The sequence below is a fragment of the Heptranchias perlo genome, chromosome X (assembly GCF_035084215.1).
Source record: "Heptranchias perlo isolate sHepPer1 chromosome X, sHepPer1.hap1, whole genome shotgun sequence".
NCBI lineage: Eukaryota > Metazoa > Chordata > Chondrichthyes > Hexanchiformes > Hexanchidae > Heptranchias > Heptranchias perlo.
This window is the reverse complement of record NC_090370.1, coordinates 9,384,833-9,661,668: the sequence shown is the minus strand read 5'-3', so window position 1 is coordinate 9,661,668 and position 276,836 is coordinate 9,384,833. Positions and strand designations below refer to the sequence as shown.

At 45.0% G+C, this 276,836-nt stretch overlaps 1 protein-coding gene across 1 annotated transcript; it reads left to right on the top strand.

The window, feature by feature from the left end:
• Positions 1-33,975: 33,975 nt before the first annotated feature.
• LOC137307256 (sodium channel protein type 8 subunit alpha-like) lies at positions 33,976-275,363 on the top strand. The gene is made up of 26 exons (XM_067976688.1): positions 33,976-34,251; positions 111,013-111,131; positions 124,174-124,263; positions 127,796-127,924; positions 133,946-134,037; positions 144,533-144,760; positions 153,651-153,714; positions 170,668-170,809; positions 177,818-178,024; positions 188,034-188,333; positions 201,828-202,211; positions 218,129-218,261; positions 224,912-225,150; positions 233,195-233,368; positions 236,105-236,461; positions 237,683-238,153; positions 242,712-242,832; positions 243,838-243,992; positions 245,268-245,441; positions 251,703-251,825; positions 259,518-259,802; positions 260,784-260,837; positions 269,082-269,219; positions 270,520-270,624; positions 271,549-271,819; positions 274,204-275,363. The coding sequence occupies exons 1-26, from the start codon at positions 33,976-33,978 to the stop codon at positions 275,361-275,363; spliced, it is 5,991 nt and encodes a 1,996-aa protein (XP_067832789.1).
• The last annotated feature ends 1,473 nt before the right edge of the window (positions 275,364-276,836 follow it).

The following is a 276,836-nucleotide window of genomic DNA, read 5'->3' as shown; positions in this document are numbered from 1 at the left end:
ACAGTCCTTTTAGATTGGATTGAGGATCGCTCTGCAAAATGGACTATACCTGCAGTACCATTTTTGAAGAGAAAATGTCGATAGATTCTTTACATATCTTCATATTCTGACACAGTTCAGACATGATTCCATCTCCTATTCATCTTTATTACCTTTTCACCTGGATAATGCCACAACTGGAGTACAGTACTGCATAATTCCAAAAAGTTACAATAACTATAAAACTACAAAATGTGAAGAGTAACAAATGTCTAAAAGTGAAGCTGATAAAGGCTTCTGAGCCACTCAATTAAATTACTGTCTTCGAAATCCCTGTTCAGCTCTCCACCATCCCATGTTTAGGGCAAGTGATTTGGTTCAACGCAACATCGTGGAAAAATTGGATGAATTTCACTTAACGCGTGAAGTGCGATTTGTTGCCCGAGTACCACAACTGTGCATAAAAAGCCCTGGAGGCTGTGAAAATGCCAGTTACCCAACAGTAACAAATCACATGGTGCAACTATGTAGCTATCCACTTGTATTTCGAAATAACTGGTAGGTAGATTTAAGATGTAAAAATATGCAGGGGTGATTGTGGGGTGTTACAGTTGACCTCTGTATCCCAAGTCGAGGGAGGGGAATAAAAGCCAGCCAGCGTTTGCCATGCCTGATTCCCATTCAATTATCCATGCTGAATATTATGCATGTGGATGTTTTGTGAGGACAGTATCAGGCTCATCTGTGATATCCCCCCCAACCACTCACACATGGAGAATAAACACTGTGGCAAGGGACAGGTGGACTGTTAGTGCTGTGGAACTGATTCTTGAGATTATGTCCTCATTAATGGGTTGTTAATTACAGAGGCATCCTATTTTTCATTCGGAATTTCACTTTTAGAGGGTTAATTATGGCCATTGCGGCTTTCCTGCCAGGTGAAGACAACAGATCCGAGACCAGAAGAGGCTATTTCAGATAAGTTTTTTTTCTCCCTTTCCTTGTGGTGTCAGGAGGAGCGAGAGTGCTCCTCCGGGCCCCAAGAGGAAAGTTGAGGTCTCTCTGGTAGTGCAGTAGTAAACATTTTAGTGCAAAAATCCCTTTGCACGCTGTTTTAATGCAGTCATTAACCCTTTTGAAATAAAATAAATTTTATGTGAAGAGGTTAACCATTGTGCAACTGAAGGAAATTAATTCCTGGATGTAAGCTGCAGGTTATAGTTGCCTCCCAGGATGGTTTAAGAGATAAGACTAGAGTAAGCTATCTCATTCCTATACTAAATAGGAGAGATATGTAGGTCATGTACACATGCAGTTGGGAGACTATTAATACGTAATATTTTCTATCAATATTTATGACCCTCTCAATAGTGGTATTAGTGCACTTGTTTTTTATTAAAAAATTCTATTTTCAGATTTCAGGAATCTAAATACATCAGTGTTTCCACGCAGGACAAATCGAAACTTCAGAGGCAATTCCAGCCCTACCCGCCTGGTTTCCTCTGTCCGATTTTAACTGCCCACCTGCCTGGTTTCCAGGCAGGTGGGCAGTTAAAATCGGACAGAGGCCCTACCCGCTGCTGTCTCGCCTGGCTCCTGCTGCCTTTAATTTCAACCTGCTCTCTGGGCAGATGGCAAAGGCACCCCCTTGAAGCTGGCGGGATCTTTCTTTAAATATGTCATCGGGCCCTGACTGCAGTTTTAACTATGGCCTGAGCGGAGAAGCCACTGAGGCTTTTCTGCCAGTTGAAGACACCAGAAGAGGCCGTTTAAGATAAGTTTTTCTTTTCCCCTTTTCCTTGTGGTGTCAGGAGGAGCAAGAGCGCTCCTCCGGGCCCCAAGAGGAAAGTTGAGGTCTCCCGTGCCCCGGGCTCTCCACGTTCCCTCTCTCTCTCTCTCGAGACCTTCCCAAAACCCCGCTCCCCGCGACTTACCTTCTTGCTGGCGAGCCTCCCTTTGGTGCTGGTTGGCGGCCTCCTGCTGCCCGAACTTCCACACCCGCCCGCTGGCCAGCTGCCACTTTCTGTTCATTTCAGGCAGGCAGTTGACCGGCAGCATGAAGATTAGGCTGGGAGTTAAAATTGCCCAGGCCTCATGCTGCAATGGTCAGGGAGGTTTGGCACTTGCCCCACATAACCCCCCACCCTGGCCTATTCAAATCCTGCTCCAAGTTAAAATCGGGGCTCCCATGTCTGATTATATTCAACAGTGTATAGTGATAACAGGATTTTTTATAAAGTATGTGTGATATGATAATTGCAGAATTATAGTTTTAATTTTTATAAATAGAGAACACTGCATAGAAAGTTTTTGAAGAGCTCCTTTGATGGTGAATGTACTGTGCAGTGTGAGACTGAGCCATGCACATTGGGAAAGTCCCAGGTTTGAGCTGATTGATATCAGAATTAGTTGCAGGTGAGTTTGACTTTGTGTATGATGGGAACATGACAAATGGTCCCTCTACCTCGGATCAGAAAAATCAGCCTTAGTTCCTTCTCCTGATCACTATCCAGTGACACACGCTCTAATGGGCACAGTGTGCAGGCATTGGATGAGGCTATGATGGCCCTTTGGTTGAACAGGTTGAATAGCCTGTTGGTGCTCACTGTCGAAATCCACACATAAAGAATGACCACGTGGGCAAGCTAACAGCAGGAAGCCAGTGCCCGTGGCACATTACCTCAGTATGAGTGCCTTCAGGAGAGGAATGCAGGATGTGAAGTTTTTCCTGAGTGAACTATGCAGCATCCTTCAGGAGTGAATAAGTTCCATTCAGAAACCATCTTTGCATTGTCCTATTTCTGTGGAGTGGTGCCCCAGAATGCTGACGGGTAGTTATAACTATTGTGCATGGTGTTGCCAATTGGCATTTGGTTATTGAAGGGGGTGTAGTGAATGTATGTTCTGGTGGTTATTAGGATATGGATTTGGTGGGCAGGAGTTTTATTGATGTGGTCAATTGTATAATTTTCATTTAGGAGATGGTTTGCGAGCATGTTTTTTTTTCATTTTTGGCTTAACTGTACCACAAGCTAGATTTGTTTCGACTACCCCAGAATCCTTAGTGGCACTTATTGGGATGGGGTTGCTATGGTTATAGCTAACGTTCACTGCTGGTGAGAGTGTAGCTTTTTTTCCTTTATTGTCGCTGGTTCATATAAATTAGTTGGAGTTGAGTCTTATTTTGTGTGTGTAGAATAACTTCCACATATACATACCAATTATCAGATTGCTAAAGGCCACATATATTGTGTAAAAAGATGTTCTCATATGTGAGAAATATCAGTGCTGGGGGATGGAATGTTTTCCCACTTCAGGCATCAAGTGTCAGCATCAAGTACTCCCAGATCAGGTACAGCAGAGCCAAATGCAGAGTAAATCTTCCTCTACACTACTCTAACAATGTATTTTTAACTCCAAACTCAGAGGTCCACCTCCCCATTGCAACAATGTGCCATTTCCTATTTCCCACACCAGGCATTTTTGAGACTTTTCTGAACAAGATTAACAGTTATTGCGAAATTGAGGGTAGTTTTGTACTTTGGGCCTACAGGTCTGAGACAGCTCAGATGCATTTCACAGAGGACTCTTCCAGTCACCAGGTAGACAAAGTTATCATCCTGTTAGCCTGGGCTGGATTTAAACTGAGGCAGCAATGGTAATCTGGCAGTGTGCTAACCCAGTCCCTACAATAGAAAATAGGAGGGGGATTTTCGTGTCCCTACCACCCGGTTTGCGCTTAAAAATGGGATAGTAGCAGGACCAAAATAGTGTGCAACAGTAGCGCTGTGTCCTTGCCTGCTCTGATGGTGTCAATGCCCGTAGAGTGACAGGACCTCCTGTTCCAATTGTCTCTCTCTTGAATGCCAGCTTCTTTTGCAAGAAGAGTGGATAGGACAATCCCATCCTAACCAGATAGCAAATTGCATTGTCTCTTATTTAAATTGAGTACTATTCATTTCAATTTTGAAATGAAGTGCTCGCAAGTATATAGATAGGTTTTCATACTGTCCTGACACACTGCTTGGGCTTCCAAAGGATACAGCTCTTCCATCTTTAGGACCATACAATGATCCACCTCTGTTTAAATTACCAGTATCTCATTAAGAATTATTTAATTTGGTTTAGTGCTTGGCTTCAAAACCATCCTTGGATGAGATGAAAGATATTCTCTTTTCAGAATCTCTTCCAATTTTCTGGGTTAAAATAATCTTAGCCACATATCCACAGGTGCTCCATTTGCAATGCTTTGTCTGTTCCTTTAATCTCTTTGACATTGTACAAGCTTTCCCAGCCATGTAGAAAAATGAGAGGGAATTATCCATTTCTGTGTGCTACTTACACATGACCACATGACCAGGGTGGGGGCGGCGGTGGTCATCGTGGCCTTGAAGGCATACCAGAAGCATGCTGCCTGGTATTTTCCGGCTGGGCTGCACTGATGGCGCATGTTACTGGTGTGCATAGGCCTCATTGCGCAGACCCATAGTTACCCAAGTATGTAAGTTCACGGATCCCTCCGAGCTACTTGGGCATGCCACAGGTGATGTGCATTCACCACCTACGCTTGACCATTGAGGCCTTTCTGCAGGTTGAGATTGTGCCCACAACGTGCCACTTTGCTGTACAAGCGGAAAAGTAGCCTTGAGTTGATGGAAGTTGAAGGAGCAGCTGCACAGTGACAGATGTGCACAATTTGCACACCAACCTGGCTGCCAGGGAGCGGTGATACATCAGGCAGCTAGATTGTTTCTCCTCTCCTGAAGGTGTTCAGTCATGTTGGGTTACAATGCCATGGGCCTTGCTGCCCTTCTGTTCCTCATCCAAGGCCATTCTTGATATGTGAGCCTGGACAGTGAGTGTCAGCAGGCTTGATATGTAGACATGTGCACACTTTCCAACAGGAGTTACTGGATCGTGATCAATTGCAGATTATATAGGGTAAATTAGGTTTCTGTCATCAGTACTCTGTAGAGTTTCTTCCAGAACGCTTGGACTCACTGCCTTGAGTCTTGATTTTCGGTGATATTTTTTGGTCCTGGTGCTGAACCAGTGGGCCCAGAGTGTGGCAAGAAATCACGCATGGTTGACCTTTCCATTTCTCAAGGTCAATCTGATTGCAGATTCATAGGGAGCTCCCAACCTGGCATGGGCCTGCCAGAGAGAGCTCGCTGCCAGCATGGGTCAGGAAATTGTATGCAGCTGCAGCTCTTAAAAGATGGTGGCTGCTATTTATAGAGATGTGTGTATTTATGTACTCTAGCAAGAAGTTTTGCTGCAGAGAAGAACACAGATGGCTGGAGAATATTGCAGAGCACCTTCTTTTACAGATGCTGCATTGGGGGTGTTTCTGCAGGAAGTCCTGCCTGGGTCTCCAGGGTACCCTCCCCACAGAAGTATGCACTCTGCTTGGGAAGAGATGGCCCATAAGTTAACGCAGTGTCCAACACGCAGGACAAGAGAGACGATGAGGAAAATGTTTAATAGCCTCAGGAAGTCTGCAAGATAAGGCTTGCAAGACCTTCCCTATGCCAAGTAGATGGGCAAGGTATTCATGTCACAGAGTTTACACTCCATCTGTTACACCATGACTGAGGCTGCATGCTAATCGCACAGAAAAAAAATACTGTTTTTTCAAAGCTTCACAAAGCTTCAGAGCTGCTCAAAAACTGTTTCAGGCCAACTTATATACTGTGATGCAAGGAGTTACCTTCACTGGGCAATTGGTAGAAGCTGCTTTGCACCTTTTTGGTGCTCTGAACTCTTATCTGATGTTGTCTCAAGGCGTTAGGTGGTAGGTTGAGAGGACAACTAATGATACCTTGGCTGATATATTCCGTTTATGATTTCCAGGTACAAGGATGGGATCTGTCTTTCGTACTATGGAGTATCCTGCAATGAAGCCTTCATCATCCTCAGGCTTTCTGTTGATGTCCATCTTCATCCTCCTCATCTTCATCTTCTTCAGACAGATAATGGCATCATCTCTTGAGAATCAATCGTAGCCTAGAATGTTTAGGAATTATCCCCATAGACAATAAGTATGATTTGTGACTATATGACTTTGGACTAAGTCGATAGCTCTTTGAGAGAGCTGGCAAATGTGTGACGAGCTGAATGGTGTCCTATGCTGCAAAATTCTTTGATTCTATGACTCTGCATTAGCTGAGGAGTTTTTTTTTGAAGATAATGAACTGTGTTTCACTTGCAAAAATTTATATAATTAAGATGAAAGTAGGCAATGAACACAAAGGCCCTGAATTTCTTCAGATCCTGACCCACTGTTGTAACTATGGCGAGACGCACCTTCCGTCCACTGCCATGTTACATCACTGACCCTGTCCGAACTCTTGGGGCCAGGGACATTTTGGGGTCAGGGACATCAGTATAATGCGGACAGACATCCATGCCATTTTCATCGCAACAGGGGTGCCCACCTCAGCGGGCGGGGTGGGGGTGGGGCACATAGGGGAAGGGATTTTGCTGTGTTGCTATATTGCAGCATAAGAGGTGCTGGTTGTGCTGGCCTAAGATATGTAGAAATATTTCAATTGGCCTGTTTTTGAATGTGCAGCAAGGAATCTGGCCTTCTAGTGGGGGCAACGTGAAATTCAACCAGCAGGAATTTTGATGGATGGTGTCATCTCACCAATCCTGCCTCTTTGTGCTGTCCGCATGGACGTGGGTGCATCCAAGAAGCGCCCACTCCCATTACTAGTGGAAATTCAGAAGGCCACGAAACAGGCCACACCAAGATCCACTCCTGCCTGCCCTAAGTATGCCATTTTTTTACATTGGGAAAGACTGGAAAATTCAGGGCCTGTATATTTTATTATGTGCTTAATACAAGTACATGCAACAACAACAACTTGCATTTATGTACATTTAAAGTGAAGTCCTAAGGTATGGAGATAAATAGAGGAATAGACACTGAGCCAGCGAGGGAGAGATTTGGAAGGATGACCGAAAGCTTGGTCAAAAAGATGGATCTTGAGTAGGTTTTTAAAGGTGGAGAGAGAAGAGGTGGTATGGAGGGGTTTAGGGAGGGAGTTCCAGGTAGTAGGGCTAAGGCAGCTGAAAGCTCTGCCACCAATGGTGGGGCTAAGGGAGGGCGATTGCACAAAAGACCAGAGTTAGAGGCGCTACAGATAGAGGAGGCAATTTGAAGCTGGAGGAGGTTGCAGAGATAGGGTGGGATGAGGCCATGGAGGGATTGGAAGGTGAGGATGAGGGTTTTAAATTTAATTAATTGGGGGACAGGGATGGAGGTAATTGACAATCAGGACTTACTGCGGGATAGGATACAAGCTGTTATATTTTGCATAAGTTTGAGTTGTTTGAGGGTAGAGAAGAGAGGCCCGGCGAGTCGACAAAAGCGTGGCTAAGGGTTTCGGTGGCAGAGGGCTGAAGTCGTGGAGCAGACAGGTGATGTTGTGAAAGTAAGCGGTCATGGTAATGGATAGGGTGTGGGATTTGAAGCTCAGGTCTGGCTTGAACGGGATGCTGAGTTTTTACACAAGCCTGGTGAGTGGGATGGAGTCAGTGACAGGGGAATGACTTTTATGGCAGAGGTCAACAGCGATGGCTTTGGTTTTCCCAATGTTCAATTGGGGACTGACTCATCTATGGCCTGATGTCAGTCTGATAGAATGGAAGTGGACACGGGGTCGAGAGAAATTAATTTGGATGTTGTCAGCATACAATTGAATGCTGACCCTATGCCTGCAGATGATGTCACCAAGGAGCAGCATGTGGTTGAGGAAGAGGACAGGGTCAAGGTTAGATCCTTGAAGTTTTTCAAAGGCATGAAGAGATGCCACTTGGGAGAGGCAGTGGCTATGCTTGAACAGGGAAGAGTGAAACCACACAAGGATAGTTCCAAGGAGATGGATGACATAGGAGAGGCGATAGAACCGTAGAAGTTTCCAGTACAAAAGGAAGTTATTTAGCCCATCGTGTCTGTGCCAGCACTTTGATAGAGCAATCCAAAGCTAATTCCACTGTCCTACTCTCTCCCCGTAGCCCTGTATCCTCCTCTGCTTCTATTATTTATCTACTTTTCTCTTAAAAGATACATTTATTTCTGCCTCAACTACTCCCTGTGGCAAAGCATTCCATGCTCCAACAAGCCTCTGTTTAAAGATATTTGTTTTAACCTCTCAGCTCACTCTGCGTGACAATTTTAAATTGACTCCTCATCACTGACTCCCAATCAGAGGAAATACTCTTACCCTATTGACCCAATCAAAACCCTTCATAATTTTAAAAACCTTAATTAAATCTCCTGTGCTCCAGTGAAAATAGGCCCAGATCTCAAGTTTTTCTCTCATAATTATACTTCCTCATCCCTGGTATCATACTGAAGGACAAGAAGAGATATACATCACAGCCATCGTCACAGCAAATGTCATTCATGACTTTGGCCTGGACCGTCTCGGTGCTGTGAGAAGCATGGAGCCAAATAGAAGTGGTTAAAACAGAGAATTTTCAGAGAGATGAGAATGGAGCTGGGAGGTGATGATATATTCAAGACAGGAAAGGCAGCTAAGAGAGGGAATGGTAGTTGGAGAGCATGGGGGCGGGGGCGGGTCCAAAGGTTTTTTTGAGGAAAGGGGTGATAATGGCTGTTCTTAAAGGGACAGGAAAGGGAGCCATTAATATCATCAGCTAGGATGGGGGCCAGGAGGAGAAGTTGAGTATTCAAGAGTTGGGTGGGGAGGAGATTAACGGAGCAGCAAGTGGGTCTCATTGAAGAGATCAACATTGCGGGGGGCGGGGGGGGGGGGGGTTGATGGGGAGCAACTACAGAGTGTTGGGGGATTGGGGCTAGAATGGATGGGAGAAAGAGCAGAAGAGGAGGAAGCAGCTGCATAAACGGTTTCGATCTTATAGGTGAAGAGATCCATGAGCTCCTCACATTTGGTGGAAGGGGCAGAGGAAAAGGGTTTGATAAGGCAGTTCGTCATGGAGAAGATTTGCCATGGGATGTTCATATCCTCCAGGTTGATGCTGAAGTAATCATTTGTGCTCGAATTTGCAACCATTGGTCCGAGGACACGTAGATGGGAACTGTAGCAGGAACAGCAGGTGTGGGAGAAGGTGAATGATTTGGTGTGGATAAGGATGTCAAAGGTGGAGGTGAGAGTGTGTTTAAGCGAGTCAATGGTGGCCAAGGTGTTGTGGTGGATTGACAGCCAGAAGAGAGGGAATTGGGAGTTTGTTAGTGAGGGAGCTGAGGGAGAGTTTGTTCCACAGGTGGATGAGGAAGGTTGTGGGAGGGCAGGGGCATATGGATGGAGAGGGTGATAAGAAAGTGTTTGGAAATAGCCTCGTTGGTTATTGAGACCTTAGGAGTAGAGAGACCACAAGGGATGACGAGACCTAAAGGAGTAAGCATTGATGGGGGAGTTTATATGGAGTGTGAGATTGAATGAGGCTAAGGGAGGCAGGAAGTCAGAGGACAGGTGGCAAGGGAAGTTTAGGTGCAGGTTGAAGTCATCGAGGATGAAGAGTCATTCAATGCAGAGACTAAGGGAGGACAGGGAAGATGAGAGCCTAGTGGTTATGGTACTGGACTAGCAGCACAGAGGTCATGAGTTCCAATCCCACCGGGGCAAGTTGTAAAATTGGGATGGCACCAGAAAAAACACTAGGAGAAAGCCACCACCATCTTCGGGCAACTAGGGCAATAAATGCAGCCTTGCCAGCATCATCCACATCCCAATTTGAAAGGTGTACCACTGCTGTGGGGGTTTGGGTGTAGGAGGTGATGGAATGTGTAGCCAGTGAGGAAGAAGGAATTGCTGTGCATGAGTCAGGTTTCTGTCAGCACCAGGATAAGAACATAAGAAATAGGAGTAGGAGTCGGCCATTCGGTCCCTCAAGCCTGCTCCGCCATTCAATAAGATCATGGCTGATCTTCAACCTCAACTTCACTTTCCCGCCCGATCCCCATATCCCTTGATTCCCTTAAAGTCAAAAAATCCAAAGATTCACAACCCTCTGAGTGAAGAAATTTCTCCTCATCTCGGTCCTAAATGTCTGACCCGTTATCCTGAGACTATGACCTCTTGTTCTAGACTCTCCAGCAAGGGGAAACAGTCTCTCAGCATCTACCCTGTCAATGATAATAATAGATTCATTCACAATGTGATTGTGGATGGCAAGGTCCTTGTTTGTGAGGGAGCAAATGTTCTAGAGTACGATGGGGAAGGTGATTGAAGACCTGCTGGCAGGTCCAGGATGTCAGTGGAGGACATGTGTAGGATGGGGATGAGGTTAGAGAACGTAACCTCTGAAGAGCAGATTAGGTAGAAAATTGCTTGAAGTGGAGAGTGCGACAGTAGGGTTGCAGCTCTAGGACAGCCATTGACAAGTGCCACAGTGGCACAGCTGAGGATACCAACTAAGGTATGGAGGGAACCTCCTAGACTCATTCAAGAGAGATGAGCCTAGGATGGTGGCAGGAGAGAAATAAGCTGAGGAATAGGAGCAAGGACCATGGTGCTGAAGAAGGGGGAGGCCCGATTGAGATCCACACTACACAGTGCATTTACCAACGCAGCTATCATGGAAGAACTATTGGCAGGAATTTTTTCCAGTGTTCTCCCTATCGGCCGCTGTAACTTCAGTGAAAGATCTGCGGACACCTTGTTTACGTGTCTATCCCATATTTCTGCCAATCTTCTGCCCAAGTTAAAGCGGCTGACCGGGAGAACTCGCAAGAAAATTCTCGGTGTATGATTTTTGCACAATGCTTTGTGTGTACTACAAAGATTCTTATTCCCTCTAGAGTTCTTTTGGTCGTGGTCTGGTTATTGTCCATTCAAACTGACTGCCCCAGTAGCTGGTTCAAAGTCACTAGATATGCAATATTGATGTGACAAGCTGCTTCAATAAGGCTTATATTTCAATTTGATCAACTAACTTGTACATTGTTCCCCTGTTATGCTGCCACTTTCGTGCTGCTACAAACAAGTTTTGGGCGTGCATCAATGCCAAAATGGCAGTATCACTTCTGACGTTAGGTCCCAATCTGACTCCAGAAGTCACTGAAGCCATGGAATGTGAAACCCTCTCCAGGAAGCAGTCTTGCACCATTTTGACCTGGCATTGGCTGGAGTATAATTCCAGTTTGGTGTGAAGCAGGGTTCATAAAGTGCTCTTGTGATCTCTTGGAAACCTGGACACTTTATAACGTTACAGCAGAATCTTTAATGCAATGAGAGAGCAGAAACTCCCCCCTGTACTCTTTGAGCATTAATAAATAGTCATCAGGGATCATAAAATTCTCTCCTGGCCGGCAAATTGCGGTTCACAGCTTACAGTAATAACCCCAGTCTTCCCAGCTGCACTTTGCACTCCACAGTTACTGACTTCAGATCAATAGTGCAGTATAACTGCAGCCTTTAGTGAAATAAAACTTATGTTTCAATTTCAGTGCCACTATCGTACATTTGTTCAAATTACACAATTCAAGCAGAGCACAGACATTGAGAACTGTATACTGGCAGAAACAAATCCATCACAAAATTGTTCTTTTTGATCTCTACCTGTATGTGTTACACAGAATAGCAAAACTTGGGGTGTGGTTGAAGGAAATACAACATCATAGGATTGAGATGACACTGATAAACTATTTGAGCTTCACATTCATCGTTTAAGATGCCATCTGCCTTGTAATCCTACATAGTATCTCACATGCATCACACTTAGAACCACTCGATGAAGGGAGGGTTATGTGAGCTAGGCATGGGAGCACTTGTAGGCCAAAGGACTGGGTTGTAGGAGCACAGAGTGGGCACTGCCAAGAGGAAAGAATGTAGCTGCTGGGAGTAGAAAGCTCAGAGTCGTAAACTAAGCCGAGGCGGGTGGTCACCAAGATGTAGAGAATGATAGTACTTACAGGGAGGTACGACACATTGTGCATATCTGGAGGACAACAGAAAACTGAAGGGCACTGAGACAGCAGAGACAGAGATCAGAAAATTATTTGGACCCAAGGTTCAGCTGAACGATCTAATCTCTAGAAATGGAGCAAAAACGTTAGCCAAAATTCTTGAGAAAGAGAGGAGGCTTGTGTGGGTGAATTATTTGAGGTATTGGAATATGGGCCATTTTTTTGTGGTTTTCTTTTCCCCCACAATTATTGATTTTTTTATGTGCTTATTCTCATAATTTTTTTTATACAGTGTTTTTTTTAAAATTTCCTGTTAGGGTGTGGGCAAAGCTGCATTTATTGCTCATCACTGGATGCCCTGAAAAGCTGATGGTGAGCCTTCTCCCTAAACCATTGCATTTATTGTAGTGATAGTGCTAAGTTGGGAATTCTAGGATATTGACCCAGTGATGATGAAGGAACAGCGATATATGTCCAAGTCAGGAATGGTATGTGACTTGGAGGTGCTTCTGTTACCATTAAATTACAGCTCTTGTCCTTCTTAGTGGAGAACATGGGCCAGGGAGATGCTGTTGAAATAACTTTGGTGTTGTAGTGCATCCTGTAGTTGGTATATACTGCAGCATTGCTGGAGAAGTTGGAGATTGAGTTCAGTGGCAGGGGCACAAATCTAGTGGACTGCATTCATCTTGATACTATCAAACTTCTCGAATATTTTTGCAGTTGTGCCCATCCACACAAGTGGTGAATATTCCATCACACTCCTGACGTGAGACTTGTAGAAAGTGGAGAGGCTTTGAGGGTCAGGAGGCAGAGGCACTTGTCACAGCCTCTCACCTGCTCTTATAGACCAAGTGTTGATATGGCTGGCCCAGTTAAGATTCTGATCATTGTTGACGCCCAGGAAGTTGATGGTGGGGGACTCGGTGATGGCGGTGTCGTTGAGGGTCAAGGGGAGATGCTTGGGCCTTTTCTTGTTGGAGATGGTCACTACCTGGCACTTATGTCGCACAAATGTTACCTGCTGCTTGTCAACCCAAGTTTGGATGCTGGCACGGGCTTCTTCATTGTCAGAGAAGTTGTGAATGGAGTTGAATAATGGAATCATCAGCGAACAACTTCACTCCTGATCTTATGACAGAGGGAAGATCATTGATGAAGCAGCTGAAGATGGTTGTGAAACTCTGGCAGTGATGTCCTGTAGCTGCAATGATTGTTTGGCCTCTGATGACCATGACTCTCTATCTGTGTTAGGTATGACTCCAGGCACTGGAGGGTTTTCCAAGCGACCCCCATTGACCTCAGTTTTGCTCAGGCTCCTTGGTGCCATACTTTGTCGACTGCTGCTTTGATGTCGAGGCCAGCTGCTGTCACCTCTCCTCTGGCATTCAGCTCTTGTATCCATATCTGGATTAAAGCTGTGACGAGGTTTGGAGCTGAATGGATAGGACATACATGGGAAGTTTAATACATTGCAAGTTAAATGCCAATGTCATGGCTGTACTGGAATAACTTGTCTAGGGAGTTGTCCAACATTACAGCTGGGATGTTATCAGGGCCCAGTGCCTTCACTCTGTTCAGCACACTCAGCCACTTCTTTATCTCACGTACAGCAAACTGAATTGGCTGGACATTGACCTTTGTGATGGTAGGGAACTTTGGAGGAGGCCGAGTGGGATCGTCCACTTGCACGTTTGGCTGAAGTGGCTTGCAAATAATTCAACCTGATTACTTGCACTCACATGCTGGGTCCTGCTATAGTTAAAGATGGGGATGTTCATGGGACCTCATCCTCCTGTTAGTTGTCCACCACCATTCTCCACTGGATGAGGTAGAGCTACAGAGCTTTGCTCTGTTCCATTGATTGTGGGATTTGCTTAGCTTTGTCTATAGCCTACTGCTTTTGGTGTTTAGTGTGCAGGTAGTATTGTGTTGTAGCTTCACTAAGATATATAGTGTGATTGGTGAAGAAACCAACATGGCTGCTACGGCTTTGATATGTTTTTTCAAGGATGTTCCTTTTTTGGTGCCTGAACCTGGGAATTTTTTTGAGTGATGGTGACATAAGTTAGTGTTCTTTGGTTGCTTTTTAGTGAATGTGAAACTTGAACCGAATTAGCATATATCATCATACAGACACATCAAACAATTGTTAGCACATAATGGACACGCTCTAGATGCAAAATGTAATTATTGCACTCCCCCAGTAGTTAAGTTTCCCATTTGTTATTGGAACTTGTAGCACCCATTACTACCATTGATTGGTGACATCATGTCTGCCAAGCTTTGAATACTTCATATATTTTGCTACTGGTAATGTTCATGTAATCATGTAAGCTTTACATTCCATTATAATTGAAGTGCAGGTGTAAAAGACTCCATGGGACCGATTTTGCTCTTCTGTGTGAAACTGGCAGGAAGTGGGCAGGACAAAAGGAACAGCTGGTGGGGGACCTGTCCCATTTCCCAGGTCACTCTTCATCTACATGAGTTAGGTGAGCTGCCAGCATGAAACATGTTTTCCATAGGTAGTTTGCTGACTAGGGGGCAGGAAATTAGGTACTGCTGCAGGTTCCAAAGGGCCTGCGGCAGCTTAAAGGGAAGCAGTTTTCTTGTGGCCAACGCAGGGAAGGAACACTGCAGCTGCAGGAAGATGTTTAGGTACAAGAAGAGTTCCAGCAGGGCCCCATAGTTTTTGGAGTCAGCCATGGACATGCTGGTGGAGGAAGTTCGTGAGAGGAGGGAGGTCCTCTTCTACTTGAATGGTCGGCATGTTCCAAGGCGAGTTGGTGAATGGACAAGAGCTGACACATCATGTGAAAGCAGACAATATTTACACTAGAATCTGGTTGCAGTGCAGAAATAAATTTAATGACCTAACCAGGAGTGCCAAGGTCAGACTCCCCATCACATATCTCGTTCTTTCTGCTGAATCCTGCATGACCCAACCTTTAATTCTGTACAATCGATCATTTCCATCTCTGCTTCTGACAATTGTCCATAAGTTAGCAGGGAAGACGTCACTGCATTTCCTTCCTGCTGTTGATGTCACCCTCAAAAGCTGCTAATCATCTCACACCCATTTTTCCCTTTTGGTGCTTCTTCCTGTCATCATGCACGCTATGGTAAGTTGGCTCATACATGGTGAGAGTTGAAAGCCCTTGCCCATAGTTACTCACTTCCACTCTTCTTGCAGAAGCTCTCCCACCACAGCAGGGAGACAACCAGCTCAGGGATAGTTCCTGCCACTCGACAGATATTGACCCCTATGAAAGAGGCAGCCATTGACATTTTGGGATGAAACACGTCAGTCAGCATCAGAGAGAGCATCTTCCCTATCTCTTTTCCTGCTTAACCCTTTCAATCATACCCTCACTTACCTCCTGAATGTGACAACCTGCTGTCGCCTAGAGCTGACAGTGACCTGACATATGCTTGCCATGAATAATACATCCTAACCCTTGCCCCTTCTCTTTCACTCGGTCTGACAGATGACTCGGACACTAGTGCCAGGCAGAGTGAAGCTGAAAGTCCTGATAATGATTCACCATCACTCACTCTTACCATACCAAACATCAGTTCTGAAATTGGCATCCTACATGACTTAGATAGTGACATTGTGGGCACTGAGTGATTCACCAAGCACAGGTGAGCAGCAGCAAGTGAAGGTGGCAAGGAAGGCCAAGGGATGAGCTACCCGAGGGCCAGCTTACGTCCTAGCTCTGCTGAAGAGGACATCGATGCAGACTTCAGGGGCCCAGTATTAAAAAGCAATGACTTCTATGCACCAACAATTACTGTGGGCATTGGACTGACTGTCAGGGAGCTTCAAATACACGTAAGTTAATATGGTGGAGTTCAATATCCGCTTGTGTGGTGTTTACACACATGGCATTGAAACTCTGCAAAAAAACCATGGAGTGTTTAGTCACTTCAGGGCCCTTTGCTGTATTCCCTACCAGAGTCTGTGACACCAGTAATAGCATCTCTCAGAAATGCTCATACTAGAACCATGTAGGTCCTGTGGCCAGGTTGGGAGATCAAATGGATAAGGGCTTCAATTGGAGTGCTGAGCTTCAGCTCAGTAGCAGGAACAGGTGTACAATGGTAATGGAGGATAGTGTTATTTCCCACAATAACAACATCTTTGTAGCTTTATGACCCCCTCAACCAATGCCTGACCACCACAGCGGATGCTGTGTCATTACAGCCTGTTACTGGGCCTTCTCAGGCTCAAACCCCCAGACGTTGCCAACCACAAGCATCTCATGAACACTTGAAAGAGCTTCGGGAGCCTACCTCCTCCCATGCTGCAGCCATTGGGGGGGATCACTTTGTAGAAGCCCTAGAATAGGTAAAAGAGCACTTCAGTCAGGTACTACCTGGGGTGACAAAAAGTAGGTAGATTTTTCTGTATGCCAGTAAACCTATAATGCTATTTGCGGGCTGGGTGTGCAGAGAGTGTTCTTGTACCGGCTTGTGATTTTGGAATGTGATGTAGCAGCTTTGGTAGTTGGGTAGATGGCGTTGCTTGTAGTGTAGAAGGACTGGGACAGATGTTTGTAGTTAAAGCCCTCCAGTAGTAGCTCCATATGCAGTTCTTGTTGCACAGAAAAGTTATGCAGCATGCAGCACACCACGATGATACGGGGCACTCTTTGTGGGCTCACTTGGAGGAAGCCATGTCCAGACATCTGAATCATTGCTTCAGAACTCCAGTGGTCTGCTCGATGAGGGCTCTAGTTGAGATATGGATCTGATTGTATTGGAGTTCTGAGTGTGGATTTAAGAGGTTTCATAGGCTAGATATGCAGGGAATAGTCCTTATCTCCAGGGAGCAAGCTTTGAATGTGCCATGTAGAGTCAGACAGTGGGGGAATAGTCATGCAATTCTGATTTGCACACATTAATGAGGCTCCTGTCTGTTTCAGATGGGAGCTTTGCATGATATAACCACCCCCTCGGAAAGTTCAACAGACCTAAAAACTAGTGCAATGCCAGGGGAGACCAAATCCCACTTGATTTCCTGACTTCTGCTCAAAATGGGTGATAAAGAAAGAAATAAAGAAAGAACTTGCATTTCTATAGCAACTTTCACAACCTCAGGACATCCCAAAGCGCTTTACAGCCAATGAAGTAATTTTTGAAGTGTAGTCACTGTTGTAATGCAGGAAACGTGACAGCCAATTTGCACACAGCAAGATCCCACAAACAGCAGTGAGATAAATGGCCAGATAATCTGTTCTTTTTAACAGACCAAAATCAGTGTTGGAAACTGTTGTATAATGTATGCAGTTTGTGTTTATGTACTCGTTGGAATCAGGCAGTTGATGATGTATTGTCAATATTTCAATCCCTTTTGTACAGGAAATGCCTGCTAGTGTAATCAGAAGGTACAGAGCTGAGAAACTGCTTTCATTTTCAATCCCGATTAGTGCACACTGCGCCTTGTAATCTAATGTACTAGAAATGTAACAATTAGATTAAAGGTCTGCTGACAAATGGTGAACTTATTCCTGTAACCTTGACTGCTGTTATAAAAATACCAAGAGGTTGAAATGCTGAGATATTAGTACTGAACGCATTCACGCGTTTGTATAAAATTCCTTTGTCCACTATTTTAATAAAGGCATTAGCCTGTCTTCATTAAAATAATGTACAGAGGAATTTCACATAAATGCACTAATGTATTTATTACTGCTGTCTCACTGCACAATTTCAAACTCTTTCCCCCCCCCCCCACCCCGCAACCCTCCCCCCTCCCCCAAAGAGATTTTACAAGGAACATCCTAAGGTTTCAAATTATGCCATGAACTGGAGAACCCTGACATTGGACTAATGTTTGCGATTCACAGGCAGCCATCAGTTATTACTTATTGACCTGTTCTGTGACTTTTTTCATCAACATGAAGCAGTTTTGAATGTACATCAATGCCAAACCAATGGTATAAATTGGGAGTCAGGTTGACAATCTGATTGTGGACCACACTAAAGACAAGAGATGTGAAAACGTAACAAGAAAAATAGATCAAGAGATAGACTCAAATGAAGAAGGCCCTTTAGCCCATTTGATCTCATCCTTCCAGAATACTATCCCTACCATCTCTAACTGTTTTCTAAATGAGTTCAGTGCCCTGGCCTCAACTACTCTTTTTGGCAACTTCCACCTGTTAATGACCCTCCATGTAAAGAAATATTTCCCTGGTGTCTGTTCTAAATTTACCATTCACAAACTTGAATCTGTGCCCTAGTGTTCTGCTGCTCTGGTCTATCTGAAAGTATTGTTCTGGGTTTATTTTTTCTCACTTGTTCAGTATCATATAAACCTCTATAAGGTTTCTTCTGAGTCATCTCTTTTCTGAGCTAAAGAGCACTAACTTCCTCATAGCTCATCCCTCTGGCACTAGGGATCAGCCTTATTGCTCTCCTCTGCACTGACTTCAGAACCTGGATAGTTTCTTTACGTCTTGCTAACCAGAACTGCATGTAGTCTACTAGCAGTTTTAAAACAAAATTTAAAATATTAGCAAAGAGCTAATGTCCATTCACTCCAAACATTAACATTTAACTGGAATTTGGAAGCTTGTATGCAGAACTCTGTATATGGACGATTTCGACACTTGTTCCTATCCAGTTCCAAAGTTCTCTGAAATGGATTCTCACTCCCTGTAATTTCCTGAAGCAAAACTGAGGGGGAAAAAAACCAAATGGAAGGATCCAAGAACAAACATTCTGACACTAAGAAGGTTTGACAGCATATAATAAGTTTGTGTAATTCACCCATCGAGGATATTGCCTAAAAATTACCCGTGATGATATTAGTCGATTAACGCTTAATGCTTTTGTTTGTATGACACTCTTCTGTCCACTATATTTCCACTTTCACTTGAACGATGTGGAGATATTCAAACCGAAATCGGAAGAAATTCCGTCACAAAACAGGGTCAGAGAAAAAGAAACATGGGAAGGATTGTTCTCATACCTGGAACCAAGAAGAAATTTGAAAAGAAAATAATTCACACTTATATGGAGTTTTTCATACAGTAAAATGTCCCAAGGTGCTTTACAGGGGGAGGGGTAGATACTGAGCAGAAAGTGAGGGAGAAGTTAGTGATGGTAAGCAAAGATGTAGGCTTTGAAGAGGCTTTTAAAGATGGACAGGGAGGTAGGAAGGCAAAGAGGTTTGGGAAGAAAATGTGATGATAGAGTGCGAGAGTGTGCTAGTTGAAGGCTCTGCCACCAATGGTGGAGCAGAGTCAGAAGAGCAGAGGTGAATGTTAAAAGCATTTAACAGTTGAAAATAGAAGGAAAGAGAAAAAGTCAATGGGCACTTTTACTTTAACAATATTCTTGAATGGAGTGGGGCACCCTGAACTGAATATATTCCTCTCCAGAAAGACTGAAATAAAAGTTTGAATGCTCTTTAAAATGAGAAATGCCAAACTTATGTAGTATAAAGGCAGTCTCATAGATACCCACTATGTCAGATCTCTCTCGGCGAGAAGAGGCCCACTTGAGTGATGTATGCAGCATATCTGTCATCAGAAAGCTCTCATTATGTTGAAATCAGATTGTTCCCGTTCCCAGATTTGGATGGTAATCTTGGCTTTCTAACTCAATTAAAAATGTCAGTACCAGACAAGTGCTTGCGATCTGGCTGCCACTAAATACCTTTATTTGTACTGGAGCACAGGAACATAAGGATGATGATGCTGTTGAACACAGTGAAAACTTTCCATGAAGGATCGGCCATGTACGTCGTCTTTTGTGGCTGGGAGAAATTCAACTCAGAACTATCTCTTTTGCACCTGAAAAACAAATGGCCAGGAGTTGAAAATTGCAGGGTACTCCTTGGCCCTCATAATGACGCTCAAGGCCCACCTGATATTCAGGTGGACGCTGAAACAAAATTCAGGTGCAAATGGGTGGAGTGCGCCATGCAAGCTCTGCATAGTTGTACCAGGTCTTGAACTGCCTAACCGGCGGTCCTTAAAGGGACCTCAAAAATGGACACAAATCTTTTTTAAAGTTGTATTGTTGTGGAGCCTGAAGAAGCAGAATTGCTCCTCCTGGCTCCACAAAAATACTGCGGGCCGCTACCGACCTGGGCCTCCCCTCTAGCCTTCGCTTCCATCCCCTGTCCCCCCCGTTCCCCCCCCGCCCCAGGACCTAACTGTGGGCCAATTTGCTGTTGGAGCTGGCCGTAATTCACCAGGCCCCGACCAGCGGGCTGCATCAGGACGCCCGTTTGGTGTCTGCAGCTCGCTGCCTCCATTTAACTGAGGCCCGACACTGAATTTTGCTGGGGCTGACACGGAACGGCGTGGACAGCAATCGTTCCGTCGACTTGGGCACAAGTCCAATTTCTCCCCCAATAAGTCCCCAGCAAATTAATGTCTCATGGTAAAGGATGAAGTTCTTCCATCAACTGCTGCTTGGTGCCCATTTTCCCTTCCTCCTCCCTCTTCCTCTCCCTCTCCGTCCCCCGTGATGCAGACATTAAAAGTGCTATAGTTGTTGGTGCTGTTGTATTTCTTATCTCAGGTCGGGGAAATTCTAAGCTTTGTTTGACTGTGGTTGGTTAAGGGGAAAGTGTTCAGTTTGAAAATTCTTTCCTCCTTCCCCTCCCCGAGTTTTATTTTTGAAATGACTGCCGTTCTGGGAAAGAGCAGAATATGCCACTGCATACGTAGTTACATAGTTTGACACTGGATAGCAATCGGCATCAGGAACATTGGCAGATCCCACCCACCCCCCACTTCCTAACCCAGAATACTAAGGCCAATTATAGCATTTGTGCAACTGCCTCAATAGAGATTAGATCAACTAACTGAGCATAGACTCGGGATTGAATCCGGGACTTTCTTGGTGTGTATGACTCAGTTACTTAAAAGAAGAAACAAGTCACATTTATATCGTACTTTTCACATCCTCAGAACACCCCAAGCTGCTTCACAGCCAATGAATTACTTTGAAATGAAGTCACTATGTTTTAGGCAAACACAGCCATCAATTTGGTCACAGCAAGGTGTCACAAACAGTAATTAGTTCATCTGCTTTGGTGGTGTTGGTTGAGGAATAAGTATTGTCCAGGAAACCAGGAGAACTCCTTCGCTCTTTGTCAGAGAGTGTGTTGGAAGTTTTTACATTCACCTGAGAGGGTAAATAGGGCCTCGGTTTAACATCTCATTCAAAAGACAGCACCTCTGACAGTGCAGCACTCCCTCAGTACTGGCAATGAAGTGTCTATCTATGTTTTGTGTTCCAAGTCTCTGGAGTGGGTCTATGAACTCATAATCTTCTGATTCAGAGGTAAGAGTGCTACCAACTGAGCCACGGCTGACACACAGATAAATTCGATGAGCCGCAAGAGGATCAAAGAGTTCTGGAGGGAGGGGTTCAGACAGCTGACACTGATGTATGAATATCAAAATGAAAGTAAGCTATCAGTTAGGCGATACCTTTTGTATGTATGCAGATTTGCTTAAAAATTGGAAGGCCTTCAGTGGTCTTTAACTGGCAGTAATTATATGTCATGTCTTGATGCTTGGCTCAGTTGGTAGTGCTCCTGACTTTGAGGTCTAGGAGGTAGTGGGTTCAAGTCCCACTTCTGGATGTGAGTGTATAATCATGCCTAAGCTATGGTCTGCCATGTTAGAGTCCCATGGCACTATTTGAACATTCATCTCATTTGCTTTTTGTGAAATAGCTGCTTCATTGGCCAACTTAACAACCTGCACCTCAAACTCATTGCATGTAATGTGCTGAGGTGCTACATAAATGCAATTCTGTCTTTCTAAACATTAAACCTCACTCTTAGCTGGTAAGAAAGTAAAACACCAACGTAATAAGATGAAAAAAAATTGGGAGTAGAGGCCTGAATCATATTGAAGTTTATTCATTTTTGTTATTATTACAACTTATGAACTGTTTTTCTAGTTTATTTTTAAATGACCATTCCTTGACTGGGGTTTTGTTGAGTAGGCGACCTGCTCCCAGATTTCAAGGATATGCTTTATCTGTACTGGTTGCTACGAGTGATGGACAACAATCAAGATTTTGCCAGATTAATGATACAACATTATGGGTGAGCTCCTTCTATCATTACCATTGAAAAGTTTGGATTGTGTAGCTGTCTGTGTTTTGTTTCCAGAGGGGGGTGGGAAGGGTTGATGAACCATTAGTTTATCATCCGCCCAAATATTTCATCTCCTGTGTAAAATATGATGAAATGAAGAGAAAAAAAAGGAAAATTCTAGATTACCTGACAAACAAAACCAAGAAGGAGATTTTCCCTTTTCTTAACTCATTGCATAAAGACATCATGCTCTAAGACTGGATATATATGTGATTTAATTTTCTCTGCACGCTATACTAGTGCACTGGTTAACCACCGACCCATAGAAATTTCAGCTCAGAAGGAGACAGTCAGCCCATCATGTCTGTGCTAGCTCCATATTGGAACTATCTCCTTTAACTTTCCCCTTTCCCTTTAATACAATTATTCTTCAAGTGTTTATCTAATTCCCTCTTCAATGTTGTGATTGACTCCGTTTCATTAGCCACTTACAGTAATGCATTCTACATCCTTAATAACCTTTTGAATGAAAACATTTCTTCTAATCTCCGCCTTTATGCTTCTAATACTAATCCCACGTTTATGCCCCCTCCCATTATTAATTCACCAACCAGTGGCAATAGTCATTCACCCTCGTGAACCCCTTCATAATTTCTATTAGATCCTGCCTTTATCATCTCTGCTCCAGTGAATACAGCTTTAGTTTTTTTAACTTCCATCATGACTATATCCGTTACATATTCGCACTAGATATACATATATTGCCTTTATATAACTCCTTGGGATGTTTTGCTATGTTCAAGGCACTATATAATTGCAAGTTGTTGTTGTTGATGCCTGCCTATGCTATTTTAAAACAGTTGTCAAACCATTTAAAATAAATCGGTTAACTTGTGTGTTAAAGTAGGAATTTAACACGTGTGCGCTATCCAGTGTGCTAAAAATAGCACAGAGGGAATTAAACTCCTCAAATTGCCTGCGTTTAAAAACAAATGGTCTTAATGTTGTGCTAGTGTTAATGCCACTTAAAACAAATTTACTGGAAGAACAAAATAATTCTGTTGCAGAAATCAGACAGTATGTTTACATCAGGGACTGTGAAATGAGTTTATGTACAGAGTAGAATATGAAGACCTGTGGAGTATGATTTATATTCAATGTGTGGGCTGGGCTGATCACTCACAAGCAACAAAGTTCAAAGTGAGTTATAGTCAATGCCACAAGTGAGATATAAATCGCATACAGTGAGCCTTCATAATGTATTCTGTTTACACAACCTGTTTATACTTTACAAGTCACCCAACCTACCCAGGAGGATGCCGGATTAGTTGTGTTGGACCCCAACTCCCAAAGTTCAAGATAAACCTCCTGCATGCACTGCTCCATTACCCTATCGGGAGGTTTGCCTACAACATCAGAAGTTGGGATCTGGTATAGGTGAACTGGGATTCCCAGATGATTCATAAAGTATGTATTTTAAACAGTAATGTGGTAAATTAATTAGTCAGGGTAATTCGGCAAAGAGAAAGACTTGCATTTATATAGCACCTCATCACATTGCTAACGTCTTAAAGAATTTCATACACAACAAATTACTTTGAAATCCAGTGACTGTTATGTAGGCAAATGTGGCAGCCATTTTGCACACAGCAAATCTTACAAACAGCACAAGTGGTATTGTGTGATCCTGATTTACAGTGTTTATACTTTGAATATTCAATTTTCAAGGTGAAATGGTTTTAATTATCAAAATGTGATGTAATCTCGATAGAAAATAAAATGTTTCATGGAAAACCATCATATATGGTATAAATAAAGTATTAAAATATTTGATAAATCATGGAACTGGTATGAAAAGCTTTATTTACATTGAAGCTAGACTTCTTAGCCATTTTTTCTAATAGCGTACTGATAGATCTTGTACGGCTTTGCTCATGGGTAGGCCAGGACCCGAAATATGGTTCCCGATATTTACTGAGGTCTCAGATGGGAACATGCCCCCAACTACTTTCACTCACTGACTTCTTGTTGCTCATGCTCCAGTTGGGTGGCCAATATGCACCTGCTTCTGATACCACTCAAGTTGGGAGCCCGACACTCTCTCTTTGCTGCTATCAATCACACTCGCCCTGTGACACTGCCCCTCAAGTCTCCCCACAAGTTGTGTTGCTGGTTCCCACATCTACAAGTGCTGGGTGTTTTTTCCCTTCTGGTTCTGAAATCTGATTGCTCTAGCAACCAATCATGAAGCAAAGAAGGACCCTACAGTCATGCAGAAATGAAACTTTTAATGGTAAGAGATGAAAGGTGTTGATAGCAATGTTAAACATGATTTTTCTCCCTAATTAACCTGTTGATGAAGATAATCCAGCAATACTTCAAGTCCCATCACAGGATCCAATGCACTTTAACATCCTACCTCATAACATTCTATGATCGTGGCCCAGTGATGGTTACTTATAGCCTGGCTTTCATTTATAAATGGCATCGGAGAATGGCGGACAGGTCCCATGGCAATGATAAGGAAAGCAATTTGAAAAGAAATTCACTGCCTTACATTTTTTAAAAAATTATTTATTTGAAAACCTAGGTGACAGGCTATGGTATCTCGTGCAGGACATCACCAAGATTGAAAAGAGATGAGATAAATCAACAAGCAGCGAGTAGGTGACGCCAAGCTTGTTTTTTAAAAGCCTGTGGATTGTAAGAGGAAGTAAAGACTGAAGGAGGCAAGGAGTTCCACAGTTTTGAGGTTGTGGGAATGAACAGGAGAGTTTGAGTAGCAGAGTGTAATGAGTCTTGATATGCTGACTATTATTTGCCTGTTAATAATCACTCTAATTATCAGCAATTGCTTCACAATTGTCAATCCTTCTGGCGTCACACATTTACACACAGTGCACTAGCCATTAACATTTGCTGTTTTAGTCACTGTTGGCAATAATGGATCCAAACTTGAATAAAAGAGCCTAATTGACATATGTGTTATAAACATAATCTACGCTGTATTCGCAGCTCAGGGTTTGTGTGGTTTATGAAGTCATTTTTACCCCAGAGTAGATTACTACTTTGTAATCATCAAGATCTCCATTAGTTTCTACAAAAAACAATAACATTTCACTCAAAGGCAATACAAAGCCTTAATCTTGGGTTGCAGATGTTTGTTAACCACAAGCTTACCTTTCAAACTTCATGACATTATCTGAACTCCCTTCAATTAGATTACTGCTTTATTTATTAAGTATTCTTGTTCACATATATAACAAATTATTAAGTCACTGTGAATCGTTCTCAGTTGGGGCCACTGTTGTTTGACCTCAGGATAAACGCTCAAGAAGTGGGGAGATGCCTGGAATGTACAATTCCTGTGGTAATCCTGCAATTCTAATGATCAAAAAACCCTTTAATTTCTGCTGTAAATGTTCAGACTTTCTTGGATAGCCAGTTATCTGTTTTGAAACTTGCTTTTGCCATATAGATCAGGAATGTTACAGGTTTGATCCCTGGTCTGTGCTGAATTAATTGATCTCAATCAGGGCAATGGTAAGGATGCTACAAGTGGCCTCAGTGCCCTTGGTATTGGGAAGAGAAAATCAGCCAGGGTTTCCACTCCTCATCACTATCAAGTGATCCCTGCTGGAAAGTGCTTATGTGGATGTAGGGTGGGGAAAGGATCAGGCTTGGTAATGGTGCTTTCCAATGGTTGAATATCTGCCAATAGTCACTTTCCATGAAGATGGCCACCTGGACAAAATAGCAGAGGAACCATATGCGAGCAAAAACCTTCAGGAAAGAAGGGAAGATATTTGGGGAGGGGTGTAGGGAATTCCTTATTTTGTGTGATTCTTGGATACTGGACAAATAGTCAAGCAAAGAAAGTCACTCTCTCTCACGGTAGTTTCGTTAATCAAAAGTAATTATTTAATGATGTCATTCATATGAGCACTCATGAAGCAAAATCAAACCATACAAATGACTTTCCTTTATAAAATCCCATTATACACTTAATAATTCACAACATTAATATGTAATGACTTAACAATTCAGACACACATCAGGCAAATCATTAATACATATCTAACCTTTAAACCAAGGCTTTTGCTCATCGGGCCTGAAGGGTGATCAGCTCTTCAGAACTTGAGGTCCACCTCTTCTTGCGTGATGTTTGACTGCAGTGTGCGGTCCTTGTGACTGCCGGGTGGTGAAGAGGCTGTTCTTCTCTCAAAGTCCTCTTTTTATATTGTTTTTTTACCAATAGGGCGTAGGATTGGGGAGGGTCATTCTTTTTATCCAATCGTTCTCTGTTGCTATGCCTCAATCATTAATATACCCCAATGATTGACAGTTTAGGCTTTGATCATGTGACCGGAGACCCTTTGATGTAGAAAAGACCATGTGCTCGAAACATGGTTTGTAAAAGGCCCCTTTACTGTCTTTGTTTAAGGCCTTTCATGTAGAGGTAGCCCCTTACATTTCTACACCCAGACATTCTTAATGGTCCTTACGTCTCCAATTTTGATTGCTTCAAATCCATTCCGTATACCATTTGACCATATGCCGGGTGCAACACTATTTGATGTTTTACAAATCCCGGTTCTTTTGAACAGATTATCAGGTAGAAATGAGAGGCCCATGCTTTTTTCACACCTATAATTGCTTTCCCGATCCGAAGCCTTTGATGTATGTCTTTGTCGCCTTTTCTTACATTACCCCCCTGCTGTGTTGAAAAGTTTGTGTTTCCAAAAGCCCATGTGTTTTGAAAGCCTGACAAAGCTTTAAGCTCAATATTATCCATCCAGCTTATTTATTTAATAATCTAGATATCTATCCGCAGTACAATGTCTTCGATCCCGAAATTCAGACTTCTCCAATGACTTCAGTGTCATTGGGGGAAAAACAGGATCTGTGAGATCACAATTACTACTTTACTGTGTTTGCAGGTTTTCAAATGTCTTTGTTTAAAAGAGGTACAGTTAACCCTTTCCTTCAAATGTCTTTTATTAAAGGGGTTTTGAATCCCACAGGGGGAACTTCAATTGTTTTCAAAAACACCAGAAAGCTGCATATAAACAATGTATTAAAATCTTAACTGTAAGTTACTTATCGTTGCCTTGAGAATGCCTTCTTGACACTTTGTCTCGTACTCTAAATCAGCGAGACATAAAAAAGAGATACCACCTCTTATTTTCCTCATGTAAAATATTTGTTCTGCTGTGTAAGCTGATTTAACTACAAAATAAATAGTTACATTTTTACAGATGTTTTTCGTTCAAAAAATGCTGACCTGCTAACCTAAACTCCTTAGTCTACTCTATAAGCATTAGGCTACGTGTGAAGCCTGAATGAATTAACTACTCAGCTGGTCAGGTGTCTCTTGTAATTGAAACCATTTCAGATAACTTGTGTATTAAGTCAAAAATTGGTCTGTAAATATATCTCGGCACTGTTAATTTACATTTGCACTTTGGTCTTAATTTTGGTGCTTCAGTTTTCTCTGACTTGATCAAAATCATGGAATCATAGAAAGTAATGGCACAGAAGGAGGCCATTCGGCCCATCGTGTCCGTGCCAAAATAAAGAATAAAGTTTAAAATCTCTACTAAGTGGCATTACAACGGTGGTAGCTTTTCTAATTTCACAGTAATAACAGCAACAAGCATGCATCCATCTGAATAGTGAACAGACTAGACTGCTTGAGAGACTTGTCAGCATTGCCTGTAGGCCCAATTGAAGCCTCAGCCTTTCCTGCTTCAAGCCCTGTAGCTTTACTCTTTCCTGCATGTCTTCCCACTGACTCTGCTCCTCGGTCCTGACATATCTGCACACTCATTAAGCAACAGGACTCCAGCATCTCAACCTGCACATATTCTCCCTCTCTCTCTCTCATGATGTGCCAGTATTATTTCCCATTCTGACTGCTACAGATTTTTGTCAACTCTCTGTTCAGCGCCAGCCTCTTTTCCAACTCCCATCCATTTCGGTGAGTTAAATGCATATAAAATTAATGCCAGTTTCCATGACTCCAATCCTCCCAACTACATTTCACTGGTTCCTGACCACTGTACACATCTTAGAGTGTTAAAAATAAAGTTTAATAAAAATGGAAACTTAGAGATAGAATGAGACAGTAAAACAAAAAGAAGAGAAATAAAGAGAAGGAAGGATTTGAAGGAGATATAAGGAGAAAATGTGTCAGAATAAAAAAAAGGGAGTTTACAATGAAGGAATAAATAGAGAAACACAGCAAGGGATGAAAGGAAAAACTATTAAATACTGAAAATCTGCAATAAAAGCAAAATACTGGAAATACACAACAGGTCAGTCAGCATCTGAAAAGAGAAGTTTCACACTTAAAATGTTAATAAATATGTCTAAGTTTTCAGCCTTTTATACTCCAAATTATAAGAAGAACAAGCAACAGTCATTTCACACTGATTTCTCTTGAGTTGGAGCTTGGAATTTACAAGCATCTGCTGATCGGAAAACTTCCCTCACCAACAGCAATTAACCTCAGGATGTTGCTATTTACAGTAATTCGACTTTGCCGTCTTAAAGGGACAGGCCAGTTTAACAGAGCTCCACCTTAGCAGCAGAATAATATTGTGTATTACATGGTATAATGTTCCAGTCATTGCAAAATAACCTGCTAGCTGACTTACTGTGAGCAATGCCACAGGAAACCCATTAGTCCTTTTTTGTTTCCAGATTTGCTGTGCATTTCCAGCATTTACTAGTGAAACAGCTAAAGAAAAAGCAAATATGAAGAGAGATAAAATCAAGTACCTTTATTGAAAAATAATTTCATAGTTCATTAAGGCTCATACATAATGAAACCAAACATATAGGGCAAGGTTCCGTGGGTAAATGGTATTGAAAGGGCCACGTCTCAGTAAGAACTAACAAAACGCTGTCATTTTTCTTTCCTATAACTCTTTATAGGCTGGACTTATACATTATCTGATTAAATGCATGCTACATCCCCAATGTGATTTTGTGCATTTCACATATGCTGTACCAATTCTAGAAAAGTTTGGTTTTCATGGTCCTCAATGGTGACTATTCCAAATCAAAGCAAATTCTTTATATTTTGAGAGGAGGGACCTTGTATTTGCTACCAAGTAAGCATGGAAATGAAGACTAGGTGGGCAAATAAGTCACAGTGTCTCTGTAAACTCCAGTGTTAGACCTGAATTCTAACCCAGGCGCTTCAGGAAAAAAAAAACGACTGTTTGGACATGATCCCTAACATTCTGCTGAGAGTCATCAATTATGCAAGGTAACGGCACGCACTGGTAAAGGGAAGGAAGCGCTCCAATATGGCGACAACCGCAGTTTCTCCTGCATCCTTTCAACATCTGCAGTACAGCAACGCCTTTCGGGATTTGTGTTAATGCACAAAATGTAAGTGAATCCCTTCTTTTCCTACAGCGGCAGCGCATTTTTCTGAAATAAGTGGCATTTTCACCTGCTAGAGCCCAAGCAAGCCGTTGCCGCAGAGCAATTTTCCAGCTGTGAACATCGTCTGCATTTCTGAGTGAGGTGTCTGCCGGGGCTTCCCAAAACTGCAGATCAGCTATTAAATAGCAGCCCCCTCCCCTCCTCCTGCTTTACCGTGTATTTCGTCTTGAATATAGTAATTGCATCGATGTTATTATATATTTAAATGTCAAGTGAGTTCCCCTCCATGATATTAGCCCAAAATAACGCAGGCAGATCTCGATAATCCAGGTTTGAACTAACAGCACCTTGACTTGCTTCTGTCACATTAAAATCTGAATTTGAAATGCATCAGATTGCACCATTTTATTGAGACCCGGAACACTTTCCACAGTATGAAGGGGGGTGGGGGGATATTTGGTTCGTTTTAAGTTCTTAAAAGGCATTTGAAATGGTGTGATCTGCGGTTAGAGGCGATCACTAAGTGTTATCGCAGTTAGAAAGTCAAATTAAATACAGTGCAAGGGGGCAGTGTGAAGATATCCTGATTGTATTTTGCTTGAAAGCCTGGTTTGTGGTGTGAGGCGAGTGTTTTTCCCCCCCTCCCCCCCAAACCGAACTGAGCTGGGCTCGCTCCCTGCCTGGGTGATGGTGATGTTTAAATGGGATTTGTTATTGCGGGTGTGGTGCTGTGGATTAAACCGGCGGATCTAATATTGTCTGTACCGTCTGGAAGAGTTTTACAAAAAAAATTATATAGCACGCGTTATTCTCTGATTTGACAGAGGTGAGTCTGGCTGGGATTTCTTTAAGGAATAGCGTGAAAGGTACCGGATGTCTGAGTACTGCAGTGTTTTTTTTTCCCCTTCCTTGGAATCCAGTGAACCTAACCCTATATATTTTAATATTAATTATTTACACATATTGCACTCCCCGTATACACTGGCGATTACTGTATGAGGGAAGGTTGCTGTTAATCTGCAAAAGGTTGCGAACAAAACAGAGCTACAAGATATGTGCGATTTTCAAAAATGTGATTTGATATGGTTTGGACGTAATGAGAGAACCAGTTGCAGGGATTAAATGGTCATATTGTTAGGTAGGTGTGTTGCAGAGACCTGAGAATGTGGCTTTGAATACAGGCGGTGTGATGTGATGATGGGATTCCTAATTTGGAGGATTTATTTTTAAATGAATGTATTGCTAACTCAAAGTGTTATTTTCGAATTGAATCTGTTTTTAAAAAAAAGGCCTAAGATATAATCATCTTGGGTCCACGCTGCTGGCTGCAGCTAATCGGTAAAACGTCACACAGAAGGTGTTTTGTCGGACTACCTATAATCTATAATAACAATATAATGCACCCAGGATGTTACCGGGAGTTATTTTTTAACATAGTGTTAAAGCTATCACAGCAGCTGATAGTCCTGGTCTCTTTTTTTAAAAATATATTTCTTGGCTCAATCTGAAAAGTCTTGCATTCTTGTCTAATAGTTTTAGAAATGGGGCTTGGAAAGACCCATGAGCTATTTTTTCCCCGAGAGCTGCGTTTTAAATCCATTGCGTTTGCCTAGGCGCCGAGTTAAAGTGTTGATAGGTGAACCGTGACAAGGTGATGCTGTTGTAGACGGTTATTGGTTCATTGTGTGACTTTTCCGCTGAAATTGTTAATTTATTTTTAAATGTAATATATAAAGCGACTTTTTATGGTATTTCCTAATCTGTTACACCCTTTGGCCCCTGAAATCCCCCTTGGGTATATGGACCTACTTGCAGTGCTGAAAGAACAGCGCCAGGTGCTGAGTTTCGGCCTAATCTCATCTCAGCCTCATTCCTCCTGCCCCTACAATATTCAGCATGTAACGTTAGAATATTTAGTAATGTTCCAAGACGTATATTCCCCTTTCCATATTTTGTGCCTATCCCCATTAAACAATCTAGAATCACCAGGCACTTATTACTGGTGCCAAATTCACGTGGGCTGAATGTCAGTGCCACAGACGCCCTCCCTTTATAATATAGTCACCAAATGTTTTACAGCATAACTATATTCATATTTTAACCATACCATATATTCATATTTTAAAACCGACTGAATTTAAAAACTAATCGCTTAAAGGGGACCCTACACTCTGTGTTGTGGGGAATGTTTGGGCATCATTGACTCCTAAAATGTGGACTGTTTGCTAAGTTTTGTGATTCTACTCCAACCGACCCTCTCAATAACATGACATCCGCCCTAATCGAGTCCACCTCTATAAATGGTTTGCTTGCAGGATTCTGTTTTGGGTGTGGTTTTGCAATACATTAATATAGTGCATCTTTTTTTTATATTGATAAATGTATCTAATTGTATAAATAGCTCCACTGCAAGGCGGTAACCACATTTTGCTATTTAAATAACAATTGTGACCTGCACAGCTAAATAAACGATCAGATATGACATAAGGAACGGTGTCGCTAAATACAGCTCAGAGCCACAACGCAAATAGGATCTTTCTGTTAAGTACGTGTACTGTACCAGGCATTCTGTATGGTTATTTTGATTGAGAACGAATGAGGTATCTTCCATCTTTTCGGCATGTAGCGCGCTATCCTATTACCCTTGTAACTTTACTTAACAGTAAATTAGCACTGTTATATTTATAATAGCTGACATTGGTTTACTAGGTTTTTCCCGCTGCGTTTTTAACGTTAATATTTTATCATTTGAGCGATTAAAAACTGCATTTTAAATTTCAGCTTGCAGCTTCTATTCTGGACACGTGATTCCCATTCATTATTGATTGTCTCCCTGCTGATGTGGCTGAAATAGTCATTGGAATAAAGAAATAACCCGGAATCGATGCTTTATTGATCTGAAAAGGATTTGCAAAGACATGTCCAGTGTTTTAACATGAAATAAGACAAAAATCAGAAGGTAGGTTCATTGTTAACAATCAAAAATCTTGCGAGACTGTATTCTGACTGATTTATAGGCTAAATTTCTCCAATTATTGAGATGAAAAAGCTGATTGAAAGCAGACAGACAGGATTAAATCCTAAAGAGCAGAGAGATCGGATATCGCTGGGAGGCTAGGGCGTTTGTTGTGGACATGTGTTGTAATAATGACAAATCGGGCGTTTGTTTGTACAGTGTGTGAGATTTTTAATTTATTGGCGTCACACAGTAAGGCGTAAGTAAAGGTGCCGTTCACTAGCAGAGTCTGTCAACTTTGTTCTAATACCTGAATTGACATAGGCGAAAATGTAGTAGCCCCAAGTGCTTATTCCCTTTTAAATGAGTGTTAGTTACCTTTGGTCTGAGAAAGAATATGGATTTTACAAATAGAGTATCAATTTTTTATTTCAATTTCACCTTTAGACGGGGTACTGTTTAATGATCTGTTTTTAAAATCGCAAGTAGTCAAATGTACAAATATACTAAGACGTTTTAGATCAATAATTGAGTTTTTAATCACAAATGTACAATAATAGTTTGCTGGATTGAAACTGACAATCCAGATCTAAATTGGGTTTTGCTCTTAAATGTGTTGTGGAGTGATTGAAACTGCAACAAAAATAATATATTTACAAAAGAAAATTAAATATGGAAGAAGTCTGGACTGTTTCAACATAACTGCCTCTAGTGAGAAATTTAAACTGATGATAAGCACATATCCCAGTATGAGCTGTCATAATGTAGTATAGGGAAAGGCAGAATTACCTTTGCACTGCAGGAGTTGGAGAGTGTACACACTGTCTAAATAGGATCTTGAGTTTGAACACTTAAGTTTTACAATAATTTGCTTTTCTTAAAATAAAACTACAGCTATTCCAGCAACGTTATGTCTCCTGTGCATATTTTCAGTTTATTGGGCCCAGCCTGAGACACAAAAAAAACAATACTCTGAGATTATGTAACCCCCTCAAGGGATTATTTGCTCTTTTTTTGAAGTGGGACTCTGGAATGTAAGTTATGGTTGTGTTTTATTTCAAAACTAACTGCGCTCAAATATTTACACTGTCAAAGAACCTGAATATTTAAGAATAAGTTTGGAGAGACAACTAAATTTTAGTCTGCAGATTTTTCGATGTCAAATGAACACACTTATTACAGAGACCTTTAAGGCTAACAACAATTTGATCAGGAAATAAAGAATAAAAAGTGCAGTGTTTTTAATGCATTCAAATGGTAACTCTATGAATTTAGTAACTTATGGAAACAAGTATGATTAGAACATTATTGGACTCCCACCCACTCTATCTTGCTGTATGTTGGAACATTTACTGTGCAAGTTTGAGTGTTATGCTATTATATTTGTACTATATAGAAGAACAATTGGTCAAATTTCAAAAATATTATTTTCTTAGGAAAGACCTAATAAGGTGTGAAAAAAAGAAAATCTGTTTCTCCTCATTGTGAGATGAAGGAAGTATTTAATGGCGAGCCTCGGTGCCAAATGTTGCTTTTCATTAGTTTACTATTTGTACTTTTGTTTTTACAATTTATTTTTAAAGTTTATTTGTTGAATTTTTATTTAGACAGAACTGTCCCATCCTGGAGGCTACATAATTGAAGACATTGTTGCAGGATGAAAAGATGGCAGCGCACATGCTTGCACCGCCAGGCCCTGACAGTTTCCGCCTTTTCACCCGCGAGTCTTTGGCTGTCATTGAGCAGCGGATTGCTGAGGAGAAGAACAAAAAACCCCCCAAGCAAGACAGCAGCCACCGAGATGATGATGATCAAAATAAGCCGAAACCAAACAGCGACCTTGAAGCGGGCAGAAGTTTGCCATTTATTTATGGCGACCCCCCTTCTCAATGCATTGCTGAACCATTGGAGGACTTGGACCCTTTTTATATGAATCAGAAAGTGAGTGCCTTGGACAACAGTTACTAGCTCTTTTTACAGGGGGAAAGCTGTAAGATCAGGTTGAAGTAGCAGAAGTGCCGTTGTAAGAATAGTTTGGCGTTTTCCACTTGCAAAAGCTAACAGTCACAGAATAATAATTGTCTGAGGGGAAATGGGCCTCAGTTTTTAAGTATAAATCTAAATTTTAGTCTTATGATTCTGAATCCTTAGAAAATTGGAGCATATTTCCCTTGTGTGGTAATTTTGCGGTCTCGGCCTTGACCCATAACCAACTTCCACTCGAAAGAGCTTCGTACAGTGCCTCCAGTGCCATTGTAGCTGGCTTGCAATGGCCACATACTTGTTTTGTTTTAAGTTACCAGTTAGGTAATAGTTACAAATTCATATAATTTCAAAGCATACGCTTTTTCTGGTTTTTAAAATGTTTTTATCTGATTTATATTGGCAGTCATGTCATTTTCCCAATATGGCTTCCACATATTAGGAAAGGGTTAAGATGGATGGTCATTGTAAAGAGTTTAGTGATTGCAATATGGATGAGCCTTCAACACATGAACCCACCACTACACCAACACATGAATATTCTGGCAAATCCATATACCAAGACATAGATGCACCAACCAAAACAGAGGGTACTTTCTTGCTAAGTAGGGTGCAAGGTTTTACCACATCTGGTTCTCTTAAGCAATTTTCCACTGGGTGATATGGCCCATGTTCTTACATTTACTGGTGGTAGGAATAAAATATTTTGGCCCTGAAATCATAGTTTACCCCAGCAGTGATGATGGGCACTAACGTGCAGTGCAGGATGGAAATGAAGGACTGGGTGTGTTTTTAAAAAATAAATATTGTTCCTAAACTAATATTTGGAGCTCTGAGGGACAAGACTCCAGTTTTTTTTATTCTGTCCTTAAAAATATTTTTAAACACTTAAAAAAAAGTTAAAACCCACTTTGTGACATAATGTGGGAAATCAAAAATGGGCAACAATTATTGGTGTTTTCCCCCTACACCCCAACTCTTCCCTCCCAGCTGATCTACATGAAATAGCCACAGCAAGCAGTGGCTTGGTGCCAATAGAATGGTAAATTCTCTGCTACCTTGAAAAAAGCCCCCATAATTTTTTCATTAAAAGACAACTGCAGCATTTGTCCTATTGAATTTATAGGATTTGAAAAAACTTAAGTTCACAGATTGACAGCTCCTTTCTAAAAGGTTTCCTCTTCACATAATGTCAAATTAATGAGACCTCTGTGAGCTGGTAACTTTGTTTTCTTGTAATGTTTACCTCCATGAAGTATTATTAAGTTGACTTCGATAAAAACATTTATTTTAGGAGATGGCTAGATTTTACAATTAAGAGAGCATCAACTGAACACATTTGCTTTTCCATATGAACCTTTTCCTATTCGGATGTTCATATGTTATGTCTGTGGCTAGGACTAGAGTGGAAATCAGGTGTGGGAGTGGGATTGTGAGGATCTGAGAGATTTATTCTGTATAAACTAGGAGTTATGCTTTTGTGAAGTTGTCTGTTCGCTTTGTTTTCCAACAAAGTGGAATTTTTTAAGAACATTGTGGCGCTGCAAGTGCAAGTAGAAAACTAAGATGGAAGAAGTAAAATTAATACTTGGTAAGTGAAGTTTTAAATCCTATTTCTAGCGGATTGGATGGAGCAGAAGTCACTAATAGCTTGTACCAAGACTCAATTCGGCAAAGTTTATTTTACACAAAGCATTCTCTGTAGCAACAAGAGATTTTACAGTAATTTTACCCTTGAACCTGGGTTCAAATCTAGTCCAGACTGATGGGATGAAAGTCTCTGCTGGCTGTAAGGGTACAGACTGAAATTAATTTGGGCAGTCTCAACCCAGTGAGCATGGGCCTGCAACACAAAACGGGCCTCAATTTGGCAATTCTTCAGCTTGGTTCCCAGTGACCACAGGTTCAGTATACAAGGCCAAGCTAATAAATTAACCTTAGTTGAGAGATGCCCAAGATGGAAGTTGTGGAGAATGAACATTTTGTTTGCTGAGGTGAGGAGGCAGGAAAGATGCCCCTGTTTGGAGTTGTCATGTCTTGTTTTTATAGTATGTTGGACATTCATATTTGCCCAATAACAGGTGTGTTTGTGACTTTTTATTGGGGGAGGGTGTGTGGAATCATGATGTGGCAAGTCAGTGCTCCCGTGTTACTTGAGTCATAAATCAGACACTAATCAAAAATCCACTCATTAAGAAACGGACAATCTGTTTTTTCTTCCATGCAGTTTAATGAACCACATTCATCTGAAGTGACAGATCATCGTAAATATCATAAAGAGAGATATCTGTACACTCACTAGTGTCACACAGCCCTTCCTTGTTCTCGTTTATCTTAAATCTACTGGTCTGATATTTTGTGTAGAATTCCTCCTGCAGTGACATCGTGAAGTTTCACTCTAGTGACACAAATGTGGTGTACCACCTGTCCTTGGTAAATTCTGCTCACCGTTGGTGACTGTCTAAGGCCCGTGGTGCAGGGCACCGCCAAGGCTGAAAAGAAGATGGAGTAAATCAGAAAGTGGTGCTTGGGTGGTGCTGAAGTTGGATTTAGAAAGTTTGTAGATTGTAGAAGGAGAGGAAAACCGCGGGAGATAAGTATTTGCACAGATCCTCGGATCCAGATCTAGAGATCCTGGGAATGAATGACTGACTACAGCCAGCAATAATATAACTTTCCACTTGGTATTTCTGTTTACCCTTGATACAAAACATTAAATGTAGCAAGCTACTGTCAGGGCCCAGGAGACTTGCTTAGTGAGTAGTATTCTCTTTTTCTGAGTACTACTCTGATAGAGATGAGACATAGAAACCTTTATCTTCACCACTACCAAGAAAAGCTCTGTCCCCTGGTTTCCCCCAGAACTTCCTACACTCTAGAGTGCTGTCTCCAATAGGGTGAGACTCTAGCTGTGTGTGACATCCATCGTGCGAGTATCCAATATTTTCAAGTAAACTTGTGGTTTGAGTAGAATTACACTTGAAATGAATGTGGACAGTCTCAATGTAGTTTTTAATGATTATGAGCTCACAGCACAAGACTGCCTTTCATTTGGCATTAAGCAACAATCTCACTCAGAGGCCACAGTTAGCTGCTGTAGAAATTGGAAAATGTCACATTGGTGCAGTAGGAGGTGCTCTTCTGTGTTTGGGGCCGAGATGCAGTGTCGCAACAGAGTAGAGGGAGCTTTTACTCCACATCTTATGATGAAATACCTGACCTGGGACTGCTTGATACTGACGCTGAGTACCTGAAATGGGAAAGTCTTCCATTCTCTAGCAAGGACATCCCTCACCTGGATGAGCACAGAATCCGAACTTTTCCCAGGCTGCCTTCAATCGGAAGTTTTAGACCTTAAAAGTTGGTGCATAGAGAGGTGACGTGAAAGACCCAGTTGGCTTACAGATGTCTCCTAGAGGTCAGCAGGAGGCCTTAATAAATGTACTTAATTTTCTGACTACAAGCTGGTGGTGGGGAACCTTGCCGGCTGGCAGTGCATATCAGAAAATTGTAGGCAGGGTGTCCACACTTTTCCAATTATATACCGCCAGCGGGCGAGGCTCAGAAAATGACCCCATAATCTCCGGCAGGAATACTTCCAGTGAATTTGATGAATAGACTTGTTCAATGAGTTAAATATAAATCTCTATACAATGGAGGGTTAAACATTTCCCTTATTGGGTGACCATATCCATGAACTTGTTTGCGCCAAAGAAGAAAGGTAGTCCATATTCAAAGGATATATTTTCATATAGCTGCCAGGTAAGTTTTATATTTGTTGGACAGGCTCTGTAGGTTACCCTTTGCTTTTTCTGGGCTTCTTATTTGGCTTAGATTGCATGTATAATGTGGATACTACTGTCACAAAATTACAATTGTAGCAGTAAATAAATTGCAGGGGCTTGATACTTTAGATAGCACACACATAGAGTAAAGATAATTTTTACTCTTATAATGGCTACATTCCGGCTAGGACTAAAATCTGTTAGTCCATTGCTGATAGTTATGTGCCCTGAGCTCCTTTTCCACTTCTTGAGACTTCTGTTCCACTTCTGTTTTCCTCTCTCCTTCTACCCTAACCACAATTTTCCTCTCTGGGTTGTTTTCTTGCTTAAGTTATCCTGACTGTTGCATCTACCCTCAAGGCAACCTGTTTTTTGTTCCGAAGCTGCTGCATCCCTTTCTGAAATTGCCATCACTTTTTTTTGCCTCCTTGAAGCTATTCATTTCCCTTTCTGAGACTGCTTGGTTACTGTTTCTCTTTCTGCGGCTAGCCATTTCTCTCCAAGGCTGTTGCTTTCTTTCTTGATACTACCCTCATGCTGCTTCTCTTTCTGAAGCAATCCATTTCCTTCTCTGAACCTGCCCTAACGACAGCATCCCCCCAAGGTTGTCCAGTTCCTTCCTCCAAATCCACCCGTACTTCCTGTCCCCTCCCCGAGGCCACCAACAAAAGTCACATTAAATCTGACTTTCTTTTAACAAAAATAATCGTTCTGCTACTTCTTGATAAAATTCCTACCCTTAAATAAGATCCTTGTAGATCCAGTGCAGCGATTGCTTCCATCTAAGTCCATGACTTCTGCAGGCAGTAGCATGTCTCCTGTGACGCTGACTCCACAAAACTACCTACACAATTGAGGAAACTACTGGGATGGGCCTAGCTCTGATTGCGTGATGGTGGTCTGCCAGAGCTCTAGGGAAAAGAACCTATGAGAAAAATATTAAAATGTTGATTATATATGTGTATATTTTTGTAAGAGTATCCATTCACATGATAAACCTGGTCTCCCGATGGCATTATTTCTAGATGTGAGTCTGATTGTGACTCGTTCCTCCTGAGCTGTGAGTGTTGGCAGGCTATTTGACGGTTTGGGCCATCACAGCATTCCAGCAGAGTTGTTGGGGAGGGACTTTTTCCTTCCCCAACCCAGAGACACTGAGGTCAGTTGTAGCAGCCCGAATGCTACCTGGTTCAGATCAGCTAACTCAGCACGTACCAGGGATTGAATATGGGACCTTCCTGGTCTGTATGGCTTAGCTATTTGCCGCATGAGCTCATTGTGCCAGTGGGAGAGATTTAAAGGAAGTGCCATTTGCCTTTTTGTTGTGGCTTGCAGGACGTATTGAGAGTATGCTGAGTGGTTGTCATTGTAGCGTGGGGGAACGGGTGCTCTGTGGTACTCTGAGCTGGTGGAAACTCAGTGCATCTGTTTCAAATTTGTCTTGCTTTCACATGTCCAAGTGCCAACAAAGATTGTATCCATCAGGTCTAGAAACTTGAACTGTGGTATAGATAAGCTTGATCACCTTCAGTGTGGTTGAATTTTTTACCTCGGCTACAGACAGAATACACGGTGGAAAACAGTTGGATCGTGAGATTATACAACTGAAGGGCAAGGCATGCCTAACCCATATGTGATAATGTCACTCATGGTTTATGAGGTCTTTCATATTCTGCTGTTTCCTGTGATGTTATTTACACTGCACACAATGGATTTCTGATGGCCAGCTTTACATAGTATTATTAAAGGTGATCTACAATGAAAGCAGGCAGCCACAGGCTAACTGACTTCTTGTCTCATCCTCTGGATGACACACTATACTAAGGTGCAGCCTGGCTGTCCAAGTGGATGTTCACTCAATATTTTGGCCAACATTCCTCCCTCAGCCAACACCACCAAAAACAGATCAACTGCTCATTCCATTGCTGTTAGTGAGATCTTACTATGCGTAGAATGGCTGGCACGTGAGCCTTCAAAAACAAGAGCCACTGCACTTCAGAGTAACTCATTGTATGTGAAGCACTTCAGAACATCACTGGGATGTGATCTGGCGCTATATAAATCCAAGTCTGTCCTGAATAGTCAGTGCTAAAACACGACCACTGGACCCTGTACTCTTCCCTGGTAGACTTTGCTGATCCTGTGCTCAGTACAGTTGGGCTGGAAATGCATTTTAACAATGAGCTCCCAGGTGATGTTAGCTCCGCCTGGTTAAGGTCACCAGTTCTGGATTGTGCGCTTTGTGATGGTCTGTAAGAATTCCTTTACCAGTAGACTCCTGATCAGCCTTTGCATTGACACAAGGGAGATGCAGAAAAAATGACTGGCAAGTTTGCTGGCATAACAGCATGTGCCACTTAGCCCTGTTAGTTTACAGTAATCTTCCGTAGCAATTTTTGATGGGCAGGAAGTGTTCAGCTTCCATTCTTGCAATGGGATGGCCATTTAATTTTGTCCCCTGACAATATAACTTGTTTATTTAATACAACATCACGTGTGAAATGTAGAATTGCTGAATCAAAGTATCATTTCAATTTTCATACATTTTGAGAGCAACAAAGCTGAAAAAGGTCAGCTTTTTATTGATGCAATAATTTAAATGCATAGACATGCATCCATCAGTGAAGTAATCCTGTTTGTTCCCAGCAATATTTTATTGCATTTGTGACTAAATGTATTTAATGAGGTATTCTAGCAAAGTACAAAAGTAAGACGTATTCACTTCTTTGCTCAATATTTTTGGAAACCTTTTTGGTGTGAGTTAGACCAAATCTGGCAAGTGGATTCTTACAGAAAATAAGTTCAAAATCCTGAAACGTTCAGGAGATTGAAGCCCCAAATATTTAAAAAAGTACCACATTGTTAACAACAAAATTGCACTCAAAATGGTTTTCATTTTTTTTCTCTCTGCGTGCGCCTGAAACAGGAATAATCTTCTTTCTGAACAATTGTTTTACGATGCCAGCGCGAAATGGGAAAAAATACCAAGCCATCTGTGCACAAGGTGGTCACTCACAAAGCAGGTCACCAGTCAGGCAGCTGAATTTGCACTCTGTCTTTCTGCCTGTTACTGCTGAAGCCCTGCTCGATTTCTCTGCCCTCCTCAGCGCCTCTCCTCACTCCTGCTGATCGCTTTCTCTCCTCCCATTCTGTTCTTTCCCCCCTCTCTCCCCTCCTTGATCTTCTTCCTCTCTCTCTTCCACACTGCCTTCCTTCTTCGCTCTCCCCTTCCTTCCTTCCTCGCTCTCCCCTTCCTTCCTTCCTCGCTCTCCCCTTCCTTCCTTCCTCGCTCTCCCCTTCCTTCCTCACTCTCCCCTTCCTTCCTCACTCTCCTCTTCATTCCTTCCTCGCTCTCCCCTTCCTTCCTCACTCTCCCCTTCCTTCCTCACTCTCCTCTTCATTCCTTTCTCGCTCTCCCCTTCCTTCCATCCTCCCTCTCCCCGTTCTTCCTACTTCACTCTCCCCTTCCTTCCATCCTCGCTCTCCCCTTCCTTTGTTCCTCGCTCTCCCCTTCCTTCCTTCCTCGCTCTCCCCTTCCTTCCTCGCTCTCCACTTCCTTCCTTCCTCGCTCTCCCCTTCCTTCTTCACTCTCCCCTTCCTTCCTCACTCTCCCCACCCTTCCTTGCTCTCCCCTTCCTTCCTTCCTCACTCTCCCCACCCTTCCTTGCTCTCCCCTTCCTTCGTTCCTCGCTCTCCCCTTCCTTCCTCGCTCTCCACTTCCTTCCTTCCTCGCTCTCCCCACCCTTCCTCATTCTGCCCTTCCTTCCTTCCTCGCTCTCCCCTTCCTTCCTTCCTCACTCTCCCCTTCCTTCGTTCCTCGCTCTCCCCTTCCTTCCTCACTCTCCCCTTCCTTCCTCACTCTCCTCTTCATTCCTTTCTCGCTCTCCCCTTCCTTCCATCCTCCCTCTCCCCGTTCTTCCTTCTTCACTCTCCCCTTCCTTCCTTCCTCGCTCTCCCCTTCCTTTGTTCCTCGCTCTCCCCTTCCTTCCTTCCTCGCTCTCCCCTTCCTTCCTCACTCTCCTCTTCCTTCCTTCCTCGCTCTCCCCTTCCTTCGTTCCTCACTCTCCCCTTCCTTCCTGACTCGCTCTCCCCTTCCTTCCCTCCTCGCTCTCCCTTTCCTTCCTTCCTTCCTCACTCTCCCCTCCCTTCTTTCCTCGCTCTCCCCTTCCTTCCTTCCTCGCTCTCCCCTTCCTTCCTTCCTTCCTCCCTCTCCCCTTCCTTTCTTCGTTCCTTCCCCGCTCTCCCCTTCCTTCCTTCCTTCCTTCCTTCCTCGCTCTCCCCTTCCTTCCTTCCTCGCTCTCCCCTGCCTTCCTTCCTTCCTCGCTCTCCCCTTCCTTCTGTCCTTCCTCGCTCTCCCCTTCCTTAATTCGTCGCTCTCCCCTTTCTTCCTTCCTTCCTCGCTCTACCCTTCCTTTCTTCCTTCCTCGCTCTCCACTTCCTTCCTTCCTTCCTCGCTCTCCCCTTCCTTCCTTCCTTCCTCGCTCTCCCCTTCCTTCCTTCCTTCCTCGCTCTCCCCTTCCTTACATCCTCATTGTTGCCTTTCTCCCTCTCCTCTTCCTTCCTCGCTCTCCCCTTCCTTCCTTCCTTCCTCGCTCTCCCCTTCCCTCCTTCCTCCCTCTCCCCTTCCTGCCGTCCTCATTGTTGCCTTTCTCCGACTCCCCTTCCTTTCTTCCACGGTCTCCCTTTCCTTCCTTCATCGCTCTCCCCTCTCTTCCATCCTCGCTCTCCCCTCCCTTTCAACATCGCTCTCCCCTCTCTTTGGTCCTCGCTCTCCCCCGTCCTTCCATCCTCGCTCTCCCCTCCCTTTCAACCTCGCTCTCCCCTCTCTTTGGTCCTCGCTCTCCGCTCTCTTTCGTCCTCGCTCTCCCCTCCCTTCATTCCTCGCTGTCCCCTCCCTTTCAACCTCGCTCTCCCCTCCCTTCCATCCTCGCTCTCCCCTCTCTTTGGTCCTCGCTCTCCCCTCTCTTTGGTCCTCGCTCTCCCCTCCATTCCATCCTCGCTCTCCGCTCTCTTTGGTCCTCGCTCTCCCCTCTCTTTGGTCCTCGCTCTCCCCTCCCTTCCATCCTCACTCTCCCCTCCCTTCCATCCTCGCTGTCCCCACTCTTTGGTCCTCGCTCTCCCCACTCTTTGGTCCTCGCTCTCCCCTCTCTTTGGTCCTCGCTCTCCCCTCTCTTTGGTCCTCGCTCTCCCCTCTCTTTGGTCCTCGCTCTCCCCTCTCTTTGGTCCTCGCTCTCCCCTCCCTTCCATCCTCGCTCTCCCCTCTCTTTGGTCCTCGCTCTCCCCTCTCTTGGGTCCTTGCTCTCCCCTCCCTTCCGTCCTCACTCTCCCCTCCCTTCCATCCTCGCTCTCCCCTCTCTTTGGTCCTCGCTCTCCCCTCTCTTTGGTCCTCACTCTCCCCTCCCTTCCGTCCTCGCTCTCCCCTTCCTTCCTTCCTCGCTCTCCCCTCCCTTCCTTCCTCGCTCTCCCCTCCTTTCCATCCTCGCTCTCCCCTTCTTTCCGTCCTCGCTCTCTCCTCCCTTCCATCCTCACTCTCCCCTTCCTTCCTTCCTCACTCTCCCCTTCCTTCTTTCCTCACTCTCCCCTTCCTTCTTTCCTCACTCTCCCCTCCCTTCGGTCCTCGCTCTCCCCTCCCTTCCGTCCTCGCTCTCCCCTTCTTTCCGTCCTCGCTGTCCCCTTCCTTCTTTCCTCACTCTCCCCTTCCTTCCTTCCTCGCTCTCCCCTTCCTTCCTTCCGACCTCGCTCTCCCCTTTCTTCCTTCCTTCCTCGCTCTCCCCTTCCTTCCTTCCTCGCTCTCCCCTCCCTTCGGTCCTCGCTCTCCCCTCCCTTCCGTCCTCGCTCTCCCCTTCTTTCCGTCCTCGCTGTCCCCTTCCTTCTTTCCTCACTCTCCCCTTCCTTCCTTCCTCGCGCTCCTCTTCCTTCCTTCCTCGCTCTCCCCTTCCTTCCTTCCTCGCTCTCCCCTTCCTTCCTTCCTCGCTCTCCCCTTCCTTCCTTCCTCGCTCTCCCCTTCCTTCCTTGCTCACTCTCCCCTTCCTTCCTTGCTCACTCTCCCCTTCCTTCCTTCCTCGCTCTCCCCTTCCTTCCTTCCTCGCTCTCCCCTTCCTTCCTTCGTCGCTCTCCCCTTCCTTCCTTGCTCACTCTCCCCTTCCTTCCTTCCTCGCTCTCCCCTTCCTTCCTTCCTCGCTCTCCCCTTCCTTCCTTCCTCGCTCTCCCCTTCCTTCCTTCCTCGCTCTCCCTTTCCTTCCTTCCTCGCTCTCTCCTCCCTTCGGTCCTCGCTCTCCCCTCCCTTCCGTCCTCGCTCTCCCCTTCTTTCCGTCCTCGCTGTCCCCTTCCATCTTTCCTCACTCTCCCCTTCCTTTCTTCCTCGCTCTTTCCTTCCTTCCTTGCTCACTCTCCCCTTCCTTCCTTCCTCGCTCTCCCCTTCCTTCCTTCCTCGCTCTCCCCTTCCTTCCTTCCTCGCTCTCCCCTTCCTTCCTTCCTTCCTCGCTCTCCCCTTCCTTCCTTCCTCGCTCTCCCCTTCCTTCCTTCGTCGCTCTCCCCTTCCTTCCTTCCTCGCTCTCCCCTTCCTTCCTTCCTCGCTCTCCCCTTCCTTCCTTCCTCACTCTCCCCTTCCTTCCTTCGTCGCTCTCCCCTTCCTTCCTTCCTCGCTCTCCCCTTCCTTCCTTCCTCACTCTCCCCTTCCTTCCTTCCTCGCTCTCCCTTTCCTTCCTTCCTCGCTCTCTCCTCCCTTCGGTCCTCGCTCTCCCCTCCCTTCCGTCCTCGCTCTCCCCTTCTTTCCGTCCTCGCTGTCCCCTTCCATCTTTCCTCACTCTCCCCTTCCTTTCTTCCTCGCTCTTTCCTTCCTTCCTTGCTCACTCTCCCCTTCCTTCCTTCCTCGCTCTCCCCTTCCTTCCATCCTCACTCTCCCCTTCCATCTTTCCTCACTCTCCCCTTCCTTCCTTTCTCGCTCTCCCCTTCCTTCCTTCCTCACTCTCCCCTTCCTTCCTTCCTCGCTCTCCCCTTCCTTCCTTCCTCACTCTCCCCTTCCTTCCTTCGTCGCTCTCCCCTTCCTTCCTTCCTCGCTCTCCCCTTCCTTCCTTCCTCGCTCTCCCCTTCCTTCCTTCCTCGCTCTCCCTTTCCTTCCTTCCTCGCTCTCCCCTCCCTTCGGTCCTCGCTCTCCCCTCCCTTCCGTCCTCGCTCTCCCCTTCTTTCCGTCCTCGCTGTCCCCTTCCATCTTTCCTCACTCTCCCCTTCCTTTCTTCCTCGCTCTTTCCTTCCTTCCTTGCTCACTCTCCCCTTCCTTCCTTCCTCGCTCTCCCCTTCCTTCCTTCATCGCACTCCTCTTCCTTCCTTCCTCGCTCTCCCCTTCCTTCCTTCCTCGCACTCCTCTTCCTTCTTTCCTCACTCTCCCCTTCCTTCCTTCCTCGCACTCCTCTTCCTTCTTTCCTCACTCTCCCCTTCCTTCCTTCCTCGCACTCCTCTTCCTTCTTTCCTCACTCTCCCCTTCCTTCCTTCCTCACTCTCCCCTTCCTTCGTTCCTCACTCTCCCCTTCCTTCCTTCCACACTCTCCCCTTCCTTCGTTCCTCACTCTCCCCTTCCTTCCTGACTCGCTCTCCCCTTCCTTCCTCATTCTGCCCTTCCTTCCTTCCACACTCTCCCCTCTCTTCTTTCCTCGCTCTCCCCTCCCTTCCTTCCTTCCTTCCTCACTCTCCCCTTCCTTCCTTCCACACTCTCCCCTCTCTTCTTTCCTCGCTCTCCCCTCCCTTCCTTCCTCGCTCTCCCCTTCCTTCCTTCCTTCCTTCCTCCCTCTCCCCTTCCTTCCTTCCTCGCTCTCCACTTCCTTCCTTCCTCACTCTCCCCTTCCTTCGTTCCTCGCTCTCCCCTTCCTACCTTCCTTCCTCGCTCTACCCTTCCTTCCTTCCTTCCTTCCTCGCTCTACCCTTCCTTCCTTCCTCACTCTCCCCTTCCTTCGTTCCTCGCTCTCCCCTTCCTACCTTCCTTCCTCGCTCTACCCTTCCTTCCTACCTTCCTTCCTCGCTCTACCCTTCCTTCCTTCCTTCCTTCCTCGCTCTACCCTTCCTTCCTTCCTTCCTCGCTCTACCCTTCCTTCCTTCCTTCCTCGCTCTACCCTTCCTTCCTTCCGACCTCGCTCTCCCCTTTCTTCCTTCCTTCCTCGCTCTCCCCTTCCTTCCTTCCTCGCTCTCCCCTTCCTTCCTTCCTCGCGCTCCTCTTCCTTCCTTCCTTGCTCTCCCCTTCCTTCCTTCCTCGCGCTCCTCTTCCTTCCTTCCTCGCTCTCCCCTTCCTTCCTTCCTCGCACTCCTCTTCCTTCCTTCCTCGCACTCCTCTTCCTTCTTTCCTCACTCTCCCCTTCCTTCCTTCCTCGCACTCCTCTTCCTTCTTTCCTCACTCTCCCCTTCCTTCCTTCCTCGCACTCCTCTTCCTTCTTTCCTCACTCTCCCCTTCCTTCCTTCCTCGCACTCCTCTTCCTTCCTTCCTCATTCTGCCCTTCCTTCCTTCCACACTCTCCCCTCTCTTCTTTCCTCGCTCTCCCCACCCTTCCTCATTCTGCCCTTCCTTCCTTCCTCACTCTCCCCTTCCTTCGTTCCTCGCTCTCCCCTTCCTTCCTTCCTTCCTCGCTCTACCCTTCCTTCCTTCCTTCCTCGCTCTCCCCTTTCTTCCTTCCTTCCTCGCTCTACCCTTCCTTCCTTCCGACCTCGCTCTCCCCTTTCTTCCTTCCTTCCTCGCTCTCCCTTTCCTTCCTTCCTCGCTCTCTCCTCCCTTCGGTCCTCGCTCTCCCCTTCCTTCCGTCCTCACTCTCCCCTTCCTTCCTTCCTCGCTCTCCCCTTCCTTCCTTCATCGCTCTCCCCTTCCTTCCTTCCTCGCTCTCCCCTTCCATCTTTCCTCACTCTCCCCTTCCTTTCTTCCTCGCTCTTTCCTTCCTTCCTTCCTCGCTCTCCCCTTCCTTCCTTCCTCGCTCTCCCCTTCCTTCCTTCATCGCTCTCCCCTTCCTTCCTTCCTCGCTCTCCCCTTCCTTCTTTCCTCACTCTCCCCTTCCTTCCTTCATCGCTCTCCCCTTCCTTCTTTCCTCACTCTCCCCTTCCTTCCTTCCTCGCTCTCCCCTTCCTTCCTTCCTCGCTCTCCCTTTCCTTCCTTCCTCGCTCTCTCCTCCCTTCGGTCCTCGCTCTCCCCTCCCTTCCGTCCTCACTCTCCCCTCCCTTCCGTCCTCGCTCTCCCCTTCTTTCCGTCCTCGCTGTCCCCTTCCATCTTTCCTCACTCTCCCCTTCCTTCGTTCCTCGCTCTCCCCTTCCTTCCTTCATCGCTCTCCCCTTCCTTCCTTCCTCGCTCTCCCCTTCCTTCCTTCATCGCTCTCCCCTTCCTTCCTTCATCGCTCTCCCCTTCCTTCCTTCCTCGCTCTCCCCTTCCTTCTTTCCTCACTCTCCCCTTCCTTCCTTCCTCGCTCTCCCCTTCCTTCCTTCCTCGCTCTCCCCTTCCTTCCTTCCTCGCTCTCCCCTTCCTTCCTTCATCGCTCTCCCCTTCCTTCCTTCCTCGCTCTCCCCTTCCTTCTTTCCTCACTCTCCCCTTCCTTCCTTCATCGCTCTCCCCTTCCTTCTTTCCTCACTCTCCCCTTCCTTCCTTCCTCGCTCTCCCCTTCCTTCCTTCCTCACTCTCCCCTCTCTTCTTTCCTCGCTCTCCCCTCCCTTCCTTCCTCCCTCTCCCCTTCCTTTCTTCGTTCCTTCCCCGCTCTCCCATTTCTTCCTTCCTTCCCCGCTCTCCCCTTCCTTCCTTCCTTCCTCCCTCTCCCCTTCCTTCCTTCCGACCTCGCTCTCCCCTTCCTTCCTTCCTCGCTCTCCCCTTCCTTCCTTCCTTCCTTCCTCGCTCTCCCCTTCCTTCCTTCCTTCCTCGCTCTCCCCTTCCTTCCTTCCTTCCTCGCTCTCCCCTTCCTTCTGTCCTTCCTCGCTCTCCCCTTCCTTCCTTCCTTCCTTCCACGCTCTCCCCTTCCTTCCTTCCTTCCTCGCTCTCCCCTTCCTTAATTCGTCGCTCTCCCCTTTCTTCCGTCCTTCCTCGCTCTCAACTTCCTTCCTTCCTTCCTCGCTCTCCCCTTCCTTCCTTCCTTCCTCGCTCTCCCCTTCCTTAATTCGTCGCTCTCCCCTTCCTTCTGTCCTTCCTCGCTCTCCCCTTCCTTCCTTCCTTCCACGCTCTCCCCTTCCTTCCTTCCTTCCTCGCTCTCCCCTTCCTTAATTCGTCGCTCTCCCCTTTCTTCCGTCCTTCCACGCTCTCCCCTTCCTTCCTTCCTTCCTCGCTCTCCCCTTCCTTAATTCGTCGCTCTCCCCTTTCTTCCGTCCTTCCACGCTCTCCCCTTCCTTCCTTCCTTCCTCGCTCTCCCCTTCCTTAATTCGTCGCTCTCCCCTTCCTTCCTTCTGTCCTTCCTCGCTCTCCCCTTCCTTCCTTCCTTCCTCGCTCTCCCCTTCCTTAATTCGTCGCTCTCCCCTTTCTTCCGTCCTTCCTCGCTCTCCCCTTCCTTCCTTCCTTCCTCGCTCTCCCCTTCCTTACATCCTCATTGTTGCCTTTCTCCCTCTCCTCTTCCTTCCTCGCTCTCCCCTTCCTTCCTTCCTCGCTCTCCCCTTCCTTCCTTCCTCGCTCTCCCCTTCCTTCCGTCCTTCCTCGCTCTCCCCTTCCTTCCGTCCTTCCTCGCTCTCCCCTTCCTTCCTTCCTTCCTCGCTCTCCCCTTCCTTCCTTCCTTCCTCGCTCTCCCCTTCCTTAATTCGTCGCTCTCCCCTTTCTTCCGTCCTTCCTCGCTCTTAACTTCCTTCCTTCCTTCCTCGCTCTCCCATTCCTTCCTTCCTCGCTCTCCCCTTCCTTACATCCTCATTGTTGCCTTTCTCCCTCTCCTCTTCCTTCCTCGCTCTCCCCTTCCTTCCTTCCTCACTCTCCCCTTCCTTCCTTCCTCGCTCTCCCCTTCCTTCCTTCCTCACTCTCCCCTTCCTTCCTTCCTCGCTCTCCCCTTCCTTCCTTCCTCGCTCTCCCCTTCCTTCCTTCCTCGCTCTCCCCTTCCTTCCTTCCTCGCTCTCCCCTTCCTTCCTTCCTCGCTCTCCCCTTCCTTCCGTCCTTCCTCGCTCTCCCCTTCCTTCCTTCCTTCCTCGCTCTCCCCTTCCTTCCTTCCTTCCTCGCTCTCCCCTTCCTTAATTCGTCGCTCTCCCCTTTCTTCCGTCCTTCCTCGCTCTCCCCTTCCTTCCTTCCTTCCTCCCTCTCCCCTTCCCTCCTTCCTCCCTCTCCCCTTCCTGCCGTCCTCATTGTTGCCTTTCTCCGACTCCCCTTCCTTTCTTCCACGGTCTCCCTTTCCTTCCTTCATCGCTCTCCCCTCTCTTCCATCCTCGCTCTCCCCTCCCTTTCAACCTCGCTCTCCCCTCTCTTTGGTCCTCGCTCTCCCCCGTCCTTCCATCCTCGCTCTCCCCTCCCTTCCATCCTCGCTCTCCCCTCTCTTTGGTCCTCGCTCTCCCCTCTCTTTGGTCCTCGCTCTCCGCTCTCTTTGGTCCTCGCTCTCCCCTCCCTTCCATCCTCGCTCTCCCCTCTCTTTGGTCCTCGCTCTCCCCTCTCTTCGGTCCTCGCTCTCCCCTCCCTTCCGTCCTCGCTCTCCCCTCCCTTCCATCCTCGCTCTCCCCTCTCTTTGGTCCTCGCTCTCCCCTCTCTTCGGTCCTCGCTCTCCCCTCCCTTCCGTCCTCGCTCTCCCCTCCCTTCCATCCTCGCTCTCCCCTCTCTTTGGTCCTCGCTCTCCCCTCTCTTTGGTCCTAACTCTCCCCTCCCTTCCTTCCTCGCTCTCCCCTTCCTTCCTTCCTCGCTCTCCCCTCCCTTCCTTCCTTGCTCTCCCCTCCCTTCCATCCTCGCTCTCCCCTTCTTTCCGTCCTCGCTCTCTCCTCCCTTCCATCCTCACTCTCCCCTTCCTTCCTTCCTCACTCTCCCCTTCCTTCTTTCCTCACTCTCCCCTTCCTTCTTTCCTCACTCTCCCCTTCTTTCCGTCCTCACTCTCCCCTTCCTTCCTTCCTCACTCTCCCCTTCCTTCTTTCCTCACTCTCCCCTTCCTTCTTTCCTCACTCTCCCCTTCTTTCCGTCCTCACTCTCCCTTTCCTTCTTTCCTCACTCTCCCCTTCCTTCCTTCCTTGCTCTCCCCTCCCTTCGGTCCTCGCTCTCCCCTCCCTTCCGTCCTCGCTCTCCCCTTCTTTCCGTCCTCACTCTCCCCTTCATTCTTTCCTCACTCTCCCCTTCCTTTCTTCCTCGCTCTTTCCTTCCTTCCTTCCTTGCTCTCCCCTTCCTTCCTTCCTTGCTCTCCCCTTCCTTCCTTCCTCACTCTTCCCTTCCGTCCTTCCTCGCTCTCCCATTCCTTCCTTCCTCACTCTCCCCTTCCTTCCTTCCTCGCTCTCCCCTTCCTTCCTTCCTCGCTCTCCCCTTCCTTCCTTACTCGCTCTCCCCTTCCTTCCTTCCTTCCTTCCTCGCTCTCCCCTTCCTTCCTTCCTCACTCTCCCCTCCCTTCCGTCCTCGCTCTCCCCTTCTTTCCGTCCTCACTCTCCCCTTCATTCTTTCCTCACTCTCCCCTTCCTTTCTTCCTCGCTCTTTCCTTCCTTCCTTCCTTGCTCTCCCCTTCCTTCCTTCCTTGCTCTCCCCTTCCTTCCTTCCTCACTCTCCCCTTCCGTCCTTCCTCGCTCTCCCATTCCTTCCTTCCTCACTCTCCCCTTCCTTCCTTCCTCGCTCTCCCCTTCCTTCCTTACTCGCTCTCCCCTTCCTTCCTTCCTTCCTTCCTCACTCTCCCCTTCCTTCCTTCGTCGCTCTCCCCTTCCTTCCTTCCTTCCTTCCTTCCTCTCTCTCCCCTTCCTTCCTTCCTTCCTTCCTCACTCTCCCCTTCCTTCCTTCCTCGCTCTCCCCTTCCTTCCTTACTCGCTCTCCCCTTCCTTCCTTCCTTCCTTCCTTCGTCGCTCTCCCCTTCCTTCCTTCCTTGCTCTCCCCTTCCTTCCTTGCTCACTCTCCCCTTCCTTCCTTGCTCGCTCTCCCCTTCCTTCCTTCCTCGCTCTTTCCTTCCTTCCTTGCTCACTCTCCCCTTCCTTTCTTCCTCGCTCTCCCCTTCCTTCCTTCCTTGCTCTCCCATTCCTTCCTTCCTCACTCTCCCCTTCCGTCCTTCCTCGCTCTCCCATTCCTTCCTTCCTCACTCTCCCCTTCCTTCCTTGCTCGCTCTCCCCTTCCTTCCTTCCTTGCTCTCCCCTTCCTTCCTTGCTCACTCTCCCCTTCCTTCCTTGCTCACTCTCCCCTTCCTTCCTTGCTCACTCTCCCCTTCCTTTCTTCCTCGCTCTTTCCTTCCTTCCTTCCTTGCTCTCCCCTTCCTTCCTTCCTCACTCTCCCCTTCCTTCCTTCCTCACTCTCCCCTTCCTTCCTTCCTTGCTCTCCCCTTCCTTCCTTGCTCACTCTCCCCTTCCTTCCTTCCTCGCTCTTTCCTTCCTTCCTTCCTTGCTCTCCCCTTCCTTCCTTCCTCACTCTCCCCTTCCTTCCTTCCTTCCTTCCTCACTCTCCCCTTCCTTCGTTCCTCGCTCTCCCCTTCCTACCTTCCTTCCTCGCTCTACCCTTCCTTCCTACCTTCGTTCCTCGCTCTACCCTTCCTTCCTTCCTTCCTTCCTCGCTCTACCCTTCCTTCCTTCCTTTCTCGCTCTCCCCTTCCTTCCTTCCTCACTCTCCCCTCCCTTCCTTCCTCACTCTCCCCTTCCTTCCTTCCTCGCTCTCCCCTTCCTTCCTTCGTCGCTCTCCCCTTCCTTCCTTCCTCGCTCTCCCCTTCCTTCCTTCCTCGCTCTCCCCTTCCTTCCTTCCTCGCTCTCCCTTTCCTTCCTTCCTCGCTCTCCCCTCCCTTCGGTCCTCGCTCTCCCCTCCCTTCCGTCCTCGCTCTCCCCTTCTTTCCGTCCTCGCTGTCCCCTTCCATCTTTCCTCACTCTCCCCTTCCTTTCTTCCTCGCTCTTTCCTTCCTTCCTTGCTCACTCTCCCCTTCCTTCCTTCCTCGCTCTCCCCTTCCTTCCTTCATCGCACTCCTCTTCCTTCCTTCCTCGCTCTCCCCTTCCTTCCTTCCTCGCACTCCTCTTCCTTCTTTCCTCACTCTCCCCTTCCTTCCTTCCTCGCACTCCTCTTCCTTCTTTCCTCACTCTCCCCTTCCTTCCTTCCTCGCACTCCTCTTCCTTCTTTCCTCACTCTCCCCTTCCTTCCTTCCTCACTCTCCCCTTCCTTCGTTCCTCACTCTCCCCTTCCTTCCTTCCACACTCTCCCCTTCCTTCGTTCCTCACTCTCCCCTTCCTTCCTGACTCGCTCTCCCCTTCCTTCCTCATTCTGCCCTTCCTTCCTTCCACACTCTCCCCTCTCTTCTTTCCTCGCTCTCCCCTCCCTTCCTTCCTTCCTTCCTCACTCTCCCCTTCCTTCCTTCCACACTCTCCCCTCTCTTCTTTCCTCGCTCTCCCCTCCCTTCCTTCCTCGCTCTCCCCTTCCTTCCTTCCTTCCTTCCTCCCTCTCCCCTTCCTTCCTTCTTCGCTCTCCACTTCCTTCCTTCCTCACTCTCCCCTTCCTTCGTTCCTCGCTCTCCCCTTCCTACCTTCCTTCCTCGCTCTACCCTTCCTTCCTTCCTTCCTTCCTCGCTCTACCCTTCCTTCCTTCCTCACTCTCCCCTTCCTTCGTTCCTCGCTCTCCCCTTCCTACCTTCCTTCCTCGCTCTACCCTTCCTTCCTACCTTCCTTCCTCGCTCTACCCTTCCTTCCTTCCTTCCTTCCTCGCTCTACCCTTCCTTCCTTCCTTCCTTCCTCGCTCTACCCTTCCTTCCTTCCTTCCTCGCTCTACCCTTCCTTCCTTCCTTCCTCGCTCTACCCTTCCTTCCTTCCGACCTCGCTCTCCCCTTTCTTCCTTCCTTCCTCACTCTCCCCTTCCTTCCTTCCTCGCTCTACCCTTCCTTCCTTCCGACCTCGCTCTCCCCTTTCTTCCTTCCTTCCTCGCTCTCCCCTTCCTTCCGTCCTCGCTCTCCCCTTCCTTCCTTCCTCGCGCTCCTCTTCCTTCCTTCCTTGCTCTCCCCTTCCTTCCTTCCTCGCGCTCCTCTTCCTTCCTTCCTCGCTCTCCCCTTCCTTCCTTCCTCGCACTCCTCTTCCTTCCTTCCTCGCACTCCTCTTCCTTCTTTCCTCACTCTCCCCTTCCTTCCTTCCTCGCACTCCTCTTCCTTCTTTCCTCACTCTCCCCTTCCTTCCTTCCTCGCACTCCTCTTCCTTCTTTCCTCACTCTCCCCTTCCTTCCTTCCTCGCACTCCTCTTCCTTCCTTCCTCATTCTGCCCTTCCTTCCTTCCACACTCTCCCCTCTCTTCTTTCCTCGCTCTCCCCACCCTTCCTCATTCTGCCCTTCCTTCCTTCCTCACTCTCCCCTTCCTTCGTTCCTCGCTCTCCCCTTCCTTCCTTCCTTCCTCGCTCTACCCTTCCTTCCTTCCTTCCTCGCTCTCCCCTTTCTTCCTTCCTTCCTCGCTCTACCCTTCCTTCCTTCCGACCTCGCTCTCCCCTTTCTTCCTTCCTTCCTCGCTCTCCCTTTCCTTCCTTCCTCGCTCTCTCCTCCCTTCGGTCCTCGCTCTCCCCTTCCTTCCTTCATCGCTCTCCCCTTCCTTCCTTCCTCGCTCTCCCCTTCCATCTTTCCTCACTCTCCCCTTCCTTTCTTCCTCGCTCTTTCCTTCCTTCCTTCCTCGCTCTCCCCTTCCTTCCTTCCTCGCTCTCCCCTTCCTTCCTTCATCGCTCTCCCCTTCCTTCCTTCCTCGCTCTCCCCTTCCTTCTTTCCTCACTCTCCCCTTCCTTCCTTCATCGCTCTCCCCTTCCTTCTTTCCTCACTCTCCCCTTCCTTCCTTCCTCGCTCTCCCCTTCCTTCCTTCCTCGCTCTCCCTTTCCTTCCTTCCTCGCTCTCTCCTCCCTTCGGTCCTCGCTCTCCCCTCCCTTCCGTCCTCACTCTCCCCTCCCTTCCGTCCTCGCTCTCCCCTTCTTTCCGTCCTCGCTGTCCCCTTCCATCTTTCCTCACTCTCCCCTTCCTTCGTTCCTCGCTCTCCCCTTCCTTCCTTCATCGCTCTCCCCTTCCTTCCTTCATCGCTCTCCCCTTCCTTCCTTCCTCGCTCTCCCCTTCCTTCCTTCATCGCTCTCCCCTTCCTTCCTTCCTCGCTCTCCCCTTCCTTCTTTCCTCACTCTCCCCTTCCTTCCTTCCTCGCTCTCCCCTTCCTTCCTTCCTCGCTCTCCCCTTCCTTCCTTCCTCGCTCTCCCCTTCCTTCCTTCATCGCTCTCCCCTTCCTTCCTTCCTCGCTCTCCCCTTCCTTCTTTCCTCACTCTCCCCTTCCTTCCTTCATCGCTCTCCCCTTCCTTCTTTCCTCACTCTCCCCTTCCTTCCTTCCTCGCTCTCCCCTTCCTTCCTTCCTCACTCTCCCCTCTCTTCTTTCCTCGCTCTCCCCTCCCTTCCTTCCTCCCTCTCCCCTTCCTTTCTTCGTTCCTTCCCCGCTCTCCCATTTCTTCCTTCCTTCCCCGCTCTCCCCTTCCTTCCTTCCTTCCTCCCTCTCCCCTTCCTTCCTTCCGACCTCGCTCTCCCCTTCCTTCCTTCCTCGCTCTCCCCTTCCTTCCTTCCTTCCTCGCTCTCCCCTTCCTTCCTTCCTTCCTCGCTCTCCCCTTCCTTCCTTCCTTCCTCGCTCTCCCCTTCCTTCTGTCCTTCCTCGCTCTCCCCTTCCTTCCTTCCTTCCTTCCACGCTCTCCCCTTCCTTCCTTCCTTCCTCGCTCTCCCCTTCCTTAATTCGTCGCTCTCCCCTTTCTTCCGTCCTTCCTCGCTCTCAACTTCCTTCCTTCCTTCCTCGCTCTCCCCTTCCTTCCTTCCTTCCTTCCACGCTCTCCCCTTCCTTCCTTCCTTCCTCGCTCTCCCCTTCCTTAATTCGTCGCTCTCCCCTTCCTTCTGTCCTTCCTCGCTCTCCCCTTCCTTCCTTCCTTCCACGCTCTCCCCTTCCTTCCTTCCTTCCTCGCTCTCCCCTTCCTTAATTCGTCGCTCTCCCCTTTCTTCCGTCCTTCCACGCTCTCCCCTTCCTTCCTTCCTTCCTCGCTCTCCCCTTCCTTAATTCGTCGCTCTCCCCTTCCTTCCTTCTGTCCTTCCTCGCTCTCCCCTTCCTTCCTTCCTTCCTCGCTCTCCCCTTCCTTAATTCGTCGCTCTCCCCTTTCTTCCGTCCTTCCTCGCTCTCCCCTTCCTTCCTTCCTTCCTCGCTCTCCCCTTCCTTACATCCTCATTGTTGCCTTTCTCCCTCTCCTCTTCCTTCCTCGCTCTCCCCTTCCTTCCTTCCTCGCTCTCCCCTTCCTTCCTTCCTCGCTCTCCCCTTCCTTCCGTCCTTCCTCGCTCTCCCCTTCCTTCCTTCCTTCCTCGCTCTCCCCTTCCTTCCTTCCTTCCTCGCTCTCCCCTTCCTTAATTCGTCGCTCTCCCCTTTCTTCCGTCCTTCCTCGCTCTTAACTTCCTTCCTTCCTTCCTCGCTCTCCCATTCCTTCCTTCCTCGCTCTCCCCTTCCTTACATCCTCATTGTTGCCTTTCTCCCTCTCCTCTTCCTTCCTCGCTCTCCCCTTCCTTCCTTCCTCACTCTCCCCTTCCTTCCTTCCTCGCTCTCCCCTTCCTTCCTTCCTCACTCTCCCCTTCCTTCCTTCCTCGCTCTCCCCTTCCTTCCTTCCTCGCTCTCCCCTTCCTTCCTTCCTCGCTCTCCCCTTCCTTCCTTCCTCGCTCTCCCCTTCCTTCCGTCCTTCCTCGCTCTCCCCTTCCTTCCTTCCTTCCTCGCTCTCCCCTTCCTTCCTTCCTTCCTCGCTCTCCCCTTCCTTAATTCGTCGCTCTCCCCTTTCTTCCGTCCTTCCTCGCTCTTAACTTCCTTCCTTCCTTCCTCGCTCTCCCATTCCTTCCTTCCTCGCTCTCCCCTTCCTTACATCCTCATTGTTGCCTTTCTCCCTCTCCTCTTCCTTCCTCGCTCTCCCATTCCTTCCTTCCTCGCTCTCCCCTTCCTTACATCCTCATTGTTGCCTTTCTCCCTCTCCTCTTCCTTCCTCGCTCTCCCCTTCCTTCCTTCCTCGCTCTCCCCTTCCTTCCTTCCTCACTCTCCCCTTCCTTCCTTCCTCGCTCTCCCCTTCCTTCCTTCCTCGCTCTCCCCTTCCTTCCGTCCTTCCTCGCTCTCCCCTTCCTTCCTTCCTTCCTCGCTCTCCCCTTCCTTCCTTCCTTCCTCGCTCTCCCCTTCCTTAATTCGTCGCTCTCCCCTTTCTTCCGTCCTTCCTCGCTCTCCCCTTCCTTCCTTCCTTCCTCCCTCTCCCCTTCCCTCCTTCCTCCCTCTCCCCTTCCTGCCGTCCTCATTGTTGCCTTTCTCCGACTCCCCTTCCTTTCTTCCACGGTCTCCCTTTCCTTCCTTCATCGCTCTCCCCTCTCTTCCATCCTCGCTCTCCCCTCCCTTTCAACCTCGCTCTCCCCTCTCTTTGGTCCTCGCTCTCCCCCGTCCTTCCATCCTCGCTCTCCCCTCTCTTCCATCCTCGCTCTCCTCTCCCTTTCAACCTCGCTCTCCCCTCTCTTTGGTCCTCGCTCTCCCCTCTCTTTGGTCCTCGCTCTCCGCTCTCTTTGGTCCTCGCTCTCCCCTCCCTTCCATCCTCGCTCTCCCCTCTCTTTGGTCCTCGCTCTCCCCCGTCCTTCCATCCTCGCTCTCCCCTCCCTTCCATCCTCGCTCTCCCCTCTCTTTGGTCCTCGCTCTCCCCTCCCTTCCATCCTCGCTCTCCCCTCTCTTTGGTCCTCGCTCTCCCCTCTCTTCGGTCCTCGCTCTCCCCTCCCTTCCGTCCTCGCTCTCCCCTCCCTTCCATCCTCGCTCTCCCCTCTCTTTGGTCCTCGCTCTCCCCTCTCTTCGGTCCTCGCTCTCCCCTCCCTTCCGTCCTCGCTCTCCCCTCCCTTCCATCCTCGCTCTCCCCTCTCTTTGGTCCTCGCTCTCCCCTCTCTTTGGTCCTAACTCTCCCCTCCCTTCCTTCCTCGCTCTCCCCTTCCTTCCTTCCTCGCTCTCCCCTCCCTTCCTTCCTTGCTCTCCCCTCCCTTCCATCCTCGCTCTCCCCTTCTTTCCGTCCTCGCTCTCTCCTCCCTTCCATCCTCACTCTCCCCTTCCTTCCTTCCTCACTCTCCCCTTCCTTCTTTCCTCACTCTCCCCTTCCTTCTTTCCTCACTCTCCCCTTCTTTCCGTCCTCACTCTCCCCTTCCTTCCTTCCTCACTCTCCCCTTCCTTCTTTCCTCACTCTCCCCTTCCTTCTTTCCTCACTCTCCCCTTCTTTGCGTCCTCACTCTCCCTTTCCTTCTTTCCTCACTCTCCCCTTCCTTCCTTCCTTGCTCTCCCCTCCCTTCGGTCCTCGCTCTCCCCTCCCTTCCGTCCTCGCTCTCCCCTTCTTTCCGTCCTCACTCTCCCCTTCATTCTTTCCTCACTCTCCCCTTCCTTTCTTCCTCGCTCTTTCCTTCCTTCCTTCCTTGCTCTCCCCTTCCTTCCTTCCTTGCTCTCCCCTTCCTTCCTTCCTCACTCTCCCCTTCCGTCCTTCCTCGCTCTCCCATTCCTTCCTTCCTCACTCTCCCCTTCCTTCCTTCCTCGCTCTCCCCTTCCTTCCTTCCTCGCTCTCCCCTTCCTTCCTTACTCGCTCTCCCCTTCCTTCCTTCCTTCCTTCCTCGCTCTCCCCTTCCTTCCTTCCTCACTCTCCCCTCCCTTCCGTCCTCGCTCTCCCCTTCTTTCCGTCCTCACTCTCCCCTTCATTCTTTCCTCACTCTCCCCTTCCTTTCTTCCTCGCTCTTTCCTTCCTTCCTTCCTTGCTCTCCCCTTCCTTCCTTCCTTGCTCTCCCCTTCCTTCCTTCCTCACTCTCCCCTTCCGTCCTTCCTCGCTCTCCCATTCCTTCCTTCCTCACTCTCCCCTTCCTTCCTTCCTCGCTCTCCCCTTCCTTCCTTACTCGCTCTCCCCTTCCTTCCTTACTCGCTCTCCCCTTCCTTCCTTCCTTCCTTCCTCACTCTCCCCTTCCTTCCTTCGTCGCTCTCCCCTTCCTTCCTTCCTTCCTTCCTTCCTCTCTCTCCCCTTCCTTCCTTCCTTCCTTCCTCACTCTCCCCTTCCTTCCTTCCTCGCTCTCCCCTTCCTTCCTTACTCGCTCTCCCCTTCCTTCCTTCCTTCCTTCCTTCGTCGCTCTCCCCTTCCTTCCTTCCTTGCTCTCCCCTTCCTTCCTTGCTCACTCTCCCCTTCCTTCCTTGCTCGCTCTCCCCTTCCTTCCTTCCTCGCTCTTTCCTTCCTTCCTTGCTCACTCTCCCCTTCCTTTCTTCCTCGCTCTCCCCTTCCTTCCTTCCTTGCTCTCCCATTCCTTCCTTCCTCACTCTCCCCTTCCGTCCTTCCTCGCTCTCCCATTCCTTCCTTCCTCACTCTCCCCTTCCTTCCTTGCTCGCTCTCCCCTTCCTTCCTTCCTCGCTCTCCCCTTCCTTCCTTCCTCACTCTCCCCTTCCGTCCTTCCTCGCTCTCCCCTTCCTTCCTTGCTCACTCTCCCCTTCCTTCCTTGCTCACTCTCCCCTTCCTTCCTTGCTCACTCTCCCCTTCCTTTCTTCCTCGCTCTTTCCTTCCTTCCTTCCTTGCTCTCCCCTTCCTTCCTTCCTCACTCTCCCCTTCCTTCCTTCCTCACTCTCCCCTTCCTTCCTTCCTTGCTCTCCCCTTCCTTCCTTGCTCACTCTCCCCTTCCTTCCTTCCTCGCTCTTTCCTTCCTTCCTTCCTTGCTCTCCCCTTCCTTCCTTCCTCACTCTCCCCTTCCTTCCTTCCTTCCTTCCTCGCTCTCCCCTTCCTTCATTCCTCTCTCTCCCCTTCCTTCCCTCCTTCCTCTCTCTCCCCTACCTTCATTCCTTCCTTCCTTCCTCGCTGTCCCCTTCCTTCCTTCCTTCCTTCCTCGCTCTCCCCTTCCTTTCTTCCTCGCTCTTTCCTTCCTTCCTTCCTCACTCTCCCCTTCCGTCCTTCCTCGCTCTCCCCTTCCTTCCTTCCTTCCTTCCTCGCTCTCCCCTTCCTTCCTTCCTTCCTTCGTCGCTCTCCCCTTCCTTCCTTGCTCGCTCTCCCCTTCCTTCCTTCCTTCCTTCCTCGCTCTCCCCTTCCTTCCTTCCTTCCTTCCTCGCTCTCCCCTTCCTTCCTTCCTTCCTTCGTCGCTCTCCCCTTCCTTCCTTCCTCGCTCTCCCCTTCCTTCCTTGCTCACTCTCCCCTTCCTTCCTTCCTCGCTCTCCCCTTCCTTCCTTCCTCGCTCTCCCCTTCCTTCCTTCCTCGCTCTCCCCTTCCTACCTTCGTCGCTCTCCCCCTTCCTTCCTTGCTCACTCTCCCCTTCCTTCCTTCCTCGCTCTCCCCTTCCTTCCTTCCTCGCTCTCCCCTTCCTTCCTTCCTCGCTCTCCCCTTCCTACCTTCGTCGCTCTCCCCCTTCCTTCCTTGCTCACTCTCCCCTTCCTTCCTTCCTCGCTCTCCCCTTCCTTCCTTGCTCACTCTCCCCTTCCTTCCTTCCTCGCTCTCCCCTTCCTTCCTTCCTCGCTCTCCCCTTCCTTCCTTCCTCGCTCTCCCCTTCCTACCTTCGTCGCTCTCCCCTTCCTTCCTTGCTCGCTCTCCCCTTCCTTCCTTGCTCGCTCTCCCCTTCCTTCCTTCCTCGCTCTCCCCTTCCTACCTTCGTCGCTCTCCCCTTCCTTCCTTGCTCGCTCTCCCCTTCCTTCCTTGCTCACTCTCCCCTTCCTACCTTCGTCGCTCTCCCCTTCCTTCCTTGCTCACTCTCCCCTTCCTTCCTTGCTCACTCTCCCCTTCCTTCCTTCGTCACTCTCCCCTTCCTTCCTTGCTCGCTCTCCCCTTTCTTCCTTGCTCACTCTCCCCTTCCTTCCTTCATTGCTGTCCCCTTCCTTCCTTGCTCACTCTCACCTTTCTTCCTTCGTCGCTCTCCCCTTCATTCCTTTCTCACTCTCCCCTTCCTTCCTTCATCGCTCTCACCTTCCTTCCTTGCTCACTCTCCCCTTCCGTCCTTTGTCGCTCTCCCCTTCCTTCCTTCTGTTCTCTCCCCTTCCTTCCTTGCTCACTCTCCCCTTCCTTCCTTGCTCACTCTCCCCTTCCTTCCTTGCTCGCTCTCCGCTTCCTTCCTTCCTTCCTTGCTCTCCCCTTCTTTCCATCCTCGCTCTCCTCTTCCTTCTTTCCGTCCTCGCTCTCCCCATCCTTCCTTCCATCCTCCCTCTCCCCTTCCTTCCTTCCGTCCTCCCTCTCCCGTTCCTTCCTTCCATCCTCCCTGTCCCCTTCCTTCCTTTCGTCCTCCCTCGCCCCTTCCTTCCTTCCGTCCTCCCTCTCCCCTTCCTTCCTTCCGTCCTCCCTCTCCCCTTCCTTCCTTCCGTCCTCCCTCTCCCCTTCCTTCCTTCCGTCATCCTCCCCCAGCACCTTCTTCCCACCATTGTTCCCACACTGCTCACTCATGCTCTCTCTCTCGCTCACCTCGTTTTATCTCGTCTACCTGCCTGTTTTTTCACTCCTCGCTCCTCCCCTTCTCTCTTCGCTCTCTTCTCTCTCTTCTTCACACCTTCTCTGTGTTCCCCCTCTTCTTACTCTTTCCTCCCCGCCTTGTCCCTGATCTCTTCTTCCCCACTCTCTCCTCTCCGTCTCTTCTCCCCTCTCTCTCCTACTGCTCCTTACTCCCTCTCTGCTCCCCACTACTCCCTCTCTCTCTGCTCCCCACCTCCCTCCCTCCCTACTTCTACCATTCTCCTTTTCAATTTCTCCCCTTCTCCCTTTGATCTTCATCCCCTTTTCCCTCTCGTGTTCCTCCCCTTTTCCCTCTCGTGTTCCTCCCCTTTTCCCTCTCGTGTTCCTCCCCTTTTCCCTCTCGTGTTCCTCCCCTTTTCCCTTTCGTTCTCCTCCCCTTTTCCCTCTCGTGTTCCTCCCCTTTTCCCTCTCGTTTTCCTCCCCTTTTCCCTCTCGTGTTCCTCCCCTTTTCCCTCTCTCTTCCCTCCCCTTTTCCCTCTCGTGTTCCTCCCCTTTTCCCTCTCGTGTTCCTCCCCTTTTCCCTCTCGTTTTCCTCCCCTTTTCCCTCTCGTGTTCCTCCCCTTTTCCCTCTCTCTTTCCTCCCCTTTTCCCTCTCGTGTTCCTCCCCTTTTCCCTCTCGTGTTCCTCCCCTTTTCCCTCTCGTTTTCCTCCCCTTTTCCCTCTCGTGTTCCTCCCCTTTTCCCTCTCTCTTCCCTCCCCTTTTCCCTCTCGTGTTCCTCCCCTTTTCCCTCTCGTGTTCCTCCCCTTTTCCCTCTCTCTTCCCTCCCCTTTTCCCTCTCTCTTCCCTCCCCTTTTCCCTCTCGTTTTCCTCCCCTTTTCCCTCTCGTTTTCCTCCCCTTTTCCCTCTCGTGTTCCTCCCCTTTTCCCTCTCTCTTCCCTCCCCTTTTCCCTCTCGTTTTCCTCCCCTTTTCCCTCTCGTGTTACTCCTCTTTTCCCTCTCGTGTTCCTCCCCTTTTCCCTCTCGTGTTCCTCCCCTTTTCCCTCTCGTGTTCCTCCCCTTTTCCCTCTCTCTTCCCTCCCCTTTTCCCTCTCGTGTTCCTCCCCTTTTCCCTCTCGTGTTCCTCCCCTTTTCCCTCTCGTGTTACTCCTCTTTTCCCTCTCGTGTTCCTCCCCTTTTCCCTCTCGTTTTCCTCCCCTTTTCCCTCTCGTGTTCCTCCCCTTTTCCCTTTCGTTCTCCTCCCCTTTTCCCTCTCGTTTTCCTCCCCTTTTCCCTCTCGTGTTCCTCCCCTTTTCCCTCTCTCTTCCCTCCTCTTTTCCCTCTCGTGTTCCTCCCCTTTTCCCTCTCGTTTTCCTCCCCTTTTTCCTCTCGTTTTCCTCCCCTTTTTCCTCTTGTTTTCCTCCCCTGTTCCCTCTCGTTTCCTCCCCTTTTCCCTCTCGTTTTCCTCCCCTTTTTCCTCTCGTTTTCCTCCCCTTTTTCCTCTCGTTTTCCTCCCCTTTTTCCTCTCGTTTTCCTCCCCTGTTCCCTCTCGTTTTCCTCCCCTTTTCCCTCTCGTGTTCCTCCCCTTTTCCCTCTCGTGTTCCTCCCCTTTTCCCTCTCGTGTTACTACTCTTTTCCCTCTCGTTCTCCTCCCCTTTTCCCTCTCGTTTTCCTCCCCTTTTTCCTCTCGTGTTCCTCCCCTTTTCCCTCTCGTGTTCCTCCCCTTTTCCCTCTCTCTTCCCTCCCCTTTTCCCTCTCGTGTTCCTCCCCTTTTCCCTCTCGTTTTCCTCCCCTTTTCCCTCTCGTGTTCCGCCCCTTTTCCCTCTCGTGTTCCTCCCCTTTTCCCTCTCTCTTCCCTCCCCTTTTCCCTCTCGTGTTCCTCCCCTTTTCCCTCTCGTGTTCCTCCCCTTTTCCCTCTCGTTTCCTCCCCTTTTCCCTCTCGTGTTCCTCCCCTTTTCCCTCTCGTGTTCCTCCCCTTTTCCCTCTCTCTTCCCTCCCCTTTTCCCTCTCGTGTTCCTCCCCTTTTCCCTCTCGTTTTCCTCCCCTTTTCCGTCTCGTGTTCCTCCCCTTTTCCCTCTCGTTTTCCTCCCCTTTTCCCTCTCGTGTTCCTCCCCTTTTCCCTCTCGTGTTCCTCCCCTTTTCCCTCTCGTGTTCCTCCCCTTTTCCCTCTCGTGTTCCTCCCCTTTTCCCTCTCGTGTTCCTCCCCTTTTCCCTCTCGTGTTCCTCCCCTTTTCCCCCTCGTGTTCCTCCCCTTTTCCCCCTCGTTTTCCTCCCCTTTTCCCTCTAGTGTTCCTCCCCTTTTCCCTCTCGTGTTCCTCCCCTTTTCCCTCACGTTTCCCTCCCCTTTTCCCGCTCGTTTTCCTCCCCTTTTCCCTCTCGTTTTCCTCCCCTTTTCCCTCTCGCTTTCTTCCCAATTTCCCCCTCACTTTCACCCAATTCTCCCTCTCTGTTTCTTCCCAATTCCCCCTCTCTGTTTCCTCCCAATTCTCCCTCTCTGTTTCCCCTCAATTCCCCCTCTCGCTTTCCTCCCAATTCCCCCTCGCTTTCCCCCCAATTCCCCCTCTCACTTTCCCCTCAATTCCCCCTCTCGCTTTCCCCTAATTCCCCCTCTCGCTTTCCCCTCAATTCCCCCTCTCGCTTTCCCCTCATTTCCCCCTCTCGCTTTCCTCCCAATTCCCCCTCGCTTTCCCCCCAATTCCCCCTCTCGCTTTCCCCCCAATTCCCCCTCTCACTTTCCCCTCAATTCCCCCTCTCGCTTTCCCCTAATTCCCCCTCTCGCTTTCCCCTCAATTCCGCCTCTCGCTTTCCCCTCAATTCCCCCTCTCGCTTTCCCCCCAATTCCCCCTCTCGCTTTCCCCTCAATTCCCCCTCTCGCTTTCCCCTCAATTCCCCCTCTCGCTTTCCCCTCAATTCCCCCTCTCGCTTTCCCCTCAATTCCCCCTCTCGATTTCCCCTCATTTCCCCCTCTCGCTTTCCTCCCAATTCCCCCTCTCGCTTTCCCCTCAATTCCCCCTCTCGCTTTCCCCCATTTCCCCTCTCGCTTTCCCCTCAATTCCCCCTCTCGCTTTCCCCCATTTCCCCTCTCGCTTTCCCCTCAATTCCCCCTCTCGCTTTCCCCTCAATTCCCCCTCTCGCTTTCCCCCCAATTCCCCCTCTCGATTTCCCCTCATTTCCCCCTCTCGCTTTCCTCCCAATTCCCCCTCTCGCTTTCCCCTCAATTGCCCCTCTCGCTTTCCCCCATTTCCCCTCTCACTTTCCCCCCAATTCCCCCTCGCTTTCCCCCCAATTCCCCCTCTCGCTTTCCCCTATTTCCCCCTCTCGCTTTCCCCTATTTCCCCCTCTCGCTTTCCTCCCAATTCCCCCTCTCGCTTTCCCCCTAATTCCCCCTCTCGCTTTCCCCCATTTCCTCTCTCACTTTCCCCCCAATTCCCCCTCGCTTTCCCCCCAATTCCCCCTCTCGCTTTCCCCCCAATTCCCCCTCTCGCTTTCCCCTAATTCCCCCTCTCGATTTCCCCTCATTTCCCCCTCTCGCTTTCCCCCATTTCACCTCTCACTTTCCCCCCAATTCCCCCTCTCGCTCTCCCCATTTCCCCTCTCGCTTTCCCCTATTTCCCCCTCTCGCTCTCCCCATTTCCCCTCTCGCTTTCCCCTAATTCCCCCTCTCGCTTTCCCCCATTTCCCCCTCTCGCTTTCCCCTAATTCCCCCTCTCGCTTTCCCCTCAATTCCCCTTCTCGCTTTCCCCTCAATTCCCCCTCTCGATTTCCCCTCAATTCCCCCTCTCGCTTTCCCCTCAATTCCCCCTCTCGCTTTCCCCTCAATTCCCCCTCTCGCTTTCCCCTCAATTCCCCCTCTCGCTTTCCCCTCAATTCCCCCTCTCGATTTCCCCTCAATTCCCCCTCTCGCTTTCCCCTCAATTCCCCCTCTCGATTTCCCCTCAATTCCCCCTCTCGCTTTCCCCCATTTCCCCTCTCGCTTTCCCCTAATTCCCCCTCTCGCTTTCCCCCATTTCCCCCTCTCGCTTTCCTCCCAATTCCCCCACTCGCTTTCCCCTCATTTCCCCCTCTCGCTTTCCCCTCATTTCCCCCTCTCGCTTTCCCCTCATTTCCCCCTCTCGCTTTCCCCCCAATTCCCCCTCTCGCTTTCCCCTCATTTCCCCCTCTCGCTTTCCCCCCAATTCCTCCTCTCACTTTCCCCCCAATTCCCCCTCTCGCTTTCCACCTAATTCCCCCTCTCGCTTTCCCCCCAATTCCCCCTCTCGCTTTCCCCTCAATTCCCCCTCTCGCTTTCCCCCCAATTCTCCCTCTCGCTTTCCCCTCAATTCCCCCTCTCGCTTTCCCCTCAATTCCCCCTCTCGCTTTCCCCTCAATTCCCCCTCTCGCTTTCCCCTCATTTCCCCCTCTCGATTTCACCTCAATTCCCCCTCTCGCTTTCCCCTCATTTTCCCCTCTCGCTTTCCCCTCAATTCCCCCTCTCGCTTTCCCCTCAATTCCCCCTCTCGCTTTCCCCTCATTTCCCCCTCTCGATTTCACCTCAATTCCCCCTCTCACTTTCCCCTCAATTCCCCCTCTCACTTTCCCCTCAATTCCCCCTCTCGCTTTCCCCTCATTTTCCCCTCTCGCTTTCCCCTCGTTTCCTCCTCTCGATTTCACCTCAATTCCCCCTCTCGCTTTCCCCTCATTTTCCCCTCTCGCTTTCCCCCCAATTCCCCTCTCGCTTTCCCCCCAATTCCCCTCTCGCTTTCCCCCCATTTCCCCCTCTCGCTTTCCCCTGAATTCCCCCTCTCGCTTTCCACCTAATTCCCCCTCTCGATTTCCCCTCAATTCCCCCTCTCGCTTTCCCTCATTTTCCCCTCTCGATTTCCCCTCAATTTACCCTCTCGCTTTCCTCCCCTTTTCCCTTTAGTTTTCCTCCCCTTTTCCCTCTCGTTTTCCTCCCCTTTTTCCTCTCGCTTTCCTCCCAATTCCCCTCTCGCTTTCCCCCCATTTTCCCTTCTCGCTTTCCCCCCATTTTCCCCCTCGCTTTCTCCCCATTTTCCCCTCTCGCTTTCCCTCAATTCCCCCTCTCGCTTTCCCCCGAATTCCCCCTCTCGCTTTCCCCTCAATTCGCCCACTCGCTTTCCCCTCAATTCGCCCTCTCGCTTTCCCCTCAATTCCCCCTCTCGCTTTCCCCTCAATTCGCCCACTCGCTTTCCCCTCAATTCGCCCTCTCGCTTTCCCCTCAATTCCTCCTCTCGCTTTCCCCCTAATTCCCCCTCTCGCTTTCCCCCGAATTCCCCCTCTCGCTTTCCCCTCATTTCCCCCTCTCGCTTTCCCCTCATTTCTCCCTCTCGCTTTCCCCTCAATTCCCCCTCTTGCTTTCCCCTCATTTTCCCCTCTCGCTTTCCCCACATTTTCCCCTCTCGCTTTCCCCTCCTTTTCCCCTCTCGCATTCCCCTCATTTTCCCCTCTCGCTTTCCCCCCAATTCCCCCTCTCGCTTTCCCCTCATTTTCCCCTCTCGCTTTCCCCTCATTTTCCCCTCTCGCTTTCCCCTCCTTTTCCCCTCTCGCTTTCCCCTCATTTCCCCCTCTCGCTTTCCCCTCAATTCCCCCTCTCGCATTCCCCTCATTTTCCCCTCTTGCTTTCCCCTCAATTCCCCCTCTCGCTTTCCCCTCAATTCCCCCTCTTGCTTTCCCCTCAATTCCCCCTCTCGCTTTCCCCCGAATTCCCCCTCTCGCTTTCCTCCCAATTCCCCCTCTCGCTTTCCCCCCAATTCCCCCTCTCGCTTTCCTCTCAATTCCCCCTCTCGCTTTCCCCCCAATTTCCCCTCTCGCTTTCCTCCCAATTCCCCCTCTCACTTTCCCCCCAATTCCCCCTCTCGCTTTCCTCCCAATTCCCCCTCTCGCTTTCCCCCCAATTCCCCCTCTCGCTTTCCCCTCAATTCCCCCTCTCGCTTTCCCCCCAATTCTCCCTCTCGCTTTCCCCTCAATTCCCCCTCTCGCTTTCCCCTCAATTCCCCCTCTCGCTTTCCCCCCAATTCCCCCTCTCGCTTTCCCCCATTTCCCCTCTCGCTTTCCCCTAATTCCCCCTCTCGCTTTCCCCTCAATTCCCCCTCTCGCTTTCCCCTCAATTCCCCCTCTCGCTTTCCCCTCAATTCCCCCTCTCGCTTTCCCCCCAATTCTCCCTCTCGCTTTCCCCTCAATTCCCCCTCTCGCTTTCCCCTCAATTCCCCCTCTCGCTTTCCCCCCAATTCCCCCTCTCGCTTTCCCCCATTTCCCCTCTCGCTTTCCCCTAATTCCCCCTCTCGCTTTCCCCTCAATTCCCCCTCTCGCTTTCCCCCCAATTCTCCCTCTCGCTTTCCCCTCAATTCCCCCTCTCGATTTCCCCCAATTCCCCCTCTCGCTTTCCCCTCAATTCCCCCTCTCGATTTCCCCTAATTCCCCCTCTCGCTTTCCCCTCAATTCCCCCTCTCGCTTTCCCCTCAATTCCCCCTCTCGCTTTCCCCTCAATTCCCCCTCTCGCTTTCCCCTCATTTCCCCCTCTCGATTTCCCCTCATTTCCCCTCTCGCTTTCCCCTCAATTCCCCCTCTCGATTTCCCCTCAATTCCCCCTCTCGCTTTCCTCCCAATTCCCCCTCTCGATTTCCCCCCATTTCCCCTCTCGCTTTCCCCTAATTCTCCCCCTCGCTTTCCCCTCAATTCCCCCTCTCGCTTTCCCCTCAATTCCCCCTCTCGCTTTCCACTCAATTCCCCCTCTCGCTTTCCCCCCAATTCCCCCTCTCGCTTTCCCCCATTTCCCCTCTCGCTTTCCCCTAATTCCCCCTCTCGCTTTCCCCTCAATTCCCCCTCTCGCTTTCCCCTCAATTCCCCCTCTCGCTTTCCCCTCAATTCCCCCTCTCGCTTTCCCCTCAATTCCCCCTCTCGCTTTCCCCTCAATTCCCCCTCTCGCTTTCCCCTCAATTCCCCCTCTCGCTTTCCCCTCAATTCCCCCTCTCGCTTTCCCCTCAATTCCCCTCTCGCTTTCCCCTCAATTCCCCCTCTCGCTTTCCCCTCAATTCCCCCTCTCGCTTTCCCCTCAATTCCCCCTCTCGCTTTCCCCTCAATTCCCCCTCTCGCTTTCCCCCCAATTCCCCCTCTCGCTTTCCCCTCAATTCCCCCTCTCGCTTTCCCCTCAATTCCCCCTCTCGCTTTCCCCTCAATTCCCCCTCTCGCTTTCCCCTCAATTCCCCCTCTCGCTTTCCCCTCAATTCCCCCTCTCGCTTTCCCCCCAATTCCCCCTCTCGCTTTCCCCCCAATTCCCCCTCTCGCTTTCCCCTCAATTCCCCCTCTCGCTTTCCCCTCAATTCCCCCTCTCGCTTTCCCCTCAATTCCCCCTCTCGCTTTCCCCTCAATTCCCCCTCTCGCTTTCCTCTCAATTCCCCCTCTCGCTTTCCCCTCAATTCCCCCTCTCGCTTTCCCCCTCAATTCCCCCTCTCCCTTTCCCCTCAATTCCCCCCTCTCCCTTTCCCCCCAATTCCCCCTCTCGGTTTCCTCCCAATTCCCCCTCTCACTTTCCCCTCAATTTGCACTCTCGCTTTCCTCCCCTTTTCCCTCTCGTGTTCCTCCCCTTTTCCCTTTCGTTTTCCTCCCCTTTTCCCTTTCGTTCTCCTCCCCTTTTTCCTCTCGCTTTCCTCCCAATTCCCCTCTCGCTTTCCACCTAATTCCCCCTCTCGCTTTCCCTCTAATTCCCCCTCTCGCTTTCCCCCTAATTCCCCCTCTCGCTTTCCCCCCAATTCCCCCTCTCGCTTTCCCCCCAATTCTCCCTCTCGCTTTCCTCCCCTTTTCCCTCTCGTTTTCCTCCCCTTTTCCCTTTCGTTCTCCTCCCCTTTTTCCTCTCGCTTTCCTCCCAATTCCCCTCTCGCTTTCCACCTAATTCCCCCTCTCGCTTTCCCTCGAATTCCCCCTCTCGCTTTCCCCCTAATTCCCCCTCTCGCTTTCCCCCCAATTCCCCCTCTCGCTTTCCACCTAATTCCCCCTCTCGCTTTCCCTCTAATTCCCCCTCTCGCTTTCCCCCTAATTCCCCCTCTCGCTTTCCCCCCAATTCCCCCTCTCGCTTTCCCCTCAATTCCCCCTCTCGCTTTCCACCGAATTCCCCCTCTCGCTTTCCCACGAATTCCCCCTCTCGCTTTCCCCCTCATTTCCCCCTCTCGCTTTCCCCTCAATTCCCCCTCTCGCTTTCCCCTCATTTCCCCCTCTCGCTTTCCCTCATTTTCCCCTCTCGCTTTCCCCTCATTTTCCCCTCTCGCTTTCCCCTCATTTTCCCCTCTCGCTTTCCCCTCATTTTCCCCTCACGCTTTCCCCTCATTTTCCCCTCTCGCTTTCCCCTCAATTCCCCCTCTCGCTTTCCCCTCAATTCCCCCTCTCGCTTTCCCCTCATTTCCCCCTCTCGATTTCACCTCAATTCCCCCTCTCGCTTTCCCCTCATTTTCCCCTCTCGCTTTCCCCTCAATTCCCCCTCTCGCTTTCCCCTCAATTCCCCCTCTCGCTTTCCCCTCATTTCCCCCTCTCGATTTCACCTCAATTCCCCCTCTCACTTTCCCCTCAATTCCCCCTCTCACTTTCCCCTCAATTCCCCCTCTCGCTTTCCCCTCATTTTCCCCTCTCGCTTTCCCCTCGTTTCCTCCTCTCGATTTCACCTCAATTCCCCCTCTCGCTTTCCCCTCATTTTCCCCTCTCGCTTTCCCCCCAATTCCCCTCTCGCTTTCCCCCCAATTCCCCTCTCGCTTTCCCCCCATTTCCCCCTCTCGCTTTCCCCTGAATTCCCCCTCTCGCTTTCCACCTAATTCCCCCTCTCGATTTCCCCTCAATTCCCCCTCTCGCTTTCCCTCATTTTCCCCTCTCGATTTCCCCTCAATTTACCCTCTCGCTTTCCTCCCCTTTTCCCTTTAGTTTTCCTCCCCTTTTCCCTCTCGTTTTCCTCCCCTTTTTCCTCTCGCTTTCCTCCCAATTCCCCTCTCGCTTTCCCCCCATTTTCCCTTCTCGCTTTCCCCCCATTTTCCCCCTCGCTTTCTCCCCATTTTCCCCTCTCGCTTTCCCTCAATTCCCCCTCTCGCTTTCCCCCGAATTCCCCCTCTCGCTTTCCCCTCAATTCGCCCACTCGCTTTCCCCTCAATTCGCCCTCTCGCTTTCCCCTCAATTCCCCCTCTCGCTTTCCCCTCAATTCGCCCACTCGCTTTCCCCTCAATTCGCCCTCTCGCTTTCCCCTCAATTCCTCCTCTCGCTTTCCCCCTAATTCCCCCTCTCGCTTTCCCCCGAATTCCCCCTCTCGCTTTCCCCTCATTTCCCCCTCTCGCTTTCCCCTCATTTCTCCCTCTCGCTTTCCCCTCAATTCCCCCTCTTGCTTTCCCCTCATTTTCCCCTCTCGCTTTCCCCACATTTTCCCCTCTCGCTTTCCCCTCCTTTTCCCCTCTCGCATTCCCCTCATTTTCCCCTCTCGCTTTCCCCCCAATTCCCCCTCTCGCTTTCCCCTCATTTTCCCCTCTCGCTTTCCCCTCATTTTCCCCTCTCGCTTTCCCCTCCTTTTCCCCTCTCGCTTTCCCCTCATTTCCCCCTCTCGCTTTCCCCTCAATTCCCCCTCTCGCATTCCCCTCATTTTCCCCTCTTGCTTTCCCCTCAATTCCCCCTCTCGCTTTCCCCTCAATTCCCCCTCTTGCTTTCCCCTCAATTCCCCCTCTCGCTTTCCCCCGAATTCCCCCTCTCGCTTTCCTCCCAATTCCCCCTCTCGCTTTCCCCCCAATTCCCCCTCTCGCTTTCCTCTCAATTCCCCCTCTCGCTTTCCCCCCAATTTCCCCTCTCGCTTTCCTCCCAATTCCCCCTCTCACTTTCCCCCCAATTCCCCCTCTCGCTTTCCTCCCAATTCCCCCTCTCGCTTTCCCCCCAATTCCCCCTCTCGCTTTCCCCTCAATTCCCCCTCTCGCTTTCCCCCCAATTCCCCCTCTCGCTTTCCCCTCAATTCCCCCTCTCGCTTTCCCCTCAATTCCCCCTCTCGCTTTCCCCTCATTTTCCCCTCTCGCTTTCCCCTCCTTTTCCCCTCTCGCTTTCCCCTCATTTCCCCCTCTCGCTTTCCCCCCAATTCCCCCTCTCGCTTTCCCCTCAATTCCCCCTCTCGCTTTCCCCCAAATTCCCCCTCTCGCTTTCCACTCAATTCCCCCTCTCGCTTTCCACCTAATTTCCCCTCTCGCTTTCCCCCTAATTCCCCCTCTCGCTTTCCCCCCAATTCCCCCTCTCGCTTTCCCCTGAATTCCCCCTCTCGCTTTCCCCTCAATTCCCCCTCTCGCTTTCCCCTCAATTCCCTCTCTCGCTTTCCCCTCAATTCCCCCTCTCGCTTTCCCCTCAATTCCCCCTCTCGCTTTCCCCTCAATTCCCCCTCTCGCTTTCCCCTCATTTTCCCCTCTCGCTTTCCCCTTATTTCCCCCTCTCGCTTTCCCCTCAATTCCCCCTCTCGCTTTCCCCTCAATTCCCCCTCTCGCTTTCCCCTCATTTCCCCCTCTCGCTTTCCCCTTATTTCCCCCTCTCGCTTTCCCCTCAATTCCCCCTCTCGCTCTCCCCTCATTTCCCCCTCTCGCTTTCCCCTCAATTCCCCCTCTCGCTTTCCCCTCATTTCCCCCTCTCGATTTCCCCTCATTTTCCCATCTCGCTTTCCCCTCATTTTCCCCTCTCGCTTTCCTCCCAATTGCCCCTCTCGCTTTCCCCCCAATTCTCCCTCTCTGGTTCCTCCCAATTCTCCCTCTCTGTTTCCCCCCAATTCCCCCTCTCGCTTTCCCCCCAATTCCCCCTCTCGCTTTCCCCCCAATTCCCCCTCTCGCTTTCCCCCCAATTCCCCCTCTCGCTTTCCCCTCAATTCCCCCTCTCGCTTTCCCCTCATTTCCCCCTCTCGATTTCCCCTCATTTTCCCATCTCGCTTTCCCCTCATTTTCCCCTCTCGCTTTCCTCCCAATTGCCCCTCTCGCTTTCCCCCCAATTCTCCCTCTCTGGTTCCTCCCAATTCTCCCTCTCTGTTTCCCCCCAATTCCCCCTCTCGCTTTCCCCCCAATTCCCCCTCTCGCTTTCCCCCCAATTCCCCCTCTCGCTTTCCCCCCAATTCCCCCTCTCGCTTTCCCCCCAATTCCCCCTCTCGCTTTCCCCCCATTTCCCCCTCTCGCTTTCCCCCCAATTCCCCCTCTCGCTTTCCCCTCAATTCCCCCTCTCGCTTTCCCCTCAATTCCCCCTCTCGCTTTCCCCTCAATTCCCCCTCTCGCTTTCCCCTCAATTCCCCCTCTCGCTTTCCCCTCAATTCCCCCTCTCGCTTTTCCCTCAATTCCCCCTCTCACTTTCCCCTCATTTCCCCTCTCACTTTCCCCTGAATTCCCCCTCTCGCTTTCCCCTCATTTCCCCCTCTTGCTTTCCCCCCAATTCCCCCTCTCGCTTTCCCCTCATTTCCCCCTCTCGCTTTCCTCCCAATTCCCCCGCTCGCTTTCCTCCCAATTCCCCCTCTGGCTTTCCCCTCAATTCCCCCTCTCGCTTTCCCCCCAATTCCCCCTCTCGCTTTCCCCCCAATTCCCCCTCTCGCTTTCCCCCCAATTCCCCCTCTCGCTTTCCCCCCAATTCCCCCTCTCGCTTTCCCCCCAATTCTCCCTCTCTGTTTCCCCCCAATTCTCCCTCTCGCTTTCCCCCCAATTCCCCCTCTCGCTTTCCCCCCAATTCTCCCTCCCTGTTTCCTCCCAATTCTCCCTCCCTGTTTCCTCCCAATTCTCCCTCTCTTTTTCCTCTCAATTCCCCCTCTCTTACTCCCAATTCCCCCTCTCGCTTTCCCCCCAATTCTCCCTCCCTGTTTCCTCCCAATTCTCCCTCCCTGTTTCCTCCCAATTCTCCCTCTCTTTTTCCTCTCAATTCCCCCTCTATTACTCCCAATTCTCCCTCTCCTTTTCTTCACCACCTCTCTCTCCCCTCACCCTCTTCTCCCTCCATTGCTGCCTTTTTCTCTGTTTCTTCAATATTGTTACTGTCCTCCTCCATTTCTCCATCTCTTCCTTCTTTTCTCTCTCCCTTCTCCCATCTTATTGCTCAATCTGCTTAACCTTCTGCTCCTTTGGTCTTTCTCCCCCTTTTTCTGTCTACTCCTCCCTCTTGCTCCCTCTTCCCTCTTCTCTCTATCCCCTCCAGCTCCGATTCCCCCACCCCTTGCCTTGTCTTACCTCGCCTTCTATCCACCTCTCTCCCTTCCATCTCCCTTCCCTCTCTCCCTCTGCTCATTCATTCCTCTTTCCCACTGCCCATTCTCTCTTTCCCACTGCCCATTCCCCCTCTCCCCCTGCCCATTCCCCCTCTCCCCCTGCCCACTCCCCCTCTCCCCCTGCCCGCTCCCCCACTCCCCCTTCCAATTCTCTTCTCTCTGTCTCTCCCCTGCCCATTCTCTTCTTTCTCTCTCTTCCCCTTCCCATTCTTTTCTCTCTCTCTCTGCCTGCCCATTCTCTTCACTCTCTCTCTCCGCTGTCCATTCTCTTCACTCTCTCTCTCTGCCTGCCCATTCTCTTCACTCTCTCTCTCCGCTGTCCATTCTCTTCACCCTCTCTTTCCCCTGCCCATTCTCTTCACTCTCACTCTCTCTCCCCTGCCCATTCTCTTCACTCTCTCTTTCTCTCCCCTGCCCATTCTCTTCACTCTCTCCCCCTGCCCATTCTCTTCACTCTCTCTCTCCCCTGCCCTTTCTCTTCACTCTCTCTCTCTCCCCCCCTGCCCATTCTCTTCACTCTCTCTCCCCCTGCCCATTCTCTTCACTCTCACTCTCTCTCCCCTGCCCATTCTCTTCACTCTCACTCTCTCTCCCCTGCCCATTCTCTTCACTCTCTCTTTCTCTCCCCTGCCCATTCTCTTCACTCTCACTCTCTCTCCCCTGCCCATTCTCTTCACTCTCTCTTTCTCTCCCCTGCCCATTCTCTTCACTCTCACTCTCTCTCCCCTGCCCATTCTCTTCACTCTCACTCTCTCTCCCCTGCCCATTCTCTTCACTCTCTCTTTCTCTCCCCTGCCCATTCTCTTCTCTCTCTCCCCCTGCCCATTCTCTTCACTCTCACTCTCTCTCCCCTGCCCATTCTCTTCACTCTCACTCTCTCTCCCCTGCCCATTCTCTTCACTCTCACTCTCTCTCCCCTGCCCATTCTCTTCTCTCTCTCCCCCTGCCCATTCTCTTCACTCTCACTCTCTCTCCCCTGCCCATTCTCTTCACTCTCACTCTCTCTCCCCTGCCCATTCTCTTCACTCTCTCTCTCTCCCCCTGCCCATTCTCTTCACTCTCTCTCTTTCTCTCCCCTGCCCATTCTCTTCACTCTCACTCTCTCTCCCCTGCCCATTCTCTTCACTCTCACTCTCTCTCCCCTGCCCATTCTCTTCACTCTCTCTTTCTCTCCCCTGCCCATTCTCTTCTCTCTCTCCCCCTGCCCATTCTCTTCACTCTCTCTCTCTCTCCCCCTGCCCATTCTCTTTCTCTCTCCCCCTGCCCATTCTCTTCTCTCTCTCTCCCCCTGCCCATTCTCTTCACTCTCTCTCTCCCCTGCCCATTCTCTTCACTCTCTCTCTCCCCTGCCCATTCTCTTCACTCTCTCCCACTGCCCATTCTCTTCTCTCTCTCCCCCTGCCCATTCTCTCTCTCTCTCTCTCTCTCCCCCTGCCCATTCTCTTCTCTCTCTCTCTCCCCCTGCCCATTCTCTTCACTCTCTCTCTCTCCCCCGCCCATTCTCTTCTCTCTCCCCTGCCCATTCTCTTCACTCTCTCTCCCTCCCCCTGCCCATTCTCTTCTCCCTCTCTCTCCCCTGCCCATTCTCTTCACTCCCTCTCTCTCCCCCTGCTCATTCTCTGTCTCTCTCTCTCTCCCCCTGCCCATTCTCTTCTCCCTCTCTCTCCCCTGCCCACTCTCTTCACTCTCTCTCTCCCCCTGCTCATTCTCTGTCTCTCTCTCTCTCCCCCTGCCCATTCTCTTCTCCCTCTCTCTCCCCTGCCCACTCTCTTCACTCTCTCTCTCCCCCTGCTCATTCTCTGTCTCTCTCTCCCCCTGCCCATTCTGTTCTCCCTCTCTCTCACCTGCCCATTCTCTTCACTCTCTCAGTCCCCTGACAATTGTCTTCTCTCTCTCTCCCCTTGCCTGTTCTCTTCTCTCTCTCTCTCCCCCTGCCCATTCTCTTCATTCTCTCTCTCCACTGCCCACTCTCTTCACTCTCTCTCTCCCCCTGCCCACTCTCTTCACTCTCTCTCTCCCCCTGCCCATTCTCTTCTCTCTCTGTCTCCCCTGCCCATTCTCTTCACTCTCTCTCTCCCCTGCCCATTCTCTTCACTCTCTCTCTCCCCCTGCCCATTCACTTCTCTCTCTCTCTCCCCCTGCCCATTCTCTTCACTCTCTCTCTCCCCCTGCCCATTCTCTATCTCTCCCACCCCTGCCCATTCTCTTCTCTCTCTCCCTCCCCGCCCATTCTCTGTCTCTCTCTCTCTCCCCTTGCCCATTCTGTTCTCCCTCTCTCTCCCCTGCCCGTTCTCTTCACTCCCTCTCTCTCCCCCTGCTCATTCTCTTCTCTCTCTCCCTCCCCGCCCATTCTCTGTCTCCCTCTCTCTCACCTGCCCATTCTCTTCACTCACTCAGTCCCCTGACAATTGTCTTCTCTCTCTCTCCCCTTGCCTGTTCTCTTCTCTCTCTCTCTCCCCCTGCCCATTCTCTTCATTCTCTCTCTCCACTGCCCACTCTCTTCACTCTCTCTCTCCCCCTGCCCACTCTCTTCACTCTCTCTCTCCCCGTGTCCATTCTCTTCACTCTCTCTCTCCCCCTGCCCATTCTCTCTCTCTCTCCCCCTGCCCATTCTCTCTCTCTCTCTCCCCCCTGCCCATTCTCTTCACTCTCTCTCTCCCCCTGCCCATTCTGTTCTCTCTCTCTCCCCCTGCCCATTCTCTTCACTCTCTCTGTCTCCCCCTGCCCATTCTCTTCTCTCTCTCTCCCCCTGCCCATTCTCTTTCTCTCTCTCCACTGCCCATTCTCTTCACTCTCTCTCTCCCCTGCCCATTCTCTTTCTCTCTCTCCACTGCCCATTCTGTTCTCCCTCTCTCCCCCTGCCCATTCTCTTTCTCTCTCTCCACTGCCCATTCTCTTCACACTCTCTCTCCCCCTGCCCATTCTGTTCTCCCTCTCTCCCCCTGCCCATTCTCTTCACTCTCTCAGTCCCCTGACAATTGTCTTCTCTCTCTCTCCCCTTGCCTGTTCTCTTCACTCTCTCTCTCCCCGGCCCCTTCACTTCTCTCTCTCTCCCCCTGCCCATTCTCTTCTCTCTCTCTCCCCTTGCCTGTTCTCTTCACTCTCTCTCTCCCCGGCCCCTTCACTTCTCTCTTTCTCCCCCTGCCCATTCTCTTCACTCCCTCTCTCTCCCCCTGCTCATTCTCTTCTCTCTCTCCCTCCCCGCCCATTCTCTGTCTCCCTCTCTCTCACCTGCCCATTCTCTTCACTCCCTCTCTCTCCCCCTGCTCATTCTCTTCTCTCTCTCCCTCCCCGCCCATTCTCTTCACACTCTCTCTCCCCTTGCCCATTCTCTGTCTCCCTCTCTCTCACCTGCCCATTCTCTTCACTCTCTCAGTCCCCTGACAATTGTCTTCTCTCTCTCTCCCCTTGCCTGTTCTCTTCTCTCTCTCTCTCCCCCTGCCCATTCTCTTCACTCTCTCTCTCTCTCTCCCCCTGCCCATTCTCTTCACTCTCTCTCTCTCTCTCCCCCTGCCCACTCTCTTCACTCTCTCTCTCCCCGTGTCCATTCTCTTCACTCTCTCTCTCTCTCTCCCCCTGCCCACTCTCTTCACTCTCTCTCTCCCCGTGTCCATTCTCTTCACTCTCTCTCTCCCCGTGTCCATTCTCTTCTCTCTCTCCCTCCCCGCCCATTCTCTGTCTCCCTCTCTCTCACCTGCCCATTCTCTTCACTCCCTCTCTCTCCCCCTGCTCATTCTCTTCTCTCTCTCCCTCCCCGCCCATTCTCTTCACACTCTCTCTCCCCTTGCCCATTCTCTGTCTCCCTCTCTCTCACCTGCCCATTCTCTTCACTCTCTCAGTCCCCTGACAATTGTCTTCTCTCTCTCTCCCCTTGCCTGTTCTCTTCTCTCTCTCTCTCCCCCTGCCCATTCTCTTCACTCTCTCTCTCTCTCTCCCCCTGCCCATTCTCTTCACTCTCTCTCTCTCTCTCCCCCTGCCCACTCTCTTCACTCTCTCTCTCCCCGTGTCCATTCTCTTCACTCTCTCTCTCTCTCTCCACCTGCCCACTCTCTTCTCTCTCTCTCTCCCCCTGCCCACTCTCTTCACTCTCTCTCTCCCCGTGTCCATTCTCTTCACTCTCTCTCTCTCTCTCCCCCTGCCCACTCTCTTCACTCTCTCTCTCCCCCTGCCCACTCTCTTCACTCTCTCTCTCCCCCTGCCCACTCTCTTCACTCTCTCTCTCCCCGTGTCCATTCTCTTCACACTCTCTCTCCCCTTGCCCATTCTCTGTCTCCCTCTCTCTCACCTGCCCATTCTCTTCACTCTCTCAGTCCCCTGACAATTGTCTTCTCTCTCTCTCCCCTTGCCTGTTCTCTTCTCTCTCTCTCTCCCCCTGCCCACTCTCTTCACTCTCTCTCTCCCCCTGCCCACTCTCTTCACTCTCTCTCTCCCCGTGTCCATTCTCTTCACTCTCTCTCTCTCTCTCCCCCTGCCCACTCTCTTCACTCTCTCTCTCCCCCTGCCCATTCTCTTCACTCTCTCTCTCTCTCTCCCCCTGCCCACTCTCTTCACTCTCTCTCTCCCCCTGCCCACTCTCTTCACTCTCTCTCTCCCCCTGCCCACTCTCTTCACTCTCTCTCTCCCCGTGTCCATTCTCTTCACACTCTCTCTCCCCTTGCCCATTCTGTTCTCCCTCTCTCTCACCTGCCCATTCTCTTCACTCACTCAGTCCCCTGACAATTGTCTTCTCTCTCTCTCCCCTTGCCTGTTCTCTTCTCTCTCTCTCTCCCCCTGCCCATTCTCTTCATTCTCTCTCTCCACTGCCCACTCTCTTCACTCTCTCTCTCCCCCTGCCCACTCTCTTCACTCTCTCTCTCCCCGTGTCCATTCTCTTCACTCTCTCTGTCTCCCCCTGCCCATTCTCTTAACACTCTCACTCCCTTGCCCATTCTCTCTCTCTCTCTCCCCCTGCCCACTCTCTTCACTCTCTCTCTCCCCGTGTCCATTCTCTTCACTCTCTCTGTCTCCCCCTGCCCACTCTCTTAACACTCTCACTCCCTTGCCCATTCTCTCTCTCTCTCTCCCCCTGCCCATTCTCTTCATTCTCTCTCTCCACTGCCCACTCTCTTCACTCTCTCTCTCCCCCTGCCCATTCTCTTCACTCTCTCTCTCCATTGCCCATTCTCTTCACTCTCTCTCTCCCCGTGTCCATTCTCTTCACTCTCTCTCTCTCCCCCTGCCCATTCTCTTAACACTCTCACTCCCTTGCCCATTCTCTCTCTCTCTCTCCCCCTGCCCATTCTCTTCATTCTCTCTCTCCACTGCCCACTCTCTTCACTCTCTCTCTCCCCCTGCCCATTCTCTTCACTCTCTCTCTCCACTGCCCATTCTCTTCACTCTCTCTCTCCACAGCCCACTCTCTTCACTCTCTCTCTCCCCCTGCCCATTCTCTTCACTCTCTCTCTCCACTGCCCATTCTCTTCACTCTCTCTCTCCACTGCCCACTCTCTTCACTCTCTCTCCCCCCTGCCCATTCTCTTCACTCTCTCTCTCCCCCTGCCCATTCTCTCTCTCTCTCCCCCCTGCCCATTCTCTCTCTCTCTCTCCCCCCTGCCCATTCTCTTCACTCTCTCTCTCCCCCCTGCCCATTCTCTTCACTCTCTCTCTCCCCCTGCCCATTCTCTTTCTCTCTCTCCCCCCTGCCCATTCTCTTCACTCTCTCTCTCCCCCTGCCCATTCTCTTCACTCTCTCTCTCCCCCTGCCCATTCTCTTTCTCTCTCTCCCCCCTGCCCATTCTCTTCACTCTCTCTCTCCCCCTGCCCATTCTCTTCTCTCTCTCTCTCCCCTGCCCATTCTCTTCACTCTCTCTCTCCCCCTGCCCATTCACTTCACTCTCTCTCTCCCCCTGCCCATTCTCTCTCTCTCTCCCCCCTGCCCATTCTCTTCACTCTCTCTCTCCCCCTGCCCATTCTCTCTCTCTCTCTCCCCCTGCCCATTCTCTTCATTCTCTCTCTCCACTGCCCACTCTCTTCACTCTCTCTCTCCCCCTGCCCATTCTCTTCACTCTCTCTCTCCACTGCCCATTCTCTTCACTCTCTCTCTCCACTGCCCACTCTCTTCACTCTCTCTCTCCCCCTGCCCATTCTCTTCACTCTCTCTCTCCACTGCCCATTCTCTTCACTCTCTCTCTCCACTGCCCACTCTCTTCACTCTCTCTCCCCCCTGCCCATTCTCTTCACTCTCTCTCTCCCCCTGCCCATTCTCTCTCTCTCTCCCCCTGCCCATTCTCTTCACTCTCTCTCTCCCCCTGCCCATTCTCTTCACTCTCTCTCTCCCCCCTGCCCATTCTCTCTCTCTCTCTCCCCCCTGCCCATTCTCTTCACTCTCTCTCTCCCCCCTGCCCATTCTCTTCACTCTCTCTCTCCCCCTGCCCATTCTCTTTCTCTCTCTCCCCCCTGCCCATTCTCTTCACTCTCTCTCTCCCCCTGCCCATTCTCTTCACTCTCTCTCTCCCCTGCCCATTCTCTTCACTCTCTCTCTCCCCCTGCCCATTCACTTCACTCTCTCTCTCCCCCTGCCCATTCTCTCTCTCTCTCCCCCCTGCCCATTCTCTTCACTCTCTCTCTCCCCCTGCCCATTCTCTCTCTCTCTCCCCCCTGCCCATTCTCTCTCTCTCTCTCCCCCCTGCCCATTCTCTTCACTCTCTCTCTCCCCCTGCCCATTCTCTTCACTCTCTCTCTCCCCCTGCCCATTCTCTTCACTCTCTCTCTCCCCTGCCCATTCTCTTTCTCTCTCTCCACTGCCCATTCTCTTCACTCTCTCTCTCCCCCTGCCCATTCTCTTCTCTCTCTCTCTCCCCCTGCCCATTCTCTTCACTCTCTCTCTCCCCCTGCCCGTTCACTTCACTCTCTCTCTCCCCCTGCCCATTCTCATCTTTCTCTCTCTCTCCCTCCCCCTGCCCATTCTCTTCACTCTCTCTCTCCCCCTGCCCATCCTTTTCTCTCTCTCCCCCTGCCCATTCTCTTCACTCTCTCTCTCCCCCTGCCCATCCTTTTCTCTCTCTCCCCCTGCCCATTCTCTTCACTCTCTCTCTCCCCCTGCCCGTTCACTTCACTCTCTCTCTCCCCCTGCCCATTCTCTTCACTCTCTCTCTCTCCCTGCCCATTCTCTTCATTCTCTCTCCCCCTGCCCATTCTCTTCACTTTCTCTCTCTCTCTCTCTCTCCCTCCCTCCCCTGCCCATTCTCTTTCTCTCCCTCCCCTGCCCATTCTCTTCTCTCTCTCTCTCCCCCCCTGTCCATTCTCTTCACTCCCTCTCTCCCCCTGCCCATTCTCTTCACTCCCTCTCTCTCCCACTGCCCATTCTCTCTCTCTCTCTCTCTCTCTCTCCCTCCTGCCCATTCTCTTCACTCCCTCTCTCTCCCACTGCCCATTCTCTCTCTCTCTCTCTCTCTCTCCCCCTGCCCATTCTGTTCTCCCTCTCTGCCCCTGCCCAATCTCTTCACTTCGTCTCTCCCCTGCCCATTCTCTTCACTCCCTCTCTCCCCTGCCATTCTCTCTCTCTCTCTCAGTCCCCTGACAATTGTCTTCTCTCTCTCTCCCCTTGCCTGTTCTCTTCACACTCTCACTCCCCGGCCCATTCTCTTCACTCTCTCCCTCTCTCGCCCTGCCCATTCTCTTCACTCTCTCTCCCCCTGCCCATTCTCTTCACTCTCTCTCTCTCTCCCTGCCCACACTCTTCTCTCTCTCTCTCCCCCTGCCCATTCCCTTCACTCTCTCTCCCTGCCCACACTCTTCTCTCTCTCTCTCCCCCTGCCCATTCTCTTCACTCTCTCTCCCCTGCCCATTCTCTTCACTCTCTCTCTCCCCTGCCCATTCTCTTCACTCTCTCTCTCTCCCTGCCCACACTCTTCTCTCTCTCTCTCCCCCTGCCCATTCCCTTCACTCTCTCTCCCTGCCCACACTCTTCTCTCTCTCTCTCCCCCTGCCCATTCTCTTCACTCTCTCTCTCCCCCTGCCCATTCTCTTCACTCTCTCTCTCTCCCCTGCCCATTCTCTTCTCTCTCTCTCCCCCTGCCCATTCTCTTCTCTCTCTCTCCACTGCCCATTCTCTTCACTCTCTCTCCCCTGCCCATTCTCTTCACTCTCTCTCCCCTGCCCATTCTCTTCTCTCTCTCTCCCCCTGCCCATTCTCTTCACTCTCTCTCTCCCCCTGCCCTTTCTCTTCTCTCTCTCCCTCCCCTGCCAAATCTCTTCTCTCTCTCTCTCTCACTCTCTCTCTCTCTCCCTGCCCATTCTCTTCTCTCTCTCCCTCCCCTGCCTAATCTCTTCTCTCTCTCTCTCTCTCCCTCCCCCTGCCCATTCTCTTCACTCTCTTTCTCTCCCCTGCCCATTCTCTTCACTCTCTCCCTCCCCTGCCTAATCTCTTCTCTCTCTCTCTCTCTCCCTCCCCCTGCCCATTCTCTTCACTCTCTTTCTCTCCCCTGCCCATTCTCTTCACTCTCTCTCTCTCTCCCCCTCCCGCCCATTCTCTTCTCTCTCTCTCTCTCTCCCCCTCCCGCCCATTCTCTTCTCTCTCTCTCTCTCCCCTGCCCATTCTCTCACTCACTGTCTCCCCCTGCCCATTCTCTCTCTCTTTCTCTCCCCTGCCCATTCTCTTTCTCTCTCTCCACTGCCCATTCTCTTGACTCTCTCTCTCCCCCTGCCCATTCTCTTCACTCTCTCTCTCCCCCTGCCCATTCTCTCTCTCTCTCTCCCCCTGCCCATTCTCTTTCTCTCTCTCCACTGCCCATTCTCTTCACTCTCTCTTTCCCCCTGCCCATTCTCTTCACTCTCTCTCTACCCCTGCCCATTCTCTTCACTCTCTCTCCCCTGCCCATTCTCTTCACTCTCTCTCTCTCCACTGCCCATTCTCTTCTCTCTCTCTCTCCCCTGCCCATTCTCTTCACTCTCTCTCCACTGCCCACTCTCTTCACTCTCTCTCTCCCCCTGCCCACTCTCTTCACTCCCTCTCTCCCACTGCCCATTCTCTCTCTCTCCCTCCCCTGCCCATTCTCTTCTCTCTCTCTCTCTCTCTCTCTCCCTCCCTCCCTCCCCTGCCCATTCTCTTCTCACTCTCTCTCTCTCCCCCTGCCCATTCTCTTCTCTCTCTCTCTCTCCACTGTCCATTCTCTTCTCTCTCTCTCTCTCTCTCCCTCTGCCCATTCTCTTCTCTCACTCTCTCTCTCTCTCCCCCTGCCCATTCTCTTCTCTACTCTCTCTCCCCCTGCCCATTCTCTTCTCTCTCTCTCTCTCCCCTGCCCATTCTCTTCTCTCTCTCACTCTCTCTCTCTCCCCCTGCCCATTCTCTTCCCTTTCTCCCTCCCCTGCCTAATCTCTTCTCTCTCTCTCTCTCACCTTCTCTCTCCCCCTGCCCATTCTCTTCACTCTCTCTCTCTGCCCCCTGCCCATTCTCTCTCTCTCTCCCCCTGCCCATTCTCTTCACTCACTCTCTCCCCCTGCCCATTCTCTCTCTCTCTCTCTCCCCCTGCCTATTCTCTTCTCTCTCTCTCTCCCCCTGCCCATTCTCTTCACTCTCTCTCTCTCTCCCCCGCCCATTCTCTTCTCTCTCTCCCCCTGCCCATTCTCTTCTCTCTCTCCCCCTGCCCATTCTCTTCACTCTCTCCACTGCCCATTCTCTTTCTCTCTGTCCACTGCCCATTCTCTTCACTCTCTCTCTCCCCCTGCCCATTCTTTTCTCTCTCTCTCTCCCCTGCCCATTCTCTTTCTCTCTCTCCACTGCCCATTCTCTTCACTCTCTCTCTCCCCCTGCCCATTCTCTTCTCTCTCTCTCTCCCCTTCCCAATTCACGTTCTCTCTCTCCACTGCCCATTCTCTTCACTCTCTCTCCCCCTGCCCATTATCTTCACTCTCTCTCCACTGCCCATTCTCTTCACTCTCTCTCTCCCCCTGCCCATTCTCTTCTCTCTCTCTCTCCCCTGCCCATTCTCTTTCTCTCTCTCCACTGCCCATTCTCTTCACTCTCTCTCCCCCTGCCCATTATCTTCACTCTCTCTCCACTGCCCATTCTCTTCACTCTCTCTCTCCCCCTGCCCATTCTCTTCTCTCTCTCTCTCCCCTGCCCATTCTCTTTCTCTCTCTCCACTGCCCATTCTCTTCACTCTCTCTCCCCCTGCCCATTCTCTTTCTCTCTCTCCACTGCCCATTCTCTTCACTCTCTCTCCCCTGCCCATTCTCTTTCTCTCTCTCCTCTGCCCATTCTCTTCACTCTCTCTCTCCCCCTTCCCATTCTCTTCTCTCTCTCTCCCCCTGCCCATTCCCTTCTCTCTCTCTCTCCCCCTGCCCATTCCCTTCTCTCTCTCTCTCCCCCTGCTCATTCTCTTCACTCTCTCTCTCCCCCTGCCCATTCTCTTTCTCTCTCCCCCTGACAATCTCTTCTCTTTCTCTCCCCCTGCCCATTCTCTTCACTCTCTCTCTCCCCTGCCCATTCTCTTTCTCTCTCCCCCGCCCATTCTCTTCTCTCTCTCTCCCACTGCCCATTCTCTTCTCTCTCTCTCACCTGCCCATTCTCTCTCTCTCACTCTCCCCCTGCCCATTCTCTCTCTCTCTCTCTCCACCTGCCCACTCTCTTCACTCTCTCTCTCCCCCTGCCCATTCTCTTCACTCTCTCTCCCCCTGCCCATTCTCTTCTCTCTCTCTCTCTCTCCCCCTGCCCATTATCTCTCTCTCTCTCTCCATCTGCCCATTCTCTTCACTCTCTTTCTCTCCCCTGCCCATTCTCTTCACTCTCTTTCTCTCCCCTGCCCATTCTCTCTCTCACTCTCTCCGCTGCCCATTCTCCCTCTCTCTCTCTCCCCCTGCCCATTCTCTTCTCTCTCTCTCACCTGCCCATTCTCTCTCTCTCTCTCTCCCCCTGCCCATTCTCTCTCTCTCTCTCTCCCACTGCCCATTCTCTTCTCTCTCTCTCCCCCTGCCCATTCTCTCTCTCTCTCTCTCCCCCTGCCCATTCTCTCTCTCTCTCTCTCCACCTGCCCATTCTCTTCACTCTCTCTCTCCCCCTGCCCATTCTCTTCACTCTCTCTCCCCCTGCCCATTCTCTTCTCTCTCTCTCTCTCTCCCCCTGCCCATTATCTCTCTCTCTCTCTCCATCTGCCCATTCTCTTCACTCTCTTTCTCTCCCCTGCCCATTCTCTTCACTCTCTTTCTCTCCCCTGCCCATTCTCTTCTCTCTCTCTCACCTGCCCATTCTCTCTCTCTCTCTTTCCCCCTGCCCATTCTCTTCTCTCTCTCTCTCTCCCCCTGCCCATTCTCTCTCTCTCTCTCTCCACCTGCCCATTCTCTTCACTCTCTCTCCCCTGCCCATTCTCTTCTCTCTCTCTCTCTCCCCCTGCCCATTCTCTCTCTCTCTCTCTCCACCTGCCCATTCTCTTCACTCTCTCTCCCCTGCCCATTCTCTTCTCTCTCTCTCTCTCTCACCCTGCCCATTCTCTTCACTCTCTCTCCCCCTGCCCATTCTCTTCTCTCTCTCTCTCACCCTGCCCATTCTCTTCACTCTCTCTCCCCCTGCCCATTCTCTTCACTCTCTCTCCCCCTGCCCATTCTCTTCACTCTCTCTCCACCCATTCTGTTCTCTCTCTCTCTCTCTCTCTCTCTCCCCCTGCCCATTTTCTTCTCTCTCTCTCTCTTGCCCCCTCTGTCTCTCCATCCCCTCGCTCTCTTGCCCTCTCTGGCTCGCTCTCTTGCCCCCTCTCTTTTCCCCTCTTCTTCCCCCTCACTCTCTCTCTTGCATTGTTTAGCTCCCTCTCTCCTCCCATGATCTCTCTCATTTCATCTCTCTCCCCTTCCTTCCCTCTCTCTCCTGCTCTCTCTCCCTCCCCCACTTGCTCTCTCTCACTCTCTTTCTTGCTCTCGATTTCTCTCACCTGCCCTCCATGTCGTCCCCGCCACCCCGTCACCCCGCCCCCCTGTTGCCCACTCCCCCTTCTCTTTCATTCGCTCTCTCTCTCTCCCACTTCCTCTCTCTCGCTCTCTCTCTCCCACTTTCTCTCTTGCTCTCGCTCTCTCCCACTTTCTCTCTCTCGCTCTCTCCCACTTGCTCTCTCCCACTTTCTCTTGCTCTCACTCTCTCCCACTTTCTCTCTCGCTCTCTCTCTCCCACTTTCTCTCTCGCTCTCTCTCTCCCACTTTCTCTCGCTCTCTCTCTCCCACTTTCTCTCTCTCGCTCTCTCCCACTTTCTCTCTCTCACTCTCTCCCACTTTCTCTCTCTCTCGCTCTCTCCCACTTTCTCTCTCTCTCGCTCTCTCTCACTTTCTCTCTCTCTCACTTTCTCTCACTTTCTCTCTCTCGCTCTCTCCCACTTTCTCGCTCTCGCTCTCTCCCACTTCCTCTCGCTCTCGCTCTCTCCCACTTTCTCTCGCTCTCTCTCTCCCACTTTCTCTTGCTCTCACTCTCTCCCACTTTCTCTCTCGCTCTCTCTCTCCCACTTTCTCTCTCGCTCTCTCTCTCCCACTTTCTCTCTCTCGCTCTCTCCCACTTTCTCTCTCTCACTCTCTCCCACTTTCTCTCTCTCTCGCTCTCTCCCACTTTCTCTCGCTCTCGCTCTAGCCCACTTTCTCTCTCTCGCTCTCTCCCACTTTCTCTCTCTCGCTCTCTCCCACTTTCTCTCTCTCTCTCTCACTTTCTCTCGCACTCGCTCTCTCCCACTTTCTCCCTCTCGCTCTCTCTCACTTTCTCTCACTTTCTCTCTCTCGCTCTCTCCCACTTTCTCTCTCTCTCTCACTTTCTCTCGCACTCGCTCTCTCCCACTTTCTCCCTCTCGCTCTCTCTCACTTTCTCTCACTTTCTTGCTCTCGCTCTCTCCCACTTTCTCTCGCTCTCGCTCTCTCCCACTTTCTCTCGCTCTCTCTCTCCCACTTTCTCTTGCTCTCGCTCTCTCCCACTTTCTCTCTCGCTCTCTCTCTCCCACTTTCTCTTGCTCTCGCTCTCTCCCACTTTCTCTCTCTCGTTCTCTCCCACTTTCTCTCTCTCGTTCTCTCCCACTTTCTCTCTCTCACTCTCTCCCACTTTCTCTCTCTCTCGCTCTCTCCCACTTTCTCTCGCTCTCTCCCACTTTCTCTCACTCTCGCTCTAGCCCACTTTCTCTCTCTCGCTCTCTCCCACTTTCTCTCTCTCGCTCTCTCCCACTTTCTCTCTCTCACTCTCTCTCGCACTCGCTCTCTCCCACTTTCTCTCTCTCGCTCTCTCTCACTTTCTCTCACTTTCTCTCTCTCGCTCTCTCCCACGTTCTCTCTCTCTCGCTCTCTCCCACATTCTCTCTCTCTCGCTCTCTCCCACTTTCTCTCGCTCTCGCTCTCTCCCACTTTCTCTCTCTCGCTCTCTCCCACTTTCTCTCTCTCACTCTCTCTCTCTCACTCTCTCTCGCACTCGCTCTCTCCCACTTTCTCTCTCTCGCTCTCTCTCACTTTCTCTCACTTTCTCTCTCTCGCTCTCTCCCACGTTCTCTCTCTCTCGCTCTCTCCCACTTTCTCTCGCTCTCGCTCTCTCCCACGTTCTCTCTCTCTCGCTCTCTCCCACGTTCTCTCTCTCTCACTTTCTCTCTCTTGCTCTCTCCCACTTTCTCTCTCTCGCTCTCTCCCACTTTCTCTCGCTCTCGCTCTCTCCCACTTTCTCTCGCTCTCGCTCTCTCCCACTTTCTCTCGCTCTCGCTCTCTCCCACTTTCTCTCTCTCGCTCTCTCTCACTTTCTCTCACTTTCTCTCTCTCGCTCTCTCACTTTCTCTCACTTTCTCTCTCTCGCTCTCTCCCACTTTCTCTCTCTCTCGCTCTCTCCCACTTTCTCTCTCTCTCGCTCTCTCCCACTTTCTCTCTCTCTCGCTCTCTCCCACTTTCTCTCTCTCGCTCTCTCTCACTTTCTCTCACTTTCTCTCTCTCGCTCTCTCTCACTTTCTCTCACATTCTCTCTCTCGCTCTCTCCCACTTTCTCTCTCTCTCGCTCTCTCCCACTTTCTCTCTCTCTCGCTCTCTCCCACTTTCTCTCTCTCGCTCTCTCCCACTTTCTCTCTCTCTCGCTCTCTCCCACTTTCTCTCTCTCTCGCTCTCTCCCACTTTCTCTCTCTCTCGCTCTCTCTCACTTTCTCTCACTTTCTCTCTCTCGCTCTCTCTCACTTTCTCTCACATTCTCTCTCTCGCTCTCTCCCACTTTCTCTCTCTCTCGCTCTCTCCCACTTTCTCTCTCTCTCGCTCTCTCCCACTTTCTCTCTCTCGCTCTCTCCCACTTTCTCTCTCTCTCGCTCTCTCCCACTTTCTCTCTCTCTCGCTCTCTCCCACTTTCTCTCTCTCTCGCTCTCTCCCACTTTCTCTCGCTCTCGCTCTCTCCCACTTTCTCTCGCTCTCGCTCTCTCCCACTTTCTCTCGCTCTCGCTCTCTCCCACTTTCTCTCACTTTCTCTCTCTCGCTCTCTCCCACTTTCTCTCGCTCTCGCTCTCTCCCACTTTCTCTCTCTCGCTCTCTCTCACTTTCTCTCACTTTCTCTCGCTCTCGCTCTCTCCCACTTTCTCTCGCTCTCACTCTCTCCCACTTTCTCTCGCTCTCGCTCTCTCCCACTTTCTCTCGCTCTCGCTCTCCCTCCCATTTTCTCTCGCTCTCTCTCCCATTTTCTCTCGCTCTCTTTCCCATTTTCTCTCGCTCTCCCTCCCACTTTCTCTCCCTCCCACTTTCTCTCCCTCTCTCTCTCCCCCACTTTATCTCTATCTCTTTCCCCTCTCTATTGCCTCCCCCCGTGCCACAAAATCATAGAGGTGTATAGCACAGAGCGAGGCCATTTGGTCCATTTTTTCTGTGCCGGCTCTTTTCCAGAACAATCCAAAAGTAATCCTACTGCTCTGCTCTCTCCCCAAAGTCCTGTTTATTCCTCTGTTTCAAATGGTTATTTACTCTTCTCTTAAAACATGCTCTGGCCTCTGCCTCATCTGCTCATGTGGCAAAGCAACCCATGCTCTAACAACTGTCTGCGGAAAGAAGTTTCGCCAAATTGTCTCTTCACTCTCAGTGACAATTCTTTCTTTTCTTACAGGTCCTGTGTGAAGTAAGTTATGGGCAGAACACCAGATTCGACTAGGGCAGATTTTAGAAAGACGATGATTGAGCTAGGTGAAGTGAAAGGAGAAATGGGCCCACTGAATTGGAGAGGAACAGTGGGAATTTTTTTTAAAGAGATATTACAAAGGTACATAGCAAGTATATTCTATTAAAAAATAAGGGAATTACTTGGAGTTTCAGGTTGCCAAGGATAAATACAGAGGTTAGAAACCAATTAAAATTGAAGAAGAGGTTTATTAGGAATGGAAGAACAATAATTATGAGAAACCTAAAGGAGACTGAGCAAATAAGAAAAAGAGGTTAAGAGCAGGATGAGGAAAACTAAGGGAAAATGAGGAAAAATTTGAAGAAACATCAAAGAACAGTAAAGCATTTTAAAAGTATATCAGCAAAAAGAGAATTTTTGAAAGTGAGGTGGGACCTCTGAGCTGAGAGGATTTTCAATTTATAGATGATGATCAGAAAAGTTAAAAACAGTGGATGTCCAAAGGGACTTCGGGGTTCAGGTGCATAAATCATTGAAGTGTCATGAACAGGTGCAGAAAATAATCAATAAGGCTAATGGAATGCTGGCCTTTATATCTAGAGGACTAGAGTACAAGGGGGCAGAAGTTATGCTGCAGCTATACAAAACCCTGGTTAGACCGCACCTGGAGTACTGTGAGCAGTTCTGGGCACCGCACCTTCGGAAGGACATATTGGCTTTGGAGGGAGTGCAGCGTAGGTTTACTAGAATGATACCCGGACTTCAAGGGTTAAGTTACAAGGAGAGATTACACAAATTGGGGTTGTATTCTCTAGAGTTTAGAAGGTTAAGGGGTGATCTGATCGAAGTTTATAAGATATTAAGGGGAACAGATAGGGTGGATAGAGAGAAACTATTTCCACTGGTTGGGGATTCTAGGAGTAGGGGGCACAGTCTAAAAATTAGAGCCAGACCTTTCAGGAGTGAGATTAGAAAACATTTCTACACACAAAGGGTGATAGAAGTTTGGAACTCTCTTCTGCAAACGGCAATTGATACTAGCTCAATTGCTAAATTTAAATCTGAGATAGATAGCTTTTTGGCAACCAAAGGTATTAAGGGATATGGGCCAAAGGCAGGTATATGGAGTTAGATCACAGATCAGCCATGATCTTATCAAATGGCGGAGCAGGCACGAGGGGCTGAATGGCCTACTCCTGTTCCTATGTTCCTATAAAATGGTGGAGGTATATAATAAGTACTTTGCATCAGTCATTACTAAAGAGATGGATGTCAGCGAGGAGGTGAATTCTGAAGTGGTTGTGAGTGAGATGAGTGATATTATGATGGATAATAGGAAAATTTTAGCTAAGTTAGTTAGGCTAAAGGAAGACAAAGCACCAGGGCCCAACAGGATACATCTTGGATCCTGAGGGAGATGAAGGAGGAAGTTGCCAAGGTCCTAGAAATGATATTTCAGAGCTGTGTTGAGTGTGGGCGTGTGTCAGAGGACTGGAGAGTGGCCAATGTAATACCCATTTTTAAAAAAGGAGATAGAGTTAATTGGGGTAATTAAAGGCTAGTTAGCTTAACATCTGTGGCAAGAAAAATTAAAAGGGTGAAATTACCATGTATCGAGATAAAGTGAAAATAGTTAGAAGTAGCCAGCAGAGATTTCAAAAGGGATGATCGTGCTTGACAAATCTCATGGAATCCCTCGAGGAGGTAATGGATATGGTGGATGGGGGGAAAAGCAGTGAATGTAGTGTACATGGATTTTAGAAAAGCCTTTGACAGTGATTTGGATATCGGCTTAGAGGGAGTGGTATTGAAATTTGGACATGACAAAATAGGAAGTATAGTTAATTCTTTGGAAGACCAAAGGAAGTTAAGATGGGAGACTTGTCTAAAAAGTGGCAGATGGAATTCAATGTGGGTAAGTGTGAGGCAATGTATTTTGTTACAAAAAACAATAGCAGTAATTATACTCTGAATGGAAGCAGACTCGATAGTGTGGAAGAGGAGAGGGAGTTGGGGGTACAGATCCACAGGATGTTAAAGGCAACACCTCAGGTTGATTTGGCTGCTTTTTAAAAAAAAGCGAATGGAATTCTAGGTTTTATCATGAGGTATAGAATATAAAAGCCAAGATGAAATGAGGAGCCTAAATAAAAGTTTAAAAAGACCTCCATTAAAGTACTGTGTACAGTATTGGGCTCCACACCATAGGAAGGATATTGAAACTTTAGAGATGGGGTCTGGCATGAGGCAATACAAATCTGAAGATAAACTAGAAAAATTGGGGCTCTTTTTGTTGGAACAATGCAGATCACGGGGCGATATGATAGAAGTGTTTAAAATTATGAAAGGATGGGACAGGGTAGATAGAAGCAGAGTGTTTCCTGTGGTTGAGGAGCCAAGAACAAGGGGTAACATTAAATGCAAGAGATTTAGAACAGAGGGCAGGCTAAACTTCTTTACACAGACAGCTGTGAGGCTGTGGAATTCACTTCCTGGGTCAGATTGAGACAGAAACTATGTCAACATTCAAAATTAGATTTAATAGGTGGATCAAGGTCAAGGGTACAACAGTTACAGGAACAGGGTGGGTAAATGTGATTCAGACTATTTGCTCACGTGGAAAGTAAACACCGACATGGACTGGTTGGGTCGAATGGCCTGTTTTCGTTTGTAACTTCTGTGTATTTCTACGTATAAATCCATAGCACTAAACTGGCCATAATTCAACTCAAAATTGTACTAAACAGGCAATTGCAATCAGAGAGGTCACAGGATGACTGGTTTTAGAAATTGAGGGATGAGAGGGGAGCCACATTGATGAAGTAGTGGGTGACCTCATGCGGTTTGACTTGAGTCCCTTGTTGGAAAAGAGGAAATTTACACCTGACCTGGAAGTGCTTGTTGCTGAAACTGCATAGAGAAGTCTTCTTTTCTCCCATCCCAACATCACTCGTCTTTATGAACAAATATTTCACCGAAAATGTAAATTAAAGAGGGAATGATCAGGCATTGAATATATTTACAAGGAAATTAAGGTCGCTTGACCTTTCAGGTGTCAGCTTCCTCCAGTTGGTGGCACTCTCTCTTCTTACTCCGTCGGTTGTGGGTTCAAGTCCTACTCCAGGATTTGAACATACAATCTAGGCTGAGACTGCAATGCAGTACTGAGTGAGTGCTGCATTGTCAAAGGTGCTGTATTTTCAGATGAGACTTTAAACTGCCTGCTCAGGTAGATGTAAAAGATCCAATGGCACTATTTGAAGAAGTGCAGGAAGTTCTCCTGTTGTCCTGGACAACATTTCTCCCTCAACCAACATCACCAAAACCAGATTATTTGGTCATTAATTCATTTGCTGGCTGTAGGACCTTGCTGTGTGCAATTTGGTTGCCACATTTGCCTGCATGACAACAATGAATGCATTTCAAAAATAATTCATTGGTTCTAAAGGTTTTGGGATGTCTCGAGGATGTAATAAGATGCTATAGAAATACATTTTTTTTCTTACAGCACTGCCAAATGTGGCTTTAAAGTATCTGTATAGCAAAAAGATAATGGTATACAAGACACATTTCCAGTTAGTGTTCTGATAGTGATTTGGGAGAGATCTCTAAGACGAAAGTGACCAACTTGGTCGTGTGCACCACGTTACACAGCAAACAAAATCAATGTAACTCTGCACAGTGTTACTTTTCATTTAGACCCAATATCACTGCTTGAGTTTATTTGGATAGAGTCATGTGGGATACTTTTCCATGAATATAAAGCTTCTGTTGATGGATCATGCACATTTGCAAGAAACTGGTTTAGATTTTGTTTTTTGATTTAAGTTACTAAGTAACATTGGTGTAAAAAGTTTGCTTTGTGACTACTGGCATGCCACCATAGAGTTACTCCAGTCGTGTGCAGTTCATAGAATCACAGAAATTTCAGCACAGAAGAGAGATACTTGATGCCTGGTGTCTGTGCTAGCTCTACATTAGAATCAAGTACTCCAATCCCATTTCCCTGCCCTCTCCATTTACCTTTTATTATTTCCCGAAGTATATAACCAATTCTGTTTTAAATGTTGTGATTGACTCAGTTTCTCAATAGCCACCTGTGGTAATTCATTCCACATCCTCCTAGCTCTTTGCATGAAAACGTTATTTCTAATCCCCCCCCCGCTACCTTGTGCTTCTAATGCTAATCCTGATTTATGCCCCTTTGTTACTGATTCGATGGTGAAAATAATCTTTCATTATTTAGACTGTAAATATTTTTGAACACTTGTGGTACATTCCTCTTAACCTTCTACACTCCAGTGACTACAGCCCGAGTTTTTTATAGGTCTGCCCTCATAGCTATCTTCTCATCCCTCGTGACACTCTCGTGAATCGACAGCTTTAATATTCTTTGTATAATGATATTCCTAAAACTGCACACAGTACTCCAACTGTGGCCTAACCAATGTCTTGTTTCATCATTACCTCCTTGCTTTTGTATTCCACATTCCTATATATAAAGCCCAGAATCCCATTTGCCTTTTTAATGTATTTTTCCACCTATAATCCTGCTTTTAAAGATCTGTCTATCTGCCCCCCCCTCCACTAAATCTGTGTATCTATACCCTTAGATCTCTCTGTTCCTCCACTCCATTGAGAATACTATTGATACTTTTCATTTCCATCTGTTTCCTAGTTTCCAAGATGTACTAAATATTTATCATGTGGAGATGCCGGTGATGGACTGGGGTTGACAATTGTAAACAATTTTACAACACCAAGTTATAGTCCAGCAATTTTATTTTAAATTCACAAGCTTTCGGAGGCTTCCTCCTTCCTCAGGTGAATCGTTCACCTGACGAAGGAGGAAGCCTCCGAAAGCTTGTGAATTTAAAATAAAATTGCTGGACTATAACTTGGTGTTGTAAAATTGTTTATAAATATTTATCTGCATTGAACTACATTTGCTGCTTATCTGCCCACACCCCTATACTGTGCATGTCCCCCCCCCTCATTCTTCCTCATAGTTCAACATGCCTCCTAATTTGGTATTAGCAACTTTTGATAGTCCCTCTATGCCCATGTTCAAATTGTTTATGTATATGGAGAACAGGAGAGGTCACAGCACAAATCCTGAGGGCACATCACTATTTCCAGCTTGTCAACCAAGAAGTAGCCATTTATCTATCCATATTGTCACTTTACCTTTAATACATTCACCTTAACCTTTGTAACAAGTTGGGTCCACTTGCATAAATGTAGTACCATGCATTGCTAGTTACATATTGATACCCCGTGATAAGTTGCACAAATAGTTATTGATATCTGGTAGAAGTGTATGCTTGTATGTTACTTTGCTCCAGTGTTGAAAGTAATATTCAACCAGCAGAATGCAAAAACAAGCAACCCTTAAGACTTTGTAGGTTTGTGAGCTGTGTTTCTGAAGTGAGGACTCAGGGGGGGAAATTGAAAAGGGCCTATTATTGGGCGGGGGTAGCGCGATCCGCTATTACCCTGCGCCCAATGGCCCCTGCGCAGGCAGGACGAGACTTTCGTCAGGCCTGAGGACTTAACTTCAAGCAGCGTTCCGAATCAGCATTGGACGAGGATTCAGTGCAATTCGCACTTTCCACCAGCAGGGGCAGCCCCCAATCTCTTAAAGGCAGGCTGTCTCTTAAAAATCTCTTAAAGGTAGCCGGTACCTGCTATTTGCTGAAAATAACAATCTGCTGTCTGCACGGAGTCTGAACGGAGATCAGGCATTGCACATGCAAAACACAGATGCAGCTCCCGTCCCTATGTTTACAAACTGATGTTATGTTGAAACATTGAATTAAGGTTGCGCATTACTAAATCCCACATCCTCCAATCTGCACACCAGACCTCACCAATCTGCCGATCTGAGTTTGTACAAGGCCTGCGAGAGTGCATGCACCAAGGTTCTCTACTGATACACTAGAGGCCTTGGTGCAAGAGGTGGACAGAAGGAGGGGCATCCTATATCCACAGGGCAGGGGGGGGGGGGGTGGGGGGCAAGAGGCCCTCCAGACATATACCCAAAAGGCAGTGGGAGGCAGCAGGGGACGAAGTCAATGCCAGACACACAGCATCATGAACATGGATGCAGTGCAGGAAGAAGTTCAATGCTTTGACATAAGTGGTCAAAGTGAGTGAGGTCAACTGTCAAGTGTCATCTCCCACCAACTACACCACCAGCCACATCCACTGCTCCATGCGCTACACCCCCCATCACCCACCTACAAAGAAACTCTTTCCATCAGTACTCATTCAATCAGATGCTTCCTCTCACCCTTACACATTACCACTGTTGCAAGTCGTCCACCCACAACTCACAGGCCACACACACTGGCAGCTATTCAACCATGACAGGCACATCACCCAGACACACGTCCCGCTTTCTTGCAGGAGAAGGTGGCGCATATCAGGAGGCAGCAAGTGGCAGTGGCATTTAGCCCCTCGAGCCTGTTCCACCATTCAATGAGATCATGGTGGACCTGTGACCTAACTCCATATACCTGCCTTCGCCCCATATCCCTTAATACCCTTGGTTCACAGAAATCTATCAATCTCAGATTTAACATTCACAATGAGTTAGCATGAACTGCCGTTTGCAGAACAACGTTGGAGACCTCCAAAAACAGTTACAAATGTCTCGGTAGCCAGAAGCAATAATCCAGCCACTAACCTGTAAATCCTGCATGGTCCCTTTAAATAGCGCTGGTGGGGGGTTCTCCAGGCACTCTTAGACACGTTCAGATGGTCGGGGTTAAGACTGTGCATTGAGTTGAGCGTTAAATCCCAAAATGGTGTCTATCACTTTAAATCAGCGTTGCGCACTGATTGTATCCATTTTCTCCCTACTTTACATGCTTCCGGTATTTGCACATGCTAACTCCTATACCAAGATGGCGTCCGGCGCACGTCACGCTGGAAACGTGCGTGCGCAGCCAAGACGCCATTTTAGATGTTGGAGAGGCCGTGTAGCGCCAAAACAACGGGCGCAACACGGCCTAATTTAGTGCCCTCTTTCTCTGCAATGATGTGTTATATATTTTAAAATTATAAAATGTATAGAAAAGTTGAAGTAAGCATAAAACAACAGGAAACAAGGACAAAATCCCTAAGACTCGAACAAGGTTATAGATTAGGAAACTCTTCTCCCCTTCTCCCACAGGTATAGTCGATATATGGAAGAGACTCCCAGAAAAACGGTTTGATTCAGAGTCAGTTGGCCCCATTAAAAAGGAGCTGCATCAGGAACTGTTGAGAAAGTGGATTGAGGGCTAGAGAGAGATTAACAGCACTTGCTTGATTTTTTTCAAGGGAGGTAGGGGAGGGAACACAGTTGTTTCTCAAAATAAGGGATTTACAGCTTGTGGATAAGGAGATGGTGGAGTGGGGGGGGGGAGGGGAAGAAAGTCTATGATTTAATGTGTATTCTGGATGGAGTAGGCTTGATAAGCTAAGTGGTCTTTTCTTGCTTTTGACTTCCTGTTCTCATATGAGTATAATGAGAAACTTCACCTTTTTGGTTTCCTTGTGGCCTCTGCTAATTCTCTAAAGAGGTAGCCAATATTTTGGGAGTTTCAGAAATTTCGCTGCACAGTATTTCGAAATAGGTGCTTTCAAAAGTTACATCCTTTCGTTTTATTGATGGATAAATACATTGTTGTCAGTGCGTTGTGCATTGCCCAGTATGGAACTGAGCAACTGGGATCAGGAAAGTGGCAGGTTTGAGCCAGCTGTGTTGAGTTAGTTGATCTCGGCTCGAGTGACAGTGGAGGTGCTAAAATTGGGCTCGACTCCCTGAGCCAGGAAGGGGAAAAACAGCCTGGAGTCTTGTTCTTGATCACTATCCAATGACTGCTGCTGGAATAAAGGACAGGAACAGTTGTGATTCTACCCATGGCTGAATACCCTGCCTAGGTTCAGACATGAAGAATAGCCACTTGGTTGAGCAACAGACTCATACCCTAGCAAGATTCTGTGCCTTCAGAAGATTATGAGGTGAGGTTTGTGAAGGTAGCCAACCAATGGGCATGTAGTACTGCAAAACAAGCTTCCATCAGTTTTGGGTACAGTCTTGTAGAAGGATGTGACGCCCTGGCTTTTTTTTCTCTTCCTTGCTCCTTGATCTCCACACAATCAACAACAACTTGCACTTATATAATGGCCTAGAAATTCTTCAGGCGCTAAGCGGCCTACTATGTCCCCAATATGGCGGGCAGGAAGCGCGCGCACACACATCCAGCTGGAAGTGCACCGCCCGCCATGTTGGTACAGGAGGCCGCGCTGACGGCAGGACCTGTTCTCCATTTTGGACCACCCCAGCGCTTCACTCGTTACGTATTGACCTCGCTCAGCACAACGTGACGCTAACCGGCAGCATGGCCCCCTCACCAGCGCTATTTAAGGCATCGTGCAATACTTACAGGCCAGTTACTGGTTTAGTAATTCCGGCTACTGCTTGACTTCCAGGTGTTTTTTTGCTGTGTTCTATCACTCTGGAAAGTTCACTTGTTTGCACAGTGAGGTTTTGCTGCTCTTCCACTGTTGTTGCTCTTTGCCTCATAAATACTCTGGCTGCAGACGTAGGTGGTCTGGTAGGGCTTCCTTTGGGAATGGAGGACGATGGGGAGCAGCAAAGAAGACACTACAGAGCAGGAGAAGCTGCCAGAGGAGAGAGGAGGGCACTGAACAGGTGGCCATATCCACAGAGGATCTTCAGAGCATTTCTCCAACCTCAAGTTAACTGAGGAGCAGTGTATGAGGTGCCTTAGTTTCACCAAGGAGGCTGTCACTGAGCTATCTCACCTGCTGCAGCCACAACTCGAGCCTCGCACCAGAGCATGGACAGCACTGCCTGTGTTGGTCAAGGTCAGTTTGGCAACAGGTGCCATCAGCAACATCTCACGGTTCGCAGTCCATCAATGTATCAGGGAGGTCACTGAGGCTCCCTAGATCGAGAAAAACACTTGCAACTCCTTCCCTGTTGACAGAGTGACGCAGGACAAGAGAGCACTAGGCTTCGCCCACCCGGCAGGCTTCTCCAGGTTGCAAGGTGCCATTGACTGCGTGCACTTTGCCTTGCACGCTCCCCATCACCAACCTGGGACCTTTATCAATCGAAAGGGATTCCACTCTTTCAATGCAGGTCTGTGCCAGTTCTCCCGACAGCGGTCATGACTCTTTCATCCTGCGCCAGTCCTCTGTTCCGCTTTTAGTCCAACCAGCCCGCCAAGTTACGGGCTGGCTATTGGGCAGTAAGGGTTATCCCCTCTAGATATGGCTGATGGCTCCTGACAGGAACCCGCGCACAGCTGGAGAGCAGGTCTGCAACCAGAGCCGTGCTGCCACAAGGAACATCATCGAGCAAACAATTATTATCCTCAAGCAATGCTTCCACTGCCCGGACCGTCCGAAGGAGCTTTGCAGTACAGCCCTGAGCGGGTAACCAGATTCGTGGTCATCTGCGGCATCCTCCACGACTTCACCATCATGAGGGACCAGCCCTTACCAACACCTGGGCAGCAACAAGTACAGGAGGAGGAGGAGAGGCAGCAACCACCAGCACCCCTATCTGCTTGAGCTCTCAGAGACAAGCTCATCGAGGAGCCCTTCACCTGAACCATCTCTCCCATCCTTAATATGCCAACAGTCCCATAATCCTTCCCGCTCTTCCTACAACTGCTATCCAATTGCCTTCCATCCCACCAACCTTATGGGTCTTGGCCTCACTTCACTACAAAGAGAAATACCATCACCAAATCCAAATAAAAAAACAAATTTATCAATCAAATCATGTCAGCATTAACAAAAAAATAAGACTAATTACCCTTGTGCAAGCCCTTAGTGCCTGTCTTGTGTGCATCGTTTTCCTATCCTGGTGCTGCTACAAGGTGTCTCCCCAATGGCTACAGCTTGGGAGATGGAGTCTGCTGAGCTTCCATTGAGGACACTTCAGATGGTCGTGGAGGATGATCTCGAGCAGCTCTGGGCCTAGAGGGCCCGGCTGCAGACTGCAGCATCTCAGCCTGAGCTGCAGCACTCCGGTCCAGGTGGCTGAGTGGCACCAGCAAGGGCACTGGCGGAGTGGGTGGCGGGGGAGCAGGCATGCTGCCATCCTGAGAGAGGACAGCAAGTACCTCTCGCATGGAGCCAAGGCCACTCTCCTGGGGCGGTGCCTCAGCACTGCTAGGGCTGTGCTGGAAAACAGAGTGCAGGAGTGATGTGATGCCCTGGAGGTCCCTGTCAACAGTGCCAAGATGGCAGCCATCTGAACTTCCATGCCAGCAGTGTGAGCTGCCATCGTTGCCCCATGAGCACCCATGGCAACAGTCAGTGTTGTCACAAGACACTCCATCATGGTGGGTTCCACAGCGGTGCTGATTGAGCTGTTGGACAGAGTGGTCTCCATGCTCTGCGCGAGGCCTTGTGTCAAATTGGAGCTGGACTCCTCCATGCTCTGCAACATTGTGGGCAAGTTCGCTGGCAGGCTGCCCAATGTACCAAGCATTTCCTAGTAGATGCCCATCAACCTTCTTCGGTAACCTTGGCCCTTGAAGTCAGCACCTGAGTCCTCTCCAGCAGAACTAGTGTGTGATCTCACCCTCCAGCGAGCTGGCACCTGTGGCGTCCTATCCCCCGCCTTAGCTCCTGCGCACTTCTGCCCGATGATTCACCACATGAAGACCCCTCCTCTAGCCGAGCCTCTAAAGTACGAGTGGTACCAATATTTGAAGCTGCTGCTTCTGAGAGTCAGATCAAGTGATGGTGCATCATCATGAACACTGCGCTCCTCTTCCTCTACTGGCTGTGGGGCGTTGACCTCTTCAGGAGCTGAAATGAAAGAATGTGACAAGGGTTAGCCTCTGGTGTGAAGGAGAACAGAGAGAAAGAAGTGAGTGTTAAACAAATCTACAGCTTGTCGTCCAGAGTGTGTGGGGTGAAGAGAAGTCAGAAGGGACAAAGAGGATTAGGTATGAAGAAGCTCTGCGTGACATCATCTCCAGTGTTGCCAGTCACCATGGCCTCCATTCTGCCCCATCCCATTATAACCAGGATGCTCTCATCAAGAGGGGAGAGGGTGTGCAGATGGGCTCTTCCTCCTCTGATAGCAGCCTGTTGCCTGCTGTTGTGTGCGACCTTCTTCTGCAAGAAAGAGAAAAGTGTGTTATTGAGAGTCGGGTGAGGAGTTTGGAGAATATGGCTATCATGGTGGAATGTGTGAGACATGAGTTGTGGGTAAATGAGGGTTGTAATAGTGGAGAGTGTGTGAGCATGAGGAAAAAGATGTTTAGTGAAGTTTGGTGCAGGGATTGTAGGACAATACAGGGTAGTGGGGGAGGAGATTCTTGAGAGTACTGCAAGTGTTGTAATTATGGAGGCTATGAGCGGTGCAGCTGTGACAAGAATGTATTTTAGCAATCTTCTTACCTTAACGACTCTAGTTAGATCATTGCATTTTTTCCTGCATTGCAGCCATGTTCTTGGGCAACGCTCCCTCCACTGTCTCCTGTGTAGATGCCTGGATGGCTTCCTGCCCCCTGGGGGTAAAAGGATGTCCATTTTCCTATCCACTGCTTGCACTAAGACCTCCAGTGCAGCATTAGAAAACTTTGATGCCTGGTCACTGCCTCCTTCAGCCATTTCTTCCAGAACAGGGCTATGGGGAAAGGGCGGGGGAGTGGGACTAACTGGATTGCTCTTGCAGAGAGCCGGCATGGGCACGACAGGCCGAATGGCCTCCTTCAATGCTGTAACCATTCTGTGATTCTAACTTCTTGCACAGTTTTTGCAGCCAGAATGCACCTCCCCTTTAAGAGGTGCTGGCTGCCTTTAAGTAGCTTCTTGGCCTCCCGACATCAGCCCCCCCCCCCACCCCGATAGGTGTGCATGAATAGCGCAGGTGGCACTAATTGCATGCACAAATCTTTCTACTTTGCAGGCACCATGGATATTGCTGTCTGCATTGGTATAACTGGCATGGGTAGTCCGCGCCCCCCCCCCGACCCCGTTTTCAGGCCCGATTCGATTTCTAGGCCAATATCTTTATCGTGAAAAATGTTCCAAGGCACTTCACAGTTAGGTATGAGGAAAATGGATGCTGAGCCGAGAAGGGAGAGATTGGGAGGATTGATTGAAAGCTCAGTTGGACAGCTGGGTTTTGAGAAGGTTCTTAAGAGGAAAGGGCAGTGGAGATGTTCACGGAGGGAATTCCAGAGAATAAGACCGAGGCGGCTCAAGGCTCTGCCACCTATGGTGGGGCAAAGGGAGGGAGGGATGCATAAATTAGAGGAACAGAGGGAGCCATACAGGGCTGGAAAAGGTTGCAGAAATAGGGTGTGGTGAGGCCATGGAAGGATTTAAAGGCACGATTGAGGATATTAAATCTGAAGCATTGGGGGATGTAAAGCCAATGTAGGTCAGTGAGGATGGGGGCTCGGTGACCAGGATTTCTTGTGGGAGAGGATGTGCGCAACAGAGTTTTGGGCAGGTTGCAGTTTACGGGGGGTGGAGTAAGGGAGGTCAGCCAGGGGAGCATCGGAATAGTTGAAGCTGGAGGTAACAAAGGCACATATACAAGTTTCAGCAGCGAAGTGGCTGAGGTAGGGGTGGAGGCAGGGAATGTTGTGGAGAGGAGGTGGGGCCAAAATCTCAGCTGAGGGTCGAACAATCAGTCGTCGAGTGAGTGGGGAGGTGACCCCTGCTAATGCCACTTTTGAAATCAGCCACGAGGAAAACTGCAAAAGCAGCCTTGTGTGACTATCTCTCTGTGAATGGCATTCCGCCTGCAGTATAGCTGAAATTAGGAATTTAATTAGAGATGGCAGGTGTATAGCCATGGTATAACACACAGTGTGATGGTGTGGTGTACCAAATACTGCACTACCGAGTAGAAACTTAGCTACAAGTGAGAATTGGGTGCTGGCTAAGATTACGTGCATGAACCTTAGATTCACCTGTTGCTGTTGAAAGGAAATGCTATAGAATAGATCTTCCAGTTGCTGAGTGATATCCCCTTACTGCCACGGGAAATTGTTTCTATGTGTTTTCCATCCCTCCCTATCACTAAATTGGAGAAGGTTGCCATAATCACCATATTCTACCCACTTGGATGATAAGCCACTAACCAGCATTGGTGGCAAGTGAAGATGAGCTTACATGAACATCCAGAGAATTCAGCCAGTAGATTTGTTAGTTCTCCATGTACTATTTGCTTAAAATGTGGCTGAAAGTATGTTGTAAAGTTAAAGATTGAGTCATATTTTAAGGTACATTATCAGCTGAGGTCTTGATCAGGTCAGGTGGTGACTCTACTGTAAAGGGTTTATAATTGTGTTTTTCATATCTTGGATACTTGAATATTTTTGAATCATTCAGAACTAGTAATTATTTCTGAAGGGAAAATATTACTATTTGTGACAAATTCTATGGACATTCATTTGACTTTCAACATGAAAGCATAATTGAATGTTAGGAGTTGCTCCACCATGTTCAATTGTGCTTTAATGTAAGGATGGTGCATTGGACAGATATTCAGAATTTGAGATTGAGTTTCTCTTGTGATAAATGCAGCACTCGCCCTGGTGCAGTGCACTGTGAAAGCCTTGGGGTCTCCCATTTAAGACAGAGATGAGGAGAATTTTTTTCTCTCTGAGGGTCGTGAGTCTGTGGGACTCCCTTCCCCAGAGAGCGGTGGAGGCAGGGTCATTGAATATTTTTAAGGCTGAGTTAGATAGATTCCTGATTAACAAGGGAGTCAAAGGTTATAGTAGGTAGACGGGAAAGTAGGGTTGAGGTCACAATCAGATCAGCCATGATCTTATCAAATGGCACAGCAGGCTCGAGGGGCCGAATGGCCTACTCCTGCTCTTAATTCATATGTTCGTATGTTCCTCATGGTAACCGACTACCCTACCCACACCACTGACTACGATCGAGTGCTTCTGATGCCTGCATGCACCACATTGCATTAAGACTGGGGGAAACCTTCCTTTTTATTGAGATAGCAAGGTGAAGAACAAAAGCCCACAGGGCAGCACACCATCAAGGTTGAAGAGAGTAGGAGAAAAGATGGGATTGATCAGGAAATAGTGGTTAGGTTATCCCATGCTTGAATGAAGAGTCCATGTAGAATCCCATACTCAATTATTAGAATCCAGTATTGGATTCAAGCTGTCAAACTGGAGAAAAAGTTAGTGGTGTAATGTTTTTTGGCATGCCTTGTTAAATGTACTGCTGACATCTTGTGGTATGCCAATTTATTTTTTGTCATATTGGCAGGCTGTTCACTTTAGAAACCTTGGATCTTTTCTCTGGTGTGCAGCCGCAATATCAACTGGCTGGCCATTGGCTATTTGGGATTATGGATAAATCCTAAATGGCTGGGGGTTACATTACCTTTCCCCCCCCCCCCCCCAAACCGGCATCCCATGTGCTGTCAAGCATTTTTTGTTATCTTCTGCAGTTTACAATAATACATATCACAACTTGGCCATTATTTGAATTCTAATGGTGTATTTGCATTCAGATCCTCCAAGTTGTAAAGTTATCCTAATCCTAGGGGGCATAGTCTCAGAATAAGGGGTCGCCCGTTTAAGATGGAAATGAGGAGGAATTTCTTCTCCCAGAGGGTCGTGAATCTTTGGAATTCTTTACCCCAAAAAGCTGTGGAGGCTGAGTCATTGAATACATTCAAGGCTGAGTTAGACAAATTTTTGATCAGCAAGGGAGTCAAAGGATATGGGGAAAGGGCGGGAAAGGGGAGTTGAGGTAAAAATCAGATCAGCCATGATCTCATTGAATGGCAGAGCAGGCTCGAGGGGCCGAATGGCCTACTCCTGCTCCTGTCCCTTATGGTCTTATGGTCATAATGAGAAGAAACTGTGAAGTTAAAGATACTGAGTAATATTGGAGGGAACTGCTAATATACAGGGATAATAAAAGAGACTGAGATCAAGGTCCAGTATTTCAGATTTGAAAACTGGCAGGAGGCATTGCAAAGCTGCACCCGTATCCTATCCCACACCAAGTCCCGCTCACCTATCACCCCTGTCCTTGCTGACCTACGTTGGCTTCTGGTCTCCCAAAGCCTCAAATTTAAAATTTTGATCCTCATGTTTAAATCCCTTCATAGCCTCGCCCCTCTCTGCCTCTGTAACCTTCCCATGCCCTTCAAAACCCCCTGAATTCTCTGGTCCTCTGACTCTGGCCTCTTTCCTCAACCGCGCCCCCCCACTCCCTGTCCCCTTTGCTGTATCATTGGAGGCCGTGCCTTAAGCTGCCTAGGTCCCATGCTCTGGAATTCCTTGCCTTAACCCCTCCACTTATAAACATCCTTTTCCTCCTTTAAGACCCTCCTTAAAATTCACAAGCTGTTGTTTGGCCCTCCTAATACCTCCTCCTTCAGCTCGGCATCCAGATTTTTGATTTTGCCTCCGTGACCTGCCTTGAGAGGTTTTTCTACATTGCGTACAGGTTGTTGTTGTAAGATGGGACATGAAGGATGCTGATTGTAGAGATTGTAAAACTGCAGTCAAACTTTCTCTAGTGGCGCAAAGATTTAACATGGATATACATTCTGTCCAGTATATTTTAAATAAACCCTGAGCACAGACATTGCTGCAGTACTGGAAAGTAGCTACTTTGCATAGTTCCTAAAACTGTCTGGCATGTTAATAGACCAGAAAAAAACCCCGTAGAAGCCCTGAAAGCCTATGGGGGTTTTCCTGGTCGCCTGCGAAAACTTTGGCGGGAGACCAGCAGAACCCCCAAGGAAGCTGCATAAACGGCCAGCAAGTCCGTTAATTTGGGTAGCTCAGAATTGTGCAGTGTATTACAGCTAGGGAGGGGGGGATTATCAGGTAGGGTTCCTCCCCTGATCATGATCAACGTCCCCACCCTTCTCACCTGCTGGAAAGTGCGTGTGTGGACATCAGGCAAAGACAGTATTGACCTTTCCTCCGTTGCACCCAAGGTCAAACAACCTGCAAATATTTGCTGTCAGGGCTCATATGTAATGAATGGTTATTTGGGCGAGGCACTGGTTTGCTACCAGTGCCAATGGGGCCATACTCATCAAGAGTCAGGTGAGGAGAATGAATGCATAAAAGGAGTAATTATGCCATTGAATCATCCTGGCTTATTCCGACCATTATTGGAGGCTTAATCGATAAATTAATTTCCTTTTCAAATTCACATACGTCATTGGATTTAAAAAATAAATGGATTTTTTGACTATCCCTAGTAATCAAACCATCATTTTATTTTTAGTCCAAATATACTGCCAATATCCACCTGAAGATTAAAACCTCACATTTGGGTTGATGGGATATCACCTGATGCTGGAAGAAATGGTAAAATTGTAGTGTTCCTCAAATATCGCTGTTTCCAGTTTAATGGGTTGGAAACAAGGAAGCCTATCTGTAAGATACTTCTCTTCCAAGCATTGCATTTTGTTGATGCAATGGTTCAGATTCAGGACAGCATGACTTGTACTCTGTTCTTCATCCTTGGAAGAAAATCAGAGATTAGCTGCTGTTATCTGCACACTGTCGATTCCTTAAGTTAAACTTCATTGTTGTCTGTTGTGAAGTTTTCACAATGAGAAGAATACAATCTTTTAGCAGATCAGGGAGGTATTGCTGCAGTTATATAAGGTATTGGTGAGACCGCACCTGGAATGCTGCATACAGTTTTGGTGTCCATACTTAAGAAAAGACATACTTGCTCTCGAGGCAGTACAAAGAAGGTTCACTCGGTTAATCCCGGGGATGAGGGGGCGGACATATGAGGAGAGGTTGAGTAGATTGGGACTCTACTCATTGGAGTTCAGAAGAATGAGAGGCGATCTTATTGAAACATATAAGATTGTGAAGGGGCTTGATCGGGTGGATGCGGTAAGGATGTTCCCAAGGATGGGTGAAACTAGAACTAGGGGGCATAATCTTAGAATAAGGGGCTGCTCTTTCAAAACTGAGATGAGGAGAAACTTCTTCACTCAGAGGGTAGTAGGTCTGTGGAATTTGCTGCCCCAGGAAGCTGTGGAAGCTACATCATTAAATAAATTTAAAACAGAAATAGACAGTTTCCTAGAAGTAAAGGGAATTAGGGGTTACGGGGAGCGGGCAGGAAATTGGACATGAATTTAGATTTGAGGTTAGGATCAGATCAGCCATGATCTTATTGAATGGCGGAGCAGGCTCGAGGGGCCGATTGGCCTACTCCTGCTCCTATTTCTTATGTTCTTATGTTCTTATCAGCACCTTTAGTTCCAGCCTATATGTTGACAGGGCATAATTGGCAAAGAACTGAGGGCTAGATGCCCTCTCTACCAATATTCAATCCTGGGGTACGTTGGCATGGGCTCCTCCTTACTTCTAGTACCTTGCCCTCGAGGGTGTTCTTCGTGTGTAAGCCTAGATGGTAACTGTACACAGGCTGTTTTAATTCTGTTCTCAACTGACACACACACTCACGCAACGCACAGAGCAGGGATCCACTGTATAGCCATCAGGAGCGAGAACATTGCCTCATTTTTTTTTTCTCTCCTTCCCTACCCCAGAGTCGTTGAAGTCAATTGTAATGTCACCACTGTTTTGGTTGAGATCAGATAATGTACTGCAGACCAAGAATCACACCTGAGAATTTTCTGGTTTGTACAACTCAGTAGCATGCCAGCTAGTGCATTTATAGCCACTGAGTCACCGGATGAAGCAGCCCTGCAGCTTTAGTGAAATCTTCTGACTTGCACAATGAGTGGTCGGCATTTTCTAGAAGATGCTTTGGGTACCTCACCGTTTCTACCACTGTTCTAGAAAATCCAACACGGGGCTCATAACGATATTGTGGTGGGGTCCATCGGGCTGAGAGTAAGTCTGCCTGAGGTTCACAATAATTCAATATCAAGGCTCGCATTGATTAATGAGCCCTTTAAATACAATGTGATGCCGTGTCTCACAATGGGTACACATTTTAGGAACAATTTATTCATTTTTCTTGTGCTTTAAACTGTGTAAAACAAAATGGACTGTACAAGTAAAGGGAAATTGTGAAATTTAACCTTTTTGTATCAGGCAGTGCAAACCATATTTAAACCTTTGATCCAGAAGTAAGGCAGGCAAGGTCCAGATTTGAGTCAGGTCTGCCAGTACTGCGGCTCTGTAATATGATGGGATATAGGTGTTAAGTTTCAAAGGAAAATGTAATAAAAATTACTGATTCCAAAATTCTCACTGTACAAGCTGAATCCTACATATTAAATGGTGAGATCACACTCATTAAATAAGTGAGGATGACCATTAATTCGCAAATTATTTATTTTGTGTTTGCCAGCCTCATTTTCTTGCCACCGCTTTCAAAGGCGCAGACTTATGCTGGGTACAGTCATAGGAGTTGACAACCCTCCAGTACCTGGCCCACGTCACCACTCTTGAATGTTGGTAGGTTATTCAGGTGGGTGAAGGGGAGCATCACAGCTAAGCCTGATCCTGTCTCAACATTCACACACATGCACTTTCCAGCAGCAATCACTAGGCAACAATCAGGGACAGGAACCCTGCCCAATGGTGCTGTGGCTAATTGTAGCAGTGCTAATAAACAAATTCAGCAGAGACTGGGGAATCAAACCTGGGATTATCCTGGTTTATATGGCTCAGTGCAACAATGAGCAGTGCACTTACCAACTGAACCATTGGGAGATGGATTTAAAAAAAACTCATATCTAATCCTATTTTCCCAGTCTAGAGCATTTCACTTGGTGTTTTCAACTTTTGCTATTTCCAAGATCCCCTTTCTACCTGAGTGCAATCATTCAGCTTGGCTCAGTTGGTGGCACTCTTGCCTCTGAGCAAAGTTGTGGATTCAAGCCCCTCACCAGGTCTTGAGCACAGAGTCTAGGCTGACACTTTAGTGCCAGACTGAGGGAGTGCTGTACTGTCAGACATGCCATCCTTTGGATGAAATGTTAAACCAAGACCCCCATTTGCCTGTGGCTCAGGTGAATGTTAAAGAGCCCATGGCACTATTTGAAAAGAGCAGGGAGTTTTGTGGCCAACATTCCTCAACACTGCCAAAAACAATTAATTGGTCATTACTGTTTGCGGGATCTTGCTGTGCGCAAAATGGCTGCTGCATTTGCCTACATAATGACAGTCACTGCACTTCAAAGTAAATGTTGTATGTGCTAAGATGCTATATAAATGCAAACCTTCTTTTCTTCACTCTGAAATTTGATATCTTGAAAATGTCTCCAGCAATCATTGTTTGCAACACCTTGGTTTCCTGGCCAAAAGGTTTTTTGAAACCTGAAACTCCTTTATGGAAAATTCACTGCATTGAAATGCTAATTGAATTCTCTTGCGCATTCAGTATGTGGCGCTATGTTGTGCATCGGCTGTTAAAGCAAAAACAATCTTCCCCTCCCCCCTCCCCCCACTCCCCCCAAAGAAAATCTGAATTCATACCAGTGGTGTAACATAAGTGAAACTTAATGTCCTCTGCGTGTTTTGATTAGTCAAGCTGAAGGGCCTATTGTCAAGATAACAACAAGGTGGAAAGCAAGAGGAGACAAGATGGTCTAAATTAAGAAGTAATGGTGAAGTGATGTCTGGTTTGGGTTTTGAAAGTCTGTAGCTAGTAGAAGGAAGGGAAGACTGAGGGCAATAAAGAGTTCTGTAGGTTCTGAGGTCTTGATAAAGACTGTGTTAGAGTGGAGGATCTGGTGATGAGTGTTGATTTCAAGACTATGAAGATTCAGGGTCGAGGAAGCATGTGTAAGGTTGGATCGTAGGAGTGAAAAGAAAAAGATCAGAATATAGCAGCATTAAGAAAGAGAGAGAAGAGAGTCAGGATGCTACAGGTGAGAGAAGGATTTTCCATCAAGTAACAAGTTTTTTCGATCTTGGAAGAATCTTGTGGCAACACCAGCTGACAGGTCACTATTGTCATGATTTCACTGTTTAAGTACAGTATGGGGTGCGGTTTCTAAATTTCTTCGAGTTTTGCCAATATTGATAGACTTCAATTTCTTGGTGAAAGGTGTCATTTCAGCAGTGACCAAACTGCTGCGTAGAAAATGAATGTATTTTTTTAAAAATTGGCTGGGAATCTCCTCTAAATTATCATTGTTCAATCTTCTGTGTTTGTTGTTGCCTTTGTGGAACAGTTTATCCAATAACTGCTGGTCACCAGTACCAGCTCTTAGCGAATGTTTGCTCTGCTGAGGTGACATTTTATAACAGTAGATTGTGTCAGTGCTTCTGACGATGCAAGGGGTAATTGAAATGCCATATTGGAATATACTTTTAATTCACCAGCAATAATATTTAAAAGTTCAACTTAACATGTTCCCAACATAGTATTATGACAGTGCCATTGTATTTGGGCTGCTGTCCTGTTCAAGATTGGTTGCAAATGGCACTTGGGATTGAACTGGCCGACCCATCTCGGTTTGATGTTTCCAAGCAAGCTTTTTCTTTTTGACATACAGAAAATTGGCCAAAAGCTAATGCTCTGTCAGCACTTTGTGTCTGTCAGCGGCATTCTAAGCTTTAAAAATAAGCAACGTAGTGTCACCTCTGTACCACCTCAGAACATCAAGAGTCTGCCTTATTGAAGTTGGTGCGTTTAGTAAAGTCCAAATCTGGGCATGACAGTGTGGGTTCTCGGCTTGAGATTTGAGGTTTCCCTTGCTGCTAATGAAAATTCATTGAAAACCTTAATAACTGACACATCCACAATAAGGGGCACAAAAGATTTTTTGGTGTCTGGATTTTACTTTAGAAATTTCGAGACACACCACTCACAAACTGGACTGTCTGGTCTGAAACTAGATGGGTGACAATCCTATACCATGTTAATATGGTCCTTATGCTCACCAGTACTAGATAATTGATTGGGGAAGTGACAGTGTTTGCTAGCAGTGCTGCTTTTAGATTCCAATGCAATAGATCAGCCATCTTTTGCCCAGTCTAAAACTAGATGGGAGAGGGCGTTTTTTAAAATAAAAAGCTATGCGCATACGTGAATCGGCTATGATCACGTGCAAACGTGGAATGGTCTGCTTGCACATGCGCAAATGCAAAAACTGTTCGCTCTTGCATATGCACCGCCAATTTTCAAAGTTCAGCATTGGAAAAATGGACTGTTATTGTTTAGTTTGGTGTTGCCCGGTTTTCATTTCTCAAAATTACTGAGTGACTAGCCCCAAAAATGGACTGTCCAGTTCAAAGCCGGACGAGTGGTCACCCTGATGTACAGCTGCAAATTTCAAGGTAACTAAAGCAATACATATAAAGACGTAAGTAATTATATTGAACTTCTTTAACTGCCCATGGTATTACTTTGATGAAATACTGTTCCAAAATGATAAAGGCTGCTGAACAGACTACATCGTAGTTTTAAAACAAAGATTGACTTTATGTGGCTTCAGTGTGAATAAATTCAAAATCTTTCAACTGGCTCATAACTGCTTTACAAATACTTTTAACTTTATGATTTTGGAGTGGTTCTTAATGACATGAAAATGTACAGAAGATGATGAGCCACACCAATCTGCAAATGTTGATCAATTTCATATGCTATATTTTTCAAATGGCCAAGAATTGATGGCTGCATGTTTTCTGACATGCTAACCCTTAATCAAATTATCCTGGGAATGAACTGAATTATTGTAACTGATGTATTACATCTGTGGTGGAAAAATGGTTAAAGGTGCAGCAGATTGGGCAGTTTCAACCGAGTTCCTCATGGCCATGTGCCTACAGCACAAAAGTGCCCATGATTTGGCCCTAATTGGCACACTCGGTCCCAGTTATAAGGTCAGCTGTTGTGGGAAACTGAAGGGGGTGCTTTGTGAGGTTGCAGCAGGGTAAAGGAAGCATTGCTTTGTGTTTGGGTGTGCATACCTGATCTGGAAATGCTTGATGAACGTCTCAAGTGAGGTGTTTCATTCCCCAGCAATATCATCCTTTACCTTGTCGAACACAAAAAAAAATGACCAAATAAATTGAAAACAAAAATGCAGTGAGCTTGTGCAAACCTGAGCACTTATAGAATCATAGAAAGGTTACAGCACGGAAGGAGGCCGTTTGGCCCATCGAGTCCGCGCCATGGGATCTTTTTACAGAAAAGTTGTGGTACATTGCCTGTCACTACCATATGGAAATGAATCCTGTTCAATCCCATAAAAAATCACTCGTCTTTATAATTAAATTGAGACGGATCAGTCTCCATTAATGTGGAAATGTTCATTTATGCCCTTCGTAATATACCACAGCCGTGTTAATTTACAAGAATTTGGCAGACCTTTATCGAGGAAGGTGTAATATTTGATACCACAATTGTGTGTGTAAAGTCTTTACACAGAAGGTGATCAACAATGGGAACAGATTGGCAGGAAGAATGGTTGAAGCCAAGACATTGGACTCATTTTTAAAAAAACAGCGAGGTACTGTAATGGGGAGGCAGTAGCATTTTTATTCTGGAAAGATGAGATCAGAAAGACTGAAAGGCCTTCTTCATTCAAACCTATTTTGTGAAGTCAGTGGGGTACAATTTTGCTAGTGTTAGGAATTTTAAAAAATTATACTGTGTCCATCATTTGTATATTGCCTTGTAATCTTTGCATCGTACATAAGGTTGCCTGTCATGAAACTTCTTCTAATAGTTAAGAAAATGATGGAAAAATTAGCTTTAAATCTGCAATTGAACATACAATTGTGGTATGAAGAAATAAATTGATTTTTCTCTGTTTGAATTTATTCTGTGCGTAAGGGACACCTGCACAACTTGCTTGCGGTGTTGTCGCTTCTGAGTTACGTGTCCCTCGTCCCCCGTCCCCCCACCCCAGCTCATACAATAAGTACCTTACTCAGCAGTTCAACAGCAAGAGTCTTTGTTCATATCAGAGATCCCAGCTGCTGTGCATTAAACCATATGAATTTAGTAATAACTCATTTCCAAGTTAAGGAATGCAGCGATTCTCAATGCAAGTTTGACATTTTCCCTTGTTTGATGCAGCGCATTGAAACTATCACAGAGCTAGCCATTAGAAATGTTTTCTTCAGCTTTTTCCAAGCTGTCCGTTGAAGTAACATTTACCACCTTACCTATTGCATGAAAATGTGTTGAACATTTTATGTTTGCAATCTGTGTAACCAATTGTTCCTCTTTTTCTCCTCACAGACCTTTATAGTACTAAACAGAGGAAAAGCTATCTTCCGATTTAGTGCCGCACCTGCCATGTACATTTTAGGCCCTTTGAATCCACTGAGGAGATACGCTATTAAAATTTTGATACATTCATATCCTTTTTAGTGTTTTATATGGTGCTTTCCTTTTGTATTAGTGGATGATAATCGGGCAGATTTGAACGTACTATGTTGTGCTTTACGTCGTCTTATCTTTTTATCAGCAAATTAAATGCAATGTCAGGTTGCATGCAATTTGTTGCCAAGTCCAAACTTGTGCTCATCGTGCAGTAAGTAATAGTATATCTAACCTGTTCTATCCAAATAAGGTGACTTGCAGATTTTTTTTCCCTCCTTTCTTATGCAGTACATATAAACAGTTTGCCACTATATTGTGCTGTTATAATTATGTTTTAGCTATGCATATGAAATACCAATACAGGGACATTGCAAAATAATTTTGTGAACAATTGGAGCAAATCTAACCATATTTCAATAGCAACAAGGTGACAGAAGGTATAGAGGACACATTATGAAATTTCGTGGCATAGGTTTTATATTTCACGAGTGGCTGACATAATAACTTATGAGTGGTGAAACCATAAGTGGGATATAAATTATGTATTTTCATAATGTATTCTGTTTATACTGCACATTTAAAATTAATTTAGTGGAGGTGCAAAAATGTATTTAATGGTGCACAGTGTTCCGTTGTGGTTCTGTGTTCCGAGCTGGAGGCAGTGTGAGGGTTAATCACCGTGTTGCGTGGCTTGGGTTTAGAATGATTATAATTTGAACATTCTCTTGAAAACAAATGTTCAGAAGAAAAATAGTATCAGTAATTGGAGCAAGATATGGGGGTAGAATTGCTGTGGTCACTATGTGACGTGGTGTTGTAAATATATTCAAAAAGAACATGTTTATGATTTTGCTGCACATAGAAACCCAAGGAATTCTTCATCCCCAAGATGGCATCTCCATTAAATATGAAAAATGACATTTATGGTATAAACAAGCAACTGCAATAGAACTTCCTTGTAATGAACTATATTCTTAACCTTCCTTTATAATATAGAAAATAATGGCTGTCTGGAAAGCTGGAACACAGTCTCAAGGATCAAATGACCTAAATAATTGTGTGTGACATCTCTCACATCCTTCAACACAATCTCTCCCATCTTTTATTTTTTATATTGCAGCTTTCCATATTTTTTCCAATTCATGATCTTTTCTCTTTGTTTTGCTCTCGTGCCTTCAAATTGGGCTATTTAAATATTAGCGAACAAATGTTTTGTGCATTCGTATGAACTTCCTTCATTTGATTTGGAGGCATTAATCCGTTTATTTTAAATGGATTAGTGTCTCCATTAAAATAGCAGGCAATGTAAATTCATACTAATGCACTATGCATTTGTGCGCTAACATTTAAAGATCCTAATTACAAAGCCACATAACTCCTATTATATTCTGGAATCTTTCTTTCCCTGTTACCGCAACTGATTTTGAGCCATGTGACATGAAGATTTTTTTAAAACGGTGCATTCTCACTACAAGTTTAGTGTTGGTGCACGGCTTTGCGCCAATGAAATAGGGGAATAATGTAGGATAAATCATTTCTAAGGCCCAAACTGACTCCAAAATGAAACAGTGAGACGTCTCAGCCCACTTCATTCTGATGTCAGATCGGGCCCTGACTAGATTCATACTGCATTTTCACTGCAACTGCAGCATCGATGCAAAGCAAAATGATATCTGCTCTCTTTTCGTAGGTTGCAATATTCTGTTAAGTAATGGCCCCAGGCCTCAGTTGAAACTATTAAATTCAAAGCAACAGTTCACACCTCGATATGATGCATTCTGATAGAGGAACTAATTTGCTCGTCCCTGTGAGTTTGGAAGGAGGTTTGGCCGATTTCCCACCGCTAGTATTTATACAAGTTAATAAACACAAGGATTGAAATATAATTCTGCAAATAATATTCCTGTCACCTGCTAATATTTTCTGAAAAAAAATATTTTCCAATTTCCCCCATCTCCCCTGACTTGTACCAGCCATTATCTCATCCATGAGGCCATTCCTCGTGTGACCCTAGAGAAAGTAAGTGTTGGCAGGCTAGCTGACTGTGGAGGGTGTGCAGCCGAGCCTGATCTGGTCTTCTCTCAACATCCATGTGCACTGTTCAGCTGAACAGTAATCAGGACTCTGAACCCTGACCTAAGGTTTTCTTGTTGCCTAGTATATGGAAACCAGGTCAATACCCCGCCTCCCCATTCTGGCTGAGATTAACTAACTCAGCACAACTCAGTGCTCAAACTTGAAACTTTCCTGGACTGTAAGGGTCAGTTCCATGCCATGCAGTGCGTTTACTTTCTGAAGCATTGGGTAGCCCCTAATTCAGGTGTGTCCAAGCATTTTTTGTTTTTGTAGGCCAATTAGGTGCATACTGTGGATCCTTGAGGACCACATATAAAGTTTAAATTTCTGTTTCCATTATTGCCATATATCTCAAGTTGCTAATATTAACAAATCTAAATGTTCTGATTCAGCATTCTGTCTTTGTGATATGGAGTCCTCAGCCAGTCTGCTGCTGATACCCTCATCCATGCTTTTGTTACCTCCAGACTCAACTATTCCAATGCTCTCCTGGCCGGCCTTCCATATTCCACCCTCCATAAATTTGATCTCATCCAAAACTCTGCTGCCCGTATCCTAATCCGCACCAAGTCCCGTTCACCCATCACCCCTGTGCTCACTGACCTACTTTGGCTCCCGATCAACCAACGCCTCCATTTCAAAATTCTCATCCTCGTGTTCAATTCCCTCCACGGCCTCGCCCCTCCAAATCTGTGTAACCTTCTCCAGCCCGACAACCCTCCGTGAACTCTGCGTTGCCCTAACTCTGACCTCTTGCGCATCCCCGATTTCCTTCTTCCCACCATTGGCGGCCGTGCCTTCAGCTGTCTAGGCCCTAAGCTCTGGAATTCCCTCCCTAAACCCCTCTACCTCGCTCTCCTCCTTTAAGAACCTCCTTAAAACTTCTGACCAGACTTTTAGTCACCTGTCCAAATATGTCCTCCTTTGCCTCGATGTCAATTTTTGTCTGATTACACTCCCCTGAAGCGCCTCGGGACGTTTTCCTAAGTTGAAGGCGCTATATAAATGCAAGTTGTTGTTGTGGTACCAAGAATAATCCTTTCAAAACTTCTAGCCCCACAAAATTCGAACAGGACAAACCATCAAGTGACAAATATGAGCACAAATAGAACTGAGTTGCCTGGGCTTTGATGACCAGATTGACAGGGCTCAGGAGCTTCATGTTTGGACATTCCTGCTGTACTGTATAATTTTTATGTCGTAGCTACAAAAAAAGTAGCACAAATTCTTCACCCCTTTCTTCCTCTATTGACACAAACTAATTCCTGAAACTTCTTATGGCTGTTTTGTAAAACGTTTCACACTCCAGTCTATCACTTCATTATGTGAAGATGTGAAAAGTGCAGGAAAAAGCATTCCCTTTGATTTAACAACAGAGTGAGTGGGCAAGCAAAATTGCATCTTGATTATCACATGCTGTGTGGCACTCCCACTTTGTTCAATTTGGGAAAAGAAAAGAGTACACAAGAGCCTCTTGTGTGATCCAATCAACAAACATAAAAATTCCTTCACCCCTCTGAATGAATTAAAACACGTAAAAAGCTGTAGATCATTTACATGCACATAATGTTCCAAGAACACTTCTGAATTTATATAAAAGTTTTGAGAGCATCTGTCACACTCTAGATATCACACTTTGCTTAATATTAACATATGCGAGGAGGGGGAGATGATTTCCTCTGTGCCCTAGATGTAGCAAACTCATAAACACATTCATTATAAACAGGTTTACGGTTCTGTTACACATAGTGCACAGAGTTGGTATCTACCAGTTTTTCTTTCATTCAACCAGTACCCTATTGACACTGAAATAAATAATACTGCATGTTTAGAAGAGTGTATCACTTGTGCATTATATTTCAACCTGCAAACATCAGTCAGCCAGATGATGTTTAGAACAGACGGTGCCATTTCCTCCAATAACAAACAGCATCGTGCAGCTTCCCCATGAGTAAATCACATTAGTTTTGGTCGAAAATTTTGTCCCAGCATTGCCCGTGTTAGCCTCTAGATCTTGCTGTAGTAGATTTTGAACTTCAGTAAACATTTAATGTATTTTCACACATTTATATAATGTTATTTGCCAAAAAGAAAACCTTGTGTTATATTTTTGTTAAATATTTTCAGATTTCATATTCGATATACTGGAACTATTTTTCTCCTTTGTCAAAATTTGTTTTGAAGAGAATGTTCAACGTATTCACAATCTAACTCGACACCACTCAATAGCAAACTAATAAGAACATTAGGAATGTACAGGACCTAAAGATATCATTGAAGTCCATCTGGACAGTCTCAAAGTTTAAAAAAATATCATGTACTTCTTTATCTTTCACCCCTCAATTGCATTCTCTCCCGATTATCTATCCAGTTCCTTCTTGAATTTGCTGATGCTATGTGCCTTTACTGCCCAGGAAGGCAGTAGAGGCAAATAATGTCTCATACTGCCTCCAACTCTCAAACTGCATTGGCTTGTTAGACTTGTCTAATGGCTCTTCTTTTTAATTTGAAATGCTGAGATTATGGAAACCTGGGCCAAGGAGTCATTCAGCTAGTAGGAATCTCTATACAATGCTGGTACACTGTTTCAATGTTCATTTTGTCTTACCCATGCATGATTGGTATCCATTTGTAGGCATTTTGACTTAAAAATGCATCTTTTTCTTGTATTTGAATCAAGGGCAAAGATTGTGACACACAGTAGGACAGGGCACACATAGATATGGTACACATTCATCTTGGTCTTTATGTTTAGATAGTTGTTGGACTGGTAACGATTCCTCCAATGCACTAAATACTCCATCAGTTGAAATAATCCATCCTTTGATCTCCTTGCACTTGATGTATCTTTGGCCAAGTAACAGCCTGAACACTTGGAACTGGTCAACTTTCTGTAATTTGATCCCATCAAGACAATATTGATCAAATGGTTGTGCACTTTTTCAGGTCGCACATTAACTTGTGTTTTCTGAGAGAGTAGTGACAAAACTGTTTCTTTGGAGATTCTGCAAGTAATAACAAGTCATCAGCACATTTAAATACCAAATAATTATACAGCCCAAGTTGGAATCTTCTCCCAAATTGGCCACTTTCTCAACATTGTACTGGAAAACAGATTGAACAGCCTGTCATACTCCCTATTCCTAGTCATGGGATATAAAACTCTTTCAAATTGCCCAATTTCAACATTGGTGGTGTCAAGGATTATAATAGCACTTGACTTTTCATTCTAATAGTAAAGATGACTGGATTTCTGCACAAACCAAGCAGGGCAAAATGATTGCTTAAAGTCAAAGAATGTCTTGGGATCATTGTATTTTTCTACTAGTCTGCAGAAAGGCTGTTACCTGTGGTGGACTGGTTCTTTCCAAGTGCTAGTTTTGTCTCTTGTAGGGCCTGCAGACTGATCTAGGATCCGATATTCTTATGTTCACTCAGCTTAGCGATAAAGTATATGTGAGCAAAGAATGGTGGAATGTTGGAAGAAAACAGCAACAGATGATAAGGGATATTTACCTGGTTCTTTCCCAGGATCGCCTCGGCACCACGGCTATTTGAAAATCGCTCGGATTAGAGCACACGTCTGTAAAGGAATTTGCCTGATTTTCCTTCCACTTAAATTAATGGAAGAAAATGGGGCAGATTCCTTTGCACGCACGGGCTCAGATCTGCCCAATTTTCTGATATTCACATCTCGGCGATCCTGGGTGCAGACCTAGGAAACTCTCTTCAGATTTGTCCTTGTTTGGTGCTGCTCTGAGCATTTCTATCCCTTAAACAAAGGAGTAAAAAAGGCCAATTTAACTTGTTACGACCTTGTAAAAGGTCATTTAATGATGAAGTTATGCAGCATTCTGTTGCAGAGTTGCATTGACAAGTCAGTATTTTACTTCGGGGCAAAGCTGACGTTTGTGAGTTTAATGAAGTGGGAGGATTTGAAAGTATCACCAGAGCAGTGAGACAAGTAAATAGGTTAGAGGGGCTTTCTGCCTAGGGACAGTGATGGTATTCCACAGTGAAGGAGGAGGCAATGGTGGTTTTTAAGCACAGGAGGCACACAACTTGCAGCAGGTATTACCCCCAGGCAATAGTATGCTGCACCAGTGTCAGCTACTTGGGCCTTGTGGGGGAATGGAACATGAGGAGGTTCAGGGTCACCAGGGAGGCTATTACTGAGGTGAGCCACCTGGTCCACAAAGACCTACGGGGACAGTCAACCGTCCACACTGGCCTATGAAGGAGAACCTTTGTGCCACAGGGACCTTCGAGACACCCACAGGGGGCATCTCCGGAATCAGCCACTTTTTCATGTACTGCTTCATTAAAGAGGCACCTGAGGCCCTGACTCATTGTGCATCCAGCTCCATAAACTTCAGCATGACCCTGCAGCAGGGTGACAGGTGCACACGAGCCCCAAAGCCCAACCCTTCCAGTCAGCTCTACAATTAAGCACTATTACTTCCCTTTTCATTCTTTGTTTCACCTGCAATTCATTATATCTGAAGGGCTCTGAGATGTTTCTGAAAGACGTGATAAGGTGCTATATAAGTGCTAATTTTTCTTTTGCACATATTTACAGTCACTAAACCGTTATGTGCTACCTCTTGCTGTTGTGTGCTGCATATGTTTTGCTTGTTTGGTTTGTGGATGACTGATGCTATATTTTTCTGCACAATTAAATAATGACTGACTGCAAGATATATAGTAAAAGTGAAATCATATAAAAACTTTCAGTGCTTGTAGGGTGCGTGCTTTTAATGCATTTTGCTACCACTTGTGTGTTGTGAAATTCTATGTAACCATTCTTCAGGTGAGTTGAAGCTGGCCACTACTCCACCTTGGGAGTTTTGACGCAAAATAACCATAGCAGCAATGGCAGCATTTGTGAGAGATGCTCTTACTGTGTCTATTGTCTGTGTAAGTGATGTCTCCACTGCAGATGCCACGAATGCTGTTACATGCTTAATGGCAAAGTGCAGTGCTCCATTATATCACTCATGGGAGCCTCCATCCTATCTAGACTATCACTATCGTGCAAGTAGGCAAGTGACTCTTCAGTACGTGAATGGTGCTGTACCTGTGCCCATTTCAAGTCAAGCCCCCAAAGATTTGTTTCCTCCTGACTCGAGAGGCATGCAACATGTTGGGCCTGTGCCCCATACCCAGATGGCCTCTCACCAACCATCATCATTGTGTATGCATCTGTGCTGGCGCCTGTCCAAGTGGGGGTGGCAAAAGTTAGTGCGCAGGTATGTGGTGTAGCTAACAGTTCACTGAATCAATCTTGCTCTGTATAGAGACCAAATGGCACATGATGAATAGATATGCACACCTATCCATTTGAGTACTACTGTATTATTACGTGCCCTATCATGCACGAGCACAATCAATGTGTTTTGACACTTCAGGTAACATATAGTGCAAATTATAAACCATATATATGATTGAGATACACCAATAGTTTTGCGCTAACTTCCAATGGTCACAGACCTAATGTCTTCCAAACCCTCCCTCCTGCACAAATTAACCATAATTTCCTCACATGGCGTGAGTTCCTGAATGCCTGGGTGTAACCTGTTCCATGCTATGCCCTCCTATGATGTGCCAGCTTTGCCTTTAAATGTAAGAGCAGTGGAGAATAACGGATGGTGATTTAGGCCGGTTTCTTCCTGGAATCTCTCTTCTTTCTCATCATGGCATGCCTAATGTAATTTTCATAACATTGTTATCTTCACAGTCTAAGGGGTAGAGATTAGTATGTGTTGCGCCCATTTTGCGCCCAAAATCCCAATTTAGCAGTGGGATGGCCTGCACCCAATCCTTGCAGGCGTTGGTCCCACTGCTAAATCCATGAGGCCCCTTTTTTAGGGGATGCCTAAAACAGGCATTAGTCCCCTTAAATATGTAAATTATGGGCCTAACACCTGTTGAAGGACCCCATTGAGAAACTCATTAGCGATGAGTGGGGCAGGCGTCTCATCTGCTCCACTCAGGATTCTTCAGTGACCCTCATGGCCGCCAACTCCAAATAAGTTATTACATTTTTTTTGGCTGTTAACAAACCCATCCTGTGGAGTCAGGAGGAGCATTGATCCTCAGGCCTCTTGGTTTGGGTGGCCGAATGCCCTGCTTGCTACACCTTTGTTAAAATTGCTGTGTTTCACTACAAGTGCTTTTAGTAAAGATCTTTAACTGCTACTTTCCTTCATGTCCATATATATCCTGTGCTCCTACTATACAATATTCATTCCTTGCATTTGGGCTTTCCTTTAAATCGTGCACCTTCTTCCTTACTTGCTACCTCCTCTGATTGATAAATTGCCACTTTTGCATACCAGGGGGCTGTGCCCCCCCCCACCCCCCCCAAAAATGCTCTTCCATTGCTTCATTCCCATGTTAAGTAGCACTTGTAGGGCCTCGTTGTTAAAACGGCCTTTTCTCTGCTAGTGTTCAGTCATTTACTGCAATAACTGTGGACTCTTCAGCTGAAGTACCAAAGTGTTTGATAATTACACTGCTTAAGTAGCTTGTTAGTTGCTGGAGAAACATGGCTGCTCATTTTTCATTGCCGCTAATGGAATCGCATTCTCACAAATTGCACATTTAAAAGTTGTATGCTTCTGAGATTTTGTTAACAATTTGTTAATACTGGTAAAAATAAAACAGCTTTTCTCTTGTTTTTAGTGAAAACACACATGTCGAGCCCCAGTGTCATGGTTGTTAAATATGTCAAGGTGGTGTGTTCCAGTATAATGCCTAATTGACCAGCAGCTTTCATGTAATAACCTTTGTTGTTCTGGTTAGAAATATTTATGTAGCTATTTCAATCAGCTGGGGTTTTATTAATTCACCCCACACTGCACAATTGTTCCAGCCACCTGGCCCTTTAATTTCTCCAATGTCCTGGATACTGCAGCATCCTTTAATTGTTTTTGCACCACAGATTGCGACATTATCTTCATGGGGAGGAGTGTGGGGAAAAGAAGAGTTTTTGAAATTCATAAAAGGACCATTCAGAACAGGCAGCACCAAGGGGAACCTGTTTGACAGTCCTGTCACCAGAACCAGTCTGCAAACGTGCGCAAAAATCACACAGCCTGCAATTCTAATTCATGTTTGCATCTAACTTTTATTGTTCTGATTACAGAGCTAATTTTACATCAACTAGGCCGTGTAGCCATATACAATATAATGAAAAAGTATCAACCAAGAAAAGCAGAAGGTTGGGTCAATCTGAGCCATTGAATTCTTGTTAGCCACCATCAATGTTGTCTCATTTTGTCCATTACCAGGTATGCCTTGTGGGGTGGCACAGGTCTCCCTGCCAATTCAAGACAAAATGAATTCCCATTTGCCGTTAGAGTGCTCTGATACTGTGTTTTATTGTATCGAGTGGCCTATCAAATAGCCAGCAAAACTCTCCCAACAGAGGGAGCAAGAGAACTTGCTTCATTCACGAATATGAGTCTTCTGGATGAGAGTACAATACTGCTGAATTGAGACAGTCTATTAAGATATAACCAGAGCCCCTAAAATTCTGGGGCAACTTCAGACCAAATTCTGCAGTAATTGAATTCTGTGGCAGGTCTATCCAGAGTCTGTGGCATATTTAAAAATGACTTTAAGAAAAACGTACAGCAGGAATTTGTAGATATTTTTTTAAAATACAAGTTCAGAGTGAAGCACATGAACTATACACTTATAGTGCCTAATGATGGGGATAGCAAAGCAGGAACTGCTTCTGAGACCTGGAACAGCCAGGAGCGGAAAGGGGTACTGGGAGCTGAAGCAACCAGCCAGCTTACGTGCAACCAACCAATCAGCCAAGCCGGCTCGCACCCAGCCGCTCGCAACCAATCAGCCAAGCCGGCTTGCACCCAGCCGCTCGCAACCAATCAGCCAAGCCGGCTCGCACCCAACCGCTTGCAACCGATCAGCCAAGCCGGCTCGCACTCAGCAGCTCGCAACCAATCAGCCAAGCCAGCTCGCAGCAAGCAAGCAAGCAGGTCAGCTAGCCACCTGCAACCAGAAGGTCAGCCAACTCGCAGTAGGGCAGCTAGATCGCCAGCCAGTCTGCAGCCACTCAGCTACCAGCAGCCATTAACAAAATGGGGGACTGAGATCCCCTGGTTACAGGGGAAAGAGCAGGAGCAGCGGCAAAGGAAAGACTAATTACTGACATGCAGTGAAGTCATTTTTTTACATTGTCTTGCTGATTGCACAGTACTCAGTTAATGCGAATGTGTTTTGTAGGGCCAGGTACTGGATGCTGTAGATTTAATCCTCTCAATGGCTTTAATATAATCAAATTTAAATAGAAAAATCTGATTTGCATTTAAGTTTTGTGAACTGATAGATGTGCTTCCTTCTACCACTGCAGCTGTGAGTTCAGTGTGGGACAACTACACATCAACAGAAAGACCAAGCACTTGGTGCTGCCTGAAATGTTAGAGGCAAAAAGACAAGCCACAAATGCTGGAAATGCACATTGGGTCCATCGGCATCTGAAAGAGAAAGGTCAACCTTTTGTGTGTAACTCTTCGCCAGAACAATTTTTTTGTACTCATTAAGGGGAGGGATGTTTTTGCTGGCCAATGGAACATTTCCTATTTTGGGCATCTAATATTAGCATCAAGCTCTCCCAAGTCAGGTATAGCACAGGTTAGTTGTAAAGTAAAGCTTTCGACACTCTGCTCTAACAGCATATCGCAGCCCCTACCTCAGAAAAGTACCTCCAATTGCAGTGGTGTGACATTTTTCTATCTCTCACATCAGCCATCAAGTGGCCACTCTGAGTGAGATTGACAAGTAATGGTGCTTTAGGAGCAGTTTTGTGCTGTGGGCTTGCACACACTAGGAACTAGGTTGTGACTGCCCAAACTTGTTTCAACTGGGATCTTTACAGCCAACAGTTGAGAATTTTATCCCATCGAATAACTCCTTCCTTGGAAATACATTTAAGCTCAAGTTCCCATTGAAAGGAAATGGAGCATTTTCTGTTCTGGGTACCAAATGTTTGCATTAAGAAGTTCCATGTCAGATGTAGCACAGTTAGATGGAGAGTAAAGCTCCCTCTACTCTGCTTCGACAATGTACCTCAGCCTCAATCTGAACTTCAGACGAGCACCCCATACTGCACAAGTGCGATATATTTTCATTTCCCACACCAGCCATTCTTTCAGTGAGATTGCCAATTTAGTGCACGATTAGGAGCAGTCTTTCCATGCCCACTAGGAACTGAATTGAGATGGCCCGAACTCATTTCACATAGGACCCTTAAAGCCAGCAGACTGAGGAGACTTTCATCCCATCAGTATGGGTTATGTAGCAAGATGAATTGCTTGCTTATGCAATTAACCTATTAGTTTAGCTATGGACTCCTAGAACAAAACCATCTAGTGTATAGGCTGAGCAATTATCTGCATCTATGTATCAGCCACTGTGAGCTAGGTCGCAGGACCAGAGCTAGCAACAGCACTTATAAAATAAAATTGTCCTTTAAAATACAGCCTGACTTCACTGTTTCAATTATTCAAAGAACTGGAGAAGTAATACAGGCTGGATTTGCACCCAGTCCTGATGAAGGGTTACGTCTGAAACGTTAGGTTTTTTTTCATTCAGAAGCTGATTGGCCTGCTGTGAATTTCCAGCATTTTCTGTTTTAATCTTTGCCTGAGTGTACCTTTTTTTAGAATGGTGGAACAGGCAGGAGTTGATTTGAATGGATAACAGGAATCAAGTTTCACTGAGAGCCATTATAAAACAGATAGTCATCTCTGCATTAGTCATCCAAATGATGCACATTCTTTGCCACTTGCAGTACAGTCACGTGTTCTGTTCTCTTATATTTTCTATTTAGTTGCCATTACTCCTTTCACCAGCCCACATTACTTTATTTGTGAAAGCACTCTGTCATTGCATTACGCATTTTTATGTTGCTTCGTCCATTTTGTGAAGTGATTTTAATTGTTTCTGTGTACCATCCATTCTTAGAGTGTCACACACATGGAATATTCCTTGGGACTCCGGAAAGTAAGACAAGAATGGTGTAACAGTGGAGATCCTGTAAGAAGGCTGGAGGCCTTGAGTTCTCACCTTATGCCAAGGGGAAGGATAGAACAGGGATTGGGATGGGATCAGGCTTGAATTCTGACATTTTCTTTGCTGATGGAAATTCATTGAAAACCTAAATAACTAATTCCTTCACACCATGAAGCACAGAAGTAAGTGGAAAAATTGACTTCTATTTTTAAATAAATAGATTTTTCACGTTTGTGTACCATTTTAGAACTTTTCAAACAGTTCACTCAAAAACAGGACTCTGTGGTTCAAAACCAGCCAGTAACCCCATGGATGCCAGTACGAAACTGAGCTCTATGTTAGTTATCTGAATGATGCACATTCTTTGTCATTCACCATGGATGAAGCCACAGTGCTGCCATCTAATCCCATGATGTGGAGATGCCGGTGATGGACTGGGGTTGACAAATGTAAGGAATCTTACAACACCAGGTTATAGTCCAACTGTTTGATTTGAAAATCAAACAGTTGGACTATAACCTGGTGTTGTAAGATTCCTTACATCTAATCCCAGGCCAGCTGACCCATCAATCTTATTGAGCCTCGCTGACCTGAACTTGCATGGTTTTTTAAATCTGTTCACTAAATTACTTACAGGAGTCCTGATGTTGGGGGAGTTAAATTGAAAATTCTAATATTCAATCTGATTTGTGATAAGGTGTTGGCACCTCAGACTTAAGCAGAGAGTCAGGGGTTGGCCTTCTAGACATCTTATAGGATCTCTGTAGTGTAAGCTAAGGCACAACTTCATATCATCCAGGTAGCAATGCGTTCCAACGTAATATGTAGCCCTACTGATGAAAATATAGAACTGAGGCAGAAGCCAGAGAAGGTACAGCATCATGGAAATGAAAATGCAGTGTATATTGTGCTAATTATTAAACACTAAGAATAATTATGATTTCCTTAACTCCAATCTACAGTGTTCAGCGTGATTATTATGGCCACTATTTTGACCAACTGTGTATTCATGACTTTTAGTAAACCCCCAGACTGGTCTAAGCAGGTGGAGTAAGTATCTCTTTTTATTTCCTCTTCTGAATGTTTCCTTTTGTTCCATTTAACTTTTTATCAAAGTGCATGACAATGAACACATGACATTTTATACTGCATTGTGATCCATTGAGAAGAGATGGAGAGAAACTATGGATCCTTCCAGTTTATTCCATGAGTGAGAAAGGGTTTTTAACACCAAAGTGACAAAGTATGAAGTGAGCTGTCGGGCTGTACCTCACAAGTGAAATAAAATGGATACCCCACTAGTCCTGCCTTTTAAGAACATAAGAATTAGGAGCAGGAGTAGGTCATACAGCCCCTCGAGCCTGCTCCGCCATTCAATCAGATCATGGCTGATCTTTGACCTCAACTCCACTTTCCCTCCCGATCCCCATATCCCTTGATTCCTCTAGAGACCAAAAATCTATCAATCTCAGCCTTGAATATACTCAACGACTGAGCATCCACAGCCCTCTGGGGTAGAGAATTCAAAAGATTCACAACCCTCTGCGTGAAGAAATTCCTCCTCATCTCAGTCCTAAATGGCCGACCCTTTATCCTGAGACCATGCCCCCTAGTTCTAGACTTTCCAGCCAGGGGAAACAACCTCTCAGCATCTACCCTGTCAATCCCTCTCAGAATCTTATATGTTTCAATGAGACCACCTCTCATTCTTCTAAACTCCAGAGAGTATAGGCCCATTCTACTCAATCTCTCCTCATAGGACAATCCTCTCATCCCAGGAATCAATCTAGTGAACCTTCATTGTACCACCTCTAAGGCAAGTATATCCTTCCTTAGATAAGGAGACCAAAACTGTATGCAGTACTCCAGGTGTGGTCTCACCAAAGCCCTGTACAATTGTAGCAAGACTTCCTTACTCTTGTACTCCAACCCCCTAGCAATAAAGGCCAGCATACCATTTGCCTTCCTAATTGCTTGCTGTGCTTGCATGTTAACTTTCTGTGTTCGTGTACAAGGATACCCAAATCCCTCTGAACACCAATAGTCTCTCACCATTTAAAAAATATTCTGTTTTTCTATTCTTCTTACCAAAGTGAATAACCTCACATTTCCCCACATTATACTCCATCTGCCACCTTCTTGCCCACTCACTTAACCTGTCTATATCCCTTTGCAGACTCTTTGCATCCTCCTCACAGCTTACTTTCCCACCTAGCTTTGTATCGTCAGCAAACTTGGATACATTACACTCGGTCCCTTCATCTAAGTCATTAATATAGATTGTAAATAGCTGAGGCCCCAGCACTGATCCTTGCGGCACTCCACTAGTTACAGCCTGCCAACCTGAAAATGACCCGTTTATTCCTACTCTCTGTTTTCTGTCCGTTAACCAATCCTCTATCCATGCTAATATATTAACCCCAACCCCATGAGCCCTTGTGTTTTCAGTTTAGACAACAGGTGTGGAAATAATATAATGTCATTTTTTAAAAAAAGTTTATTTTAAATGGGGTTATTAGAAGTGTAGGGGGTCAGTTTAATATCTTCTGTTGTGTCATGCGAACTGGCTTTCCTCTTTCTAAACATGACTCCACCCACCCCCTCCCCCATCTTGAAAATCTTATGCAGGGATTGAGTTGGATTCTTGGATCATCTCAGCCCACTAAGTCATGGAATCGGGGTGTACATTGGACTCTTGTGAGTCCAGGCAGAGAATATAAATTGCTTGTTAAATTTGTCGTCAGCTGAAACTGCTCTTGCTCCATCAGATCTATTCTATAGTCCATAAATGAAGCATTTCTACTGCAAATTACATGCCTGGGGAGGAAAAAGTAGTTCTAACTGCCATGTGATAAATATTGCATCCCACTGGAGTTCAGATGATAACTTGATCATATTCCCTGTTGTATAAAAAATGCATGTTTTTCCCCAGTTAGAATCTTTCAGGTGTGTACATGCTGTTAAGCATAAACTGCAGATATGCAGAGATAATAGCTGTCCATAGGTACAATAACCTGGCATGGATAACAAATAAGAGTAATCAGGTGCTACAAACCATTAAGAAAATCTGGTGGAGAGTGAATTGAATTGGATTACGTAGAAGCATAAAATAAGCCCAAAGATTCCATTCATCTTGAAAAATACATAAGAAGTGTATTTTGAATTTGAACATTGGATTCCATGTATTACAGCAGATTATCATTTTAAGTAGAATTCAAGGAGCTAGACTGAAGCATCATTAATGATCTGGGCTTTCTAAAATACCGTGTGCAACCACTTCTTGGCCATCACATACTGGTGGTAGTGACTTGTGCAATGCAAAGATTTGCAGATGCAGCAAGTAGAGATTTCTGATCTCTAGAAACCTGAGTAACATTGTTATCCATTACAGGGACAAGGATCAGTTTTGAGGGAAGCCTTCTCATGGATAGCAAGTGAAATAAGTTATCTTTTCCTTCTGTGACAAGCCATGTTAATGGCATCGTTTTTGTAAAGCCCCAGGCTTTTTTTTCCCCTATACTTCAGTTTATTTCAAACTGTTATAGAACTGAACACTGTTTGGTGTTCATCTTCAGAATATAGACTGATGACTTAATGGCTGAACGTCCCATCCAGTGCAGAACTGAACCATGCAGACCAGGAAAGTATCAGGTTTAATCCCTGTTCTGTGCTGAGTTAGCTGACCTCAGCCAGAATGATAGGGGCACCATTGTTGGCCCCCTGCCCCTTGGCTTGGGAGGGGGAAAAGAATCAACCAGTGTTTCCAATCCAGAACACTATTCAGTGATCTCTGCTGGAAAGTGTGTGTGTGTTGGGTGATAACATGATTGGGCTCACTTGTGATGCCTCTCCAAAGGTAAAATAGCTTGAAGATACTTCTTGTCAAAGTTTATACGTGAAGAAAGCCCATTTGCACTTGGGGGAAGTAACGGAGAGCGTATGGGACTGTAGAACTGTACCCCAGCATCTTTAGGGAGAAGATGGAGAAGTATATAGAGATACATGTAGCTTAATCTTCTCAGGATGCTGGAGTTCCTGACTGGAGCAGGACAGGGAATGATGATAGCAGAAGACTTTGAACTTTTTAAATCCTTTATTGATTTGGAAATTGAATTAACTTCTATAACATATTCAACAGACCTCATCAAGCCCTTAGCCTTAGGCATGGTTTGATTCAAAACTGCTGAATGTCTCCAGAAGTTAAGAGCGGTGTTTTAGAATGTGCCCATTGCATATTTTCATGCTTATTTTTGTATTTCTCATTTTATTTTTAAATTAGTTTCAAGTTTGCATAATAGAGCTTAACTCTGAACAGCAAAAATACTGTTAACGACAGTTATTGCTGATATTCTCACAATGTTGCTGTAAGTATAGGATCATAGGAATGTACCCAGAAAAGACCATGTGGTCAGTCCCAAAGTTTAAAAAAAAACATATCCCTTGATTGCTTCTTTTGCTAAAAAGCACTATCCAGTTTCCTCTTTAATTTGCTGATACTATCTGCCCCCGTTGTCTCCCTGGTCAGTCTGATCCACACATTCACCACCCTCTGTGAATAATTACAATTTTTTTCCCCCCACAGGTACACATTTACTGGCATTTATACATTTGAATCTCTTGTAAAAATGATTGCAAGAGGATTCTGCATAGATAGCTTTACGTTTCTACGAGATCCATGGAATTGGTTGGATTTCAGTGTAATAATGATGGCGTAAGTAATTTCTAATCTCTAGACTGTGTAGTTTGTGATTCAGAAAATGTTTATACTTTAATGACTCAAATACATAACTAAAATTTGATGTTTTAATTTGCATGAAACTTCATGAGTCTTTTCATTTAACAGTCAACTAATATGTATTTAAACATTTTTACTCAATTTTATAATATACTGATTACTTTCAGTAGCATTACAAAACCTCCAAATGTTTAAGTCAGCCTAATTTGCAATGAAAACATTTACTATACCTCCAGTTTAAGGGTTGCAGATGATGATGAGTTGACCTATACAAAGTTTGCTGAGACAGCAGTTACGATACTTGCAAGATTTCAAAGCTGACTAATACTAGTACTGACACTAGCTCTATGTTATATGGATCTAATTTTACCCGACAGGATTTTAGTTGAACTAAACTGGACTTGGAAGCCTAGAGATGGTCATGAAGATGTAAAGGTTACAATATTTAATACAAATAATGAAAGGTGTTTAGCAACCTGGCCTGTTTAACCTACACAGATCTGGTGATATTGGTACTCATCAATCCACGAGTATTATATTATTGCAGGTCTCGTGTATGGTTCTATGCTGACAGGTGACGTACGACATTATTTGTTGCTCTTTATCTATTGATGTTCCTTTCTGTGAATTTATCTGACATTGGCTCAGGCAAATTCAACCGCCTGAATCCCTAATCATTCAGATTGCTAAAATTGTTTTTGAACAGAAGATGAACTGTTGACACGTCTTGTTCAAACACCTGACATTGTACAGATAATCGCCTAAGCAGTGTTTTAGTGAAAAGAATAACCACGATTGTTAACCCTTTGAGTGCTGATCTGGAATATTGCACCATGCAGCACCTTAACGTGTTCTTTATCCACAAGGATGATACTCTGTTTCACAAAGGGAAATGAAAACCAATTTAGAACATAAGCAGTATTTATCATGGAATAGGTAACACAAGAATAGGTAACACAACTTCTATTTCATGCCAATGACAAGTTGCTGCATCAAACTTGTCTTGTTCATCTTGCATGTACATGGTTTGTTTAGTGCAAGGACTAGCCAGTGACTGACCCCTAACTGACCACTCACCCTGTCAATATCTAGTGTCACAGAGGGCACCTTGCTTTGAATTCCTACCTTTCGCTGAAGAACAGATGAAGACTTCACTGAAGAGACTTCTCAATGTGTGGACACAAAGTTAGAGCCACATAACAGGCTTACAGAAGTTGAAATTCGAAATTACAGATGACATGCAAGAAAAACTCCCTGAATGTAAAAGTAACAAAGCTTAGCTGAAGAGTTGCATATAGCAGAGGCGGTTTTATCAGCGATTCTGGACAGAACTTAAAATAAGTTTGGGAGTCACTAGAAATGTTATTTGTCAAGAATTCTGCAGACTCCTTTCTGTCCTGAGAGAGAACATTAATACGGCATTGAAAAAAGGACAAATTCAACATCAAAGAGAGGAACAAGGTATCTTGACATAGCGTATTACCAGAGACTGATATAGCATATGACAGCAGAGAATTAGCCTACAAGGAATGACTTGACATTTTAGCCCCAATTTTATCTCCCAGGCCTCATCTGCACGGGCCCCATCAGTCTCCTGGCCGGCGGGCGGGAGCGGGATTTTGGGTGGCAGGAGACTGCCGCCAGGGACCTAAAGGAACGGTTCCCTGCACTCAGGTAAGTGGTTGGGAGGGGTGGGTCAGAAGGGAAGCCTGGGGCAGGGGAGGTCCAAGATTTCCTTGTGGGGCCTAGAGGAGCACTTGTGCTCCACCTGGCCCATAAAGAAACCAAAAAATAAATAAAATTGACCTTTTCTGTCCCCGGCTCCTCTAGTCGCCAGATTGGCCTGGCGTGGAAGCCCTGACGGCTTCAATGTGCAGGCCTCAGGTTAAAATTGCAGCCGGACTCTGATGATGTAATTGGAACTCGATTTGCATATTTAAAGATGGACCCTGGCGGGTATCCCACTTGCTTGCTCAAAAGAGCAGTTTAAAATTACAATCCGCGGGAAAGAAGCAGGATCAGCGGGGGTAAGTCGCTGCGGCCATTTTAACTGCCCACTCGCCCAGTTTCCGCCGGGCGGGCAGGGTTCAAATCGTCCCTTGTGTCTTGAATAACGGAAAACACCAGGGGTAAAATTTGAATATTGAGCGATGCATATTACAGATGGCAGAGGCAATGCCGTCCGTTTTGCATCCCTTCCCAAATCGAATTTCACTCTCACTGATTTTGCCCACACGCACATCTATTGGCGGAATGAGAAATGATTTTTGTAAACTTGGGATACAACATCTAAAATGTAACTAACAGATACTTTACTAACTTCCACTGGCTTTCCAAAGACACGTTAGGATAGTCCTTAGTTGTTCACTGAGTAAGAGAGGAATGAATGGGAAAAAAGATTTCCTCTAAATGCTATTTGTGGTAAGAATATGCTTATGCTTGTATACATGTGTTTATGATTTGATTGCAAATAACAAACAGAGGAAATCTTATCCCTATTGCAATAGAAGAAGGTGTATGTATATTCGTACTCAATGAATCAATTGGGAATTGTTGCCGGCAGAACATTTAGAATTCGAAAAGCTCTTTTGAAGTACGATTCCACCACAATGCAGCAGACAGATGGATTGGCCATACCTGACTGAAATATTAGCAGTCTTGCCCAAACAGTTGAATTACAACAGAAAACTTTAGGAGACAGCTTTATTACATGCAGAACACTATGAGCTAGCATCACAGCTATTTACAACTCTCCACACCGTCTGAAACCAAGGACAGGACAAAAAGAGAAGCAAACTTGACATGTGGTTCTCCTTGAGATGAGAAGAGGCCATGCATTGTGTTCTAAAGTTCCGCATATTTAGCTCAGCTGATAAGTTTTGCCAAGCAGCATTATTTGAATAATAATGTACATTAACTATGATTTCTTAAGGTTGCTGAAGAGTAACTGCTAAAAATGGAGATATAATATAGGTCTTTAAAATAATGAAAGGTTGAAGTGCACAAGCTATTCAACATGTCCAATGAGCATAGGACCAGAGGACACAAGTCGAAGGAATTTGGATTCCTGGAGCCCACGCAAGAAATATTGGACATAAATTGAGGCAATGATTTCATTTATTTATTATCAGCAGATGCTGATCCAGCTTGGGAAGTAGAAGGGTTTTGCTATCACTGAGCTATAGTCAGCACACTGGTGGTGCCAATGAAGGCATCAAAGTGAAAATTGCTTTCAATATGCAAAAGCTAGTACAGAAATCCATCATGTGAAACAGGAACACGAAGTTGAAAATGTTTCCGAACAATGTGAAGTCTATTCTTCCACCCTGTTCATAGAATTGAAGGTCAACAACAGCCAATGTCTTGAAGCAGAGAAGTTGCCCGAGGAAATGCATTCAAAGTTTTTGGCCGAACAGCATATGAGGAATAGCTGTAATAGGAAAAGAATAATTGCAGGAAACATAAAGGAATATCAAAGGCATTGCCAAGATGCTCTTCTGGAATATCTGAATGGTGAGAAAGGAAAACAAAATTTACAGACAGATGCTCCTAAATGTCAAAGTAAAGTCACCCCTCTGACCTGCTGCAGAAGACAGGAACCGGACAAGATCTGGAAAGATGGTTCTAGAGTCAGGCTGACGCATGAAGAAGTGCAATTTGAAGGTTCAATATGTCCCTTTGCCCTTAGGTTGCTATTTCTCAACAATGTGTAGGTGTTTCAGCTCTTTTTCCCAAGAAATGTATTGCTAATCACCCAATTCTGAGTTCAACAGAGAATCTGAGAATAACAAAATGCTTTTTCCTATTTTTTTCCTATGGTAGATTCAACTACCAAGGTCTGCAAACAAACATTGTTTTCAGCCAGGAAGAGAATCACAATCTAGAACTTCCTTTTATACATACAAGAAATATAGACCTTTTACTGATATATCATAACACTTCCATAATATTTAATTGCTCTTCATTTTCAGTGATTGGCATAATTACACAATGTTTTGGAAACTGCTGTACAGGACAGAGGCTTAAGATGCCAATGAAAATTTAACATACCTCAACTTCAGATTTTCTAAATGTAAATATGCAGGAAGTCAAAAACAACTTATTTACTAAGTGTGCAAAGAAACACAATATTTCAAACAATTTTTGTTTACAGGCCTAGTAGTTGAATCTACCATTGGAAAAAGCATGACTTAGTACACCAATACACCTGCCATCTTCTCAGCTGAACTGGAGGTAGTTAACTGACGTGGTTTTGATAGGAGGCTGCTGTTGGATCTGTTACACAGAACTGTCCAGTTTACAGGGATGGGTCTAATGAATGTACTGGACTTCTATGCGGAACTACCCAAACCTGCAAATGAGGGCAATTTGCTTAATATCATATGCCTTGACTTTGGAAAGAACTTTAGAGTCCCGCATAACAACATATGGCTAAAGTGAAAGCTCATTAGATCAACGACAACTGGAAGCAGAGGGCAGTTATCAATATTAATGGTTGCAGTGACCATTGGGATCTCCCAGGGATCAATTCTGGAATCCCAGCTTTGATTAATTTGATGAGTGAATTGTAAGTGGAATGTGTATGTTTGTGGATAGTACCAAAACATATGGAAAGCAAGATTTTCTATGGAGAAAGAGATTTACAGAAATTCAGTAACTGAAGATATAAATAAGTGCCATTTAATACAGAGAAATTCAATGTTAATACACATTGGTGCTAAAAATAGTAAACCTATTTATGTAATCAAGAGAACATTAGTCAAGATGATGAAGCAGGCGGAGAACTTGTAAGTGATATTTGAACAAACATTGGTATTGTTGTCATATTGTGTGCCAGCAATTGGGGATGTTTGGATAAATCCATACGAGCTGTGTAAGGCTTTGATGAGACCATATTCAAAGTACTACATCCAGTTTTGGTCACTATAAGCTAGAAATTAGTGTTGCCGTATGACAGTCCTCTGTCTGCTATTTTAAACATTTGTCTGTTATTATTGCCAGTAGTAATTTCTAGCCTCATGCAGAAAAAATACACACTGACAGGTGAAGAACAAGACCGATGCATGGACTTAAATAAGTGCTCAAGAACCCTGACTCTTTCTGATTGGAAAAAAGGAAGACATTAGTTAAGTACTTAGAATCATGAATGCGAAAGATCTTTGTCCAAAATCAGGATAAGGGAATTCAGGGACAGGCATATAAGCTGAGAAACTCAAGAGTCAAATGCATTTCAAAGAGAAATTTCATGTTAAAAAATTGTGAACTTAACAATAAAACTGAAAACTTAACAAAGCCCTACGGGTATAAAAGCTTGACACTATGACAGGAAGAAAATTATTGGATCTATCTGGGTCCAGAACATTAGTTGAATGATGGACTGCAATGATCACGCGAGAGGGAATCTAGGAGTTCCAACAAGTTGTGGCATGTGAAGACAAACCTTCAGTCAAGATACCACTGTGGTGAAAATATGGGTTCAAGATCTTGACAAACTAACTGTTTCTTTGTGGAAAAAGAATTGAGATTTTCATAAGCTACATGAAAGGATGAAAAAGCAGATTACCTCAAAAGTGACTCACATATTTGCAGGTTGGCATTTTTTAAAATATAGATGGGTCAGTGGTCTGTCACTGGCCAGTGGATCCACCAAAACATGATGAACAAAGCATGCACATGATGAAAGACACAATTTTTAATAATTTTTTAATTATTTGATAAACGTTGCTTTGACTGGTGCAAAATGTTGCCATGGTCCTCAAAGGGTTAAAATATAACCACAAATAACTGTGATTTAATTCTGCAGGTATGTAACAGAATTTGTAAACCTAGGCAATGTTTCAGCTCTTCGCACTTTCAGAGTATTGAGAGCTTTGAAAACTATTTCTGTAATTCCAGGTAAGAAGCCTGTGATTGGTGTTAGGTGTTGAGTAGGCCCCGTGTACCTCTAGTTGTTTTGTGTCTTGTCATTGTGTTTGTGTGTGACCTCCCTTATTGCAGATATGTGACAGAGTTTGTGGACCTTGGCAATGTCTCAGCGTTGAGAACGTTCAGAGTTCTCCGAGCTTTGAAAACTATCTCAGTCATTCCAGGTGAGACCCAATTTAAACACTAAGGCTGACTTTTCCCTTATGGTACAAATATCTTTTGACACATTTATATCGCATGATAAACTCATCAGTTCACTTGCTTCACGCTACATTGAGTTAAAATGTTATCATTTTGACCCAATGTTTTGAATTAGATCTCTTGGTAGATATTGCTTGATTTCGCTGGAGATACGCATGAGTGGATAATTAGGAAAAACCAAAGATTTTCATTGTTTTCCAAAAATATGGCTTTGGGGTGCTACATTTTGCTTCAGCACCTTGGGCTAAGACTGGGAAAAATCAGCCAGGGCTCGCCCCTCCAGATCGCTATCCATTGGGTCCCCTACCACCATCCCCCACCCATGCTGGACCGGTGAGAATATAATTTGGCTTTGCAGTGTGCCCCCTCAGCTGAATAGCATGCCGAAGCTTACTGTCTAGGTTTACATATAAAGAATGGCCAGTTGAGCATGGTGCCATAGGGTGTTTGGCGCCTGTAGGAACTGACCCCCCAGATTGATTCAGTGCCTTCAGGGAGAGGTGGGGAGAAAATTGAGGCAAATGCAGCTACTTTAAATAAAGATTAACTAATAAAGAGAAACTGCTTTCTGAAAGTAAGTATCCCCGTTTTCTTTATTTCCTGTCTCCCTGGGTCAAGGACTCTGGTGAAGGGATGGGCCATTGACCTTGGGCATCTCCTTCACAGCTACTTTCAGTGCTGTGCTGGATCATCCACTGCCAGGTGTACTAGTATATGCTCTAAGGCGGAAACCCTGCAGGGGCTCTCCTCTTTTTCTTTCAAACTGTGCATTCCCTCCTTCACTCAGTGTGGTGCCGGTTAACAGTTCCTGAACGAGTGAAGCCGGAAGGTCAGCTGAGGATAGGATTAAGCCCACATCTCCCCGTCTATAGCACTCTATCATATTTGCACTTTTGAGCTTAGAAAATTATTATAATTGTATTGTTTCTCATTCCCCACATGAAAAAATAAAATACCTTACATCTGTGTAATATTGGCATGACTAGAGATGGCACCTTCACAGTTGGATTAGGATTGCACTGGAATACGCAGCTTTAAATTGGTGCAGAAGATTTAAATATTGCTAGTGAAGATAGATTTTTCCTTGGGCTTTCTCCACTGCTAGTACCCACCTGATAGTCAGTGCAATGTTGAGGAGATCATTAACTAATGAGTTGCTGTGATGCCAAATATGATAAATTCCCAATTTAAAAAGTCTGCGCATGATATAATCACCATTCTTATTTCCTTATCAAACTACATTCACCTGCATGGCAGTTAAAGATTTACAGTATGAAAGTTTTTGCACACATATACCTTCCCTTTTTAAGGATGGTAAGATGGCTTGAAGTTGCTTTGACTTTTGCCTGCATTTTTGATCATTGTTGACAAAGAAAAGAACTTCTTCCATGAGAATTAATATTTCACATTTTCACATAATTGTACTCTTGATTCAGCCTTGGCGTTTAAAAGATATGCATGAGATGTTAATGTAACCTGCTTGTGTTGTTCCCTATGAAGTCATACATTTGCTCCCTTATGTGATGCTTCAAGGGTTCTTTGCACTTTGAAAGACTCTATTCTACCTCTGCCACACTTGGATTTTATTGCTTTTCAGTATTTAACCAAAGAGAACAGCCATAGCTTTTGAGATCTAACCATGTAGAAAGTGATCAAGCTTTTGTGTTTTATTTTTATATTGAGCTTTTATGAGAGAAGTATTGGCCTTTATCAGATGATGGGTGCATTATCGAGAAGCCCTCACAGAATGGACGGCTGTTAGGATCTTTGATGTGCAAAAAGGCTTTTTTTTGAAACTTATGACAATTGAACCAGCACAACTCTGTATTCATGGACACCATGTCATGTTTTTAGCCTCTAATGCCACTTTGATCCTTTTAAATTTACTACATGAAGTCTGTTTTGTATAGAGTTTGAAAAAAAATGAACCACAGATTGATCTCTGAATATAAAACTTGTGCAGAATATTTCAAAAAATTCAAACTGTAAGCATTCCTGTCAAATATCCTGTTTTAATTGGGACATCCCAACATCTCCACCTTTTCAGCTCTTTGCAAGTTGAGAGTTGTGATCATAAGTTTATTTGAAGCAGGGAGTGATAAGAATCATTTGAGATGCGTGACACATCCTTTTTTTGAAAAAGTGAAAATGTAAACAAAATGGGCATGTGAGGTATTCCTTTGCTGGCATAACTTGGTAACTGATGAAAAGAAAGAACTTGCATTTATATAGCACCCTATCACCTCCTCAAATCATCCCAAAGTACTTCACAACCAATGTAGAATGTGTTGGACTTCAAAACAGACAATTAACCATTTATATCTTTGTACTATGAGAAAAACAATGTCAGCTTTTTCAAGAGCTCATATGATGGTGACTTTGCAGCTTACAGGGAACAAGAGAAGTTTTGAGAAGCACTGATAAAATGGAGAAAGATGGGAAAGGTTGTGACAGAGAGAGCGAGAGAGAGAGTTTGGAGGCTAGATATGAGTGGGTGGTCACCTATCAGTTGACGAGCCTTTTCTTGTATCCTGTCCGGGAATGCAAGGGAGGTGTTAGAGGAGCCTGCTCAGATATCAGAGCAATGTTCAAGTCTTGGATGAACTTGAACTTTATATAGAGCTAAGTTATTGAGGAGAAAAGAGATGTTTGGTATGAAAAAGAAAACAGAACTTGGAGGCAGTTTTAGCATTGGAGATATATTGGAGTTCCATCTGATGTTAGAAGGGGTAATGAGATCACAAATGTCAATAATCAAGCATCAGTTAGTAGCACTCTTGCCATTGAGTCACTCACTCCAGCATTTGAGCACATCATCTGGGCTGACACTTTGGTGCAGTACTGAGGGAGTGCTATATTGTAGGAGATGCTATCCTTTCAGTGAGATGATAAATCATTTGTTTGTTCTGCTGATTCAAGAAAAAGATCCCGTGACACAATTTGAAGAGGAGCAGGGAGTTCCCTTTGTGTCATGGTGAAGATTCCTCTTTCAACCAACACTACTGAAAACAGATTAACTAGTTGTTCATCTCATTGCTGTTTGTGGGATTTTGCTGTATGCAAAATGGCTGCTGTGTTTGCCTACATAAGTCACGCATTATATATGTAGTCCTTTGGGATGCTTCTGAGGGACATAAAAAGGTGTTTCTATAAATGCCTTTCAATAACTCTATGCACTATTGATGCTTTTTAAAATACTGGGCATAGGTTTGCTCAAATTATCTGCAGCACCTTGATTGCAATCTTTGAACATCTTTGGTGTCTTTAAATTGACTTCCTTTCCATCTTCGAGAAAGTTCTTTTTTGTTCAAATGTTTGTTATCTCCAATGACAATTTACAAATTGGCAAATCCACATTTGCACTTCTGATTGGACTCTTTGTTGTTCTTTTTTCTGACCTAACCTCCAATGTACATTTGTTTGCATTAAAGCACCATGGTTGCAAATTGTAACCAGTATTTAAAATAAATGCAATATTTTTTTAAAAAGGGCATGGCTAAGCGACAGGTATTAGTTTTAAACCAGTACTTGCTTAGACTGATGCAAGGCCAGCAAACTGGATTGAAACCGTTGTCTGTGCAAGTATGCATGGCCAGAACTCAGCTCACCAATGTCCAAATGCGAGTTACATTTTGATGTTAGGGATAAACTGATGAAACAGTTGATTGTTTGTTAAAATACAAAAGGTTAAAAAGGCAGTTTAACCAGGTTGTTTCGAGTGCAGAATCAAAGTAATATGAGGTCACCTGCTTAAGGCAACCTCACGCTACTTGCTAAAATGCATCAGCGTAAATCTGAAACCACTTCACATCAACGCTAAGCGGGGCGGGGCAGGGGGAAATTCTCCTCTTTAGGGCGGAGTTCTGGCAGGGTGGGACTTCTGCCTGCTCCTCCATATCCATCCCAGCTCTGACCCATTTCCCTGGGTCAGGTCTCATTGCACATGCACAACGGGCTCCTGGTGGGATTCCCATTGTCATAAGGGAGCCTGCCAATGCGAGCAAGGAAACTACAGCTATGCTGCACTGGGGACACCACTGCAGCATTTGAAGAGGCGGTAAGGAATCTTAAAGGTGCAGAAGCGCCCAGCAGATCGGAAGGAAGGCTGCCACTGAAGGCCTTGGCAAAGACGGCAAGGTAAGTGTCTGGGACTAACTGGTGGGGCAGGAGGCTGCTACAAGGCCCTCTCCCTCCATTCGGGAAACTCTGGACCTTTTCCATCTGGTGACTCCGGGAAGTAACCGGAGTGGAAGCAAGGGAAATTTGCCAAGGACCCAGGCCCTGCCCCCCACCCCTCCCCCCCCCATTGTTATTTGCACATCGCAAGCAGGGAAGAAGCAGCCAGCAGGGGCGATGGGAGGGAAGCCTCCCCTTGGGCCTCACCGCCCAAATTTTCCGACATTCTCCACAGCAATCCTGCCTTATTTCAGGTGGGATCATGGAGGGGACTACCCTCTCAGGTGTAATTGACCTATAAGGGTGAAGTTATACTGCCACTTTTGTGTTGTTGCGAAGCAGTATTTCCTTCACAGCAATACAAAAGTGATGATATAACTCCAGAGTTAGGTCCTGATCAGAATGTGATGGGTAGTGGTGTGAAACCCCCCACAGAGGATGCAATCTCTTCTTGCTTGGATTTGACACCACATGGACCATAATGTAAGTGGTTTGTCAAACCTGATTTTAAAATGTTCTCATAGGGATCCGGTCTCCTTGGGCACTTCAGAAACTAATAGTTGGGAGCAGAGCTCTTCACATGCCAAAAGTACATGTCGTCAGATCTCTCCCCTGGACATGAGAATTCAACTGGCAGCCAGGCAGCAGTATTAAGAAGGTACTCCCCTGTTGGAACCTAATCTGTAGCTACCCGTCTCAAAGTCGTAGCTATGGTATAAATACAGTGCCAGTCTATGTACTGCATCACTAGGTCATTGGCACAGATTGGCTTTAGCATCTGCTGCTGGTTCAATTGTTTCCACAATAATGTTGTAATGTCAATGAGATGGTTAATTGAGGTTAAGTGAATAAATTGAGGCTGGAATATTTCATTCGTACTTGGGCTAAATTGACATCAACTCCTCCAAAGCAGATTGTAAAATAATGGTTGATTCATATAAACTGCTTCAATTGTTTTAATTTTCAACTTCTCTTTTGTACTGTCCATGGGCCAGAAACCTCTACTTTTCTGTAATGTTTATGGTGTTTGCACCTCTTCAACAGCAACACCAGTGTTGTTTCAATCCAAGTTTTAAATAGCTGAAAGTTTTAAATATGCAGTAGTTGTATGTGGCAGAGGAAGATAGATATCATTATGTTGCAACACAGAACAGAGTTCCTACGGGTTTATTAATGTTTTGCTGTTGCTTCTGCTTCCAATGAAGTCCCTTTACTTAAATTGTGTTTTAGTTGATTGATATAAAAAGGAGATGAAGTATTTTGATGAAATTTTGTTGCACATATCAAGTTTTTTGAAGACATGCCTTCAGTTAGGTACACGCCACAAGTCCTCGCCACTGTAGTGTACTTGAATAAAGTGACTCAGTCCATCAGTATGAGTGCTGGAGGAACTTAGTGATTTAGTTTCCCCAATGTGCTGCCAAGAATCTTCATTTACATTGTGTTACATCAAGTCTACAGCACAGAAACAGGCCATTCGGCCCAACTGGTCTATGCCAGCATTTATGCTCCACATGAACCTCTTCCCCCCACTACAGTATATCCTTCTGTTCCTTTCTCCTTCATGTGCTTATCTGGCTTCCCCTTAAATGCATCTATGTTATTCACCTCAACTACTCCTTGTGGTAGCAAGTTCCACATTCTAACCACTCTCTAAGTAAAGAAGTTTCTCCTGAATTCCCAATTGGATTTATTAGTGACTATCTTATATTTATGGCCCCATTTCTGGTCTCCCCCACAAGTGAAAAAATTTTCTCCACGGCGACCATATTAAAACCTTTCATTATTTTAAAGACCTCTATCAGGACACCCCTCAGCCTTCTCTCTTCTGGAGAAAAGAGCCCCAGCCTGTTCAGCCTTTCCTGATAAGTATATCCTCTTAGTTCTGGTATCATCCTTGTGAATCTTTTTTGCACCTTCTCCAATGCCTCTATATCCTTTTTATAATACGGAGACCAGAACTGTGCACAATACTCCAAATGTGGTCTAACCAAGTTTCTGTACAAGTTTAACATAACTTCTCTGCTTTTCAATTCTATCCCTCTGGAAATGAGCTGCTATTGAGTTCAAAGTGAGCTCTTCATTTCCATTCACAGGAGATACTTCACAGGATAGAAGTTACAGTTGATGTTATTGCACAAAGGCTACATGTGCTTGCACCAGATTATCCTCTCCACTATTCTAATAGAGGTGGTAAATCTGTTTATTTGGCCTGAGCTCATTAAGCATTCATACAGTAACACCACCAAATGTAATTTCTATCCTCAAATCATTTCCCTCCTAAATACTGAAAATTAGTTCAGTGCCAATAAAAACAGACTAAACATGTGCTGAAAAATGTTCATTTCTATTTGCTGTTATGCTTTTCATATTTATTTTTCAGGGATCTCATCCAATTTAACTCATTCACCAGCATGGGGTTTATATTTTGCTTTGAACAAATGATGCTGCCGATGGCCTTAACTGAGATTTGAATGTGTACTACTGTCTTTAAGGCTGTTTTTTTTAAGTCCTGATTGTAAAGATTGAGCTGGTTGTATTGTAGATCTTTGTCACCAAAGAACATATTAAACATGGAAGGGGTTCTCATGTGCAAGGCAGACCCCGGGCAGAGCTTGACGGTGTCCAGGCAGGTTAACTCATCTGTGGTATTGTTACGGGTTGACAGTCACACTTGACGTTCTCTGGATTTAATGCATGAAACTGAACAGAACTTGTAGCAAAATTATAAAATTATCAGCAATTCAAAATTAGCTTTGCGACAGGTAGGACTATGTGCCACATTCAGAGCTCTCTTTGAGTCCTCAACAACTGTCTGCTGAAAGCGTTAATAGATTAACATGATTTGAAAACGATGTCTTTAGCACCCCAATGACCCAGTAAATAAATGCACTGTCCTGTGTACAGTACTGAGTCCTACAGACCAGAAGGCCCGAGGTACAATTGCCAGTTTCTGCTGAGTTAGCTGATTTCAATTGGCTTCAGAGGGAAAAAAATCAGCCACGATTCTCACTGCTCAGTGACTCCCAATGGAAAATTGCTTGTGTGTGGCCATCAGGCAAGGGTAGAATTGGGCTTTGCTGTGATAGAATCATAGAATCATAGAAGTTTACAACATGGAAACAGGCCCTTCGGCCCAACATGTCCATGTCGCCCAGTTTATACCACTAAGCTAGTCCCAATTGCCTGCACTTGGCCCATATCCCTCTATACCCATCTTACCCATGTAACTGTCCAAATGCTTTTTAAAAGAAAAAATTGTACCCGCCTCTACTACTGCCTCTGGCAGCTCGTTCCAGACACTCACCACCCTTTGAGTGAAAAAATTGCCCCTCTGGACCCTTTTGTATCTCTCCCCTCTCACCTTAAATCTATGCCTCCTCGTTATAGACTCCCCTACCTTTGGGAAAAGATTTTGACTATCTACCTTATCTATGCCCCTCATTATTTTATAGACTTCTATAAGATCACCCCTTAACCTCCTACTCTCCAGGGAAAAAAGTCCCAGTCTATCCAACCTCTCCCTATAAGTCGAACCATCAAGTCCCGGGAGCATCCTAGTAAATCTTTTCTGCACTCTTTCTAGTTTAATAATATCCTTTCTATAATAGGGTGACCAGAACTGTACACAGTATTCCAAGTGTGGCCTTACTAATGTCTTGTACAACTTCAACAAGACATCCCAACTCCTGTATTCAATGTTCTGACCAATGAAACCAAGCATGCTGAATGCCTTTTTCACCACCCTATCCACCTGTGACTCCACTTTCAAGGAGCTGTGAACCTGTACTCCCAGATCTCTTTGTTCTATAACTCTCCCCAAAGCCCTACCATTAACGGAGTAGGTCCTGGCCCGATTCGATCTACCAAAATGCATCACCTCACATTTATCTAAATTAAACTCCATCTGCCATTCATCGACCCACTGGCCCAATTTATCAAGATCCCGATGCAATCCCAGATAACCTTCTTCACTGTCCACAATGCCACCAATCTCGGTGTCATCTGCAAACTTACTAACCATGCCTCCTAAATTCTCATCCAAATCATTAATATAAATAACAAATAACAGCGGACCCAGCACCGATCCCTGAGGCACACCGCTGGTCACAGACCTCCAGTTTGAAAAACAACCCTCTACAACCACCCTCTGTCTTCTGTCGTCAATCCAATTTTGTATCCAATTGGCTACCTCACCTTGGATCCCGTGAGATTTAACCTTATGTAACAACCTACCATGCGGTACCTTGTCAAAGGCTTTGCTAAAGTCCATGTAGACCACGTCTACTGCACAGCCCTCATCTATCTTCTTGGTTACCCCTTCAAAAAACTCAATCAAATTCGTGAGACATGATTTTCCTCTCACAAAACCATGCTGACTGTCCCTGCCTCTCCAAATGCCTGTAGATCCTGTCTCTCAGAATACCCTCTAACAACTTACCCACTACAGATGTCAGGCTCACCGGTCTGTAGTTCCCAGGCTTTTCCCTGCCGCCCTTCTTAAACAAAGGCACAACATTTGCTACCCTCCAATCTTCAGGCACCTCACCTGTAGCTGTCGATGATTCAAATATCTCTGCTAGGGGACCCGCAATTTCCTCCCTAACCTCCCATAACGTCCTGGGATACATTTCATCAGGTCCCGGAGATTTATCTACCTTGATGTCTCTATGGTCCAAGAGCCTGCTACCACTCACTGTCCAGGCTCACATATGAAGAATAACCACTTTGGTGAGGTACTGGAGAACTGCCTTCATGATAGTAGAGGGATTTTAAACACAAATGGGATGGGGAAAGTCCAATTTTTATGTTTTTACTGTGTGACATCAAAGCCGAGCCTGATTCTGCATTTGTCTGATGTCCACACGCACACATTTAACAAGGAAGACGGAGAGCGTACAGAAATTGGACTTGGGAGTAACTAGAGGAAAGCTCAGAGGAACAATGATTGTAGCAGTAATTAATAGAATAAAGACTAGAAAAGCTGCGATGGATAGAGAGAGGTTTGAGATGAGAGAGTGAGCACCTATCAACCTTTTAGCGACTAAGCACTCGCATGTCATGACAATCTCGTTGTCAATCCAATAATGACAACAGTCAGATCATTCCTCCAAATATCTTATCCATATTACACTAGAAAAATTCTAATTACATTTAGATTCTGAATGGTCAGTAAATTGTTGAGATTCTAAACTCTACTCACCACTGCCTGCTCAGTGTGAATCATGAAGATCACTCAATCGTTGTACATTGAACAACATGAGTGAATTAAAATGAGCATGAGATCACATGACCAATTCCGTTCAGCATCCATATTTTAAAAAAATCAGGCGTACTTGACTGATATAGGATGCCAATCATTTATTATATCAACCAAATTTGAAAGTATATTAACTTTTGATGCATTATAATTTATTAATAGATTTTAATTATTCATTTGAGTTTTGAATCATTATTTGGTGCGGCAAACAGGTTCTTTGCGATAACTAGGCTGTAGTATAGGAAGGTTATTATCGCTGTGTAATAGAGAATCAGAGAGGTCTCAGTGGAGTTTGATCTATATCTAACAATGGATGACCTCTACCTAATAAGGGATGTAATGTAACACTTTCTAGTTTAATTCTTTGCTCCTCAGGGTGAGGAATGTTAGTGCAGGGGAATGGAACGTTTTTGATTTCAGTTACTCAGTGTTAATATCAAGCACTCCCAGGCCATGTATACTACAATTAGATACAAAGTAAAGCTGTTTCCACTCTGCTTCAACACTGTCGGCATCAATCTCAGAAGAGCAGCCCATTCTCCCACAGTGTGACATTTTCCCCATTTCCTGCACCAGCCACCCTGTGGTCTCTTTGCCAATTATTGCCAAAATTAGGGGCAATTTTGTGCTGTGGGCCCACACACCTAAAGAATTGGATTGAGGGTGCCCAAACCCATTCCATATAGGACAGCCAATCCTGAGCTTGCTTAAATAACAAGTCACGTTTGCCTTGCTGTGAGGTATTAATGTTATTGCAAGCTGTGTCAGTAAGTATAAACTAAAAATAACCAGTTGTCAGTGACCATTAAAAATTGTCTTCACCACAAGCTTTTTCAACAACCCTTTTAGTTTTATGAGCTCAAGCATTGTTATTAAATCCGTTGACATGATTTGCACTTAACACTGCTTGCTTTTTGCATGAATTATTTGTGGAATGCTACTTCTGTTCTGTTTTTTGTTGTGAGGGAGTGTGATTAACATTCATTTAGAGGGTAGCTATAACGGTATACTTCTTTCTGCAGGTCTGAAGACCATTGTGGGTGCTCTCATCCAGTCTGTAAAGAAACTTTCCGATGTAATGATTTTGACTGTATTTTGTCTGAGTGTCTTTGCCCTTATTGGACTCCAGTTGTTTATGGGCAACTTAAGGCAGAAATGTGTCTTTTGGCCACCCGATCCATCATATTTTAATGTCACAGATGAAAATGGAACAAAGCCTTTTGACTTTCAAGAGTACATTATGAATGAAAGTAAGCATTTTATGTTCTTGATACATATTTCTGATTTATGTGAAAAATAGCAATGTTTCCCAATTCTGAGGTGGTTTTATGTCATAAATTATTGTTTACACTGTTCAAACGGAATTATTAGCAGTGCAATTGCACTGTTGGTCGGTATGACAATGTGCAGTACCACAGAATGGTTGGACTGAGTTTTGTGCCTGAGATTCCTCACATTGTGAGTGCTTGATTTCAGGTGGTTCCATAAGATCATAAGAATTTTTAGGAACAGGAAAAGGCCATCAACCCCATAAGCTTGCCCTTTTTAATAAGATCCACCTACCCATCTTTTCACCAGATTCCTCAAACTCTTCCCTTTCCAGAAACAAATTTAATTGTGTCTTGAACCCATTTTTACTCTCTGCTTCAATGGCCCTTTCTGGTCATGTATTCTACAACTCTATTGTCCTTTGGTTGAAAAGGCTTTGCCCAAATTCCCTTCTTATTCCTAACTTCAAAAGTTTTTAACTTGTGTCAACCTTACACAACAGTGACACTTTGGCTGGATCGATTTTTGTCAATATTTGAAATTAGGCTGTGTCTATATTAGTATGTTAAAGTGTTTGTGTGAAATTCCTTAGTCCACTAAGAGGCATTAACCTGTTGTATTCATCCAGGCACGAGATGGGGAACGAGGCCTAATTCAATGGATTAGGGAGCAGGCAAGACACTTGTAATGTCCAAAGGACGTTTCCTGAAAGTAAATAATCCTTGCTTATAAAAGGCAAACATGTCATTTTGGCGATTAAGATAGTTTAAGAATATTAATGAATGATTTGTGGATAATTTAGGAGGAATTAAGGATGAATTCAGAAAGTATAAATGTGATTAACTCCTGATGCGCAGGCTTTGCTTAGCTGCAGAGCTCTTTACGTCTGAAATAAGTCAATAATCATAGGTACAGTGTATCCTAGGTATCTGTATCCATCCAAGTAACAATACAGTTCTGCTGGGAACATGGATTGCCTCATATGCCCGATTCAATCTATATAATGACCGTACTTCTGTCCCTTCATGGTGGGAGAAATGGGTGAAACAGTTTGAGTGTGCATTGATTTATTTTAAAATCATCAATATGACATGAAAGAGAACTTTGCTTTTGCAATATTGGAAGAAGAACTTTTGCAAGGTATATTATATATGCTGTCTGATGCTGGAAATTGGGCAGAATACGATCTGGCTAAGAAAGCCCTAACTGAGCACCACAATTCCCAGCAAGGTACAACATATGAATGACAGATGCAGGTGATACTGTAATTGAAAATAAGGAAATGGCAGACTTGCTAAATAATGACTTTGTATTGGGCTTCACAGTAGAGGAAGTGGATAAAGTTCCAGAGATACGAGGAAAACTAAAATTAAATCAAGGGGAGGAACTTACTAGATTTAATATAAGTTTAGAAAAATGATAAATGAAGAAAATAATGAGACTGAAGATTGATAAATTTCCAGGACCTGATGGTTTCCACCCCAGGGTATTAAAAGAAGTCAGTGAGGAAATTGTGGATGCTTTAGTCATGATCTTCCATAACTCTCTTGATTGAGGAATTGTCTCCTTGGATTGTAAAATAGCCAATGTCACTCCATTATTTAAGAAGGGTGGGAGACAGAAACCAGGAAATTATAGACCTATTAGTCTAACATCTGTTGTGAGGACGTTATTGGAATCTATTGTTAGGGACAGAGTGACTGAGCACTTAGACAAATATGAACTAATCAGAGAGAGCCAGCATGTATTTGTAATGAATAAGTCATGTCTAACTAACCTAGTTGAATTTTTTGAGAAGATCACTAACATAGTACATAAGGGAATGTCTATGGATGTTATTTATATGGACTTCCAAAAGCATTTGATAAGGCTCCACACGAGACTGTTAGCAAAACTGAAAGGGCATGGAGGCAACCTATTGACATGGGTAGAGAATTTGTTAGGAGGTAGGAGACAGAGAGCAGGGATAATGGGTATGTTCTCCAATTGGCAGGATGTGACTAGTGGTGTCCCCCAGGGATCTGTGCTGGGGCCTTAGCTTTTCATTATATTTATTAATGACCTAGATGAAAGAATGGAGAACTGTGAATCCAAGTTTGCTGACAGCACTAAGTTAGGTGGCACAGTAAATCGTGTTTTTATTTGGGAGCAGAAAGTTGCAAAGGGACATTGTGGCAGATGGGTTTCAGTGTGGGGAAGTGTGAGGTCATCCACTTTGGACCTAAGAAAGATAGATCAGAGTATTTTCTAAATGGCGAGAAGCTAGGAACTGTGGAGGAGCAGAGAGATTTAGGGGTCCATGTACAGAAATCACTAAAAGCTAGTGGACAGGTACAAAAAATAATTTTAAAGGTCAATGGAATGTTGGCCTTTATCTCAAGAGGGCTGGAATACAAAGGGGTGGAAGTTACTTTACAGTTATATAAAGCTCTGGCCAGAGCCCATCTGGAGAACTGTGTTCAGTTCTGGGCACCGCAACTCAGGAAGGATATATTGGCCTTGGAGGGGATGCAGTGCAGATTCACCAGAATGATACCGGGGCTAAAAGGGTTAAATTATAAGGACAGGTTGCATAGACTAGACTTGTATTCCCCTGAATATAGAAGAGTAAGGGGTGATCTAATTGAGGTGTTTAAGTTGATTAAAGGATTTGATAGGGTCGATAGAGAGAAATTATTTCCTCTGGTGGGGGAGTCCAGAGAAGGGGGCATAACCTTAAAATGAGAGCTAGGCCATTCAGGGGTGATGTCAGAAAACACTTCATCACACTAAGGGTAGTGGAAATCTGGAACTCTCCTCCAAAAAGTTGTTGAGGCTGAGAATCAATTGAAAATTTCAAAACTGAGATTGATAGATTTTCATTAGGTAAGGGTATGAAGAGACATGGAACCAAGGTGGGTAAATGGAGTTAAGATACAGATCAGCCATGATCTAATTGAATGGCAGAACAGGATCGAGGGGCTGAATGGCCTCCTTTAATCAATCATATTTTGCCATGCTGCACAACACAACAATGAATCTGCAGGAGCCTTTTGCACACATTTACATTGACAAGTAGCAAAACATAATTTTGCTGATGCTGGTCATGAAATCAACACACAGATTCTAGAAGGATGTCTATCTAAAATGTTGGTGTCATCGAGCCCTGGAGAAAGAGCCCACCTGAGATGAATGTTTTGAACTGGACAAAGCCTGATCGAGCCAAATGTTGTGCATGCGGAAACAAAATCACTTCTCCTGATTCTGCCAGTCATCCAACCGTAGACCTTTACAGAAATATTTGATGATACATGGTGGCTCAGGTGCCTAGTCACAAAAATCTAGTCAGTCAAAACAGCACAATGTGCAGCAAGTTACTGAAACAGAACCTACTGTACGCAACTCTGAAGATAACAATGCATATTTATTCACCATATCAGAACAGCACACCATTAATTTGCTGATCGGCAATACTATACTTTCAAGGTGTAAAAGATGTTTTAAGTTATTGTTGATCCCAGCATCCACAGAATATCTAGAGCCGGCACAGGTTCGATGGGCCAAATGGCCTCCTTCTTTGCTGTAGTGATTCTATAATTCTAATATTAGTGATGTACACAATTCCTAATCTGTTGTTGCTGGTTCTGAATCTCAAGTGAAACTTCACCATATGTAGATCCAATCAGTTCTGGCAAGTAAGCAGTCACCGTGGACGGGTTTGTCGTGAAGGGAAAGACCGGTTGTCAGCTTGGCCTACGCACAGCTCAAGCCGTACAACTTATTAGTCTATCTTCAACACTATGCAGCATCAATAGACCAACATCGGAGGATGCTAGTCCAGTGAATTCCCACAAGTGTTCCACAGTATAGGGAAACTAAAGGCCACGCAGGTCAAACTGCATATTGACAACTTTGTTATTCCTGTTGCTTGGTGTTATCGCAAGATACCATTTGCTCCATGGAGGAAAGTTAAGAAAAGCTTAAAGAGTTGGAAGATATTGGAATAATTGAAGATGCGAATGGTCTTGGGTCTCACCTCTCGTAATTGTGTGAGAGCTCAAGAATCCTAATATTGTATACCTTGTGTTGATATGCAAGCGTGGATGATGTGTTTTCTCAAATCTAAGCATCACTAGCTAAAGCTGGAAGAAGAGAGCCGCTATCTTACAATATTTGCATCACACATTGGTCTGAAGCAATACGAAAGCTAACTTTAGATATATTTTCAGCAGCAGAGGTATTTCAATGTACCATCCAACAAAGCATTGAAGAAATTCCGGGCGTTTTGAATGTAAGCGATGATAGTCTGATATGTGCACTGAACCAATCGGAACATGATGCAGACCTTCACAGTGTTCGTCACAGGCTACAAAAAAATGGGATGATACATGCACGAGAAGTGCGAATTTGATAAGGAGCACCTGGAATATTTCAATCTAATCTTTGCTCAGTATGGACTATCATCAGATCTCAAGAAAATCAATGCAATCTACAATGCCACAGCCCCAAGCAATATATCAGAAGTCCAGATTGTTTTCGACATGGTGACTTACTTTACTCCTTATTTGACTACAATTACAACACCATTGTGGGAACTAACAACTGAAGGTAGCATCTTCAAGTGGGAAGACAAGCATGATTACAACCTACTTCAGATCAAGCAAACAAATCTAGTCATACAATGATGCCAATGGAGATTTATGTTGATGCCAGCTACCTAATGCTGGCATCAACATATCTTGATACAGCTACACCCAACATCTATTCCAATCATTCACTCAATTCTACAGAGTAATGCGATAGCCAGATTAAGCAGGAAGTATTGCCAATTATATGGACTGTACATTGATTTCACGCATTCATTTATGGTAAACAATTTACCATGTTTACGTATCACAAGCCTTTGATACCTATGTTCTCCAAGTCATAGTATCCAGTGCTGAGTACTGCAAGTCTGGTCTTATGATCATTAATGATCATTAATTATCACCCTAGATCTGATAATCCTGCTGACTATATGTTACAACACCACAAGTCATTACTCAGAGACCGCTGAGCAATTCATCAATTTTATCGCTCAAAATTCGACAGCCAAGGGAATCACTCTAGCTGATATCAAGCAAGCTACACAGAAAGAGCAAGCAATGCTTACTCGCATTCTCACTTTCAGGAAAGGAGACTCCTGTCATACCTGAAGAACTATGTTTTTAAAAAGTTTGCGTGTTATGTTTCAGAAAGTCTAATTTTTAAAGAACAACATGCTTATCTTAAAGGAAGCAAAGGATGTAATAATTAGAAGCAGCCAACACAGATGTCAGAAAGGAAGATTGTGTTTGACAAACATGATAAGAGTTCTTTGAGACGGTGACAGATAAGCTGAATGGGGGAAATGCAATGGATGTGATGTACATGGACTTTCAGAAAGCCTTAGACGAGGAGACTATTGGAGAAGATTAATGGGTGTGGGATTAGGGAGCAGATAGCAAATTGGATTTAAAAACTGGTTAGAAAGGAGGAAACAGAGAGTAGGAGTTAAGGCCAGTTTCTTAGAGTGATTGGACGTGGGTTGCAGTGTCCAACAGGGTTCTGTTCTGGGCCACTTCTGTTCACTGTGTACATCAATGATTTGGATAGAAGGCCAGAGGGAATGGTGTCCAAATTTTCAGACAATACTAAAATAGGAGGCATAGCAATTAATTCTGAGGACCAAAGGAAGCTGGAATATTGATAAGATGGTGGAATGGGCACACAAGTGGGAGATGGAATTCAATGTCAGTAAATGTGAAGTGGGACATTTTGGTTTAAAAAAACAATAAAAGTAATAATTATACTTTGGGGAAAGCTGGGTGATGTGGAAGAGCAGAGGTATTTGGGGATTGAAGTACACAAGCAGCACCTCAAGTAGATAAGGGCATAAAAATAGCAAATGGAATATAGGGATATGGGAACAGGCCAGACACATGGGATTAGGACTAATGCTCATGTAGAAGATAAACATCAACCTGGACTTTTTTGGAATTTCTGCACAATTCTATGTAATGTATTCATCCAGACACCAGAGGGGAAACTAGGAACATTATATTGGAACAGGTAGCATATGGTGATTATATCACTTTGTAACAACTAAGGACTTTTTCTGCAGACAAGTAATTAGTTTGTAAGGACAATCATAAAACTATTCATTGTAAATGGCTTACCATCTCCCTTAAAATAATGAACAAAGGAATTTCATACAAACGTCAATATTTGCACAGTGTAATTTCAAGGCCTATAAAATCTGGACAACTCTTGGTCAACTTGGCATCTGGGGAGTCAAGACATTTACCCTAAGAGAAAATTGGAAGCTAGTGTGAACTCCTGCCTTTCATGTATGCCCTACTGACTGGTTATAGAGTGGCATTAGGACTTCATAATAGGTCACTTGTTGCCCTCTTGGTTGGTGGTGGATGTGTGGACCATACATGGCTGTGCATGCTGGGTAAAAGATGGTAATACCTGGGAGAGAGAAAAATAGGGTGAGAAGGGGATCGTCAACCTCATGTTATGCTTGTGTCCAGTAAAGCTGTGTGAACTCACAATTTGTTGTATAAAAACAGACTTGACTTAAGTTTCTTATTCTGAGGAATTTGATATTTTAAAGCTATTGCAGTTTAAAAACTTTCTCAGTCATTGGCACAATTTGACTTTGTCATGCTGCAGAATGTAAGCTTCAAAAAAGCAGTGTCAGGTTTATGAATATGCCGTCAGGCTAAGGGAGCTGGTTTCAGTTTGTACTCTGTACAGCAAGTAGCTCTACGCATACCACAGCAGAGCCCAGCACAACTGGCACTGGACTGAAAAGTAAAAGGAGAGTGATGTGCAGAGGTCACTTTCCTTAAACATGCGCAGTAAAAATAGACCGTGCAAACGCACCTAACAGTGCAACTTGTATAGTTTTATATATTCTAAACAAATCTTGAGTTATGACGGTTGGGTTCATTTTATGTCAAAGGCACCGTCCTCAAATGCCGCCTAAATACTGGAGCTCAGCAATTTCAATGCGATTTAATGCCATCCATCTGTCGAAGGTCATCCTGAATGGCGGAGAGAGAAGCAAAGCACTGTTTGATGAAAGCCCTTTTGACACTTAATTTTTTTTTCATTGGCACTTGCTGTCGCACTGTCTGTTACATATTAATGCCTCCACTTTGGCAAAGGACATAGACAGAAGCAACACTATAAAATACCCAGCTATATCACAGCACAGCACCGAAACCCATTTGTGCCATGATAGATGATGCAGAACAGCATAGTGCATATTCAGCTATAAGATCAGGCCCTTCAACTGTGTGTCATACTGCTGACTCATTGACTCACTTTTCTCAGGAATTACACACAAGTGGACTTAACCACCGTTGTCTCCCTATTTTTATTCCCTTCACAATCTGTCCAAAGTGGCTTGTCAGCTGGCTGCAACCTGCACTACTGCTCCCAAATAATGCTGAAAGTTAACCCCAGCCACCATGATCCTGAAGCTCAACACACTTTTGTTTCAGAATGTCTCGATGATTAAATGTTGGAGACTCTTTTAGAAAGCTGTGATGCTGAGGAGGGGTACCCTCCCCCCCGCCCCCCGTTAGTGCACAATATACTGTATCTTGGAGTGCCAGGGCATTATTTTTTGACTAGCTGATTATCTGACATACATGGCAACCCATCACTATGTTTAAGAGTTTACAAACTAAGCTGCATGGAGCTTAGGCACAGGTTGACAAGAGCAAAGACTTATAGGCCCCAAAGTGTGTGTAGGAGTACTGCTGGAGTTTAGCTGGTGAAAACCATGCAGCTTACCAGCACAGCACTGTTGCGTATCCAGCCAGCATCGTCCTACCTGTTAGGACATTGGATTGCACGGTCACTTGGAGCCAGGTGTGAAGACTCTCAGCTCCGGTGACAGGTCTGCCAGTCCAGGTTCAATTAGTGAGGCAGGTTGGCTCATCGATCTTCAATGGTGACATGGATTCTTATGGAATGAGAGAAGGCAATGTGGTCCTTGAAATCATGAAGTTCATTTCTTCCACAGACCATGTATAATCTACCTTGTTACACATTCTATCCAACCTATTTCATCCCTTGAGGAAAGATCTTGCAAACCCTTTCTCCTTCTATCACACCTCTGCCCCCCTCCCCTCCTCCCCTCCAAAGTTACTCAAGGCAGCTCCAAATTCTGATTTTAGATCTTGCATTGTATGTCCTTGGCCAGTTCCCTTCCTTGCTGTGGCATTTCTGTGCTCCTAGGAACCATTGTGTTCTGTTCAAGATTTTGTCATCTCTTTCTGCCCGCATCTTTAGAAACCTGTCTGGTTTCTAAGCAAACAAATGTCCACCATCTCCCCCTGTCCCCCTCCCATGAGTCCCCGTTGGGTGAGTCCCCTTACAATCTCAACCAAAACTGTCTGAGGCAACAATTGACAGAGACAAGCACTAACAAGTGATTCTGTCACGTAGCTTTGAGATACTGCCTTCGGAGTAGCTTTGGTTGAGGCCTTGGAAGTAGGCTTTTTGGCCACCTAATCTGTCAGATAATGGTATACAAAATAGGATGGCTTAAAGAAGGGAGCGAGAATAACATACAAAATGGAAGGATAACAATTTAACTCAAAAAAAAAATTGTGAGAGAATGCAGCTTTAATCTTGCAGCTGATTATTTTGTGTGTAAGTTTTCCGTGTGTAACTTCTACAATTTTCTTTTATATAGAAAATCTGATTGAGATCCTATGTAACACTTCTAATGTTTTTCGGAACTCCATTCAATGAAATAGTATTGTGTGGGGGAAAAATGAAAGATTCATTGTTATAAACTATTCTGTGAATAAATTAATCTAATTAAAACATTATTATGTTTCCTTATAGCAAATTTCTACATGGTGCCAACATTACCTGATGCTTTACTTTGTGGTAATAGCTCAGATGCTGGGTAAGTTTTATGTTCTGTGTGCCCTTTAATTGTTGAACTCCACCGTGTTTGTAAGTTATGTTATTCATCAATGATTCGTAAAATCTAATTCAGCTGTCTGATGTGGCGCTGAATCATATAGACCAGAAGGTTTGATCTCTTGTCTGTGCTGAGTTAATTGATCTCAGCTGGACAGCAATCGGGGCCCTGCATTTTGCTCCAGTGACCTCAGATGAGGGAGAGGAAAGATCAGCCAAGGTGCCTTTTTTGGATTGCTATCTAATGACTCCTGTTAGAAAGTGTGTGGAAACGAAGTGATGACAAAATCAGACTCGGTTGTCATGCTTTTCCAGCCTTACACTTGAAGAATGGCCACTTGGACCAAATACTGTATTTCAGCACATGGCAGCACCTTCTGAGGGGGAGGAAAGGCAATGGAGGAACATAAAAATCTGATTCAGGAAAAATTAGGGAAAATATTAACATTTGCTCCTCTCTGTGACTGGAATGATTTGCATTGCCTAACTGTTTTTTAAAAAAAAATTGCAGCTGATTTTATATAATTTGAATATTTTTGTTGAAAACCAACATTTCTGCAAGTTTCACCTGATTATTGTTTTGAAAACAAGACCATGCAATCGTGAAATTTCTAGCCTAGATTTTCATGCGGCTGATCCAGTTCCTGCTTGACTTTGCAATAGGTTCACCTTGGTCCCTGCCAGGTACCAACATTGTACGCTGACACTCACATGGGCAATGATAGCATGTAGTTAGAACATGTTCATTGGACAGGGGTGACAGAAGTTAACAACTGCACCCAAAAGAAAAAAACACATACGTTAATATAGTTCTGATTAATTCCTTTGAACATCCGCCTCTTGCACATGACTGGATTTCTGTCCTTACTGAGACAAGAATACAGGCATGAGTTTTCACAATATTTGGGATGGATGAGTGTAGCAGCTTGGCTCAGTTGATAGCACATTCACCTCTGGATCAGAAGGTTGTAGGTTCAAGTCCCATAGTTGACAATTCAGCTCATGATCCTGGCTGACTGTGGATGAGATGTTAAACTAAGGGTCTGCCTGCTTTTGTGCTCACGTGCACATTGAAGATCCCATAACACTATTTAAAGAAGAGCATACAGTTGTCCTGGCTAACGTTCCTTTCTCAACCAACACCATCAAAAAATAGATCTGTCTCATTGCTGTTTGTGGAATATGTTTGCACTTCAAAAGTAATTCATTATGTGAAGTGCTTTGAGAAATTTGAATGTAATAAGGCACTGTAAAAATGCAAATATTATTATTGCTGTTTATCTATGGCAGGACAAGATAGCAGTGGTGAAAACTAATTTCCACCAGCAATAAATCTAGACTGCCTTCGAAGAGCACAATCTATTGTTATCTGAATCAAACAATGCTAAAAATAAGGGAGCGGGTATAAGTTTCACCTTGACAGTATTGGAGAATGGTTCTATGTCAAATTACCCCATCTAATTTTCTCCCTGTAATACGTTTTTACCACTGCCCCGAGGTTTCTGATTTTCTATACAGCCGTGAGGCAAAAGACAATTTTTTGGATGGCAGCAGTACTTTTGCCAGCAAAACCTATGGTAAATCTAATCAGGTGAAAAGTCAAGCCCTGTTTCTTCATTAGGAAGGTATCTTCCATAGGAGGTAGGAGACAGAGAGTAGGGATAATGGGTATGTACTCAAATTGGCAGGATGTGACAAGTGGTGTCACCCAGGGATCTATACTGGGGCAACAGCTTTTCACTATATTTATAATTGATTTGGTAAAGTAATAGAGACCTGTATATCTAAGTTTGCTTGTGACACTAAGTTAGGTGGCACAGTAAGTAGTGCAGATGGGAGCAAAAAGTTGCAAAGGGACATTGATAGATTAAGTGAGTGGGCAAAACTGTGGCAGATGTAGGAAAATGTGAGGTCATCCACTTTGGACCTAAGAAAGATAGATCAGAATATTTTCTAAATGGCGAGAAGCTAGGAACTGTGGAGGAGCAGAGAGATTTAGGGGTCCAAGTACAGAAATAACTAAAAGCTAGTGGACAGGTACAAAAAATAATTTAAAAGGCCAATGGAATGTTGGCCTTTATCTCAAGGGCTAGAATACAAAGGGGAGGAAGTTATATTACAGTTGTATAAAGCTGTGTTGAGACCCCATCTGGAGACTGTGTTCAGTTCTGGGCACCGCACCTCAGGAAGGATATATTGGCCTTGGAGGGGGTAGAGTGCAGATTCACCAGAATTATACCGGGGCTAAAAGGGTTAAATTATGAGGCCAGGTGTGCATAGACTAGATTTGTATTCCCTTGAACATGGAAGATTAAGGGGTGATCTAATTCAAGTGTTTAAGGTGATTAAAGGATTTGATAGGGTAGATAGAGAGAAACTATTTCCTCTGGTGGGAGAGTGCAGCACAAGGAGGCATAACCTTAAAATTAAAGCTAGGCCATTCAGGGGTGAAGTCAGAAAGCACTTCTTCACACAAAGGGTAGTGGAAATCTGGAACTCTCTCCCCCAAAAAGCTGTTGAGGCTGGGGGTCAATTGAAAATTTCAAAACTGAGATTGATAGATTTTTGTTAGGCAAGTGTATTAAGAGTTACGGAACCAAGGCGGGTAGATGGAGTTAAGATACAGATCAGCCATGATCTAATTGAATGGTGGAATAGGCTCGAGGGGCTGAATGGCCTACTCCTGTTCCTATATTCGTTGAATCTTGTAAAAAAAAATGGCTCTGTTGTCCAACCCAGGTATATCGTCTACCAAAATAAATTGGGAATCCTGTATTAACCTACTGATTAATCTGTGCATCTGCACTGGCACCGATACCGTGGTCCTAGAGGTATATACAGTAGAAGACTCTGAGTGGTGAATTCCCATTTATCAAACTGATATAAAACACTGGGGATGGAACAAATACATGAATGATGGGAGCACGGAAAGACAGGAAAATGTATTTCCTTCCTTGGGCAGGATAATGTCAGCATGTGCACCTGTGTTATAAAAAAAGAAAGAACTTGCATTTCTATAGCACCTTTCATGACTTCAGAACGTCCCAAAGCACTTTACAGCCAATGAAGTACTTTTTGAAGTGTAGTCACTGTTGTAATGTAGGAAATGCAGCAGCCAATTTGCGTACAGCAAGCTCCCACAAACAGCAATGAGATAATGACCAGATAATCTGTTTTTAGTGGTGTTGGTTGAGGGATACATATTGGCCAGGATACCGGGAAGAAATCCCCAGCTCTTCTTGAAAATCATGCCATGGGATCTTTTATGTCCACCTGAGAGGGCAGACGGGGCCTTGGTTTAACATCTCATCCGAAAGACGGCATCTCTGACAGTGCAGCACTCCCTCAGTGCAGCACTGAAGTGTCAGCCCTAGATTTTGTACTCAAGTCTCTGGAGTGGGATTTAAACCCACGACTATCTGACTCAGAGGTGTGAGTGCTACCACTGAGCCACAGCTGACACACATGGGTTGAATTCATGCTGTGTGTTATTAATAACAAGCATGTTAATGCCTTTGCATGAAATCCCTTTGTCCACGATTTAACAAAAATGCTAAATGTGGCTATTACTAATATCGCACAACACGATTTCAACCTAGTGTAGTTTTAGCAGTTCAGGTGACTGTGTTCATTCCTTACAGCCCATGATCCATCCTCGGAGACAAAGCTGTATTTCTGTCAGTGATCTGTTAATGCTGACAGCTTTCCACCAAAGATATATTTCTGGTGCATGTCACCAGATGTGAAGTGCACCTGGATATACTTGGTCTATAACCTTGAATTTCTGGGGAATAATAACTGTTGGAATATTTTTGTGATTTGCCTGTAGTTTCATATGAAGAGCGTATTTTAAGAGATACATGCAAAATATTATTCCCTATGTTATTTGGTCCAGTTTTACCCTTGGTGACCACTAGATATGGATCTCTTGAAATATTAACTTGAGCTACTTTGTTAGGAACTGAACACTGGACTTCCAAACTAATGGCTAAAAATCTCAGCCTTGGCTGACATAAGCTCAGCTACTTTGATGAGTTTAGCTGAACTGCTTTGTGGGTTGCTTACTGTGAGGAGAAGATAAGGAAGGGAAAAAGTAATGGAACCAGTCCAATCCTGGAAAAATGTGCTTGTTCCCAAGGAATCAAATAATGACACAGATGACAACTGGGGAGAAACAGACTGGTCTGCCGCCTTGCTTTCATGCAGTTGTACTTCATCAGTAGGGCTGGACAATCTGAGCTATGGATTTTTGACATGGTTGTTTATCAGTAGCTCTGACAGAAGATAAGCTTTGTGAGATGCAATAATACTTCAAAATATGATTAGCAACTGTCCTTGGGCACTTCATCTAGAAGCCCAACTGAGAATTGGCAAAGCTCAGCCACTGAGAGTGGTTGAGTTTGAGTTTCAGTCGAGGTTGGCATTTTCAAATGTCAACTTTTGGAATTGTGTGAAGTGGGGGTGGAGGCTTTCTAAAGATCATGATAGAGAACATGAGGAAGACCAAAGCCATTGTTTTCAGCCCCTGCCATAAACTCCACTCCCTTGCCACTGACTCCAGCCCCTCCCTAGCCACCTGCTCAGACTGAACCAGACTGTGTGAAACTTTGAGATCCAGTCTAACCCCAGGCTGAGCTTCAAAACCCCACATCCTATCCATCACTAAGACCAGTCACTTCCACTTAAGCCACATTGTATACCTCTGTCTCTACCTCACCCCCAGTACCACCAAAACCATATTAATGCTTTTTTCACCTCTGGACTCTTATTTCTCCAATGTCCTCCTTCCTGGTCTCCCATCCCTACCCTCCATGAACTCCAATTTGTTCAAAATTCTGCCATGTGTATCCTGTCCTGCACTAAGTCCCATTTGCCTTTCAATTCCCTCAAGGCTGATCTACACTTTCCCTGTACCTCAACACATTAAAGTTAAAATCCTTTTCCTCATCTTCAAACCCCTCCACAGCTTCACTCCACCTCTGCAGCTTCCTCCTGCCTTTTGTGACCTCCAGTTTTCTGACTTCTGGACATCCTAGGAATATAGGAACAGGAGTAGGCCATTCAGCCCCTCGAGCCTGTTCCGCCATTCAATTAGATCATGGCTGATCTGTATCTTAACTCCATTTACCCACTATGGTTCCATATCCCTTAATAACCTTACATAACAAAAAATCTATCAATCTCAGTTTTGATTTTTTCAATTGACCCCCAGCCTCAACAGCTTTTTGGGGGAGAGAGTTCCAGATTTCCACTGCCCTTTGTGTGAAGAAGTGCTTCCTGACATCGTCCCTGAATGACCTGGCTGTAATTTTAAGGTTATGCCCCTTGTTCTGGACTCCCCACCGGACAAAATAGTTTCTCTCTATCTACCCTGTCAAATCCTCTAATTATCTTAAACACCTCAATTAGATCACCCCTTAATCTTCTATATTCAAGGCAGTATAAGCCTAGTCTACGTAACCTGTCTTCATAATTTAACCCTGGTATCATTCTGGTGAATCTGCGCTGCACCCCCTTCAAGGCCAATATATCCTTCCTGAGGTGCGGTGCCCAGAACTGAACACAGTCCTCCAGATGGGCTCTGACCAGAGCTTTATATAACTGTAAAGTAACTTCCATCACTTTGTATTCCAGCCCTTGAAACGAAGGCTGACATTCCATTAGTTTTTTAAATTATTTTTTGTACCTATCCACTAGTTTTAGTGATTTCTGTACATGGACCCCTAAATCTCTCTGCTCCTCCACAGTTCCTAGCTTCTCACCATTTAGAACATACTCTGATCTATCTTTTTTGGGTCCAAAGTGGATGATCTCACACTTCCCCACGTTGAACTCCAACTGCCATAGTTTTGCCCACTCACTTAATCTATCAATGTCCCTTTGCAACTTTCTGCTCCCATCTACACTATTTACGGTGCCACCTAACTTAGTGTCATCAGCAATCTTGGACATACGGCTCTCTATTCCTTCATCTAAGTCATTTATAAATATAGTGAAAAGCTGAGGCACCAGTATCGATCCTTGGGTGACACCACTAGTCACATCCTGCCAATCGGAGTACACACCCATTATCCCTACACTCTGTCTCCTACCTCCTAACAAATTCCCAACCCATGTCAAAAGGTTGCCTCCAATTCCATGCGCGTTCATTTTATGTGGAACCTTATCGAATGCCTTCTGGATGTCCATGTAAATAACATCCATAGACACTCCCTTATCTACCATGTTGGTGACCACCTCAAAAAATTCAACTAGGTTAGGTAGACATGATTTGCCCTTTACAAATCCATGCTGGCTCTCTCTGATCAGTTCATATTTGCCTAAAGTGCTCAGTCACTCTGTCCCGAATAACTTCCCCACAACAGGCGTTGGACTAATAGGTCTATAATTTCCTGGTCTCTCTCTCTCCTAACCTCCTTAAATAATGGAGTGACATTGGCAATTTTCCAATCCAAGAGGTCAATTCCTGAATCAAGAGAGTTCCTGAATCCTCTTTCCCTTCACCCCACCATTTGGCAGACCATTTAGCTGCGAACATTATTTTCTCCCTCCCCCTGTAAAGTGCTTTGGGATATTGTCTACATTAAAGGTACTATATCAATGCAAGTTGCTGTGAGTACAGAAATTCAGAGAGGGACAAAAGTGTAGTGTACGAAAATTGGTTGCTCTGTTTCAAATTTAAGTGTAAGCGGATAGGTACGAAAGGGTGTTTTGATTTATTAATCAGGGTTAATTAGGCCATTGTCTAAGTAGAATATTGCCTTAAAGCACCTTTTTAACTCCTACTGGTATTTTTCTTTTTGGTATGATGTTAAACGATGCAATTATGTTGATCCAATTGGCAGGGTGTTCCATTTCTATATGCCTGGGAGTTTCCTGGTTTAAAATCCTCTGTGTCCGAGCAAAAAGTCAAATGCAATTTTACCAAATCTTCTTCCCACTCGCTATCACCTCATTTGAATTCTTGGTTCTCCTCAGTTATTGTTTTAGGACCTCCCCATTTCAGTTGCAGTAAGCCAGTTGATCGGACCTGCGCATTATAACAGAATAACCAGTTGCAAGATCCCATGCAGATCCCTAGAAGTGTTCACTAGTAATTCCACAGGGTGAACAGATCAGGCACAAGAGTCACAAGTCCTTTTGAGTCAGGTGCGATTGCGCTGCCAGCAGAAAGCTAAGGCTGGATATAAGTCACTTGACCCCTATCGATGATTAATGCCAGCAAGAAAATGAGAAAAACAGAAGGTGGAGGAGGGAGGCGAGAGGGCACAAAAGAAATAATCCCTTGATTCAGAGATGGACTTCAATATGGATTGAGATCAGGAGCCACTGGGCAACATCTATGGGACTCAGCAGATCCTGAATTCCAAAAGTTGAACTGCTGCATGCATGGGAGAAGATTTTAAGATGGTTAAACACATTCTTAGGAATTACATGTGAATGGTGTGATTTGTATAAAGACCATTGGAGTGGAAACATTCTGCCAGCAACCAGTCTCACTAAAATTAGGGATACTATCCACACGAGGCTTATTCGGTGGACACAGATAGGCTCTTCGTGGGAGTTGGGTTGGGAAATGCCACTGCAAGTTGGGCTGGAATCTGGTTGACCGTGGAGGTCAAATTGGGATCAGGATTAGCAAAGTCTTCATTGGAACTTCAATGCACTGCATTGCTGAATAGACGAGCGCTTTGGGATTTCTATCACTTAAAAGGCATTTTATCAGCTTAACAGATGCGAGAAGACGATTATTAGAGGTGAGGGTCACATCTGGTAATGCCAGCAGATTTGAAAAATATGCACAATATGTGAGGAAAATGGCACATTCATGCCATTTTGAAACTTTTCCATCAAAAATGGAGGAAATGCTGGCTAATATATCAGTTTCCACAACAGGAGGAAAATTATGGGCCAGAGTTCTTAACACACCTCGAGGGTATTCCTGCATCTTATCCCTTTACCAGCCATTCCTCTATCAACAACATAATACAACAAGGGTGATCATCTTTGCCAACTGAGTAACAATGGTGCAGTTGCCGGCCTATATATGGCAAATTAATTCACTGATTAATTTTCCTTTGCTCACATACACTGACACTTTAAAATGTACTTTCACACTATCCTTACCTTGCGTTGTGATTTACCCAGCTAGTAATTTTAAGAAAAGCTATTTCTGTACAAGGGTGTCAGATTGTGAAATGTTCCATGGTGTTGTTCTCTAAAGAAACTTGCAAAAGGTCTTACAGTATCGGGGACCATCTTATTATACATGCTGAATACCATCAGTGGTTAGAATGGTACCTTTAGGTATGTTACTTGTCTTTCAATTTGATATTGCTTGCTGTTTCCCCAAAGAGTTTTGGTGCCATGCAGAAGCCAGGCATTATTGTTTTACCGTGGGAAGTGTACCCAGATTAAATTGGCTTTCAGTTCTTTGGATCTTACAAGCCCATGACTTATAGTCCCAGGTTCTTTTTGTTCATGCACCGAATGTACATAATCTGTCATTGGAAGATTCACTGCGATGTCTCGCTGAATGGCAATATTGTGTGAACATTCTGCTGATCTTCTCACACTTGCAGTGAAGATCGCCCCAACTAAGCTGTTGAGACATTGGATGCACATCTTCAGCATGTTGACTGTCCTTCCATAGCCATTCAAGTAGATCTATGCTGAGAAATATTTTGAGCATTCAATAGAGGAACCGTCAACCATGTCTTGAGACCATAGTCACTGTCTTCCACCTGCTCACTGCAATCTTTCACGGTTCTCAAAAAAATTACTGAGCCGAGAAGAAGCGAGTAGCAAAGAAGTCAATCTCCGCCATCACCTTCATGGCTACTGGCAAAGCAGAGGCAATCACAGGTTGAGTAACTGACTCGCTTTTAGTTCCTGACACTGGTGATTGAGGACATGTTTGCTGATTCTAGATCTCAGGTACTGCATTTCAGGAAGAACCAAGTGATTTTGTTATTCTGTGGAGTGAATTCCAGTCCTGCCACTTCATTCTCCTGCTGCCCAGATATTCCACAGCTGTTGCTGCCAACATAATCAGTGGTGTTCCACTGCTAGTTCTTCAATTGACATAAAAATTGTTTTGAAAGTAGATGATAGGTTTTAATAACTCAATAGGTTTAATTCCCTCTGTGAGCCACTTTTAGAATAAGGAAAGAAAATTCAGGTGGAGTACAAAACTAGTTCCAGAACTAGCTGCACCTCTAGCCAAGCTGTTCCAGTACAGCTACAACACTGGCATCTACCTGACAATGTGGAAAATTGCCCAGGTATGTCCTGTCCACAAAAAGCAGGACAAATCCAATCCGGCCAATTACCGCCCCATCAGTCTACTCTCAATCATCAGCAAAGTGATGGAAGGTGTCGTCGACAGTGCTATCAAGCGGCACTTACTCACCAATAACCTGCTTACCGATGCTCAGTTTGGGTTCCGCCAGGACCACTCGGCTCCAGACCTCATTAGAGCCTTGGTCCAAACATGGACAAAAGAGCTGAATTCCAGAGGTGAGGTGAGAGTGACTGCCCTTGACATCAAGGCAGCATTTGACCGAGTGTGGCACCAAGGAGCCCTAGTAAAATTGAAGTCAATGGGAATCAGGGGGAAAACTCTCCAGTGGCTGGAGTCATGCCGAGCACAAAGGAAGATGGTAGTGGTTGTTGGAGGCCAATCATCTCAGCCCCAGGATATTGCTGCAGGAGTTCCTCAGGGCAGTGTCCTAGGCCCAACCATCTTCAGCTGCTTCATCAATGACCTTCCCTCCATCATAAGGTCAGAAATGGGGATGTTCGCTGATGATTGCACAGTGTTCAGTTCCATTCGCAATCCCTCAGATAATGAAGCAGTCCATGCCTGCATGCAGCAAGACCTGGACAACATCCAGGCTTGGGCTGATAAGTGGCAAGTAACATTCGTGCCAGACAAGTGCCAGGCAATGACCATTTCCAACAAGAGAGAGTCTAACCACCTCCCCTTGATATTCAACGGCATTACCATTGCCGAATCCCCCACCATTAACATCCTGGGGGTCACCATTGACCAGAAACTTAACTGGATCAGCCACATAAATACTGTGGCTACAAGAGCAGGTCAGAGAAGAAAAAAGAGCAGGTCAGAGGCTGGGTATTTTGCGGTGAGTGACTCACCTCCTGACTCCCCAAAGCCTTTCCACCATCTACAAGGCACAAGTCAGGAGTGTGATGGAATACTCTCCACTTGCCTGGATGAGTGCAGTTCCAACAACACTCAAGAAGCTCGACACCATCCAGGACAAAGCAGCCCGCTTAATTGGCACCCCATCCACCACCCTAAACATTCACTCCCAGCAGTGGCTTCAGTGTGTACCAACCACAGGATGCACTGCAGCAACTCGCCAAGGCTTCTTCAACAGCACCTCCCAAACCCGCAACCTCTACCACGTAGAAGGACAAGGGCAGCAGGCACATGGGAACAACACCACCTGCACGTTCCCCTCCAAGTCACACACCATCCCGACTTGGAAATATATCGCCGTTCCTTCATCGTCGCTGGGTCAAAATCCTGGAACTCCCTACCTAACAGCACTGTGGGAGAACCGTCACCACACGGACTGCAGCGGTTCAAGAAGGCGGCTCACCACCACCTTCTCAAGGGCAATTGGGAATGGGCAATAAATGCTGGCCTTGCCAGCGACGCCCACATCCCATGAACGAATAAAAAAAACGGTTGCCGATTCCCTATTGTCTATTTTGCGCCACAGCCCAAGACTAATTTAACCCCCATTAACTGATGATAAAAATCGCACATAGAGGAACCTGGACCCACTTATGTTTAACATAGAAATTTGTGATGGAAACTGATGATGGGTAGTTTGTAAGGGATTCTATCTCTGTTACTAACTTCATTGATTGTGAAAGGCGATAACCATAGTTGCCACCCGTTATCCTGGACTGGAAAAAGTGATTTTCCTGGTGGCAGTCAGTCTGCCTAACCACAAACTCATGAAGATATGTAGATGTAAATGAAATATATATCAGATAAAATCTTTTGAGCACTCCCAGTTATAAAGACCAGTTTCCTGCTCATAGGGTTAGATTCTGTATGGAATATAAAACATTAAGGGGGAAAAATTTGTTCAGGGTCGTTTTCGGGCGGGGTTAGCGTGATGCGCTAGTGCCCCGTGCCCGATGGACCCTATGCAGGCAGCATGTGAACTTCGTGCTGCCTGCTAATTATCATGATATCTCCGTGCAGCCAGCGCTACCCGCGCTGCTGAGAGGCTGCACGGAGAATGAGGAAGTTGGAAATGGGGCGTGCACTGCGCACGTCATCAGCAGCTTGCACCTCTTAAAGGTGCAGATGCACACTTCAAATGGCAGGTACACAGCTTACTTGGAGGATGGATAGATAGCCACGAGGATAGCAGGGCCGGCATGAGAGAGGGCCCCACGCTTCTCTGATGATGCTCTGGAGGCCCTGGTGGAAGGTGTGGACAAAAGGAGGGCCAACATGTACCTGCAGGGTGACCGGAGACCCTCCAGACTGCAGCTCCGCTGGCTGTGGCGCAGGAGGTGAATGCCAGGAGCATTGCACCACGCACGTGGATGCAGTGCCGAAAGAAGTTCAATGATTTGACATGAGTGGTCAAGGTGAGTGAATGCAAGTGTCAAGTGGCACATCCTACCAATTGTACCACTGCTCCACGCGTCACACTCCCCGTCACCCTCCAACAAACACTGCCCATCCATAAGCAATGCTGCACTCGGCATGCTGCATCTCACCTGCACATAGTACCACTCTTGCAGGCCACACAACCACCACTCACAAGTCACACAAACTGGCAGCCATTCGACCACGACAGGCACATCACCCACACACCATCCATGAGACTCACTGACACACTGTCCTCTGTCTTGCAGGAGAAGGTGGCACATAACAGCCGGCAGCAGGAAGGACCTGAGGGTGGACAGGCATGTTTACATGTCCTCACCCCCACTAGAGGAGACAGTGCTGTGGATCATTGGGCGGGAAGTCGCTGCAGCCATGTCAACACACCGCGCTGGAGGTCCCGATGAAGGGGGTCTCTGCATATCTAATGCTCCTTCTCCTTTTCCACATCTCCCTCCTCCCGTAATCTTTTCTGACTCACGTGCTGCAGATGCTGTCAGCACGCACGTCTTACTTGCTCCTCTCCCCTCTCCACAACTCAACCTGTTTCCCTTTGTCATTGCAGATAACCAAGTACATGTGGCGGCACCGTCCGAGGAGGAGGAGGGGGGTGGGGGGGACACTGAAGCCACACCGTCACTCGATCTGACACTTGCTTCCACCAGCTCAGAGACTGACTCTGCGCGTCCTTTAGAGGTTGGGTTAGAGGAGGGATCTGCATGTGGTGAGACACCGAGCACAAGTGCACAGGAGCCGGGGTGGGGGGAATGGATACCTCAGGTGCCAGCTCACCGGAGGGTGAGGTCACTCACTAGTTCTGCTGCAGAGGAGTCAGATGAGGACTCCGATGGGCCAGGCTACAGAAGACGGCTGATGGGCACACACCAACAAATGCTTGGGGCACTGGAAAACCTGCCAGAAAGCCTGCACATGAGAAGGGGCATAGAGGAGTCCAGCTCCAACTTGGCGCAGGGCTTTGTGCAGAGCTTGGAGCCCATCCTTTCCAACATGGAACAGGTGGTCACCTCCATCAGCGTACCTGTGGAACCCACCATGATGCAACGTCTGATGACTGATGTCATAGCTTCCATTGCAGCACAAACATCTGCCATCCAAGGTCTGACTGCTGCATTTGGAGCTCAGACTGCTGCCTTGGAAGCTCAGACTGCTGCTATCGTGGGTCTGGGGACCACTGTGGAACGGGGCTTCCAGGGCGTCACAGCACTCCAGCAATCCGTTCTCCAGCCGATCACCAGGATTACTGAGGGGCCGCCCCGGGAGAGTGGCAGTGACCCATGGCAGTCGGACCTGCTGTCCTCTCTCAGGATGACCGCATTCCTGCTCCCACCCCTGCCACTCCGCCAGTGCCCCTGTTGTTGCCTGTCGGTCAGCCAGGCCAGATTGCTACAGCCCATGCTGAGATGGTGCAGTCTGAAGCCGGGCCCTCCCGGCCCAGAGCTGCTTGAGGTCATCCTCCAAGGCCATCTGGAAGTTCCTCCATTGAAAGCCAGCAGCCTTCCACCACCCAGGCTCCAGCCACTGGGGAAGCACCTCATAGGAGCACTAGGATACGTAAAGGCACACGAACAACAGGCACTAAGGGAATGCACAAGGCTGAATAGTTCTGTTATGTTGGCATAATTTCATTTATTCATTGATAAAAATGAAACTTTGATTTTACATTAGGTGGTGGTTTTTATTTATGCAATGAGCTGAGAAGGACACCAATGTGTAATCTGATGGAGGGCGATTTGATTGTCTTGTGGGAGCAGAAAGGTGGGGAGTGTAGGACTGTTGGTGAGTTGGGGGATGTAGTTCACATTATTGATACTGGGCACGGATCAGGTGAGCACGCACAGCCCTTGCAGACAAGGCGTGTGGTTCCTGTTGCACCCTTGCGTCTTCCTCCACTTCCTCTTCCGGCTCCACCCCCTCCTCCTCCTCCTCCTCCTCCTCAGCCTCTTCCTCCTCCTCCTCCTCAGCCTCTTCCTCCTCCTCTTCCTCAGCCTCTTCCTCCTCCTCCTCCTCAGCCTCTTCCTCCTCCTCTTCCTCAGCCTCTTCCTCCTCAGACTCCTCCACCTCGGGCTCAGGGTCTTCTCCAATCATTGGTGGCAAAGGCTGGTCCCTCATGATGGCGAGGATGTGCAGCATGCAGCAGACATCTGCCCACCCGCTCAGGGGAGTACTGCAGGGCTCCTCCAGACCAGTCCAGGCAGCAGAAGTGTTGTTTGAGGAGGCCTATGGTGTGCTCCACGATGTTGCGTGTGGCAGCACGGCTCTCATTATAGGCCTGCTGTGCACGTGTGCATGGATTCCTGACCGGTGTCATGAGCCACGGTGTGAGGGGATAGCCCCTGTCACCCAGTCGCCAGCCTTTGACTTGCCGAGTCGGTTGAAAGATAGCTGGCACGTTGGACTGCCGCAGGATGAAGGCGTCGTGACTGCTCCCAGGGTAGCGGGCATCGACCTCCATGATTTGATGCGTGTGGTCGCACACCAGCTGCACGTTGAGGGAGCGGAAGCCCTTTCGGTTGACGAAGACGGACGAGTTGATGTGCGGGGCACGCAGGGCAATGTGTGCGCAGTCCATGGCACCCTGCACCATGGGGAAGCCAGCAATGCGGGCGAACCCCCGTGCTCGCTCGTTCTGATTGTCTCTGTCAAGAGGGAAGGTGATGAACCTGTTCCTCATGTGGTACGGTGCGTCTGTGACCTCCCTAATGCAGCAGTGCACTGCATACTGCGAGATGTTGCACATGTCGCCAGCAGAGGCCTGAAATGTTCCTGAGCCGAAGAAATTCAGTGCCACGGTGACCTTCACAACCACAGGCAATGCTGTCCTCGCCCTGCTCTGAAGCTGCAGTTGTGGCCGCACCAGTTGACAGATCTCGATGACGGCTTCCTTGGTGAACCTCAGGCGTTGGATTCAATCCTCCTCGGTCGTGTTAAGGTAAGAGAATTGGTCCCGGAAGGCCTTCATTGGGTAGGGCCTCCTGCTCACTGCCCTGCGCCTCCTCGTCCTCCGTCTCCTCGCAGCTTGACCTGCTATGCGTTGCCTCTTTGCATGCTCCTTGTCATGCTCAATGCCCAGCGGGAGCCCTAGCAGACCGCCCATGGTTGCCAGGAATGTTGTTCAACCAGGGTTGTAACTTTCCGAACAGTAAGGCAGTAACTGCCAAACCACTCTCAATTGTACTCGAGGAACTCTCAATAAGAATAGTGAGCTTCAAAAAACACTTCCTGCTCCTCCAGCAGCCAGAAGCAATAATCCAGCAACTAACCTGCAACACCTGCATGGCCCCTTTAAATAGCACTGGTGAGGGGTCCTTCAGGCACTGCAAGACACGTTCAATGGTCGGGGTTAAGACAGTGCGTTGAGTTGAGCGTTAAGGTCCAAAATGGTTTCTATCACTTTAAATCAGCATTGCACACTGATTGTATCCATTTTCTCCCTACTTTACATGCTTCCAGCGTTCGGTATTTGCGCATGCGCTAACTCCTATATCAAGATGGCGTCTGGCGCACGTCACGCTGGAAACATGCGTGCGCATCCAAGACACCATCTTGGATGTCAGCGAGGCCGTGTAGCATCGAAACAACGGGCGCTACACGACCCAATTTAGCGCCCTAACTGTTGTGAAACTAAAGTGGGAGTCTCATCCAATGTTGCTAACGCTCACAAATCCTGACTTTTTTTTAACGTTTGCTGGGAATTTCCGTTGAAATTTCCTGTGCGAATTGTGAGCATTAACAAAAATGTAGGAAAATTGCAGGACTCGCAAAGGAATGCTGGCAACTCTGCTCATCAGAGGTGTCCATCGTAAATTCAAACTATCATAAAGAAATATGATTAACTGCAACATCATTCGGAGTCTCCTCTTTTCTTTATGTACATAATTTACATTTAACCAGTGAGTGCTGGTGGGAAAAGTGGTTTGGAGGAGTTCGTAAGCCATGCAGCATGAGGGAGCTGCACTAAAATCAATCAATACAGGGCACCAATGGTTGTGTTGTTTCAGTCATGCTATGTAACTTCTTCAAGTTAATTCACCTGGTGATTTCATCAGCATTTTGTGGTTAATTCCAACTTCTAACCAACCTCCCTCCCAGCCCTGAACTATGGTTAATTCATGTTTTTTTCTTAAACTGACTTTTGAAAGCAGTCCTGATATTATTCCCTATTTAAAGTGTTAGGATTGTCACTAATAATTTCCTGTCGCAAAAGAAATGAAAGGAGCAAACAAATGGGGAGCATCACATTGTTTGCAGAAGTCCACTCTAAATGCTTTTACTATCAATATATTTGGGGGAAGTTTTAAAGCAGTTTTATAGTAAGGTAAGTACTTTAGAATATAATCAATGAAAAAGTTGCAGAAAGTTTGTGTTTGTGCTGTTTAATTTTGTTGCTGAGACTCTTATCCTTATGATAACATGTCAGTAATAGTATGCCAATGATGTTTCACCCTTTTTTTATTTATCATTCATTTTTAATATAAATTTCTCTTGCAAGCCATCCTTTATATATTTAGCTTGTCTGGATCAGCTATCTCCACTACCAAGGGAGTGAGCAGTTGTCCTATACCCATAATGCCACCAACACCTGCTGTGGCTTGCCACCAGGATGCACAAGGGAGCCCCCAGGCATAAATCTCCCCTCTGATTTTTTCCCTCACTTCTTCAGAGAGACACAATCTCCTCTACTGAGCTTGGCTTAGGTTGGGAAGTAAACAGATTAGGGATCAAACCTACATTTGTCCCTCGCTGTAGGGAAGACTCCCTTTGTGCACTAAGTCTAACAAAGTCATAAACCCATTTATAAAGAATGCATTTACAATTTTGTTGCACAAAAAAATCTTCACTGTTTTAATGTCAGCACAAGTCACCTTTCACCCTATCCAAGGAGATAAGATGGTTCCCCATAGAAGGAGGAGTAAATCACTGGGCAAGCTCCCCACCCTGGGTTGGACTTCTGTACCTCCTGGTGCTTGACTTGAGAGCTGCATTGGCAGAGATCCTGAAAGGAGTTATTATCCTCCTTCTTGGATGGAGAATGGTGTATGATACAAGAAGGGGACTAATTAATGAAAAGAATTGCACTACATGTTACTTGAAGTCAGAGTCCCAACTATTTCACTGACGACAGCTATCTTTGGAAATTTTATGATAAAGGTCCTCCATAAGCAAAAATGTAGATTTGTATTGATACAAAATGTAGACTTTCACAATGTGCAACCATGGAAACTAAATACCATACTTGACCTGTTACTTTTATTTCAGTCAATGTCCTGAAGGGTACACCTGCATGAAAGCCGGAAGAAATCCTAACTATGGGTACACTAGCTTCGATTCATTTGGCTGGGCCTTTCTGGCCTTGTTTCGACTCATGACGCAGGATTTCTGGGAAAACTTGTACCAACTGGTAAGTGAACAGGCGAATTATTCTCGTAAGCACGTTTAGGTGTTCAAACGTCTAGTATTAGCTCACATATCGGCCGCACCTTTGGAAAGAACAATATCAGTTTGAGTTTGATGCACAGTCTTCATGCAAGTTAATAATTATTATTTCTTGGGGACAAGGTGGGATGTGGCCAAAATGTGATATGGTAATTAGGACACATGTTGTAAATGTAATTCATGTTCTCAAGGTTAGACAATTTAAATTTTGGTATTGCGCTTCTTCCACTAACATTAGTTTGTCTCAATGCAACGTGCTTTGACACTATTTTTGGAACAAGACACTGTGTTGGGTATGGGATGGTATTTTCTGATAAAGGTATTACAAAAAAGAAATCTGAAGAAAATAAGTAACTTGGTAGGAGCGAATCATAGTTTCAATTTTTTTTCAATCTGTGTTATTCTTTGCGTTGCCCACCCTTCTCTCCATACTCCATGCAAATTCTTTGCTCTTCTGTTGTGTGACTTCTGTTGCTATCACTACATTGTAAACAATTTTACAACACCAAGTTATAGTCCAGCAATTTTATTTTAAATTCACAAGCTTTCGGAGGCTTCCCCCTTCGTCAGGTGAACGATGTGAAATGAAATCCTCGAAATGAAATCGCATTTGTAGTTCACAGAACAATGCTTGGTGAGTACAGACAGTTTTTTCAACTGCCCGTTGCCAAGGCAATCAGTGTGCAGACAGACAGGTGTTACCTGCCAGGTCTCACAGAATATACAAATCACCAAAAAAAAAACAACAAACAAAAAAAAACAGAGATAGAGAGGTAGAAACATAGAAAAGACAGCAACTGACCCGTTATATTAAAAACAGATAACATTTGTTCGCTGGTGGGGTAACGTGTAGCGTGACATGAACCCAAGATCCCGGTTGAGGCCGTCCTCATGGGTGCGGAACTTGGCTATCAATTTCTGCTCGACGATTTTGCGTTGTCGTGTGTCTCGAAGGCCGCCTTGGAGAACGCTTACCCGAAGGTCGGTGGATGAATGTCCATGACTGCTGAAGTGTTCCCCGACTGGGAGGGAACCCTCCTGTTTGGCGATTGTTGCGCGGTGTCCGTTCATCCGTTGTCGCAGCGTCTGCATGGTCTCGCCAATGTACCATGCTCTGGGGCATCCTTTCCTGCAACGTATGAGGTAGACAACGTTGGCCGAGTCACAGGAGTATGAACCATGCACCTGGTGGGTGGTGTCCTCTCGTGTGATGGTGGTATCTGTGTCGATGATCTGGCATGTCTTGCAGAGGTTACCGTGGCAGGGTTGTGTGGTGTCGTGGACGCTGTTCTCTTTTTTTTTGGTGATTTGTATATTCTGTGAGACCTGGCAGGTAACACCTGTCTGTCTGCACACTGATTGCCTTGGCAACGGGCAGTTGAAAAAACTGTCTGTACTCACCAAGCATTGTTCTGTGAATTATAAATGCGATTTCATTTCGAGGATTTCATTTCACATCGTTCACCTGACGAAGGGGGAAGCCTCCGAAAGCTTGTGAATTTAAAATAAAATTGCTGGACTATAACTTGGTGTTGTAAAATTGTTTACAATTGTCAACCCCAGTCCATCACCGGCATCTCCACATTATCACTACATTGGGTGCAGGATGCTGATCAATTCAATCAGAGGTTTCTCAATACTGTTGTCTTTAATATATGTCCTCCCTTTATGCTCTTATGTGCTACACAGAGCACATTTCAGAAATTGTCTGTGGCATTTTAGATTTCAACACTCAATGCTACCATTTTTGAAGTTGTTTTATCTTGTGGTGCCACCATTTTGGAGATGTTGATATGTTTTAATAAACCATATAAACAACTTGCATTTATTTTGCACCTTGAAAGTAAAAAAAAGGCCCAAAGCGCTTCACAAAGGCATAATCAAAAAATGGAAAGAGGGCGCTATTAGGAGAGATGACCAAGAGTTTGGACAGAGGAAGTGTTTTACTGAGGATCTTTTAAAAGGAGAGGGAAGTGGAGCAATGGAGGAGTTTAGGGAGGGAATTTCAGAGCATGAGGCCTAGGTGGCTAAAGGACGACCTCCAATGGTGGGGTGAAGGGAGAAATATGGGAATTCCCACGTAGATAAATAACGTGGAAGAGCTTCCACTGGAGATAATTATTCAAAAGGAAATGGTATTTAAAAAAATGAATGGTATGAATAGTAAAAAAGTCAGCATCTGGGCCTGGTAACTTTTCTGGTGAGGAGATAGCAAGGCACTATCCACAATTTTCCAAAAATCTTTGGCAATGGGCTTTCTGCCAAAGGATTGGAAGATGGCAGATGGTAGACTCGTGTTCAAAAAAAAGGGAAAGGGATAAGCTATGAAGTTTATAGACTAGTTAGTCTTGTCTCAATCGTGAATAAACTTTTAGATCCCTAATACAGAATGGGATGAAATTAGTGAACACTTAAAAACGCATGAGCTAATCGGGGGCAGTCAGTATGGACTTGCAAAGGGCAGGTCGTGCTTGGCTAATTTAATTGAATTTTGGATGTTGTGTATGTGGAATTTCAGAAAGCATTTGATAAAGTGCCAGATAAGAGACTCAGTATGAAGATTGAGGCATATGGTTATTATAGAAAATATAGCCACATGGACAGAGAGGTGTCTGGGGAACAGAAAGCAGGGAGTAGGTGTAAACGGATGTTCTTTCAGATCGGTAGGATGTGGGTAACAGTGTGCCCTAAGATCTGTGTTGGGACCTCTCATGTTTTCTGTTATTATATAAATCATTTAGACATAGACGTGAAAAGAATTATAGCAATGTTTGCTAATGACAGCAAATTAGACGGCATGGCAAACTGTGAGGGAAAAATGCAAGCGATTGCAGGAGGACTTAGACAGGTTGAAGAGTGAGCAGGTGCAACGTGAGGCAGAGAAATGTCGAAACCATAATTTGGCTGCAGCTTGGAATATTTTGTGCAGTTTTGGGCAATCCATTATAAGAAGGATATAAAAGCAATGGGAAAGATGCAATGTAGACTCACTAGGATATTGCCAGGGATGAGAGATTACAGTTATGAAGAGAAACTTAAGAGAAGTTGTTTTTTTTTTCACTCGAGCCAAAAAGATGGCTTGATTGAGCCCTTCAAAATGATGAAGGATTATGAATGGTGATCAGTTAGTGAGGCAGCAATGGGAGGGTGCAAATTTAAGGTAATCACAAAACAAATTAAAACAGAGGTCAGAAAAAAAAATCTTTACGTAGGGGGCGGTTAGAATGTGGAATTCTCTGCCATAAATTGTTGAAGCAAGTGCATAAGTTCTTTAAAAATTTTCAAATGACCTCCATTCAGCCCATCAAGTCTACGCTGGTAAGATTCTATGGAGGTAATTTTCAAATTCGGCAGGGGTGAAAAACTGATGGTAGCGGATCGTCCACCCATTTCCATTGGAAAGAAAAATCAGACGGGATGTATAACAAGCAGCCAATCTGCTACCGCTAGTTTTCCACTCCCGCTGAAGTTGAAAATGACCCCCTAAGTTTCTTTAGTGTTGTTGAAACCACTTTATAACACGTATGGAACAGATACAGCAATGCCAAGGCTTCTGAATAAGAACCGCTGCTCTTTTGAGCTGCATTCTGAACATACATACTATTGCCCACTCCCCTGGACCATTAGGGATCATTTGGCCGCACCAATCCTCCAAAGCTGCCTACCAGCCACCCTGAACTGGTATGGATCCAATGGATGCATCACCACAACAAAGACACATACTCAACTGTAGCATACTAGATTGCCAAGGATGGAGAAAGGAGTTTGTTTCCTCCCAACACAGATTCACAGACACATACACAACTGATAGATAATAGTCGGTTCTGTTATTTCTCCTGTAATCAGTTTTTTTAAATGCCTTTGTTTTGGCTCTGACTTGGTGATATCAAAAGTGCCAGTGTGAATGAATTCTTCAATTTGAACACTATGTTGTGATGAAGTGGCCTCCATTTTCTCTCTTTAAATCAACGACAAGCAAAATCAATACAGTTGAAAATAAAAAAATAATTTTAAGAGCTTACATATTTCCAATGCAACAAATGCTAGGTCAGCACAGTGTAATATCTACCTATGTTTGTAGAAATTCCAGTCAACCATTTTAAAACCCCATCATATTAACAAGAGCTGCTTTTATAGTCAGATATGTGTCAGGACTGGATTTAAATTGAGTATTCTACCTTATGTAAATAATTTCTTTTTACATTATCTATTGGGGGTCCCACTGCTCATTCATTAGTTTCAATCCCAGGAGAAAGTATTCAACGAATATTCAAAGAACATTGGACATTTGGACTGAAGAGCAAATAAGGAGACTGGTGTAGGCACAGGATCTCACCTGACCATTGGGAAACTTGGACACTTACTCTCCAGAGATCACACAAACTCATCAGGATAAAAGGACAGACAGTAAACATACAGAATGACAGTTATGACCAGACTCACTTAATTTTTTAAGGTGATTGTCAAAAGAACCAAAGGTGATATGAGGAAAAACTTTTTTACACAGTGAATGGTTAGGATCTGGAATGCACTGCCCAAGGGGGTGGTGGAGGCAGATTCAATCATGGCCTTCAAAAGGGAACTAGATAAGTACTTGAAAGGAAAAAATTTGCAGGGCTACGGGGAAAGGGCGGGGGAGTGGGACTAGCTGGACTGCTCTTGCATAGAGCTGGTGCAGACTGGATGGGCTGAATGGCCACCTTCTGTGCTGTAACCTTTCTATGATTCAATCAGTATAACTTATCCTCGTGTAATAATACATATAATAAACATTTTATGCTTCTCCACATTAATGAGTTGTATTCCTTGACTTAAACAAAATAACTCCTAACTACCCTCCTGCATTCTGCTTCTCATCCTGGCCGAAGCTTGCCCTCACAGCTTTCTCTTTTAAAAACTTGACTGATTTTCAAGCCTTTGCTCGAATTATGAATTAACGGACCTAAGCTGGGCTCGCAATTGGGATGCTACAATTGACCTTGGCCAGGGAGAGGGAAATTCAGACAGAGTTCTCGCTCCTGATCGCCTTGTAGCAGCCCCGGCTGGAAGTGTGTGCAAGAGCATTGGGCGAGGGCAGGGTCAGGCTTGGCTGTGATGTCCACTGTGATTTAATAACCTGCTGGTCCTCTGTCTGGGCTCATGCATGAATAATAGTCGCTTCAGTGAAACACTGTTCATGGAACCAATACCCCAGCAAAAAACTAAGACCTTCAGGAGATTGTGGGGAAGGGAGGAAATTGGGAAGGAAAACATTTTTTGCAACACTTTTTGGGGGAAAATAAATCCTGCAGCTGTGAATACTAACTTGATTTTACTTATTAAATGCATTAAAATTATCATTGGAATTGTTTATTTCTGGCACTTGGCTCCTAATGAGTAAAATCCACTGGCCAACTGCGTCTAAAATAGCAGTTCCGTTCCTGGCAGCAATCCTGACTCTCAACCTGCTCCTACAGCACACTACCAATCTGCTGCTATTTTCCTTCCCTGGCCCAAGACCAGCGGCAGAAGCTGTGATCAAACAGACCTGGGAAATTGGAAAATTTCACAGAAAATCCACAGGGAAGTGAAAACATATGGGAGACAATTTCAAGATCGACAGGACAAAAATGTGATTTTAAAAAAAAAAGCTGTGAACTGCTTACCCATAATTCGGAAGGGTTCTGTAACCAGTCTATTCATTGGTCTGATTTGGCAAACAATGGAGCAGGGGTTCCAGGTTAAATACCAACTTAAGGGGAACATTTTCACAGTTTCAATATTCAAAGCAAAATCTTAAACGCGTGCATAAAAAATACAGGGAAATTTGCTCTGTGCGCTTTGTGTAACATCTGAAGAATGGGTTTACAATTTTGTTACGCACAGAGGACACCTTCCCCCAAGGAAAATAGACTAAGAAAAGGCCATTCAGTCCATCAAGCCCATTCCTTCCACAGTCCAGGTGAAATGTACCCTATCATGAGTTACTTCACAGCTGACCACCTTATCTCTGACCCAAAGGCACAGAAGCCATCAAGTTGCATGGAACATTTGATAGACTTTGCCTATCCCTTACAACTTCCACTTTTATTCCCACCCAGCTATCTGTCCAGCTCCTTTTTGAAGGAATTAACACATTTGTATAAAATTCCTCTGTCTGCTATGTTAACAAAGGATTAACCCATTTATTTTGAGCAGTTGAGCAGATTAACTCAAGTTTTCAATAAGCCTCACCAAACATGTTCAAGAGACTGCCAAACATTTTTAAGAGCGTATAATCATAACATGTGATATGAAGTGAAGGCCAATACCTGTTATATGGTTAGTGGCAGCAATACTGTGTGGTATTGACTATGGACAGTTCAACTCGGTGAATCTGAAAATCCGTGTCCTTTTGATCATGGGCCAATGACTTCTGGCACTCACCCCACCGATTTTAGTGCTCCCAGCTTCATGTGATGGGAACACATATCACAGGTCAAAGCACCCCACAATATTTTCTGCCCATTATAATCAATTTGTAAAATCTCCCCTATAGTTACAACGTTATGCTATGTGCACTCACACAGTACCAACTTCAGGACTTTAGCACATAATCTGGATTAACACTCCAGCGCAGTACTGAGGGAGCGCAGCGTCGTCAGAGGAGTTGCCCTTCAGATGAGCTGTTAAACTGAAGCCCTGCCTGTTCAGGCGGACGTAAAGGATCCCATGGCACTGCTCAGAGAAGAGCAGGGGACTTCTCCCAATGTCTGAGCTAATAGTCCTCCCTCAACTAGCACTATCAAAAACTATGTTTGCCTACATAAATAATTCACTGAATATGAAGTACTTTGAACTGTTTCTGAGGTGTGATAATGTTGTGATGAAAATGTCAATGAAATGATAGTTTTTATATCTGATATATGAGGTAATGGCAAAGCTGGTTTGCTGGCTATATCACCCAAACTATATATTGAGTAACGCTTAACCAAAAATAAATTGTCTTTTGCAGACGTTAAGAGCAGCGGGGAAAACGTACATGATCTTTTTCGTTCTTGTCATCTTCGTGGGCTCTTTTTACCTGGTGAACCTGATTCTGGCTGTTGTCGCCATGGCCTATGAGGAACAAAACCAAGCTACCCTGGAGGAAGCTGAGCGGAAAGAACAGGAATTTAAGCAGATGCTGGAACAGCTGAAGAGGCAGCAAGAGGATGCTCTGGTTTGTGACTTAAATCTTTGTATAAGAGTGGTGTCAGAGCAGGACACTCATGATGTATTTGAGGTCAAACCTTAAAAGAAGAAAGAACTGCTGTGGTAGGAATCGTAGCAACATTGTAAACGCGTCCGATTCGAATGGATTTACAATGTCACTACACCCAGTGCAATTTTTCCCCCACAGTTAGAGCAAGTGGTTTGTTGCAGTGTAGGGTTCCTCATTACTCATTTTTATTCAGAAACCAGCATATCTGCTGCCAACAGAACATTCGTAATTTGTGATTTCTTAAAAATTTGATTTAAGCAAGTACGCTTTATAATAAATTGGTTCCGTTTAATATGCTTGGGTTAATCTTTGTCCCCATGTGCAACACTATGGGTACAGCAAGTGATTTGTGGCTGCAAATGATTTGTTATTGCTCAGATCTGTTTGGAAACCAGCAGTTTCATTGCCAGTAGGGTTTTATATGCACATTTACAGCCCTTGGGCAGCAGATATGTGTAAGTGTAGAAATTTGCGAGATCTGTCATGGAATGCCACACCATGCCCTTACTATGGATATTGCATTCTGTGTTTAGCTTTTTGGAGATTTGTCAATAAAACATATTAGGCACCATTTAACTACTTAACAGTTTGTCCAGCACACACCAGTCAATGGGCACACTGGCAATAGGAACATTAATTAAAATGAGATGAAAAGAAACTGTAATACTGGAAATCTGAAATAAAAACAGAAAATGCACAGCAGGTCAATCAGCATCTGCAAGAGAAAGAGAGGCTAATACTTTGGGTGCAATGCTTCATCAGAAATGGAGAAGCCCAATATAATGGGATACATGGCCTCATGTGCAAGACGCCTAGTACCAAAGTGGATATCAGAAGAATGCAGGTTCGGCTCCCGTCATACTTGGTTCACAGGGGCCAGCTAGATTGACGACAAAGATCTTTTCCAGTCTGGTACATTCTTAATAGAGGACTCAAAAAAAACAAAGAGGGTAGGGGAAAACTTGAGAATTTAAATATGCTATTTTCACAAAGAGGCAGCTAATGCCTTTAAAACCTCAGTCTAGACAAAGAGATGAGTCGGACACTTTGATATGGGGTATTGGTTAAATTGCAAATTACTTTCTGGTACTACTTATTAAGGAAAACTGGGGGTTGAATTTTCTCCTGTTGATAATTTTACTGAACAACTTGGCTGCCCTCTTTGTTTTTGCCAGTCCCATATCAGGTTTTCACAAGGGGCCATGGACAGACTGAGTGAGTGGGCAAAACTGTGGCAGATGGACTTCAATGTGGTGATCCACTTGGGATCTGAGAAAGACAAATCAGAATATTTTCTTAATGATGAGAGACTAGGAGCTGTGGAGGATGAAAGGGATTTAGGCGTCCATGTACACAAATCACTAAAAGCTAATGCACAGGTACAAAAAATTATCAAAAAGGCTAATGGAATGTTGGCCTTCTTGTCAAAGGGGGCTGGAATACAAAGGGGAGGAAGTTATGCTCCAGCTGTATACAGCCTTGGTCAGACCCCGTCTGGAGCGTCGCATTCAATGGAGATCGATAGATTTTTGGACTGGAGGGGAATCAAGGGATATGGGGATCGGGTGGGAAAGTGGAGTTGAGGGCGAAGATCAGCCACGATCTGATTAAATGGCGGAGCAGGCTCGAGCGGCCATATGGCCTACTCCTGCTCCTATTTCTTATGTTCTTATATCGGACTTGGAGGGGGTGCAGCGCAGATTCACCAGAATTATATCAGGGCTTAAAGGGTTAAATTATGATAGGTTGCAGAAATTTGGATTGTATCCCCTTGAGTTTAGAAGTTTGAGGGGTGATCTTATCAAGGTGTTTAAAATGATTAAGGGATTTGATAGGGTAGATACAGAGAAGCTATTTCCTCTGGTGGGAGAAATCCAAAACAAGGGACCATTTAGGAGTGAAATCAGAAAGCACATTTTTACACAAAGTATAGTGGAAATCTGTAACTCCCTCCCCCAAAAGGCTGTGGATGCTGTGTCAATTGAAACCTTCAAGACTGAGATAGATAGATTTTTGTTAGGTAAGGGTATCCAGGGGTATGGAACAAAGGAGGGTAAATGGAGTTGAGGTACAGATCAGCCATGATGTAATTGAATAGAGGAGCAGGCTCGAGGGGCTGAATGGCTTACTCCTGTTCTTATGTATGTTCCTATGCTCCAGCCTGACTGCCAATTCTGATGAAGGGTCCACTAAAGCATCAGCAAGTCTTTCTCTTACAGATGTGGATTAACCTGCAGTGCGGTTTCAGCATTTTTGGTGTTTTTATTTCAGAGTTTTAGAATTTATAATTTTATATGTTTTATCCCATTTTCTACTTATGCGGACTTTTTTGCTAAAATTATTAACAGGAGGAATTTCACTGCCCCTGCTGGTTTATTTGTCGAGCTTAAGTTGGGTTGATGGTGTATGTTTCTTCAAGGAGCGCTGTGTCCTGACTGAAATTTTCTTAATGGAAGTAATCATTCGAATGCACACTTTTAAGCCTATAAGTTACAGCTGGCAATATTGCCAACCACGCACATAACAAATTTGATTGCCGTTCCTCTGTCTCCTATATTAGTAGAGGTGTTAACAGTGGACAGAGGAATGTGATACAAATACGTTTGCTTGCTAATATTGCCAGGTGTGCTTTCTTGGCCTTAGTATTTAGCAGCAGGAAAAATTCTTTGGCAGCTTATAAATTATATATTGCTGTTCTGGTACAGCAGATGCATAATGCGGTAACCTAACTGCTCGGAGCTCTGATTCCAAAATAGGCCTAGCTTGGCAATGTTTTGGAGAAATCAGGTCAATATTAAACGGTTCGTACAGAATCTTAGCATGATTAAAGTTTTAGTAAATTTAATTAGTTCCTTTTAACAATGTGGTGATTCATGAGTGCAATTGCAGATGTTAAGAACTGGAAACAAAAATAAGAGCTTATTAGCATGTAGTTAACCAAGTGTTGCAACCAATTATAAGGTATGCCAATCAGGTTTTATAAACAGATGATCGACAGCTAGGGCTTTGGACAGATTTTGCATTGTTTCCTGCTATTGATGCACAGTAACCCAATCCTAAGGAGATCAATTGGCCCAACAAACTCCATCGCTTTTAATTAATCTCAATCCCATCTACCTGTCTTTTCACCATTCAATCTCACCTCTGTCCAGAAATGCATCCAATTGCCTGTTGAGTCCATTTATAATATTTTGTTTAATGGCCTTCGGTGGAAACTTAATCTCCAAGTCTATTACCTTTTGGGTGAAAAGATTCCTTCTGATTCTTCCTTACTCCTAAATTCCTGTTTTTAACTTTTGTCCTCTAATTTTTAAGCCCTTTACAATGGTAATCAATTTTCTTGGATCAACTTTGTCAATCCCCTTCATAACCTTGAAAAGTTCAGGTCATTTCAGAGTTTTCTCTTTTCCTAAGTGAACAAACACAGCTTCCTTAACCTTTCCTCACATCTTAGATTCCTGATTTGTCTTGGTTGCTTGCCTCTGTATCCTCTTACATCCACTTTTTTTGGAATTGGATTAATGACCTCAGTTTCTTGGGCACTTACAGGACACAATATTGTCAATTAGGGTTGGTGAATATCTTTTGAATTCTGTTCGTTCAATAGGAACAACTAGATGAAGTGAAGCTTCTCCATCAGATCTGACCTTCACCATACAATTACAAAGTTTTATGATAGTCTTGTGTCTAGCAGAAAATTTGATGCATTTCCAATGTGCAGGAAGATACCTCAGAGTACTTGGCAATAAGAAGGAAAAGGACTAACACTTTTTTCACCACGAATATGCTCTGTTAATTTGGCATTGCTATATATTGTCACACCTATTGTCTGCATTAACCATAGTGTATTATGAGTGTCTCTTCAACATCATCTTTTCAGCAATACATCACTGCCAGTTGCCTATGTATCATGTGATACCCGTGACAATTTCCATACAGATATATAATACCCTAATCCACCTCAAAGTAGAAGTCATCTTAATCAAACGCCTTGGACACTAAGGGAATCGAGGGATATGGGGATTGGGCGGGAAAGTGGAGTTGAGGTCGAAGATCAGCCATGATCTTATTGAATGGAGGAGCAGGCTCGAGGGGCCGGATGGCCTACTCCTGCTCCTGTTTCTTATGTTTCTTGTGTTTCTTTGAGGCCAAAAGGTAATTTCACCACCAAGATCTTCTTAGTCAGCAAGAATTGAAGGGTTATTTATCAGCTTGTCATGAATCTTTAAACTATCCTTCTCTTGAAGTCAAAAGTAATGAATAGATGAGGGGCAGCGGTTTTTTTGAGGTGGATTTCTCCAGTTTTTCCTTAGATTGACAGAATGGCAATAGCTCTTGGGTTTCAAGCCCAAACTGTGCCACATGATGGGAAGTTTTTGAAAATCTTGCCTCTCCAGACCATGTGCAAAGACTACTTTACCAGTCAATGAGGTTCTATGGATTCTGGTTTAAAAGTTAGTGTATAACTTTTAAGCCAGACCACTGGTCAATCACTTCCCCAGCTTTCTGAACCCGAGATCTGAAACCATCAATTACATGAAGCTTGCAATGCAATGAATACTGGTGTTTGTAATGCAGGAGTATCTATTGTACTGGAATGATTTTCAGGATGTCACTATTGTCACTAGACTTTCAGCCTTTTGTGCAGTTAAGGACATGGTTTTTGTATATTCCTTCCCATTTGAAGTAACTCCATAAATTGTTCAGGCTGTGCAAATTTGTCAATCCCTCTTAAAACAACACCTTTAAACTCTCCACACAAGAGAAAGAAGTGTTGCCAAGAGAAATATGAGTCCATTCGGTGGAATATTACCATGGCAACAATTAGTGAAAGTCCTGCCCCAGAATTTGATCTTCTTTAAAAGGGATCTCCACTCAATCTTTCAAGCCCATCGAATGGCTGTGGAGCCTGAACAACTATATAGTCGTATGAGCCCTCTGTACAAGTAGGAGGATTAGTTGCCTTTGCTCTTTAGTGGGTCAGCAAATCATTGAAATGTTAGTCAAGTAAAAGCATTTATCTTACTGTACCGGAGATTCAGCCTTGCCTCACAAGCTAGTTCACAGTCTTGCTTATTTGGATACTGTTCAAAAACGCACAATGTTAAGTGACGCCACTTTATTATATTCAGAGGCCATATTTGAAAGTTTTGACCTGTTTTACTTTACAGTATCTAAAATGCCAGGAAGGTTCAGATATGATCGGGATCTAAGATAACTGAACAGGCTAACTGGAGAAAAAGATTCAAAATGGTGGCATTTAGATTACTGCAGCACCAATGAATATCAATGACTTCGATGGGGAAGTCCAACAAGCTAATTGCTGGAGATGTCTATTCTTTTGAGGGATATCTGTATTTTGGCACTTGTTGAAGTTCCTTTTCCTCTATATAACCCTGCTGAATTATCTGGCTCAGATTTGTTCTTATTGTTTGTCACAATGAAGCCGATTTTTTAATTGAGGTAAAACACATTCTCCATCTTTCAACTTATTTCGAGTTTAATAAATTTTAGAGTTTCATCTTGAAAATTTACATCGAGTCTTCAAATTTTTGCAGAATCTTTCTTTCAAACTCAATGAAAGATTCTGATGATAGGAACAAGATTTTGTTTATAAATGTTGAAGAATCAAAATAAGAGTCTTCAGAACCTTGAGGAACAGATACATTTCATAATGGATAAAGGCATAAAGTTTTCTGTGCTTAAAATATCATGAATCACACGTACCTCTCTGACAATTCGTCCTGTTACTACTTCCATAAGAGAAAACTGCCAAAGAAGTTGAGTGAAAAAATATTCTGCGTTCATTATGTTGTATAAAACTCTTCTTGGAAGTCAAGTCATTTCAACATGTATGTTTACTTGTGGATTAAAGGTAGCATCAGGTTACTGTAAGAAAATTAGATTTCAGTATCCTGACAAATATATGTGAGGAACCAGATGAATCCTTAATACCCCCCTTTAACTCCTCACTAAGGAACCATCTGGGGTTTTACTGCCCAGCGTAGGTCTAGGGATGAATAATGCCTGACTTGGCTCACCAAACTGTCTCACATTTAGGCCGTGAATTTAATTTACTAGCCCTCGATTAGGTTACCCTCAAGCTGCTGAGAGGGTGAATTAATGCTTTATTGCCAAATCATCAAGGGAGAAGCCAGACCATAAGTCATGCACTAAATGCTATTTATCAGTTACAACTTAAAGTTCGGTACACAAATGCCTAATTGGAATCTGAGTTACCTAGCAGTTGAATAGCATATCATTAATGGACAGAGTTACTTAACAAAATGAATAGCAAAGGTTACACAGGCAATTAAGTGTATTACTGTAAATCACCACTAACGGATGCTGAGTATTAACTATAGTGGTGACTAGAATCTGAGGTTATAAATTGTTGAGAATACTTTAAGAGTAAATCCTTAAATAGCTGACAAGTTAACAGCCTTGAATAACCAATTTATCAAATAGCTCAAATCTACGTGTGTGTGATTAACAATGTTCCGAGCTTACACGGCCTAATTCTTGTGAGCAGCAGGGTGAGTCAATCCCCTTTCTTCCTGGGACTCAGGTGTTCCCTTCTGGAGTGTTGAGGCAATGAACCCCTTTGCAGAGGGGTTATCTGTTTCACTTGGATCTTCGGTTCCAATTGAACCCACCTGACACATGAATGACGATATTTGAACTGGCTTCCCTCTCACCATTCTCAATCTCAGACCACCCGCAATTAAGTCACACTCTTAGCTCTGCTTGAACGGCTGGTGTAGCCACAAATTAGCTTCAAACCTCTGACATTCTGTCCTTAAAGTTACTTTCTATGGTAAGGCTACTTCTTACACTTGCTAAGTAAGTTCTTACAGAAGAAGAATAGAGGAAATAAAAGTCTTATACTGGTAAACACAGGAAGACTAAGAAAAACTGCTACTTCTAGCAAAGACAAAGAAAAACTCTACTTTTGAGTGACCCACGTGTCAGAAGGGCTCGCCCCTTTTTATGTGTCATTCGTTCCCAAGTCAGGACTGAAGCCTGGATTTCCAGACAGGTCAGCTCCACTTTTACAACCCCTCCCCCGCCTCACTTTTAATAAAGGGACTCCCACAAATATGAGAGATTGTGAGCTATCTATGGGTCACTAAGTGTTTCTTCCCGGGACCCGAGCCAGTGATAATGACTTAATTGTTTAAAAGTCTGTATTCAAAGTTTACTTCCCAGCACTCAGTTCAACAGCTGAACTCCATATTGTATGGGCATCCTCTGGCAGTTTACAGGGTATTTCCTGCTTTGGCAATTTTACGGGGCACTGTTCCTACATTACCATAAATCCTACACCAGACAGATGGATTAATAGTTGACCAGGGACTAACCTGTACAATTTTTGTGGCCATTTACTTTTATGGAGGTTCATTGAGTTGAAATTTATCAATACCACAAAGATGAATATTGTCTATGTTGTACCTGAACAAGCTCCTGTAGTTTTAAAATATCTGTCAGTGGTAACAGCAAACGTATGCCTTGGTCACAAGCACTGAATGAGGCCTTTCAAACCATTAAGCCCTTTTCTTCCACGGTTGCCTTCACTGGCATGATATTCCCAAGGTCTTGGTAATTCAGAACCCATCATGTTCCATACAGCGTGAAAGGATCTCTGTCCTTGTAGCCCTCAATCCCATTCCAAACTAGAAATCCATCCAGCCCTTTTCAAAGATGTTCAGCAATGTGGCATTGACTGCTTTAGCTGGGATTCTATTCCACTTATCCACGACACTATGAGAGAGAATATTCTGCTAATTTCAAGTTTTACTTGAAGCTTGTTAATTCTATATTTGTGTCCTCCAATTCTGCACTCAAAGGTGTCAGTTAAATAACATGTTGTCATCTCCTGTCTCTCAACATTTTAAAAACCTGGATCATGTCCCCTCTTAATCTTTTCTTCAGTGAATACAAATTCAGTTCTGGGAGCCTTTCTTCATAACTGAAAGCCTTAAACCCCCAAATCTCCAAAACAGCTTTGTCCCTTTTAAGGTAAAGTGCCCAAGGTTGTACACAATATTCCAAATATGGCCTCACCAATAATTTATAGAAGTTTAGAATAACTTATCCAACTTCAAATCAAATGCCCTTGAGATGTACACAGGCACATAATTATCCATATTGATAAAAGTTTCACAATGACTGGATGCTTTCAATGAATGGTCAGTAATCACACCCAAATTGTTTTCATTGTCCTTTTCACCTTTGCTAATCTATATCCTTTCACTGTACACATTTCCTGTTTCCTCTTCACATATGTATGACCTTGCATTTGTCTGCATTTTTCATATCTTATTAAGCATTAATTCAAAAGAAAAGCCCATTAGTTTGTACAATGGCAAATACAAATCCCTCACCATAGCTAGGGTGTTACTTGCTCCAGTTTATTGGGCTCTTGTGATAAATTTGAATATAAAGAGTGTTCTCCCAATTGAATCACGTGAAAAGGAATGAAATGTAAACAGTGTTGCCCGTTCCACCCTGATGGAACTGGAATTACTCTCTATACTGGAACTGACTAAGAATCCTTAATGTAGCCGAGCTGTTAAAATATTCTTCTGGACAGTGTCGTGGATACGTCATTGACAATGCACAATAACAAAAATCTTTCCACCATCTCAGAGAGGGGAGAGAAGTCTAACAATATTTTAACTAGCTTCAGGCTATCAAAAAAGGAAATTCTGCTTACCGTTACAATGTTCAGGGTAAGGTGACAGCTGAGTGACAGTGAAAATGTTTAAGAACTGTGCATTGCATGTAATGTTTACAATGCCTGAGGTGTCTTCAAAAGAACTAAGAGAAAGCAAGGAATAAGAAGAAAAAACTATTTGGTCCAACAAGCCCACTCTTTCCACAGACTGTATACACAATGCCCCATCATGGACTATATCCAAATTCATTTCCTGAGGGGAGGTTCCACAAGGCTTTTCATTGCTTCCAACCCCTCCACCAAGCTGATCGAGCAATACTCCAGAATATTTAATTAACCTTGCAGCCTGCATTATTCCACTTTGGCCACTTACTTTCCATGGCCTGACATTCCCATGGTTCTCACAGCTCAGGAAGCACTGGCCTTAAAATTACACTGTACAAATATTAGTTTACAAACATTGAATGCATTTGTATGAAATGCCTTTGTCTGCTGTTTTAATGGAGGCATGAACCAGTTAAAAATAAATGAGTTAATGCCTCTGTTAAAATAGCAGACAAATTAATTTCTTGCAAACACACTAAACATTCACACAGATTCGCTCAGAATAATTTTAAGGTCATTGTGTTTCACACAGTACTTGGTCAAATCCATCCTACTTCATCTCAGTTTGAACCAGATATTTATCCATTTTTTAAGGAGTTAATCAAAACAACATAAATTGCTTTTGCATGGAATCTATTCCATATCTGCTACTCTGGTGAGGGATGGGGGGGAAGACATTCTCCTGGCCTTGAGATTTTTTAATTTTGTACTCATGGCCTCGAGTTCTGCACTCACAGTCCAAGTCAAGTAGCCTGCTTACATCTGAATCATCTATTCCTCATGTTAAATCAGCATTTGTGAGTGCAAAATAATTTCATTCAATAAAGCAACTCTGTAGAAATATATGCCACCTGCACCAACCAAGATGTGCTCAGCCTAATGTATTGCAATATATGCTGCACATTTCTTGTGAGCTCATGACATTTCTGTAATGCAATGTGCATTTGTAGCTTTTAGAACGAGACTGAGACTGCCCCAAATTCACTTAATTTCAAGAATTTACAGCTATCGAAGACACAAAGGTTTCAGCCCATATCTCTGAAGGGAAAGGACATTGTTCCAACTCACCATTTCACCCAATCCTCTTTAAGACCACTTTTATTCCTTTGTATCATACAATCTATGTACAATTTTCCATGAACCGCCAATTGAAATGTGTCCATGTTTATTTATCCGTGTGAACAGATGGCTGCTGCAGCAGCTACCTCTGCAGGGACAGTTTCAGAAGATGCACTTGACGAAGATGAAGAAGGAAGAATGTCACAAAGCTCATCAGAGTTGTCGAAACTCAGTTCAAAAAGTGCAAAGGAAAGAAGAAACAGGCGGAGGAAGCGGAAGCAAACGAGAGGACACTCAGAGGGGGAAGAGAAAGGAGACCACGAGAAGATTTTAAAATCAGAATCTGACAATGGGATCAGTAAAAGGGGCAGACATTTTACAAATGAATCCCGATTAACACATGGAATGAAATACCCCATGAATCAGGTACAGTGATTTCTATATTTATTCTGGTTATTATGCTGCATGGTGCAACTGGAGACCAATCACAATTAAGTAACTGGGCCAGCTGACCAACGGTTATTCTGTGGTGATAGATCGTTGGGTGTACATTGCTCAGCCATTGTAGAAATTTGTGGCATTTGACTTCAGGACATCAGTGCTGCCAAAAAAAGTTTTAAAAAATTATGGAATATTGAATTTAGCAATGAGATTGGTGAAGTAATTATCATAAAACTATTTGTACAGTCACCTCGGAATGCAGTATCAAAATTCCTCAGTAGCAGAGAATTCTGCATGTCGAACCTCCAGATCTTGGGGATCATTGTACTTTAGAAATTCCAAAAACATATGCTTTCCCGTCTTTAAGCTTTTCCTTGCCACACAATCTATTCACGCGTTGAGAATTCGGCAGGTAACCTTATACCAAGGTTTCTACCAATTTTGCTTGGCTCCAGGTGGAATGTAAAAGTGTCCTGGGCTGACTGGCCATGGATTCTTCCTGTGAAATAATGCCAGGCTTTCGCTTGGAACCTCTCACAACAGTCTGCCTGAGATTGGGAACTTGCTGCACAGGGAATTGCAGGCCTGAAGTGGTATAACCTGCCATTTCTTGGTGCAACGTGTTGGTAACAGAAGCTGCACTTCTGTTCTCCATTTTAATGGGCGAGTATCAGCATAGAAAGCATATAGAATCGAAATGCTGAGATTGAAGATGTATATTTTGGACGTTTACTATGCAAATTGCTATATCCAGAAACAGTCACTGGTATGGCAATCCATTCCCCATGTACACATGTGTTCTCATTCATTATTATTAGAACATAGGAATATAGGAACAGGAGTAGGCCATTCAGCCCCTCGTGCCCGCTCCGCCATTTGATAAGATCATGGCTGATCTGTGATCTAACTCCATATACCTGCCTTTGGCCCATATCCCTTAATACCTTTGGTTGCCAAAAAGCTATCTATCTCACATTTAAATTTAGCAATTGAGCTAGTATCAATTGCCGTTTGCGGAAGAGAGTTCCAAACTTCTACCACCCTTTGCGTGTAGAAATGTTTTCTAATCTCACTCCTGAAAGGTCTGGCTCTAATTTTTAGATTGTGCCCCCGACTCCTAGAATCCCCAACCAGCGGAAATAGTTTCTCTCTATCCACCCTATCCGTTCCCCTTAATATCTTATAAACTTCGATCAGATCACCCCTTAACCTTCGAAACTCTAGAGAATACAACCCCAAATTGTGCAATAAAAATTCAAATAGCATTCCCAAAAGCATCATCCTGTTATGATGCAACAGACTGCTGAATTACTTCATGTCTTTCTTTAACCGATACAGTTACCTCCATGGCATAATATACTGCTGACAAAAGGAAGTTATCATGAGCAACAGGACCTCCCTTAACCGTTCTTGTGAAAATTTACTGTTTATTTTGGAAAGGCATCATAAATTGGAATACAGGTGGAGCAGCAACAACAACTTGCATTTATATAGCATCTTTAACGCAGAAAAATGTCTCAAGACGCTTCAGGGAGGCGTATACAGACAAAAATGGATGCCGATCTAAAGAAGGCGATATTAGGAGGAGTGACCAAAAGCTTAGTCAAAGGGGTGGGTTTTAAGGAAGGTTAAAGGAGGGGAGGGAGATGGAGAGGTTTAGGGAGGGAATTCCAAAGCTTTGGACCCAATCGGCTGAAGGCAAGGCCGCCAATGGTGAGGCAAAAGGAGGGGGGATGCATAAGAGGCCAGAGTCCGAAGAATAGAGAGTTCTGGGGGGAATTGTAGGGCTGGAGTAGGTTAAAGAGATAGGGTGGGTTGAGGCTATTCCTGCTGAGGAATTTTGATACTGCATTCCGAGGTGACTATACAAACTGTCTTACGATAATTAGTTCACTAATCTCATTGCTAAATTCAGTAAGTAAATAGACCGAGGAGGATAAATATACTTTAAATTAGCAAGTAGACCTAATAAGATAAATATACTAAACTGAGCAGTAGAAGAAACTAATTTAACATTAAAGGTGATGTAGTTATCACGAGAGATAAATAAATAACTGCTGTATAAACAGTAAATAAATATAGAATAGAAAATAGCAGCTCAGGCAGTGTGTCGGGACTGCAGAATGTGGGAATTTGTGGGCAGTTAGACAGTCCCGGATGACCGCATCTGTCTTGAGTCACTCCAGCTCAGAGTTGTTGAGCTGGAGTGCGAGTTAGATACATAAGGGAGGGGAAGGAATATCTGGATAGTTTAATCCAGAGTACAGTTTATGTAATGGGTATGGTAGCATCGTGGTTATGTTACTGGACTAGTATTCCGGAGTCGTGAGTTCAAATCCCGCCACGGCAGCTGGCGAATTTAAATTCAATTAATTAATTTAAATAAAAATCTGGAATTAAAATACTAGTAATGGTGGCCATGAAACGACCGGATTGTTGTAAAAACCCATCCAGTTCACTAATGCCCTTTCGGGAAGGAAACCTGCCGTCCTTACCCGGTCTGGCCAATATGTGACTCCAGACCCACAGCAATGTGGTTGATTCTTAATTGCCCTCTGAAATGGCCCAGCAAGCCACTCAGTTGCACAATCTCGCTACGAAAAGTCATAATAAGAATAAAACCGGACGGACCACCCGGCACCAGACACGACAACGGCAAACCAAGCCCAGTCGACCCTGCAAAGTCCTCCTCACTAACTGGGGACTTGTGCCAAAATTGGGAGAGCTGTCCCACAGACTAGTCAAGCAACAGCCTGTCAAAGCCCTGGGAGTCCTTAACATTGACTCTGGACCACATGAAATCTCATGGCATCAGGTCAAACATGGGCAAGGAAACCTCCTGCTGATTACCACCTACTGTCCTCCCTCAGCTGATGAATCAGTCCTCCTCCATGTTGAGCACCACTTGGAGGAAGCACTGAGGGTAGCAAGGGCACAAAATGTACTCTGGGTGGGGGACTTCAATGTCCATCACCAAGAGTGGCTCGGTAGCACCACTACTGACCGAGCTGGCCGAGTCCTGAAGGACATAGCTACCAGACTGGGCCTGCGGCAGGTGGTGAGCGAACCAACACGAGGGAAAAACTTACTTGACCTCGTCCTCACCAATCTACCTGTCGCAGATGCATCTGTCCATGACAGTATTGGCAGGAGTGACCACCGCACAGTCCTCGTGGAGATGAAATCCCGTCTTCGCACTGAGGACACCATCCAACGTGTTGTGTGGCACTACCACCGTGCTAAATGGGATAGATTCAGAACAGATCCAGCAGCTCAAAACTGGGCATCCATGAGGCGCTGTGGGCCATCAGCAGCAGCAGAATTGTATTCCAGCACAATCTGTAACCTCATGGCCCGGCATATTCCTCACTCTACCATTACGAACAAGCCAGGGGATCAACCCTGGTTCAATGAGGAGTGTAGAAGAGCATGCCAGGAGCAGCACCAGGCGGACCTAAAAATGAGGTGCCAACCTGGTGAAGCTACAACTCAGGACTACATGCATGCTAAACAGTGGAAGCAACATGCCATAGACAGAGCTAAGCGATTCCACAACCAACGGATCAGATCAAAGCTCTGCAGTCCTGCCACATCCAGTCGTGAATGGTGGTGGACAATTAAACAACTAACAGGAGGAGGAGGCTCTGCAAACATCCCCATTCTCAATGATGGCGGAGTCCAGCACGTGAGTGCAAAAGACAAGGCTGAAGCGTTTGCAACCATCTTCAGCCAGAAGTGCCGAGTGGATGATCCATCTCAGCCTCCTCCCGATAGCCCCACCATCACGGAAGCCAGTCTTCGGCCAATTCGATTCACTCCACGTGATATCAAGAAACGGCTGAGTGCACTGGATACAGCAAAGGCTATGGGCCCCGACAACATCCCAGCTGTAGTGCTGAAGACCTGTGCTCCAGAACTAGCTGCGCCTCTAGCCAAGCTGTTCCAGTACAGCTACAACATTGGCATCTACCCGACAATGTGGAAAATTGCCCAGGTATGTCCTGTCCACAAAAAGCAGGACAAATCCAATCCGGCCAATTACCGCCCCATCAGTCTACTCTCAATCATCAGCAAAGTGATGGAAGGTGCCGTCGACAGTGCTATCAAGCGGCACTTACTCACCAATAACCTGCTCACCGATGCTCAGTTTGGGTTCCGCCAGGACTACTCGGCTCCAGACCTCATTACAGCCTTGGTCCAAACATGGACAAAAGAGCTGAATTCCAGAGGTGAGGTGAGAGTGACTGCCCTTGACATCAAGGCAGCATTTGACCGAGTGTGGCACCAAGGAGCCCTAGTAAAATTGAAGTCAATGGGAATCAGGGGGAAAACTCTCCAGTGGCTGGAGTCATACCTAGCACAAAGGAAGATGGTAGTGGTTGTTGGAGGCCAATCATCTCAGCCCCAGGGCATCGCTGCAGGAGTTCCTCAGGGCAGTGTCCTAGGCCCAACCATCTTCAGCTGCTTCATCAATGACCTTGCCTCCATCATAAGGTCAGAAATGGGGATGTTCGCTGATGACTGCACAGTGTTCAGTTCCATTCGCAACCCCTCAGATAATGAAGCAGTCCGAGCCTGCATGCAGCAAGACCTGGACAACATCCAGGCTTGGGCTCATAAGTGGCAAGTAACATTCGCGCCAGATAAGTGCCAGGCGATGACCATCTCCAACAAGAGAGTGTCTAACCACCTCCCCTTGACATTCAACGGCATTACCATTGCTGAATCCCCCACCATCAACATCCTGGGGGTCACCATTGACCAGAAACTTAACTGGACCAGCCATATAAATACTGTGGCTACGGGAGCAGGTCAGAGGCTGGGTATTCTGCGGCGAGTGACTCACCTCCTGACTCCCCAAAGCCTTTCCACCATCTACAAGGCACAAGTCAGGAGTGTGATGGAATACTCTCCACTTGCCTGGATGAGTGCAGCTCCAACAACACTCAAGAAGCTCGACACCATCCAATATAAAGCAGCCCGCTTGATTGGCACCCCATCCACCACCCTAAACATTCACTCCCTTCACCACAGGCGCACAGTGGCTGCAGTGTGTACCATCCACAGGATGCACTGCAGCAACTCGCCAAGGCTTCTTTGACAGCGCCTCCCAAACCCGCGACCTCTACCACCTAGAAGGACAAGAGCAGCAGGCGCATGGGAACAACACCACCTGCACGTTCCCCTCCAAGTCACACACCATCCCGACTTGGAAATATATCGCCGTTCCTTCATTGTCGCTGGGTCAAAATCCTGGAACTCCCTTCCTAACAGCACTGTGGGAGAACCGTCACCACACGGACTGCAGTGGTTCAAGAAGGCGGCTCACCACCACCTTCTCGAGGGCAATTAGGGATGGGCAATAAATGCCGGCCTTGCCAGCGACGCCCACATCCCGTGAACGAAAAAAAAAAAACGACCGTCCTCCCTCAGCTGATGAATCAGTCCTCCTTCATTGTTGAGCACCACTTGGAGGAAGCACTGAGGGTAGCAAGGGCACAAAATGTACTCTGGATGTGGGGCCTTCAATGTCCATCACCAAGAGTGGCTCGGTAGCACCACTACTGACCGAGCTGGCCGAGCCCTGAAGGACATAGTTGCCAGACTGGACCTGCGGCAGGTGGTGAGCGAAACCAACATGAGGGGAAAAACTTACTTGACCTCGTCCTCACCAATCTACCTGTCGCAGATGCATCTGTCCATGACAGTATTGGTAGGAGTGACCACCACACAGTCCTCGTGGAGATGAAGTCCCGTCTTCGCACTGAGGACACCATCCAACGTGTTGTGTGGCACTAACACCGTGCTAAATGGGATAGATTCAGAACAGATCTAGCAGCTCAAAACTGGGCATCCATGAGGCACTGTGGGCCAGCAACACAATCTGTAATCTCATGGCCCGGCATATTCCTCACTCGACCATTACCAACAAACCAGGAGGTCAACCCTGTTTAAATGAGGAGTGTTGAAGAGCATGCCAGGAACAGCACCAGGTGTACCTAAAAATGAGGTGCCAACCTGGTGAAGCTACAACTCAGGACTACATGCATGCTAAACAGTGGAAGCAACATGCTATAGACAGGGCTAAGCGATTCCACAACCAATGGATCAGATCAAAGCTCTGCAGTCCTGCCACATCAAGTCGTGAATGGTGGTGGACAATTAAACAACTAACAGGAGGAGGAGGCTCTGTAAACATCCCCATTCTCAATGATGGCGGAGTCCAGCACGTGAGTGCAAAAGACAAATCTGAAGCGTTTGGAACCATCTTCAGCCAGAAGTGCCGAGTGGATGATCCATCTCGGCCGCCTCCCGATATCCCCACCATCACAGAAGCCAGTCTTCAGCCAATTCGATTCACTCCACGTGATATCAAGAAACGGCTGAGTGCACTGGATACAGCAAAGGCTATGGGCCCCGACAACATCCCAGCTGTAGTGCTGAAGACCTGTGCTCCAGAACTAGCTGCACCTCTAACCAAGCTGTTCCAGTACAGCTACAACACTGGCATCTACCCGACAATGTGGAAAATTGCCCAGGTATGTCATGTCCACAAAAAGCAGGACAAATCCAATCCGGCCAATTACCGCCCCATCAGTCTACTCTCAATCATCAGCAAAGTGATGGAAGGTGTCGTCGACAGTGCTATCAAGCGGCACTTACTCACCAATAACCTGCTCACCGATGCTCAATTTGGGTTCCGCCAGGACCACTCGGCTCCAGACCTCATCACAGCCTTGGTTCAAACATGGACAAAAGAGCTGAATTCCAGAGGTGAGGTGAGAGTAACCGCCCTTGACATCAAGGCAGCATTTGACCGAGTGTGGCACCAAGGAGCCCTAGTAAAATTGAAGTCAATGGGAATCAGGGGGAAAACTCTCCAGTGGCTGGAGTCATGCCGAGCACAAAGGAAGATGGTAGTGGTTGTTGGAGGCCAATCATCTCGGCCCCTGGGCATCGCTGCAGGAGTTCCTCAAGGCAGTGTCCTCGGCCCAACCATCTTCAGCTGCTTCATCAATGACCTTCCCTCCATCATAAGGTCAGAAATGGGGATGTTCGCTGATGATTGCACAGTGTTCAGTTCCATTTGCAACCCCTCAAATAATGAAGCAGTCTGAGCCTGCATGCAGCAAGACCTGGACAACATCCAGGCTTGGGCTCATGAGTGGCAAGTAACATTCGTGCCAGATAAGTGCCAGGCAATGACCATCTCCAACAAGAGAGAGTCTAACCACCTCCCCTGGACATTCAACGGCATTACCATCGCCAAATCTCCCACCATCAACATCCTGGGGGTCACCATTGACCAGAAACTTAACTGGACCAGCCATATAAATACTGTGGCTACGAGAGCAGGTCAGGGGCTGGGTATTCTGCGGCGAGTGACTCACCTCCTGACTCCCCAAAGCCTTTCCACCATCTACAAGGCACAGGTCAGGAGTGTGATGGAATACTCTCCACTTGCCTGGATGAGTGCAGCTCCAACAACACTCAAGAAGCTTGACACCATCCAGGATAAAGCAGCCCGCTTGATTGGCACCCCATCCACCACCCTAAACATTCACTCCCTTCACCACAGGCGCACAGTGGCTGCAGTGTGTACCATCTACGGGATGCACTGCAGCAACTCGCCAAGGCTTCTTCGACAGCACCTCCAAAGCCCGCGACCTCTACCACCTAGAAGGACAAGAGCAGCAGGCACATGGGAACAACACCACCTGCACGTTCCCCTCCAAGACACACACCATCCCGACTTGGAAATATATCGCCGTTCCTTCATCATCGCTGGGTCAAAATCCTGGAACTCCCTTGCTAACAGCACTGTGGGAGAACCTTCACCACACGGACTGCAGCGGTTCAAGAAGGCGGCTCACCACCACCTTCTGCAGGGCAATTAGGGATGGGCAATAAATGCCGGCCTCGCCAGCGACGCCCACATCCCATGAACGAATGAAAAAAAAGGCTGGGCTCCTCTTCCTCCACTGACACAGGGGCTTCCACATTTTCAGCACCTGAAATGAAAGAGAGGGACGAGGGTTAGTCTGTGGTGTGAAGGGAGCAGAGAGAGGGAGAGATGTGGTGAATGCATCTGCAGTTTGTCATGCAGAGTGTGTGGGGTGAGATAGAAGTCAGAAGGGACAAAGAGGATAAGGTGAGAAGAAACCCTGTGCGATGTCTCCTCCAGTGTTGCCAGTCACCACGGCCTCGACTCTCCCCCTGCCCATGATAGCCAACATGCTCTCTTCGAGGGGGGAGAAGATGAACAGGCGGGCTCGGCCTCCTCCACTGGCAGCCTGTCGTATAGAGTTGTATGCGACCTTCTCCTGCAAGAAAGAAGGGAGTGTGTTCGTGACAGTCTTGAGGTGTTTAGAGAATGTGCCTGTCATTATGGAATCGTTGATAGTCTGTGTGTGAGATTTGAGTTGTGGGTAAGTGAGGGTTGTACTGACGTTGAGTATATGAATGAGAGAAGAAGAAGGTGTCGTGAAGTGTGATGCAGTGATTGTAGGATTGTGGGAGAGTGAAGGGAAGAGGGGGAGGGCAGTATTGGGAGTAGTGTGGCTGGAGGTGGGAGCAGAGAGTAAGAGAGCACTATTCTTAATTTGATAATCCTGGTGAGGTCATTGAACTTCTTCCAGCATTGAAGCCATGTCCTGGGTGCTAAACTCCTGGCATTCACATACTCTGCGATGTCTTCCCATTGTCGGCGTAGTTGATGCCTGGAGGGCTTCCTGCCCCCTGGGGGGAAGAGGATATCTCTCCTCCTGTCCACTGCTTAGACCAGGGCCTTTCGGGCAGCATCTGAGAACCGTGGTGCTTTCTCAGCTCTTGCTTCAACCATATCTCTGCTTCCAAAAGCTTTTCCCTGGTGCCTGCAGCCCGAGGTGCACCTCCCCTTTAAGAGGTGCTGGCTACCTTTAAGTGGTGTCAGAGCCACCCGATATCCAGACCCTCCTACAGACGTGCAGCCAATGAGTGGCGTTGGCTGCACGTCTGCGTGATTAAAATGATCAGGCAGCACGAATATTACGTGCTGCCTGAGTCAATTGTAATCGGTGCGTGCAGTGCGCTCCTCGCGTACCCAATTCCTATTGGATTTCTCGGCCAGTGACTCTAATGCCGAGTCATTGGGAAATGAGTTTGCTCCACTGTAAGCCAGCACATTGAATGTACACCAGACGGTCTCGCTTTGTTTTGCTTTCAAACAGACCACACCTTGTTTCTGGAAGCTCTCAACATATTGTGCACCACAGTCGGGGGCATCCCAAGCAGATGTATTATTACATTTTGTAGTCGTTTTCATTGCAAACCAGAGTCACTGAAGAAGTTGCACTTGGCTTAGAAAGAAGTTGCTCGTATTTTCACCACCTTGTCACAAAATTGTTGATTCTAACATGTTTTGTATGTCAGAAAGATAAATAAGTTCTTCAATAAAGATAAATTTAAGATGATTGCTATCGCCAGTAGTAGAGAGGTTCTTTTTACCAATAGACATGAAGGACAAGCATCTGTAGTCCTCCATCCAGATTACTTAAATTTTCTATGTTCCTTGGTAGACATCAATATAATGGGCTCGATTTTCGGACCCCCGAGCCGGCGGGTTCCTGGCGGGAGGGCTCCGAAAATCGGGGATTCCTGGGGTGGGTCCAGAGCCCGGCTCCAACCCGCCCACTTCCGGGTTCCCCAGTGACGCGCTTACATGCGCGCGCAGCCCCCGCATGTGGGACTCCCACCGGCAATCAAAGCCAGCGGGATCCCACTTAAACTAATTAAGTAGGTTCTTCAAGTCGTTTACAGACCTGATTAACATGATATTTTAGGAGGGGTGGGATTTTCCAAACAACTGAGACTGTTTCCCGTACTGGGGGAAACACTCCCAGTTGAAATGGACGTGTTGCAGCCATCAGCCTGTGGCAGCTGCAAAGGTCCATTTGACAGGTGTGGGGGGGGTGCGGAGACCCTCACTCATTGCAGGAGGCCACTCTGTCACTTGGGACAAAGTTTGGCCTCCACCACCCTCCTCCTAACAATAAAATTCACAAACTTGCACACTTACCCCGGTGTCTTATCTGATGGCAAATGGAACTTGTACATCTCCTCCATTGCTGAAGCTGCCTCCAGGAAGCTTGAGTTCCTCTTTGATGCTAAACACTTCCTTTCCCTTCAACAACTCTTAATTCTTTCCAGAACTTGACTACTGTTCCCATAGCTGAGGAGATATGTTTGGCACCTGTCTTGCATTCCTGGACAGGATACAAGAAGTGGCCAATGGCCAACTCTTCAATTGGGACGTTATGCCCACCATATTTATAAAGAAAAGTGGTGGCATGGTGCCAGCATTGTGTTCTATGCACATCAATCCTTTATAGACTACCAGTCTGACACTATAAATAGAGTTGATTTACTGACTCTATCAGCGACGCAAGTCAGGCGAATGGGGCCTGTTTTTTTCCCTGTAGACCCATGTGTACAGCCAAAATGTGACTCATTTTGATCAAGAGCCTAATTAAGCATGCATCCAGCATGCTAACAAGATCATTCTTTGTTTTTCCAGTGGTATTTCCACCCATGAAAACCAGGCATTAAATGCAAACTGTTAATCTCCCAATTTGAAGGAACCGAACGAAACTATTTTTCCAATCTTATTGTTCAACTAATATTTAGTGTGCTTTTTCACTAATGGCTCCTGCATAAACGTAACCGTTTAGATATTTGAATTTAATTTTTCTTTACAGCCAATATTTCTTGAATTTCTCACTCACTATGTGTGGATAGGAACTTTTTCTATACTTATTAGCTACACCCATTTTCTGGAGCTACCATCTGGCACGTGATTTGTTAATGATACAGTATTTTCAAGATATACATCCAGAAATAACATTGCCAAAGGGAAACAACAACTAGAACCGAGTGTTTGTGGCGATCACTTAAATGATTTTGGCAATCATTCAAGGTGAGGTCACAATGCAAGTCTGCAGCAAAATGGAGATCTGTATCTCTGATGGAGTGACAACCAAGTGTGTTGCAGCAGGCAGAGGCTTCTATACATTTCAGTAAGTCAAACATATCAGGGGTCATTTTCAACTTCGCTGCCTGGGCACTAACCTGACGACTGAGTCACCCGCCCGTTTTTCATTTCTGGTTTTCTATTGCCTTTTGTGGCCGTTGAAGCATGGTTAAATCAGATCAACTGGTCCAATTTCCTGGACTTTCATCAGATGTAAAAGCTTGCCCCAGACAGTGAAGATCCAAGACAGGTTAAAGAACTGAAGGTTTAATGAAGATGAGAACAATTATGAAATTGTGGAAAATTTTCAACATGCAAAGAAGTTGATGATGCCGCAATATAGGGGAGATTTTCCTGGGTCTGCACACAGGTGCATTGGATCACTCGGGTGCAGCGAATGTCAGAAAATCAGGCAATGTCCTTTACAGGCACACTTTCCAACCGTGCTGATTTTCTGATATTCACTGTGCCCAGGCAATCCAGTGCATTTGGGTGCCAAGCCAGGAAAATCTCCCTTTACAGTATGTACAATATACTATATAGGACATTTCTATACAATTTAGTGCAAACATTCTGCTAACTCTGCTGTAAAGATATCACAAGCAAATGCAATACCTTTCTGCACATATCCTTGAGCACCGCACTGATATTCTGGAATGCTAGCAGAAGTGGCAAAGAGAACTTTCACAAACAGTACATCATTGCATTTCAAAGTAATTTCTTTTACCACAGTACTATTTCTGCTCCTTCAGTGGTTTATTGTTCTGTGTTGTAATATTGGTCTATGAAAAGTGACTGCACACTAGAAATCACATTTCAGCATCAAAATCACCAGACTGGAGGGCTTGGTGATGGAGCACATTGGTGCTGCAATGCGTATTAACACGGTGTGTCAGGGCACAGGTTAATGTCAACAAGTCATTGTACTGTGACTTCCCAATCTCAGCTGAACTACTGGGGGAGGCAGCAGGCAGAAGCTCCGTGATTTCTCAGTGAGTCATTCATCCATAATTGGGAACGTCTGATATTTAGCTGAAACTCGGAGAAAGGCTGCATGTTCCCCTTCTCAGCTGAGAAAATAGTACATTGTGTGGCAAGGCCTAAAGAGGAGGAAATAAACGTCTCTGTTTATTTCAATATATAAATTGGGCATTGTTCATTTATTCTATTTATTGCCTCATTTCCAGTTCCTTATTCAAAATCGAAAGAAATTATTTTGCTGAAAAATTAAAGGAAACGTGTTTGTTTTAAAAAACTGAAAAGCCATTTTGGGTCTCAAAGAATTAAATTATAATAGGTAATGTGGCCTTGAAATTATGTGTATGAATATTATTGTACAAACTCTGAATACATGTTTCTGAAATTCCTTTGCCAATTATTTTAATAGAGGAGTTAATCTGTTTGCTTTAAATGCACTGGAACCTCTGTTGAAATAATGGAGAATGCAATGCCATACAAATGATTCAAGTGTTTGTCTGATTATATTGCACAGCGTAATTTCCAGGCTTTTAGTCTATAGATAATTGCTTTGCTAAATGCTATTGCCATCAGTTATTTTATCTGTGAGTAACACCATACAAGTTGGTATTTTAGTGTAACCAGGTGATATATTATTTCCTTGTAATTATTGGATTCTTCTGTAAAACTCCAGTAATGATATCTCAGACCCTTATAACACCCTCCTATGAATGTCACTCTATTGCTCTCAGTCATCAAGTGATGTCATAAGCCCTGAGGGACTGATACAGTGACCACTCACAAACTAAAAATAAATAAATTACCTCCACTTCTGTCTGCCGTCTTATTGCTAATACAGAGGAGGAGAGAATGCAAGAGTGTCAATATATCATGTAGTTAGCTCCCCCGATGGCCCAGTTGGTCATTCCGTTGCCCATTGTGGAACTGAGCCATGGCCATCAGGAAGGCCCCAGGTTTTATTCCCATCCTGCGTTGAATTAGCTGATTTCGGATGGGATGGCAGTAGGGGCTGTTACAATTAGTCTCAGCACCCATGGACTAGGGAGCAGAAAAATCAGTCCGAATTCTCGCTCCTTATCGTGACTTAGTGACCCTTGCTGGAAAGTGAATGTGCATGGGCATCAGGTGAGAACAGGACCAGGCCCAGCTGTGATGATTGAACAGCTTTGCTGGCACTTGTTGTCCAGACTAACACATGAAGAATGGTCACTTGGCTGATACACTGGAGGGTGACCAGTACTTGTGGAATCATTACCGCAGTGCCTTTGACAGAAGAGCGGGAAAACAAAATAAAAGGGGCACTTAGTGTTGTGAATCCCTCTAAATTTGTTAGACTTATCAGTTCATAACAAAAAAAATGTCTTCTATCCCCAAGCACTCAGACACTCACCTGGATGAGCACAAACTTCATCTTAAAAAATGTCAGTGATATTTTTGAGTCAAGTTATTGTTATGTCAATAGTTGAAATGTGTAATTATTGTTCTTGTTACAGTCTCAACTGAGTATTTTGGGGTCCCCAAACCTGACAAGATTTGACAGCAAAAGCAGTATTTTCAGTATTAGAGATCGGAAAGAACCTGGATCGGAAACTGAATTTGCTGATGACGAACACAGCACGGTGGAAGAAACAGATGGCAATCGGAAGAATTCTTTGTTTGTTCCAAACAGGGAGCCCAACAGGAGGAATAGCTACAGTGGCTATAGTCAACCCAGCAAGTCGTCAAAAAATTTTCCAGTTCTTCCAGCCAATGTGAAAAGGAACAGCACAGTGGACTGCAACGGTGTGGTCTCACTTATCGGTGGCCCAGGAGCTACCCTACCTGGTGGACGACTACTGCCTGAGGTGATAATAGATAAGGCAGCTACTGATGACAGTGTAAGGAAGTCAATGAGTAGATCAGTTTAGGCATGGCGGACTAACCTCTCCGCATTTATGTATGCCGCCCTTCCCGACAGAGGATGCCATTTAGGAATGGAAGTTGGTTTATGCAACAGAACCTACATGCACTTCTCCTAAGTCCAAATTGTTACCTACTAGTGAACGTGCTGATTGGGAACCTGTAAAAACATCCCTTTCTGAAAATGACCTAGGATGAATAATCTCAATATAGAAACCTGAACCCTTTTCCACCCAAAGGAAATTCCTTCACCGATCTCTAGCCCACTGCCTAATTTATATTTATAGACACTAAACAACATTACAGGCCTGTAAGAAACATTTTGCTAATGGTAAGGACTGTCTCAATGGACTGACTCGCTATCCCTCTCCTTAGTGGTTTCTATGGATCTGCGACATCACAAAAGCTAGACACAGGCCAAACTTTTTGTGGTGTGTCTTCCTCATGAACAGGTTAGGAATGAAAGCAAGGCGAAAACCCATTTACACATAAAATGAGCAAAAAAAAAATGACATATTCAAACACTAATGTTCAATGTATCTTTTAAGGAAATCACCAAAAGATAAATTCAGTGATTTTACTCTCCCAGTAAAGAGCCGTGCTCAAATGAAACGTCGTCAAGAGAATCGCTGCTTCAGTGTTGTAGCCCCAGCACTGACCACAGTCCCTCTGAGCATGGCTTGTCACTGGGAGCGCTAGATTACTGAATTTACTAATATTGCACACTGCTATTTCACTCCAACTAAGATGAGTCATAGTGCCCCCATATTTGCTCTGTTAGCATTTCTTCCTTTGATAACACTGTGGTCCAGGAGCCAAGAAAGTAATGTATTCCAAATTGCTTGGGTGGAAAAAGGTTATTTGTTCAGAATTAGTACTGATTACATTCTAAGGCATTTTCTGAGATCCTGCAACCAGCATTTAACTCCCCACTTTTCTGTCTTTTTCTATCTCCCTCATCTAGTGAGCACATGCACCTTCAGGTCTATATCTGTAGAACTAGCATGCCAACATAGCCTTACTGAAGCTTAATATCTGAAGCATGGAGCATGGGAAATCATTTAAACATAGATAAAACTAGCAATTTTGCATTAATAAAATGATTTAAACAGACAGTATCCTTTTCATTTATGCTTTGTATGCCGTGTTTCATAAGGGACACACCTGACCTGTTTCAAAAGGCCAAATTTTAGCATTGCAGTTGATGTCATTAATCTTGTGTTGCACATTGTAGATAGTTTTATACTTCATTTATATGGCAGAACTGTTACCAGCGCAATGTTGCACACGTGCAGTTGCTCTACAATTGCGTTTGTGATTTTGCAATTCTGGGCACAGACCTTGCCCGATGTCGCGGGAGGGTGAGGGTGAGGGTGGGAAAGGTTTATCCTGGCCAGGGATGTGAAAATGGTGGCACTGACAGCAGGCAGCACTGCAGCGCCATTGACCTTTGCCACCTTGGAGGCAAGGAACAAAACTATTTGTGAGGTGGTGTTCCCTGTGTCCAGGGGCATTTGTGATGTCTCATTTATGTTACAGTGCTGTTTCCAAAAGCAGGGCTGTCCTATAAATGGAGTACTACTGTCTATTTTTATACATTTAGCTAAAAGTTGGTGGTAATGACACGGGTCATTTGATGTGCCCCATATAACTACTTTGTAAATCTGTTTAAAAATATTTTCAATTTTTTTTTTAAAGGTGTGCTAGCTAAACTGGTAACTTTAAGTCATTAGGGTGATTTGTGTAATGTTATTGGGACCACTCCAATATTTATCTCAAACCATGAAATTATGTGTGAGCTTTTTTAAGGATCATTGAGAAACTGCTACAGTAATACATCTATCAGAAAGCAATTTACTACCAAGTACCCCTTTTAAAAAATGAAATAATTACAAAGAGTTATACGCTTCAAAAGGGCCACTGACTTCATAAAACAGTGTTTGGCAAACCTTTCTTTTATTGGGGAGGAAGTCAGGAGAAGAGTGCTGTGTTTCAGTATAATTTATGGCATTGCCTTACATGTTTGGTAAATAACTGGGAAAAGGTTTGCCAAATGGTTTCTGGTGAAGATGTTTCCCTGGTAACATCCTTTTGTTTATCTGCGATTTTCTTATTTTTATATATTTTTGTTCACCCAGCAAACCCTGATGACATCATGGGGCCTGGTTGATAAAAAGCACAGTTCCGTCTAAAAACAGTTCCTGTGTATGGTGTTTGCTGTTACAGGAGGGACCTGATGCAAAGAGGTTACCGAGCCTAGCAGTGAGCAGAAGCTGAATTAACAAAATCGTTAACCTGGAATGCTGGAGCAATTGGAATTGTTTCCGATCTTCTGCCCAAATTTTCAAACATCCTGTTTACGGACTAATTGAAGCAACTCCCTCGCACTGTCAAACCACTTTCCTTAATGATGTAATCAGCATTCATAACATAAACAGAAATATATTTGACAACAAAAAGAAAGAAAGGCAGAAAAAATACAAAAGATGTTAATCATAATTGTGATTTCATTTTTATAGGATGGCGAAGCTGATTTTTGAGCTTTGCTCATAAATTCTGCATTTTAGTAAAATGCACGAAGGGAATTTGATTTTTAACTGATCAAGATGATAAAGGATACTGTCTCTTTAATTATGTCTAGCATACTGCATGAACTTAAACTGTTTGGATTGATGTTGGCTGCGCACTATATGTAGACCAGATCACACTCAAACAAGGATTGTAAAGCCCCCCCGACACACGAGAACTGTTGTAGATATACAATTAGTCTATTTCAGTTAAAACATTCTATGCCGATTCCAGTCAGCCTAGATTGAGGCTCCTTGAAATTATGCTGTGGGATACCAGAGAACAAAAGCTTAATACGTTCATCTTAAATTCCTTTCTCTGCTATTTTAGTGGCGATGTTAATCTATTTTAAATGGTATTTTAAAATAAAGATAGGAATTTAGGATGAGCATATTAAAGATTTGTACTCCAGTATCTCACAACATAATTTCAAGTCCAGAGCTAAAACACTCACTGGTAGCCAATTGTTAAGCATTGCATTGTTTTGCTAAATAATTTTCTTTTGTGTTCTAGCCAGACTTGAAGTACATGTTTGTGCTCCAGGTATTGGTCTTCAGAGTGACATGGGGCCTGCAAGACCCCAGTTACATTGCCAGTTCTGTACACAGGGGAAATGAAGTCCATAGGCACCCAAGTGCTGGTTACATTTTAGTGTTAACTGAGAGTCAAAAGGACAGTCAATAAAGAGATAAGAAAATAATTCTTAAAAAAAATCCATCTGGGACCTTTTTAAACTTTAGTTTGCACTGATTGTAGTTTACTGCAGTTGGGATGCAAGCCTGAGAGGTGCCTCTTCAAGATGGTCTCATTTTAAATGACTTCACTGCTGAACTTGCAGCACAGATTCAATCAATGCAAAGCAGGAACTGATTCCCATCGACACAAAACACATTGTGTCGTATAATTGGGCTATAAATGAATGGAAAACAGCACCGGTGGTGCTACTTAGTCCAAGAAACTAGAAGGCACTTTTACATTTCTTGCCTCTGCGGTTTGGATCATGGGAGACCAGAATCCACATGTCAGCTGCCCATGTTTACATTGCTAAAGCCAGCTCCCTTATCGCTTATCCAACAAAAACATGGGTCTGAGCTGAAAAACATGAGCTGAATTTAGCGATTTAAACTCATGGAGCTGGTGCAAGGATGTTGCCCTCCTGTGACTTGAAGTACAGATGCGGCATACGTAAAAATGCCTGCCAATGTGGTTTAAACTATTCGGAGCACTGATGGCAAAATACCGAGGATTGTTTTGTTGCCCAGATTACAACCTGTATGTTAACCTTTTAAGAACTGAATTTGCATTTTTTCACTAAATTACATGAAAGAAAATAATTGCAGTCTTTTAGGCAGAATATAATGACAAAATATTCCTTTTGGGGAGTGCACAAAGCAAAATTTTCATATCTCAGGTCTGGATTTGAATCGAGCTTGCACTCATAAGTCCTTTTTTCTTTTTCCCTCTCTCTCTCTTTCTCCCTCTCTCTCTCTCCCTCTCCTGACTGTCAAGGCTTTAAATAAGTTTGGGCAGTATAGATAAGTTGGGTGTAAGCTTAATGTCCCCAATTGGTGTTAAACTGGCAATTTCACTCAGAAGCCATCCGATGGCTGGGATGGAAAATAGTAACAAGACATTAGTGCAGTAGGGGATTGCTCTTCTGAGATTGGGGGTTAAGCACATTGTTGGGACAGCACAGAGGAAACTTTACTTTCCATCTAACCTTGCTATTGCCTGACCTGTGAGTGGTTGATACTGACACAGAGTACCAAAAGTGTTTTATTCCTCAGAATCAACATCTCTCCTTTTTAATGGAGACAAAGGCCAGGAAATTCCTTGGAGCTGCGCCCGCTCCGCCAGAACTACGACAGAAACCCTGTTTATGCAGATAAACAGGGTTTCTGACGCACTTTGAGCAAAATAAGACCGGCTGAGCGGGAGCAGCTCCGAGGAATTTCCTGGCCAAAAATCTTCCCTAAAACGTGTTCTGTGCAAATGATTGTTTTGACAGAAATTGCAAAATTGTACATGAAATTCAGTTCTTTGAGGGCTAATATGAGGCAATGATTTAGGTTACCAAGAGGGGCAGGATGGTTGTGAGATGCAGTGCACCTCTGCCTGGCCTTGATTTCCACAAACATGGCCTAATTGAAGCAAAGTTTTTGGCTAGTTGAAAGTTACTGGCCTATTCCTGTCCTTTTCTATGCTTACTGCATTCTCCCTATTCAAATGTTCATAAGATTAATATAAAATTATATATATATTATATAATGAACATTTTTGGGTTTAACATATCAGTGACGATGTTTCGATATTTTTAATCAAAAAAGTAATCTAATTCATAGTATTTTGTAAGTCTTATGTTTAGTCCTATGCATGTATCTGTTCTTGTGAATGCACAGTGTAAAGTTCTTGGCTGGTATAATGTGTTTCTGTTGTTTTTGAATTCCTCATCTTTCAATTGTTTTCTCACTCCTTTCAGCCCCCTACTCCCAAACACCATTTCCCCCCTCTAGAAGGGAGGCCTGTGCCCGGCTTCCAGCCCTCTGCCAACCTCCGCTGTAACTGGTTGTGAGAAAGCACTCAACAGCAAACCCTGGTGACCTTCCTTCTGAGTTTCCTTCCTCCCTTTCCCCCCTTGGGGAAGCCCTTCCCTTACACTTGACATATCTGGTCCAGCCAAGACCAGGAATTCACTGTGTGGGGCACTATGGAGACAAATCCTTGCACTCCATGGCACAGCATATTGGTATATCCAACAAACTTCATCAATCAAATGTTTACTTCATTAATTTTATTTTGTAATCCCTAGATCCCAGATGGTTCCTCGTGGGAGGGGGAGAGGGAGAATAAGCCAGCAAGTCAATTTGTACCATCCTCGTGCATTTCCTAATGTGTCAGTTGGTAGCATTCTTGCCTCCTGAGTCAGAAAGCTGTTCAAGCCCCACTCTAAGGACTTGAGCACGTAATCTAGGCTGACACGTTAGTGCAGTACTGAGGGAGTGCTGCGCTGTTACAGGTCCCGTCCTTTGGATGGGGCATTAAATTGAGGCCCCATCTGCCTGCTCAGTGGACATTAAAGATCCCACGGCACTATTTGAAGAAGAGCAGGGAGTTCTCCCAGTGTCCTGGCCAGCATTTCTCCATCAATTAATGCAACAAAAAACAGATTAACTTGTTAATCATCTCATTGCTATTTGTGGGATCTTGCTGTGTGCAAAATGGCTGTCACATTTGTCTGCATAACAGTCGCTGCTCTTCAAAGGAATTCATTGTATGTGAGACATGATATGATGCTATAAAAATGCATGCCTTCTTTCTAATGGCTGACTCAAGAGCAATATAGATGGAGGCCTGGGTGTGGGCCCCTTAACTGATTATTTTTTGCCTGGGCATAGTGGGACCTGGTTGGGGGGAAAGAGAGAATTAAATAATGGGACAATATATATTATTTTATATTTTAATGTAAATGTTGAATAAACAAAACTATGGACAGAAGCATCATCCGGTATAGTACTAAACTCTACAAAACCAGAAGATCAGAGGTCGAATTCCTGGTCTGTGCTGAGTTAGCTGATCTCAGCTGGGGCAGCAATGGGGGCTCTACAATTGACCTCAGGACCCATGGTAGGGACAAAAATCAGCTTGGATTCCCACTCTTGACTGCTGTCCAGTGGATCCTGCTGGAAAGTTCACGAGTGGATTTTGGGTGAAGGTGGGATCAGCTGTGATGCTTTCCATGGTAAAATAGCTCCTGACTGTCCAGGGGCACACATGACGAATGGGTGAAGTACTAGAGGGCAGCCAACATCCATAGGACTGTACCTTCAAGACAGGAGGGCAGAAAATTGGGGAAAAGTGTAAAAGTATATTTGGTTGGCATATTTGTGTCACCTCTAACACAGCTGTGATTCTGCCTCTTCTCCACCCACCCATCTTTTATTGACTGTTCAAAATACAAGCACAAAAAATGTGCACACGGAATATAACAGAATATTCATTGCACTGGCATGAATGTTCTAAAAAGCTTCATTTGGATGATGGAGATTGTAAGTTGGTGCATCAAAGGTTAAATTGTTTGGACGCAAACATGATCTGAAACGGTTCGGCAGCTGGACTGCCACGCTATGCATATTTCCCCTTGTTTTATAGTTATAATTAGGTCTTTTAGGTTTGCTGTGTATTCCAAAATGAATACTGATTTCTCAATGTTAGTACTTTAGATTAAGATTTAGTACTTCTAATTATTATTAGAAATAATAGAACTGCATCAGTTACTGGGTAGCTCTGATCAGGCCACTGGTTTACAGTGACTGAATAAGTCAAATTATTACATGATTTTTCCTGGTGTTTTGGGGATCACATTTTGCAATTCTACCAATTTTTCTTTGAAAACTGCGAATCAGTGAGCTATAGTTCATAGCTTCCATTTAAATCTGTCTTATAAGTGAGGGCTTGTTAATTTACATGATATCCTTAATGTTGCTCACGTAACCCCCGTCCCTTCAAAGGCTTTTGTCTACATACAGCTTCCTTTATCCTGAGGCTTAGTCGGGCAAGTAAAATACAGACATAGGCACGACTTCAATATCAATGCTCCATGTTAAGCTGACAGAATTTTTTTTCTGCCACTATAAGAGAGGAGACAATACATACAACAGCGTGTAAATGGCATCTGTGTTCCATACAAATGGGGTAAAGCTGCCATGTATAATGTGAGATAGCATAACTTTCTGCGTACAGGAACGTAGCCAATTCCATATCCATTGCAACATCTCCCCACCAATACCACCAGATTCTGTCTTGTAGAGTAACCTATTGTGGGGTACCTGTCAAAGACTTTTTGGAAGTCCAAGTCGACCATATCTACCAGGGTGCCCTCGTCAACTAACCTTGTAACTTCCTCAAAAAATTCTTGTAGATTAGTTAGACTTGACCTCCTTTTCCAGAAGCCGTGTTGGGTGTCCAATTTCTAGGCCAATACCTTCAGGAGAGGAAAGTTTATTTCAGACTTTGAAATTTTTCAGAGCTTTGGCAATTCTGGCAATTAATGTACAGCTTCATCAAGCATGTCCTGAATACTGATGGGCCATTCTGTTTTTCTCCTGCCCCATTCTGATTATTGGAATTGCTGTCATGTAAATTACATACAGAAGAGACCAAAAATGATACCTTAAACAGTGCCTTAAAACTAGTATGTGTCAAAAAAATTAACAAAGTTCATTCTCTTAATCTGCACCAAATGACTCTTAATTAGATGCTTGGGGCTTGATTTTAACTCCCGGGCAGGAACGCGGTAAAGCGAGCAATCAGCCTGTCCTGGCAGCAGGGAAGCTCGGCAATTTTAACCGCCGAGCCTCATTGACATGCCACTTCCCGACTTCCTGATCAAAATGGCCAGGACATCAGTGGGAAGTGGTTGCCCGGCCAGTAAAATCGGGCGTCAGGAGGCCGCTGCCGGGCCCCCAGGGGAACAGTCCCCGGCACAATGTAAGTGCTCCAGGAGGGTGGGGAATCTCGGTCGGGGGAGGGGGGTGAAGCCCTGGGCAAGGGAGGCCCAAGGTTTCCTTGTGGGACCTGGAAATTTTAAAGAAACTTGCCTTTCTGGGCATCTTCTGGTGCTGGCTGCTTTTCCTGGCAGGTTTGGCCTGGCAAGGAAGCCATCACTGCTATCCAGCTAAAATCACAGATCAGGCCCCGATTTCATCATCAGAACCCAATGGACATATTTAAAGAGGACCCCTTGGGGCGGGTGTCCTTGCCGCCTGCAATTTTAAATTGCAGGCAACCAGATCGGGGCAGGAAAGTAGCGGTTAAGTCTCTTGCTCCATTTTAACTGCTCCGCATCGGGCAGGCAGATTTGCAGCAGGGATCCTCAAACAGGCGTTAGGCCCCAGATTTGCATATGCAAGACGGTTAACATCTGTTTCAGGCCTGGAAAGCTGCCTTCATCAATATGGCAGTGCCCCTATTGCAGGCGCAGATCGGGCGGGGGATGTTGTGACTCAAAATTGGTCCCGGCAAACGGGTGCATCGAGGACCAATGTTCTACCTGGGTGTATCGAAACATTTATCATATATAGGACTATTAAGTCAGAACGTTTTCGATTTAGGCCTGCTCCAGGACTTGGCACATAGGCTGGGAATTTCCTCAGAGCTGCTCCCGTTTCGTTGCCATGACTTCACCTGAAGTGCAACAGAAATGGAGTTCCTCCCTCAACTAGCACCACCAAAAACAAATTAACTGGTCATTCCTCCTTTGTGAGAACTTGCTGTGTGCAAAACAGCTGCCACATTTTCCTACTTAGCAACAGTCATTGCACTTCAAAGTAACTTATGGTATGTGTTTTGAAATATTTCTTAGTGATATGATAACGTGCCATAGATACGTAAGTCCTTCTGTTTAAAGAACCATAACATTATGTATCTCGTTGTTTAGAAACTCAAAGGGCAGGGAAAGTGTAGATTTGTGACTTTCAATGTAATATCGAGCCTCCATTATCTGCATTCCTGTTATCCGCCATCTTGATTATCAGTCAGAATTTTCACAGCACAAAGCTTTGTGTGAGACTTTATGTTCTTAGTGAATCAAACTATGTTATGTTTCTTTTGTTATCTCTACTTGTTTTCATTCCCGTGCCCAAGGAATGCTGTGCCATCTGGGCAAGACCAAATTTTGGGGACTCTATCCACCAATTTCCATTGTCCACCAGCAGGTTCCCTCCATTGTGGCAGATAATGAAGGTTCCACAGGGATGTGACCTGCAGCCTGAAGAGTGATTAAACTGTGACCTCACCCCGTATTTACTTAACAACAATTGTTGCCTTGAAGGGACACAGCTTCGCCTTAACAGCAGAATAATACATTCCACATTATTTGGTCCTTGTAAAACAACATATTATCTAATTTATGGTGAGCAACACCATGGGAAATCTCAATATTAAAATATCTACCGCAGATTCGCTATACTCCAGGTGCTAAACTTTGTTACAAATCCAAAGCAATTGGGAAGAATTAAATTTACAAGCAGTTAAAATTTGCCTCACTAGTATTTTATAAATATCTACAATTACTTTGATTTGTCTGTAAAGAAGTGCGGTCTATAAGGAACAGTCCAGGTTACAGCTGTGCTGATACCCGAACTACCCATTCACAATGTCAGGGGAAACTATCTCCTTTAAAATAAATGGGTTAATATCTGTGTTAAAATCGGAAACAGAGAACGATCATACTGATATGTTAAGTGTTCATTTACTAATATTGTCAAAAGTAATTTGTGGGCTGTAATGTCCATGCAGCTCAAAGCCTGAACTGATGTGGTGTGGGAAAAGTGAGTTTTAATTGCAAGAACGTCTGCAAGGTGAAACTGATTTCTTGAATTTCCAACAAAGCAGAAAATAATGGAATTGTACAGAAGGTCTGTCAGCATCTGTAAATAGAAACAAAACAGGTTAACACAAAAGTGTCTTTGTGGGCCACTAGAAGGCATACCATGGAACCTTGGGGGTCTATATATAGGCTCCAAAATTCAAAGTCCTATGATTTGTTGCCGGAAGTGGCCCTGACCCCACAAGAAATCAGAAGGTAAGCTTATTTTAATATTGCTGGCCGGGATAAAAATGTAAGTTTTTCCAGGAATTGGAGAGTTATGCTAGGGAGGCCCAGAAAATACTTGGGGAGATCTGGAGGTGTCAGCCTTGGCTCAGTGGTAGTGGTCTTGTCTCTGAGTCATAAGGTCATAGGTTCAAGCCCCACTAGGTTGATGCTTCAGTGCAGTACTGAGGGAGTGCTGCACTGCTGGAGGTGCCGCCTTTCAGATGAGGTCCCATTTGCCCTCGCAGGTGGACATAAAAGGTCCCATGGCACAATTCAAAGAAGAGCAGGGGAGTTCTTCTAATGTCCTGACCAATAATTATCCCTCAAACAACATCACTAAATCTCATTGTTGTTCGTAGAACCTTGCAGTGCACAAATTGGCTCGGAAGTGATTTGGGATGTCCTGTGATCGTGAAAGGCACCATACAAAGTTTGTTCTTTCTGAGGGTGCAGCTGCGAAATTTAAAGCTGGACTGTTCTTAATACAGGACCAGCATGCAGCAAAGTGAAGACCAATAGGAAGATGTAAGAAGAGAACAGCAAACGTCTCAGAGAGTGACATAAATATTCTTCTGATTGAAATTGTGCACAGAAGGGCTGCAGAAGTGCGTGTGAGTGGCGAGAGGCTTGGAACAAGCCAAGACCATATGGAAGGAGGTGGCACATGCAGTGAGTGGCAACTCCCTAACCCTCATCACTCCTGTCCAGTGCAGGAAGAGGTTTCATGACCTCACAAGGTCAGCAAAGGTAAGCTGCCATTCATCTACATTTTAATTCTAAAAGTGCAGTAACAAACTTATGGTTATAACCCTGTGAACTAAATGAACTACACAGGCTCCTTCACATGGAACAATTACATTATATCACTGGAGAATTCTGCAATGCATGCCCTTTGAAGAATAATTTTCAGTGTAGGAACTCCATAAGTGAAGCAATATAAATTTTCCAATAGTTGTCAAATAAACCAGTTTCTGTCCGAAAGTAACAACCATTCTATTTGCACGCAGGAAAAAAAAATGCACATAATTTGCAGGAACGCCATGCTACAGGAGGAGGAACAGCTATCACTCGTCCGTTAATTCAACAGGAAGAGGAGGCAGTTGCGATACTGGGATCCCACTCAGCTGAGGTGGCGATATGGGAGGTCCTGCACCCACAGTTGAAATGTGCAGAACAAGTGCAAATGTTCAAAGATGAAAAAAAATCTGTTTGCTGACACTTACTCTGAGGAGGCCCTTACATGAGCAGAACAGTAAGAAATGGTGGCTTGCAGGAAACTCATTGCATTTCTCTGTCTTTTTCTTCCCACAGAGCTAGAAGCAGAGAGAGCAACTGATCCAGGGCAGTACCTTCAACAGCACAACCAGCAGAAATTCACTCACACCATCATTCACCCTCTCACCAGCAGAAATAGTGTCATGTATGGGGATAAATATAGTTGAGGAAGCCGGAGGAAGAGGTAGTGGAAGTAGAGAAGTATGCTCCCAAGTGGAGGCTGAAGAGCACTTGGACAATGATCTCACGGATTCTGCCATGAAAAGAAGGATGCCAACAGAGCATCAAACTGTAGAGCTTCTCTGAAAATGTTCAGCAGATGGCAGGTCTGGCAGCAGAGTCCAATGTCCTTCTTTGCGGCAACATTAGATGAGGCTTCTCAACAATGCAGAGAATCCTGGAGTGAGTGACAGCTCCAGGAACTTCAGCACATGTCCCACAGAGACCTCCTGACACATAACTCCATGGATATCTCCATGAGCTGGGTATCTGTAGGAGGGTCCAGAACTCCTATGATGCTGCCTTATGGGCCTGGCTTCCCGGGTTACCTGCTGTTCCTCCTCCTCTTCCTCTTCCTCCTCCAACAAATAAATCATACAAAGCATGAATCTCCATGGGGAAAAACATTTTGCAGCCGTCCTCTTCATTCTAGAGAAACAAGAACCAGTGTCGTAGGAGACTTGGAAATGAAGCTAAGAATGTCCAAAATAAAGAACAAAAAAAATTTGACCAAAGGCCAATCCAGAGTAAAGTTATGAGCCTTTGTCTAACAACACAAAGAAAAACACAACAATTCACCGTTAAGTTCTCAGCATCAGCCTTCCTTAGTTGGTGTTCTAAATTACCCCGTTTTATAGTGGCATAAATTAGATTGGTGGATCTAAATGACGAAATTTAGGACAGATGATATTGTCCTGGCCAAGATCATCATTTGCATAGACACACTTTAGTTAGGACCGGTGTCACTTATGATGGAATTTAGGATGGAACTTAAATGAATGTGCTAGCTCTATGTTACATGGTAGCTGCAAATGTCCTTTCAGCAGATGGAATGGTTCTGCATCTGGCTTTCCGTTGACCCAGACCCTGTGAAGATAGTTCATCACGGTCATTGCCAGATAGGTGTGCTAGGGACTGCAGATATGGTTGATGGTATCTTGGCAACCAATCAGGGTTTGCTTTTGATGACCCTAATGTATCTTCTTTCATGGAGTACCACTGAAACCATGACAGACTGTGAGCGAGGTGGTCTGAGGAAGCAGCCAACATTACGGTTAGTCAGACATTCACATGTCGTAGTGATGCCATCGGATCTGCTGTCCCAGCTTCCTTTGGGAAGCGCTGCGTACAATAATTGTCTTACAAAGGGTGGTCTGGCCCCCTCAATCTAAAAATGTGAATATGAGGGCACTAGCAAGGAGGCACTGAACACCGCATGTGCAGCCTGGTCTCCCTGGCATCCCTCTGTTGGTCCTCCTCTTCATTCTAAACACCTCAGATGGGGGTGAATTCCCATCAGGAAACCCATTGATACCAGTAATGATGCTGGGGTGGAGGAGGTAAATTTGAACAATTGGCACAAAGGCTCATGAGAACCCAAGTGCCAACAAAAAAAAAACAATTAAAAAAGCAAAAATGGTCAAAAGATGATTGAAATATTCAAAATTAAAGTTACCTATCTGCCTTTAAATCAGCACCCACCACAGCTGATTCCCTAGCAATGCTGGACATGCATTTCACATGGGTGCCTTTTCAAAACAATGTCCTAAATGCCCAAAAGTCAGGAAAGAGCATGCAAGATGTCCCGACCTCCAAGTGAGTATTTAAAATGAAACGGCCACCCTGTGCTGCTGTTGCCCACCTCCTAGAAACTACATGTGGTGTAAAGTGGGTAGAGTTCCAATAAAACAGAACTTCCACCCAATTGACGGGTGATGTACACCATCACAATGAGCAGCCAGGACTTGAGAATCTAGGCTTATATCTAGTTCTGACAAAGGGCATGCACCCAAAACATTAATCTGTCCTTTCTCTGTTCAGATGCTGACGGACATGCTATATATTTCAAGCATTTTCTGTTTTAATTTACAATTGCTTTCAACCAGCTACAATTGCATTTATATTCTTCTCATGAATTAAAAGAATTCCAAAAAAAAGAACTATGGGAACTGAACGGTGCCCCATAACACTGTCATGGTAGTAAGAACACGAGAACATTTAAGAGAAATCCTTGCCTCCAAGTAAAGAATCAACATTCTAACAGTCTGGGATCTATTTTCTTTTTTTAAAAATATATTTTTATTGTTCTTGATTGCAACAGATTGCATTGCATTTGTAGTGGGTTTTTAATTTGTTCTTGAGATGTGGGTGACTCTGGCAAGGCTGCCTAGTCGCCCTGAGAAAGTGGGGTAGGCTTTCTTCCTGAACTGCTGCAGTCCTTGTGGTGATGTTGCTCTCACGCTGGTGTTTGGTAGGGATTTTCAGGATATTGATCCAGTGACAATGAAGGAACGGTGATATATGTCCAGGTCAGGATGGAGGGGAACTTGGAGATGATGGTGTTCCCATGACATTGCTGCTCTTGTTCTCCTTGGTGCTAGAGGTTGCAGGGGAGGAAGAGGTACTGTAGAAGTAACTTTGGTAAGTTGCTGCAGTGCATTATGTAGATCGTATGTACTGCACCTATAATGCGTTGGTGATCGGGTGGACATTGAGTCCAGTGACAGGGACGCCGATTAAGTGAAGTGTACGAGGTATAGGATGCAAGAGATTATGAGTATTCCTTGCTGAAGAGCTTGAGAACCAACCTGGAGACTGATTCTGGGGAGTGGTGGCACTGTTAAGGTGCACTGTTATGCTTTCATAGTGTCTGGTGGGTTTTGGTGGGGGTTACAAATTTGACTGCAGGTGAAGCATATTGCTGAAGGAGAGCCAGGAATGGGGAGCAGATTTTTAAAATATGGCTATGAGTAAATTCAGCAATCCCGTGCTCAAAGTTGAGCACAGGGCAGCGAATTGGTGCTTTGGTGGTGTAGCCCTATCTCTGACCCTTACCCTTGTTCTCTATGAATGCCACTCCCCGCTGGGATTGTGGAATTGATAGAGAAAGAATATATTTTCAGTCTAAGTTGTCATTTCTCCATGAGCAGTTTAATTACAACTTAGATTTATATAGCATTCTTCATGTAAAAGAACTTAACTCACAGTACTTAACAAAATGATGAAGTGAATACCAAGCAGTAAAAGAGAAATTTTGACACTGGCAGGGGAGCATAGCTAATAAGATGAGTTTTTAAGAGGCTTTTGAAGATAGAGAGGGAGGTAGCAAGGCTGAGAGTGACTTCATGGTGGGCAAAAGCGTAGTGACTGAAAATCTGGCCTCCAATGGTGAAGCAGAGAGCAAGGAGTAATCCAGAATCTCAGGTGCAGAGGGTATGGCCAGGGATATATGGCTGAAGAAGGTCTCTCTCATAGAATCATAGAACCATAGAAAGGTTACAGCACGGAAGGAGGCCATTCGGCCCGTCGAATCCATGCCAGCTCCATGCAAGAGCAATCCAGCTAGTCCACTCCTCCACCCTATCCCCGCAGCCCTGCAAATTTTTTTCTTTCAAGTGCTTATCCAGTTCCCTTTTGAAGGCCATGATTGAATCTGCCTCCACCACCCCCTCAGGCAGTGCATTCCAGATCCCAACCACTCGCTGTGTAAAAATGTTTTTCCTCGTCATAGGTTGTGATCAGGCCATATAGGGATTTAAAGACAAGGACAAGGATCTTAAAGTCGATTTTCTGGGGCAGAAGGAGCCAGTTGAACTTGGCAAGCACTGAAATGATGGATGTGTGGAACCTTGTGGAGGAAAGGATGCGGGGGTTGAGGAGTCCTGGATAGCTGGAGGTTATGAAGGGTGGAGGCAGGGAGAGCTTTGGAGAAATCAGTGCTCAATGTGACAAAGGCATGGATTTGGGTTTCAGCAGTAGTGGGGGAAGAGATTGAAGCTTAAGTAGGGAGTTTAAAAGTTATACAATGAATTAGCTGTCAAATCGAAATGTTATATGCATCTCTAACACTTAAGTTCAGCATGGAAAGTCTATTGATGGGATAACTGCATATGTTGCATTTATTCAAAATTTTTACTTTTTTTGAATTTAGTACTGACCAGGTGTGATACCACGACTATTCTGAATAACGACATTACATGCATCCAAGTAAAATACAGTATCTAGATTATTCAACATGTTTGTAAAAATGGAAAACTGGATATGAACTCAAGGTGAAACACTTAGTTAGGTTAGTTACAGTCGAGGTGCCAATTGCTGTATTGAACTGATACTTGAACCCCTCACCCCTCTCCCTTCCTCACCTGCATATCTATGGATGAAGCATGCGAGCTGCACACTGCCATTTTTCATAAAAGAATAAGATTGAAACTATACTAATTTGAGTATAACCGTTTACAGCCTACCACTGAAATGGAAGGTAAAAAGAAACATTCTGGATCCCTCCTGGTGTCCATGGACCAGCTGAATGCATCTTTCGGGAGGAAGGACAGAGCAAACAGTGTTTTAAGTGTTTTGACAAACACCCTGGAAGGTACGTACAATGCATGTTCTCCTTTTCAATTCTAGATGAGTGAGCTTCTGGGGCATTTAAAATGAATGTGTTGTTCAGTCTTTCAGTTCCTGCAATACTTCAAGCTTTAAATTAATCTCTTTTACCAGCCTCTTCCAATGATCTTGTGGGTAAATGTACTGCCCAGTGTACTACTGAACCATACAGACTTGGATGCCCCAGGTTCAATCCCTTGTCTCCGCTGGGCTAGCTGATCTCAGTTGGGATAAAAGTAGGGATGCTGCAATTAGTCTAAGTGCCTAGGCGCTATGGAGGGGAAAACATCCACCAGGGTTCCACTCCTGATTACTGTCAAATAACTCCTGCTGGAAAGTGTACCTGTGGACATTGGGTGAGGACAGCATTGGGCTCAGGTGTTAACCCCCCGCCTACCCTCCCACCACCAAGCAAAATAAATTAATGTTGGCATTCAGCGGAATGGTTGTATACAGCCAGTTCAGCCCAGTAGGTGAAAGGTGTTTTACAATTAAACAGCCCAAAACAACAGAAATCCATTCATTTCAGTTATTTTGGATTCAAATGAGCCATGTTAAAAACAATGGCCATGAAATTCGACGGGGATTCTGCTGGTCTCTCACCGTAACTCTGGCGGAATCCATAGGACCCCGGCAGAACCCCCAATGAAATGGCAGAGACCTGTTTGTGCTGGGTTTCCACCATTTCTCGGAGCTTCCTCAATACTTTGCTGGCAGATGCTGAGGCCAGAGGCAGAGACTCCTTAAGCTGGGATTGTGACCCGAGGAATGTCTTTTTATTGATCAGCCAGGTGTGTGATGTGCTTGGAAACCCACCACCATGTTGACAAGTCTCCAATTAAAGGTCCTGAGAAATCCACACCCGCCTGTAGAGTTTCTGTTTGCCCAACATGGTGTGCACATTCTCTCTCCATTGGAACACTTGCAGGTTGGCCAAGTGTGCACAGGGGTACTACTGGAATTTAACCAGGTAAAACCATGCAACTTAACAGAGCAAATCACTGGTAAGCTTCCCAGTGCTTGTCCAGCAAGGACCGCCCTACCAGTTGGGCCTTTGACAGTTCAACTCTTCTACATTCCATTATTGAGTCAGGTTGACTGGTCGATCAATAGTGCCCTGGAATATGACAGACTTATCTAGTTCCAGTATTGAATTACTGAATCTTCCATGGAGGGCTGACTTGGTTCCGAACTTCCATTTCCCAAGCTTCTTCAACCCCAAAGATATCCTGCTTACCTCTCTTCAGACCCTCCTAAAAATTGTTAGTCGTTGGTTGTTAGACATCTGATAATTGTGGGTTTGAGCTCTCGCTCGGTGGACAGCAGGAAAACAATGGCTGTACTGAAAATGAACAACAATGTTACATATCCCTTGGCATCTGTACTAATGAAATACAAATCTAACGTGTCTGACTGTTGCCTTTTTCCTCAAAAGGAAAGTTCATACATTGCTTCCATCCACTTCTTGATATCCAAACTCTTCGTTGGGTTGCAAACTATATTTGTAATTCATGACCCGGTCATTAGATCAATTTAGTGATCCCAAGCAGTGACCATCAGCTTTTCTTACTTAAATAATGCTGCATTATAAGACTTTACAATGATATCCTTGAGTATTCATCTGCCAGTGCTAAGGGATGCAGAACTGCTATTGACCAGTAAGCATGTTGCTTAAGTCTTTGTTATAGTTACTCTTCTAGACTTTGCGTCAAGTATTAGAAGATTAAAAACTGCCTTTACATTTTCAAATTGCAGTCAACAACAAACTCACCATTCTCCCACCACCGGCTGCGGTTAAAAATAGAAATGCTTTGACTCGCCTTGTTCTGGCGGCAGGAGAGATGCAGGGGGTTAAATTCAATAACCCCCGAATCCGGGTGCGGGGGTCGCAGTGCACAGTTAACCTGCGCCTAGTCGTTGAGATGCAGGCAGCACGTGCGATTCGTGCTGCCTGGTCATTTACCTGATATTTGCGAGTAGCCAGGCCTGTTGAGTGGCTGCTCACCAGCAAGGGGGCCCTGATATCGTGCGAGTGGCTCGCACCCCTTAAAGGCAGCCTGCACCTCTTATTTGCAAAATATAAGAGTCTGAACAGAGATCAGACATCACACAAGTAAAACACAGATGCAGCTCCCATCCCTATGTTTACAAACTGATGTTATGTTGAAACATTGAATAAAGGTTGCACACCACTAAATCCCAAATCCTCCGATCTGCATGCCAGACCTCACCAATCTGCCGATCTGAGTTTGTACCAGGTCTGCGAGAGAGCGTGCACCAAGGTTCTCTGATGATGCACTAGAGGTCTTGGTGCAAGAGGTGGACAGAAGGAGGGACATCCTATATCACAGGGGGGGCTAGAGGCCCTCCAGACATATGCTCAAAAGGCAGTGGGAGGCAGCGGGGGACGAAGTCAATGCCAGGCGCACAGCACAACGAACATGGATGCAGTGCAGGAAGAAGTTCAGTGCTTTGACACAAGTGGTCAAGGTGAGCGAGGTCAACTGTCAAGTGGCGTCTCCTACCAACTGCACCACTAGCCGCAATCCACTGCTCCACTCACTACACCCCCCATCACCCACCTACCAACAAACTCTTTCCGTCAGTACACAACTCTTCCAATCAGATGCTTCCTCTCACCCTGACACATTACCACTGTTGCAAGCCCCACACCCACAAGTCACAGGTCACACACACTGACAGCTATTCAACCATGACAGGCACATCACCCAAACATCCTGCAGGACACTCACGGACACACGTCCCGCTTTCTTACAGGAGAAGGTGGCGCATAACAGGAGGCAGCAAGTGGCAGTGGCTCCATGGAACATGAACCTGCCATCCTCCCTCAGGATGACAGCATTCCTGTCCCACCCCTGCCACTCCGCCAGTGCCCTATCAGCTAGCCAGCCCACCCCCTGTAGAGTATTGAAACTTTATTATAGGAAATAGGAAGATAGGAACAGGAGTAGGCCATTTAGCCCCTCGAGCCTTTCCGCCATTCAATGAGATCATGGTTGATCTGTGACCTAACTCCATATACCCGCCTTAGCCCCATATCCCTTAATGCCTTTGGTTAACAAAAATCTATCAATCTCAGATTTAAAATTAACAATTGAGCTAGCATCAACTTTCGTTTGCGGAAGAGAATTCCAAACTTCTCCCACCCTTTGCGTGTAGAAGTGTTTCCTAACTTCACTGCTCTAATTTTTAGACTATGTCCCCTAGTCCTAGTATTCAAGTATAGGAGACCTCCAAAACCAGATACAAATGCATCAGCAGGCAGAAGAAATAATCCAGCAACTAACCCGTAAATCCTGCATGGTCCCTTTAAATAGCGCTGGTGGGGGATCCTCCATGCTGATTACAACCTGTTCAGCTGTTCGTGGTTAAGACAATGCATTGGCTGGAGCGTTGCATTCCCATATTGTATTTGTCCCTTTAAATCAGCGTTGCACACTGATCTAATGCATAGTCTCCTTACTTTACATGCTGCTGGCGTTCGTTATCTGCATGTGCGCAATCGCCTTTACCAAGATGGCGTCCGGCGCACATCATGCTAGAAGCACCCGTGCTATTTTGGGTCCTTAGGAGGCCGCGAGACGCCTACATAACGGGCGCTAGACAGCTCAATTTATAGCCCGCAGTTCCTCGTAGGTCTTGTGAACTGCCATTAGATTCACTCGGCTCTACTTCTGGCCAGCTAAAAGTGCACGGCCACTTTAGGATAACTAATGTCATGACATCTGTGCGCCAAAGACGGCCGACGAAAATGCTTGGGCTGAATCTGACCTGTAATGACTTTGTTATGCTTCGTGCACGTGCAGAAGATAGGTTTCTGTGTTCCCAACTGACGTCTTATGGAGAGTGGCACGCAGTGGCATTGTACACAGCAGTGGGAGGCCAATATAACCCCACGTTCTGAAATCAAGAGTTGAAAGGAAGGCTGAGGCCTTTATTTTCCTCTGTTGCCTAATTTTGCGAAAAAGTAGATGAATAAAATAGAGAACATCTTAAGCCCCATTATGTTTACGTGTTTTAATCGATAACAAAATGTCGCACTCAGGCAGTGCAGTAGCACAAGGTGTCAGCTCCTCCATAGATTGTGCTATGTAGTATTATAATGCAGGTTAGTGTCCTTGGTTCTCCACATAACAAGCTCCTAACCTTGGCTGTGCCATTTGGGCCAGAATTACTTCTCGACTGGCAGAGGATTCAGAATAGATTCCTTCCCAGCCTCTTTGGCTAAGTAACGGTGAGCGGTGCAGGAACTTGTAAGGGTTTGGTGGAGAAAATAAAATGGCTTTAGAATAAGAGGGTAGGAATTTGCAATGTGGTGCAAATTCTTGCTGGTTCCCCATCAATTTTTCCAGTACTTGACTGACTCTGGGCCTCATTGTGATCCTGGATTAAATCTGCAAGTTCCATTGAATTAAGCGCGATCATTTTTTTTTAAATAACCCTTTCACTGGAATAAAGCTGTCCTTCAGGGATAGTATTAATTTATCTTTAGTTTTGCATTATTATTTTCAACACTTTCTTCATAATGATCAGTATTAATTGTGTAGCATTCTTTGAACAAATTACATCTCTGATTTCATTGGACTACATTTCATTAACAATAAAAGACATACAATGTAGAATGAAAGGACAGACATGTTTCCTGGAGTTTTATTTGATTCCTCTTTTGGGAGGCAAGGAAAATTTGCACAATCTTCTCCCAGGAGATGAATTGGGTCATGTAGAGTCCAAGATAGAGTGGATTATTGGCCTCAATTTTAAAATTCTTATCCTTGTTTTCAAATCCCTCCTTGGCCTCACCCCTCCCTATATCTGTAGCCTCCTCCAGCCCTACAACCGTCCGAGATCTCTGCGCTCCTCCAATTCTGGCCTCTTGCGCATCCCCAATTTTCTTTGCCCCACCACTGGTGGCCGTGCCTTCAGCTGCCAAGGCCTTAAGCTCTGGAATTCCCTCCCTAAACCTCTCCGTCTCTCTCCCTCTCTCTCCTCCTTTCAGACACTCCTTAAAACTTACCTCTTTGACCAAGCTTTTGGTCACCTGTCCTAATATCTCCTTATTAATTTTGTCTGATAACGCTCCTGTGAAGCACCTTGGGACCTTTTACTACGTTAAAGGCGCTATATAAATGTAAGTTGTTGTTTATTTAAGGAATGAGGTTTCTGGGCCAAGTGGCCTTTCCTCATTTCATTCTTAAATGTGACTTCACAGCAGCTTGAGAGCACAGCAGTGTAGTCAACGAATGAAGGAGGTTACACTTAAGCTTACCAGTATGTAGTTTAACCTACCATTTACCACCAGGAACTCCGATTTGATTCTATTGGAGTGTGCAGACAAATACACTGCTCCAGGAATACACTGTAGAGTTCATCAAACAGGGGTACAAATCTCGCTCATAGGTGGCCGCGACCAGTGTACTGTCCAGAGTGGAACTAAGCCACATGGACGAGGAACGTCCCAGACAGCACTGAGTTACCTGATCTCAGCCTGAGTTGTGCTTGGGATAATACAATTGGCCTCATTGCCCCTGGCCTAGGGAGGGAAAAAATCAGCCAGGGTTCCCATCCTGATCACACTTCAGTAACCCCTGCTGGAAAGTGTGCATGTATTGACACAACGCAAGGACAGGATCAATCGTTGCTACGATGCCATACCCCCATGGTCATATATCCTGGAGACCCTCACTACCTAGACTCATACATAAAGAATGTGATAGATATCAGTGAGTGGCAGGGAAACTGTACCTCACCATGGATCAATACCTGCAAAAGAGAATTGGGGTAAAAATTGGAGGGGAAGAAATAAAATACGGTTACACAAATACATCTTGCCTCCTCTATCTTGAACTGCAAACAGCCGACTGTTCCTTGAAAATGATGGTTAGCACTGAATGATTGTTTGTATAGAGGTTACCTAGATAGTGAAATCTTATTCAGCAGCATATGTTCACGTTAAATGAGTGTACCTCCCCCTAAGTGCTCAGACGTTCACATAGTGAGTAGCTAAACTATACAGACCAGGCTCAATTCCTTGGTTAATGCTGAGTAACCTGGCCTAGCCAGTGTGGCAGCTTTGGTGCTACGGTGGTCTGGGGTTAGAGAATGGAAAAAGAGCCTACTTCTGATGACCGTTCCAGCAATCCCTGCTGGAAACGTATGTGTGCGGACATTAGGTGAAGACGGGATATTGAGCTCATCTGTGATACCTTCCATAGAAAAACTAGCCTTACAAACACACACATGAAGAATGGCCACTTGGGGGAGGTACTGGTGTGCTTAGAACCAACCCCCAGCAAGGAATTGATTGGGGTGAAATTGGACATGGGCGGGAATGCAAGCTGTGCAGAATCGCATTGATCGTCTGTTATACGCCCGGCCAGATATTCAGACCCATTGACTGCAATAGAACTAAATATCAGGCGTGTGGTATAACGGGCGGCAAAACCGATCCCGTTTGCTTTTGCGCCCCTGGCCATGTCCACTTTCACCCCCAATATTTTCAGGAGAGGAGAGGGAGAAATCATGATGGAATTAATTAGCACACAAGAGCACTGAGTACAACTTTGTGTAGTTAACAGTGGCGACTATTTCATTGAAAATTCTGATTTGTGATTTCAGAACTTGAAGAGTCTCAAAGGAAGTGCCCGCCCTGTTGGTATAAATTTGCTAATAAGTTTCTGATCTGGGAATGCTGCCCTTTGTGGTTGAAGATTAAAGAGATTCTGCACCTGATTGTGTTTGATCCATTTGTGGACGTAGCCATTACCATTTGTATTGTACTCAACACCCTCTTCATGGCAATGGAATACTATCCAATGACGCCGAGCTTTGAACATACTTTGTCTGTGGGAAACTTGGTAAGGCTCATGGTTTATTTTCTCTGGCCATGTTTGTAATAACAGTGATGCAGCAATGTCTTTAATTACATACATAGAATTTACAGCACAGAAAGAGGCCATTCGGCCCAACTGGTCTATGCTCCACGCAAGCCTCCTCCCACCCTACTTCATCTCACTCTATCTGCATACCCGTTTACTCCTTTCTCCCTCATGTGTTTATCCAGCTTCCCCTTAAATGCATCTATGCTATTCGCCTAAACTACTCCTTGTGGTAGCGAGTTCCACATTCTAACCACTCTCTGGGTAAAGAAGTTTCTGCTGAATTCCTTCTTGGATTTATTAGTGACTATCTTATATTTATGTCCCCTAGTTTTGGTCTCCCCCACAAGTGGAAACATCTTCTCTACATCTACCCAATCAAACCACTTCATAATAAAAACTAAGGACATAAGAAATAGGAGCAGGAGTAGGCCGTACGGCCCCTTGAGCCTGCTCTGCCATTCAATCAGATCATGGCTGATCTTCGACCTCAACTCCACTTTCTTGCCCTATCTCCATATCCCTTAGTGTCCCAATATCCATCACTCTCAGTCTTGAATACACTCAACGACTAAACCTCCACAGCACTCTGGGGTAGAGAATTCCAAAGATTCACAACCCTCTGGGTGAAGAAATTTTTCCTCATCTCAGTCCTAACTGGCCAACCCCTTATCTTGAGACTATGCCCTCTAGTTCTAGACTCTCCAGCCAGGGGAAACAGCCTCTCAGCATCTACCCTGTCAAGCCCTCTCAGAATTTTATACGTTTCAATGAGATCCCCTCTCATTCTTCTAAACTCCAGAGAGTATTGGCCCATTCTAGTCAATCTCTCCTCATAGGACAACGTTCTCATCCCAGGAATCAATCTATAAGGATAAGAATAATCTTAAAGACCTCTATTGAGTCACCTCTCAGCCTTCTCTTTTCTAGAGAAAAGAGCCCCAGCCTGTTCAGCCTGTCTTGACAGTTGTAACCTATGGCTGAGATGAGCTTGAGTTTTTTTTTGCTGAAAGGTGAAAGAAAACTAGTTTTCATAGTTGCGTTACCTGATGTTCTCTTTGTCAGCGCCTGTCTAGAATAGAGCAGGGCAAAGTACATTTTTCTCACAACTTTTTAGTGAGTTTTAATTCAAGGTTACAATAAAACATTCAGCCTCTCTCACTTTGGCTCTCCTGGGTCTGTACCTTGTATTTCAGTCTCCAGTCTGTGTCCATCATTTTGCTCTCTCTCTCTTTCTCTCTCTCGGATCTGTACATTGTATTTCGGTTTCGCTGTTTCTCTGCTACCTGTTGTACCTTGTGCTTGAGCCTCTCTCTCACTCTCTCTCTCTCTCTCTCTCTCGCACTGTACCTCTATCATTGTCCTAGGTCTGTATCTTGTGATTTTTGTCAGTCTCTCTCTCTCTTTCTCTCTCTCTCTCTCTCTCTGTTTTTCTCTTCCTCCTCCTCAGTTTGTACCTTATGTTTCAGACTTTCTCTTTCAATCCCTCTCAGATCTGTACATTGTGTTTCAGCCTCTCTTGGACGTAAAACGGTCACAACAAGGGCCAATTTCGGGGGCCAACATCCAATCGTTGTTGTGGAGCTAGGAGGAGCAGGAATGCTTCCTCAATTCCACAGTATACCGATTGCTCCCCCCCCCCCCCCCCACTCCCGGGACTTATCTTCAGGCCTCTGACGGCGAAGCAAGGGAGCGAAATTCATTTCTTCAAATAAGTGCGCTGTCTGTGGAGTTACTTTTGGGCCGGCCTTGGGCCTCCCAGTTTAGGTGTGCGTTGCGGCTGCATCACCGCCTTAGCGCCCAAAACCGGGCACCGATGAATTTATACCCGACTCTTTCCTGGGCCTTTACTTGGATTCAGTTTTTTACCCGCTCTCTTGTTCTCTCACAATCTGTCATACCTTTTTTCAGTGCGTCTATCTATTGTGGTGCTTGTTATTAAGCTCGGTTGGTGACAAAATAGAAAAGGCTGCAGACAATTTCAACAGTATTTACAGATTATTTCAGGAGCTTTTCAAATGTTTTCGGCTTAACGTCTGGAGTCATTTTCTCCTTTTCCTTTGCTGCAGTCCTGGAGCTCAGTGTCCACATAAAACGGCCACTGCGTAGTTGGTTCTTTCAGCCATGTTGGCTCCTGTTCCTTAAAGGGGAGTCTGCTTGGCGGTTGCATTAACGTAGCTGCATGTTGATCAGTGATTTCATTGTTTTATAGTGTCCTTGGGTTTCAGTTAAGCGTGTTCTTAAAGCTTTACCTGTCCTGCCGTCCTTGGATGCTAGATGGGGGAACTGTAATTGAGCTCTGCTTAAATAGGACTTGTGGGTATCCCATTGAGCATTCCTGTTTATCTGCTGGTTCTGAATGACAACGGGCAAGGTGAGAGGAGACATGGAGCTTAGGCCAGCCTAGGTTGCAACCTGACATGCTTTACACAAAGGACCATTGCCATGGACCAGACGGTGAAGGAAAGAACCTGCCTCAACCATTAGCAGATGAGGACTCTAGCCATCAGCCACATTATGTGAATCTGTGAACGTGCAGCATACAGGTACCTTGTGTTGCCTGAATGCTTGGTCTTTTGTTCCTTGCCACATTACATGAGTCACAGGGCAGATGTAGTGACGTAGCAGCAGAACAGAGGGCAGATTGAAATATTGGCATGTCTGTGCATTTGGAAAGTAAGTGAACATTTGACAAAGTGCTGTGCATTGTCCCTTTGTGATGCCTCTGTCCGTATATGTGTGTGTGTGTGTGTGAGAGAGGCGGGGGGGGTGGGTTATGTACGTGTTTGTAGCAATATGAACTCTTTGATCTGGTCACATTTACATTTCAGTCTTAAGTGTTCATCAAAATCTAGTTTAAAAAAGTGAATGTTCTATAGGTTCTAATAGGTTACTGGTGACTCCTGTATGGCATTGCTCGCAGTGAGTCAGAGGATAATCTGTTTTGTGCCATGTAACATAGATTATATTATACTGTTAATGGTGGTTGAATGCCAAATTGTGTTTTTATTGAAAAGTCCTATGGGAGCGTTAGTAGGTTAAAGTTATGTAATTATGTCCACAGTTTGGAGGAGGGAAGCTGCAAGTGCCACTGAGAAAAGCAGTATAGCTGCATTCCGGGGACTGTGCATAAGTTTTTTAAAGTGCTTACGATGTTTGTACCATCTTAGTAAAAGTGCAGTAAGTGCTTTAAAGTCCTCAATGGCAGTTCCTGCACGGTGGTCAGGAATGTGGTGATTGGGGTTTTTATTTTACTGTGGGGGGCGAACTCAGGGTGGGGTACGGGAGCAGCGGGGGGGGGGGGGTGTGTGCGGGGCGGTGGAAGGCTCAGGGCAGGGGGCAGCAATGTTGAGAGTGGATATAAGAGAGCAGCGTGGGGCGAGGGAGGGGGGGGGGAAGACATTAGAGCGGAGAGGGGACGTAGGAAGGCAAATGCTCAGGGTAGTTGGGGAGAGCAGAGCTGAAGGAGAGTGAAGGCTGCAAGCTTTCAGTTCTCTCTCCATCCCTCTCAGAAGGTTTAAAAAGAAGAAAGGACACCCCATGATTTTAAGAAGAGTCTTCCCTAAAATTGTGTGGAAGCCCTTGAGGGAATCCATCCCCCCACCATGCAAAAGATGGGAGAGGTACTGGGTGCAGGAGCACTGGGAACGTGGTCTTGGGGTGTGCTGGCACTGAAATGATAGTGGCTTGTGTGGGAGCATTGGTGATGGGAGTTGCTGGATTTCATTGTACTGGGAGGGAGGGTTGCAGGGTGCGGCTGATGGAGAAGGGTTTCTTGGAATGAGTCAGCTCTTCATAGAATCATAGAAGTTTACAACATGGAAACAGGCCCTTCGGCCCAACATGTCCATGTCGCCCAGTTTATACCACTAAGCTAGTCCCAATTGCCTGCACTTGGCCCATATCCCTCTATACCCATCTTACCCATGTAACTGTCCAAATGCTTTTTAAAAGACAAAATTGTACCCGCCTCTACTACTGCCTCTGGCAGCTCGTTCCAGACACTCACCACCCTTTGAGTGAAAAAATTGCCCCTCTGGACCCTTTTGTATCTCTCCCCTCTCACCTTAAATCTATGCCCCCTCGTTATAGACTCCCCTACCTTTGGGAAAAGATTTTGACTATCTACCTTATCTATGCCCCTCATTATTTTATAGACTTCTATAAGATCACCCCTAAACCTCCTACTCTCCAGGGAAAAAAGTCTCAGTCTATCCAACCTCTCCCTATAAGTCGAACCATCAAGTCCCGGTAGCATCCTAGTAAATCTTTTCTGCACTCTTTCTAGTTTAATAATATCCTTTCTATAATAGGGTGACCAGAACTGTACACAGTATTCCAAGTGTGGCCTTACTAATGTCTTGTACAACTTCAACAAGACATCCCAACTCCTGTATTCAATGTTCTGACCAATGAAACCAAGCATGCTGAATGCCTTTTTCACCACTCTATCCACCTGTGACTCCACTTTCAAGGAGCTATGAACCTGTACTCCCAGATCTCTTTGTTCTATAACTCTCCCCAAAGCCCTACCATTAACGGAGTAGGTCCTGGCCCGATTCGATCTACCAAAATGCATCACCTCACATTTATCTAAATTAAACTCCATCTGCCATTCTTCAGGGGAAGTACATGTGTGTGCTCCGTGTGGAAGTGGCAAAAGGTGGAAGGAGGCAGTAGGCATGGAGGAAAGGTAAGAGTGCTCAGGCTGGGGTCCAGTTGCAGTAGTGGGGGGGTGGTATCAAGGCGGGGTGAGCGATTTCTTAGGCATTTCCAGGAGTGACCTGAAAAAGCTGAATTATTTAAAATGAACACTGCTGAATATTCCTTTTAAATACTACAGGTTTGTCCAGGCCAATTCTAGGGAAAGCCTGTGAACAAATTCCCCACCAAATTCCATCACTGCTGGAACCATATCCTGAAGCCTCCACCCATGGTCTCAAAAGCTTTTTTTTTATTTGTTCATGGGATGTGGGTGTCGCTGGCGAGGCCGGCATTTATTGCCCCATCCCTAATTGCCCTTGAGAAGGTGGTGATGAGCTGCCTTCTTGAACCGCTGCAGTCCGTGTGGTGAAGGTTCTCCCACAGTGCTGTTAGTTAGGGAGTTCCAGGATTTTGACCCAGCGACGATGAAGGAACGGCGATATATTTCCAAGTTGGGATGGTGTGTGACTTGGGGGGGAATGTGCAGGTGGTGTTGTTCCCATGTGCCTGCTGCTCTTGTCCTTCTAGGTGGTAGAGGTCGCGGGTTTGGGAGGTGCTGTCGAAGAAGCCTTGGCGAGTTGCTGCAGTGCATCCTGTGGATGGTACACACTGCAGCCACGGTACGCCGGTGGTGGATGGAGTGAATGTTTAGGGTGGTGGATGGGGTGCCAATCAAGCGGGCTGCTTTGTCCTGGATGGTGTCGAGCTTCTTGAGTGTTGTTGGAACTGCACTCATCCAGGCAAGTGGAGAGTATTCCATCACACTCCTGACTTGTGCCTTGTAGATGGTGGAAAGGCTTTGGGGAGTCAGGAGGTGAGCCACTCGCCGCAGAATACCCAGCCTCTGACCTGTTCTTGTAGCCACAGTATTTATATGGCTGGTCCAGTTAAGTTTCTGGTCAATGGTGACCCCAGGATGTTGATGGTGGGGGATTCGGCAATGGTAATGCCGTTGAATGTCAAGGGGAGGTGGTTAGACTCTCTCTTGTTGGAGATGGTCATTGCATGGTCATTCCCAACCATTGCCAAGAACAGACTTAAAGTTCCTTCAGCACATTTTTTGGAACATGGCTTTTGGGACTGCAGGTTGGGACCTCAGGGCTCAAGGTCAGGGGTCATGGTCCAGTCACAGCACGAGTGGGAATGGCAGGCAGCATCAGGTTGTGAATCAAATTGCAACTGAGGTGGCAGCTGGAAGGTGGCAGGAATCATTGGGCTAGTGGCTCAATTTTAACAGATTCAAGACAGAGGTGGTGTCATGAATAACAGTGCACCTATCTTGGAGACCAAGCATCGAGGACTTAATTCGAGGCAAATAAAATGAGCAGTTAAGTTTAATCATGACTGTGATGGAAGTAGGAAGAATAAGGAGGCCACATACTCCTTGGAAAATAAGAGTCTAAATGGGGTAAAGGAGCAGAGGGATCTGGGGATACAAATACACAATTCATTAAAAGTAGTGACACAGGTTAATAAGGCCATAAAAAAAGCAAACCAAGCACTGGGGATCATTTCTAGAGGGATAGAATTGAAAAGCAGAGAAGTTATGTTCGTCTACAGAACCTTGGTTAGACCACACTTGGAGTACAGTGAGCAGTTCTAGTTTCCATATTATAAAAAGGATATAGAGGCACTGGAGAAGGTGCAAAAAAGATTTACTAGGATGATACCAGAACTGAGAGGTTATACCTATCAGGAAAGATTGAACAGGGCTTGGGGCTCTTTTCTCTGTAAAAGGGAAGACTGAGGGGTGACCTGATAGAGGTCTTTAAGATTATGAAAGGGTTCGATAGGGTAGACATAGAGAAGATGTTTCCATTTGCGGCAGAGACCAGAACTAGGGGCCATAAATATAAGATAATCATTAATAAATCCAATAGGGAATTCAGGAGAAACTTCTTTACCCAGAGTGCGGTTAGAATGTGGAACTTGCTACCACAAGGAGTAATTGAGGCGAATAGCATAGATGCATTTTGGGGGAAGCTAGATAAGTACATGAGGGCGAAAGGAATAGAAGGATATTCTGATAAGGTTAGATGAAGTAAGGAAGGAGGAGGCTCGTGTGGAGCATAAACACCGGCATGGACCAGTTGGGCCGAATGGCCAATTTCTGTGCTGTACACTTTATGTAAGTAGGCATGACAGTAAAGTATTACAGAAACTAGGTGTGGCATTTCCAGGAAGTGCACGCACATGGAGAAAATTTGGTGAGGAGGTTGCAAATTGTTGAAACTGACTGCTGTGATAACGAGAAATGTAGCGTAAAGATGTGGATATGTGACTAAATATTATACAAACCATTGAGGTTCATGCTAACAATGAAAAGCAGCATTACCTTATGTAGAAAATGATTGGAACGTTCTGTCACGTGTGAAAGGCATCCTGCTTGGAGACAGATGTATTTCTCCTGTTCTCTGGCCCTCCCATTGTTTGTCAATGAGGACTCATGCAGGGATGTGTTATAAATACAATATGTTCTTGTATAATGCTGTCATGACATGGCTTCCGCAGTACTGCCAGCATTTGAGCAGCGATACAAACAGCAAGGTGCAATTCCACAGCCCACTCATTTAGCACAGGCACACACATTTACACTCAATTGGACACGTGGAGTACTGTTGTTGTGTCTATATTTGAGTTTGACACTTTGGTGGTATTCTGGTATTTAAGTTTGTACTGTGACATTTTTTCATGCCTGTGTGACTTTCCGTGAATCAAAGTCGGTATGAGTCATTGGGAATTTTAACAAACCTCTCAAATAGTAAGTGTCATACCAAAGGAACACTCAAAGATAACTTCACACAAACCAAATATTAGTGTCCTACTGTGAGTTTCTACAAAAATGGCACACGCAAAGAGGTTAAACCTGTGACAGAATCATAGGTTGGCACCCATAAGTTGGCACTCGTAATTCCCCGCAGGGTCAGTTCCGTATCTGAGCTGTAGTCGGTCTATAAGACCAAATGGTTACTGCAACAGCTGATCCGACAGTCAAAAACAGGCTCTGCTGCATTCAGCTCACTGACACTTGAGACTCTAATTTTAAACAGTGCCAGTGAGCTTGGTGCTTGCGGACTATAAGACCAGCTGTAGCAGTAACCAGCTGGAAACTTCCTTTTATGTTGAGCACCCAGAGAGACAGACATCCAACAGTTTAAAATAAACTGCTGGGTCCAATTCAAGTGCTGGTAAGGGCAGAAACTGATTGGGACTGATCGACAGCAAAATAAAGTATCCTCAGCACCTGCCTGTAATTGTTGGCATCACTTGCCTTATGAATCATAAATACAATTAATTTTTTTTACACCATCTTTTTCAGGTCTTCACTGCGATCTTCACAGCTGAAATGATGATGAAGCTGATAGCGATGCATCCTTATTACTATTTTCAGGAAGGATGGAACATTTTTGATGGCTTTATAGTGTCCCTCAGTTTAATGGAACTAAGTCTGTCAAATGTTGAAGGACTGTCTGTTCTCAGGTCCTTCAGATTGGTAAGTATCAAGTCTTGGGTTATACGCCTTCACCCTATTTACAGTCACCTGCAATCTCCACAGGGGTTCTCTGCTGGGGGAACCCTGCAAAGCCCTCACCCAATATTTTAATTAGTGCTATTCACACGTCACATTTACATTAAGCATATGACAAAAAAAACAGAATGCTGAGGAATAAGTATCTGTGTAGCTACAAGCTTTAGAGAAATTTGGATCCTCCAAATTCAAAGGAAGAAAATAACTTGATGATATGAAGATAAGGCAGGGCTTGCCAGATTGCCATGGAGGCTGTGATCTATACTGCAAAAGGAGTCTGCTGTGAGTTGAGAGCAGGCAGCCACTTTACCAGTTGGGAAGTCAAACGCAAAATCCCATTAGACAGCAAGCCAGAGGCGTAGCACAATTAGCCCATCACTGAAAGTATAGCTGTAAACTTCTGACATAACAAATAAATTGGCATAGCACACATATGTGAATAATTACTAACTGGTGAAGTATCCAACTCTGCTTGTTGCTTTATTAAAACAATAGGCGTAGCTGAATCTGATATGAATGGCTCCAAATTAAGATTTTTCCAAACATCCAAATTGTTAGCAATTTCAATTTGTAAAATGTCTTGGCTCTGATTGCTATGTGTGTTAACATGAATGCTACGTAGAAATGTGAAATTATGAAAACTGGATATTATAATCCAGAAATTGCAATATGCTAATATATAGTCAGCATTTCAACTTGAAACAATTTTTGTAAGAAAGGTATTTCAGGGTAGATTTTCTGAGTCCTTGGCCAATGGTGAGGTACCTAGCTCACTGCGAACACGGATAGGAAAATTGCTTGTGCTGCACCCGCAGCAGGCCTTGTACGTCATCATGTGTGAGGATTCATAAAATCTACTCCTCGTGTACATCTAAGAATGTCAGGGAAGGATTATAAAACATTTTTTCTGTGATGTTACTTGTCTTTACCTTACTGTTCTTAGTTTAATTCTTACTCTTTGAACTCCAGCATGGAAACAGCCAGTGTGTAGCGAGGTAGCACATAGTTCCTGTTTCTTTAGATAACCTATAAGATGCTAAGGGTGGAAGATGCTTGTCTATAATGTCCTGTGCAGTAGATTAGATACAAATTTGATGGACTCCAATAATGAATTGGTTCTGCACAGACATAGGGGTGAGTTCATGTTTGATTCGTACTCCACTAAGTTCTTGAGCTAAGCAGCACCAACAACTTATATTTCTATTGCACTGCTCACATTCAGGAAGATGTCTCAAAGGGCTTTATATTGAGGATAAAACAATAGCCACTGATCAGGAAAGAAAGAATGAGGTAATGGAGAGAATTAGGGTGAGGGCCAAAGGCACAGTCAGAGAGAATTGTTTTGAGGATGTTTTTGAAAGCAGGGATGGTGGTGGGAAGATGAAGTGGACAAGAGCATAGTTTCCTGAATGAACGGCCACCAATGATGGAGCAGAGGACAAAGATAAGCCCAGTGTTGAGAGATGCAGAAGGTGCATACAGATGTCGGCTGGCAGGTGGAAGGGAAAATCAAAGGGGGGGGATGTCATGCCTACCCTCGATGGCTTCGCGCCCTCCCTAATTTTGTGACCTCCTCCTGCCGTACAACCCTCTATGAACTCTGCACCCCTCCAACTCTGTCCTCTTGTGCATCGCTCACTCCCTTCGTCCCACCATTGGCGGCCGTGCCTTCAGCTCTCTAGGCCCTAACCGCTGGAATTCCCTCCCTGAACCTCTCCACCTCTCTCTCTTCATTAAAGACCCTTCTTAAAATCTATCTCTTTTCCCAAGCTTTTAATCACCCATCTTAATGTCTCCTTCTTTGGCTCAGTGTCAGTTTTTGTCTGATTACGCTCCTGTGAAGCACCTTGAGACATTTTACTATGTTAAAGATGCTATTTAAATGCAAATTGTTGTTGTAGTAGTAGTCACTGGTCCTCCTGATAGCTAGCTACATGGGGTGTTGATGGTCGTCTGGCAATAGACCACGCTCTCTCTTGGTGAGTCAAAAATGACAGATTGTTTACAAAGAATGAAGGTGACCAGAAAAGAAAGTATAAAAAAATCATAAATGTACCAAGATGACAACTTTCAGGGAAAAAAGGCAACGGTAGTTTTGATACCACATCTCGACATCAGAACTATCAAGTAATACCTGTGAGTACTGTCTCAACTGGGATTATTTCTCAATAGTCCAGACATGAGATTCTCACACTCACAGTATGAGACAATCGTCAAACCCTGCATTTGTACTAGTCTCTGGAGCATCCCCAGGAGGTTTGCCCTGTTATTAATCGGACATCTGCAACACTTACACAGCAGCAAAGATTACTTTGCAAATCTCATTACATATGTGGGAGCATAGTCTCTTTGGAGTCAAGGAGACTCCAAGATAACATGCTTGGTGATGCAAGTTTGGAACCAAGTCTGTAGCAAGCTCGGTAATCTGATATCAGAAGCACGACCAGCTAACCTGGTTTATTAATGGAACCTGGAGGAGTAAACCTGTCATTTACCTCATTTGCGGTGTTTGCCTACAAAATAACAGTGACTACAAAAGTAATCCATTGATTGTAAAGTGCTTTGGAACATCCTGAGGGCATGAATGCTACTATATGAATGCAGATTCTTTCTTACTTAAGATTATCTGTATCCTCTCTGATGATTCATGATTGAAATCACTACCTGTTTGGTTGACCAACCTTTCTATTTGTTTTACAGTTGAGAGTGTTCAAATTGGCAAAGTCCTGGCCAACACTCAACATGTTGATAAAAATCATCGGCAACTCTGTCGGTGCCTTGGGAAACCTGACTTTGGTGTTGGCGATCATTGTCTTCATCTTTGCCGTGGTGGGCATGCAGCTCTTTGGTAAAAGCTACAGCGACTGTGTCTGTAAGATCCATAAAGATTGCATTCTGCCCCGTTGGCACATGAATGACTTCTTCCACTCTTTCTTGATCGTGTTTCGTGTGCTGTGCGGTGAATGGATTGAGACAATGTGGGACTGTATGGAAGTGGCAGGCGAGACCATGTGCCTCACTGTGTTCATGATGGTCATGGTTATTGGCAATCTTGTGGTAAGTAGCAAACTTCTACATTAATACTTGCCAAAACTAAATGGCATCTAATGTTTTATGTGGGGCCCCTGAAAGCGTCAGAAATTATTCCAAGCAATTGCTTTCATGCAGAATATATCGCTTTGTCACAAATACTCAAAACTACTCATTTAAACTGAAGCAGAAGAAAAAAGCCTAGAATTAAAAATTAAATGTCAATTTTAGTAGATAACTAAGCAAAAGGTTTAATTTCCTCTGTATCCAATTCTGTTGCACATTCATTATTTCCTGCATAAATCCCTGTCTACCTTACTCTAATGCAGAAGTTAATCTGTTTAAAATAAACATTTTAACATCTGAGTTAAAGTAGTGCAGACATAAATTGATGAGAATGCATTGAGATGGACCAAAAATAGAACACAGAGTGAACTAAACCCACAGGAGTTTGAGTTTGTACTTGTTTTTTACTAAGGTACTTTACTTTAATTTTGACTGATAATGCGAATGTCTAATTTTTTGACTGAAATTTGTAGCTAATTGAAGAAGCCCCTTCCCCCCCACAGAACCACCACCATCGCTTGATACCTCCTGGGTGCTATGATCCATTGAGGAGCAGTGTGTACGATGGTTCGGTTGGTCAGAGGCAGCAATTTGAAATGGAGACTGTTGGTGATTGTAGGGGACACTTTGCGCTTTGACACTTCTGGACTATGCCAAGAGCGCATATCGGGAAATTGTGTACCCCAGCTTGCGATTTGCAATCCATTGTGTATAGAAAATCAACGTCTTGGGAGTATACAATTTCCAGCTATGCGCTCCCAGTGTGTGCTGGCAGTGCCGAAGTGGGAAATCTCCCTTTATTCCTTTTAATGAGGTTAAAAACTAATCTAGCTTCAGTGTTATAAGATGCTGAGGAACAAACAAATTTTACATTGCTGCAACTGAGGTTTCAAGTGCCTTGAAACTGGGGTCTCTGAACATTAGTGTAACAACACTTAACGAATTCATATGAAATTCCTTTGAATGCTACTTTAACAAAGGTTTATTGGGTTACTTTCGAGGCAACTGTATGTCATTTAAAGACACAGTCTGAGAATACTTCAACAAAGATGTGCTGTGTGCACCAAACTATCAGACTTTTTCTCTAAAAATTGGCAAAATGGGCTTGCTACAAAGTTTAGGAGAAATCCTGCTGTCATCCTGTCTATTTCATATTATTGATAAATGTTTGTTACAATGTAGGTGCTGAACTTGTTCTTGGCCTTGCTGCTGAGTTCTTTCAGTGCTGATAATCTTGCAGCAACTGATGATGATGGAGAGATCAACAACCTTCAGGTGTCTATGATTAGAATCAAAAAAGGAATCGCCTTCATGAAGGTATATGGACATGAATTTGTTCAAAAACATTTCAAGAGCAAAGACGCAGAGGAAGCCAAACCACTGGATGAGCTCATAGACAAAAAGGTGAACTACATAGGGAACCATACTGGTGCTGACATAAACCGGGAAATGGACTACCAAAAGAATGGCAATGGCACCACGAGTGGCATTGGGAGCAGCGTGGAAAAATACATAATTGATGATGACCACAATTCCTTTATACACAACCCTAATCTTACTGTCAGAGTTCCAATAGCTGTTGGGGAATCAGATTTTGAAAACCTAAACACCGAAGACTTCAGCAGTGAATCCGAAGTTGGTGGAAGCAAAGAGGTAAGAAGACATATTCGTGATTCTTGTCCATGGTCATTGTTTCTTTGCTGTCAAGCTTAAACCATCTAACGTTAATTAATTTAGCCAAATCCAGGAACTCCCTCCCTAACAGCACTGTGGGAGAACCTTCTCCACACGGACTGTAGTGGTTCAAGAAGGCGGCTCACCACCACCTTCTCAAGGGCAATTAGGGATGGGCAATAAATGCTGGCCTTGCCAGCGACGCCCACATCCCATGAACGAATGAAAAAAAACATAAGAAGATGAACTTCAGAGCGACAAAAGGCCTTTAGGTTAACCAATTCCGCTCCATTCAGACTCCTTGTATGAACACTCTCTCATGATTTTTCCCTTTCCCCACCCAACCAGCACCTATTGAAAGTCTACATTGACCATCCAAACACTTAACAAGATAGTCTGAAATTCCTCTCTCTGATAATGTAGCAGAAGTTTTAACCCATTCAGCAGAAACCGGTCAACTCCATCGCTAAAAAAGCGGAGAAAGGAATTTCAGATGAATGCCCGAAGCTTTCTTATACTACTATTACACAGTGATATTTCAGGGCACCTGTTGGCAGGGAAAGAGTGGGCAACTTGCAAGTAAGTGGCGGGAAGGGGTTTTGGAGGTCTCACGGTAGGGATGGGGGGAGTCCGGAGCAATGGAGGCTGCAACTTTACTTGTGAGGCACGGAGGAGCACTCCTGCTCCTCCTGGCCCCACGTAGGAAAGTTTGACACTTACCTTGGAGACCCCTTCTGTCTACAAACTAGCTGCAGATCAGCTTCAGCCTGGCGGGAAAGTAACAGCGGCCTCCCCACTCAGGCCCTGGTTAAAAAGTAATCGGGGTCCTATTGATGCAATAGGACCCCAATTTGCAATAATTTATGAGGCCCCCACCTGCTTCAGGCAGCCGCCTCATCCGCTTGCAGAACCCTGGAGGTTAAAACCCGAAATGGTGTGAAAGGGTCGGGATCTGAGTGGGTAACTCGTTTTCACCTGCCCACCTGCCTGGTTTCCACCAGATAGCTAGGGTTAACATCGACCCCTAGCTTTTAATCCTGTAGCCATTTCATGTTTAGAATAATTCTTTTTTAGTACTAACAGTTATTAATTTTTTTCCGACCAGTGTTTTTGTTGTACCAAACCTGGCAGTATTGTAGAAGCCTCCCCCGTCTAGGGTTTGATAGTGCAGTATTTAAAGAACTTGTAACCCATATAAGACACACTGTTGTGCCTTGCATCTTGAGCCATTAACAGGTAGCTGCTGAATATAAAGAATTTTTAGTTCATTGATGTGTCTGAATGTGAGGAACAGCAGCAGCGGGTAAATCAGTTAGTTGTTTCGCTATCCTGGTTTTTGCTGCAGTTTTTGCGGTATTACCAAAACCATTCAAGCTTTTCGAAACTGGAAGCTTGAGACACTGTACTTTTTTTTGCCTTACTTTTCTTTTGTCAAGCTACCTTGCATTGCTTTTCTAAAAAGTTAGATGTAAAGGGATAATTGTCTTCCTGAAAAGGTGTTCATCAAAGTTTATTTCCACTTACTTATAAACACAAGGGTCTCGTAGGCTTCGAGGATTTGAGTACAGGAGCAGGGATGTCTTACTGCAGATGTACAGGGCCTCGGTGAGACCACATCTGGAGTATTGTGTGCAGTTTTGGTCTCCTTATCTGAGGAAAGATGTCCTTGCCATGGAGGGAGTGCAACGAATGTTTACCAGACTGATTCCTGGGATGGCAGGACTGATGTTTGAGGAGAGATTGGGTCGACTAGGCTTATATTCACTAGAGTTTAGAAGAATGAGAGGTGATCTCATCGAAACATATAAAATTCTAACAGGACTAGACAGGCAGGGAGGATGTTCCCGATGGCTGGGGAGTCCAGAACCAGGGGTCACAGTCTCAGGATACAGGGTATGCCATTTAGAACCGAGATGAGGAGAAATTTCTTCACTCAGAGGGTGGTGAACCTGTGGAATTCTCTACCACAGAAGGCAGTGGAGGCCAAGTCATTAGATGTATTCAAGAAGGAGATAGATATATTTCTTAATGCTAAAGGGATCAAGGGATATGGGAAAAAGCAGGAACAGGGTACTGAGTTAGACGATCAGCCATGATCATCTTGAATGGCGGAGCAGGCCTGAAGGGCCGAATGGCCTACTCCTGCTCCTATTTTCTATGTTTCTATGTTTCCTGACAGCTTCACCTGGTGTGATACCTGAAGAGCCGGTTAGAATTCCATTGGGGTCCCATGTACATCAGGTGTAGCTTTCCCACCAGGTGAAGATAGTGGGAAGAGGAGCTGGGGCCAGAAGAGACCCAAGCAGGTCTTTTTTACTTTCCTTGGGGGGTCAGGAGGAGTACTCCTGCTCCTCCGGGCCCCACAAAGAAAGCTTAGGTCTCCCCTCTCCCATACCGTGGACTTCCCAGTGCCCCTTCCCCACTTCCCAAATGTGAGACCCCACCATGAGACGGCCCCCGGAGACCATCTAACGTCAATGGGTGACCTCTGAGACGTCCAATTTTCCGCCGACTTCGCTCCTGTTTCCAGCAGGATTTAAATGAGGCGCGGGAGTTGAAATAGCCTGGTTTTTATTTTTGGAGAAGTGAGTGAGTTTTCAACTCACCCCTCTACCCACCCGCCCAGAGTTCAAATCAGGGCCTTCGTCTCTGTTGTGTATCAACCAAACTGGATTATTTATTTAAATGAAAGACTTTTAACCCCAAAGATACCATAAGAAGTATATAGAACGAAAATAATAACCATAGATGAAATACTGCATTTTGTCACACAGGCTATGTTATTCCAGACAGGGCAGTGGAGGTGGGAGATTTACCTTCAACTGAATGTTACAGTGACTTTTGTGTACTGCATACACCTCAAAACCACACTTACATTAATGCTGCTTTGCTGCTGCACAGTGATATCTTTATCACAGATCTCAGCCTATGAATATATAAACATCTTCTCTTCGACTTTCTGTCTGATTTCTTTCCATGTTTCCTTATCCCTCCTGTCAAGGGTGTTGAAATTGCACTGTGCAAGGTTAGTAACAAATGCATCAGTGGGTTAACACCTTCCTCAAAACTGCAGACAAAGTAACTTACAAACATACAACAATGACGGACAGGAAAAGACCCATTGGTTCATCCAGCCTGTCCCACACAGCTGCATTGCCTTCTGCATCACAATATGTAGACTCCCCATCCCACCCGAAACAATGCAATCTCTCGGGGACAGGCAAAACCTTCATCTGCATATATTTGTTACTCATATCACAGAGAGCAATAATATTTTTTTTTATTCGTTCATGGGATGTGGGCGTCGCTGGCAAGGCCAGCATTTATTGCCCATCCCTAATTGCCCTTGAGAAGGTGGTGGTGAGCCGCCTTCTTGAACCGCTGCAGTCCATGTGGTGAAGGTTCTCCCACAGTGCTGTTAGGAAGGGAGTTCCAGGATTTTGACCCAGCGACGATGAAGGAACGGCCGATATATTTCCAAGTCGGGATCGTGTGTGACTTGGAGGGGAACGTGCAGGTGGTGTTGTTCCCATGTGCCTGCTGCTCTTGTCCTTCTAGGTGGTAGAGGTCGCGGGTTTGGGAGGTGCTGTCAAAGAAGCCTTGGCGAGTTGCTGCTGTGCATCCTGTGGATGGTACACACTGCAGCCACAGTGCGCCGGTGGTGAAGGGAGTGAATGTTTAGGGTGGTGGATGGGGTGCCAATCAAACGGGATGCTTTGTCCTGGATGGTGTCGAGCTTCTTGAGTGTTGTTGGAGCTGCACTCATCCAGGCAAGTGGAGAGTATTCCATCATACACCTGACTTGTGCCTTGTAGATGGTGGAAAGGCTTTGGGGAGTCAGGAGGTGAGCCACTCGCCGCAGAATACCCAGCCTCTGACCTGCTCTTGTAGCCACAGTATTTATGTGGCTGGTCCAGTTAAGTTTCTGGTCAATGGTGACCCCCATGATGTTGATGGTGGGGGATTCGGCAATGGTAATGCCGTTGAATGTCAAGGGGAGGTGGTTAGACTCTCTCTTGTTGGAGATGGTCATTGCCTAGCACTTGTCGGGCGAGAATGTTACTTGCAAATATTACTTTCGAATATTGTTATGTTATCAGAAATCAAGACACAATAATTACATGGTGAGAATTCACAATGCATCAATCGGACTACATTTTGTATATTTTGAACTTTGTGGCCTTAGCTTTCCTGGTGCCCAACATTATGACACCATGTTGGGCTTTTCAGAGCAAACTGTTCCAAGAACTGAGCCTGCGACAAACATAAGGGTTGAATTTCCACCTTTGCACCATTTTTCCGGGATTTCCTCTGATCTTTCGCTAAAGTTACAGCAGACGGTCAGGAGAACTGCCCCGGAAATTCAACCCCATGGTTTATAAGCCCTCCCTCTTGTGTGTATTTTTGCTGCCAGAGCAAAATTGAGATGCCTGACCTCCAGTATCGCTGCCTACACTTGATGTGACAACATCCATTCCTTCAGCACCACACATTATTATGAAGTTGCCATTCATTTGTTTGTCCCTTGAACTTGCAGAAACTGGATGACACCAGTTCGTCAGAAGGAAGTACAATAGATATAAAGCCGGAAGGAGACGAGAGTCCACCAGTAGAGCAACCTGAAGAGTACTTGGACCCTGAAGCATGCTTCACTGATGGTAGGGTCTGAGTCCACAATTTTGTAAAATCACAATTCGCATTGCAGGAGATGAATGGGTTGGGGTAGAGTGGATTGTATATGGTCTGTGCAAGAAATAGGCAAGACAGCCTATTCTTCTTCCATGCTCTTAAATAGAGTGAAGACATTGTCCTGATGGTTCGACTAGTTAAGGTGGTAAGCAGCTCAGCCATCATTTCAAGGATGTACTGGGCCAGTAGGTGGCAAATGCTGTTCAATGTGGATAAGTGTAAAATAATTAGTATGGAACTGATGATCTAAAAGAGGAAGCAGGTGTTAGAAGTAGCATTGTCAATGCAGTACTTAACTGCAGTTAAATGTGCAACTAGGGGATTGGGTTGCATTAGGATAGAATACAAAAGGGGCTCTATTATTGCTGTATAAGATGTTGGTTACAGTCTGTCTGGGTTGCTATGTGAAGTTCACCTAATTATAGGAAGGATATTATTCCTTGCGGGCTGGTTCAGAGACAAACAAACAAGATAATCCCAGGTATCAGAAATTTAATTTTTGAGGAACGAGCAATGTAGAGCAAGAGAAATCTCTGAGGCGACCCGACTGAAGTTTTCAACATCAAGAAGGCAATTGAGCAAATTGATTGAGGGCAATTGTTTACTTTGGACAATGGGTTTAAATATTGGAGGATGCACGTTAAAAGTTTTGAAGTTTGAAAAAAGTAGATCAGTTGGAACTGTTTTGTACAAAGGTTAATTGATTTGTGGATCAGGAAAGGCCACTGAAGCAAATCGCATAAAATGGGTTCAAGAGGAATGTAGATTTGTTCGGGTGAAATAACCTTTGTTTTTGTCGGATGAAATAACAACTGCCCAAAAGTGTAAATTCAGAAATGTTCTTGAACAAAATGGTCACCACAGCTGAACAGCAGAGGCATGTAAGGTAAATTTACTTTGTGGATGTGAGCCAATTAACTGATAAATAATCCTGCCCAGTACTCTTACAACTGTGTGTTTTTATTTTTCTATAGGTTGTGTGGAACGGTTTAAATGTTGTCAGGTCAGCATCGAAGAAGGCTGGGGCAAACCATGGTGGACTTTGAGAAAGACCTGCTTTTTGATAGTGGAACATAACTGGTTTGAAACCTTCATCGTTTTTATGATTCTACTCAGCAGTGGAGCACTGGTAAGTTCCTGTGAAGTAGAGCAGTATTAGCAGTATTATCCTGTGTATCTGTTGCCTATCAGTTAACCAAAAGAAAAGCAGTACTTTGTATTCTCAAGCTGAGCCACAAATATCTGTTTCCTTCGAACCACAGCTCCGTATGCTGGCTGTATTTGCAATATTGTTCTCCTTCCTTCCTGAAGGTGCTGGTTCTTGATGGGATACAAGTTCCACAACCACCAGCTGCCCTCCAGTACCTTGTCCAAGTGGCCATGAGCGCACCCAATCAGTGAAGTCGGCAAGCTGCTTGACTATGGGCACCATCGCAACTGAGCCTCACCCTGCCCACACCGAATGTCAACGCACATGCACTTTCCAGCAGGGTCAATGGACAGTGAGTAGCAGCATGAACCCGGGCTGATTTTTCCTCTCGCTAACCCAGGGACACTTTGGCCAAGTGTTGTCCCAGCTGAGATCCGCTAACTCGAAACAATGTGAAGATATGAACCTGGGACCTTCTATTCTGTATGGCTCGGTATCACATGGGCTGGTGTCTTTCCCCACTGGCAGGAAGGGGGAGACTTTTATATGTCAATTAGTCAAATTATAACTAGATTTGTTCTTTCACTTATTTTTATTACCAATTGCAATGCTTATTCTCTGGTATACAATTTCAAATTCTTAATTGATCAGGTCAGGTTTTAAATAAGATTGTTAAATGACATGACCATATTTGCTAAATGAGTCAGACATGACTATAGATTTTTTTTCCAAATGACTTGTTGAAAAGACCTCCCCCATGGCGCAGCTGGTAAATGCACCGCTTGGTGTGACACTGTATCATAGTAGGTACAGCACAGGAGGAGGCCATTCGGCCCATCGTGCCTGTGCTGGCTCTTCGAAAGAGCTGTCCAATTAGAGTCACACAAACCAGGCAGGTTTCAGGTTTAATCCCCAGTCTGTGCTAAATTAGCTGACCTGAGCCAAGGGCAATCGTTGGGGTGTTACAGTAGTCTCCCTGGGCTAGAGAGGGGGAAAATCAGCCAGGGTGACTCCTGCTGGATAGTGCATGTATAAGGCATCAGGTGAAGACAAGACTGGGATGAACTATAATATCTCCCCCCCCACCCCCCCAGCCAGTTGAATACGCTGTCAACACTCATGAAGTAAGGAAACAGAGGGCAGCCATCGCCTGTGGAAACAAACCTTGGCAAAAGTTGGTGCATTTCGAAGAATTTGTTTTAAGTTTTTTTTAAAAGCAATTGCCATACAGTTTTAAAATTGTCTTTTTTTTAGGCTTTTGAAGATATTTACATTGAACAGAGAAAGACAATCCGGACCATCCTCGAGTATGCTGACAAGATCTTCACATATATCTTCATCCTTGAAATGTTGTTGAAGTGGGTGGCCTATGGATTTCAAAAGTACTTCACGAATGCATGGTGCTGGCTTGACTTCCTGATTGTGGATGTATGTATCCAGCCTTTTTTGTACTTTTTGAGAACTTTCCGGCAAGGGGGGGGGCGGGGTGAAAGTGAAATTTGGTTCTGTAGTGTGTCACTTAGTGGTCAAAGAATATGTGTTTAATCCAATATAATGCATTTAAGGTGCAGTGAACCATAGTGCCAATCTTGCCAAAATGTACTGCGAGGAAGGATGAGGCTTGGTGTTGTAAATTAATCTAAAGTGGGTGTAAGAGCAAGAGGCTATGTCCATGAGGTCCCTCCAAATGGTTAATTGGGTGACTGTAGGGCTTATTCTGACAAAGAAATTGGTTAAATGATGGAGGGTTTTGGTCAGTAGGTTAGTGGTCGTCAGTGAGAATCTGGAGAAGGCCTGAATCTTCGTTCCATGAAGGTTCTCTTCAAGAGGCCACTGGGCCAAACAAAGCCTTACCCATTTCTTTTTTCCAAAAGTAACATGGAGTCCTGGACCCCTATATCATGTTATTTTGCTCATTTTTTCAGAGGCAAACATACTCTCAAATGATGCCTTCTAAAAATATAAAACTGCTTATAACAACAAAATCGCAGTACATTTTGAGAGTGGCAGCGAAAGGTATTAATACTGAATGTAAGCTGGAGATGCAGTGCTTTCACTTGTAAGTTCATTATACAGAAATTCAAGCCATTTGTTGTCCGTTATTCATAAAAGCATTAGTTTGTATTTTACTGTTATGTAAAGAAAAATTTAGAGCCAGTTTATAAGGTAACCTTCTCCACTAACCATCTTTCAATCAATGTCCTCTTCCCAAATCATTTGAATGTTAACTTATGGCAAAGCATGTTTTATGATATTGTAATCAGGTGAAATTTTAGTTCTGTCACCAAAGGTGCAGTCTGTGATTTAATTTTCACTGTTTGAAGGATTTGTCCATGCAAATCTGTTGACTGTGATGGGTTGTTTTATTGTGACGTTGATCTTAATATATAGACCTTTTCCCAAATGATTAAGTTGCCATATCAAATATGGGTGTTTGCTGAAGAAAGAAGGTATTGACTTCATAAAGCTATGTGTAAAAATGTTTGCCTATGATTCAAATGGCAGATTTTAGTTTGGAACGCTGCAGAACAATGGGCCCCATTCAGATCTGTGATGGGCATCTTCAATGTAATGCTTCTCTTTAACCTCCCAGAGGATCTCCTTCAGTAACTGCAGCCAATGTTAAAGTTATGACAAGTATTTTTTACCATGGGATATCTGAAAAACACATTATCTTAATACCACTACATTCAAGCTTGGAAATTGCAAATACAGATGCTGTAAATTCCAGTATATAATTTGCACCTCCATATAAGTTGCTGTCATATTTTATGGTTGCCATTCCTGTAAAAACCCTAGAAGTACAGTTTACTCCCCAATCTTTAGACAACATGAGATCATTCATAACTTGCACACCAGATTTTGCAGACTTAGAAGCTGAAATCGAACCCATTAATGAGTTTTTATGAAAGTCCTGTCTGCTACATTCATGGTGTTAACTTATTTCAACTAAACCGTTTAACATCTTTGTTGAATAGCAGACAGGAATTTCACAGAAACACATTGGTTACTAATGTTGCGCAATGCAATTTCAAACCATGAATCCATGATCATCTCGAAATAACATTCTTCCATTTTTATTATATAAGCCTAGAAATTACACTCTGTGATATTACTGTATGAAGACTTAATGTGTTTGTATCAAATTCCTTTGTCTGCTATTTTAGTAGAGACATCAACCCATTTAAAAGGAAAGACTTAATGCGTCCATTAAAATCATGGCTAAAGTAATATGGCATAGTGCAATTTCTGGCCGATAGCGTTTCATTCCTTTAAAACGTACAATGTTTCTCTCTGTAATAAGCTAAATGGCATAAATATCCATGTTTATTCTTAGCATTATATATATAAAATATATGTTTTTGCAGAAAGATTGTACATGTATGTGTTATGGGGTTGAAATCCCACTGTAACAGTTGGTTCATGCATTCACATGCAATTTCTTCAAGAAAATCCCTAACCCATTTATTTTAAAGAAACAAAGGAAGCTAGCACATTAACTAATGCATTACAAAGACCATACAGAAGAACTCCAACCTGATAGAGAATAGTACAAAGTATGCAAAATGGGGAAATAACATACAAGATCTATCTATATTATTGGAGACTAACACACACACAATGCTCATTATAAAGTGGGTGAATTTCAGTGGAGGCTCTCCCAATTGTCTGTCGAAACTACGGTGAAAGAGCCATGGAAATTCTGGAATAACATAAGGACCTTTTTTAACAATGTTACAAAATGTTTTGCAACACATAGACTCTTTGAATTAATTGTTGAAGTTTAATAGTTCCAGCAGGTTTGACTTTGTTTATTTGTTTTTTTTTATTCATTCTCGGGATGTGGGCGTCGTTCGCAAGGCCAGCATTTATTGCCCATCCCTAATTGCCCTTGAGAAGGTGGTGGTGGGCCTTCTTCTTGAACCGCTGCAGTCCGTGTGGTGACGGTTCTCCCACAGTGCTGTTAGGTAGGGAGTTTGAGGATTTTGACCCAGCGACAATGAAGGAACGGTGATATATTTCCAAGTCAGGATGGTGTGTGACTTGGAGGGGAACGTGCAGGTGATGGTGTTCCCATGCACCTGCTGCCCTTGTCTTTCCAGGTGGTGGAGGTCACGGGTTTGGGAAATGCTCCTGAAGAAGCCTTGGCGAGTTGCTGCAGTGCATCCTGTGGATGGTACACACTGCAGCCAGGGTGCGCCGGTGGTGGAGGGAGTGGATGTTTGGGCTGATGGATGGAGTGCTGATCAAGCGGGCTGCTTTGTCCTGGATGGTGTCGAGCTTCTTGAGCGTTGGAGCTGCACCCGTGTAGGCAATTGGAGAGTATTCCATCACATTCCTGACTTGTGCCTTGTAGGTGGTGGAGAAGCTTTGGTGAATCAGGAGGTGAGCCACTCGCTGCAGAATACCCAGCCTCTGACCTGCTCTAGTAGCCATGGCATTTATGTGGCTGATCCAGTTGAGTTTCTGAGTCATTTCCATGCATACCATCAGGCCCGCTTGACAAATGTGAGAGGGGACCCTACCATAGTTTTGGTGAATTCAAAAACATTTTGGTTTATTTGCATCTGCATGTCTTCACTGTTAACAGAAGATACTTCCATTGAATATTTTAAGTGTTTTTGTTTTAAGTTGATATATTGATTTAACATCTGAAATGTCACTGTGTGATATTGGTTACTCTTGGTTAATAAGCCATCAATTTTACTGTCTATATTGCTTCCACAATAGGCTGAAACACTTCAATATTTATCATTCTCTGAAAAAAGTTTGCTATTTTGGTCTTGTAATACCCCCCACCCCGCCCCAATTTATCCAACACCTTTAGTTTCTCCTCACATTTGCAGTATCCCCGTCACTCAAGTAGACAGTCCAGGACTGGAGGTATCTCCATATACCCCATCAGCACCAGGTTGAACTTACAGAAGGCTCACTTGACAAATTTGGGAGCGGACCCTACCATAGTTGGAGTCTGCTTTCTTCTACTCAAGTAACAAGGCTAAAACTATCAAACCTAGGGGGTGAAATTGGACATGGGCTGGGGACACAAAACCGACGATATTGCATCGATCGCCCATTATAAGCCAGCCAGATGTTCAGACACATTGACTTCAATAGAATTGAATATCAAGTGTGTGGTATAACGGGCGGCAAAACCGATCCTGCCTGTTTTGCGTCCCTGGCTATGCCCAATTTCAGCCCCCATGTTTCTGGAGTGAGCCAGAAAGCCACTGTCAGTCAAAACTAGAAATTTGAATTTGGGCCTCCTAGTTGTGTGTCCCAACATTCTTCTAGAGCAACATCATAAAACTTTACATAAATGATGTTTATAATGACTTAGTGTTTTAGCCCTATGATGTTTCCAATGATTGTTTTGAAACTTGTCAGTGTAATGTGGGTATGAAATTCTATGGTGGAAAAATGGTCGAGAATGACCTATATTAATATTTTGCCTGTGGATTTGAATTTCCATGTTGGTTGAATTGATTAGATAAACACATATTAATTAACATGTTACATACAGATCTCATTAACTTCCCTTGCAGAGTCTTGGACGATCAGCATCCTTACTTTTCCTTTTGGCTTCGGGTACAATACCCACTGTAAACAGGTGGATGTGAGCATGCTTAGTGTTTCTTCTTGGCTGAAGGTGAACTAACACAGCGTTCATAACCTGTAGATCAATTTATTGTATCGTTCCTTTCCTTGTAGAAAAGATTGTTCCCTATTGTTGTGTTTAGAGCGAATACCGACAATTTTGTAAAGTCCTGTTTAGAATTATTTCCTTGTAGAAGGTTTTGAATTGTTTTAGTTCATGGTGTGTTTTTGTAAAAGTTCAAAAAATGAATTGGTTTAAGATGCTTTCCAATTGTGCAAAACAACTCCTATTGACTCCTCTGAGTACTGAAGACAGATTTCGGTCTGCTATCTTGTTTATGGTAATTAACCTTTCTCAGCACTTTTCTTGTGTAATTCCTGGGGATGAGTGTAACTTGTAGTGACAATTACCTCTCTTAAACAACTATTGTTTATTCAGTTACTTGAGAGTCAATTATAAGCCTAGCCAAAATGCTGAGTCAGAAGTCACGATGGATAAACCAAATGTTTCCATCAATTCTTCAGTGGGTGGCTTACCTCTACAATACTGTCTTTAGTGCTCAGAGTGTTTTTTAAAAAAAACTAGTTAGAATGCTCACAAAATGGGTTTCTGTTCCTTCCTTTTGTTTGTTTATGACCAAGCATCTTTTTTTGGTATGAAGGATTACCCTCATGACATTCATTAGAATAAACAAGAGTATTAAAAAGCGTGGTCAGGGGAGATACTGGTACATCTACTCTGCACATTTATCATACATAATAATATATCATATCTGATTTGTTCGGGCTTTCCACCATTGTAGAAGAGTCACATTACTGTATCAGTACAACATTGACACAGATGCAATGCTATCCATTAGTTATCCAAAATCGATCAGATCTGAACACAATCAGATATCAAGCCGTGTTGAATGGGTGATGCCTTGTGTTGAAGCAACATTCTGCATTCTGCCCTTTCACCTCTTAGAATCTGAATTTTAATCCCACTTGGAGAAATAGTGGAAAGACCTCTTTTCCTAAACAGGCACTAGGGGGTGCAGATGAAATTAATTTCAATTACCTGCACGTATTAATCTACAAACGTATCTCAAATCTAGCCTCTCAGGCTCTGTAAATTGGAACATGTCTTTTTTTTCCTTCTCCCCTGCCCCCAAGCCTTGCAGCTGTGTGACACACCCATACAAAGGCTGCGTCCAGAACTGAAAATATTCATCTGTGCAATCTTTCCTGTATTTTAAGTTTCTCACATTGGAGAAGTCTCAAACTTTATTCCAAATTATACTTGAAGGCAAGACATTGTGCCTGAGTGCTGACTTTAAGCAGCAACTTTCCAGTGAGTGGTTTTAAGCCTGACTAATAAGTGATGTTTAAGACACTTCTAAACATTTGTGATTGATTGATTATTGGTAGCTAAAGAGATATTGCAGCTCTAAATGAAAACTTTCTGAGGAACTTACTTGCATTGTAAATGCACATGTCACAGGTTACTTATTTGTTTAACTAAATATAAGTGCAAAGTGTTAAATTGAATGTGACCAAACTTAATACATCACAAAGCACCAGTATGACTATACGTTGGGAATAGTTTGTTCGCAGACCGAACTCTGTGTCTCCTCTGCCCCCCATCCCCTTTCCACTGCAGTGCCTCTGTATATAAAGGATATATCAGAGGTTAGTTTGATATGCAGCACAGATTTACCTGTATTCTTTTTTGTAGGTACCTTTTATTTGTGTGGCTTAATTTTCTGGGCTTTTTCTCCCCTCACTTCGATCGGATCTTCACAAAGTAAAGGGCAAGGGTAAGGTTCTTATCATCCATTGGGCGTTTCCTCCAACAGGTCCCCTTTAGTTGTCTGTGTGTCTGTGACCCTTCTTTTTCACTTTTCTTCCTTTTGTTCTATCTTATGCCTCTTCTCAACTACACATTTCCTTCTAGGTCACTAGGAATTACTTCAGGCAAGGGAAGTAGGGAGCTGACCTCAGTTCATCGCAACGAGCTTGGGGCAATCTTACAATTAGTCCACTTTGTTTCATCAGTGATAGGGCCTTTGCTAACAGTATTGGGAACTTTGCTTTTCTGTTTCTGTATAGGTTTCCTTAGTCAGCCTCGTAGCTAATGCCCTGGGCTACTCCGAACTAGGTGCCATTAAGTCTCTTAGGACACTAAGAGCATTGAGACCTCTAAGAGCCTTGTCACGATTTGAAGGGATGAGGGTAAGATGGAATAGCAGCTGACCTTCTGCATGCATATGAGAAAAAGTTTAAGCATGCTAGAATTGATCAATAAACTCTGGGGGAGGGGGGAAATTAATGACACAGCTGCTGAACTTATCCCCTCTCCCTGTTATTCCCCACCTGCACCCTCTCCTGAAAAGGAGATACATTAGGCTGCCTCATCACATTAGATTGGCCCAAACTACATGCCATCGTAGAACATACATCAGCTGTTCTCATTTGGCCTGGCTTTCCTTTAGTGTTTAAAAGGGTTTTTCTGCTGTAACCTAAACAGAGAATCACCAGGTGCAAAGATGTGTGCATGAAGCATATGCTTAAATATGGATCAGGCAGACTGAATGATGGATGAAAATTGAAAATGACAGACAAAGTGCCAAACTTAATTAAATTCTTTAATTGGGGAATGTAGTTTTTTGTGCAAATATGAGGTAAAATTGAATGTTTTTGAATTCTGAATGCACGAAATACATATTTTTAGGCTTTCCAAATATACGCATGGCCATGGTGTTCATCTTCTTGTACCTGGTTGTTCTCAGCCCAGTCCAATGGAGACTGGTGGCCTTGTCTGACAGCTTTTCCTTCCACTTCCTCCCTTCTTTATACCATGCTCTATGGTACCCCTGTTGTGTCACTTTAAACTAATCTGATCACAATCAAGCATTACACTGAATGAGTTTGATGCCATCATAACGTTATAAAGATTTGAAATAACTTAATGTGGGATGAGACTCACTGCTGTTGATTGCATGGAATCCATATTGAATAATCGGCCACACATTTTGGAGGTGCACGTAAATTACTATGTACCTTTGCTTTAGAAGAGAAAATATACAGGACAGACCTTCCAATGCTCATTAAGGTCGGCGGTCGGGGGGGGGGGGGTTGACAAATTGGAGTTTTTCCCAGTATTGCATTCAATGACTTTACCAAGAAGTTTACCAGTGCAAGAGGGTTCGTGTCCCAGAAAATTCTCTCCAGTTCTAGTCGCCGAGATACAAGGGAAACATTCACGTGCCGGAGGCAGTGCAGAAAAGACATACGAAGCTGATCCCTAGAAGAAGGGGTCTGAATTGTGAGGCGAGACTGGAGAAACTTGAGCTTTTCTTTCTGGAAAGAAGGCGTCTGAGAGGTTATGTTATAGAGGTAGATGCAATCGTAATTGGTATGGAAACGATTAATTATATAGAAATTACAACACAGAAACAGGCCGTTCAGCCCAACCTGTTTGTTGATGTTTATCCTCCACACAAGCAGTAGTCCTAATTCTGTGTACCCATCCTGTTTCCATATCTCTTCATTCCCCTTTCCTTCAATCACCTATCTAACCCTATTGTTAAATGTTGATATTGTCTCTGCTTCAATCACAAACTCAGGTAATACATTCCACAGCCTCACAACCCTCCGTGTGAAAAGGTTTCTCCAGCTCTCTGTCCTAAATCACTTGCATTTCATCTTATATCTATGTCCCCTTGTTCTAGACCCCACACCACTGGAAACAGCCTGTTTCTATCTACTTTGTTCCATTCCTTCATAATTTGAATCACCCCTTAATCTCCTCTGTTTTGAAGAGAGCAGCCCCAGTTTTTCAAGTCTTTCTTCGTATTTGTACTTTCTCATACCAGGCAGTGCACTGGTGAAGTAGAAAGAAAGGGCATAGTGGGACTGGAAGGTAGCAGGGCCATGCTTCCCTGGTGCTCAGTATAACAGTGTCCTGCAAGTGCTGGTAGAGTGACCAATGCTATTTCCCAATCACTTTGTCTTGCTGCGACACTAGAACACACTTCCAGCAACCTTAATTCTGTATTCTACTGCATTTTACATGGAATTACATAGAATGTACAACACAGAAACCGGCCATTCGACCCAACAGGTCCATGCCGGTATTTATGCTCCACACAAGCCTCCTCCCACCCTTCTACATCTCACCCTATCAGCATATCCTTCTATTCCTTTCCCCCTCATGTGTTTATCGACCTTCCCCTTAAATGCATCTATGCTATTCGCCTCAACTACTCCTTGTGGTAGCAAGTTCCACATTCTCACCACTCTCTGGGTAAAGAAGTTTCTCCTGAATTCCCCATTGGATTTATTAATGGCTACCTTACATTTTTCACCTAGTTCTGGTGATTTAGTCTAGAGTAATAATTTTCATTCATTATCCAATTAAATACCACATTAAGTAAATTCTAAGTTAAACAAGCAGTAAATGTCAATTTCAAGTGTACATACACTGGCCAAACTTAAAACCCAATAGAACAAAACTTGTCATATTGAGTGAGAGTGTGTGTAGGTACATGTACCCAGTCCAGAACCGCACAGGAAAGCCAGCTATCTGCATGCTGCACAGGACCATTAGAGTCACTGATGCCCAGAGAAATGTCTCATGCTGAAGTTGATAATAACAGGCCTGTAGATTAAGAATCCGAAATACTGCTTTAAATTAAACCGTGGGGGTAGGACAAGGTGACACAGGTTCAAGTTAGTAAGAGGTAACTTTAGGACTGATAGCAGGAAGTTCTTTACACAGACAATGATCAACATTTGAAATGGCCTTCCAGGTGATATTTGGTTAAGGCAGCTGAGCCATACAGATCAGAAGGTCCCAGATTGGGTCTGTGCTGCATTAGCTGATTTGAGTCTGGATTGGAGTAAGGGTGTGACAGTTGGCCACAGTGCACCTGAATTAGGGAGGTGGAAAGATCAACCAAGGTAGTTTTCTTGATGGCCATCTAATGACCCTTGCTGGAGGATATGCATGTGTGTACAGGATCGGGGCCAAGGATGTGATGCCCCATGTGGTAAAATAGCCTGCCAATACTGATTGGCTCGAAGACATGAAGAATGGCCATTTGGAGAAGGTACTGGAGGGCATCTGGAACCTGTACTCCAGGAAAGAGTTGGTGCTTTGGGGAGAGCAGATGGGGAGAAAATTGATTGAGGAAAATGAAAAAAGAAAGCAATCCAGTGATGTTTGGCTTCATAATTCGAGGAGCAAGGTACCACAAATTCATAATTCTATCTGAAAGGATCCTGGATCGGCTGAGCTGGCTCCAGTAACCTGATGTTGTGGGTGTATCTTTATTGTTGCATCTTTGTACCCATAGTCAAGGACAGGAAGTTCCCTGACTATTCTCTCTGACCTGGTAGTGTAGTCTTGTTGAGATTCCTGATCAATACACAGCATGTTTTGAAGCTCGGAAGTCTTCTAGTTCGCTACCACCTGAACGTAATAACAAACGCTACTTGGTGTCCATATTGTTTTAAAAGGAGATACAGAAGACAAAAAAAAGAAATTGAAGCCAGGAAAGCAGCTTCCTACAACTCCATGTGCTTTTGATCTAAACTGATCAAAATATATTTTTTTGTTTTATTGTATCAACCGACGAGTCACTTAAAATGGAAAATTAAAATGTTAAGCACAGGGAATGCAACTACCGTACAGTTCTAGGAACCTTTTATCAAATGTATCATTGATAGCAAATCTAGAAATGATAGGTAATGTAGCCAGCAACTGGAAAAGCTTTAAAAAAAACCTGCAAAAAAAAAGCGCCATTTCATTAAGTAACCAAAAGATGTCAGAACTGCTACATTAATTACCCACAGCAGAACTGAAAATACTTGATGGACTTCAGTTTGAGACAGATGAAGGTAAGATTGATGTAGAGGTTGTTGGAACAGTTTTGTGTTGAAAAGACTAATGCAAACGATGCATGCTATATATTCAACAATTGGGAATAAGATCCTGATGAAACAATGTTGCCAGTTTCCACACCTTATCTAGAACATATAACTATGGGGCTCTGGAGTAAATTCACATCAGAGACACAATATTTATTGGGACACAGGACAATGGAAAATGATCAAGAACTATAACTAACATTGAAAACACATTGACATATGTAAAGCTAGTGAATCAACAGCCAAGCAACTGAAAGAAATGAGGACCCAGGAAGACGTTCAATATTTAGTAAAGAAAAAGGAAAAAATGACTCCAGATGTAAACCCCAAGAAATTTTGAAAATAGACTGCAAATACTGTGGAAAATATCATGCCATGTCAGAAAGAAAGAAGCCTATCCTGCTTGGGGTCAGAAGTGTAATACTGTACATGTAGAGAACGGAACTATTTCTCAGCCAAATGTCCAAAGCCCAGCGGTCAGATCTTCATACTGTAGATGGAGCTAATTGTGGCTTAGATGAAGATCACATTTTCTTGCATTAAGTTATTGGACTTGTAGAAGATCAATATCCTAACAAATTATCTGTCAACATGCTCTGATGCAAAAAGCAAATCAGATTTCAGCTAGCCTGTGCTGTTATTGTCAGATTTCTACCTGAGAATCAATACCCGAGACTTATAATCCAATTGGTAGAGAGCTTCAGAAATCTAACACTTTACTGGTCATGTTCAAAAAATAATCAGAAATTAAACCACTGGGAAAAGGTGAGCCATTGTGCAGCACTGAGTTTCAAATAGTACCAACTAGATGTGGACTTGTTTTGGGTGCTAGAGTCATTCAGCAAATGCAACTTGGTGATTCATGAGAACAATGAGATAATGGCAGGTTCATCAAAACTCACAAAACAAGATGTACTGTCCAAGTACCAGGATGTCTTCAAAGGAGAAGGAAAGTTGGGCACTCTGCACCTTCAAGTTGATCTCAAGATCCCAGTTGCCAGCCAGGAAACTTCTTCCAGCTGTAAAAGAACTTGTCAAGAAGCGCATTAATGAGCTTGTTGATAGGAAAGTTCTCACACTGATCAGTGTCCTGATTTAATGGATCTTTTTGATGGTAATGAAAGCAAATGATCATGTGTGCCTGTGCATCGATCCAAAGTCACTTAACAAAGCCTCAAATGGGATCAGATCTCAGAAGGCCGCTTCCTCCCCTCAAAGTGCAGACATGACTCTTCTTTTGTGTGCTGCATTGTCTTATAAAGAAAGAAACAGGAATAGATAAGTGATAGTGTCTGCATAGACACACACCCAGCCCATGCCCACAAAGGCAAAGCCCCTGAATTCAGAAATATGGGCAGGGGTAGAGCACACTTGGGGGAGGGTAATATTGGGGGCCACATCTTCAGACTCTTAAAAGTCTTTTGTTTGTTACCAACTGACCTGCAATAACAAGCACTGTTGGACTACACCAGGTGGTACCTTTACATACTATGCCATTGGGTGAGCTGTAATATGTTCATCATTATGATTAGTTAGTTCTGCAGAATCACATTTTGGATACACATCTTTAGAACATAGGAACAGAAGTAGGCCATTCAGCTCCTTGAGACTGTTCTGCCATTCAATTAGATTACGGCTGATCTGTACCTCAACTCCATTTACCTGCCTTTTCTCCATATCCTTTGATATCCTTAACTAACAAAAATCTATTGAATCTCAGCCTTGAAAATTTCAATTGTCCTCGCATCCACAACCTTTTGAGGGAGAGAAATAGCTTCTCTGTATTTACTCTATCAAATCCCTTTATTATTTTAGAGACCTCAATTAGATCACCTTTCAACCTTCCAAACTGAAGGGAATACAAGCCAGGTTTATGAAACCTGTCCTCATAATTTAACCCTTGAAGCCCTGGTACCATTCTGGTGAATCTGCAGTGTACATCCTCCACGGCCAATATATCTTTCCTAAGGTGTGGTGCCCAGAACTGAATGCAATACTCCAGATGTGGACTAACTAAGGCTCTGTACAACTGAAGCATAACATCCTGCCTTTTGTATTCCAGCTGCCCTTGAGATAAAGTCCAACATTCCATTAGCCTTTTTGATTACTTTTTGTACCTGTGCACTAGCTTTTAGTTATTTGTGTACTTGGACACCTAAATCCCTTTGCTCTTCCACAGATTGTCTTCTTTTGGTAAGCGTATCCTATGTAGGCAAAGATGCCACAGTTTTTCCTAATTACCTCCATCTTTCACTTCTGCTGGCCACAGGGAGATATTTTATTTGGACAGCTTGTCCAAAAGCATCTGTAACAGAGAGGGAAGAATAGCTCTGGTCACTATGTGTAGTGACATGGTAAAATGCTGTTTACAATTTTGCTATACACAGCGTCCAAGATTCTTCTGTCATGGTTCTTAATGGAATCACTTTTCCTACATGACATGAAGTACAAATGTTTTGAGGTACATTTATAAATGGCACTTCAGAATGTTCAATATTACATTCAATATTTGGATAAATTCAGAGGGAAAAAGAGTCTTCTCTTTGAGAAAACTATGACATCAACTCCATCAGTAAAATGCACTGATTACTTTCATTTCTGCTTATTGATTATTAATTTCTTTCAATGCACATCATCTTTGTCTTGCATATCTGATGAAGTTCATTGGAGAAGTTTTGAACTTCAGGTGACATAGTGGGCTAGAGCACCACTGTTGTGGCATTACTGAATGGCAGGATTCAGGGTTACTCTGCTATGTTTGTAGTCTTAGCCATGCTGCTGTGGCAAGATGCCAAGCTGAGGCCGGGCATCTCCCCACAGAGAAGGGGACGAAGAGCAGAGGAATAGTCATTTGGCACCAAACTCAAGTGCAACATAGGCACAGAAGCTTGGGAATAGATTGCCTGGCTAATCTCCCAGCTGTAGGAGATCTGTGGTGCAGGAAGATTAGGGAGAGAAAAAAAATTGAATGATCTTAGAGAGTAATGAAAAGAAGTTCTGAAATTTAATTTGAATTTTCTAAATCTGAAGTTTCGAATAACGGCACGTCACACTGGAGCTGTGCCACAGAGTGGTAAGACTCGTGTTCATGCCTGTGATTCGCCACGTAGTGAGTTCCCAATCTCAGCTCTGTCTTCCTGAAGAGGCGCCAAGTTGGAAGATCAGATGATTCCCCATAATGAGGGAGGGGAAAATTGAAGGCAGTCACCCTCAAGGCTGCTCTGGAGCACCTTCTAGTGGCCAGTTATAGAGCAGCAATTGATAGAGGCCTTGGATCAGGCTTGCTGCCTGACCTCTCAGCCAGAGTATGGTGCGTGGCCCAGGGAGACCAAGAAAGGGGAAACTGGGAGATAGTAACTATATCCAACAATTATTTGACACTTTGTGCTTAACATTCTAATGGCTGTCACAGAATACAATTTAATAACAGTCTAATGAGGGAAAATCGGTAAATATCCATATATTTCTGTAATTTTTTTAAAAGCTTGATTCCACTCAGAGCTGTGCTTTTGCCTACTATCTAGTGATATGCATTGCAAAGAGCTTGTAAAGCCCCTTGAATATGCAGGAAATGGCATAAAGATACTGTTCCGTAACTTGCATGCGTACCTCAATCACCACTGCAGAATGTCCGCTTCCAAACAGCCTGTAAGACTGCACGCTCAGCTGTTAACTTTACCGTTGGCCCGCTTATTCACAAATAAAGTCTGAACGACAGGGTTTAAGCTGAGCAGCAGAAGGATGTGAGCTAACTCATTTAAGAAAATAACACCAATAGTTTTGTCAGGATCACAAATATCTGTATGGATTCCTGGATCAATCACACAAGCAGTTTTGTAACTACAAATTAGTCAAAACTAACAGACCTACGGTATAGTACTTGACTATGCAGTTAGGCAACCAGCAGCTTAAACCCTGACCTAAAATCCCCGGTGTATGATCTAACGGAAGTTTCTCTTTACACTCATTTTTTCTTTCTGCGTCCTGGTGCAGGTTGTCGTCAACGCCTTGGTGGGTGCCATCCCTTCCATTATGAATGTACTGCTGGTCTGTCTCATCTTCTGGCTCATTTTCAGCATAATGGGAGTGAACCTTTTTGCTGGAAAGTATTATTACTGTTTTAATGAAACATCAGAATATAGGTTTCTCCCCTCGGAAATAAACAACCAGTCAGACTGTGAGAATATGATAAACATGACCAATGATGAAATTCGATGGAAGAATGTAAAGATTAACTTTGATAATGTGGGAGCTGGATATCTGGCTTTGCTGCAAGTGGTAAGTTTTTTATTTCATTACTGCTAATAGTTATTTTGTGTGTGAATATTTGTACTCAACAATAACAACTTGCATTTATATAGCGCCTTTAACATAGTAAAACATCCCATCAAGGTAAGGGAAGGTCGCGCTGGGAATGGAATACTTTCCATCTCAGGCACTCATTGCCAGCATCAGGCAGTCCTTGATCAGGTAATATATGGATCAATGAATTGCCCTATTCTCTGCCTCAGGAATACACCTCAATTCCAACCTCAGAAGAGCCCATTCTGCTGCTACCAATGCGACATTTTTCCATTTCATCACCGGCTGTCCAACCAAGCCTCGCACGCGTCAGGAGACTCATTGAAAATTGCAGATGCACTGTCCATGATATTCCTGCTATAATCTGAAAGTAATACAATGGGGAAAAAAATCAATAATGATTGAGGAACCTACTTCACCAAACCTTTACTTGTTATATGGTAGCCTTGAGATTTGCTTTGCAGAACCTTTGTTTAGGGGATTAAGTGGGTTGGGTAGAGTGTATGACCGAGCAAATTGTACATGATCTGTGGAAGGAGCCGGTTTCATGGGCAGAGTGGTGTTTCATTTTGTTCTGCGCTTCTTGTGGTGCTTTGAACAACAGATGCATTTAAGGGCAAACTCATCAATCTCACACTCCCAGCAGGGAGCCACACTCAAAGTGAACTCGGGTTGGAGAACTGTTTTTATAATGTTGTGGCCCTATCTCCAACACACATTCACTTCAAGCCAGCTTTCCACTGGCATACAGAATTGGCGAATTTATACTTTAATAATATTTCTTTGTGAAAGAAACCATAGATTCATTGAACATGAAACTAATATAGTAAACTTAATGTGAGACTATGGTTACAGTGGTCTCATATATTGGCAAAATGTTAAATTCTGTAATCGTCATAGTGTAAAAAAGTTGAATGCAGTACATTATTGACTGAGTCTTAATTTTACTATTTCCAGGCTACCTTCAAAGGTTGGATGGATATCATGTACGCAGCGGTTGATTCACGAAGGGTAAGTGCAACAAAATGGATTGTGAATTTTCCACAATGACAAGGCATGTGTTATATCCTGAGTTACCAGTATAAAGCATGTACCAGATTATGTCTCCTCTCCCCTCTCCTCCATTCTGGAGGTGTTGTATTCCTGCAAGAAAACCAGAGATGAAGCTTCCCAATGGCCTATTGGGTAAAGTCACTTAGCCATACAAACCAGAAGTTCTCTGGTTTGATGGCACGTCAGTGCTGAGTTAGCTGATCTTAGTCTAGGCACCAGTTGGGGCACTATGTATCATCTTGGTGCCCTGGGCTAGGGAAGCATAAAATCAGCCAGGGTTTCGGCTCCTGCTTGCAATTGAGTGACCTGCTGGAAAATGCACTTGTATGGGCATCAGGTGAAAACAGAATTGGGGGTTGCGATGATACCCTCTGTGGTCAAATAGCCCGGTGACTCTCCAGGCTCACCCCAGGGTTGAGGTACTAGAGCCTTGCTCATAGATCCATACCCCCAACAAGTCAACACCCTCAGGGAGGGAAGAGATCATATGAAGGTGACAACATGTTCTGTTTACACTATCAACAATGCAAATCCTAATTTACCCAGATGCTACAAAAATACACCCAGGAGAAAATAGGAATCAAAATATAGGAGTATGTGACTTGTGCTGAGAATTACAGGGAAAGTTTTTTTTTAACCAGCCCTGTTTAAACAAAACAAATAAATTGCACCATCAATGAGATCCTCACTCTGCTTGGACTCAACCTATGGACTGGATAAATAGCTGGGTGGGAATGGGACAATTATGGACAGAGATAAGCAATTACTCCATGGAGCAGTAATGTTCCTACACTGCTAGACCAAGGATCTATCATCTGTGGAAATCAACCAACCGGGACTGAGTAGTGTGAGATGTGGGAATGGGCAAATATTCTAGAGTTTGCGCGTTGGGGAGAAATGTGAAAAGAAGATAGCATTCTGTCTTAAATTATTTGGGTTTTAACTTACAAACTTTCAAGTGGTCCTTTCAGAGTTCTCCAGTAATTATTTGTTGTAAACTATATTTTACAATATTATAGTCCTTCAACTTCAATAGTAGTTTAATTAGTCTGCATCGTGATGCTTTTCTTCCATTTGAGATGATGCTGACTCTGGGTTTTCTTGACTTTAGGACTGGTGGACCATTGTTTGTTCTGTGGTTCACTGGTCTATCATTTGCAATAGATATGACAAATACCACATCAAGAGATGCAGACCTAGAAATTGTTCAGGCGAAAAACGGGTGCTGAAGGGTCCATGTGGCATGTGTGCATACGTTCATTCCGCACTGGGTTTGTGCCATATGCCATGTTGGTTAGGGCATCCTGTAGTCGTCCAGGGTGCCTGCATGAAACAGGCGTTAGCTTTGCTTATGCAAATCGGGGGCCTAATGCCTATTTCAGGCGCCTTTACGTATGCTGCAGTCCGTTTTCTCAGGCAAACAGCAGCCAAACCAACAGTCTTTAAAGGGGACTACTAGAGATTGCCACCTAAAAAAGATATGTAACAAATGTTTTATTTACCTGAACGTGGAGCCAGAAGAAGCAGGAGTGCTCCTCCTAGCTCCACATTGACGCTGCAGACCGCTGCTGGTCACTGTTCACAGCCCCCCCACCTCCCCTCCAGACTCATGATAGGTCCTGTGCCTGGCCAATCTTGGTCTTCTTCGTGACCAGTGCGGTGCCTCTTGGGTTGCGACTGACGTCCCCAGCACTCCAGTCGCGTCCTGATGATGCAAAAGGACCAATTTTGCGTGGCCCTCTTGCTCATCAGTTTAGGCATGCCAGTTCATGGTCGTCACCAATTTCTAGGCCGTAGGCTTTAATTTCAGCATTGATGCTAGGCCAGTATATAACATCGCTCATTTTCTGCAGACCTGGGAATGACAAAAAAAGCAATGCCTCTGGATGCTATGGTTTAGTTAGGTAGCTAGTGACAAAATTGTGCCATCTATTTCAGAGAGACTTGAAGATATAATCCAGTGTCCATACAGTACTTTCTGTGCTAGTGAGAATCACCGAGGCACTGAACTTCTGTACGTCAGGGTTATTCCAGTTAAGCACACGGATTGTCTTTGAGCTCTTGGTTGGTATCTTGAAGCAGTGCTTACAATATTTGGACTGATCAAATGGGTTGTCATTGTATAATCCCCACATGATGTCCACAATTATCGGTATGCTGCACAACTTAACTCTTCAAAGAGGCCTCACCATGGAAGATGAGAAGCATCCACAAGTTACAGCAGACCAGGAGGTGAAGAGTAAGGATGAGCATCCAGTGCAGTAAAGTGGACAAGTATGGCAGTACCTCGTAACTGATCCCTTTCATTAATTCTTGCAGATGGGACCTTAAAAAAGGCACTGCCCTGTCATGATGTATCTAGATGATATGTTACCATAGCTGTTGGTGAGGTCATGCTTCCTTGAGGGTCTTCTGGGAGCAGTAGTTATTGAAGATGATATTTTAGTTTATAGGGGTGCTGACCTTAAGAGTGCCTAGTTTCTGTTGGGCACAGCAAAATAATTACCCATTATAGTTGAAGTCTTCATACAATTTGAAGTATTTGTACAATTGTGTGTGCAGTGAATGTGTTCAGTGTGATGTGTCATTGTGTTTTACCCTTATGCCTGTTACATTAATGTGACATTGGACATCAAGCCTATTATTGCTGGATGATTCCCCATTAGAACGAGTAGATATGCTGGATGGCTGTTGGGTTTCTCTGAAGCCCTCTTGGTGTTTTGATGGCCCAATATCTCATGGTGCTATGATTGTGCATCTGAGTCAGCTGTGCCTGATCCTGTTTTGGTTGCTTGACCCTGCATGTTTTCTGGCACACTTACTGTCTCTTGTGCAGAGGCACTTGATGGCTTTGTTATGGCATCAACGTGAGAGCTAACTGCCTGATCCTTAATGACCACATGTTGATAGGGTGTTCCTACTGGAGAGCACCATCTCAATCTGACCACTAATGTGTCTGAGTGTAGAATAGTGGACATCGATGAATATCTATAGTCGGGGATAGATCCAGAGACCCGATTGGTATGTTGCTTCCCAGGTGTCAGGTTTCAGGACATCACGGAGCGAATACGAAAGGTTCTTGAATGGGCGGGCGAGCAGCCAGAGGTCATGATTCATATGAGAACCAATGACATAGATAGGAGTAGGTGCGCAGGGATGAGAAATGAATTGACCACAGTAAACGGAGTTGTTAATGGATAAACCTACACGTACAGTGGGAAGTGGGACGTATTCAAAGATGTATTTGGTACAATACAAAACCAGTACATACCACTAAAAAGCAGAAGCTTCATTTGTGTAGTTAAGCAACCATGGTCAACCAATGAGGTAAGAGTTCAATGTGGACAAATGTGAGGTTGTCCACTTCGGATCCGAGAAAGATAAATCAGAATATTTCCTTAATGAGAGACCAGGAACTGTGGAGGAGCAGAGAGATTTAGGGTCCATGTTCACAAGTCACTAAAAGCAGTGCACAGGTACAAACAGTAATCAAAAAGTCTAATGGAATGTTGGCCTTTATCTCGGGGGCTGGAATACAAAGGGGAGGAAGTTTTGCTTCAGTTGTAGGAGCTCTGGTCAGAGCCCATCTGGAGAATTGCGTTCAGTTCTGGGCACCAAACCTCAGGACAGATTCACCAGAATGATACCGGGGCTAAAAATGTTAAATTGAGATCAAGTTGCATAAACTTGGGTTGTATTTCCTTGAGTTTAGAAGATTGATCTAATCGAGATATTTAAAATGTTAAAAGGATTTGATAGGGTAGTTACAGAGAAACTATTTCCTCTGATGGGGAAGTCCAGAACAAGGGGCAAAATCTTAAAATTAGAACTTGGTCTTTTAGGAAGCATTTTTTCACATAAAGGGTAGTGGAAATCTGGAACTCTCTCCCCAAAAATGCTGTGGATGTTGAGTCAATTTTTAACACTGAGATTGATAAATTTTTGTTGGGAATCAAGAGATGTAAAACAAAGGTGGGTAAATGGAGTTGAGGTACAGATCAGCCATGATCTGATTGAATAGTGGAACAGGCTCGAGGGGCTGAATTTTTTTTATTCGTTCATGGGATGTGGGCGTCGCTGGCGAGGCCGGCATTTATTGCCCATCCCTAATTGCCCTTGAGAAGGTGGTGGTGAGCCGCCTTCTTGAACCGCTGCAGTCCATGTGATGAAGGTTCTCCCACAGTGCTGTTAGGAAGGGAGTTCCAGGATTTTGATCCAGCGACGATGAAGGAACAGCGATATATTTCCAAGTCGGGATGGTGTGTGACTTGGAGGGGAACGTGCAGGTGGTGTTGTTCCCATGTGCCTGCTGCTCTTGTCCTTCTAGGTGGTAGAGGTCGCAGGTTTGGGAGGTGCTGTCGAAGAAGCCTTGGCGAGTTGCTGCAGTGCATCCTGTGGATGGTACATACTGCAGCCACAGTGCGTCGGTGGTGAAGGGAGTGAATGTTTAGGGTGGTGGATGGGGTGCCAATCAAGCGGGCTGCTTTGTCCTGGATGGTGTCGAGCTTCTTGAGTGTTGTTGGAGCTTCACTCAGCCAGGCAAGTGGAGAGTATTCCATCACACTCCTGACTTGTGCCTTGTAGATGTTGGAAAGGCTTTGGGGAGTCAGGAGGTGAGTCACTCGCCGCAGAATACCTCACTCCTGTTCCTGCCTCTCTATGTTCCTAAGTTTGTGAACCTTGCTTCAGTGATGGAATTGTTCTCAGTGAATCACTGCAGATGCCACTGGTATTAAAACACATTCTATCCCAGACAACCTTTCATCCATAACTGCATAGATCTGGGTGGTGAACTCCTCTACAATCGTCCCCAGAGCTTGCAGCATGTGTTCCACATGGACATATGACTTGTGCAGACTGCAATCTCCGTTTGTAAGCAGGCCCTGTGAGGTTTGAACCCTCAGGTGCTAAAGCAGGGCCAGTAACCATGCCAGACCTCCACTGAGCTGGGAGCTGACCTTCTGTAGATAATATTTACTTGACTTAACCCACCCACTGTGACTTGTCCTGTGCTTCCCCCTTCAGACTGCTAACTAGATTCTCTGGGGTGTATGTACCTGTGCTGGTGTTTGGATGAAGTGGTGCTCAGAGGTGCGGACTTGCCCTGAGGCACAGGCTGCTTCCGCACTCTGTTGTTCCATTTCTGTGGAAAGAAAAGAGGGAAAAGTGTTGGGACTTTTGCTTAATTAACTAAATTTCAGCAGCAGTATCATTGGATGCCATTTTCTATGATGTTACTCAAGTTGAGTGTATGCCTGAATGAATATTATTCAGTGGGACAAAATTACACTATCGGAACATTGTGATATGAGCCATACATTCAGGGGCATTCCCTAACTTCGCTGTCTTTCATGCTTTCTCTGCCAATAATTTCTAATGTGGCCTCCTTGGAAATATCAAGTGCTCTGTCCTCCCTCGTACCAGGCCAGCGCACATTAATTAATGGTGATTACATGCTACCTTGTTCTGCAAGTAGAAGAACAGTATTCATACATTGAGAATATAAAGAGCACTGAAAATGTAACAAAGCAATGTAATCCTGGTGACATACTGGATGTCTAAAGGAAATTGGCAGTACCTTGCTTGGTTCATTTACAAGCCTTGATTGTATGTACTGGTTATCTCTCCAGTAACCTTCACGATTGCATCTTTGTTGTGCTAATTCATCACATTCAAATCAATGATTCAATCGTCTCTTCGTTATCTCATGGCACCACTTGACTTGTTAAGTTCCTCTTAATGTATATTTTCAGGGACAAGCAGTTTAAGGAGATGAGCTTGTTAGAATTGACTTACTTTCATTTCCATCTATGACAGATGCATGTCATTGCACATTAATATTAATTGCTTAACTTTGTGGATTTCTTCAGGTCTGACATCTTTTGGACATCCTTCCAGGTCCGGCAAATTTGTAACACAGCGTTCACTCTCTCCGATATTTCCTGTCGTGCCTGGTGAACCAGCCACTCCTGGGGGCAGGAACACCCCTCCGTCCTGACACTCTCTCAGTCCTCCCACCCGATCCTCAAGTGTTTGGTCATCAAAATGACATTGTCTTTGTCTCCTGCACTATGTTTCCGCTTCCAAATTGCTCTCCAAACAGCTGTATTCTGCTGACAGGTTTAAGTGGTTAGTCTGTGCTGCAAGCAGGTGCTGGACAGCATTACTGCAAAAGACAGAGCTTCTGTTCCCCTCCCCCAGGCATGTTTATCAAAGTGAGGGAAGTCAGTGCTGGGAAATGGGACACTTTTCCTCGGAGAGGTGCAGCATGGATTAGATCAGAGTAAAATGCCCTCTTGCCTGCCCAATGGGGCAACCATATCCCTACTTCAGAAGAGTGCCTCTACTTCACCAGCCCATGCCCAGGCTCCTCCTGACTCCAACGAAATGAAACTATTAAAATGTTTTCCGACTGTTTATTGAGCAGATTCCAGCGGTCCCTTTAAGAACCGCTGGTTAGACTGCACAAGACCAGGAACAGCATGCGTGGCATAAGCTCTGCCCATTTGCAGACCAATTTCAATTAGGGTCTTACAATCTGCGTTAAGACCCCAATACGAATTTGCAAGGCGCCCAACGCCTGTTTCAGGTGGGCGACCCCCGCCCCCCAACCCAAGAAGTCGCTAGCTTCCAATTCGGCAGCTGGCACACTTTCGGGAAAGATCAGGAGCAGGAGATCATGACCCGAAATTGGTCTCCCCAACATTGATGTTGAATTTCTCCTAAATAGTTTCTTGCATCACAAGTCTGTTCCTCACTCCAGTGCTAATTTCACAACAGTTCCCAGAAATTCTGAAACTCGTTCCTCTTTGTTTCTCACTCAGCCCAGCAATGTCCAAGTCTGGTGTTTATATATATATATATATATATATATTATATATCCTATTTCCCTTTGATTTGTCCAAAGATCACAACGAATTCGATGTAGACAGAAAAGTGCAAATGTCTTGCAATATGTTGTTTGCTCATCTGCCTCTCTGACAATGTGGGTTTCAAAGTGAATTGAGCACAGGATAGGTATTAAAAACAGAAAATGCTGGAAATACTCAGCAGGTCAGGCAGCATCTGTGGAGAAAGAAACAGTTAACGTTTCAGGTCGATGACCCTTTGTCAGAACTGGAAGAAGTTGAAAATTTAACAGTTTTTAAGCAAGTTCAGAGCCTGGGAATGGAGGGAAGGAAGGGGAGGGGAGGGAAGAACAAAAGGGAAGGTCTGTGATAGGGTGGAGGGCAGGAGTGATTAAATGACAAAAGGGAGGATGGTGCAAGGCAAGGAGGGTGGGAATGGGACACGTAAAGAAACAAAAGATGGGTCTAGAGGAGCTGTGAATGGCAACATCAGAACCATTCAGACCTGCTGTCTGAAAAAAATGGGACCAGTGGTTATGATCTGAAGTTATTGAAATCAATGTTGAGTCTGGAAGGTTGTAAAGTGCCTAATCGAAAGATGAGGTGCTGTTCCTCGAGCTTATGTTGACTTCATTGGAACAGTGTAAGAGGCCGAGCACGGAGGGGTCAGAGTGGGAGCGGGAAGGGGAATTAAAATGGCAAGTGACCGGCAGGTCAGGGTCGCGCTTGCGGACAGAACGGAGGTGTTCAGCAAAGCGATCACCCAGTCTGCGTTTGGTCTCCCCATTGTAGAGGAGAGCGCATTGTGAGCAGCGAATACAGTGTACTGAATTGAAAGAAGTACAAGTAAACCACTGTTTCGCCTGGAAGGAGTGTTTGGGGCCCTGGACGGTTGAAAGGGAGGAGGTGAAATGGCAGGTGTTGCATCTCCTGCACTCGCAAGGGAACGTATTGTTCAGATCTCAGAAATGCGTCTCTCCTGACTCAATTAACATATTAAACTAGTCTGAAGGTAAGAACAAAGAATATTTGCAGCAGTCCAGATAGGCTGGCATCTGTCAGCCATCATAAGGCTTCTAGACACCAGACAAACCCTGCTTTGGCTTTTAAGTTCAATGGAGTAAGTGAAATATGTGCATTACGAGGCTAATTCTTGTCCAATCTAAATGTACACTGCGACAAGACCACTGCCACAGCCTCACTATCTCCTCTGACCTCCCACATCTCCTCCATTGTTAAAGCCGCCTCCGTGAAGTTTGGAGGGGTAAAAACTTTTATCGCCACTCACCAACTAATTACCGGCATCAATACTATTGTGCTGTAGAATATTAATCATAATTTCTTATCATTCTAGGTTGGAGAACAACCAGACTATGAGAAAAGCCTCTACATGTATATATATTTTGTAATCTTCATCATCTTTGGATCTTTCTTCACGTTAAACCTGTTCATTGGTGTCATCATTGACAATTTCAATCAACAAAAGAAAAAGATAAGTTTACTTCTCTTTGTATAAGAAAATTTAAGTTCTGATAATGGTTTCTCACTATCTTGTAGCAAACTCTTTGAGACTCGTCATCCATTTGGACTCCAATGTCAAATATCAGAAGTTCAATATTATTTTCAATGTGAAGAAACATTTAATCAAGTAATTATGTCCCTCCTTCAATGTCTTCAGCATTCTTTCTAATTATGATATGATTATAATATTTAATAGATGTATACACTAGTGATATCAGATGGCAAAATATCACTGCACTGACCGTGACTATTTTTTCCCTGTTATCACCAAATTATTTCCCCACTCCTCTTATTAAGTTACTGACTTCCTGCTGGGTTTTAGCTCCAAAGGGACTGCTCTTCCTCTGAATCTTGCCCAAATGGATATTATTTATGTGTGAGTCCTTACTGTGAGATTCGACCACAGGGGGTATCACTTACTCCATGAGCGTGATCCTTTCCTCATTCAACAACTGTTACCCCATGCCCTTGAATGAAGTTAACAAAGGGCAGCATCTAGATGAAGAGGAGGGGGCCAAGGATAGATCCTTGGAGGACTCCAGAGGTAACAGTGTGGGGGTGGGAAGAGAATCTAGTGCTGGACATACTCTGGCTATGATAGGATAAGTAAGAGTGGAACCAAGATAGGGCAGCCCCATTGAGCTGGACAACAAAGAAGAGGTATTGAAGGAGGATGGTGAGGTCGACCGTATCAAAGGCTGCAGACCGATCGAGAAGGCATAGTGCACCATGGTCACAGTTACAGGGAGTGTCCTTTGTGCTTTGATTAGGGCCATTTCAGTGCTGTGGCAGCGACGGAAACCTGATTGAAGAGATTCAAATTGGAGTAGGTAAGATGGGGACGGATTCAGAGGTGACAATACATTTAAGGATTTTGGAGAGGAAACAGAAGTTGGAGATGGGGGTGGTAGTTTGCAAGGATGGAGGGGCAATGGGTGATTTTCTAAAAAAAAAGGTAGGCAGGGTTTTCAAAGGTAGGGGGACAGTACCTGAGGAGAGGGAACCGTTTACAACGTCAGCTAGCATGGTGGCCAGGAAGGGAAGTTGGGTGGTCAGCAGTCGAATGGTCCTGTCACCATTTACTGTCAAAGCTCTCAGCTGAACAATACCCACTTGGATGAGAGACTGACTATCAGCTGTGCAACTGCACCCCAGCAAAGAGTCACGGACTTAATGAGGGGAGGGAAGAAAAAAATGAAAATATGTACACATTAGAAGAAAACTTACATTAATTCCTAAGGTTGTAACCAGTTTCTCTTTGTTCTCTTTACTTTGGAGGTCAGGATATCTTCATGACTGAAGAACAAAAGAAATATTACAATGCAATGAAAAAACTGGGGTCCAAGAAGCCCCAGAAACCCATTCCAAGGCCATTGGTAAGCGATGCACAAGAACTAAGAGTGCAGCAAATCATTTAGACTACAGATGGAATCAGTAAGAAATGCACTGGAGTTTTTTTTTGACGAAAACAAAATCAGTTTTAATTTTGTAACATGGTAGATTGTACAAACACCAGCAGGGATTAGACAATGTGAATGTGGATGTGAAATCTAAAGTGTATGTTTTCAACTCATTTAGCAATTAGTTACCAGCTGTTTCCGTAACAGTGACCAGTGAAAACAACTTAAGGCCTCTGACAATTGCCATGGATTTCTTGGCTATGCAACCTGTAAACATTAATAATCCAGGTGAAGTAGAAAAATGCCTGTAACCTTAATGATGAACGTTGTGTGGAATTTTAGCATTGAGACACTCTTGTTCTAACTCTCTGGTCTTTCAATCACTGAAGAGAAGTAGTCTTTCAGCTGTATTTCCAATATCCCTCCGAGTTGGCTCAGTCACTGCTCCTTCAACTCTCAAATGGTTGGTTCTATATACGCATTAGTACAGCTCATCACGTACACCAGATGGTTCTGTTTTAGGAATCTAGATCTAAACTTGCTTCAGCAAGGTAATTCACTTTATTACAAAGCTGGACAAGTGCATTCTATTATGAGGTATTTTGCTGAGTCCCATTTTCTTTCTATGCCCAGCTCCTAGGTGATGTTGGGGTAATGTGTATATAACACAGCAGAATCGAGGGGCTGAATGGCCCACTCCTGCTCTTAACTCGTATGTTCGTAGCCTGAGTATTAGTCCTTTTCCCTTTGTATGAAGAAGGTGTGAACCAGATTTTCATATTCTTAATACATCAAAGACATTGTTTCCTCGGCCGCAGGGTGTTATACTTCAAACAAGCAGGATGCAATATGCTCTTTTCATCAGATGCTATAGTTTTACCTGTGTTTTGTTTGTTACAGAACAAAATCCAGGGTGGAGTCTATGACTTTGTCACTCAACAGGTTTTTGACATCATCATCATGATCCTCATCTGCCTCAACATGGTAACAATGATGGTGGAAACAGATGATCAAAGCAAAGAGAGTGAACTCATTCTGTACTGGATCAACTTCCTCTTCATCATTTTCTTCACAAGTGAATGCGTGCTCAAACTCTTTGCACTGAGACATTATTATTTCACAATTGGGTGGAATATATTTGACTTTGTGGTTGTGATCCTTTCCGTTGTGGGTGAGTAATAATATTTAAAGGACATTGTTCTCAAGTTTAAAAAAATGAAGAGCCCATGTTTGTCAAACAGTGCATTCATAGTATACTCAACAGTAATGTAAAGGCTAAAGCACTTGCTTTACACCAATGATCTACTGATTAGATGGGCAACTATGTTTGGCAAGGGAGAAGGTGAATTGCAGAATCAAAGAGTAGCAAACATTTACAATACTCAGCACTCCAGTCATTGGAATCTGGTAACGTGTCAAACTTTGCAACAATAGGGTTCTGTGGTAGGTTTTCACAATGTTCTTTCACCTTTGATCTCTAGGTCTGAATCCAAGCCAGATTTATAAATGGAAGTCTCCGACTTGAAATGTGTTTGAGCAATATCAACTCAGATAATCCAACATTAAATTGGCAATGTCTCAGAGAGGCCATAAGGATAGCTGATGTAGGAAATGGGGGAAAAGAATCATAATGCTGCAGTATAGTGTTTGTCTGAGGCTGGGGTTAAGATGGATTGTTGGGCCAGAGTCGAAGAAGCCTTATACTGAACTTAACCCATGCTGTACATTATCTGGGAGTGCTTGATGCTGACATTGAGAGTCAAAAGCATTTAATTTCCTTTTACTGTCATGCCTCACCTTGGTAAATACAAAAAAAAATACCAACAGTATATAAACTTTTAAGAAGTGAAACTTTGGGGGCAATTTTAAAGTAACCCTTCCATCGGGAAACTGATGGGATCGGGTGCAACACTGGTTTTACATCCTGCCCGGTTTCACACTCCATTGAAGTCAGTGCAGAGTAATATCGGGCGGGGGGTAAAATGGGCATTCCAGCCGATCCCCTAGGTTTAGGTTAAAATAAACCCCTTTGTGTCTGAGACGACCATTGTGTCTTCTATTGGTGCTTGTCTGTGATTTTAGTGTTCCAGGTGGAATGTGAAATTGAAAGAACAATGTGCAGAACAGCTGCTTATTGGCATCACTTTAGCAATCACAGGGAGATTTATCCCAACCCAGAAACCATACTTCCTGTTGTCGGTACAGAATGGGATTTTTTTTTTGACTGCTGCTGTCTTTGGATTATTCGATCTTACTTTCCCAGCTTAAAGACAACGGCATGGAGGTTCAGCAACAGCAAAAAGGGTCTAAACTAGGCTCAGATATCTCCTTTCTTCTTCATCCTTCCTTTGACCTCCAAAAAAAATGAGTGAGGGACTTCTGCACCCCGATCACAATTTTCTTCCCTCCTCTCATAAAGGAAGTGACTCATGCTGGGCGACAATTCCACAGGTGTTGGTTGGATTTGTGGTACTTTGCCCAAGTGGCCATTCTTCATACGTGAGCCTAGACAGTGAGTATTGGCAGGCTATTCAATTGTGGGCGAAGAGGGGGCAGGGGGGCATCAAAGGCAAACCTAACCCCCATCTCACTCGATATCCATGCATGCATTTTCCAGTAGGAATCACTGGGCAACAATCAGGAGCTGGAACTCTGACTTTATTTTTCCCTCCCTAGCCCAAGGATGGCAAGGCCTTAATGCCAGTCAGCACAGACCAGTCATTGATCCTGGGGCCTTCCTAGTCTGTACAGTTCAGTATCTTACAGCAATGCTTTTCATTAATGTGCAAAAAAATAACTGCATACCATCGGAACCTTGAGTTTGTGTTCCAGGATATAACACATTCCAAATCATTTACATACTGGAAAATTACACAGATGCTGCCCAGCGTATGCAGGATATGGAACGAATGAAAAACTATGCTGAACAAATATAGAAAGAAAACATTTTAGACTTTTATTAAGCCTTGGGGATTAGGCTGTATTCCCTGGTTGTCTAGTGGTTAGGATTCAGCGCTTTCACTGCTGTAGCCTGAGTTCGATTCCCGGTCAGGGAATATGACTTAGGCAAGATGGGCCAAATGGCCTCCTTCTGTGCTGTAAGGTTCTATGATTTATATTGTCAATCAGAAAATATTAGCGCAAAGATAACTTTATGCCACCTGAGACTGCCCCACATTTTCACGCAAAAATCTCCTTCACACCAGAGATGGCTGCTTCTTTGGGCTAAACACTGACTGAACATTATAATTGTTTGACTGTATATTAACCACCAGCAGTAGCGCAATACTCCCTACCAAAGGCACCTCCAAACCTGTAACATTTATTGAGGTTTACAGTTCTTTCTGTGCAGTTAATAAAAGATGACATTTCATCATTAAGTTAATGGTATGAAGTGAGGAAATTAATAAACAGTAGATAACTGTTTTGCAAGGTATTTCTGCACGGCCTGATCTTATCATTTCCTTAGTTATTTACAGTACCATGTTTCATCTGAGGCAGATAAGTTGCTTTAAAACAGAAACATTAACAACAAAATCTCTTCTATTTCCTTAGGAATGTTCCTGGCTGATCTAATTGAGAAATACTTTGTATCACCGACCCTTTTCAGGGTAATTCGATTGGCTCGAATTGGTCGTATTTTGCGTCTGATCAAAGGAGCCAAGGGAATCCGAACGCTATTGTTTGCCTTAATGATGTCTTTGCCTGCCTTGTTCAACATTGGGCTTCTGTTGTTCCTGGTCATGTTCATCTTTTCCATATTTGGAATGTCTAATTTTGCATACGTCAAGAAAGAAGCTGGTATCGATGATATGTTTAACTTTGAAACATTTGGCAACAGCATGATCTGCTTGTTCCAGGTCACTACATCTGCCGGTTGGGATGGTTTACTCTTGCCAATCTTAAACAGACCACCAGATTGTGACCTTGAAAAGGAGAACCCAGGCACTGCTGTTAAAGGAGACTGTGGCAATCCATCTGTGGGAATATTTTTCTTTGTCAGTTATATCATCATATCATTTTTGATTGTTGTGAACATGTACATTGCCATCATTCTGGAGAACTTCAGCGTGGCTACAGAGGAGAGTGCTGAACCACTGAGTGAGGATGACTTTGAGACATTCTACGAGATCTGGGAGAAGTTTGATCCTGATGCCACACAGTTCATTGAGTATAACAAGTTGTCTGACTTTGCTGATACCTTGGAAGCACCTCTTAGAGTTCCTAAACCCAATCACATTGAACTCATTTCCATGGACCTGCCCATGGTGAGTGGAGATAGGATTCACTGTTTGGATATCTTGTTCGCATTCACCAAGCGTGTGCTCGGTGAGAGTGGAGAAATGGATGTTCTCCGGCAACAGATGGAGGAGAGATTTGTGGCGTCCAATCCCTCCAAGGTATCCTACGAGCCAATCACTACCACTCTCCGACGCAAGCACGAGGAAGTTTGTGCCATCATTATTCAGCGGGCTTATAGGGCACATTTGGCAAGGCGAGCAATCACCACCAAAGGAAGACTTCCGTATGCTAAGACAGGAGGGCATGCAAATGAGAATGGTAACACCAATCAAGAAAAAAAAGAAGGAACTCCCTCCACTGCATCACTGCCATCGTACGACAGTGTAACTAAACCTGAGAAACAAGAGAAGGATCGAAAAGGCAATGATAAAGGCAGAAACAACCAAAAAGACATCAGGGAATCTAAGTTGTGAAAAAAAATTCCATTTGCAAGCAAATGTTGTTTACAGACTTAAAAAAGTATATAGATATATATATAAATATATATATATATCAATGCAGAACAGTGACCCAATTTCTAGAACAAAAAGAACTCTCATCTAGAGATCTATACCAAACATAATCTGCTTACAATATAAAGTTGTTGCCTAGACGGCAGTGACCTTCCCCTGTCATGACACTAGGACCCTGTACAGCAAAGGGGATTCAATAAACTCCAACAGGTGGTTACTGCATCTACAGTACTTCAGCAGTCACTGCAACAAAGGACAAACAAATTGGCTGCTAGGGGGTAGTACATTGCCAAGGGGGTCAGACAGACAGATTTTATTTTCTCATTTTATTTCACTCTTTCAGACAAAACAATACCAAGGTTTGTTTGACCATGCAAAATTATGGTTGCCTCCTTCCATTATCTGTTCAGCAACTGTAACATTTAGCCCATGTCATTATTTTTAGTCATGGTTTCTTTCTTGTATCTGCATATTTTTCTACATGGGCTTCATGTTGTTTGGGGATAAGGGGAGGTAAGTGGGTTTTTTTTTTCGGACTGAGGGGGACTTGCTCAGGCCGATTCCAAAAAAATGTGCTCGTTCAATGCATAGAAATGATTTGCATGATAGCATGCTGTGATCAGAAATCATGCATGTAGAGTCATAGACCACAGACACAAGTACTTTGTCCACCCAGTGGTTTCGTCTGATGGCTGAGGCGTTCCACTGTAAAACATACACTATATTGGGGGACAGCCTAATATCATGCCCTTCACAAGTATTTACAAACTCTTTAATGAATCATTCATCCAACCTCAGTAGAAGTAAAAAAAGGGGGGTTGTGTGTATATTTAATAGCTAATGTTCTGAACATACAGCCATTGTTGCACATAAATTGCTGCTCTGTATCCTCCTTAAAGGGGAAAATTAAAATACAAGAATGGCTTGTTGTATTTAAATTTCAATGTAAACCAAAACTAGGGCTTTAAAGATCGTTCATTTGTATCTTGCAGTATTGATTAATCACCTTCATATTGCAGAGTAGACATTTTATACGGAGGTAAGGAATGCTGTGTACATGGCAATTTATCTCTGTGGTGCAATTTTTGGGTGCTGGATAATAGGGTATACGCAGCACCAAGATGTGTATTAATCGAAGTTGATACAGTTTTTGAATTTCCAATATCCTTTAAAAAGAAAATGAACATTTACACCTTCATCAGTGATGGTTTGCAGTTGGCACTTTGATGCATGTTTTTCTTGCTTCTGTAGTCACATATAATGTTTTTTCTCTAATAATCACATTTGTTTAAAAAAGAAATGAATTAAAAAAAAAGATAAATATAAATAGCACGACAAGTCACAGTGCTGAGTGCAAGTGGCAGGCCGTGCGGCCTCATTTCATCTCATTTATGGTCATCCTGCGCCAGATGACGACCGAATGAGGAGTCATGT

Bases quoted from the DNA above. Each gene is read 5' to 3' on its own strand.
- LOC137307256 (XM_067976688.1), top strand. From the start codon at position 33,976: ATGGCAGCGCACATGCTTGCACCGCCAGGCCCTGACAGTTTCCGCCTT. The intron at 202,212-218,128 runs GTAAGGAAGTCA...AACCGTTTACAG, and splicing joins AGGCAGCTACTGATGACAGT to CCTACCACTGAAATGGAAGG. The intron at 270,625-271,548 runs GTAAGCGATGCA...TGTTTGTTACAG, and splicing joins AACCCATTCCAAGGCCATTG to AACAAAATCCAGGGTGGAGT.